The sequence below is a fragment of the Oryctolagus cuniculus genome, chromosome 1, assembly GCF_964237555.1.
Source record: "Oryctolagus cuniculus chromosome 1, mOryCun1.1, whole genome shotgun sequence".
Classification (NCBI taxonomy): domain Eukaryota; kingdom Metazoa; phylum Chordata; class Mammalia; order Lagomorpha; family Leporidae; genus Oryctolagus; species Oryctolagus cuniculus.
In genome coordinates, this window is record NC_091432.1 from 85892136 (window position 1) to 86180493 (window position 288358).

Below are 288358 nucleotides of genomic sequence, written 5' to 3' on the forward strand. Positions count from 1 at the left end.
TTGGAGAGTCTGCTACAAGGCAACAGCAAGCATGGAAGCTAAGATCTAAAAGCCAAAGTTGTTAACCAGGATGTTGGCAGGAGGAGTGCATTCCAGATGCAGGCAGCAGCTTGGCGCCTCTGTGGCAGAGAAAAATGTGTTCATGTGGCTGCAGGGCAAAAAAGGAAGAGTGGGCCGAGATGAGGCTAGAGAGGCAGGCAGGGGCCAGACTGCAAAGTTCCTGAAGTTCTGCTTAAGAGAGTTTTGTTGCGATTCAAAGAGCGACGGGAAACCTTGAGCTAGGTTCCAGTCCCACCTCTTTTACCTATTAGCTGTATGAATTTGAATATCTGACTCATCTTTTCATTATCACAAATGGCAATAGACGCTGATTTTAAAAACTCTGCATGTCACAGGTTATTACGAAACGTGAAACAATGCACTCAAAATCAGCTTAGTACCTGATAGAGGGTAAACATTGATGGCTGTTACTGACAACGCTTTCAGTATCCTCATAAACAAAGCAAAGAATGTCTTTAGGTATTTTGTTTGGTGCTAAATTGAAAATCATTCACTCTCATTAGTAATAATGGAGATTATTTCCATTTGAAACTGGAAACTCATAAAAATGTTTTAAAAAAATCAAGAAACAGTGATTGAATCTGTCCTAGTGCTAATCATTTTGCAAGATGATGTGAGCCATCTAAAGGGGCGTAAGACACAAACGTACAGACCAGGGGGTGAGACACGAGGGGAACAGCTCTGAAGGAAGTGCATGCCATGTGGCTTGGCTCAGCTGCAAGCGAGCCTGGGACTCTCACGGGTGAGAACTGCTGACGGGTGGCAGGACAGGCGCATGGCCGCAGGGACTGGCTCCCAAGCCCTAGGTCCAAATGCGATCCCTAAAAGCTGGTTCAGAAAAACAAGGAAGAACAACTTTTTTTCCCAAAGCAACTAAATTGTTTTGAAATGGGCCCACAGAAAAGATGGCAGCTTCCATATGTGTAAGGTTACTGTTCTGACATTTACCTACAAAGCAGGAGACGTTCGTCTTATACCGACAATGAATAACTCGCTGTGTTTCAACAACAAAAATCAGCTTTAGAAACAGCTGCCAGAGAAACTCAGCCTGAATAGGCGCACTCTGAGGTATCTGAGGGCTCCAACCAATTTTCCATTCAATTCAAGGTCGCCAGTTTTTTCTGAACATGTACTCCATACGAAACTGCAATTGAAGATCCCACAGGCTAGTGGAGGGGACAGGTAGGTGAACAATTAGTGAGACAGCAGTGGAGAGGTGTTGCAGGTTCAGAGGTCACACAGAGGAGGGCTGACTGGTTAACAGTGGGGCACAGGCGTGTCTGGGCTGGATTTGAAGGGAGAAGGGTAGGATTCACCAGAGGGCTGGGGGATCAGGGGAATGTGCCGCTGTGTCCAGGGAGGTCTAAGCAGCTGGAAACACTCAGTGGCCTTGCCTCATCCAGCTCACAGGTGTAGAACTTCCCATGATTTCTGATTTACAGAGCACAAGTCATTGTCCCAAATACCTTCTCACCATTATTCAGTGGATCTGTTTTTAGCTTGTTTTGATCCTTTTTCAAAAACAGATACATGTTTTATCTTGTTGCTCTTCATCTATCTTGAATGAGGATGGATTTGATGTGCTTTATCAAGAGATGTTTTTACATATTTAGAGAGCAACACCGAGTCTCCAGTCAGAAAGCCTGGTTATGTTCTGGTTCCTCCTTCTGAGTCCTCATGCTCATTAGCTTCAAAACTATTGCACAGTCAGCTCCATCTGCTAATCACTTGCAACCTGGAAAAGTTCTAAATCTGCTGGTTCTTAATGATGCTAACTGCTATATTTGTTGTCAATTACATTTTGTTTTTCCAGGATACATTAGTAAGAACCTCTGGCACATATCAAGATGAATCAGCTAATCTTAATACTAGCCAGAAGTTGGCCTTCAACTGTCATTTCTTTCTTCTTCACACATACAGCTTTCTGAGACAAAGAAAAAGACTGCATTTAATTTCTTCCTTTAAAAAAACCTTTAATTAAACTTACTTGGCAATGTACAAAGGGTACCCTGGTACCTCCTGTGGCTCAGCCCCAGGTCCTCAGAGCAGATTGTGGCCTGACTCTATTAATTGCTTCTGCTATATGTGTGTTCCTAAGCCATTTCTGCAGCCATGCAAATACATATCTTGTGCCTTGCCAGGAACTGCATGCTATTTTTCTTGGAAACATGCTTTGTACTTTTCTTTCCTGCCCAGGGGTAAAAAGAACAGAAAGACCTCTGGAACTCAATCTGGTGATTCTACTCTATGCTATTGTGGAAGGTTCTGGGGGCTGAAAAAGAATGTACTCAGGTACACTTCCACAAGATGCTCAGTGGAAACCAACAATTAGAATTCTTGCAGGAAGAAGCCTCAGGAAGAAACCCCGAATCTCAGTGAGGCTGTCTGTGTCTGAGAAGGAGCCATTGGCAGTGTTGCCAGCTTCAGGGACAGCCTCAGAGAAGGGGCTAGAAACAGAATGTAGGAGTCTCTAGGGAAGACCATGCACTTGACTAATTATAAAGGAATCAGAATAAACATGAAATTTGGTATGAGGAACATACGGTGAGAATAAACTGATCGACCTTCTGTTGAAGTTCCAGATAAAGTTATTTTTGAGGCTACTTCCAAAACTTCATGAAAGGTAGAATTAAAAGATAATTTATTTTAAAATATTGAAAAGATGTTAATATTTTAAACTAAATTAAAATTTATTTTGATGAAAAAAATGGAAACTCGTGAAGTTTTTTTCATGATACATATTTTTGGAGACCTCTTATATGCTTGGTTTTAAAAATATTTTGCACCAAAATAATGTATTTTTTAATTGCATTTTTCATAGATTTTGGGAAGCACATTTGTGTTACCCCAAGGCCAGTGCATCTTTGCTTTGCCATGCTGAGGAAGATTCAGGAAGAATAGCCTGGCAAGAGCAGCTTTGCTCCTTTTCAGAACCAAAAGAGGGTGCCAGACGTGGGGCCTGCCCTGAGTAGGCATCTACTCGGTTCCAAACTGCTGCCCTTTGCATCCCAGGGAACAACATTCTGGGTTGAAATATCTCAAGATGAGTAGGCTTTTCAAACCTCAAGGAGCCACCTTTTGGGGACATAACTTCCCCTGTGATGCAGAGAAAGGCCTAAATTGGGAGATTGCTACTTTATAATCCAGCACTCAGATCTTTTGGTTTGTGTGCACCCAAAAGTTCACTCTGAGTAGAAGTCCCTAATGACAGGCAGGTCACACCTAAAAGATGAAGGGTTGATGAGGAGAAGGTATAGCAGGTATAAAGGAGAAGAGAGAAATTTGGAGACATTTTCCATTATCTGCTAGACATACACAATTTCTCTCTTTTCCTTTATACCTGCTTGTTTCGAAATTTTTACTTTTTAGTAGATGAGAAGCTTGGCCTTCCAGGTGCTTAGGACAAAAATCTTGAAGCCACACTTGTCTCCTTCATTCCCCAATCCCTCACTTCCAATCTATCAAAAAAACTTCCAATAACTCTAACTTCAATATGGACCCAGAATATGGGCACTTGTCTCCATTGCTACCCTGGCCTAAGTTATCTTCACGTCTCCCACGTCTCCCATGAACTATACACGATCCTCCTAACTGCTTTTCTTTCTTCTTACCTTGTCATGGATACCCAACTCCCACTGTCTCTTCTCAAAACAGCAGCCAGAGTGTGCTGCTTTCAAAACATGAATCAGAGTTTATCACTTCTTGTCCAAAAATCCCTTCAGACCTGTACTGTTCAAAAGCCTCCATAGTTTCCAGAGTAGAAGCCAAAATCCTACCCAAAATCCTACCCACCCGTTGCCTACTAACATATTATATATTACTCATTTGTAGTAGGCTTATCATCGTCTCCTCCTCCACGGCCAGCAGGGCTTCTGTTGTTTCATGTACTATGTTTCTCCCCACTTAGAGGCACTAGGAGGTACTAGATGCTAAAAAAAAAGTATTGGTTGAATATTGTAGTAGATTTCCAGAAGTGTGGTCATTAGTATGCATGTGATTCTGAGCCTTTTTCTCTGATGAAATCTCTCATGGAAGAGGGTGAGTTTCAAGTTAATGTGTGAAGTGAATTAAAAGCAGCATAATTGCCACAGACTTTTGTTTGTGGCACTGGTTTCACAAATGGAAAGTGCATTTTTAATGAAATTCCATTGTCAAATGCAACACCCTTCTAAATTAGCCAGATCAAACAGAAGAGCCCACTGCCGATTTTGCTACCAACTGCCAATAGAAAAATCACCAATCTGCTACTTGAAAAGGACAAGGAATCAGTAATTGCCTGGGCATCCAACAGAGCAGGACTCAGTGGAAGTGAGGACAGATACTGCCATTAGTCACCAAGTCTGTTGACAGAGCTTGGACTAAATTCATCAAGCTCTTAGTGAAAATGTCCAGGCTCTTTTTTCCCTCAAAAGTACCAATTCTTCCTCACAGTGCTTTATGGCTGATCATGGGCAGAGGTAAGTTTGGTTTTGCACAGTAGATACGCTCCAGCAAGCTACAGATCAATATTCCATAAATTTACCAGTGTGAAATATATGAAGACAGCTTACTCTTAACAGGATCCTGAAAGGCAACTTTGATAGAGGAGGAAGCATGGGCATCTACAGGACTATAAGTGGACCTGGCTTTCCCATTTCTAGGGGAGCTTTCTCACCCATCAGTGAAATGGGTTCATAATCTTCTAGTTCATAGGGTGCTAAGATTATCTGAGGTCATCAATAAATATACATGAACATGGTTTGCAAAGTACAAAGTGATGTCTAAGTGTTTTGTATATGACTAAATAGCAAAACATTTTCATAAATCAAAGCACTCTCCTGTAATGGAAATAATGGGCCCATAATTCATTCACCTTGTAAATTTGGACTTTCACTCACTAAACCGGGTGAGATTTTTGTTATTGCATTCTTTTTTTAATGATTTGTTTGAAAAATCAAAGTTACAGAGAGAGAGAGGTCTTCTATCCACTAGTTTACTCTCCAAGTGGTCACAATGGCCAGGGCTGAGTCAGGCCAAAGCCAGGAGTCAGGAGCTTCACCTGGTCTCCCATGTGGATGCAGGGGCCAAAACACTTGGGCCGTCTTCTGCTGCTTCCCCAGGCACATTAGCAGGGACCTGGATCAGCCAGGACACAAACAAGTGCCCATATGAAACACTAGCATCACAGGCAGCGATTCTACCTGCTGTGCCACAACGCAGGGCCCAGTCTTCTTGTTTTTTAATCACTATTTCAACTGTAAAAACTGAAACTGTGACTATTTAGTTCAACATTTTACTTCACAAGTTTATCCCAAGATGTTCATGGTCAGTGATGGCTTAGACTGATGATTTTCTGAATTGCCCAAAGTCTTCACCAAACTGCTCAAGTTGGCTAGTGTTATGGGTCGAATTTATGGGCCCACAAAAGATGTTTTGACATCCTAATCCTCAGTACCTGTGAGTGTGACCTCATTTGGAAACACAGTCTTTGCAGATGTAATCAAGTTATAATAAGGTAGACCCTACTCCAACGTAGCTGGTGTCCTTATGAAAAGAGAAGATACACAGTGTAGAAATCCACAGATGAAGATAAGGACGGAGGCAGATAAGGACAGAAATTGGAGTGGTGTGGCTATAAACCCAGAGGTGCCAAGTGTTGCTGGCCACATCAGAAGCCAAGAGACCGCAGGGAACAGGTTCTCCCATAGAGTCTTCATAGAGAGCATGGCCCTTTCAGTGCATTGATTTTAGATTTCTGGCCCCCAGGAATGTAAGGGTGAATTTAAATCCACCCACTGTGTGGCACTTCGTTACGGCAGCCCTAGCAAATAAATACACCAGCTTGTTATCCCATGGATCCATGTGTGAGTCAGACCTTGGCTTGTTTCTCTAGGCTTGGTCATGAACAACAGACTCTACAGGATTGACAGAAGAGAATGACCTTGAAATGAATCGTCTGAACAGATTTTTATGTGCAAATTGTTGAACTCCTTACTTAGTATAGAGTAGGTCTTCTGTGTGTGAAGTTAATTGAAAATGGATCTTAATGGAGAATGGAACTGGGAATGGGACAGGGAGGAGGAGGAGGAGTGGGAATGTGGGTTGGAGGGAGGGTATGTTGGGAAGAATCACTGTGTTCCTAAAATTGTACTTATGAAATGCATGATGGCCGGCGCCACAGCTCATTAGGTTAATCCTCCGCCTGCGGTGCCGGCACACCAGGTTCTAGTCCCGGTCGGGGCGCCGGATTCTGTCCCGGTTGCCCCTCTTCCAGGCCAGCTCTCTGCTGTGGCCTGGGAGTGCAGTGGAGGATGGCCCAGGTGCTTGGGCCCTGCACCCACATGGGAGACCAGGAGAAGCACCTGGCTCCTGGCTTCGGATCAGCGCGGTGCGCCGGCAACAGCACACTGGCCGTGGCGGCCACTGGAGGGTGAACCAATGGTAAAGGAAGACTTTTCTCTCTGTCTGTCTCTCTCACTGTTCACTCTGCCTGTCCAAAAAAAAAAAAAAAAAAAGAGAGAGAGAGAGAGAGAGAGAAATGAGAAATGCATGAAGTTGGTATTCCTGAAATAAAAGGTTTCTTCGGGAAAAGAAAAAGACTAAAGTAAATAAATATTCTTAAAAAAAGAAATCTTAGCAAGAACAATTAGTCGAGAGAAATAAATAAAAGGCATCCAAACAGGGGAAAAAATGAATAGTCTGAGGTAACTGTACCACCCATATTTGTTCCTGAATGAGCAAGATTGCACCCTCTGTTTACATAATAACTGACTTTCACAGTTAACTACTAGGGCAGAAATGAGGGTTCCATCTTTATATATATAATATTCTTTATATATTATATATTATATTGTTATATATTATTTGTATAATATATAATATTATATATTTGTATATATTTTAGATATATATACCATTAATAAAAAGAGAACAGATTTCATAGATACAGTTCTAAGAAAATAATCATATTCCCCTCCTCCCCCCACCCCTTCCTTCTTTTCATCAATTTTTGCAAAGACATAATTTTAATCTACTCTATAATCACAGGCTTAACTCACCACTAACCATAATATTCAACAAGTAAAACGTAGGAAGACCACAGTTCCACAGGAGGGCTAAGAATGGCAATCATATCACAAGCTGTCCATTTCATTCCTATATTTTTTTTGTATCCTATATTAACCGGAGAGTTCTATGTTGCACTCTAACCCTTTTTTTTTCTTTTTCTTTTTTTTCTTTTATTTTTTTTACAGGCAGAGTGGACAGTGAGAGAGACAGACAGAGAGAAAGGTCTTCCTTCCATTGGTTCACTCTCCAATGGCCCCCACGGCCAGCGCGCTGCGGCGGTGCACCATGCTGATCCGAAGCCAGGAGCCAGGTGCTTCTCCTGGTCTCCCATGTGGGTGGAGGGCCCAGGCACTTGGGCCATCCTCCACTGCACTCCCTGGCCACAGCAGAGAGCTGGCCTGGAAGAGGGGCAACCGGGACAGAATCCGGCGCCCCGACCAGGACTAGAACCTGGTGTGCCCGCGCCGCAGGCGGAGGATTAGCCTAGTGAGCCGCGGCGCCAGCCACCTCTAACCCTTTTGCTGTTTTTTTCCCCCCACCACTCTCTTTTCATTTTGTGAACAGTTTGGCGCTTTTTTTTTTTTTTTTTAAGGAACTTATTGTTTATTGATTTTTCTTGTGATGCTGGTGGAAAAAGAGAGTTACCTGAACCTGAAAGACTCACGGTCAGAGCCAAAGTCAGAAAGCAAGTTAGGCCGGCGCCGCGGCTCACTAGGCTAATCCTCCGCCTAGCGGCGCCGGCACACCGGGTTCTAGTCCCGATCGGGGCGCCGGATTCTGTCCCGGTTGCCCCTCTTCCAGGCCAGCCCTCTGCTGTGGCCAGGGAGTGCAGTGGAGGATGGCCCAGGTGCTTGTGCCCTGCACCCCATGGGAGACCAGGAAAAGCACTTGGCTCCTGGCTCCTGCCATCGGATCAGCGCGGTGCGCCGGCCGCGGCGGCCATTGGAGGGTGAACCAACGGCAAAGGAAGACCTTTCTCTCTGTCTCTCTCTCTCACTGTCCACTCTGCCTGTCAAAAAAAAAAAAAAAAAAAAAAAAAAACAGAAAGCAAGTTAGCAGCCGTCTGGACCAGAGGTCGACAATCCCGGCTGTGCTCTGCAGTCACCTGGGTCCTGGAAGAGTACCCACACCTGAGTCCCGAGCCTACAGATTCTCAGTTATCAATGGTTCTCACTGATGCCAGGTGGGGCTGGGGCTCTGGGGTTTTTTAAGTGCCCCAGATGATGCTAACCAGTAGCTAGCACTGAGAGCTGGTGTCGCTCTGGCCTCTCATTTTCTAGAGGAGAGCGCTGCGTCCCGGGAGGTGAGTGATTTGCCACGCTGCCTCTCACAGGGCAGCCTGTCCCAAGGGGCCTGCCCCTCCTTTACCTGGATGGTCCTGGTCACTTACCAAGGCTCGGTTCAAATGTCTGCTCCTCTCGGAGGGCCAACTCCTAAACGCCCAAACCGAGTGCAGCTTCTCATCCCCTTTGCTTTCACAGTCACTACCCTTGTCACACATATTGACTTAATCACGCTTTCTCTCTGCTGGGTACCTGGCTGGCTAGCTCCTTTGGGGCAGGAAAATAGGTAGAGGCAAAATCTTGAGAACTTGCTCCCAAGTTCAACAAAGGAGGGCTCCAAATGACTTGCAGCTTCCTAATTTACATATAATTCTTGTCGTGAAATTCATCTATACCGGTATTAGTTTCTCTTGCCTTTTTGCATTTTATTGAAGAAAACTTATTAGACTTCTGATTATAAAAATAATTCACATTCATGGTTGGAAATTTGGAAAAAATTCACAATTACACCGATAAAATAACATTTCCATAGTGTCTCTACCTGAAGGCCTATTGTTGATGTGATTCTTCAATTGAGCATTTATTGAGTACCTATTATGTGGCACTCAGTACTGAAACACTTGAGCTTAAGCTAGCCCTCCACCTCTGCAGATTCACTATTTTTCAGAAAGCATGCTTCATATTTGAGGTTTAATTCTTCATAACCACCCCATAGAATAAATATTATGATCTCCATATGAGCAAAAAGAGTTTAAGTTTCTTAGCTTGTAGATGTTGGCACTGGATTTAGCACCTAGATTGGGCTGATTCAAAGTGTGTGCCTGCTCTTCTTTTAAAACTATCAAATTGCCAAGTTCCGATAGCCTGGTCTGTTCAAGAGAACAGTGAGATTCTGAGCTCTGCAGTCACCATTGAAACCTATTGTTAAGAAAGAATAATCAGGCTGGCACGGCGGCTCGCTAGGCTAATCCTCCGCCTGTGACACCGGTACCCCGGGTTCTAGTCTCGGTCGGGGCGCCGGATTCTGTCCCGGTTGCTCCTCTTCCAGTCCAGCTCTCTGCTGAGGCCCGGGAAGGCAGTGGAGGATGGCCCAAGTGCTTGGGCCCCGCACCCGCATGGGAGACCAGGAAGAAGCACCTGGCTCCTGGCTTCGGATTGGCGCAGTGCGTCGGCCGTGGCGGCCATTTGGAGGGTGAACCAATGGAAGGAAGACCTTTTTCTCTGTCTCTCTCTCTCACTGTCTAACTCTGCCTGTCAAAAATAAATAAATAAAAGAATGAGAAAAAAAGAAAGAATAATCAGGGCCCTTATAGACAGATGCACCAGCTGTGCCGTCAGCGGAGGTTGACTGCATGGCTGTTTGATCCTGGGCAAGTCACTTACCTCCCTGTAACGCAGTGCTCACTTCTGGAAAATGAGAAATTTGGCATCATTCACATTCCGGTCCGTGAGAACAACTGCCCGAGGAAGCACACGGTACCATGGATTTAGGAGTGGGGAGTGGGGGCTGCACTGAGCCCGGGATTGTGTCCCTGGGCTGAGCCTGGAGTAGGTCATGGAGAAACACAGGAGGTTAAACTGCTTCTGACAGGAAGCTGAGCCACACTGCGCACAGAGCCATGTAGCTTAGATGCCACACACACTCAGGCCTTCCAAATGTTCTCTAAAATGCCACGAGTGAAATGGAACAAGAGGGAGAGAGCCAGATGGCAAGCTCTGCAGAGCGGGTCAAGGCCACTCCCTCATCTCAGGGAAGAGCACGTTCCCTGAAAGCAGAGCAGGAGGAGTCCCTAGCAGGCAGGCTGCCAGGTGAGGAAGACTTGAGGCTGACGGCTTCAAGGCCAGGTTGAGGGCTACTTGGTAAACCTTTAAGCTGGCTTCTGGACATCTCGGGGAAGTGGAAAAAAAAGGGAGGGAGGGCTTTCTTCTCTACAGAACAGGAGTGACCATGGCCCCACAGAATCTCGGATCAAGGAACGAAGGCCCCGTGCACAACCCCAGGAAACTGCTAGGAAAAAGGGTTGTGAGTTGGCGTGATGAGAAAGCAAGGCAGAAACCCCTGGGAGAGACAGGATGCTGAGCTTCAGGGCATGGCGTTGTCACCCTGACAATCCTGGCACTTCCGGGGCGTTTCCACCTGCGCTTCTCCAGTTGGTCCTCACAAGCCCTCTGTGAGGTTGTCATCACTGGTTTCCTGGGGTGGAAACTCAGGACCACAGGGGCCTGTGATGCCCCCACACCTTCCATTGCCACAGGCAGGACCTGACCGGCACCTGCAGCCGGCTCTGCGCTCCGGACAGCAGCCTCACACCAGCGGTGCTCCCTACACTCCATCCTCCAGGAGGCAGTCAGAGGCACTTTCTAGGTCGAAATCAGAGCCTGTCACTTGGCTGCTTACAACCTTCCACTGCAGCCTCGCAGACTACAGTTGGTGGACTGTGTTTCTGGAACTGAAGTCTTACTGGAGCACAGCCATGCCCCCGTGTTTGCATCATGGCTGGGTTGCTTTTGCATTACAGCAGCAGATTGAGAGGTTGCTCCAGAGACGATTTGGTGCACAAAACAGAACTTTACTATCTGGTCCCTTTACATTAAAAGTTTGCTCTCCCCTGCACTATTGGCTTCCCATCTGTTTTGATGATCTGTCGTTGCATAACACACCATCACCAAAATCTCCCCCTTTTCACTCCCCCCTACCGCTGTCACTCAATCTCAGTGGGCTCTGAAGATGTCCTCAGATGTGGATGCCATAGACTGAGTGTTCACGTTCCTGCAAATTCGTGTGTTGACATCTGCACCCCTAATGTGGTTGTTAGCAGTAGGGAAGGCCTTTGCGAGGTGATGAGGTCATGGAGGTGAAGCTGTCATGAATGGGCTTTGAACTCATATAAAAGGGAGCCCAGGGAGCTCTTTCCCTGTTTCCCACCATGAGAAAACACAACAGGAAGTCAACAGTCTGTCACCTGGAGAAGCACCTTCACCAGGAACCAGCCATGCTGGCACCCTGGTCTCAGACTTCCAGCCTCCAAAACTATAACCATAAATCGATGGCATTTTGTTACAGAAGCCTGAATGGACTAAGACAGCAGCTCTCACCTAGATCCTGCCCAGAGTGATCCACAGAGTTGTGATCCTGCCCAGAGTGATCCACCTGGTTGTGGTCTCTATGGGCATCAGGCACTGTTGGTCCTGAGACTTTCCCAAGTGTTTAGATGTGCTCCAGGGTGGTGCTCCCAAGATGAGGTTAGCACATGGATCCCTAGCTAGGGCCAGGAATGGAAGTCTTAAGGCTTATAACATAGGAGCTCCAGTGTTTAACAGAAGTAACCTTGCCCAAGAAACACTTGTTGTGTTAATGAGGGAGACTGGGAGCAGCCCCAGCCTCACCCTGGTCAGAGATCCTCTCTCCTGACTCCTGATGCAGCGTCCCTAGGACTATGGCTTCTTCAGCTCATGCCTGCTCCCTCCTGTCCCTGGTCCTCCCCACCCCTAACCACGCACACCCAGGTGACTCCTGTCTGCACTGCCCCCTGGGCTGGGGCAGGGTGAATTCTGCCCCTGGACACTTTGGAAAAATGATACCCACATGCATGCTGTAGCAAGAGAAGAAAATGGGCCCGAAGATCACTCTGGGTGCTTGCTCCAAAAGAGCAGTTCCCTTCTCCTTCAGAAAAACCTACTTACTACATCATAACGCAGGAGCCTGGTGATTCCATTCGCAATAAAAATTCTTCTCCCAAATTACCATATTTCAAATTGGAATCCCACCCTCTCCCCCTTGGCCCCTGCCCCGTTGCGCTCTCTTCTGTGTGAAACCGAGTGGGGAAATGTGAATTCCGCTGATTAGAAGGAGCCTGTGGTGGGGCTGCCACCAGCCTGTTAAAGCATCCAATTAAACAGACAATACTTCAAAGACCCCAGTTGGGCATTTCATCTCCTCAGCACTTTCTCCAACACGTCAATGTCACCTGCGGCAATTCTTCCTTTTCCTTTTCTTTTTTTTTCTACCTAATATGAAATTTAGGTCAGCAACTGCATAATCCACAAAAACAACCCTGGCAGCCTCCTCTCCCTCCTCCCACCCCAGAGCTGCTGTTTGGAAATATGTAACTGGCCCAGACGCCTCCCCCAACAGACTTGAGTGTTCGGGGTGAGAACGGAGGCCTGGAAATGCTGGGTGCCTGGGGGGACCTGGCAGGAGACAGGGACAGGAAATGAATTTTGTGATTTGAAACCTAGGAGCCAGCGCTGTGGCACAGTGGGTAAAGCCACCACCTGCAGTGCCGTCATCCCATATGGGTGCTGGTTCGAGTCCCAGCTCCTCCTCTTCCAAGCCAGCTCTCTGCTATGGCCTGGGAAAGCAGTAGAAGATGACACAAGTCCTTGAGTCATGCACCCACATGGGGAGACGAGGAAGCTCCTGGCTCCTGGCTTCGGATCGGCACAGCTCTGGCCATTGCAGCCGTTTGGGGAGTGAACCAGCAGATGGAAGACCTCTCTCTCTCTCTCCCCCTCCCTCCCTCCTTCCCACTCCCTCTCTGTGTAACTCTGACTTTCAAATAAATATTTTTTTATTTGACAGGTAGAGTTATAGACAGTGAGAGAGAGAGAGAGAGAGACAGAAAGGTCTTCCTTCCATTGGTTCACTCACCAAATGGCCGCTACGGCCGGCGCTGTGCCGATTGGAAGCCAGGAGCCCAGTGCTTTCCCCCGGTCTCCCATGTGGGTGCAGGGGCCCAAGCACTTGGGCCATCTTCTGTTTCTCCAGGACATAACAGAGAGCTGGATTGGAAGAGGAGCAGCCGGGACTAGAACGGCCCCATCAATAAGTAAATCTTTTAAAAAAATAATGAAACCTAGCCAAGCTTATGGCCCAGGGGGCTAGCTTACCTGTCTCATTATGACCTTTAACTCTATGCCCTGTCCTGTGAATCAACTGTGTGGCCTCAGGAGAGCTGCTGGTCCTCTCTGAGCCCTGTTTTTCATCCACAAAAGCAGGTGAGCTGGCTGGATCTCTGTACCACCCCTGGCTGCCCTGGTGCCAACAGTGGTCTTCCCACAGAGCCTTTTGAAGGCAGGTTCTCTGCTTCCCACTAATCAGCTGAGTGCTCCCAGCAATGTTCCCACTTGCTTCTGCAGACACCACTATCAGAAAGTCAAACCCCCAGGGTGGTGCAGAGATGCCACTGAGCCAAACCAGGGGAGAGAATTAACGCCCATCCTCAGCATTATGCTTGCCAAAGAGTCAGTACTATTTTCTCAAACAGGAAAGTAAATTCTGTCGTGGGAAAAGTGAGACACAGAGCAGACTTGCTGGGGGCAATCCCAGGGGAAGAGGACCTAGCAAAGGTTTCCCCACAGGGACTGACTCAGGCTGGCCTGCCCTGCACAACGAGACTTCCGACATCATCTGGTGAGCTCGAGAAACTCAATCTTTTCATGCTATGTTTTTCCACACGTAGGAAGAGCCATGTTGTCTAACCTGGAATGCAGCCTGGAGGAGCACACAGGGACACGCTGGGTTGGGCTGTGGTCATTCATCTTCTGTGGGCTTACTCTCAGTTACAGGTACACGGAGCAGAAAGTGCCCTTAACTGTACCCAGCCCAACTCCCCCACCTGCAGGTGAGAAAACGGAGGGCTACAGGGGAGGGGATTTGATTTGCTGCATTCAAGCAGCAAGTTCCTGGCAGAGGAGGTGTGTCAGGGATCTTGAACGGCAACCAAGGTGCTCTCCACGATCCTATGGCCTTCATCCTATCTAGTTTTCTTCTTCCCTGTTCAGGACTTAATTCAGCTCATTTCATGTTTATGGAGCACCTGTCTTCTTCCAGGCACTATGTTAGGCACTGTGGTTGGAGAAATGATTGGGCCACTGGCTCTGAGCTCAAGAAGTTTGCTACATCCTAGGGCACACATTGATGTAGAGAAGAGAGTCCAGATCAGTGTGAAAAAGCCAGGCTAGACCCTCCCCTGAGCTCCTTCAGCACCCTATAGCTTCCTCAGTAATTGCCCTGACAACATTGACCTATGAGTGGCCTCCACTGGATACTCAGGTCTTGGAAGACAAGGGACAGCTTAGTAATTTGTGTGTCAACAATTCCCAACATCTAATGTGTGATGGTGCTTAGTAAACATTTGTTGAATAAACAAGTGCATGTTTCACTTAAACAAAGTAATTGGGGGTGGCCATTACTGTGCAGTGGGTTAAGCCCCCACTTGGGATGTCTGGATCCCACACTGGAGTGCTGGTTTGAGTCCGGGTTATTCTGCTGTTCTGATCCAGTTTCCTTCTAATGCACCTGAGAAGGAGTAGATTGTGGCCCAAGAACTTGGGTTAGTGCCATCCACATGGGAGACCAGATGGAATTCCTAACTCCTGGCTCCTGGCTTTGGCTTGGCCTAGCCCTGGCTGTTGCAGGCATTTGAGAAGTGAACCAGAGAATGGAAGATATCACTTTCTGTCTGTCATTCTGCTTTCAAATAAATAAATCTTTTTAAAATCTAAACAATAGTCAAGTTATTTAACATTCCTATACCTTAGTTTCTTTAGTATAAAAACAAGAATAAACATTTTATCTTTATTTTTCAATTCTTTGTTGACTAGTTTGTATTGGATTATCTCTGTCAATGAGAACTATAAAAATCGACTACAATATATATATATGTATATATATATGTACTTTGAAAGTTCATGAAAATGGAATTGAAAGATAAATTTATTTTGGTGCTGAAAAATTTGAAATTGAGACATACAAAGTATATTTTTAAAGTTTATGGAAATGTGCATTATGAGTAAAGTATATATGGATTTCAAAATCTTTTACACCAAAATAAATTCATCTTTTAATTCACTACCCATGAACTTTTTTAAAAGATGCATATTGTTTATTTGTAAAGCAGAGTTAGAGATCAGGAGAGACAGAGAGACAAAGAGAGGTCTTTCATCCACCGGTTCACTCCCCAAATGGCTGCAATGTGTGTTGGGAATGGGTCAGACCGAAGCCAGAAGCCTGGAATTTCATCCAGGTCTCCCACACAGGTGGCAGGAGCCCAAGCACTTGGGTCATCTTCCACTTCTTTTCCATGTGCATTAACAAGGAGCTGGATCACAAGTAGAGCAGCTGGGACTTGAACTGGCACCCAGTGGACTGGCTGCCAGTGTCACAAGCAGCAGTTTAACCCATTGCTCCACAATGCTGACCCCTGTCCATGAAGTTTTTGAAGTGCCCTCATGTATGTGTGTGTGTGTGTGTGTGTGTGTGAGTATGTGTGTATAATTAAATAAATACATATTTTCCCTTAAATATAATACAGGTACATATTATTACATATATACTTGTAAGGCAGTGAGGGCTTGAGTGGTCAAAATTCCAAAGAGAAAGAAAGTAGATCAGCTCAGTATTATGGAGCCAACTTTCCCCTCAAGATATTTTTTGACTTTTAAGCAGAAGCTAAGAGAAGGAGAAAGTAACCAGCAAAGAGTGGCTAAGTAAGGAGCTGAGAAAGTGAACACAGCTTTCCCCAACTCGTTTGTGGAGTTAAGAATGGGAACGAAGGCCCACCAGGGTGGAGGCACATTGGTACACACCTCGAAGGGCAGCATCTGCAAGCAAAGGGGGATCAGAAACAGGCCAGACCGGAGCCCAGCTTTGAATGAGCTGAGTTCCAGGTTCAGTTTCCTGATCTGCTTCTATCCCAACTGCCTTCAGATGCAGAAGTAAGTCAGCTTTGGGGAAAGGTTAACAGAAAGTTCCACAGCCTTGAGCTATCTTTACCATTTCTTACTGGCATTCAATCCCAAATCATCAGACACAGTGGGGATCAAGGACAAAAGATCAACACCAAGAGGAAAACAGACTAAAGAAACAAACCAGTAGGAGATCCAGCTATTGGAATTGTCAGACATAGACTTTAATATATAAAACATGTTTAATATTAGTACCTCCTAAATGAATTAATGCTTAGAATGATGTCTGGTGGATAGTGAGTTTAATATAAGCACTTGTGAAATATAAAACAAATATTTTAGAGCCATGGCAGTTCTGTTGGGGAAAACATCAATCACTCATTCAATAGACATGTATTAGATTAGGAAGACACTATATTAGGTTCTGTGAATACAAGTAACATAAGGACATTGACTTCAAGATGCTCACAGTTGAATGAAGATTTCCATTTCTGAGCAAGGAAGGATCTTATAAAATTGTTCTAAAGAAAGGAGGGAGAGGGGCCAGCACTGTGGTGTAGCAGGTAAAGCTGCCACCTGCAGTGCCAGCATTCCATATGGGTGCTGGTTCGAGTCCCAGCTAGTCTACTTCAGAGCCAGCTCTCTTCTATAGCCAGGGAAAGCAGTAAAAGATGGCTCAAGTGCTTGGGCACCTGCACCCACGTAGAAAACCAAGAAGAAGCTCCTGATTCCTGGCTTCAGTCTGGCCTAGCTCCTGCCATCATGGCCGTTTGTGGAATGAATCAGCAGATGGGACACCTCTCTCTCCCCACCCCTGCCTCTTTGTAACTCTGCCTTTCCAGTAAATAAATTAATCTTTTTTTTCTTATTATTTGACAGGTAGAGTTATAGACAGTGAGACAGAGAGAGAGACAGAAAGGTCTTCCTTCCATTGGTTCACTCCCCTAATGGCCTCCACGGCCAGCACTGTGCCGATCTGAAACCAGGAGCTAGGTGCTTCTCCTGGTCTCCCATGCAGGCGCAGGGGCCCAAGCACCTGGGCCATCCTCCACTGCCCTCCTGGGCCACAGCAGAGAGCTGGACTAGAAGAGGAGCAACCGAGACTAGATGCCCATATGGGCTGCAGGCAGAGGATTAACCAAGTGAGCCATGGCACGGGCCCCAATAAATAAATCTTTAAAAAATAAAAAAAGAGAGAGAGGAAGAATCATAGCATATGAGGTCAGTGGGTGCACAGAAAAGTGAACAATATGGAGGTCACTGTGACCAGGGACATGGCCAACTGGAGCCTTTGGGCATTGATTGGGAGCACCTCCCATTCCTGGGTCAGTTATGATAGCTCAATGCTAGCCCATTTTATGTGGCAGAAAACAGAGGTTTAGAGAGGTGAAGGGATTTGCCCTGGACCCAAGGAGAGCTGGTACTGGAGCTTGGACACCCCCTGACTTCCACCCAGGGCTGTTTTCCCTTCTGCATTATGGTTCTCTTTCAGGATCTGGAACTCCAGGCCAATATGGGAGAATGATACACATGGCGAGGATCTCTCCAGTGGTTTCTCATACCCCCGCCCCCCAGCATTGTGAGTCTATGAGACTCAGTTTCTAAAAGGCTGGACTCAGTGTGCATCCCAGCTGAGGGGCTGCAGATGTGCCAATCCAAGCAGAAACCCCTTCTGGCTGCACTCCAGGAGGCCAGGTGTTGGAGCCGTTGGCCATCTGCAGCTCTCTAGTTCATGGAATGTTCCCACAGTCAGATGGCTGTGAGAATCAGACCCAGGCCCCTTGAGGCTCCCACTAGCTTGTTGCTAGGAGGAATGGTCAGGTCATAACTAAATATTTATGGTTCCTGTAGCCTGGAAGCTCCCTTGTCTCCTGGCTCCTGTGACCTTCCCCGTATCTGTCTCCACTTGTTCTTGGCTTCTTCACCTGAAAGAAAAAGGGCTGTGCCCTGAGAGTTGTGCTCCAAGGGAGCAGACAGCTCAGCACAGCATCATAGCCCCACCTGGCCAGGATAAGAGGAGCACACCCCGGAATGGCATCTGTGGAAAATTAAGCCTATTTTGAGTAGATGTCAGCTGTATCTGTGAATGCATGAGGCAATAATCCAGAAGGGGCCAAAGCTAAGTCCTTTGAGGTGGTGAAATGTTAAGCAGAGCGCTGAGCTCTCCTGGGATGGCAGATGGGGGTGACTCCAAAGTGCGTGGGTGGAGAGGAGGAGTCACCGTGGCTCTATTTATGATAGAACAGTAATGTGGCATGATGGAACACGAGAAATGCCATGGGAGGTCACACATGTGACCCACTTAGACGAGGCTCTTCCCTGACATTTGTTGCTAGGGACGTGCTGACCACCAAGGTGCTTTCCTGCTCAGCCTAATCCTCCTTCATGGCCAGTAATGCGTGGGAGGAGTTAGGGGCTGAGCAAGGACTCCTGGCTTTGATCCCAGCCTCATGGCTTACCAGCTGTGTGATATGAACCTTAGCTATTCTGAACTACAATTTCCATCCTATAAAAGGAGGATTACGATACCTGCCCTTATAGAAGACTTCTAAGAGCAAAGGAGTGTGAACTTGAGTGAACGCTCTTGGAAAACTGTGACGTGCTGATGGGGTCCAGAGCCCAGCTGCCTGCCCACAAAGCATTTCTTACTGAGCTCCCAGAGAAGCTTGTGCAAGAATGGAAATCAAAGGTCATCATCACACTTTAGTTCAGGGGACAGTTGTTAAAAGTAAGTAGTGCTGGCCGGCGCCGTGGCTCAATAGGCTAATCCTCCGCCTGTAGCGCTGGCAGCCCATATGGGCACTGGGTTCTAGTCCCAGTTGCTCCTCTTCCAGTCCAGCTCTCTGCAGTGGAGGATGGCCCAGGTGCTTGGGCCCTGCACCCGCATGGGAGACGAGGAGGAGGCACCTGGCTCCTGGCTTCGGATCAGCGCAGCGTGCCAGCTATAGCAGCCATTTGCGGGGTGAACCAATGGAAGGAAGACCTTTCTCTCTGTCTCTCTGTCTCTCTGTCACTGTCTAACTCTGCCTGTCAAATAAAAAAGAAAGTAAGCAGTCCTGAGTCGAACTCCTTATCTCACTGTGGACCTGCACTTTGAGTGGTACTTGTGAACACTATGCACAAGACAACACTTGATGGTGGTTCTCCAGTCCCAGGTGCCCTTCTCCTCCCCAGCCCTCTGGCTCTCTAGCTGTGGAAGGCCTCTTCATTTCTCAAGATGGACCCACACATCTACCACCTACCACCCAGATCACTGAAGCAGAACCAATCCGTACCTTCTTGGACCTCCACTGTGTAGCAATTATGAATTAAATAGCTGTCCCTAGACCAGGCTGTCATACTCTTGAGATCATATTCCTGTCTGTGTCCAGAGACTAACACAGAGGAGGTGCTCAGTGTCTACTTGGCTGGAGTGAAAACTAGAATATCTGAGATGCTGTTTCTTTTCTGCCTGTTTCTTGGGTGGATGCCATTACATTTGTTAGAGTCTGAACAGCCTCCAGGTGTGGTGGTTGTGATGTGATCCTGCCTGGAGACTGGGAAATGATTTGTCAAGATTCCATGGAGCTTTATTCATTCAACACATAATCATTTACTATTACCATGTGCAGACTTGGTACGAAGCCCTAGGGGTACAACTATGAATTGAGTATAATAACTGATCTGCAGAACATGCAATACATAGGGTAGTTATAAGCTTATAGACAGTGGAGGGAGTCCTGCTTCTGATCCTTGGAAGTTCACCATCAGTGCGTCCACTCTTTGATGTTGGGCTTGGCAATCTGTTTGTATGCAGGGCAATAATCATATGGAGCAGATAAAAGTCTGCATTCCTGAAGAGTCCCTCAGGCCTCGCCTTCGGGAAACAAGACTTCTAATTAGAAGAAAGTAGAAGAAATGAGGGTCAAGGAAGGACAATATAAAAGAGGGGCAGGAGAGACTCAGCCTAATGCTCTCAGTGCAGGGTACCCCTTCCTGTCTGTAGATGCAGCTCCTACACTTGTTAGTCCCACCTTTGGGCCACCTGGCTCTGCATATAGTTTGCATCTTCATGGCACTGCCCAAGCTCTTTATAATTCTTTGTTTATGTGTCTACTGCTCCTCCCAGGCTGTGTGTTCCATGAGATACAGATCAGGCTTCATTTTTCTTATTTTTCTCTCTAATGTTTATTTATTAAATTAATAAATAATTACTTTCATTTATACAGATGCAGACCACGGTTCAGAAATTCTGTGCCCTGCATCATGTTAGAGGCCAGGCAAGAATATAAGCCAGATCTTCTGACTGCAGTCTGGGGCTCCTTTCCTGAAGTCCAGCCATACCCAGAAGAATGGCCCCAAGAACCTATTATGAAAAGTAGAAACTAAAGCTTAAAAGGGGACAGTGATTAAAGGGGGGAGGGGAGACAGTGAAGGTGGGCGTTTGGTGCAGTGGTTAAGAACCTGCTGGCATGCCCACACCTTGTGCTAGAGTGGCTGGATTCAAGTCTTGGTTCCACTTCCAATTCCAGCTTCCTACTAGTACACACCCTAGGAGGGAGCTGGTGATGGCTCAAGTACTTGGATCCCTGCCACTTACATGGGAGACCTGGATGGAGTTCCAGGTTCCTGACTTTGACCTTGCCCAACCCCAGTCGTTGTGGGCATTTGCAGAGTGAGCCAGTGGATAGAAAATATCTTCTTTGGCAGGTGCCACTGCTCACTTGGCTAATCCTCCACCTGTGGCGCCGGCACACCGGGTTCTAGTCCCGGTTGGGGCGCTGGATTTTGTCCCAATTGCTCCTCTTCCAGGCCAGCTCTCTGCTGTGGCCAGGGAAGGCAGTGGAGGATGGCCTGAGGCCTTGGGCCCTGCACCCGCATGGGAGACCAGGAGGAAGCACCTGGCTCCTGGTTTCGGATCTGCACAGCGTGCCGGCCATAGAGGCCATTTGGGGGGTGAACCAATGGAAGGAAGACCTTTTCTCTGTCTCTCTCTCTCTAACTCTGCCTGTTAAAAAAAAAAAAAAAAAAAAGGAAAATATCTTTTTTGTCTCCCTCTGCCTTTCAAATCAATCAGTCAATCCATACTTTTAAAAAATAAGAGGATGGGAGTGGGCACTGTGACACAGTGGGTTAAGCTGCTATCGCAGTGCTGCCATCCCATATGGGCGCTGGTTTGAGTCCCTGCTGCTCTGCTTCTGATCCAGCTCTCTGCTGATGGCCTGGGAAAGCAGCAGAAGATGGCCCCAGTCTTTGGACCACTGCATCCACATGGAAGACCCCAAAGAAACTCCTGGCTCCTTGCTTTGGTCTGGCCCGATCCTGGCTGGCTGTTGCAGCCATTTGGCCAATGAACCAGTAGATATAAGATGTCTCTTACTCTCTCTGTCTTTCTCTCTCTGTAACTCTGACTTTCAAATAAAAAATAAAATAAGAAAATAGTGGCCTCCTGTAGCCTGTAAGTTTGAAAATAGTGGCAAGGTAGGACATAAATCAAATTCTGTAGCCTAGGTCAGTAAGTATGGCATAGCTTTTGACATCTCCTTTTCCCTCACAAGTAATCTAATCACATTATTACTAAATTGAAGGGATCCCAGCTCCTTCACACCCCTCACTTCTCTCTATTCCCACCACCACTGAGTTAGTGCAGGTCCTCAGTAGTCCTCTGACTCTTCCTCATTCCCTGATGGCCCCTGCCGTTTGTCCTCTATCCTGCAGCCAAAGTGCTTTTCCTAAAATGCAAACCAACCAGGCCCTTTCCCTCTTTTGTCTGACTCTTCACTTCCCCAGCCTCCTTTTCACCACTCACTGTCCACACAAGGGGGCCTCCCCAGGCTGCCTCCCCCTCACTAGCTTCAGCCTTGAAAGCTCCTCTCTTCTGCCTCTGCCCTGGAGTCCCCAGTTTCAGTCTTGAAACCTTGGGACTTGAACATTCTCTGACCCGTCCCTTTGGGCCAATGAACTGGTTGCACTATCTGACTTTGATTATTGTCTCAGGCTCGCCCAATGCCTCTGTTAGCATCCTCAACCCCACATACTCTATCAGCTGCTCCAGCTCCTGAGCTGCCAGCCTGGATCTGATCATTTCAGCTTCCCCTTGTCAGGAAGAGTGGTGAGAATGAGTGGATGAATGCGTGGATGGATGGATTTCTGTACTTTCTCTACTTCCTGCTCAGGCACTAGAGCCCTCAGCCTAGGCTGTGGTTCTTAGGTATGCCCTCCTGCAGCTTCCCTCACTCCACATCTATCCTCTCTGAAGTGGCTCATTCCCCAAAACAACCTTACTCTTCTTCTCTTCATCCCCAAGCAAAAATTTCCCTTCTCATCCAGGTGGCTGATACAGACAAAGCATGCAAAGCTCCTGGGCCCAGGAGGCGTGGGGTTTGGTCCCAGCCCTGTTCCTTAGTTCTCACAGAGCTCTCATCAGTGAACTGATCGGTGAACTCAGCTCCCAGAACTGAGGTCCAGCAAATCATAAAAGTGACAGCCCTGTGTGTGAAAAAGGCTCGAGGCTTAGAGAAAAGCTGAAACTGAGAGAGACACATTTCCAAACAAGGCTTTCATCCGTCCCAGGGTCCCAGACCTGCCTGTCTTTCTGAATTGAAGACCTCCAGCCCACCATTTCACTTCTGCTTGTCCCAGTGCTCATGCCCAGGGCTGGGAATGCGTCCCTCCTGATAAGAACTACGGAGACGGCAAGTTCTAACTCCAAGACCGCCCTAGACTTACAAGGAGGCTCGTGCCCTTGTTTCATGCTGTGTGATCTTTGCACTATCCTTATGAGTCGGGCAGCAAAGTGTCAATATCCTCATTCTATAACCAAGGAGACCCAGCTCAACAGTGTGGAAATACTTGTCCATGATCACAAAGCCGGATTCAGTGCCAGGTTTCTTGAGACTAAAACTATTGCTGCCTCTGTTAGACCAAAATAAAGTAATTGACCAGGGGTCTCACTCCTTTCTGTTTTCTTTCCATTTACTGAAGTTATAAGAATATAAAGAGACAAGCTTAGGGGCATGAGACCTAATATATTTGGGGTTCAGGACAGAGAGGTGGGAGACAGGAACGTTTATCTTTCAAAAGGACCTAGAAGCTTTATACAAATAAATGTCCCAGGGAGAGTACACACACCACCACCAGCACAGCAGAATGTGCTTCAGTCTGCCTGCTTGCATTAGACTCTATTCAAAGTCGTTGTGAAAAGTTCCTTGGGGTGAGAAAGACAGGCAGGCACCCACTGGTTTTGAAGGGCAGCCTGTGAGTTTGATGTTGGAAGACACCTGACAGTTCTTTTGGGCTTCTTGGCAGAGGTCTGGGCCCATTCTACAGCTATGAGTACAGATTCTTGGCCTTCTATCCTGCAGAAGAGAATGGGGCAGGTGTGTGCAGACAGGTACAGGCAGGCCCCTAGGCTCCTCTTTCAATATGCTGTAGGCACCAAATGGCAGGAAAGGCTCAGAATTTGTTCCTTTCTTTTTTTTTTTTAAGATTTTATTTATTTCAAAGGCAGAGTTATACACACACATACACACATACATACACACATACACATACACAGAGAGAGAGACAGAGACAGAGACAGAGAGACAGAGAGACCTTTCTTTAGCTGTTTCATGTCCCAAATGGCTGCTATGATAGAGGCTGTGCCAGGCCAAAGACAATAGCCAGGAGCTTCCTCCAGGTCCTTTACCTGGGTTCAAGGGCCCAAGCACCTGGGCCATCCTCCACTGCTTTCGCAGGCCATAGCAGAGAACTGGATTAGACGTAGAGCAGCCAGGACATGAACCTGTGCCCATATGGGATGTCAGCACTGCACACAGCAGCTTAACCTACTGTGCCACAATGCGGGCCCCAAATGTATTCCCTTCTAAGCCATCCTCCAGTACCACCTCTTAGCCCCAGCTCTCTCTCAAACACTCAACTCTTCTGAAAATCTCACCTGCCTGGTCCCGTGGGCCTGGAGCCCCTCAGTCTTACATGAGTCAGTGTGCCCTGTCTTCAGTCACCTTTGCTCTGACAGGTCCCAGTGATGCCAGCAGTAACCCGGGCACAGCCGCTCACCAGCTTCATTTCACAGCTCTATCCTTAGTTTCCTCCACTGTAAAAGAGGGGAAATGATAAATCCTCCCTATCCCACTCACAGACCTACTGTGAAGATGAAATTAGATCATCCCACAGAAAGTGTTTTGAAAATTCTAAACTATGATTATACCGATGCTTATTATCATGTTAGTGTGATCATTCTGTGGTTTGGGCCAGGAGACGCAGGCAATGAAACCAGATGGAGTCTGGAGACAATTTGCAATAAACAATCCACAAGGTTCATGGAGCTGTGTGCTGACTACAGAGCCCTTAGCATCTTAAAGATCTGGTCCCTGCTTGCCTCTCAGAGAGGCAGAAGCCAATATAGCATTTCTACATCCTCTCTGCAGGAAAAGAGATACAGCAGAAATCCCACTTGATTACTTCTCAGCCCACTTCCAGCGGCAGCTGAACAAAAAAGTCAAATCAGAACTCCCAGACCCTGGATGGACCCGAGCACAGCTTATGGCTCTCGGAACGGAACGACACCTGCACTCCCAGCTGACACAAGTCTGATGCCCTGCAGCCCGGCTTGGAAGAGCTCACGTTTCTCAGCCTCCTAGAATAGGGCTCACAAAGCAGAAGAGGCAAGGAAATGGCCATGCCCTGGAGTTATTCCCCCACCTTAATGACTAGAATAGGTTTTGTCCCTGCGGCATATTAATTCCACAGCTTGTGGGGCTATCTTAATGAGCCATGCTAATTTGAGAGAATTTGACTTCTGTTCAAGTCCAACCATGATCTCCTAGAAAAGCTTAAGAGTAAGATTGCAGGACCTAGGAAAAGATCCATAGAACTCAAATTCTAACTCATTCACTTACAAGCTGTGGGATCTAGAAGAGTTTTCTTATCTCATAGATGGTGGAAAAATAATAGTACTCATGTCTTTGTGAAAAACGAATGAGGCAATCAAGGTGCTCGGCCTGTAGAAAGTACTCGTGAATGTCTACGATTCTGGATGGCTTCACTCAAGACACTTACACTCTGAAGGCAGACAGAGAAGGTACAACTCTACACTTACCTGTCATAGAAAATTAGACCCATGTCCATGCTGGAAATCCAGGAGTCAGCCTCACCTCTTCCCTCTCATTCACTGAGACCAACCAGGTAGGTCTAATACCCAAATATCTTCTATATCCACCCTCTCTCTCTTTTTTTTTTTTTTTTTTTTTTTGACAGGCAGAGTGGACAGTGAGAGAGAGAGAGACAGAGAGAAAGGTCTTCCTTCCTTTGCCGTTGGTTTGCCCTCCAATGGCCGCCGCGGCCCGCACGCTGCGGCCGGCGCACCACGCTGATCCGATGGCAGGAGCCAGGAGCCAGGTGCTTTTCCTGGTCTCCCATGGGGTGCAGGGCCCAAGCACCTGGGCCATCCTCCACTGCACTCCCTGGCCACAGCAGAGGGCTGGCCTGGAAGAGGGGCAACCGGGACAGAATCCGGCACCCCGACCGGTACTAGAACCCGGTGTGCCGGCGCCGCTAGGCGGAAGATTAGCCTAGTGAGCCGCGGCGCCGGCCCTCCACCCTCTCTTTTTAAAATATTTTATTTATTTGAGAGGTAGAGTTTCAGGCACAGAGAGGAAGAGACAGAGAGGTCTTCCATAAGCTGGTTCACACCCCCAAATGGCTGCAATGGCTGGAGCTGGGCCAATCCAAAGCCAGGAGCTTTTTCTGGGTCTCCCACGTGGGTGCAAGGGCCCAAGGACTTGGGCCATCTTCTACTGCTTTCCCAGGCTATAGCAGAGAGCTGGATGGGAAGAGGGGCAGCTGGGACATAAACTGGTACCCATATGGGATGCTGGCGTGGCAGGCGGAGACTTAGCCTACTATGCCACAGCACCAGCCCTATAATCGTTTCTTTTGAAGGCCCATTTACCAGTTCAAGCCATTATGCTATGCCACCTGTATTTTATAGTAGATATAGATATGTTTATTGAATTTAATATAATTTAATATTAGATACAGATGTTTATTCATCAAAGGCATGAGTACCCAACAATTAGAGTGACAATATGAGATAATCAATGTTCCAGGGGACAAAAGGGTGTGATTCTGTGCAGCACTGCCACAAGTAAATGTGCTATTGAATAAAGACAGCAGATAGCTATGTACAGCGTGAGGCTCCGCTTAGCTGCTGGTACAAGAGGCCCATAACAACCTGATTTCTCTCTCTCTCTCCAGATTTCCCCCTTGATCTTCCCATGTGGTATTTTACACATTTATCAAACAGAATTATCTACCACTTACTGCACAAGCCACAGTCTCTCTTTCTCTCTGTATTCTCTCTGCTTGGATAGCTTTCGCCGTCTTCATCCGGGAAAATCCTGCTAGCCCTTGGGCTCAATGGAGGTGTCCCTTCTTCTGAGAAGCCTACTCTGGTTTTATCTACCCCAACCTCAGGACTAGAGTAGGTGCCCCCCACCAAGACTTAGGATGTCCTTTTAATACTTTCATAGCACTTGTCAGGCTCAGCTACCACCAGCCACTTACCTGTCAATTTCTGCTTGCAGAAGTTGAGTCCTTTGAGAACAAGGACTAAATCTTCATACTTCTTTGTGTGCCTGCACTCAGAGCAATGTTTAGCTCAAGGTCAAGGGCTGCCAGGATGTCTCAGTAGATGACTGAACGTGGGAAGAGAACTCAGCTCTTGTTGAGATCCTAAAGAAGACTGCCGTCCTTTGCACTGCTGCTGGTGGCTGTGACCGGAAGTCAATGGCAACAGTCAAGAACTGTGGGCTTGGCCGGCGCCGCGGCTCACTAGGCTAATCCTCCACCTGCGGCGCCGGCACACCGGGTTCTAGTCCTGGTCAGGGCGCCAGATTCTGTCCTGGTTGTTCCTCTTCCAGTCCAGCTCTCTGCTGTGGCCCAGGAGTGCAGTGGAGGATGGCCCAAGTGCTTGGGCCCTGCACCCCATGGGAGACCAGGAAAAGCACCTGGCTCCTGCCTTCAAATCAGCGCGGTGCGCCGGCCACGGTGGCCATTGGAGGGTGAACCAACGGCAAAGGAAGACCTTTCTCTCTGTCTCTCTCTCTCACTGTCCACTCTGCCTGTCAAAAAAATAAAAAAAGAAAGAAAGAAAGAAAGAAAGAAAGAAAGAAAGAAAGAAAGAAAGAAAGAAAGAAAGAAAGAAAGAAAGAAAAGAACAGACCTGTGGGCTTACAGCCCAGACTGCTTCTCCAAGGCAGTCCAGTGAGGTCAGACTGATTCACAGCAGCAGTGCAGGCTTTGAAACTGCAAAGGGAATGAGAAATTTTTCAGAATCAAAATGCAGTCATTTGTATTCATCGAAATTTTAAAAATAAATAAAAGTGGGAGATTATGAAGGAAGGGCTCTTCAACATGATTGCCTGAGAGTAACTGTCAGACTCTGGCAGAGCCACCAGCTTGTACACAGGCCACCACAATGTTCCACATAACGTTCATGTGCCCAGCAACTGCTCAACCCTGGTCTGGTGGCTGGGTAACTAGCCATTGTGGCCGAAGGTGATTGTTTCAAAACATCTGATGCATCATATTTTTCCTTTAGAACTTCTTGCCCGAACTTCTTTGAATCTACCATAGTTTACTAGGGCTTGCGTATGCCCACTGCAGTGCTCTGCTATTCACATGTAAGCCTCATTATCTTCCAGCGAGTTTCCTCTGTAATCTTAGATCGATAACATGCTCGGTCCAGTTCTCAATTGCCCCGATGACCAGGGCATGACCCCTGAAAGGGCAAGTGGAAGCCCAGGTATTTCCCAGATTCCCTTCTGCGCAGCATGGTGAGATTGTTGGAGCTCTGCTTAAGTTTCCAGCCTTTACCATTGCTCTCTGCTTGGCGTATCAGCCTGCCTCTGTGCTGCTCCTGCACAGATAAATGCTCCGAGAGGAGCAGTCACCGAAAATCACCCTCGCTTCGTTGTGCATCCTTCCCTCTTGATCTCTCCATCTCCTGGCAGCTCTGAACTTCACTTATTCCCAAAGCTCTGCTTTGCCATGATGTTTGGCTTGGTGGCCCAGTCTCTCTCCCTGAACTCATTAGGAGCTGGCAAATTTCTTGAGGGAGAACGCAGCTCAGCACACCCCGCTCACCTCTGGGAGTTTCCTCCTCTTAGACACCTTGCCTGGTGCTTCAAGTCCTGGCTTCCATGGAAACACTTTAATGATTTCAGCCATTTTGAAAATCCAGGGGGTCTGGTGCTGTGGCGTCCTGGGGTAAGTTTCAACATGCAGCACTGGAATCCAGTATGTGCTCTGGTTTGTGTCCTGGCTGCTCCTCTTTCGATCCAGCTCTCTGCTATGGCCTGGGGAAGCAGTAGAAGATGGCCCAAGTGCTTGGGCCCTTGCACCTGTGTGGGAGAACTGGCAGAAGCTCCTGGCTCCTGGCTTTAGATCAGTCCAGCTCTGGCCATCACAGTCATTTGGAGAGTGAACCAGCATATAGAACATACTCACTCTCTCTGTCTCTCTCTCTGACTCTAACTCTGCCTTTCAAATAAATAAATAAACCTTTAAAAAAAATCCAGTGTCTCTGCTGTTTGGCCACGGAGGGTCCAGCCTATTGCAAGCTAGCCTGGTGCAGCTGACACAGCTGAAAGTAAGGTCAGCTGCTACTCCTTGTTGTATTCTTAAAAATTCCACTTCAAGGCCGGTGCTGCAGCTCACTAGGCTAATCCTCCACCTGCGGCGCTGGCACCCCGGGTTCTAGTCCCAGTTTGGGTGCCGGTTCTGTCCCAGTTGCCCCTCTTCCAGGCCAGCTCTCTGCTGTGACCCGGGAAGGCAGTGGAGGATGACCCAGGTCCTTGGGCCCTGCACCCGCATGGGAGACGAGGAGGAAGCACCTGGCTCCTGGCTTCGGCTCGGCACAGCGAGCCGGCCGCAACGCACTGGCCATAGCGGCCACTTGGGGGGTGAACCAACGGAAAAAGGAAGATCTTTCTCTCTGTCTCTCTCTCTCTCTCTCTCACTGTCTAACTCTGCTTGTCAAAAAAAAAAAAATTCCATTTCAAGGTTTTTTCATTTAAAGAGAGATGCTGGGTAGGTTTTAAAATGATAAAAATGTATTTGAATCGTATAATAAGGATTCACTATGAAGCAAATTCAACCATAGAGACTTAGAACAACCATTTAAAAATTTTATTTCACGAAGGCATGTTCCGACTGAGCGTGAGATTGAGGACATCGATCCTTGTTGCCTCATTCGGTGGTGGCATGAGTGCCTTACCATACCCAATGTGATTGTAGAATAGAAAGAGACAGAACAATGTTTGCACAACAGGACTCCTCACAGCCTGCTGTCTCATCTTGCCTTTTACTCTGTGCCATTGGAACTGTTGCTTGGGATTCACTGAAAATGGTATTGCAGACTCCAGAATGACTATCTATAAACGACTGTCCACGCTACTTTGAATTCTATGCAATTTTCACCTTGCATGCTGCCTCTCAAGGTCTGTCTCTGTGTCAATGTAAGTACCCAGGGGGCACCCATTTTTCTGCTCTAATTACCTCCCCAGCCCCGTGCTGAGGAAGAGAGCCTTTACAGAGAAGGGTCATCATGCCCTTCTAAGAAGTATGTGAGGTGGGAGCCCCCTCATGAATATAAGAACAGAATAAAAATCCAAAAGCAATTTTTGTTCACATTAGCAGCATGGAGCAAGGAGCTAAAAGAAAAAAAAAATGAGAAGCAATTGAAAGACACCTTAGCCGGTGCCGCGGCTCACTAGGCTAATCCTCCGCTTTGCGGTGCCGGTACACCGGGTTCTAGTCCCGGTCGGGGCGCCGGATTCTGTCCCGGTTGCCCCTCTTCCAGGCCAGCCCTCTGCTGTGGCCCGGGAGTGCAGTGGAGGATGGCCCAGGTGCTTGGGCCCTGCACCCCATGGGAGACCAGGATAGGCACCTGGCTCCTGCCATCGGATCAGCGCGGTGCGCCGGCCACGGCGGCCATTGGAGGGTGAACCAAAGGCAAAGGAAGACCTTTCTCTCTGTCTCTCTCACTGTCCACTCTGCCTGTCAAAAAAAAAAAAAAAGACACCTTAATCTTTTTTTAAGATTTATTTTATTTATTTGAAAGACAGAGTTACAGAGAGAGGAGAGGCAGAGAGAGGGAGAGGTCTTCCATCCGCTGGTTCACTCCCCAGATGGCTGCAATGGGCAGAGCTGCACTGATCCGAAGCCACAAGCCAGGAGCTTCTTCCAGGTCTCCCATGTGGTTGCAGGGGCCCAAGGACTTCGGCCATCTTCTACTGCTATCCCAGGCCATAACAGAGAGCTGGATCAGAAGAGGAGCAGCCGGGACCAAAACTGGCGCTCACATGGGATGCCAGCACTTCAGGCCAGGGCACTAACCAGCTGCGTCACAGCGCTGGCTCCAGACACCTTAATCTTTGTTAATTCCTCACTTTACCTTTTGGGTAGTTTGCACCTGTTTGCATGGATGACTAGCGCGGAAGGGGCTCTCTGGATGAAAGGAGGGCTGCAGGGCCTCTGGAGGGGCGACCTCTGGTGGGGGCCGTCTTGCTGCCTCATCCTGTGGCAGAGGGGAAGGGTGAGAGGGTTGTGGTGGGGACAGGGCATGCGTGAGCTCATCGTTCGCTAGGAATCCACTGCCCCCAGACCAACCCAGCCCTGAGGCGAGGGTGTTCATCCCTCAGGAGGGCTGAGCCCCCATGACCTCTGCACCTTGTAGAGGCCCCTCTTCTCCACACTGTTGCATTGAGGATTCACTTCCAGCGCAGGAGTTTCGGGGGACACATCTTACCCACGGCACCGCTGTTACAACCCTTCTACTACATGTGCTGCGTGTCTTAAACAACAGGGATGTACTGTCCCATGGCTGGGAGATGGTTCCCTCTGCAGGCCTCGAGGAAGGGTTCATTCCAGGCCCCTCTGGAGCTTCCCGTAGTTTGCAGACAATCCTTGGTGCTCCTTGCCTTGCACAAGCGTCATTCTGATCTCTGCCTTCATCCTCGCATGGCGTTTTTCCCATGTGCATGACTGTCTATGAATTTCTCCTTTTTTGGGGGGACACTAGTCACATTTGATTAGATCCCAGCCAAATGACCTGTTTTATACAAACACCTTATCTCCAGATAAGAACACATTTGGAGATCCCGGGGGCAGTGGAGGGGAGGACTAGGATTCCAACATATCTTTTTTTGGGAGACACAAATTAATATTTAACATCCCAGGTCTAGCACTGTGGTGTAGTTGGTGAAGCCAGTGCTACCGCACCAACATCCCATGTGGATACCTGTTTGAGTCCCAGCTGCTCCACTTCCAATCTAGCTCTCTGCTTATGGCCTGGGAAAGCAATAGAAGATGGCCCAAGTCCTTGGGCCCCTGCATCTGTGTGGGGGACCTGGAAAAACTCCCGGTTCCTGGCTTCAGCTGTTGCAGCCATTTGGGGAGTGAACCAGTAGATAGAAGACTTTTCTTTCTGTCTTTCCCTCTCTCTGTCTGTAACTCTACCTTTCAAATAAATAAATAAATATTAAAAAATTGAACAACCTTTCTCTTACTCCTCACCAACCTGCAGGGGTTTGTAGGAGCTGGGGTTTAGTGCAATTTCCATGGCAGGGGTCACAGGTCACAACTGCACTCAGAAATAGCTCATGCCCAGGCAGGAACATAAAGAACAAGCGGGCCAGGGACTCAGAAAACTTGAGGGAGGCTTCCCATGTCCTCTGTCACTGACTGCAGGCATGTCAAAGACAACATTTTAGAAAATGCGCTTGAAAGTGTATCTCAACATTTTATTCTGATTGTGTTGCAAGGGACAAGGTTTCTGGTGAGTCATTCAAAGATTCATGTTTGGTGGCCAGCTCCACGGCTCACTAGGCTAATTCTCCGCCTTGTGGCGCCGGCACACTGGGTTCTAGTCCCGGTCGGGGCGCTGGATTCTGTCCCGGTTGCCCCTCCTCCAGGCCAGCTCTCTGCTATGGCCCGGGAGTGCAGTGGAGGATGGCCCAAGTGCTTGGGCCCTGCACCCCATGGGAGACCAGGATAGGCACCTGGCTCCTGCCATCGGATCAGCGCGGTGCGCCAGCCGCGGTGGCCATTGGAGGGTGAACCAACGGCAAAGGAAGACCTTTCTCTCTGTCTCTCTCTCTCACTGTCCACTCTGCCTGTCAAAAAAAAGAAAAGAAAAAAAAAATTCATGTTTGGTTAGGAATAGGGAATGGTTAGCTTATTATTAGCCCAAGACACAAAACAAAAAGATTGTATCACATAACAACTGACTAAACACTAAGACAACTGACTGACAGCCACCAGTTAAGTGGGCGGGTGATCTGCTTCCCAAATCTTATAAACTTGATCAGAAAATTCATTAATTGTTTCCACTGAGAATAGTCCTTTCTCCCCAGAAATGCATTTTTAAAAAGGATCTATTCTACTTATTTGAAAAGCAGCGAGAGAGAGAAAGAGAGAGACAGAGACAGACTCACAGACAGAGACAGAGAGAGATGTTCCATTAACTGGTTCACTCCCCAAATGGCCACAACAGCTGGGGCTGGGCCAGGCTGAACACTGGGATTCCATCCAAATTTCCTAAGTGGATGACTAAGGCCTGGGTTTCCTGAGTGCATCAGCAAGGAACTTGATCTGCAGGGGAGGAGCTGGGACTTGAACAGGCGCTGATATGGAATGCCAAACTTTAGATTAATTTTTTTAGATTAAAAGTTTTTAGATTTTTTTAGATTAAAAGTTTCCAATCGATTTGCCCCTGGCTGACATCTGGGCTGCATTTTAAGGATCTCACGTACCAGTGGCACCCATTCCATGGGACCTGCTCCACCTTCACCACTGCAGGATCTGCTCTCGCCCAACCCATCCTCACACTCCAAGAGATAAGAACTATTAATTTCCCTTTAAAAAATTCAGACTGCTCCTCTAGACACCACGTGGCCCCACCTCTCCTGTCTCAGTGCATCTGCTCTTGGTTCGCTGCTTCTCTCCACGTTGACTTCCTTTCTGCTTTTCAGATCTGCCAAGCTCTTTTCTGTTCCCATGCCTTCGCACTTGCTGGTCCCCCTCCCTGGAGTGCGCCTCTGCAGCTCAGTTCAATGGCACCTAATCTCATAAGGATTCCCTGACAAATTTCTCTCCAGCAGTTCATCTTATTTCCAGCACTTAGCACCACCCACCTTTATCTTGTCACTAACATGTGTCTTTTTCTTTTGTCTGCCTTCCCTACCACGTTGTCCTATGTATGTGGGTGAGAAATCTTTCTATGTTGTTCATTATGGTAGCCAAATGTTTGGTACATATGGGTACAGTAGATCCTCAATCAATGGTTGAATTCTAGTGTGGAGAAAGTGGCTCAGAGTAGTTGAATAAGTTGCATGAGATCACACAGCTTTAAGAAGTGCAAAGGAGAAAAATTTGTTTGACTCACTCCAAAGACCTTATGTTTTTCATGATTCCTCTTCATCTTCTTTTTCCTTTTGGTTTTAAAGATGTATTTATTCATGTGGAGTTACAGAGAGAGCAGGAGAGACAGAGAGAGAGTGAGATCTTCCTTTAGCTGGGTAACTCCTCAAATGGACACAATGGCTGGAGCTGGGCTGATCTGAAGCCAAGAGCCAAGAGCTTCTTCTGAGTACCTCACATGGGTTCAGGGGCCCAAGTTCTTGGAGGCATCCTCCACTGCTTTCCCAGGAGCATTAGCAGGGAGCTTGTGTGGGAGTGGAGCAGCTGGGACTTGAAGCAGAGCCTATATGGGATACTGGTGTTGTAGATGGTGGCCATACCCACTACACCACAGTGCCAGCCCCAGTCTTATTTATTTCTTAATCCTGGGGATGCTCTACCCTTCACTGTTGTTAGGTGTCCTCATTGTGTGGGCCTGGCTACAGAAGAGCTAATTTCCCTCAAGTCTTCTCTTGATCTAAAGGACACCAATCCCTTCTGACGCGGGGGGTTTCTTGGACAGTTAGTTCTTGGGTGCTCAACTTGCTCTGACTGGTAGCCCCACCTTCCAAAGCACAAGATGCTCATTGGACAGCCCCAGAGCATCTCTTCCTCCCCACAGTAGACCAGTTAATGCCCCATTCTAGAAATAAGCAGTCGGTAAACACCTCCTCCAGGCCAGGTTGATTTCAGGACCTGCGGTGCTGCCCCTGTTTTCTGTCACTACACTGTTCCATTCTGTTTCCTTTTCAGTTTTTCTAAACACAATTAAATTTTTAACCCTTTCTATCTTTCCTCTCATTAGCCCCTCTCCTGCTGGGTCTCCAGCCTGGGCCCTATTCACATCTGTCTGTCCCTGTCCCTGGAGTAAGCAGACAAAAAAGCAATCCCAAAACAGCGTAAGCTTTAACACAAAGAAACCCCAGATAATGTGGTGACTTGCACTCTGCACAGCACCTGAGGCTCAAATCCAAATAAACTTTGAGGCAAACGCTTTCATGTATGAAATTGCCATATAAGTTGATTGGCATGATATAAACATAAACTGTATGGCAAAATCTCCCCAACCTTCCTCTGCAAAACCGAAATCAAGCATACCTAGGGGGCAGGTTGGATTCGCCTGGTCTTGCCTTGTCTCAGATGTTAGTCCAGGACAATTCTAAAATTAACCACACCCGCTCCTGGTGCTAAAATGCAGCCAGGGTAGCAACAGCAGAAGGGCCCAGCTACTTTTAGAAACCATCCCTTTGGGGCTTAGTGTCAAGCAACAGAAACAGGTGATGGAAACTGGGCCCAGAAAGAGGAGCCGGCTCAGGTTCAGAAGCTGGAATCAGAATGCCAGATCTAGGGACATGGACTGCAAATCCAGGCTGATTTGTGTGGTCATGGTCAGGCAAGGAGAAATGATTCAGGACCCAGCCAGACCTGCACATAGCTCTGCTCTTGCTGTCGTGCTGAGTGAGAGGCAGGCAGGGATCCTCACTGGGCCCTCGCTGTGTGAGAGCTGCTTTGCATCTGGTGTCTCAAGGAGACTCATTGGTAGGCACCAGTGTTCTGCTCTACTGTTAACCAAATGGAAACTCAGAGATATTCAGCAGTTCAGCCAGAAATGGCAACACAAGGCCTCAGACCTTGGTCTGTTTAACATAAAGCCTAGCACTTCCCTCTCTGCTGCTTCCAGGAATAGAAAGAAGCAAATTTGCCCGGAATGTGTGAGACTGGAACACCAAGTTATCTCATCAATACTTCTCAGCCTGGGTCATAGCCTGAGTACCCTGGGAGGCTTGAAAATAAATACCAGTGCTTAGGCATCAGCACCCTGAGGTTCTGAATTAATTGTTCTGGGGTGGCCAAAGAATAGATATTTTAATATCTTCCCAGAGATTCTACTATGTGGCTTGCATCAAGAATCATGCTCCATGCTGTGTTGTTGACCAACTCCCATGGATAAGAGTGGCCGTAGATGTTGATGTCCGCTTCATCTGGGTTCCACTCCAGGCACAGGCAAGACACCTGGCCAGTGCTGGCACAATACCACAGAAGCTTCTCTGGTTTGAAGGTGGTCTTCTGAAATTTTCAAGTCAGCTAAAGACTCCAAACAGCAATTGCACAAAAAGAGAGCAGAGGCCAGGAGCCAAAAGATGTTAAGAGTCTGTAAAACAGAAATTTACTTAGAAAGGAAAGAAAAAATCAGCACCATCTATCATTCTGATAGTATCACTGTGACCGTTTCTCCAACCTGCTACTGAAAATTGTAATAGAAGGAGAAGACCCCCTAAAAGGGACTGGTAGGGCTTCGCCAAGGCAAGTTTACCTCTTATGGCACTCAGGGATGCCCACCCTGAAAACTTAGTTCACAGCTTCCCTGCCCTTTAGCACTTAAGCCAGCGTATTTGATGACCTTTGGTCACTGTTCATTTTGTGTGTCATTGCATGAGATCCTGCCCTCTCTGAACCCTATCGGAGGGCAGGGGCTGTGCCATGTAGGAGGTAGAAACTGACACACGAAAAGCCTCTGATTATCCTGGTTGTTATCTTTTTAGATACTCTTGACTGAGTATTAGCATCACTTGGGGAACTCCCAAACCCTGAGCATGTGGTGTCATTAGTTTGGGTTGTAATACAAACATTGTGACTTTCCAAAGTGACTTAGATGATTCTAATGTATACCCAAGGTTGAGAATGAAAACTTGGAGAACAAGACTGTGTGAAAAAAGTAACAATAGTAGGTTGGGGAGGGGAATAAATGGGAAGCTTTGATTTAATTTAGCTAATTTATATTCTATATCAACACTGACTATTTTTTTTAAATATCAGTCCTTTAAATATATATCCAAGTGCAAGTGCAACCAGAAATGACTGTCTAGCATATCTAGTCACATCTTGAAACTTTACTAAGCACATGACATTTGACCTAATACCCTAAATGGCCCTCTGCTTACAGCCAGGAAAGCATTTTTAAAATAAAATCTGTTCCCACGGTCTCCAAAACTTCAGTGGGCCTGGGGCGTTAGTCCCAGCAGCTGTTCCTCTTCATTTCTTTTTTTTTTTTTTAAGATTTATTTATTTGAAAGTCAGAATTACACAGAGAGAGGAAAAGACAGAGAGAGAGAGAAAGAAAGAGAGAGATCTTCCACCCACTGGTTTACTTCCCAAATGGCTACGATGGCTGGGGCTAGGCCACCGGAAGCCAGGAGTCAGGAGCTTCTTGTGGGTCTCCCACATGGGAGCAGGGGCCCAGGCACATGGGCCAAACTCTGCTGCTTTCCCAGGGGCATTAACTGGGAGCTGGATTGGAAGTGGAGCAATCAGGACTTGAACCAGTGCCCAAACGGGAGGCTAGCATTGCAGATGGTGGCTTTACCCACTATGCCACAATGCTGGCCCCTCTTCATCATTTTGCAATGACATTTCAACCTAAGAGAAGCCTAGGACATTTTCCAGACAGAGCTATTTGAATGACAATTGCCAGCATTATTTAATGGACAATTTGGCCCTAAATTGGTTAACTGCTATAGTCTGTCCTCTGGTTATGCTGAGCTTTTCCTTTGTCCTGGTGCCATCAACACTTACTCTCTTTTCAATGCAGAAGTTCTCTATGGTGGCATACGTCATATCCTCACCTAACTTTAAAATTGCTCTCACTTGGGCATCCAGAAAATCATAGATTGCTTTCCAGGAGTGGTTTGACCTAGCTGTCTTCTGCAGAATGAGATCATTTGCAAGAGTTTCTGTCTCCTCATCTGACTGCTGTAGGAACGTAACGTTCTCCTCTGTACTTGGTAAGCTCTGCAGTCTGGGTCTTCAGCTGGATAAAATTCACATTCCTCAAACATGAGGCCCTAATGCACATTTCAAAGCTCAAATGAAATCCCCAATTGTCTCAATTGCCCATCCTTCCATTTCTGGGTACTTCACTGACCCCATGGACTTTTTACTTAGTTTCCTATATTGCCACCTGCTCATTGGACAGGAAAGTATTTTTAAATATGGCTTGATTCTCACTTTCTTCAAAATTTCAGTGGCCCTGGGATGTTAGTGCCCAAACCCAGATGTTCCCCATCATTCTTTAATGAGTTTTCAGTACCAGAGAAGACTGGAACCCCCACCACCCACACAGAGCCATCCGTATGACAATGATACTTCCTCAATATAATGACCAAACTGGCTACAGGAACATGCGAACAGCCGTGGTCTCTCTTCCCACCGAGGGGAGTCTTTTCATTGTTCACTTGACCATCAACACTTGCCCTTCCTTTTAGGAACAGAACTTGATGCTATCATATGTTGTACCTTCACCCAAGTTTAAAGCCTCTGTGTGGAGCCCAGAAAATTATGCATTAGTCTTCTTTTTTAATTTTTTGACAGGAAGAGTGGACAGTGAGAGAGAGAGATAGAGAGAAAGGTCTTCCTTTACTGTTGGTTCACCCTCCAATGGTCGCTGCGACCGGCTGAGACCAGGTGCTTCTCCTGGTCTCCCATGGGGTGCAGGGCCCAAGCACTTGGGCCATCCTCCACTGCACTCCCGGGCCACAGCAGAGAGCTGGACTGGAAGAGGGGCAACCGGGACAGAATCCGGTGCCCTGACCAGGACTAGAACCCGGTGTGCCGGCGCCACAAGGTGAGGATTAGCCTATTGAGCCATGGCACCAGTCTAGTCTCCTTTTGTGGTTTGACACAGGCATCTTCAAGAAAATGGCACATGTCCCAAGAGTTTACAACCACTCAGCAGGTAGCTTTAAAAACCAAACGTTGGCCTTAGTACTTGGTCACCTCTGCAGCCGGGGTCCTTGGCCAAATTCACTCTCCTCCAACACCAGTTCTGAAACTACATTTCAAACACAGCAAATCATGAATTGACTCCTCCTTTCACTCTGCTATTTCTGGAGAATTCTGAATTTTCATGACCTATTCAATTTCTAAAAGGAAAATTAAAAAAAAAATAGGCTGGATGAGATATTCCCAAAATTTCTGTTCTCTCTGCACTAGATTGTTGATGACAACTTGTCCCAGGTTGGGATGGGTCTTGATTACACATTACTTCATTCATTCACTATTTATTGAATGATTACTGGGCTGCACGTGACAGATAACAGACATGTAGAGTGACTCTTACAAGCACAGACCCAGCGCTTCACCTGGTGGATCATCTGAACCATTCGAACCAACAAACACACTCTCTGACTTTAAGCAGATGTTCTAGTAGGCACAAACTATTGAGTATTATACATTATTTGTTAAGTATGATGTAATTTGAACCATCTGGTCTATGCTTCCCATTCTGTGACCAAGGCAGACTGTGCTTATTGATTATGTCCCACTGTTCTGCTGAAGCCGGTATCTTTGTCAACAGTACCCTAAGCAAGCTGTCCAAAATGTAACTGAAACCTTCTGGTATGTCAACGTGGCTCTTGGACCAAACCTCTAGTAGATAACAACTGTAAACTCTTTTTTTTTTTTTTTTTTTTTGACAGGCAGAGTGGACAGTGAGAGAGAGAGACAGAGAGAAAGGTCTTCCTTTGCCGTTGGTTCACCCTTCAATGGCAGCCGCGGCCGGTGCATCGCGCCAATGTGAAGCCAGGAGGCAGGTACTTATCCTGGTCTCCCATGGGGTGCAGAGCCCAAGCACTTGGGCCATCCTCCACAGCACTCCCTGTGCCACAGCAGAGAGCTGGCCTGGAAGAGGGGCAACCGGGACAGAATCTGGCGCCCCGACCGAGACTAGAACCCGGTGTGCCGGCCCCGCAGGCGGCGGATTAGCCTATTGAGCTGTGGCGCCAGCCTGTAAACTCTTAATAAAACATTAAGAACAACTAGTTAAAGGCACTGGATGGAGAACAAGAGCAGGCAAAAACCAGAGGAGACACAAGAGGAAGCAGAGATTGTCAGGATAAGTTTCCGGATTCACAGCTTTTAGTCTTTAAAGGTACAGGGAGGGGCCAGTGCTGTGGTGTAGAGGGTAAAGCCGCTGCCTGCAGTGTCAGCATCCCAAATGGGCGCTGGTTTGAGTTCCGGCTGCTCAACTTCTGATCCAGCTCTCTGCTATGGCCTGGAAAAGCAGTAGAAGATGGCCCAAGTCCTTGGGCCCCTGCACCAGCGTGGGAGACCTGGAGGAAGCTCCTGGCTCCTGGCTTTGGATCAGCACAGCTCTGGCCTTGGTGGCCAATTGGGAAGTGAACCAGCAGATGGAAGACCTCTCTCTCTCTCTGTAACTCTGTCTTTCAAATAAATAAAGATAAAAGATAAATCTCTCAAAAAAAAAAAAAAAAAAAGGACAAGGACCTGTTTGCAATGTGCAAGGCAGAGAGTAAGCCTTCTATGAATCAACTCTGCTCTAATCTCTGGCTGGCACCAGAACCACTCAAAGAAGGGACAGATTTTAGGAACTAGCTAGGGCTTAACAAGCTGAACTAAAATTCAGCTGCCACAGGGGAGATAGAATTTGGCAGTTTGGGTTCAGCCACTTTATAGAGTTCTGATTAAGCAAAAGTCATGCTACTTAGAAGAGCATAATAGAATCCAGGGTTCCCACAACATATCATTTATAATGACCAGGATACATCAAACATCAAGAAATATCAATGGGGCCGGTACTGTGGCACAGTGGGTTAACACCCTGGCCTAAAGTGCTGGCATCCCATATGGGCGCTGGTTCTAGTCCCCACTGTTCCGCTTCTGATCCAGCTCTCTGCTATGGCCTGGGGAAACAGTGGAAGATGACTCAAGTCCTTGGGTCCCTGCACCCACATGGGAGACCCAGAAGAGGCTCCTGGCTTCGGATGGGCGCAGTTCCGGCCATTGCGGCCAACTGGGGAGTGAACCAGCGGATGGAGACCTCTCTCTCTCTCTGTCTCTCCTCTCTCTGTGTAACTCTGACTTTCAAATAAATAAATAAATTTTTTTAAAGAAATATCAAGAGTGATTTACATAAAAAAGAAAAAAGTAACTCTGACTTTCAAATAAATAAATAAATCTTTTTTTAAAAAAAAAGAAATATCAAGAGGGATTTACATAAAAAAGAAAAAAATAAGAACACTTAGGCACACATAGTCAAATGACTATAAATAAACTGCAAAGAGAAAATCATGAAAACAGAAAAATGACCATTACATAAATGGCAACAATCAGTTCAAAACCCATTGACATCTCATCAGAAACAAAAGAGGCCTGAAGATAGGGATCAGCATCCTTAAAGTACTGAAAGAAAAAACTGTATAAAACAGAATTTTGTAGCCAGAGAAATATTCTTAATGAATACAAGTGAAATGCAACACCTTTAGCAGAATTATTCACTAGCAGACCTATACTCCATGGAATGCAAGATAAAGTGAAATAAAACCAGATGGAGAGGTGATTGTTCAGGAAAGAGGGAAATATTATATGGTAAATTTGTGTAACTGGAGTTCAAAGGCACTTCAACAGTTTGTGGGGAAAATGAGATTAAAAGATTAGTTTATTTTCATGAAAAATGAGACTCTGCATAGTTTTTTTCCTAATATTTATTTTCCATGCATTTTTGGAAGACCCCTTTGTATACTATTATTTCTGCTTAATTAATTTTAATTTGTATTAGTATATAGAACAGATTTTATGAATTTTACACGTACAGCTAATAGAGTACCATAAAATGTAATATATAGGAGTGAAATTGACATTTTGAGATTCAACAATTGTTTATAGCCCTTGTCTCTGTGTTGAGGAATGGTGTTTTTTCTTCTTACCATTTGTTGAACTCTTTATTTAGTGTGGGGTTAATCTTATGGGTATAAAGTAAACCGAAAGCAGATCAGTGTAAAAATTAAGATAGGGAATAAGAGAGGAAGGAAGAGGAGGGGTGGGAGCAAGGGCAGGAGGGAGGGTAGGGTGGAAAGTATCACTATGTTCCTGAATCTATATGTATGGAATACATGGAATTTTTGTTTACTTTAAATAAAAATACTATGTAGACAATACGAGTATTTACATGGAAATTCCTAAGGTATCTATAAAACAATTACTAAAAGTATTATATGCATTTAGCAAGCTTAGAAGATACAAGATTAATATACAAAAGACAATTGCATTTTCATGTATTAGCAGCAAAAAATAGGACAATTGAATTTTAAAAACCAATTTCATTTATAATAGTGTCAAAAACAAAACACTGAGAAATAACTTTAGCAAAGACATGCAAGAACTATATACTAAAAAAAAAATCCACAAAATATTGTTGAGAGAAATTAATTATGTGAATAAATGAGAGATATATCACATTGATAGATTGAAAACCTCAATGTGGTCAAGACAGCAATTATAACAAACTTGATCTATTGATTCAATAAAATCCTAATCATAGTCTTACCAGGTGTTTTAGACAAAATTCACAAGATGATTGTAAAATTTCTATGCAAACTCTAAGAACGTAGAATATTCAAGGAAATATTGAAAAAAAAAGAAATCAGAGGACTTACACTTCTTTACTTAGAGACTAACCCTAAAACTACAGTAGTCAGGACGGTGTGTTACTGGCTTAACGATCAACAAACAGATCAATCAAACAGAATAAGAAACTCACAAATGAGTTAGGTCCATGCTTACACATTTCATTTTATTTTCAACATAAGTACTAAAGCAACCCAACTGCGTAAGAAATTTCTTTTCAACAAATGGTATTTGAATCATTACATATTCATGTGGAAACAAATTCATCTTTCTCTCACAACAATTAATATGTAAGGGACAGTAGACCTAAATATCAAAGAAAGAAGCTAAAAACTTTTAGAAGAAAACATAGGAGAATATCTTCATGACCTGGGGGAAAGCAGAAAGCAAAAATGTTGTGAATTAGACTTACCCAAAATTAAAACTTCTGCTCAGAAACATCATTAAGAAAATTTATTGGTAAACCACAGGATGTAAAACACTTGCAGAACATATCTGAGAAAGTCCTGTTACTGAAGATATACTAAGGACTCCTAAAAGTTAGTAAACTAAGAACAAAATGTATAAATGGTCAAAATATTTGGGCAATGAAGAAAAGATAATAAATGAACAGTCAATAAATCCATGAAAAAGGATTCAATATTCAAATTAGAATCACCTCACCCCAGTTAGAATGGCTCACATTCAGAAATCTACCAATAATAGATGCTGCAGAGGAAGTGGGGAAAAAGGGACACTAATCCACTGTTGGTGGGAATGCAAATTGGTTAAGCCACTATGGAAGTCAGTCTGGAGATTCCTCAGAAACCTGAAGATAACCCTACCATTCCACCCAGCCATCCCACTCCTTGGAATTTACCCAAAGGAAATGAAATTGGCAAACAAACAAGCTATCTGCACATTAATGTTTATTGCAGCTCAATTCACAATAGCTAAGACCTGGAACCAACCCAAATGCCCATCAACAGTAGACTGGATAAAGAAATTATGGGACATGTACTCTATAGAATACTATACAGCAGTCAAAAACAACGAAACCTGGTCATTAGCAACAAGATGGAGGAATCTGGAAAACATCATGCTGAGTGAATTAAGCCAGTCCCAAAGGGACAAATATCATATGTTCTCCCTGATCAGCGACAACTAACTGAGCACCAAAGGGGAAACTTGTTGAAATGAAATGGACACTATGAGAAACAGTGACTTGATCAGCTCTTGTCCTGATGGTTGATGTACAATGTAATACTTTATCCGTTTTAGTATTTTTTTGTTCTAGTACCATTGGTTGAACTCTGTAATTAACACACAATTATTCTTAGGTGTTTAAATTTTAACTGAAAAGTGATCCCTGTTAGGAATTTGGAAAACATTATGCTGAGTGAAATAAGCCTATCCCAAAGGGACAAATACCACTTGTTCTCCTTGATAGGTGACAACTAACTGAGCACCAAAAAGGAAACCTGTTAAAGTGAAATGAACACTATGAGAAACGGTGACTTGATCAGCCCTCACCCTGACTGTTGATGAGCAACTTGATATGTTATGCCTCTTAGTATTTTTTTTGTTTGTTCTACTTAATACTTTTGGTTGAATACTGTAATCAATACACAATTCTTCTTAAGTACTGAAATTTAACTGAAAAGTGATTGCTGTTAAATATAAGAGTGGGAATAAGAGAGGGAAGAGATGTGCAATTTGGGACATGCTCAAGCTGACTTACCTCAAACGGTAGAGTTAGAAACATACCAGGGAATTCCAATTCAATCCCATCAAGGTGGCATGTACCAATGCCATCTCACTAGTCCCAGTGATCAATTTCTGTTCACAATTGATCATAATGATAGGACTAAGAACCAAAGGGAGCACATAAACAAGAATAGTGTCTGCAAATACTAGCTGATAGAATCAAAAAGGGAGAGAACGATCCAACATGGGAAGTGAGATACACAGCAGACCCATAGAATGGCAGATGTCCTAAACAGCACTCTGGCCTCAGAATCAGCCCTTAAGGCATGCGGATCCAGCTGAAAAGCCCATGAGAGTATTTCAGGCATGGAAAGCCAAGACACTCTGGCCAAAAAAAAAAAAAAAAAAACCTAAATGAAAGATCTCCACGAGTGAGATCCCAGTGGAAAGAATGGGTCATCAAAGAAGGAGGTACCTTTCTCTGAAGGGAGGAGAGAACTTCCACTTTGACCATGGCCTTGTCTAAATATGATCAGAGTCAGTGAACTCAGGGGGCTTCCATAGCCTTGGCAGCTCATGACAAGAGCCTAGGGTGATTACTGATGCCATAAACAAGAGTGTCAATTTGTTAAGTCCACAACAGGAGTCACTGTGCACTTACTCCTCATGTAGGATCTTTGTCCTTAGTGTGCTGTACATTGAGATTTAATGCTATAACTAGTACTCAAACAGTATTTTTCACTTTATGTTTGTGTGTGGGAGCAAACTGTTGAAATCTTTACTTAATGTATGCTAAACTGATCTTCTGTATATGAAGAGAATCGAAAATGAATCTTGATGTGAATGGAAGGGGAGAGGGAGTGGGAAAGGGGAGGGTTGCGGGTGGGAGGGACATTATTGGGGGGAAGCCATTGTAATCCATATTCTGTACTTTGGAAATTTATATTCATTAAATAAAAGTTTTTTTTTAAAAAAATACTTACAATAAAGTTATAGCAATCAAAAAAAATTAGAATCACAATGAGATACCAATGCATATTTACCCATAAGGCAAAATTCAAGGCTGAGGGTAATAAATGGGGAGGATATGAAACAACCAAAACTCTTTGAAAAAGATCTTGTAATTTCTTATAAAATTAGGTATGCATCTACTCTAAGACTCAACAATTCCATTGCAAGTATTTTCCCAGGGGATCTGGAAGAAAAGTTCCATGAAAGTATATGTACTAAAATGTTCATGTGCTAAAAGAAGCCTGTGTCCAACAATAGGAGACTGGCATATTCGTACAGTAAAATATTATTCCATAATGAAAATGAATCTACTTTTGGTACAATAAATAACATGGATAGATGAATCCCAAAAACGTACTGAGTGAACAAAACCTCCCACAAAAGACTAAAAATGTATGGCTCCATTTTTATCAACTATTTAAATAAACGAACATAATCTATGGTGAAAAACTTCAGAAGATAATTTATCTTTAGGGATGTTGAGGCAGGGGGTTGCCTGGAAGATACTTAAGAAACTTTTCTAGAGTGATGGTTATGCTCTATATCTTGATGTGAGTTGGAAATGCATAGGTGTATGCATTTAGAAGTTATCCTGAGTAACAATAGTCTCTTAGAGGAGTCTTTTGGATCCCCTATGTGTAGAATCATATCATCTGCAAATAGGGATGGTTTGACTTCCTCCTTCAAATCTGTATCTCTTTGATTTCTTTTTCTTGCTAATGGCTCTGGCTAAAACTTCCAGGACTGTATTAAATGGCAATGGTGACAGTGGGCATCCTTGTCTGGTTCCAGATCTTAGGGGGAATGCTTCTAGCTTTTTCCCATTCAATAAGATGCTTGCCATGGGTTTGCCATAATTTGCCTTGATCGTGTTAAGGAATGTTCCTTCTATACCCAGTTTGCATGATACAGTTAAGATTTACACATTTTATTATATATGAGGAGTCTTCAAAAAGTTCATGTAAAACTCATATTATAAAAAACTGCATGGCTTTAAAATTTTTTGCACCAAAATAAACTTTTAATTTTATTTCCCAAAAATTTTTAGAAGTCCTATTGTACAAGTTTTACCTGAAAAGAAAATGTAAACATTGGATTCTGGTAATGATTTTAAAATATTTGAGGGGAATGTACAAGTGTCTGCAATTCACTTTGAAAAGCAATAACAAAAATAATTAAATGAGTTATTGAATAGAGAATCAATATGTGATAAAGTACATATGGTAAAGTGTTAATTGAAGAAACTAGGTGATAAAAATATAGTTATTCACCATAAAATTCTCCCAACTTTTCTCTTAGTTTGAAAATTTTAAGAGAATGTTGAGAACAAAAGAAAGTGGAAGATAAGTGATAGGTGGCTTGTTGTTTAGAACCGTTGTCCTTGGAATAGATGTGAGAATCTAACTGATAAACAGGGGAACAAGATAGGCAAAGGAGTTTCCTGGGTCCAAAAAATGGTCTTTTTTTTGCTCCACTCTGACTTTGGCAATGAAACTAGGGGCTCAAACAAAACAAAGGACCAACTACTTTGCCTTACACAAGACCCCCTGGTTCATGCTCTCTGTTAACTGCCTTGCTAACAAAGTGGTAATGTCAAGTATTCTCAGCAGATCTATTCCGGAAACCCAGAATGAAAAGGGGATTTCTGACATTATTTGCCATCTATTGAGTTCTTAGTATATGCTACTTTCTGTGCCAGGTTTTGGGGATATTCTGATGCACTGAACAAAAATGACTCCTGCCCTCACTGATCTTACTGTTGACAAAATGTTGCCTCTCTTCATCCCTATCATTATTTGTACTACAAAGAGCAGGCTTGCAAGTTCCTTCTGTAGTCAGTCCATTTTGACATTTCTTCAACTTCTGACCTCATCTCAAAAGTCCTTTTCTAACCTTGGATCTGAATATTTGTATGACAACAAAAGGATTTTTTCTTGTTTTATCCTCTCTGCAGTGAAACTTGACACAAGAAGATCTCAAAACCTTAAAATAGCTCAGCAAGAAACTGGATACATGCCTGTTGACCCAGAGTCACTTATGCTCTCTTGAAGTAGAGGTACCTGTTAAAGGGCAGTCAGCTGCTAGGCTCAACCTTCTGTCCCAACATTCATTACTATTCCTTGCCTCAGTGCCCCAACCAGAAATCTTGCCCAAAGTTTAGATCAAGAACTTGGTATCAAGAGGAGGTACCTGACCCGCTGGGTAAGTTGACAATGACCTTGAATCCTGGCTTCCCAATCATTTGCTTCAGTTTCACCATTAATATATAAAAAATAAAATTCCTTACTTAAATATATTTTCCCAAATCTTTCTGGTAGAATATAGGCATGTTTTGAGCCGATATATTAATATTTGAATGGCTCCAAATCAGGTGGGTGGTATTGTAGTTGACAAAAAGAAAATAAAAACTGGTTGCCCTCGTTGTTAAGGCTGTCACCCTTTCTTACGGTGACTCCTTTCCTTTGCTGAATACTTTTCAGCAGAGTCCAATCACTTGTCACCTGTGAATGCTTACAAACCCATCAGTTCTGAGAGCTTCTTAGCCGGGTGATAATTTTTTATCAGTTTTTAATTTTTATTGCTTTTTTTAAAAGCTTTTTATTGCTCCTTCTCCTGACAGAAATACCTTTGCTCCTTCTTAAAAATGTAAATATTTGTTTTCCTTCCCTAGAGTGTTGTTTTCTAGGGAGTTGAGTTCTTGGGAGATAATGATATGCTTCAAGGAAATAAATGCATGGTTTGCCTCTCCCTGGTGCCAGTTCAGAAGAGTGGTGCTTTAGGACTTTCGGAGGCTAGTCAGACTCTGTGATTTACCTTCTGAGGGCTGAACGTGTCTGGGCAATGGCTGTAGGATTTGGATGCAGTCATCTCCATGCAGCAGAGTTGGCTGAGCCAGAGAGCACTCATTGCTCTTTTTAAACTCCACGGCACCAGCTATGAAGTCATCTTTCTTCTTTTAAAACTGCACAGATCTCCCCTGGGAGTCTCTGTCACTTCTTTTAGAACTTAATGTTTTTTTCCACCACTGGTCATCAGGACCCTCTCTCAGGTAAGGAAATTTTTATTTAGTGGGTTTCCATCTAGGACAGCTAGGTTTGAGGGGGACTTTGGAGAACGTTTCTGGATATATTTGGAGTTAGACCAACAAATACTATGTTGGGAGGGGAGATGACTGGTTCCACGGTAGCTGGTCCCCACCTGGTAGGGTAGCAGACCCTGGTGGGGTGAGTTCAGCTCTAATATGCAGTGATGTGCTCTCACCGTGGGCTGGGAAAGCTAATCAAGGTTGAATTTTGGGTGCCTGTTCTACTAACTGTGTAATGAGTTTGCTGGTGAAATAGCTGTAAGTGGTCTTCTTTGAGCTGGGGCCATCCTTGCCCCTTTTGCCTCCTAAACAACTGGCTTTGTGTTTAGATAGACCCTTTTAGGGTTTCATAATAACAGTTACATGCAGAAAACCAGCTGCTCTTGGGAGAGTCTTGATTTGTTATTTAGCTGGCTTGAAAACTTCCTTTCTTTCTCAGGAGTGTAGCAGGAGACAAAGGGGCCAGGATCCCTGTCCTGACATGCAGGTACCTTGTGTAAACAATGACTGTGCTGTGGTGTAGGGGACAGAGTGTGCAAACACATTTTAATGCCTATTCACATAAGTTCTTCCAAGAAAATGAGCATGAAATCTGTGTGTCTGCATGTGTGCGTGTGTGTCTGCATGTGTGTGTGTGTAGACCTCAGAACTCTTGAGATCCCTGAACTCTCCTTGCAACATTTTCTCTGGATCATATGCATCACGGTCACTGATTGAATCATACAGCACTTATTAGCTTTGGGAGGCTCAATAGAGACATCTTGGTCGTGACACAGGCGCCTACAGGATGATAAATGGCTTTTGGAAACAGAGCTGAACCACTGTTCATGGAAACATTGAGGATTGCAGGGCCATTTATTTCCTGACAGAGAACCGTGCCACATGAGGGATTCTTCAAAAAGTTCTTGGAAAATGTGTATTATGAATAAAACATGCATGGATTTCAAAAATTTTTTGCACCAAAATCAACTTATTTTTTAATTTCATTTTCCCACAGACTTTTTGAAGCACCCCCACAATTGGCATAATTGTTTACAACCTATACAAGGTGCCAAGAAATTCATTCACAGGAGAGATGCTTGCTTTGTTGTAAATTCAAGTGCATACTGGTTGCTGGGGCCTGGTCACACAATCTCCTCCTGTCTTGAATGCAGCCTCACCTGAATTCTAACCCCCTTTTCTGTGTCTTCCAGCACAGTGAAAAATAACTAATTGTCCATGACAAATTTCAAGGTTTCACTCTTGACCTTTCCCTGTTCCTCACACTTTCACAAAGATTGGCAATATATCCAGCATATTCAGATGCCGCAGTATCTCTCAAATCCACCTAGTTCTTCCCACCTCCATGGATATTATACTGGCTTAAACCCTTATCTTCTTTGTCCAGGAATACTGACACTTCCCATATGGGTTTCCTCTCCCTAGTCTTACTTTCCCAGCAATAGACTAGTGATGGTGCTTAATCAGCAACTGTGCAATCCAATCAATCAGCAGTCTATTGATTCTGCTTTCTTAATATCCTCTAAAACTTCTACATTTCTCCATCCCACCATTGCTCACCTTGGTTCAACACACCAACACCCTTTGAGTTACTGTAATAGCCTGTTGGTTCATCTCCCAGCTACCAGTCTCACTACCCTCATAACATAGCACATTAAGCGTCTAGTTTTCCCAAGCCTTTAAAGGACATTTTCACCAGAGCAGATACTGAAACACTTATTGCCTTTTCTCACAGTCAGAGCATTGACATTTTTATGAATTTTGTAGACACAGGTGGTCCTGACACGTGGTGGTTTAAGAGTTTTTTTTTTTTTTTTGTATTGACCATGGTCAAAAGTGATACGCATTCAATAAATAAACCATACTTCAAATTTCGAACTCTGATCTTTTCCTGGACTAGCCATATTTGTTTTAGTACTCTATGTCAATGTTGGGCAGTGGCAGAGAGTTTGAAGCTCCGTCATACAGGTAAACAACTACTAAGAGGATTGCATGCTACAATGCACTGTGCTGCTGACGATGATGCACAGTAGGTTAAATGTATCAAATGCACTTTGGCTAATGATATCTTAACAGATGATGAGTTTATTGTGATGTAACCCCATCGTAAGTTGAGGAGCATTTGTACTTTAAGGAGAGAGGCCAAGAGAGGAGGATGGGGACTGCAGATTGCATTGGGAAAAAGCTGGAGGAATGCATAAAGCTAGGAAGTTAGAACCATGCAAGTCTTTCTTTGAATCTCAGCTCCTCTTTTTCCTAGTGTGACTTTGGCAAAATGGCTAAACCTTCTTGATAGTTCTTTCTTCCTCAACTGTGAAACTAAGATAATAATACCTACTCCACTAGATGAATAACAAAGTTAAATGAGAACAGTTATGGAAGGCTCTGAAACACAGCAATTAAGTTTTAGTTCCTTTCCTTTCCTTTAAGCCTTATAATCTCTAACCATCATGTATTGTCTAAGACTTCATGTGCATGTGTATATAATTATCTGGCACAGCAGAAAAGAGGAATAGCAAAGAGACACGTGAGAGCTCTCCTAAGGAACTTATAGTTTACCTGAAGTGATAAACCAACTAAGCAGCCTAAAAGCATCTAGAATGCACACGGTCTGCACTGTAATGTATACAATAGCAATTCAGTATTAAGCAGGAAGAGCCTGAGGAAGCATGTCTGTGAATCCCTACAGACAGAGTGCAAATAGATCTTTATCAAATCCTTTTAGATTGACACTCCTCAGAGACTTAAACCTCATTTAACTGTGTGATGTGAAGTACAACTTCCTAGAATGCTTTGCACTCTTAGAGTGACTTAATGACCTGCAGATGAGCATTTAAAGTGATGTCACTTAGTCATTTATCAAGCATTTATTGAGCACCTCCTCTGTGCTAGGTCAGATACCATACATATTCTTTGCTCCTCTTAACCATGGGAGACTGTTGCTTGTTTTCCTTTTCTTGAATCTGGACTAGGTGTAGACAAACCCAGAGTTTCAGGTAGTCAGTCACACAACAGGAGTCCAAGATAAGTGTTCAACAAATACTGTATAGAACTGAAGATCTACATTCTGAATATTTGTTCCACTGCCATATTTCTTCACTTGTTCCCAAAAACATTTCCAAAGGCTTGAACAGCAAGACTGTGCATTATATCCCTGTATCTTAAACCATGTGAACTGGGCCCACATTTTTCATTTCTTGTTAAGCCCTCTTCTTTACCACCTACCTTGTAGTGGGTAGTTGAGTAGTTCAGTGTCCAACACATTTTAACTGTTTTTATTTTTGAAATTCTATTTAAGAAAAAATAAGATCTGGGTATCTTGCAGGGATCCCAAGTCCAGAGTGCTCCCAAAATTTCAAGATTACTGATTTATAGATGTCAGTACCTTGGTAGGTGAGGCAAAGGGCAGGAAAAAAATCACTCTTCGGAGCAACATGTAACTGGTAAATTCTCCCACTTTATTAACATTTTGTGAATAAGAAATTATAATTTATGACATTTTAATCTTTGAATTGATTGAAAAATTGGTCTCGGGGCCAGCGCTGTGGTGTAGCTTGCAGCTGCCGGCATCCTATATGGTCACTGGTTCAAGACCCAGCTACCCCTCTTCTGATCCAGCTCTCTGCTATGGCCTGGGAAAGCAGTAGAAGATGGCCCAAGTCCTTGGGCACCTTCACCCACGTGGGAGACCAGGAAGAAGCTCCTGGCTCCTGGCTTCGGATCAGTGCAGCTCCTGCTGTTGCAGCCAACTGGGGAGTGAACGAGCAGATGGAAGACCTCTCTGTCTCTCTGCCTATCTTCTCTCTGTGTAACTCTGATTTTCAAATAAATAAATAAATCTTTTAAAAGAAAATTAGGAAACACAAAATGTTAACTTTAAAAAAAAGAAAAACTAGTCTCATTATATTTATAGATTGTGTTAAAAAATGCGTTTATTTATTTAAAAATCAGAGTACAGAGAGAGAGAGGGAGGGACAGAGAGAGAGAATTTCCATCTGTTGGTTTACTCCTCAGATGATCACAATGGCCAGGGCTGAGCCAGGCTGAAGCCAGGAGTTTCATCTTCATCTCCCAAATGGGTAGCAGGGGCCCAAGTACTTGGGTCATGCTCTTCTGCTTTTCCCAGGCCATTATCAGGGAGCTGGTTCAGAAGTGGAGAAGCTGGGACAGGAACTGGAGCCCATGTGGGATTCTACCATCACAAGTGGTGGCTTTACTTGCTGCCACAATGCCAGCCCCCTCACATAGATTTTTTAAACAAAGACCTACACAAACATTCTGACTGTTAAAGAATAGCTAATTTGTGTGCTTTTATTTTATTTTTAAAATAAAAATTTTTAAAAAGATGTATTTATTTATTTGAAAGAGAAAGAGAGAGAGAGAGAGAGAAAATCTTCCATGCACTGGTTCACTATACAAATGGCTACAATGGTCCACGCTGGGCCAAGCTGAAGTCAGGAGCTTGGAATTCCATATAGGTCTCTCATATGGGTAGCAGGGGCCCAAGCATTTGAGCCACCTTCCTCTGCTTCCCCAGGCACATTAACAGGAAGCTGGATTGGAAGCAGGGAAGCTGGGAATCAAACCAACAATCTAATATGGGATGGTGATATTGCAGGGGATGGCTTAATCTGCTGTGCCATATGGGTGACCCCACATGTATTTTTTTAAAAAAATTATGATGAAATATTTATAGCTTCATGAGTCTGTATTCACTTCATCCAGCCTCCTGCAATGCTAACATTTGATATAATTACAGTACAATATCAAAACAAGGTGTGGCCGGCGCCGCGCTCACTAGGCTAATCCTCCACCTTGCGGCGCCGGCACACCGGGTTCTAGTCCCCGTCAGGGCGCCAGATTCTGTCCCTGTTGCCCCTCTTCTAGGCCAGCTCTCTGCTGTGGCCAGGGAGTGCAGTGGAGGATGGCCCAAGTGCTTGGGCCCTGCACCCCATGGGAGACCAGGAGAAGCACCTGGCTCCTGCCATCGGATCAGCGCGGTGCACCGGCTGCAGTGCGCCGGCCGCGGCGGCCATTGGAGGGTGAACCAACGGCAAAGGAAGACCTTTCTCTCTGTCTCTCTCTCTCTCTCACTGTCCACTCTGCCTGTCAGAAAAAAAAAAAACACACACACAAGGTGTGTGGCATGGATATAAATCCACAGACTTTCTCAGATTTGTCAGTTATGCATGTGCTTATTTATGTGTATGTATAATTTTACACAAAATTTTTATCCTCTTACTTTCATGTAACTACCATAATAATCAAGGTATAAAGCTATACTATCACAAGTCTTTTTTATATTATTTCATTGTAGACACATTTCTTGTCCTTAATTCCTCTAAACCATTTCTCTGTTGTCCATACATATAATCTCATTTCAAGAGTAAAACATACGCAGTATGTAGCCTTATTATATTTTCTTGTTCCACTTAGCGTAATAATCTTGAGAGCCATCCAACTTGTTGAATGGGTCAATAGTTGGTTCCCTTTTGCTACTGTGCAGGGCTGTACAGTATGAGTGCACCATAGTTTACATAACCATTCACTCGTTTATCCACTGGGGGACGTTTGGGTAGTTTCCAGCTCGGGACTACTACACATAAAGCTGCTACAGGCATTTGTGTACATGCTTCTGCATGAACATGTTTTCATTTCTCTGGGACAAATTCCTGAGAGTACAACATCTGAGGCTTGTGGTAAAACCTGTTTTAAAAGAATTTAAGAGTAACTGCCAAAATATTTTCCAGAATGGCCAGAACATTTTATATTAGTATTCGCAATATGTGAGTAATGGCATTTCTCTACATCCTTGCCAGCATTTGGTGTTATTGCTATTTTTGACTTTATTTTAGTCATTTTGATAGGTGAGTAGTGATATCACATTGTGTTTTTAATTTATTTACCTAATGGCTAACGATAATGAACATCTTTTCAAGTGCGCATTTGTCATCAATGGTCTTTTCAGTGAAATTCCACACACATCTTTGACCTATTTTTAAATTTTATATTATTATTAGTTTATTTGAGTATTGTGAGTTGTTTATATATTATAAATTCAGGTCCTTTATCAGATGTGTGGTTTGCAAATATTTTTCTCCCACTTTGTGATTTTTCATTTCATTCTAACAAAGCCTTTCCTAAAGTAAAACTGTTTAATTTTGAAAAGTTTATCAATTTTTCCTTTTGTGGATTGTACTTTCAGTGCAAAGTTTAAGAAATTTTGTCTAGCTCTAGTTCTTACAAATATCCTGCTATTTAAAAAAAAAGACCTAGAGTTTTACACTTACACTTTAAGTGTAACTCCTTAGTTCATTAAAAATATTTATTTGGGAGGCAGAGAGACAAGTGGACAAAGAGAGACAAGGAGAGGCAGAGTGCGTTCCCATCTGCTGGTACATTCCTCAGAGGTTTGCCATGAGGGGGACTGGGCTGCAGCCTATGGTGGAAACAAGGAACTCAATCCAGGTGCCTTGTGTGCATGGCAGGAACCCAACCACTTGAGTCATCACCACTGCACACACACGCATACACACACACACACACACACACACACACCCCTGTCCCCATAGGGTCTGTGCAAGAAGGAAGCTAGAGTTGTGAGCTAGAGGCAGGTATCAGTCTCAAACAATCCTATATGAGACACGTGTCTAACTAGTATCTTAACTGCTAGGGCACTTGTCTTTCCCTTTAATCCATACTGATTTTGTATCATGCATTATATATAGGCTAAAGTTAACTTTTTGGCCTATGTATGTGTTAATTACATCATTTATCTGAAAGGCTATCCCTCCTTCACTGAATTAGTTTTGCACCTCTGCCAAAAATCAACGGAATATGTATGTATGACTCTATCTCTCGGTTCTCTATTCTCTTCCACTGATGGGTCTGTTCCTCTAACAATATCACACTTTCTTGATCACAATATCGCAATCCTTATAGTAGCTATATGGTAAGCCGTTCTCCAGATAGCTATTTATCCCACTAGAGTATTCTTTTTCCAAATTGTTTCGGTTATCATTTGATCTTTAACTTTCCAGGTTAAGTTTTAGAATAAGCTTGACCGCCTGCAAAAGCCTTGCAGAGATTGTCATAGGAATTCTGTCAACTGTGCGGTTTAATTGCAGAGGATTGACATCTTCACTTGGAGGTGACTCTTCCAAAACTCAAACATGGAAAATTTCTGCAATTACTTTGGTCCTCTTGGGTTTCTTTCTTCTTCATCATTTTGCTAATTTTAAAATATAGACATTTAGATTCTGTACAGATTTTTAATGTATACCAAAGTATCTGAAAATGATATGCATTGTTAAATTTCAGTTTCTACACATAATTTCATGTATAGGACTGTATGCATTTTCTGTTTGTTTCTTAGAGAGGCAGAAAGATGGACAAAGGTAGAAAGCTAGAGCTCACTCTCTTTCACTTGTTCACACCCTAAATGTGTTTAAAGGATTTTTTTAAAATGTTTCTGTTCTGATCTTGATTTCTAGTTTTATTTTGCATAGTCAGAAAACACACTCTATTAGGTTTCAATTGCTTCACATTTTTAATGTCTTTTATGACCCAGTATATGGTCTGTTATGATGAATAGTCCATGGATGCTTCTAAGTAATAAGTAGCCTCTTGTTGGATGCAGTATTTGCTGAACAATGATAAGGTCCTGTGGGTTGAGGACATTTTTCAGTTCTATGTCCTTAAAGAGTTTTCAGGTCCTCACATCTAATTGAATTTGTGAATTTCTCCTCTAAGCCCTATACATTTTCATATCCCATATTTGAAAGCTGTGTTGTTTTATTGTATACATAGTTATGATTACCTTATCTTCTCAATTGATTCATTCTTTAATTATGTAATTTCCTTTTTATCCCTAGTAATTTTCTTTTCTCAGAAGTCCACTTTATGTGATGTGAATATAGCTACCCCTTTTTAAAAATGAATGAATTCATTTTGTATGGCTTTTTAATGAGTTTATTTAACAATAAAATATTTTTTCTTAAATTTAAATATTACATTCAATGAGAAAAAAGAGAAGAAAGTTATGGACATCTACATTTAAAGAGTAAAAAGATTCCAGATAACAATCTAACAATGCAACTCAATGAACTAGAAAAGGAAGAACATACCAAGGGACCAAGGGAAAAATAAGTGAAATTGAAATTAATTAAAGCAATACAAAAATAAGTGAAACAAAAATTTATTTTTGAAAAGACAAACAAAATTGACAAGCCTTTATCTGGACTAGCCAAAAAGATAAAAAAAAAGACCCAAATAAATAAAATCAGATATGAAAAAGGAGACATTACAATGAATACTACAGAAATATGAAGGATCATTGGGGGCTATTATTAACAACTATAATTCAATAAAGTGGATAACATAGAAGAAATGGATAAATTCCTGGACATATATAAACTTCAAAGACTGAACTATGAAGAAACAGAAAACCTAAACAGATTGATAATGAACAATAAAATTGGATCAGTAACAGAAAGTTTCCCAAAAGAAAAGCCCAGGATTGGATGACTTCACAGCTAAATTATACCAAATTCTTAAACATGAACTAAAAAAAAAATTCTCAAACTACTCCAAAAAAATGGAAAAGGAGGAAATTCTTCTAAACTCATCCTAAAAGACCAGTATTATCCTGATACCAAAACAAGACAAGAATGAGTGAAAAAGAAAATTATAGACCAAGATCCTTGATTTGCATGGACTCAAAAATTCTCTACAAAATACTAGCAAGTCGAATTCAATAGCATGTCAAAATGATTATACACCATGCTCAAGTGGTATTTGTGTCAGAAATGCAAGAATGTGTCATCATATGCAAATAAAGAAACATGATATATCAATAGAATGAAGAACAAAAACCATACAATCACTTCAATAGATGAAGAAGGAGCATTCAATAAAATTTAACATCTCTTTATGATTAAAAAGAAGTTCTCAACATATTAGGTACACAAGGAATATGCCTCAAAACAATTAAGGTCATAAATGACAAGTGCATAGTTAAAAATTGAAAGTGTTTTCTTTAAGATTTAAGAAAAAGACTTTTTAAAAGATATTTTATTTATTTGTTTGAAAGGCAGAGTTACACAGAAAGAGGAAGAGACAGATGAATAGACAGACAGATAGCTATCGATTGATTGATCTTCCTCCTGCTGGTTCACTCTCTAAATGGCTGCAACTTCCAGGGCTGGGTCAGGTCAAAGCAAGGAACCAGGAGCCAGTAGCTTCATCAAGGTGCCTCGTGCGGGTGGCAAGGGACCAAGCACTTGGGCCATCAACTGCCACTTTCCCTGGAACATTAGCAGAGAGATGGGTTGGAAGTGGAGCAGCCAGGACTTGAACCAGGAGCGCTTTTGAGATGTTGGCATCACAAGCAGGGGTTTAACCCACTGTGTCACCATACCAGCCTCAAGGATGTCTATTTTCAACACTCTTATTCAATAGAGTATTGGAAATTTGAGGCAGGGTAAATTAGCAAGAGGAAGTAAAAAGGGGATCCAAATTGGAAAGGAGGAAGTAAAACTATTCCTGTTTGTGATGACATGATTTTACTTAGAGAGAAACTTGGAAGTCTATGATAAAACAGTTAAAATTGTTTAAAAAATTTAGTAAAGTCATGGAATATAAGATCAATACACAAATTCAGTACCATTTCCATGCTTCAATACTGAACTAGATGAAAAGAAACCAAGAAAGTAATCTTAATTCCAACAGCTACAGAGAAAAATAAAATTCCTGGGAAGTATAGAACTCTACAATGAAAACTACCAAACACTAATGGAAAAAGTTAAAAAGGACACGACAAAATTGAAAGACGTCCTATGCTCACGGATTGGAATAAATAATATTGTTAACATGTTCCTACTACCCAAAGTGAGCTACAAACTCAATGCAGTTCCTAACAAAATACCAATGGCATTTCACAATTCGCAGAGTTCACAATTCACACAGAATTCACAAAACACAGAGCTCACAGTTCACAGAAATAGATGAACCAATCCATAAAATTTACTTGGAATTATAAGAGATACCAAATAATCAAAACAATCCTAAGCAAAAACAATAAAACTGAAGTCATTGCAACACCTGGCTTCAAAAAATACTGCAAAGCTGTAGGAAAAACTGGATATCCATATAAAGAAGAAAGAAGTTAGACATCTATCTCCCAACATATACAAAAATCAATTCAAAATGGATCAAATACATAAATGTAAGACTTAACACTATGAAACTACTAAAAGAAAACATAGGATAAACACTTTGGGAAATTGGTCTGGGAAAAGTTTTTTGGATATGATTAAAAAGGACAGGCAAAAGACACTCTGGGGGGGGGAAAAAAAGAAGACCTAAATGAAAAGTCTCTGCGAGTGAGATCCCAGTGGAAAGAACAGGGCCATCAAAGAAGGAGGTACCTTTCTCTGAAGGAAGGAGAGAACTTCCACTTTGACTATGACCCTGTAGGAATAAGATCGAAGTCGGCGAACCCAAAAGGCTTCCATAGCCTTGGCAACTCATGACTAGAGCCTAGGGAGATTACTGACACCATAAACAAGAGTGTCAAGTTGTTAAGTAAACAACAGGAGTCACTGTGTACTTACTCCTCATGTGGGATCTGTCCTTAATGTGTTGTCCAATGTGAAGTAATGCTATAACTAGTACTGAAGCAGTATTTTTACAAAAAAATAAAAATAAATAAAAAGGACAGGCAAAAAAGGCAAAAACTGACAGTATTACTTCAAAATAAAAGGCTTCTATACAGCAAAGGAAACAAAGAATTAAGAGAAAATCTACAGAATGGGAAAAAACATTTGTTAGCTATCTATCTGACAAAAGATTAATATTCAGAATATATAAGGACCTCGAACAACTCAACAACAATAACAAAAGTCCAATTTAAAAAATGAGGTAATGATTTGAATAGACATTCATCAAAGGAGGAGAAACTGATGGCCTACAAGTGTATGAAAAATGTCCAAACCTCATCAACCATCAGGGAAATGCAAATCAAAGCCACAGTTAGGTATCATCTCACCCCAGTTAGAATGTCTATGACAAAAAATATAACAAATGTTAGAAAGGCTGCAGAGAGGAGACTGCGCTGTGGCATAGTGCGTAAACCGCTGCCTGCAGTGTCGGCATCCCACTTCCAACCCAGCTGTCTGCTGTGGTCTGGGAAAGCAGTGGAGGATGGCTGAAGTCCTTGGGCTCTTGCACCCACATGGGAGACCCGGAAGAAGCTCCTGGCTCCCAGTTTCAGATCAGCACAGCTCCAGCCGTTGTGGCCAGTTGGGGAGTGAACCAGGGGATGGAAGACCTCTCTCTCTGCCTCTCCTCTCTCTGTAAGTCTGACTTTCAAATAAATAAATAAATAAATCTTTAAAAAAAGAGAGAAAGGATGCAGAGAAAGGGTAACTCTTAGACACTGCTGGTGGACAGGTCAACTAGTACAGCCATTATTGAAAACAGTATGAAGTTTCTTCAAAAACTAGAAATAGAACTACGATATGATCCAGTAGTTCCACCACTGGGTATATGAGGGGTCTTTAAGAAAACCCATAGAAGGGCCAGTGTTGGGGCACAGTGAGTTAAGCTGCCACTTGTGATGCCACCATTCTATATCAGAGTGCCAGGTTGAAGACTCGGCTACACCACTTTTGATCCAAATACCTGCTAATGTACTTGGGAATTCAGTGAATGATGACCCAAATAATCAGGCCCCTGAAACCAGTGTAGGAGACCAGGATGGAGTTCCAGGCTCCTGGGTTCAGCCTGGCCCAGCCCTGGCTGTTTTGGTTATTTAGGGAGTGAACCAGCAGGTAGAAGACCTCTCTCGGTCCCTCCCTCTGTTGCTCTGCTTTTCAAATAAATATTTTTTTCAAATTCATGAAAAATACATATTATGAAAAAATATGAATGTATTGAAAATTTTTACAGCAAATTCTAATTTTCCACAAAATTTTTAAAGTCCTCTCATGTATGTTAAGGGAAAGAAGTCAGTAAGACAAAGAGATATACACATTCCCAAGTTTATTACAGCATTATTCACAATATTAGTAGAAGAAAAAGTCAAATGAGTTTGTGTATGATCTTTAGAGAATTCATGGGAATGCATATTATGAAAAAACTACAAATGGATTTCCACTTTTTTGTGACAAATAAACTAACCTATTAATTTACCTTTCCACCATTTTTTTAAAGCACTCATGTATGTACAATTGCACATACATAGACAGTTTTTGGAAAGACACACAAAAAATTCTAACAGCTACCACCAGGGAGTAGGATTGATGCAGAAACTTTTGATGTGTGAATCCTTTTACTATAGAGCATTCTTCACGAATTATGTGTTATTTTTTAAGGATTTATTTGTTTGGAAGGCAGAATAACAGAGAAGGAGAGAGAGAGAGAGAGAGAGAGAGAGAGAGAGAGAGAGAGAGAGATCTTCCATCCACTGATTGATTCTCCAAATGGCTACAACAGGCTGAAGCCAGGAACTCCATCTTCTTCCCCAACATGGGTGCCAGGGGCCAAAGCACTACAGCCATCACCCACTGCCTTCCCAGGCACATTTTGCAAGAAGCTGGATCAGAAGCAGAGTAGCCAGGACTCAGGCTGGCCCTCTGATATGGGATGCCCTGTTGCAAGCTGTACCCAACCTGCTGTACCACATTGCTGATTCTTTATGTATTCCTTAACAAGTGAATATGCATTAATTTTATAATGAAAAATAGCATGTGGTTTTCTCTAAAGCTTCAAGCCTGTGTAAAAGCATACCCTGTACATCAGTGTTTCTCAATTGTGGCTCCACATTGGAATTACGTGGGGAGATTTTAAGAGTATGGATGCCAGGGATCTGCCCCAGAGATTCTGATTTCATGGTCTGGGGGAGAGCCCAGGACATCAGCATGTCTTAGAGTTCCCCTGGTGGTTCTGATGTGCAGCCACAGCTGAAAGCCATGGCTGTGGATGATGTGAGGCTTGAAGGGGTCCCCAGAAGGCCCCAGCAGTGATATATTTTCAGAATATAATTGCTTAGGGATGTGATCCAAAACAATCCATCACTCCCCTGTCAGGCTAAGAGTCGGTGTGAGAGTGAGTACAAACAAGTCCAAAGGGAGACATGGAAAAGAACCTTGCTCACGTTTGTGTAAAACTATCCACTTCTGTGGTAGGCCTTTTAATTGAAAGGTGGACTTACTGAGGCTCCTGCAGCACACAAGGGATTCCTATGAGCTAGTCAGGATCATGAGAAATACAGGCATCTCACAGGAAACCAGGAACAGTCAGAGAGCTCCCCCTCAGGAGCCTGGCCTGTGATTGGTACTAGAAGATTCCAATAGAGCTCTGGCAACCAAAGCTATTTTGAGACCTTCCCATAGGAGGCTTTCAAATTCCTTTCATCTGGAAATGAAATGGCTTTTGGAAGCCTGATCTGGAAAACAGACTGAGGAGAAACTATTCTGACCCACTCACCTCCCCCACCTAAAACCCCTGCTGGAGAAATCTAAGGAGTGGATGGAAAGCCAGTATCTGTAGCTCTCCCTCTCTGCTTTCTTTTGTGTGTGTCTTCTCCCCTTGCTGCCTAGTTCTGCCTCAATATTCCTGACAAAGGACCTGACTGGCCCAGGCAGTTCACAATGGTCTGTCCCTGACTGAAGGAGATTACCCATACACAGGACTACACAGATGGATGGAACAGTTCATGGGGTCATGTGCCTACCGTGGTCACCCAGGCCATGAGGGATGGAAGGCGGAAATGGTGCATAAACCTGACTTGGGACTGAAAGGAGAGGGTGTGGGTAAGGCAGTTTATCTTAAAATGGAAGAGTGGATAGAACATGTGTCACCATTAACCTGTACAGACCAAGCACTAAAATGGCTCACAGTGAATTTTTAACTGGAGGGTGAGTTTCAACGGGGCCATGACACTCCCTAAATTCAGGTAGAGATAAGAAGAAAGTTTTCTGGAATATGTAGAAGTCTCTGTTCCCTGAACATATCCAAAGATATTTTCTGACTCTAAGAATACAGATTTTTAAAAAATCTTAACAACTTAGGAGTTCAGAAGAATGAACTTGGCATTGAATCTGTGCCACATGTAGCCACAGAGCGCTTGAAATGTGGCTTGTCTAAATTGCTGGATGCTACAAGTGAAAGTGCACATTGAATTTCAAAACATTGATATGAAAAAAAAAATGCAGCACCTGCATTAACCATTTTTACATAGATTACATGTTGATATAGTATTTTGAGTAAATTTAATGAAATATATGATTAAAATCAGCTTCACTTGTAATTTTTTAAAAAATAGTTATTTGAAAGTCGGAGTTACAGAGAAAGGGGTGAGAAAGAGAAAAAGAGAGAGAGAGAGAGATATTTCGTTAGTTGGTTCACTCCCCAAATGGTTGCAGTAGCCAGGGCTTGGCCAGGCTGAAGCCAGGAGACAGATTCTTCCAGGCCTTCCATGTGTGTAGTGGAACAGCTGGGACTCCAACTGGTAACCATATGGGATGCCAGTGCTGCAGATGGCAGCTTAACTCACTGTGCCACAGCGTCAGCCCCAATACTTTTTTTTAAACATATGTTGTTAAGGACTAAATGTTTGTGTCTCCCCAAATTCATACATTGAAGTCCTGCCTTTCAAGACCCTGGTATTTGATGGTGAGACCTCTAGGAAGTAATCAGATTCAGTGAGGTCATGATGTGGCTGATGTCCTGATAAGATGAAGAGAGAACATAGTTCTTACTCTACCACCGTGTAAAGACACGAGGAGAAGGTAACTGTCAGTACTCCATGAAAAGAGCCCCACTGGGGAATAGAATTGGCTGGCACCTTGATCTAGGATTTCCCAACCTCTAGAATTGTGAGAAATAAATATCTGTTTTTTAAGCTACCCAGTCTATGGTGTGGTTATAGTAATCTGAGCCTGCTAAGACACGTGATATTAGAAAATTTTAAATTATATATGTGGTTCACATTATCTTTCTGGGGATAATACTGCACTGGATGGTGACTATGATGTTTTTCCCTGCTCAGGTATTGCTGTAAAGATCTGTGTATGCACAGCAATCGTATTCTGTGGGAGTGCACATTACTTCCTATTCCTGGTTCATAATCAGAGCTCTGAAATTCATCTTATTCTGGATCTTTGTCTCTTTGCCTCATGGACTTCAGCCCAGTTCCTTTAGTCAGATAGCACCACTTAGCCCTCTTCTGTGGTTTCCCAGCATCCACATCTAGTCGGTATTGTTTATGGCTGTATCTCAGCAAGTCCTTAAAGGACCTTCCTCTGTTTCTTCACTTCTGCCAGTCTCTCCTGATTAGTTTTCTCTCTCCCTTTTAGAACTGGAACACAGCAATGGCTTCACTTTTGCCCTCTTACCTACTTTGTACACATGTCTTTTCCAGGAGAAACGTGCTCCAGGTGGAAACTCTTCCTTTGATATAAATGACTGCTTCTTAAAACCTCCCCATAGTTCATTCTGTTTCCACATAGATTGAAGTTTGCAGATGTGACTAAGTCACTTCCAGAAGTTCATCTGCTTTAAGTATTAATGATGATGATTATAAAAACCATGAATGTTGTCATTTATTGAGTTTTTATTACTGAAATGAACTCTACTAAGCATATTAAAGACATTTCTCATTTAATCCCTGCAACAACCCAACAAAGCATGTACTATGATTCCCTATTACAGATGAGAAAAACTAGGCTCAGTGATGTTATATACCTTGCTCATTAATCACTACTAGTGAGTGCTAGATCTGGGATTAAAGTCTTATTCTTGCCCATTATGGTTTTGCTGCCTTCAAGAGGCTATGTCATCCCATAAGTTGGGCAACCAGTTTGGAATCCAATGTTGTATAGCAAGTGAAGTCTGTCATTAACTTTGCTGTAATGGTGACAGTCTTATGTGTTGGGTACTGCTTTAACAGTTCTCTACTTGCCATCTGATTTTCACCAAACCACTTTAAAGATTTACAGTGCCCTATTTCACACACTAGAAAAACTGAGCTCTAGGGAGATGAAATCGTGTTCCAGGGTCACTACATTAAAAAAGATACCAAAGCAGATGAGAATCCGGTTCTCTTGAAATATTTATTTCCCTTTTCCTTTGTCCATCCATATATAGCTGGGCATACACTGCCTGAATGGTAGATTTGGCTGACAACTCTTGTCTGGGGTACTGATTTAACCCTGTATTGTGTGAGTTTGCAGATCTAGACTCACTTGTCTTCATCCGATAAGCATTACCTGAGCTCAAGCCTGGCCAGACCTTGTGCTATCAATGGGAATGAAAAGGTGGATAAGATGTGGCTTTGTCTTGAGATGCCTTCCAAGGGGGAGACAAACATTCTGTAAAGAGAGTATTATCCTCCAGTGGAAGTGAATTGTCTGGATGGAATAGAAAGCATTCTGAGGGGCATGAAGAGGAAGGAAGGAAGTCTGCTTGGGAAGATCGCATGTTTCTGATTTTGGTCTCAATGGACTGACTTTAGAGGTGAGAATCCTGTCACTGAGAATTCTGATATGGACCTCATAATTTTTAACTTCATTAGGTTTCTTAAAAATGTGCTTGTTCCACAGTTCCTTAGAGAGTAGCAGCTTAAATTATTTATTAGAATACTTAAAATATTAACATCAATAAATTCTACAGTAGCTTCATAAATACTCTGCCTAGTTGAATAAGCCAATTTGAAATAATGATTTTGAAGTCACTCAAAGTTTCCAGTTCTACAGAGCTGGTGAGGATTCCTGGAAACAAAAAAGAAGCCCAGGATAACAATCTCAACTCTCTCAACATCAGCCATTTCAATCAGAGAAGGACTCTATTCTAGCAAATTGTACTCTTCTATTCACACAAAGAAGTGTCTTTTTTCTCATAGTGGGTATGTAAAGTGTTCTTTCTTCCAAACAAGTTTTTGGATTCTTGGAAGTGCCACTGAGTTTTTTCATTTGAATATTAAGAGCCCAAGTGTATACTGTAATATGTTTGGACTATTTGGAACAAGAAGGAGAAGAGCCTCCCAAACTAAAAAATTGAAATGAATCAGAGCCAAACTCTTGAAAGAAGCCCAGGAGGAGACTTCCCTCCAGTTACTATGGTCCACAAGGTCACCTACGATTGTGTTTTTTTTTTGGGTAGCTGGAATCCGGCTACACTCGCACCTGGATAATGGTGATCTTAGCAAGGTATCTCTGGTTGAGAAGATCACAAGATAATGTCTTGTGGTTCACTGAGTTGTTTGGTTTGTCTTCCGGGTGTGACCAGATAAACTTCTACCCTCTACTTGTAGCCGAGGTGGAATGTTCCTTCTGGTTTCTGACTCACTGAAGAAGATAGAGGAGCAAGGCTTGGAGAGCATCAGAACTGAGGTCCAATCCACTTCTCCGTGGAAGAGTATCTGCCTCATGTAGCTTTGAAGGACACACCAAAGAGGAGAGAGTCCTGGAACAGCTCCATGGCACTGAAGATTGTTGGTGAATATTGATATTTTGTTGGGAATCTAAGTGAATTGCTTGACAAAGGTATTCACAGATGTAATGGGCTACCTGGGAAGGAAGTAAGCTCCTTCTCACTGGTGGCATTTAAGTACAGGTGGGAAAAGCAAACACTGGGGAGTCATGCATACCATAAGAGTTGAACTGATAAGAACTCCCGAATGGGAGACCCAGAAGAAGCACCTGGCTTCTGGCTTTGGATTGGGGCAGCTCCGGCCATTGTGGCCAATTGGGGAGTGAACCATCGGATAGAAGACTCTCTCTCTCTCTCTCTCTCTCTCTCTGCCTCTCCTCTCTCTGTGTAACTCTGACTTGCAAATGAATAAATAAATAAGAAATTCTTGTTCTAAACACCACTAGGCATTCATTCCTACGTTCATTCATTTACTGGTCTCTATGTTGAATACTTAACCTTTGTAGCAACCACCATGCAAATGCTAGGAATACAAATATACATAGGGTAGAATCTCTGCTCTCAAGTACTTAAACTAGAACAGAACTCCACAGGCATTACCAGAAAATGCATTGTTACATTGTGTAACAAGGGAGGCATGGGCAGCCTAAGGTGCCTCTGGGGACATATAATCAAGTCTAAGAAGAGATGTGAAGAGTAAGTTGTAGTTATCAAGGTGAAGAGGGGCAGAAAAAACAGCCTCCCTAAAGCTCTAGGGATGGCTGAATATACAAAACAAAAACAAAAACAGGGAAGCCCACTTAGAGATTGCAAATATCATATAAGAGTTGGGCCTTGTATGTCATGTTAAGTAGTCCAGACTTTATCTTAGGACTAGTGAATCAATGGAGTGTTTTAACCAGGGAATGGCATGATCAGATTTGTGATTTAAAAAATACCATTACAACTAAAGTGCAGGAAATGAATTGGGGCAAAGACCAGGTACCTACTGAAGTTGGTGCAGTATCTCGATGAGAAACAACGGTGGCTCAACCAAGCCTGAGGCAATGGAAACAGAAGCAAATGGACTCTTGAGGCATTTGAAAGTTGGAATGAAACAAAACCTGGTGATTGAGTGAATGTGAAATGTAATCAATTAATCAAGGATTCTAGATTTCTGGATGGCTTGCTCTAGAGGCAGACCCGCAAGAGAGGAAGATGTGTTCATTTCAGGAGAGTGTTGGTTGTGGAGGAGTCAGAGTTAAGTCCTCTTATGTCCAAAGATCCATTATGCTGGCTCACACCACTCTATCAGGGTACACAGGTACCGTTTGGGAGCTTAATGTGATCTAGTACCTGCTTAGTGTCCTCACTCACACTGGTCATTATCAATTATTCATCCATTCAATCAATTGTGTATTCACAATATCCTAATATTCCATAGACTTCAGTGTCCATCTATGCAGATAGCCTACTTCTAAAAAAGTGATTCTCAAAAATCAGAATTATAATTCTAAATTTTTGATAGTTTTTCACTCTAAGCCAGTCCCAAAGGGACAAATATCATATGTTCTCCCTGATTGGTGACAATTAACTGAGTACCTAAAAGGAAACCTGCAGAAGTGAAATGGACACTATGAGAAACAATGACTTGATCACCCTGACTGTCGAGGAACAACTTATATTTTATTCCTTTTAGTATTTTTTTTTTGTTCTACTTAATACCATTGGTTGAACTCTTTAACACACAATTATTCTTAGGTGTTTAAATTTAACTGAAAAGTGATCCCTGTTAAATTTAAGAGTGGGAATAAGAGAGGGAGGAGATGTACAGTTTGGCACATGCTCAATTGGACCTACCCCTAATCGTAGAGCTAGAAATTTGCCAGGGGTTTCCAAATAAATCCCATCAAGGTGGCATGTACCAATGCCATTTTACTAGTCAAAGTGATCAGTTTCAGTTCATAATTGATCATAATGATAGAACTAAAAGTCAAAGGGATCACATAAACAAGACTAGTGTCTGCTAATAATAACTGATAGAATTAAAAAGGAGAGAACAATCCAACATGGGAAGCGGGATACACAGCAGACTCATAGAATGGCAGATGCCCTAAACAGCGCTCTGGCCTCAGAATCAGCCCTTAAGGCATTCAGATCCGGCTAAAAAGTCCATGAGAATTTTTTCAGGCATGGAAAGCCAAGACACTGTGGCAAAAAAAAAAAAAAATAATAATAATAATAATAATTTACTTAAATGAAAGACCTCTGTGAGATCCCAGCAGAAAGAATGGGCCATCAAAGAAGAAGGTACCTTTCTCTGAAGGGAGGAGAGAACTTCCACTTTTTTTTTTTTTTAATTTAATGAATGCATTTTTACACACAACATATAGAGAACTTTCACTTTGATTATGGCCTTGTCTAAATAGGTTCAGAGTTTGTGAACTCAAGAGGCTTCCATAGCCTTGGCAGCTCATGACAAGAGCCTCGGGTGATTACTGACATCATAAATAAGAGTGTCAATTATTAAATCAACAACGGGAGTCACTGTATACTTGCTACCCATGTAGGATCTTTGTCCTTAATGTGTGGTACTATGCAAATTAACAGTAAAACTACTACTCAAACAGTACTTTATACTTTATGTGTCTGTGTGGGTGCAATCTGTTGAAATCTTTACTTAGTATATACCAAGTTGATGTTCTTTAGATAAAGATAATTGAATATGAATCTTGATGAAGAATAGGATGGGAAAGAGAGTGGGAGATGGGATACTTGCAGGTGAGAGGGAGGTTATGGGAGGAAAAACTGCTATAATCCAAAAGTTGTATTTTTGAAATTTATATTTTTCAAATAAAAGTTTAAAAAAAGTTTTTCACTCTGCTTCAACTTATCATGCCTATTATTGTTCGAATTGTCACATACTGCATTGGAGGAAAGTATTTGCTCAGTTCCTATTTCTGTAGTTGTATTATCCTTTTCATTAAATTCCCATGACATTTTAGTTTCTTCTTCATGGACTTAGTCTTTGATAGAGTTTTGAAAACCCTGAATAAGTTGTTGTGTATGGCCAGAGGCCTGGAAACTATCTCCTAAGCTCCTGAGTTTCATGAACAGCATTGGGCCTTCTTGTGACTCAAGGGATGGTGTAGGAGTTTCAATAACAGATGTGCTTGTGTTTGATGTAATTTCATTTCACATTTGGTACTTGGTTTTTTTAAGCTGAGGTGTAAAATTCAAGCATCAGAGAAAACAGCAGGGTTCTCAGTTGAAGCTAATAAAACACTCAACATGAACCTATGTAGTTCAGATTAATAAAATAAGATGGATGTTGTGAGTCTAACTCCACATATCCAGAAGATATCATCTTGCAAAATCTCTTTCCTAGGTTCCAAGGGCTGACTCAGCCATTGGGTCAAGAGGGGGGAACCTACTTTCAAAGCCACTTGCTGGTTAATCAGTAAAACCTATTTTTGTCACACAAGGCTAACAATTTCTCAAGGATACTGCAAGAATTAATGAAGTGATTTTAAATCACCAGTCCGTTGTAAATAAATTTTTGCTTTTTAGGGATGTAGCAATATTGTGATTATGTTATTTCATATAATCACTGAAGATAAAAAATGTTGGATATTCAGTTCAGTTGATTAAATGATGACACCGGTGTGATCATGACTCAGGATTGAATTTATAACCCAGATCTTAGTTTTACAGAGGACTTGCTTTTTCCTTCCCCAGTGGTAGAATATACATCTATCCCAAAATCAGTCACACCCCAAATGCCAAGTCTGAGGTGTCCATTAGCTAGTGGAGATAGAATGCAGTTTCTTCATTCTACTGACGGGTGGATGGGGAACCTTTGTATCTAAAAGCAATAGATGATAGGCTGCACATATGGGAAATGTGAACAGGTCTTTGACATCATCCAGTAATTCTTTCATATTAAGCCTGAAGAAAGTAAGCGGTTTTGGGGTCAGTGATGTGGTGCAGTGAGTTAAGCTGCTGCTTGCAATGCTGGTATCCTATATCACATTGAGTAGTTCCAACAACTCCACTTCTCTTGATCCAGCTTCCTGCCAATGCACCTGGGAAGGCAGGACAAAATGGTCCAAGTATTGGGGCCGCTGTCACCCATGTGGGAGAGCAGGATGGATTTCTTGGCTCCTGGGTTTTGCCAGGCCCAGCCCCAGCCATTGATGCCATCCTGCAGTTCATTCCCCAAATGCTTGCAACAGCCAGGTTGGGCCAGGGCAAAGCCAGGAGCCCAGAACTCAGTCTGAGTTTCCTACATGGTTGGCAGGGATCCAAACATGTAGGGCATCACCTGATGCCATCCAGAAGCTGGAATTGGAAACAGAGCCAGGACTGGAACCAAAGCACTTTAATTTAACTTTGGCGTACCAAGTGGCATTTATGTGAAAGGCAGAGTGACAGAGAGAGACAGAGAGAGAGAGAGAGAGATGTTTTATCTAATGGTTTACTCTTCAAGTGGCCACAACAGTCAGGGCTGGTTTAGGCTAAACCTAGCTGCCTAGAACTCGTTCACAGTCTCCCAGGGGGGCCATCTTTTTCTGCTTTCCCAGGCAACTTAGCAGAAAGCTGGATAGGAAAAAGAGTAGCCAGGACTCAAAATGGTACTCCCATAAGGGATGACACAGCATCGCAAACAGCATCTTAACTAGCTGTGCCACAATGCTGTCTCCCCACCCTCCACTCCATAAACCTGTACCTGGATTTAAGTCCAGTGTTCTCCTTATTGTATTGTGCTGTATTTACTCTGGTTTAGAATTTCTACACTTTTTGGGTGCTTGGATTGAATACAAATCCCTAGTGAGCCAGTACTCTATAAAGTGCACTGCAATCTTTGATATGTCTTAGTATTTTATTAGAGATGGTTGTTTGGTCCAACTCCCATGAGCACCACACTTTTCTAGGCAGATAGCCATAGAACAGCAAGTCAATCTGTCATGTGTGTAGTCCAACAGGCCAGACAGGAACCTGCAGAGGCCCCTTTGAACAGCATCCTAGAGACCAAATCAATCCAGCTGGTCTGATTACAGCAAACAATAACTGATGCCCATGCCAATTAGGCTGATGGTTCTTCTGCCATGGTGGCTGTGCCACTTGCTGCATTCCTAGATGTAGTGTATCAGCCACGCTCAGTTGTTTGGCCTCTTTAGTTTGAGGACCTGCTAAATGCAGAGCATTATGAAGATCTCTTTGTTATATGGGCAAACATTTAGCTGTGAGTTGTAGTTTTCCCAGATACAGTTTATATATAACACAGGGATTCCTTACATTGGCCTTCTCAGAGGCAGTCGTTGGGGAGAGATGACCTTTTTGTGAAAATTAGGAGCCCTCATGACATATGCTTTTTTTTTTTTTTTTTTGACAGGCAGGGTTAGACAGTGAGAGAGAGAGAGAGAGACAGAGAGAAAGGTCTTTCCTTCCGTTGGTTCACCCCCAAAATGGCTGCTGCGGCCAGCGCGCTGCACCAATCCAAAGCCAGGAGCCAGGTGCTTCCTCCCGGTCTCCCACACAGGTGCAGGGCCCAAGGACCTGGGCCATCCTTCACTACCTTCCTGGGCCACAGCAGAGAGCTGGACTGGAAGAGGAGCAACCAGGACAGAATCTGGCGCCCCAACTGGGACTAGAACCTGGGGTGCCAGCGCCGCAGGCAGAGGATTAGCCTAGTGAGTCACGGCACCAGCGATATATGCTTTTCTAAGCACAGATTGCAAGAATTCTTTTAAAATTGATCCCTGTGGTCCCTCTTGGCTCTGAGATTTCCTATTAAAATAGTATTTATTGGATATTTTTTAGATTATAAAAGCAATACACATTCATTGTAGAAATTACAGAAAATTGCAAAGAAACTAAAAAGTAGTGATAATTCCAACACAATATTATCTAATTTCAATTTTGTAGTTCAAAATTTTGCAGTCATTTAAAAAAAGATTTATTTATATTTGAAAGGCAGAGTTACAGAGCAGGGAGGGAGGAGAGGGAGAGGGGAGAAGGGGGGGGTATCGTCCATCCATTGGTTCACACTTCAAATGGCTGCAACTGTTGGGGCTGTACTAGACTGAAGCCAGGAGCCTAGAACTCCATCCAGGTCTCCCACATGTATGCAGAGGCCTAAGGACTTATGCCATCTTCCACTGCTTTCCTAGGTAGATTAGCAGGGAGCTGAATCAGAAGTGGAGCAGCTGGAACTTGAACTGGCACCCATATGGGATGCCATCATCACAGGCAGATGCCCAACTTATTGGGCCATAATGCAACCCCAAAATTTTACCATCCATTGGCACATGTAAGAGTATATATACCTCTTTTCTTTTTAAACAGAATTGAGTGCCCCTGTATCCTGTCCTGAAATTTCAGGGCTCTGTACAAGATACAGAACTGAGCAATATCTTCCTTGCCTAGAGCCTGGCACATGACAGTTCTTCCAGAAGCATTTGTTAACTGAATGGAGGGAGAAGCCTGTTTGTGAGCATCACACTCAGGCTATGCTGAAATCTTGACAACAAAATTTGCATGCCAAAGGAGGATAATGAACCAGAAAGCTTTTTCTCTGCCAGAAAGCTTGCTTTCCCCAAGAGAGCATCAACAGTAACCCCTCTCCCTTGTTTGTGCTCGTTATATATTTCAGGAGATTCTATTTGATCTGAGAGCTGCACATATAAAGGGCTTGCTGGAAGCATGGACCTCAGTGAGAAATGGCCTTTGGAGGAAGGAAGCTGGTTGTCCCATGCTGGAATTCATCATTTTCCCAACACCAGAGGGGGTACGGCTTCTTTGATGTCCCTGATACATGTGGCACTCTTCAGCTCCTGCACCTCATTAAGTCAGCCCAGCTGTTTTCAGTACCTGCCCAGTGTGGTTATCTTTTCAAAAGCAACCAGCTGGATGGGAGAGGACATAGACTTTGAAGTCGATAGACCTGGGTTCAGATCCTAAATTTACGACTTATAAGTTATGCAGTCTTGAGAAAATCTATCACTTCCTGGCCTCTGACATGAGAATCAGAAAGCCTACTTCACAGGGTCCTCTTAATAAGGACCATCAGTATCACAAGCTGCCGTTTACGGAGCCTGTGCCCTAGCCATGTGGAAAGTTGGTAAAATATCTTTGAGCACCCAACACTGTGTTCCTGTCTTGCTCATGTCCTCTCCTCTCCAGGTGAGGATAAAGCCATTAGTATGAACAAGGTAGGTCAGCTCCCTTTTCCCCTTTTTTTCTTTGTCTAGTCATCTAATGAATGTGATTCAGCATTACATGATAAGGATGCTACTACTTTCCTGTATGCTCCTACACTGGAACATACAAATAGGAACCCATAACCTGACAGAGCTGTGCTCCTTTATCCGATCTAAGTCTCTACCCCCTTCCCCAAAATCTGATAGAGTTACTTTGGTGGTCAGAGCCTTCTGAGGATGGGGATATCAACCACTGCTGAGGTTAATGCACTCTAACATTCTGTATTTTGAAATTATTTATTTATTTAACCATTTGATTTGAAAGACAGAGAGTCAAAGAGTGAGACACACAGAGAGGACCCATTCACTAGCCTGCTTCCCAAATGCTCACAAGAGTCAGGGCTGGAGCAGTCCAAAGCAGCAGCCTGAAACTCAATCCACGTCTGCCACATGGGCTTGTAGGACCACAGGGACCCAACTACTTGAGCCATCACCCACTGGCTCTCAGGGTGCAACCAGCTGGAAGCTGGAGTGGTGAGCAGAGCTAGGGCTCATACCCAAGCACTATGGTGTGGGATGCAGATGTCACAAATGTTGGCTTTACCACTGAATTAAGGATATGCCTCTCATTTATTGGCTGTTTTTTCATTCAACAAATACTATTGAACATCTATATTTTGCCAAGTGCTGGGAATACAAGAGATGGAACAAGATGGGCATAGAGATTCCCAGACTACATTCTCCAGCATGGATCCTCTCTAAAATAAGATAACATAGAGAAAACAAATACTTAGAGAGTTTCTACATTGCAACAGAGTATATTTTCCAAATAAGAATATCAAACTCAGTGGGAGAATCTCCAAAGAGAAGATTGGGCTCTCTGAAGGAAATCTGAATGCAATTCCACCCATAGCTGTTTGTTCCTGTGGGTCACACTGTCACTCTAGCTGCCTTTTAGAAGATCTTAAATCAATTCCTCCACACAGCCCTAGGAATAAAGGTGAACCCTAGCTCAACACACAACCCTTCCTGGCCCAACCTCTGCCTGCCTATCTGGACTCATTTGCCATTACCAGTCACTAAGAACAACAGCCTTCTTCCTCATTGTATCAACCTCCCTCAAACAAATCATGCTTTCACTGGGCCGGCGTCATGGTTAACTTGGTTAATCCTCCGCCTGAGGCGCTGGCATCCCATAAGGGTGCCAGTTTTAGTCCTGGTTGCTCCTCTTCCAGTCCAGCTCTCTGCTGTGGCCCGGAAGGGCAGTGGAGGATGGCCCAAGTGCCTGAGCCCCTGCACCCACATGGGAGACCAGGAGGAAGCACCTGGCTCCTGGCTTCGGATCAGTGCAGCGCCGGCTGTAGCGGCCATTTAGGGGATGAACCAACGAAGGAAGACCTTTCTCTCTCTCTCTCTCTCTCTCTCTCTCACTGTCTATAACTCTACCTGTCCAAAAAAAAAAAAAAAAAAATCATGCTTTCACACACTCAAGGGACCTGCTGTTACCAGCGGCCTGCTATTCAGCCAGTTCCTATTCATCTTTTTTAATTGTTAGATCATGTGTTTTATAATTTTTCAATATTTTAAAAGATTTACTCATTTATTTGAGAGGTAGAATTACAGACAGAGAGAGGGAGAGACAGAGGCCTTCCAACTGCTGGTTCACCCCCCAAATGGCTGCAATGGCTGTACCTGAGCCAATTCAAAGCCAGGAGCCAGGAGCTTCTTCTGGGTCTCCCACACAGTTTCTGGGGCCCAAGCACTTGGGCCATCCCCTACTGCTTTCCCCGGCCATAGCAGCGATCTGGATCAGAAGAGGAGCAGCTGGGACACTAACTGGCACCCATAATGAATGACAGCACCACAGGTGGAGGCTTAGCCTATTACGCCACAGCACTGGCCCTCCCTGCTCATCTTTGAAGTACAACTTAAGTCACCTGTTTTGGGACATCTATTCTTGTCATCACCACTTACCCACTGCCATCCTGGTCTGAAGGAGAGCCCCACCTCAGTGCTGTCACAATAAGAGACTCCTGAACTAAACATGTATCACTCTGTATCAGGATGGCCTAAATGCTAAACAGCCAGGGAGCTTCTAGAGGCAGATACCTTGTTTTATTCAACTTTGCATTACTTTCACAGTACCATGGCAAACACCTGATGCATGTTTGGTTGGTTGGCTGGATAGGTGAATGATGGGTAGGGCTAAGTTTTCTGTGTTTTCTTTGCGTTCATTGAGAGCCATTTTGCATGTGTCAACATACCTAGTTGCACAACTGCTTCTGACACCACCACAACACTTCACCATGTTTTTGGCACACCCATAACATTTCATTTAGTGTACCAGGCTTCTTTGCTAAAGCCTGAAGACTGGGAAGAGAAAGAAAGTCAGTTCATTTTGCCCTCTGGGGTTCGTATTACCTAGGCAATGGAATCATCCATCATAAAATTTTAGAACTGAGACCACTGTGACAAAGGAGTGGCTAGCTGTCTATGGTAGCCAACTCCAAGAATCACCACACCCCTCTGTGAGTTCACTAGGTCATACAGCTACAATCCTCAGGGCAAGCAAGGCTGACCAGCAGGAGAGGGAGCCAGATCTGTGTCCAGTTATGCCCATGGGGGAGGTGCTGATCTTGTGTAGGTGAAGGATGTCTGGGGCTGAGGGAGAAGCTCAGTTCTGGTGAGCAACAGTTACCATGATTGCTGGCCCCAGTTCCGACTATCAGTCTGCAGGGATGCAGGTGTCCAGGACAAGGTAGGGCAGTATTGTGATAGTTGCATAGTGTAGCATAGTGACAAGGAGGCAATGTTTCTGAATAGGAAAATCCTTGTGGGCAACTGGTATTAGCAATTCAGAAAAGATACAAGTCCTAAGAAGACTGAGTGTGGGATCCAAAATGGGAAGACTTGACGTGGGATGAGGAAACTCACACTCAGAAACAAAGTGTGCTAACCCCATTGTCCTAGAGCCAGGTCAGAATCAGATGAATTACAAAAAAAAAAAAAATTAATTTAGTAGGTACAGGCATTACACCAAGCCTTTTTTTATGTAGATATAAACTATCTCAAGCAAAATTCTCACAACAAAGGTGCTTTCATATTATGAAGAAGCTGACCCCAAAGAGGCTGGAAAAGCTTGTTCAAGGTCATTCAGCTCAAACAACAGAGTTGGAGTTTGAACCTAGATCTACCCTGCTCCAGTCCTCGGTCCTCAATTCACTCTCCAACACTCCCTGCTCTGCATTCAGTCTGAGGCTCTGGTAGTTCAGCCACAAACCTACATTCATGATTGATTTCACAGTGAACTAGCTCTGAGCAGGACCAGAAAACAAACAGCGCAATTCCCACATGTGGGTTGTCATTCAAGACCCACCAACGGGACCCTCTACAGCTGCCTTAGCCAAAACAAGGCCTGGCCCACCTGCTTCTAAGCATCTTTCCTCCTCAACCCATTTCTCCATCCCACTCCCCACCCCTGGCTAGGACAAACTGCTCTGTATCTGAGGCCCAGCGTGGGCTAATGGGGCTTTCATTTCAAGTGATGTATCAGGGAAAGTCCTGAAAGTGTCCAGGCCTTGGGGCTTTGACCTTGGCTTCATGCTGTCCTCGGAGAATTGCATTATCTGCCAGGGAGGTTCAGTCATGCTGCTGAGTCATAGGCCTTGAGGCAGATGCACACAACATCTGCCCTGTTATCCCCAGTGCATCTCTGGGCTGAGGGTGGGGCAGCCTGCAGGAAGCCAGCTAGGGAGAACCCAGAGTGTGTGTGTGTTGGGGGGGGTGATAAGGAGTTTCTGAAGGAAAGTCCCTTTGCTACTCCTGCTTCCTACACCCCTGAAAATACCCCGAGGACAGGAGCCAGTGGATTTTTCAAACTCATTTGAAAGATCTGGAGTGCATTTTCCAAATGCAATGAAATGCACCCCTTGACACTTCCAACAGAAGGGAGACAGTGTGGGGCCAGCGCTGTTTATGATTGCTGCATTGCAAGTTTATCCGGCTGTCTCTCTGATTTGCCAGCCATCACATCATATGTGTGAGGAGTGGCTGCAGGACGAGAGGCTCTTCTCGGCAAATCCATTAAAACATTCTTCTTCCTAGGATAGACGTGCTTACTCAGCAGTTTGGGAATCCTGCTGTCACCTACGCTCCCCGGGGTGTGGCGGGAGCGGGGAGCTCAACTTGTTTAAGCTCCTCATTGCAGGAGAAGCAGAAATTCTGGGAGGCTCAACCTGGCATGTGGGCCAGGTGCATGGTGATAAGCAGCGGCGCCATACCCATAAAAGCAGGAAGGAGCAGACTTCCCTCTGGTGCCTGTCAGGGTCAGGGAGAGTTTGGTGGGAAAGGAAGAAGCTGCTTTTTCTAGTAGAGGTCTGTGTGCCAACCCCTGCTATGCACATTATTTCATTTGATTCAAATCCTCATTGAGAGCTTAGGAAGTAGTTATTCTCAGCTCCATTTCGCAGATGGGGAAACTGAGTCTTGGAAAGGCCAGCTGACTAAGTCAAACTCACATTCAAAGTCAGTTCTTTATATCCCAGAGCTCTGTTCTGTCCATTTTACTACTCTGTCAGTTTGACAGGACAACATTAGTGTGCATCTCCAGCTTTCTATCAAGTTTGATTCTTTTTGTTGAGTTCTCTTGTATACAATGTGATAAAAAGATGATTACAATGGACCCATTTTCCACAATCTCTTATTGGCATTTGTTCCAGTAAGTTTCCCAAAGGCATCATCTATTCCTTTCATTTTACAGAGAACAGCACAGCCTAGGAAGGTTTGGAGAATCAACAAGAATTAATGGCAAAGCCAGAGTGAGAGCTCAGGGACTTGTGCCTCGCCTCCAACCTCCCATGCTGTGCTGACGGCTAAGCCACTAGCTTCTCGGAAAAAACACTGTAATGTGAAAGACGAGTGGTCCCCAAGCAGTCCAAGAAGACTCTATTTGCGGCGCTGAAAGAAGCAATGCTCTTTCAGGCCTCTGTCCAGGATGCTAGGGTGGAAAATGTAATATTATGGTGGTCTGCATTTCAGCAGAAACTCACATTCATCTTTTTTTTTAATAGTTTAGTCATATATTTCAATTGCAGCAAATGTGTTTTTTTTTTTAACTGAATCTTAACACTGGGCATTTTGTCTGATTTCACTCAATAGATCCAGCAGAGTGAAAGTTGGAAGTGTATGATTTTTTCTCAGCAGGGACCTTTCCCTGTGTGTATTTTTGGAATCGTTCTTTATTCTGATTCATGTCCATGTACACCTTCTAGTAGCTTCTTGGCTCAGTCTAAGTTTATTTCCTTTGGTAGGATGTTGAGTGATGATTCTTTTTTTTTTTTTAAAGATTTTATTTATTTATTTGAGAGAGTTACAGACAGTGAGAGGGAGAGACAGAGAGAAGGGTCTTCTGTCCGTTGGTTCACTCCCCAATTGGCCGCATTGGCCGGAGCTGTGCTGATCCAAAGCCAGGAGCCAGGAGCTTCTTCTGGGTCTCTCACATGAGTGCAGGGGCCCAAGGACTTGGGCCATCTTCTACTGCTTTTCCAGGCCACAGCAGAGAGATGGAATGGAAGAGGAGCAGCTGGGACTAGAACTGGTGCAAATATGGAATGCCAGGGCCGCTGGCAGAGGATTAACCTACTTTGCCACGGCGCCGGCCCCTTGAGTGATGATTCTTTAAAACCTTCATCTCTGTACCATACTTAGTAACAGAAATCTTGCAGGAGTGGGGATGCTGGTGACTAGACAGAGCCAATTTGGTTATGTATTTCATACAGCATCTTGTTTTTTTTTGTTTCATTTTATTTATTTATTTATTTTTTATTTTTATTTTTTATCAGTAAAACTTTATTCGCTTCCATTCTTTCGCCATTAACAGAAAATTGGAGAAAGCAAAAAATGTTTTGTGTTTACAAAGATTAACGGCCTCTTTACCCAGAGATCAAAACCTCAAACGACAATGGGGAAGATCAAAGCGCCCTCCCCCGCATCCCCTGAGCTGACCCTTGTCATCCTCGACAAAGCCTTCAGTCCACTGGCCAGGGACCCTGTATTTGGCCAATTTGAGACGAGGGCCAAGAAATCAGACCAATCCATTCCCGTGATAGAAAGTGGAACAGAAGCTACACCAAGGGTCAAGTGCCTTTATTCTACAAGACACAGGAACCAGGCGGCTATTTTTTATTTATTTTTTTAACTTTTATTTAATGAATATAAATTTCCAAAATACAGCTTATGGATTACAATGGCTTCCCACCCACAACCCTCCCCTTTCCCACTCCCTCTCCCCTTCCATTCACATCAAGATTCATTTTCGATTCTCTTTATATACAGAAGATAAGTTTAGCATACATTAAGTAAAGATTTTAACAGTTTGCTCCCACACAGAAACATAAAGTGAAAAATACAGTTTTAGTACTAGTTATAGCATTAAATCTCAATGTACAGCACACTAAGGACAGAGATCCTACATGAGGAGTAAGTGCACAGTGACTCCTGTTGTTGACTTAACATCTTGGGTTTTTTTTAAGATTTTATTTATTTATTTGAGAGGTAGAGTTACAGTGAGAGGGAGAGACAGAGAGAAAGGTCTTCTGTCCGCTGACTCACTCCCCAAATGGCCACAACGGCTGGAGCTATGCCGATCTGAAACCAGGAGCAAGGAGCTTCTTCTGGGTCTCCCACGTGGGTGCAGGGGCCCAAGGACTTGGGCCATCTTCTACCGCTTTCCCAGGCCATAGCAGAGAGCTGGATGGGAAGAACAGCCGGGGACTAGAACTGGCACCCATATGGGATACTGGCCCGCAGGCGGAGAATTAACCCACTGTGCCATGACGCCAGCCCCAGCATCTTGTTTTTGTTAGCAGCATCTCTTGCATTGGTATTTTGCTGTCTTTTTTTAAAAAAATATTTATTTATTTATTTATTTTGAAAGTCAGAGTTATAGAGAGAAAGTGAGAGACAGAAAAAGAGAGAGATCTTCCATCTGCTGGTTCATTCCCCAGATGGCCACAATAGCCAGTGCTGGACCAGGCCGAAGCCAGTAGCTAGGAGCTTCATCTGGGTCTCTCACATGGGTGGCCATGGCCCAAACACTTGGGCCATCTTCTGCTGCTCTCCCAGGGCCCTAGCGGGGAGCTGGATTGGAAGTGGAGCTGAGAGATGAACCAGCAACCATAAGGGATGCTGGCATTGCAGGTGGAGGCTTTACATGCTATATCAGAATGCCTTCCCCTGGTATTTCACTTTTTTAGAGAGGAGATTTGGCATTTTTACCAACATGAATCATTGACGTTCTGTCAGAATTGATACCACACCACCTCTTGGGCTGTATTGTTTCTGCTAAAAGTAATGGTGTTTTCAGTTGAGTTGTAGTTCACTAATCTTCCTGTAGGTCCCACTTTTATCTTCTTGAAGTTATAAAACACTTAAAGCTGTTACCTAGGCTTGGTTTTAATTTAAGGAAAATCAACTGTGTTTTCTTTCTCCCTTTCGTTGAGGATTATGAGGAAATCGGGTTGTGTAAAGAGGAAAGAAAATTCAACCCCAAGAGAGAGAAATGTCCTTTGGGCCACTTTAGCTCAGGAGCTAATGCTGTGGCCAGTTAATTACAAATTTCTTTTTGATGAAACCTTACTGGTGGGCATACATTTGTCCTTGGTACCGTTTGCTGCCTTGTCCTAACAGGTGGAGATCAAGGACAGGGTAACAGAAGAGAGTGAGGCTGTGCTCAGGCAGCCAGGGCCCCACGTTTCCCTCTAAATCGGCCTTACCCATGCTCTCCAGGGAGAGGCGGGGAAGAGGGGGAAGCGCTGGCACTGCCTGTCCACTCTGCTCTGCAGTGAACTAGCAGAGGGCCTCCAGGTGACACAAGGCTCTCTGCAGAGAAGACATGCAAAGAGCAATTCCCGGGAGGAGAGGAAAGCAGAGGGAGGGCACAACCCACTTCTTTGAGTCATCCTTGAAATTAGTGACCTCCCCAGGAGCTGGGTTGGGAAGGCCGTGCACAGATCCTGGTGAGCTCTGGTTACCATCTTAATTTGTTATTACAGCATTGGTGGAACTCTCTCTTGCAAAGAGAATTGATAGCTTATCTTGGTTGGAAACAAGTTCTACCCAGGTGGCATTTGGCCCCTCACCCATCTCTGGCAGGAAGAACTATTTCATTGTGACACCCCCATCCCTTCTCCCCGACCTCAGATGTGACTATGGATCCCCTGATGTGGGCAGAGTCAGAGCAGCACATAAAGGCACTCTCCCTGGCCTACCCTCCAAGCAGAGCCTATAGTCACGGCTGTCCCTACAACCTCTGCAGCAGGATTGGTTCCAACCCACATCTGGAGTCCCTACACACTAGGCAGGATACAAGTCATTGGCATTGTGCTTAAGAATACATCTTCTAGCTACTGCAAAAGGCATGTAGAGTGGGTCCTTAGCTCCATTCCTTTGGTCCCAGAATTACAACAGATGTTGCTGTATGACCGCATTTCATTTACCGAGGATAGGAGCGAGGGTTCCCCTTAAATGAGTTTTCCACATAATTGAAGTATAATCCTTTAAACACCTGCATCTTAAAACTGTACTGTTTTCTAAGAGTTCATAAGGATTTCTTCCTCTATTACTTTTAAATATTTTTCTTGCCCTACTGAACAGAAAAGTCATGCCTCAGTTTAAATTGAGGCATGCGCTGTCTTTTATTTGGAAACCATAATAACATTTCCAACTTGTTTGAGCAATTTATATACATGTTTGAATGTGACCTAAGGGTATCTACCAGGACACACAGGAAGCTATGGTTGGTGTCACTTTGGGAATGGCGATTATGATAGTTTGGGAAAGGGAACTTTCGGTTTTCAGGTCATACTCATCTGTACTATTTTTTCCTTCATTTTGAACATATATTTACAAAATAATAAAAATCAGCTTAACATGTTTAGAATACAATACACAAATAAATAACATTAAAGCCAGGCTAGCTTCCAAACACCCACTCAACTCACGATGTGTCAGGGAATACGAATAGTGGTCATTAGACCCTAGCCTTGTTTCTCTGGAAATCCTCACTGTGAGCCACATAAAGGTTTGCTCCCTGCTGCTTGCTCCCCATATGTCCCACTCTCTAATCAACGCTGCCCTAGAAACAGGAGCAGGGACTCCCTCTTGCTGTCTGCAAGGGCCATGGCAGCAGGAGGCCCACTCTCCACCTGGGTCAGATGAAAAAAAAAAAAGGATAATCCAGCATTCTCCAGCTCTCCATGGTGGAGAGAAGTTAACACTTACTTATTTGGCTACTCCTAATAATTCCATAACATAAGGATTACTGTCAGGAAACTGAGACTCTTCTCAAATGACGGAGCTGAGATGCAAAGCAACAAATGTACCTTGTCCATTATAACTCAGTGGCCCTCTGCAAAATCTCTCTTTATAAGAGGCCCGTAAAAGTCAGGTGCAGATAGGCACCTTGGACACTGTCCTGAGACTCAGTAAGAGCCTCTTTACTGACCACCGCTCTCTGCAGTGCCCCGCACAGCCCTGGAAACACACTAAATTGCCAATAAGCACTTGTTTGACTAACAGGAAACGTTATTGTTGGGTCTGCCTTACTTCACAAGATAGAAAATTAGAATCATATATTTTAGAAAAATTTTCAACAGCAAATATTGAAATGAGAAAACTATGTTCTCATTAACCTCCAGTTGATTAGGAAATGCAAATAACTAAAGCACCAGAAGGAACATTCCTGGCTTGTGAGTCATCGATTTTTACGAACAAACTAAGGAGTAGAAGAAGGGTCCGTTGCAAGGCTGAGCAGTCTGGCAGACTCCGACCCTAATCTCCCTGTGGAACCATCATGCCACACTCTTTGTCATAGGCGGCTATAACAGAATACCTGAGATTGGACACTTTACAGAACAGCAGCTTATTGGGCTCACGATTCTGGAGGCTGGGAAACCTTAGGAGCACAGTGCTGGCAGCCACCTGCCCTGAGGTGAGGGCCTTCCTCCTGCATCATAACGGTGGAAGGCATGATGGAATAAAATCATCGCTATCCCTTCGTCTTCTTATAAATCCACTAATGCCAGCCTAGGGATGCTACCCTCAGAGCCTCATCTAATCCCTGTCACCTCCAAATACTGTCAATATGTAACTGTGGAGCTGAAGTTTCCAACATATGAATTTTAGGGGACATCTCCAAACACAGAGAGAAAACCTGTTGCCAACTCTTAGAATATAAACTAAGATTCTTACTACTTAAACATATTTTGTGGTTGGTCTTTTCTTTCAGTAACTCAAAAGTCTTAAAGGAAAGAGCCTGTTTCTATCCATTGTAAAGGGTGCGTGACATCCAATAATAAGCAACATTTGATTTTTACATCATAATATCTCTCCCAAGACTCTATGTGCATTGATTTATTGTTCTCTGACAACAACTAAAGGTTAGGTATGAATATCATTTCCATTTCTACAGAAAACTAAGGCTGAAAGACATTAAGTTTTTGGTGAATGACAGAGCTGGTATTAGAACCAAGGTCTGGCTGGCCTCAAAGCCCACTCTAGATTGCCTGTTTTGGAACACAGAGGTTATTTGCTTCTTAATGTGGTGGGTCAACAAAGAAGATGGATTTTGTAAACAGCCTATCCCATGAGTCCATCCACTCTTAGGACCAAGCTGCTCTTGGTTGGGGGTGTGGGAGGGGAGCAGACATTGTGGTGCAGGGGTTAAGCTGTTGATTGGATGCTCACATCCTGTATCAAAGTGCTGACTTGAATCCCAGCTAACTTCCTTCCAGTCTGGCTTCTTCTTAATGAACAACCTGGGAGGCAGATAATGATGGATCAAGTACTCAAGTACATGAGTGTGAAACATGGGTGGAGTTTCCAGCTCCTGGCTGTGGCCAGGCCCAGCTCTGGCCCTGGTTGTTGTGGGCATTTGGGGAGTGAACCAGTGGATGGAAGATCTCTCTTTCTCTCTCCCTCTCTGTCTCTTTCTTTTTTTTTCTTTTTTTTTTTTGACAGGCAGAGTGGACAGTGAGAGAGAGAGACAGAGAGAAAGGTCTTCCTTTGCCGTTGGTTCACCCTCCAATGGCCGCCGCGGCCGGCGCGCTGCGGCCGGCGCACCGCGCTGATCCGATGGCAGGAGCCAGGAGCCAGGTGCTTTTCCTGGTCTCCCATGGGGTGCAGGGCCCAAGCACCTGGGCCATCCTCCACTGCACTCCCTGGCCACAGCAGAGGGCTGGCCTGGAAGAGGGGCAACCGGGACAGAATCTGGCGCCCCGACCGGGACTAGAACCCGGTGTGCCGGCGCCGCTAGGCGGAGGATTAGCCTAGTGAGCCGCGGCGCCGGCCTCCCTCTCTGTCTCTTTCACTCTCTCTTTCCCTGTCACTCTGTCTTTCAAATCAATAAAAATAAATAAACATTTTTAAAGCTGACTTTATGGCCAAGAACTGACCACTGGGATTGGCAAGGACAAGGCCATTCTTGACCTTGACAGGAGCCACGTTGGCAGAGTGGTGAGGCACAGACCTGTTTGGACTACCTATAAGAGCAAAAAGCACTACCAGTGTAGACAATTCTGGTGATATCTTTGGTAAAGGGCAGCTTAGAAGTAGAGCAGTGATTGAGAAAGATATGCTGTCAAGGAAGGATTTTTTGAAAAACAGACAAGAACATAGTAGCATGTCACATACCGATGGGAGCCATCTAGGGCAGAAGGAAAGGTTAATACAGTTGGGAAAGGGGAAAAGCCGCAGGAGTGGAATCTGATCCACAGTGCAGGAGTCGGCCCTGGATGGTTCATCTGTAGTAACAGGAAAGCAGGAAGGTAGGCAAACCAGGCACGTGTGCAGGGACTGCCTGGCTGCACTGCAGTCCACTTGAATTTATGGTCATGAGTTGAAAATAAAAGCAGACAGCTTGATTTTGTGCTTCTCCAATCATGTTTAGCAGGGTGCAAGCAGAGAAAAGGTGGGGGGTCGTGGTTTTTCCAGGTAAACAGTATGGAAAGAGAGAGAGGCATGGACTTGAAGGTGTGTATAAGAGAGAAATGACAGCAATGCACCTGAAAAGTGAGGTTCACAAGGATGGAAGGGAGGGGCCATGAGAGTGAGGGGTGGAAAAGAGGTCAAAGGATGAGTAAAATATAAATGCTGATAGGGTCAAGGAGACATTGGGTTACAATAACAGAGGAAATCAACTAGACCTGTAAGAGGTGGTGGCTGGAAAGTGGAACGCTTGATGCTAACATTACGTTAGTGTTCCCATGAGAGCAAGGGGCTGAGGTGGTTGGAGCAGGTCAAGGAAGGGAGAGGACATTGAAGAGTTGAGAGACAGGAATCTACAATGCAGAAATGGAAAAACAAGAATTATCACAAGAATGGTACTGGGGAAAGTGACTGGTAGCCAGATGCCAAAACACGCGATGCAATCACCCAGGGGTCTGTAGATGGCTGAAATAAGTGGGGATGGCAAGTCATATGGTCGTTATTTTCAAAGATAGTCAGGTTTGGACAGAGGATGAAACAGGGAAATCTGAGAAGAGGCTGAAGAGACAGAGTTTGCTAGTGAGGAGCCCTGAGTCCCAGATGCAAATGGAAGGGGTGGGGGAGACAGAGTGATGATGTATGCGAACATTTATCCAAACATACTGAATTCTTGGATCTGGGAGCTCAGATGATCAGGGGCAGGAACAAAGAAGAGGCTGGAGAGAGAGGCTAAGAGCTGGAGAATGAAGAACAGCATCACCCCAGCTCCCCCAGCTCCATGAGCAACTCTAGCGAAACGGCTTCTTTCTGTCCTTCATGGTGATTTATCAGCCAAAAGCAGCGAGTGGAAAACCTAGAAATGGCTGCGTGTGTACAGGATGAGTGTGCACTGGCACAGGTCAGGGGTCTGTAGACTGCAGCGGCTGGTGCTTTCATCATGCTGAGATAGCTAGAAGGCTCCCCAGGAGGCTGCCCGGACTGTCTGACCCTCCCACTGCGGTCTTGCAAGGATGGAGGAGGGACAGCCATTTCCATGCTTGCTCCTTCCTTCCCCATCCCTCCCTAGAGCGCCTTGCAAAAGCCAGGGGCCTTCCCAGGCAGAGCCATCTGAAGTCACTCCTGGAAGTGGGCTGAGGGAAGCGGGGGTGGTTACAGCATCTGCTCAACTTATTCAGGCCACTGGCTCAGAGAGGGCTATTAATTACTTTTGGACTCTTGCACTGGAAACCAGTCATCCTGCTCTGGCTACTACAGTGCTGTGCAGCCATCCATAACTGCACGTGATCCAACTTCCGAGTCTCAGTACCCTACCTGGGAAACAGAGCGCATGTACCTTGCCTGCTTGAACCAGGTAGCCTCTTAAAGACGAGGACATAATGTACGGTCTGGAGTTGGACTTGGGGTTCAAAATGGAGGAAGGGTCTGGGGGCCTTTGCAGCTCCTCCTTCCTCGCTTTAAGACACATTCAAGCTCTGAAAATCCTCCCCTCCGCACTGCAAGCCACGGAGCAAACGGTTCCCCAAGCACGGGACGAGGGGCTGACGCCACGCGAAAGAGCTAGACCCTGCTTCGGAGCTGGTTAGCCGCCAACGATTAATAAATGGGCAGAGCAGGCGGGGGTGGGGGGAACGGACGACAACTCCAGCTGCGAGTCGCAAGGCAGCGCGCGCGCCGCGGCCAAGCGTGACGGCCGCGGTCGCCTAGCAACGGGCGGGGATGCGCGCGGGGCGCCAGGTGCCCGGGGTGCACTGGAGCTCCCGGCTGGAGCCGCGAGCGCTCGGGCCTCCCGGACCGCGGGAAAACTTTGGCGCTTCTCGGCGCTGGGCCGTCGATACGAGGCTTGGCGGCCGAAGCAATGCGCCCCGCAGGCTGAGGGCGCACGATGGGGTCACGGCCCGGCGCGCCCGGCCTGGGGACGCGCTGGGTGGTACCTGAGGAAAGTTGGGTCGCACCTGCCTGCGCCTGGGAGACGCTAGTTCCCTGGGTCCAACTGGCCTCCACGTCAAGTTTTTTGGCAGTGTCTTACTCCCCGCGGATCGGGTAGTGGGAATCCCGCGTGGCCCTGGATTCGCGAATTCGGGTCTCTGGGAGAGACAAGCCCGCGCTTTTCTAAGGAAGCTGCGCTGTAACGGATGCTCCACCGACTCGCCCTCAATGGGTGCGATGCAATTTTTGTTTTCTGCTTTTTTCTTCCCCCAGACAGTGAGTTTGTGGAAGCCTCTCCTGCACCTTACAGCCCGGAGGACTTAGGTAAGTCTACTCCTTTCGCCTTTTTTGGTCTGAATTCTGCCTGAGAACGGCGAGTTTAGAGGGCCAACAAAATATATATCACCTGGAGGGGCAGAGGGAAAGGGCCAGGGGACGCTTCCCAGGGCGTCATGCATACGATGTACTCGGTGTGTGTGTGTGTGTGTGTGTGTGTTTACGAGTCAGTGCGGTGTGTGTGTGCATACCCCTGTGTGTCCAAGACAAAGGTGTGTGTGTGTGTGTGTGTACGTGTGTCCATCCTCAGGTCATTGTGTGTGTGTGTGTGTTTCAGGCCAGTATGGTGTGTGTGTGCAGAGCTGTGTGTGTGTATGTTTCAGGCCAGTATGGTGTGTGTGTGCAGAGCTGTGTGTGTCCTAGACAAAGGTGTATGTATGTGTGTATGTGTCCATCCCCAGGTCAATGATGTGTGTGTGTGTGTGTGTGTCCCTGTCCCCAGGTCAATGATGTGTGTGTGTTTAGAGGCCAGTGCTGTGTAACTGTGTGTGTGCATGTGTGTCCAGGACAAAGGATGTGTGTGTGTGTGTGTGTGTGTGTTTATATGTGTGTCCAGGGCAATGGCACTGTTCTGAGTAGCAAACTTTCAGCCTTAGGGCTTTAGTGATCTATGTAAACTCGTCCTGCCTGTAAGGAGAAAGCAGTGGGCAGGTCTTTCTAGCCCAGCGCCTTGCAGAAGAAGGGCCTCCTGTGGGTAGTGCCTAGCCTGAGTTTAATGAGACCAGAGACATAGTCACCAAACTGCAGCTCTGAGAGCAGCTTCCCTCCCTGGTTTGTTCCTCAGCCGGCAGGTGTCTGGAACAGAACATTCCATCCCCGGTCCCTGTCCCTGTAAGTGCAGATTTGTGATGGGTGAAGGGTGACAGTCTTGTCAGAGACAGATTTCCCTGCATGGAGAGAAGGAAGTCTGCATCATCAGCTGATCAGCATTCCTCCAAGCATTCCTGCCCCCAGGTCTCACTCCATGGCTTAGCTGGTTTTTCTTTCCTTTTCTTTCTGCCTCACTCCCCCCCACCTTGGCTCTCAGGATTAGTTCAGCTGCTGACAGTTGAGGCTGTCAAGTCTGTTCTTGCTGTTCTCTTCTAGCCAACCTGGAAATCTTGCCTTCCTGCCATGGAGTGAAAGGGTTTCTAATGGTGTACGTTGACAGTAAAGGTGGAGAGCTATTGTACACAGGTGGTAGATTAACAGTGCTTATCCGTCCAACAATCTCAGAGTTGGCACCTTGTTTCTGGTGGGCCTCTTGTCCCTGGATGTGTGTTATCAAGTCTCACAGTCTGTGAAGTAAAATTCCACCTTGGCAACCACAGTGATTTCTGGGAGTCAAGCACTCGGGATGGGTCTGGATCAAGGGTGGCATTCTGAGGCAGGAGAAGGTTCCTTGTTTTATTCAGATGTGTTTTGGATAAACTGTGAGGCAAACATTTCTTTGGAACTGGAGTCAGAAATTAAATGGACTAACAAAGCTAGCTTCTAAAGGCACATTGGTTGGGGTGGGCACTGTGATGTGGTGATTAAGATGTAGCTTACTGCGTGCATCCCGTGTCCCAGTGCCTGGTTTGGGTTCCGAGTACTTCAGTTCTGATCCAGCTTCCTGTTGGATGATGGTTCAACCACTTGGGTCATTGATGCCCACATGGGAGACCTGGACAGAGTTCCAGGCACCTGGCTTGAGGCTGAACTAGCCCCAGCCCTTGTGACCATTTAGAGGGTGCACCAGTGGATGGAGAATCTCTCTCTCTCCCTCTCTCCCTCCCTATTTCTCTCTTGCTCTGCCTTTCAAAACAATGAAAATAAATAAAATGAACAAAGAATGACCATTTCTTAAGAACTAATAAAGTCCCACTAGGGAATACTTTGTAAAATAAAAATAACATGTTAAATCATAGCATTGCATGAAGTGATTTATTAAGAGGGTAAGTATTGGTGATCTGCCCCACACACATATAACCGTCCACTAATGACACAGCATTGGAATTCCACAATGTGACAGAAACTGTTTGGTTGTCTTACATTATGGATAAGCATGGCAATGGTAGGATGGACATTGCTTGCTCTGAGAATCCCGACTATGTAACAACTAAGTCATTTGTATTCACAAGATGATTCATGTACCTGGAAGGCCCAGGTGTTTGACCCTCTTTCATCTCCCGTTTCTTCCGGGACTGCTCAGCTGAAGCATTCATAAACAGGGGGAGCTCTTTAAATTAGCATTTGAGAATAAGAAAATGAGCATTCTTCTCTTCTGCTCCCCTGAGGGAAAAATTCACTTTCTCACGAGGAGATGAGAGTGCGTGTTTTGTTTCAGGCTGCTATAACAAAAAATACTACCGATGGGTAATTGGTAAGCAACTCACATTCTATAAGGTCTTCTGGTTCTCGCCTCCTAGGATGCTGTAAAGGACCATAAGCCCAAGGAGCCAATAGCCATTGGATCATTGTTTCACTCACATGTGTGGCTTCATTAAAGGATTATTCTCTCCATGACACAGCCGTTTTCTGGGTGACACTGTATTGTTTCCATGCTATTCAGGTCAAAGAGAGAGCTTGCATTTCTTCGTTGGAAAGAGTCATGATGGCTTTTGGTACTTTTCTTAGACACACAGCAGGAAAAATGCCTCCTCTAGCAATTGATGAGTTTCTCAAGCAGCCATTCTTTCTAGAGCACAAATGTGCATAGGTTCAGCCCTGGCCAGAACATAAGAAGAGGTGGAGGAAGTTCAAGGAAAACTTTCTCCTCTCACAACACTCTGACACCATTGTGTAGATTTTCCACACTAAAGAATTCAGTTCTTACAGACACACTTGAGTATTCTACAACTTAAATTCTGATGCTCCCCAGAGTTAATGTAGAACCCTCGTACTAAAGGCACAGTCCCACAAGATTTCTGCCTGACATCACACATCAATCATAGCCACCAGCTCCTCACATTACCTACACGTCTTCTGTCCAAGTTGGCTGCAGATTGGTGGTTCTTACCACCACTTTTTCAGATTTGATCATTTTCTGTAATGGGTCACAGAACTTAGGGAAACATTTCATTTACATTTATCAGGGTATTATAAAGGATATTATATGGGGTCCGGATGAATTGTTAGATGAGAATACACAGGGTGAAGACATGAGCATAGGAACTTTTGATTTTGTGAAGTGGGGATGTACCACCTTCCTGGCATATGGATGAGTTCAGCAACTCAGAAATGATCCAGACCTCTTCACTTAGGATTTTTATGGAGGTTCTATTATATAGGCACAATTGAAAGGATCATTGGGTATTAGGGATTGAAGCCCCAATCCTTCTCAGAGGTCAGGTTGGGGGCACCGGAAAAAGTATGGGAGGGGGAAGCTGGAAGTTCTAGTTCTCTAATAGCATGGTTGATTCCTCTGGCAGTTAGTCCCCAGCCTGACCTAGGGATTTTCCACCAGTCATTTCAGGTATGTTTGAAAGGGGCTTGTTATGAATTTTTTAAAAAGACAACCTTGTTGCTGGTAACCTCAGGAAATTTCAAGAGTTTTATGGTTTCTGTGCTAGGAACTGGAGACAAAAACCAAATATAACAAAAAGTGCTCCTGTCACTTCTGTCACTCAGGAAGTAGTGTCCCGAGAACTGGGCATGAAGATCAGACATGTACTTCTTGGTACATCACAACATCACCGAAGTCCTAAAAGTAGAGTTTGAATTCTATAGTCGCCCTTACTTGTGACCTTGAGCAGGTGATTGAACTTCTCTGTGCTTCAATGATTTTGTCAACCTAACTGGGACCTTGCATGGATATGGTAAATAGTATAAGTTAATGTATTGTAATGTATTGAATACACTTGGAGTTGAGGAAGAGCTTTTATTTTATTATTAATATTCACTTGAAATAATCTTCCCGTGCTTGAAGGATGGAATACTTTGTGATCATTTGTCCCACCTGGTAACCAAAATCATTTTTATTTCTGGAAACCTCTTTACAATTTACCTAGTCTCCAAAAACAGATAGGGATGGTGATGGGGTCAGTTGAATTCCCGTAATGATTTCTCCCTGGAGCAGTATGTAGAATGATTTTCCACTTGAGGTCTTTAATGACTGCCACTACTTTCCTGCCACATGATTGGTAGTCTTTCACCTCTGAATTTTCCTATCAGTCTCCAAATGTGTTGCAAAAGTCTCCTAGTGGTATTTACCCATAGGCAGAAGTGATGACTATCTGATGGGTTAGAAAGAGTGAGTGGAGAGTTGGGATGAACCCATATGTGTCTGCCCTAATAATCTTTACTCTCCTCTACCTGGAGGATAAACATTTGGTTTGGCGTAGGAGGACCTCCACTATACCCATCTAGTTATAACTAGAATTATAGTGTAGTCCTCTGAATTCAGCTGTGTCCCCCTGCCCATGACTTATTCCTAACTGTCCTTCAACACTAATCCCATATCTCATGTCTTCCTAATGGTTATCAACTTTGGCTGAACATTAAAATCAGGAGGAACTTTTAAAACTTCTGAAACCAGGTCCCTGAGCTGTTAGATAAGAATTTTTAAGGCATAGACCCAAGCACCAGATTATTTTTTTTTATTTTTAATCACACCTCAAATGGTTCTAATGAGAAGCCAAGGCTGAAAAATACTGGACAAGACTGTGGTCACCACATTCTTCTTTGTAAATGTAGCAGCCCAGCACACTTACTTATTTACACACTCAGACCTCCAGTAAATGCTTGTTGCATGCATGAGTCACCCCTGAGATGCTTTATCTTTTTCACAGTGATATTTCTCTGCTGCTTATAACAGTACTTTGGGGACTGGATCCTTTAACATGTGGCCCCTATCTTGTTTTTTCCTTCCTTTGGTTTGTCCAACTTGCATTCTATCTTTTTTTTTTAATTGAGGCTTTTAATATGGAAGTAATGCATATTTGTTTTAGAAAAATTGGACGTATAAAGAATGAAGAAAAACCCACTTCTACCAATCAAAAGCAAACTTGTTCCTTGTTTTCTTAACTTTTCCTAATTTATTGCCCTTTGGGGTTGCTTGACCCCTGGCATGCCCCATTGAGCTCAACCACTGCTCTCTTTGCTCAGACCCTGTGAATTGCCTGCTGAGGGCCGGAAGAGGAGTATCCCATGAGAATAGCATTCTTGGAGTAACTAGGGCTAACTTCTCTGAGGGCCAGTATATCATGAGAAAGGGTTTTTTCTTGAGCTATTCTTGCCTTCCTCATTCAGACAGGATGCATGGCCCTTATTTTTAAAAATGATGACATTTTGTAATTTCCTTATAATAATAGCTTAAATGTTTTCCAGTTCCTCCCCCTAATCCATACCCCATCCTCCTAAGATATGAGAGATTGCAACCTTGGATAACAGTGTTTATGCTGTAGTCAAGATTGGCTAAACCTAGTTATGAGTAGTTTAACACAATAACAGCTGTGTTTCTTGCTTGTGTTATAGTCTAGTTGGGTTGTCAGAGGGCTCTACTTCATGTGTTCATTGAGAACCCAGGTTGCTTCCATTCTACTATTTCACCATCTTCTGGGGGCTCAGATTCTTTCACTGGCTTCTTTGCATCCATTTGACAGAAAAGTGAGTGAGTGAGCAAGGATAAAATGTGTTCATCCTTGACTATCTCAGTCCAGAAGTAAAATACTCACCTCTTCTCATGTTTCAAAGGTGAGAACTAATCCCATACCCTCACCCAGATGGAAGGGGGCTGGAAAATAAAGCCTAATTAAGTGCCGGGAGGAAGAAGAAATATGTACAGTGGTGATCACTAGCAGTCTCTTAACAGCCATTTTTCTCTTCCTGCTTAAATCATTGTGACTGAGCCTCATTTTGGACATGTATTATTTAGGTGCTTGACTTTTGTATTATTCAGGCTATAGGTTAGGTTGCTACAACAAAGGCCAAAGTGACAGTTACCTAAACAGGACAAATTAATTTCACTTTGTAGTTAGAACATAAGCAGTTCGGTGCTGGCATGATAATTTCATGATGCCCCGTATCTTCAAATGGAGTTTCCACGTAGGAGTCTACAGTGGCTGTTTCAGATCCCATCACGTCTACATCCCAGTCTGTAGGGAAAGAAGACAGTGGAGGGCACAACCTGAAAGCTGCATGTGTCATTCCACTTATATTCCACTGGCTTTAAGTTTAGGCAGATGGCCATACCCAGCTCCAAGAAGGCTGGGAAATTTGAATGGGGCTAGGATGGAGTCTGTTACCAGAAGAATGGTTGGGTGGAGTGGAGAGAAAGGAGATGCTGGAAGGACTAGTAATCTTTTTAACAAGTGATAGGAAGCATGTCTCAGTGGGTAAGATCATGGACTTAGACTCATAGTACAATGGTTTCAATGTTAGCTCTACCTGTTAGCGTGTTTTTTAAGCATGAGCAAACTACTTAGTTTGTATCTCCATTTCCTAATCTATAAAATCATGGACCAGACATTTTGTCATACTTTTCCAGATCCAATCACAAACTTCTGCCATTCTATTCCCTTGAAAACTTACCTTATAGAATGTATAAGCAGCCTTTCTGTTTGATTTGGCTAATGAGAGGCACTAGCAGAATATTGGAGGGTGGAAAGAAAGAGATGTCAGGGTTCTTATTGCCTTCCCACTGGGCTGTGGGATGATGTGGCTGTGTAATGCAATGAAGGCAGCAGCTCCTATAGATTTTGATAAGCTTAGCTTGTGGCTTAGGTTTCTTTGTTCATCAATCAAGGTTCTCCAGGGCCACAGAACCATTAGCATATACATAGATGAGAGGAGATTTGTTAGAGGAATGGATTCACACAGTCACACAATTTTTCAGGCTGGTAAGCCTCACAAGAGGCCATGAGCAAGCTAGGGGACCAAACGAGTTAGTGGCATGGCTCAGTCCAAACCCCAAAGCCTCAGAACCAGAGGCCAATTGTGTGACCTCAATGCTGGGCCAAAGGCCTGAAAATGGGAAGGTAATAGAGGGCAATAATGCAAGCCCAAGAGTACAAAGCCTGGAGAACTTGGAGTTCTGACATCCAAGGGCATCCTGGCTCTGTAAGAGAGCACAGAATTTTGCCTGTCCTTCTCCTGTTTTGTTCCATTTAGGCCTCCAGTCAATTGGACGGTGCCCATTCATATTAGGGGTAGATCTTCCTCACTCAGTCTACCAGCTCACACACCAGGCTCCCCTGGAACCACGCTCATGATACACACCAAGGATCATGCTTTCCCAGTCCTCTATGTGGCCTTAATTCCATTGAGCTGACTCCTGCAGCTCACCGACACAGGGTTGGTAGCAGCTCCCCTTTGTACTAGCCCTGAGACTTCCTCTTCACTCATTCCCCCTCACCCTGGCCTGTCACAGTTTTGTAAGTAGTCCCTTCATCAGTGTTCCATCCATTTCCTCCGAGGGCCTTGGCTGGTACAGTGAGAATAATAGGAGTACTGACCTCAGACCAGAATGAGGGCTAAATGCATTGCATGATGAGTGCACGAACATAGTAACCACCTTCAAGTGTCTTCCTGTCACCAGACAGATGCCTGACAAATACTCTCAGGCACCGTGAAAACCTTCTGAAAGGCTTAACTTTGGTATATTAGTTAAATAAAGTTGCCACTCACCACCTCTTCCCTCACTTCCTGCATCAGGAGGAAGTGACAAAACTCAAGAGTTGTGATCAAATCTGTTCCAAGTCACAAGCACCCTGCCTCCAAAGTTTCCTCCTTCTCATTTATATGTAGATGAATAGGAGAAAAGAACTAGGCTTATTATCATTTATGCCATCTGTGTCAGGCACTTTACATGTGTAAGTAGTGTACTGAGTTTGTCTGCTTGGGGGTTTAAATCAGGTAACCCACCTTGTTACCCAAAATATAATTATTTTCAAGGATTCAACTACCCACATTACTAAGAAATTAAGGCTGTCCTTGAATTTTATGTCCAGAAATCCTCAATATGTGCTTATTTGCATGCCCAGTGAGTGCTGGCTTGCCAGGGGACGCAGAATTCAGCTACACCACACTGAGGCAGTGAACACGGTGCTAACTGGTCCATGTCCTCTTTTCTCCAGAAACAGGTGGCCACACGATTGTGGCCATTGCTGCTGCTGCCCTTGTTCACACCGGAACCTAGAGGCCAGGCTTTGGCTTGTGAAAGCCTGACTACTTTCCCACGTCCTACCATATGCTAGCCGTGGGGATGCGGACACCTCTCCTCTCTGTGCCTTTGTAGCCTCAGAGTGGGTCCAGGTCCTAATTACCATAGCAGCCAGGCCCAGTGGGATCCAGCTGGGGACCTGCTTAGCTTTGAGCCAGCCTCCAGAGGCCAAGCGTGTTCACAGTAATCAGTCTACCTCTTGGAAGCCTATCTGTCCAGCCGTCCTCCTCCCTGGCTGGGAACACAGCTTCTGAGAGGGAGGAGTTTTCACTCCGTTTCACTTTTTCTCAGGGTGATTGACAGTGGAAAATTCAATTCCCTTCACAGGAAACCTCTCCCTAACACAGGGTGTGGTCCAGCCTCCTGGCTTCAACAAAACAATTGCAGAATAATTCAACATTGTGATGACTTCCCAAATCTGGGTAACTCAGTCTCCTCCATGATTGATCTTGTTGGGCATATCAGTTCATTTTATCCACACAAAAAACTCAGAGAAACAGAATTCTTTTCATTTTACGGAAGAGGAAATGGACTCAGATAAGTGAAATTATCTGTTCACTGTCACACAGCTAGTTGGAGGCAAAGTTTGATTCAACATATAATCTTTGGTTCTAGAGCCAATCTCCGTTTCCTGGGGAGGAGAATGTATAAGCTGCCCTCCTGCAAAGGAGATTCTGCTATGGGTTGAATAAAATAGCATGTAAACGTGTCTAGCGTAGGGCCTGGTTAGTCCGTGGCTACTGAGTATGTATTTGTTGAATGCATGAATGATATTATCTTTAGACCGTGAGATAATGATTTGTATACTACTACACAGGAATTTACCTTAATGGCATCTAAAGCAACAGCCATAAAATCTCCTGTTGGCTTCTTTCATTTCATTCCTGCTTTTTCTGCCCTGTACTGCAGCATAGGGTCCCTGGGAAATGAAACCTCTCATGGTTTCCTCATGGTATCAATGCAGTTTCTAAAGGAAGCTAAACCTTTGCAGCAGCTTAATTTAGAGCAGCACAGCAGAAGCCTGGAGAAGAGGCTGAAAGTACAATCACGGGCAGGTGAACTCAGAGTTGGCCATAAAATGAAGTGCCGGTGAAGTGACACCAGACATTGCCCGGGAGGTGAAGTTTTGCTTCAGGGTACCCTAGTTGGGAGAAGAAATGAAGTAGGAAAGTAGAAAATAAAATAAATTCTGGGGAATATCTACCTGGACTGGAGAAAAAAAAGAGCAGATTAGGACAATGGGGACACGTGCACAGGCACACGCACATACACACATAGAAAGTGGAAAGGGAATTTTTGTTGCCAAAGAAGCATTTCTACTAGAAATAAGTAGGATTCTGGCCAGCCATTCCTGAATATCAAATGTAAGCATGACTCCCCAGACAGGAGGGCATTTCATCAACTGTTGAGCACTATGGGCGCTAAGGAGTTCATGAATAAGCAGTTGATCTTTTCCAGGGTGCTATGAGTGTGGTTTCTGAGCCGCACTCTACTGGCTGATCATTCTGGAATGTAGCCCATTTGTTTTCCTCCTACCCCTCAAGTCAGTCTTACAGGACACGGGCATCTTCCTTGGATTTGATGTCACTTGATTGCTGTTCCTGTCTCCCTGCCTCACACTCTCCTTCCCTGCTTCTCTCCTCTCCGCTCTCCCTCCCCCATTCCTGCCTCCCCTGTTTCCCTAGGTCAGTCTCCTCCCCCCTCTTTCCATCTTGAGCTGGAATATGGACAGAAAAGGCCACGCTTGCTTTCCTGGGGCCCTTTGCCAGAAAATGGAACAGGTCAAATTGTAAAAGGGGATAAAAAAAGAATGTTTCTTGGCAAAATGGGGGAAACAGATGTTCTGGGATGGTTTTGCTGTCTCTCGCTTCTGCTGCCTGCTGAAATACACCCTTTGCAAGATTGCTGGATGGAAAAGCCATCACCAGGGCACATATATGTGCTTATTTGAATGTACATGTATTCATTTCTGCTTAGTTCTTCTCTCCCTGTGGCCTTTGTACCCCCAAATCCAAAGTTGGCAAGATTACTGACCACTGGTAGCAAGATTTATTTTTAACTCTTCTCAGAGCATTTGTTAAAAAAAAGAAAAAGATTCCTGGGAAGAGTGGACACTGTGGCTGCTTTCAGGTCCCTGTATAACAGTAAATGTTCTATGGAAACTTTATGTTCTTAAGAGAATTGAGATGGGCCTTGTGGGTGCAGAACTTGGTCTGGCATGAACTCCATGGAAAGTACAAGGCTCGGGGTGGGCTCTAAACGACCTCTGGAGCTGGTGTTTGGAAGCCTGCCAGGGCTCCTTTGTTTCTGCCTCCCAGAGGTCTGCTGTTTCCTGACTGTCGCCCAGAAAGAACTGTCCATTCCTGAGGTTGTCCGGCAGGCCAGCCAGCTTAGACTTTCTCCTCCTTTCAAGCAAGTGTTTCTTTTTAGGCTCCAAAAGCCAATTTTTTTTTTTTTTTTTTTTTTTTTTTTTTTTTTTTTTGCTTCCAAACTCAAAGGGGGACTTCAGACTCTGAACATTTGCTGTGGATAAAGGAGTGTGGCAGACCCTTTGAGATGGGTTAACTCTAGGGGACTCCCTGGTACCCCCCCCCCAGAGAGTCCCCTCCCATCTTGTGGGGGTGTTACCAAGATCAAGTGAGCTAACACGTCTGTGCAACTTCGCACAGTGCCCAGAAATCTTGCTCTGCTTTCCCCTTGTCCTGCCTTCCTCCGCCGCTCTCATTGTTTCAAATACGGCTTCCTTCCCGCAAGTGGATCCTGCTTTGCTTCTTCTGTTCTGCTCATCTGGTGAAAACGAAAGAGGAAAGGAAGTAAACCACAAAAGTGCAAGGCCAGAGCTGCCACAAGTCCAAATTAGTGCCATTGAGCAAATTAAAAGGAGACATTTCTTCCACATGGACAAAGAGCCTAATAAAGAAAGTTCTCAGCTTAGTGATACAGTGCAAGCTAGACTTCAGCCTCCTGCCCCTGCCCTGTTCACTCCCTCAGCCTGGTACTGTTACACAGTGAACAACCTATACAACTGAACACGTTAGTACTGATTCTCCTCTCCAATCAGTATTTCCTCCCTTTTCTGGGAGCTCTTTTAGTGTTATGTAAGTACTATAAAGAGTAAATTTTCTGTTTAATAGTTCGTTTAAAATAAAGTTCCTTCCAATTATTAATACCATGGGGTTTATTTTACCCATACAAGAAAGATATTTTCCTCAGATTCTTACCTCCCTAAAAACCATGTCTAAGGACCAGCGTTGTGGTGTAGTGGGTAAAGCTACTGTCTGTGACAACGGCATCCCATATGGGCACCAGTTCATGTCCTGGCTACTCCATTTCTGATCCAGCTCCCTGCTAATGCCTGGGAAGGCAGTGGAAGATGGCCCAAGTGCTTGGTCCTCTGCCACCAACAGAGAGACCCAGATGAAACTCCTGGCTTCTGACTTTAGCCTGGCCCAGCCCTGGCCATTGTGGCCATCTGGGGAGAAAACAAGCAGATGGAAGATCTCTCTCTTTCTCTCTCGCTGTCTCTCTCTCCCTTTCTCTATGTAACTCTGACTTTCAAATAAATAATATTTTATAAAAAAGAAATGTTTAGGGGCCAGGACAGTGGCACAGCAGGCTAAAGCCTCAGCCTGCAGTGATGGCATCCCATATGGGCACTGGTTAGAGTACCAGATGCTCCACTTCCGATCCAGCTCTCTGCTATGGCCTGGGAAAGAAGTGGAAGATGGCCCAAGTCCTTGGGCCCCTGCACCCATGTGGGAGAGCTGGAAGAAGCTCCTGGCTCCTGGCTTTGGATTGGTGCAGCTCCGGCTGTTGCGGCCATTTGGGGAGTGAACCAGCATATAGAAGACCTCTCTCTCTGTTTCTCTACTTCTCATTGTAACTATGTCCTTCCAATAAATAAAATAAATCTTTTAAAAAGGAGAAATGTTTAAAAAACATGTTTAAAACTTAAAATATTTATGGTAATAACCAAAATTTATTCATATTTATCCAGTTTAAATTGTATTACTAAATTTATTGTAATAAAATATTTTAGTGCTTTCCATGTTAATAGTTTTTTTTTGAAGATTTATTTATTTATTAGAAAGTTAGAGTTACAAAGAGGAAGAGAAAAAGAGAGAGAGAGAGAATCTTCCATCCGCTGGTTCACTCCCCAAATGGTCACAATGGCCAGAGCTGCGCCAATTCGAAGCCAGGAGCCAGGAGCTTCCTCAGGGTCTCACATAGGGTGCAGGGGCCCAAGGACTTGTGCCATCTTCTACTGCTTTCCCAGGCCATAGCAGAGAGCTGGATTGGAAGGGGAGCAGCCGGCAGCCGGGACTGGAACCAGCTCCCTATGGGATGCCAGCACTGCAGGCGGCAGCTTCACCGGCTATGCCACAGCGCTGGCCCCCAGTTAATAGGTATCTTGCTAAGAACTTTGTAAAACAGGTACTATTATTTCTATCTTCTTACCAAAGGAGAACTCAAGCTTAAGATAAATTCTAAACATTCCCACATCATACCTGTGAAGTGGTAGAGTCAAGCTTGAAACCAGACCTATTCTCCTTTGCCCCTAGGATTCTTGACCACCATCCTTAATTCTAGGACACTGTCACTAGAACCCAAATTCCTGGTTTTCAGTAGCAGTAATATATGACCAGGTCTATCTAATTGATTTCAAAACCATGGATTGACTCATGTACAATACTGCCTAGTGTTTGCCACATGCTGTGAGATAAGCTCAGGGACACAAGGATGGGTGAGACAGAGTCTGTTTCTCAAAGAACTGGTCACCTAACTGGGAAAGAAAGATCTAGTAACAGAGAAATTTGCAACACAAAGCTCTGGCTGATTCAGGCCTATGGGTACTTACTGGCTATGTAACCTTGGGCAGGTTATCTAACCTCTCTGGGTTTTGGTTTCCTTGTTTGTGATATGAAAATGCAAATACCTACATCCTAGAGTTATTGGAAGTAACTGAATGAGCTAATATACGTAAAGTACTTAGCAGGTAGTTAGCACTCCATAGGTGACTGCAATTTTTATTATTATGGTGAGTGCAAAGAAGGTATGGGGCTCAGAGAAGAAAAATCTGACTCAGCAATGGAACTTAAGAGAGCAGGCAGGCTTCCTGGAGCAGATCCATGCTTCTCAGTGGGACCCACAAGAGCACAGGCATAGGGCATTCATGGCCTCAGGCCTGCCTGCGTGCTGCATGATGGAGTGCACACCAATGAAGTGGAATATTCTCCACACAAGCCTGTGTTTGGCGTGGAGATTCAGCAGATTGGACTGTAATCTCATTAGTTACCCCCTCAATGCTGTGTGTGACCTGATGCCTCACCAGTCTGGTTGTTACACTCTTAAGAAGCCTTTAAATTTGTCTGTGGGTTTCAGTGGGACGAAGCTGTTATACCATGCTCACTCGTATTCCATTCTTCTTCCATTATTACCATAGTGACTGTCTGTTTTCTACAGTCAGTTTCTTAATAACTCCCATTGCACACTGTTTACCAAGTAAGAGACTAAGGAATCCTCTAAAGCAGTTTTGGGACATACACCAGTGTAGGTAGGTAGATATCTGCCAAGTTTAGCATACAAAAACACAAGATACTCAAATTTGGATTTCAGATAAACAGCAAATGATCTTTTTAGAATAAACATATCCCCTGCAATATTTGGGTCATACTCATACTATACTTAGAAAAAATTGTTGCTTACCTGAGATTCAAAGCCAACTGGTATCACGTGATTTGTCTGTTAGCCCTAGGTGTAGGAGTGACATCTGGGGGCTACTCTGCCCTTTGCACTGGATTTTAGCTTGCTCTGTTAGTAGCTGTGATAGAAGGCTCAGTGCTGTATCACTGGTATTTAACCTCTACCTGACTCAATTTCAGTGTTTGTATTAAGGAAACTTGATTGCTGATGGGTGTACTATTTTAACACCTCAATTAGAAAGTTGATGCTGGAAATTAACACTTCCAATAGTAAAATACTAAACAACTTCAAAAATTTGATGTACATTCCATTTAGTATAAGATATAAACACAGAGCCAGCACCGCGGCTCACTGGGCTAATCCTCCGCCTTGCGGCGCCAGCACACCAGGTTCTAGTCCCAGTCGGGGCGCCGGATTCTGTCCTGGTTGCCCCTCTTCCAGGCCAGCTCTCTGCTGTGGCCAGGGAGTGCAGTGGAGGATGGCCCAAGTGCTTGGGCCCTGCACCCCATGGGAGACCAGGAGAAGCACCTGGCTCCTGCCTTTGGATCAGCGCGGTGCGTGGCCGCGGCAGCCATTGGAGGGTGAACCAACGGCAAAGGAAGACCTTTCTCTCTGTCTCTCTCTCTCTCATTGTCCACTCTGCCTGTCAAAAAAATATATATATAAACACAGAACCATCCATTTTCCTGAATTTTTTCTGTGGCTTCTAGGGTCTGCATATTAGGGCTTTGATTTTTTTTTTCCATCATCTCTTTTAGCAGAAGCTAGGTCTGATCCACAACTTTTTTTTAAAATTTATTTATTGAAAGAGTTACACCCAGAGAAAAGGAGAAGCAGAGAGAGAGAGGTCTTCCATCCGCTGGTTCACTCCCTAATTGGCCGCAACCGACAGAGCTTCACCCATCTGAAGCCAGGATCCAGGAGCTTCCTTCGGGTCTTCCCACGTGGGTGCAGGGGCCCAAGAACTATGGCCACCGTTTTCCCAGGCCATAGCAGAGAGCTGGATCAGAAGTGGAGCAACCGGGACTTGAACCAATGCCCATATGGGATGTCGGCACCACAGGCAGCGGCTTTACCCACTATGACACAGCGCCGGCCGGCTCTGGTCCACTTTTGAAGACTCAGTGTGTCTTAAAGCCCTCCTTGGAGTGAATCTCTGTGCCATCCTTCCTGAATGCACTCACTCAGCCTCAGAACATCTCCTGAGGGGTGTTATATGTGTATAGGGTAGGGGTCCTGCTTCTTGAGAAAGCCTGGTCTGTTATTATACAGTGAGCATTATTATGTTTCCGTGTGGGGAGCTGAAATCTGACTTTCTTCTGTTTCTTTCACCCACTTTTCTATGTTCTGTCTTCTAGAGCTTTCAATCTTTTTTCCCATTGTGACTCAACATAAGGATACACTTTATATTGAGACTCACACATAGAAATATATATGTAGATATAACAGAACTAGATGAAGTTTCATGGAACAGCAATTTACCCTTATTGGGTGGCTGGGTCTGTTATTTTCTGTTACATTCTATTCTGTTTATTTAAAATACTGGACATGTTAAATTGATTTCGTAACTTACAAATAGGTTGCCAACTGCCATTAGAGAAACATTGCTCTGGGGTGTTTTAGAGAAAATATAGAATGTCAATTCCTCTTCTTTGAATGAAAGATCTTGACATATTTGAAGATGCTGTATATGATATCTTAATCTGCTCCACATGAAGTGTGCTCCAGGTTCTCCATTCATTCCTGTCCTGCTTGACATCTTTTGAGTGCTTTCTTGTTGAGGAACGTTCAGTTAAAACCTGGCCCTGGGAACTGAGCACTTGGCCACATATAGCTTGACCAATACCTGGTACAATGGGATCATCAGATCTCTTGATTCAAACTCCTTACCTGAGTGCACATCATCCCATGAATTAATACCATTGAGTATGATCATTTAGTTATTTATTTACTTTAAAATATCTAATCTAGCATTTTTTTTTTCTGTTTTGTCTATCAGGGTCTTGAGATAATTACCTATTTGGTGGGTTGAGGAGGGGTGAGGAATATAAGATGCCCATCATTCATAATCCTTGTATCCAAGAAACAGAAACTGTGTGTCTAGTACAGTCTACTTTGGCAATAACTAAACCTCCACTAAAGGATAATATTTGGCAAGAAAATGTCTAACAAGTCAATAATTATAGCTAATATGTATGAAGCATGTGCTGTATGTGAAACACCTTAGTAAAAGCTTCACATGGGGTTGACTCATGAAATTCTCACAACCCTTTGAAGTGGATACTGTCGTAACCAGTATTTATACGAGGAAAATGGAGTTTTAGAAAAATGAAGTCATTGTGAGAATGTTATGTAACTAAGAAGTAGAAGTGGGGGGAGTTGATCTCAGACCCATATAACTGGTAAACCTATGGCTTTTACAATGTTTAATTTATTTTTTTTTTTCTATTTGTTTGAAAGAGGGAGGGAGGGAAGGAGGGTGGGCAGGATAGAGAGAAACAGAAAGAGAAAGAGAGAGAGAGAGAGAGATTTCATTCCATTTGACTTCCGAATGCCTGCAGATCTGCCATGTGGGTAGCAGGGACCTAAGTACTTGAGCTGTTGTCTGCTGCCTCCCAGGGTCTGCCACAGCATGAAGCTGAAATCAGAAGTGGAGCCAAGACTTTAACCAGTCACTCTGATAGGGAATGTTGGCATCCCAAATGGTATTGTAATCACTGCATCAAAGGCCCACCCTGTAAGCCTCTGCTTTATATTATGTAACTGACTCCTCCCACACAGAGAACCACACATTTGGTGTTTTAAAAGGAGAGAATGTATGTAACATGCCTAACATAGTGCTTAATGGATTTTACTGCATCCACAATAGGAAAGGAAAGAACTTAGTAGCTAAGTTCACGTCCCAACAGCCCTTAGGAATCTGTGAAAACGGACTGTACTGGGATCCAACTTAATGGTGCTTCTTAGGAGGAAAGTAAAATTTGTAGTCAGGGAGCATCTCTCTTGGACAGGCAAGCTGGGAGTCTGCATAAAACAGTAGTTAAGAGCAAGAGCTCTGTACTGAAAAACAGGTTTGAATACCGGCTCTGTCACTTATTAGCCATCTGATTGCAGGTAATTCCCAGAGCCTCACCTGGTGTCTTTTCCTGGTGTATAAAACATGGACAGTAATTTCTACCTTGCTAGGTGTTGTGTACTGATGAAATGAGATAATATATGAAATCACCTGGCACAGAGGAGACATTCCACACACATGCTAGTTCAAGACAGAAAACTGGATTATGTTCACTCTGCTGCAGCCTTTCTCTCATTTAGGTTAGGAATCGGAGCGTATAGAAATATGGGTTCCCAAACACCCTAAACCAGTGATTCTCAAAGTGTGGTCCACAGACATGTAGCATCAGCATTATCTGAGAAGTTGTTGGAAGTGCAAATTCTTGAGCCCCACAAGGAGATAAATCAAAACCTCTGGGTGGGGCCCAGCAATCTGTGTTTTAACCCTGTAGGTGGTTCTCATGCTGCCAGATTGAAGAACCACCACCCCACTGACACTGAGGATCCCAAGTCTCCCCTCTTTTCAGTAGGACTCAGTCAAAGCCTCTGGAGCGACTGAACCTTTTGGGAAGACACTGACCAAATTCATAGACTGTGGGCTTTATCTTCAGGTTGTTTCCGCCTGATCCTGCTGTTGTTGTTAATCCGAAAATTCATCCTTTTCTGATGGCCTTTTTCTTCTTAAGTTGAAACTGAAGTTTCAGTTTAATTAAGTTGAATCAGAAGGGACCATTCCCAGAAGCCTGGGTAAAGGAGACTGGTAACTTCCTAAAGAACTCATGCAGTTAATGCACTTCCTTTGCTTCCTTGAAGCTCCTCAGCTCCTTGAGACTTTCTGTCTCAAGGACCTTCACACCTGCTCTGATCTGTTTGGAATACTCTTTCCCCTCCTCTGTGCATGGCTAAGCCTCCTTCCTCCTATATAACTGTGTCTGTATCACTTCTTTGGAGAAGCCTTCCCTTTTCATTCCCTTCACATGGCAACCGTTGCCCCTTACTGTGGATCCCTCTGTTGCAGTCTGCTCCTCTCCATCACACATAGCTCAGGTTGTAATTTTACATTGATATATATGTATGTAAGAACGAACCAATTACAGATTATTCAAGCACATAGTAGAGTACCTGGCTTATCATGTAATCACTATTTTTTTGGATGAATGAATGACCCATTGTAGACCTCGCGTAACTCTTCTTTCTTTCAAAATCTACTGTATTTTAAAACAATCTCTCTGTTTGGAACTTAATTTTCTCTGGTTATTTCTAATTTTTCCCCTCTCTACCTCAATATGATTCCAGTTTTAGGAATGAAAATAAGAGTGTCTATATCATCACTGAAACTAACAGGAATAAAACAGGATTAATTTTTTTTTCTCACAACACAAGGAAAAGGAAGCACTTACCATACCATGAGATACTGTAGGGTGAACAAAATTGAGGCTCCTTCCTATTAATACACAACTGAGTTTACTTCAACAACTCAGTGAAATGATCAATATGAGTGAAGCTAGGGAGCGTCTTTTTACTGGGTAACATCAATTCATCAGGCAACCCAGTGCTTCTCAACAAGAGGCAATTTTGTTCCATGGGGGACATTTGGCATTGTGTGAAGTCGATTTATTGTTGTCGTTTTCATAATTGCAGTGGAGAAAGTGGTTACTACAGACGTTTAGTGAGTACAGGCTATCCTCAATGCATAGGGAAGTCCCTCACAACAGAGTTATCACCCTTCCCCTGCAATGTCAATAATGCCAACGTTGATAAACCCTGAGATAAGCAATCAATCAAAAAAGTATTATGAGCTCTCAGTGCCCTCAAGGTTTCTGTAGTAATAGCAGCAAATAATAATCAGAATAATTGTCATCCCAGTATATCCTGTATGCCAGGATCTTAATAGTCACAGCTGCTCTCCATCAGAATCTGACTGTAGGTGTGTTTGGGCCAGTATCTCTACTCATTACCCTTACCTTTTTGGGGTAGCTGCATTTTCTCTGGACATGGTCACATTTACCTTCGGTTTCTTGTGTTTCGTACAGAGCAAATTATGGGATATGCTCATGGGAGAAAGCAGTGAGGCAAGAAGAGACTGGTGTGTCACCATGGGTGTGAAATGAAAAGCAACCAGACAAACAGGCCTCGGATACATAACTTAACAATGTAGTCGAACTATCTACGCAGGGTGGTAACACACAGCCTGGCCCTTGGTAGGTGCTTAATAAATGTTTACTGGGAGATTTTCATAATCAACACAGAGTCCTTGGGTAAGCTTCACATGCAGTGGGGTTTCCAAACAATGAGGTCTGTTAATGCAGCATTTCACGCTTCCTAGGAGCAGTCTCCTCATCCATAGGCACCTGATATTTACAGAACAACAGATGTGTCACCCCTTGTGTATCTTCCCACTTGGGCTCCGCATTGCCACTTCATTTTTCACTTGTCCACTCTTAGTCATTCTGGTCCTGGCGAGGGCTTATCCCTTGCCCATCCATCTCCTTGCAGCAACGTACACCCTGCAGCTTCTGCTTCAAGCCCTCCCAGCGATCCCTGAATTGTGCTCCTGTGGACAGTTTGGAGATTGGGGCAGGGCATGTGTCAGCCTCTCCAGAGGAGGCGTGTGCTATGTGAACAAGCTCATTTAAGAATATGATTTTATATTTGGAAACAAGCCAAGAACAAACAACTATTGTCTTTGTAAAACAGGGACTTGAAAAAAATGCTTGGAAAAAAAAATCTTGCACGAAGATAATTCAGTAGTCCCCTGTTGTCCATGGGGACACACTCCAAGACCAGTACTTAATTACTAACCCATGGATAGTACTAAATCTATACTTGCTATAATCTTTCCTATGCATGTATACCCATGGTAAAGTTTAATTTATAAATTAGGCACAGTAAGAGGTGAGCAGTCATAATAAAATAATTTTCACAGTATACTGCAGTAGGAATTATGTGAATGGGGTCTCTCCCAACATCTCTTATTGTGCTACACATACTAACAGGTGGAGAGTGTATGCAGCGTGAAGAAGCAGGACAAAGGCATGATTCACATCCCAGGTGGGACAGAGCTGAACACCACAATATTGTGCATCTCAGTGTACAACGAAAAACACGTTTAATTCTGGAATTTTCCATTTAATGTTTTCAGACCATGAATGAGCACAGATAACCATATAGGGGTTTGTCAAGTCTGGCATTGGTGTGACCATTTTACGTTTTTGAAAAGAGATCAAAAGAAAACATGTTGGGAAGCAGCACAGTTTGTGTTTCCTTTCTTGTGTCTGTCCATACCTTTGCTAGAATTGGCCTCCTCTTAGCATTTCTTGATACTTGCCCCCTCCCTTTTCTATGCAAAATCAGTCATTCATCCATGCTCCCACAGTGCTTTGTTTTTAACCTCCAGTAGGTCAAACATCAGCCTTTACCATGCACGTATTAACCCTTGATGTAGTAAATGCTTCTGGAAGAGAACTGCAAGAGCACTGGAGCCCAGTGAGCCAGCAGGAAATCAGTGTGATGGGAATCACACAGGTGGATTCTAAGACTCTGTCTTACTGATTCTGAAATTTGGAGGTGGGATATGACAGATTTAACTGTTTGAATGCTTTGGGCCAGAAATCATACTTTGGAAAGCACTATAGGACTTGGACTTTAAAAATATCATTACTTGTCCTAGAAGCAAATGAAATACTTTGATCAAGGCGGCTTGGGTGCATTCCATCATTGATTTGTTCATTCAAGAGTCATTAATGGAGAACTAGGAATTGTAGGGACCTGTCCTGGGTGAGGCTGTGCAGCAGCTATTCCTTATGTGGTCACATCTGTATACTCTTTTGCCATTTGACTTCTCCTTCCGGGCAAATTTAGGCTATTAGAGCCTGTCCAAGTCTAGGCATTAACTGGTAAGTGTGTCCACAGGTAGGTGCAGAGAAGAATGGGGGGGAAGAGATAACGTGTTAATAGAGAGCTTAACTGCCTTGGTATTTCAAATTCCTGGAGAAGGAAAGGGTTTCTAACTTTCGCTGAATTCATAAAATGTGCCTGGCACTTGACATATATTATCTCATCTAATTCTCACAATAAACCTTTGGGCTGAGTGTTGTTACTCTGTTTTTACAGAGGAGGAAGTTGCGGCTCAGGTTAAGTTACTGTCCAATTCTGGAAATAGCATCTGAACTAGAACTTGGGTTTTACTGTCAAGGCAGTGCTCATTCTCCTGTATCTGAATGCTTACCTCACTCTTCTTTCATCACGGCCTCTGTGCTTGTCTGAGTATCTTGGAACCACTGGAACATGCTGGTACCTGCCTGTTTGGAGTTAGATTGCTCTCTGGGCCGTCCCAAAGAGTGCTCAAGTTGGCCTGCCACCTTGATAACTTTCATAGGGGTGAGTAAAAGACAACTTGAAAAACTGGCCTCCAGCAGTACTTTCTGAGTTACTAGGAAGCTGATCACTCTGTTTCAGTGTGTGGAGTCTGGGCTAGGTCCACCTTGAGAAGATTCTTGAGCCGGCAAGCTGTGCCCAGCATCTCACCTCTAGCATCTGATAGAGGGACCAACTTCCTAAAACTTCCTCTGGCCCCGACTCCTGTAAACTTTCCCGGCTTTGCTACTTCTCGTGCCTCTTCCTTTTCTTCCTCCTGCTTTCCCTGTTTTGAAGTTGTAGACCTTCTCCAAACTGACCTTCACAACTTCATCCCCCTGTCCCTGACTTCTCACCCCCACCCTTGATCCTCTTACCCAGGGACAGTCAGTCACTCAACCTCATTCTCAAGCCAGTTCCTCCTCACAACTCTGCTTCTTCCACCATGAATCTGATGACCCATTCTTCCAAGAATGGTCCATTCTTTCTATGAGCCAGGCCCCAAATCCGGGTTAAATTGATTAGATTGTTCTTTCCTCCAGGATAACTGTCTTGTCAGTGAAAAGAGTAAACTCTCACTTAAGAGATTTGATATCTTTATTCATGATATTTGGAATCTTCAAAGACATGGTATCTCTCTGGGTAAAATGCAGATAAGAATAGTCCTTACCCAATGGAGTTGCAGGGGAGGAAAATGAAATAATGCCTAAGTGCATAGGTTATCTGCAAAATACTACCCTATTTTATGCAAGGGACTTGAGTGTTAGGGATTTTGATATCCACAGAGGATCCTGGAACTGATCCCCTGCTGATAATGAGGCAAAATTCTAACTGTTAAATGATTGCCTTTGGGTCTTATCTAGAGAGAAGAGGTGACTGAGCCAGGGGCTTTATCAGAAAATCAGAAGAATAGTCTGCAATCAGGACACACAGACCCACTCGAGGGGTAAAACTGCTGGCGGAAGAGCCACAATTCAGGCGCAGATCCCCGAAGGCCTGGCACAAGGAGAGCAGAGGGGAGCACTGGAGAGAAGGCTGGGCGCGTGTTCATTCTCTTGCTAATGTGGGAAGCAGCTGCTAGGTTACCTTGTGGGCTCTCCTCTGAGCAGCATAGCTGCCCCAGAAAGCCAAGGCAGAAGTGTCGTGGGGCAGGTTGGGCACCCCGCTCAGGGTTCTGGAGGGCAACCAGCATAGTCGGGCCCGATGGGGTGGGTTGGGAGTGTTGACCACTGCAGCCTGCGTTAAGAGGTGGGGCAAAAGCGGCAACATTTTTCCGACACACTTCCCTTGCCCCTGCTCGCGTTGATAATGGCGGGGGAGTTAGTGGCCCTTAGGAGGTATGGTTCGGGGAAGACATTTACTGTCTCAGCCTGTAAGGCTATTTTTGCTCAATGGGGCATGATGGCTGCCTGTCGCCCCTTTCCAGTTCGGAGGCACTGGAGCTTGGAGCATGCTGTTGAAAATGTAGCTATTTTCCACTAGTAAATCCCACTTAAGGAGTCGGGGCAGGGGCGGGGGCGAGAAACAACACTCAGCCTAAGCAGAACCTAACCTACACTTTGGGGGGGAAGAGATGGAAACACATTTCGTGCGGAATTGGCCCGTTGGGAAGGAAAACAAAGTTGCAGGAGGGCGAACTGGCGAGAGTCTGACTTTAATTAAGGAAGGGGAGGCTGTCGCCCTCCTAAGTCTCCGGGAGACACGTCAGCTGGAGCTCGGGCAGTCCCAGGCGGGCAGTCCCGCGGGCCTGGGGCCGGGCTCTAGGGCCCAGCGGCCGGGCGCCGGGGCGGGGGTGGAGTGTAGGGTTGCAGTGACGAGCCCGGGCGACCCTCCCCGGCCGGCGCGCGCGGGAGCGGGGAGCGCAGGCGGCGGCGGGCGCGCGCGGGACGCTCTAGGACCCAGCAGCGGTTGTCCGGTTTGGGGCTGGAGGTGAAGCCCTGGCATTTCCCTCCTTCCTGTGTGAATGGGGCTGATTGTCGGGAGCCAGCCACTTCCCCGCGCTACCCCACGCCATGCGCAGCGCGCTGCCCGGCAGCCGCCTTCCCCAGCCGCGGGACTGAACTAGCCATGGTCGCCTCATGTGGAGGGCAAAGTTGCGCCGGGGAACTTGTGAGCCTGCGGTGAAAGGTAACCAGCCCCCGCGCGGGGTGCAGGGAGGGCATCTCCGAGCCTCGGCGCGAAGGACCCAGCCGTCAGGTGCCGCCCCTGCCACTGCTGCGGCTCGGCGCAGGGGCGCTCCGCGCAGGGGGGCTCCGCGTGGGGGGTCAGGGGGGAGATCGCCTCTGCTTGGGTCAGCCGACTCGGCGGTGGGGATCGGGAGTGTCCCTTACAGAGTCTCATTCTCGAGTACCTAAATTTAAAAGAAAGAAAAAGCAGAAGCCGTTCCCATAGCCACCCTCCAGGTACCCCGGTGCCGCGCCGCCCCGCGCCCCGCCGCGGTCTGGGAAGTTGCGTCCACGGGCCGGGTGCAGGCGCGCTCCCGCGCGGGGCCGGCGTTCCCGAGGGGGCGCTGCCATATGGCTGGACTCTCCGAGCCGCGCCCGCGCGCGGGACTCCCGGCTGCCGGACGGAAGGGGGTGTCCGGGGGCCGCTTTCCTCGGCTCCAGACAAAGGCGCACTCCCCGGCCAGCGCGACGGGCCCTGGCGCTCAGGGCTGGACCCTGCCCGGTCCCAGGCACTACGCGGCTGGCGGTTGTGGGCGGCGAGGGGGTCGCGCTCGGGAACCCCCAGCCTCCGACCGCCTTAGCTGCTGCCCCTTCTTTGTTCTGCCCAGACAAGTTTCACTAATCGGGGAGTGCGGTCTGGTTGTTGTTTGCCTTTAAGGGAAGCTGGTTTCAGGAGGTGTGGGGAGGAATTAAACTTTCCAAGTGGAACTGGTTTTTCTTGGAATGTGACATTTGTGGCAGGAGGAGGTTGGCACGTCGGCTGATGACAGCCGAGTGGGGCCGGGGCCCTGCGCCGGGGCAGGGGCAGAACGTGCCCGCAGGCAGCTGGGCTGGAGGAGGCGGCGGAGCCCTGGCGCGCACCTCCCGGGCCTCGGCCGCCTGGACCGAGCTCGCGGCGACGTTTCCAAGTTTACCCCCGCGAGGACCTCAGGCCGAGCGAGAACCCTGGGTCCCTGCGTGCAGCAGCCCGCGCGGCGCCGCGCCCTCCTCGTCGCATCTTGACTGGAGACTGGGGAGACTTTGCCTTTCCATTTTTGCTGAAAGGATTTGGCTTTGGTGTTGGCTTCTGTGTGTGGTGTGTGTGTGTGTATGTGTGTGTGTGTGTCTCACCTGGGCTGGAACCCTGGGCCCTGGTCCGCGGCTTCCCGAGGCTTTGCGGTTTGGACCCAACGTTTGGTTCCCCTGGTCCCTCCGCTCCCACGTCCTGGGCGTTCACGATTGCCTTTCTTCAACTGAGGCAGAGCACGAGAATCGAGTTTTTGTACAGCTATAAAAGCCCTTGGTGGAGGGAGGGGAGAGGAGTGTCGGGAGAGCCATTTGTGACAGTTTCAAGACGTTTTTGACTACCCCAAACAATATTGTGTTAACCTGCTCACCATAAGCGAATCAAACCGGAACAGAGGGATATTAATAGCCACAATTCCAGAAGATTTCCTTCCTTTTCGGGTGCGAACTCATGGCTTGAAACGAACAATCATGGCTCCCTGCTTCCAAAACTGGCCTATGGGTGCCTGCCAAACTGGCTGAGATTTCCCCTGGCCGCCTCCCACCCTGGACCTGGGAGCTGTGGACTCATTAGGGCTCTCTGCAGAAGGCCAGTTCTTGAGGGATCCAGAGGAAGGCGACCTTGGTTTCCTAGCATGGGGCTGTGTGCATTGTAGTGTGTATCTGCTGCCAGTGCCCTAGAGGAGCAGGATGTGAGAACAACACTTCACCAGCACTCTGAGCTGTTCTGAAGGGGAGGAAAGCGCTGATTCCGACAGGATGGAATCTCGTAGGACGGAGAGCGCCTCTACTCTCCCCTAGGCTGCGATGGGGTGGGGGAGGGGGAGGGAGAGGGAAGGAGCAAGATGTTTGGTTCCCGGGTAGGAACGGGGCCCTAGGGGAAGGGAAAGCCTTGTAAATCTGCACCTATAACTCCTCTCTCCTCCCCCTTCTTTAAAAGCTGCATAGAATTCGTGGTCTCTTAGCTTCCGTGCAGATTGTGGAGGGTGAAGAATGCTAATGTACCAAAGGGTACATGGAGATCAAAGTATTGGAAAATGCCTGTTTTCGCGGATGAGTTTGAGTGTAAATGAGATTTTGAAGTGCTGTCCTTAAAAGCACCTGATTGCGGCACCCTGAGTGGGTTTACAGGAAGGCCTGCTGCCGACCACACGGGGCCAGTCGGTCTGGAGCATCCCGGTAGAGCACTGCCTTTTTGATGTGCACCCCTGTGGAGAGGTGTGAGCCAGGGCCTGGGGGAAGGATGGCGGAGCTGTTGAAATTAGATGGCGGTCTGGCTGGCTAGAGAGAGTGCTCTTAGGAAGTAGGGCCTCCAGGGACCCTGCTGAATTCCTTACTAGTATTTTGTGGGGAAATGATAAAACATTAATGAAGACTTAATTAATGCCACGACACAAGGGAAATGTTAGTCAAAATTGTAAAAAAAAAAATCTTATATTTTCAGGTAAGTTCATTAAAAGAAGTAACTTTGTAGGATCAGTAAATATTTCTAAAATGCAAAATTCCCTCAAAAACAATTTAGTCAGAGGTGGCTGTTTGCATTTTAAATGCATTTGGAAGCTCAGGTCAGAAAATCCTGCTGTGGGTTCTTATGACTTAGAATTCAGTAGGTGGTAGAATCCTTGAAAAGCAAGAGGTAGAATGGAGGTCACGTAGGAGGACATATTTGATTACAAGGTTTGTTGGAAATTGTTGAGGTTTTTGTTTGTTTGCCTAGTGATTTTTTTTTTTTTGGTTTGGCTTTGTTTTGTCTTGGAGGAGAGGCACAACGACATGAATCTTGGCCACTGTAGCTAGGACATCATACTACTTTTGCTGGAAGGGAGCCAGGAGCCACTCCTGCTGGGCTTGTGTGCTGGCACCTGCAGACTTCTCCTCTCACTTGTGAGGCCCTTGGCTCCACCCTTGTAACCAGGCTTTGAGACACCTTAGTCGGGTATTCTCATCCTGGGCACTGAGGACGGGACTCCTGGACTACCAGAGGGGCCCAATGGAGACTTTTTTTTGTCTTTTAGGAGGGAATAGGAGACTAGGTGTAAGGTATTAGGAAATGTAAGACTCTGGAGGATTGGATTGAAGTTTTCAAAAACCAAAGCCATCATCCTACAATGTGCATATAAGTCTGTGTTTTGGAACTTATTGTCCAATATTTTAGCTATGTACCTGTTTTGTGTTTGTAATTTTAAGTAAAATGTTTGTAGTTTACTTGCCTTTTTTTAAACTTTTTAATTTTAAATGATTTTAGCTTCGTGGGAAGTTGCAAAAATGGTAGAGAGGTCCTGTGTATCCTTCACCCAGTTTCCCCCATTGGTCATGTCTTACATAACTGTAGTGTAGTAGCTGTACCGGGAAATTGACACTGGACAATTTGCAGAGTGTAGTCAGAGTTCAGCAGTTTTAATGTACACATTTGTATTTGTGTTTGTGTGTGTGTGCAATATTTTTCCATTTGTATATGTTCATGTAACCTTCACCACCATCAAGATACAGAATTTTCTGTCATCACTTTTATGATCACTTCCACCCTGTTCTTGCTTCCCTCTGTCCCTAAATGCTAGTAACCCCTAATCTGATCACCATATGTATAATTTTGTCATTTCATAATGTTACATAAATGCAGTGTGTGACCTTTTGAAAATGACTTTTCACTTGGCATAATGTCTTTGGCATCTATCCAAATTTTTGTTTTTATCACTGGTTTGTTCTTTTTCCTTACCAAGTAATATTCCATGGTAAGGGTACATCCTGGTTTGTTTAATCATCCACCTATGGAAGGACATGTGACTTGTTGCTAGCTTTTGACAGTGACATTTTTAAGTTGCTATGGACATACAAGTTTTTGTGTGGTCATACATTATTTCTTTGGGATTAAGTCTAGGAGTTTGATTGCTGGATCTTATGTTAAATATATGTTTAGTTTTTAAGAATTTTAAGAATTTAAGAATTCAAGTCTACTTTTCAGAATGACTGTACCATTTTACATTCCTACCAGCAATGTATAAAAGGGACAATTTCTGTGTATCCTCAGCAACATTGTGTTTTGTCATGATTTTTTATTTTAGTTGTCCTAATATGTGTTCTAAGCATATGATTTAAAAAAATATATGTATGTGTGTGTGTGTGTATATATATATATATAAATAATATGTTTAAAAGGGAGAGAGAGAGAGAGATCCCATCCTTTGGTTCACTCCCCAAATTTCCACACAGATGAGACTGGGCTAGGCTCCTGTATGTGGCAGGGATCCAGCTACTGAGCCATTACCTGCTACTTCCCAGGGTGTGCCTTGGCAGGAAGTGGAGGCTGGGATCTGGAGTAGAGCTGGGACTCATGCCAAAGATGTAGGCATCCACCGTGCATTGTGGTCTTAATTTGTATTTCATGTATTCTTTGTCATTTCTAGTGAATGTATATTCATGCTTTTGCCTATTTTCCAACTTGGTTATTTGTTTTGCTACTGAGCTTTCAGAATTCTTTATATATTCTAGACACAAGTCCTTCATCAGACAATCTCCTTACATAAATATTTTCCCCAGTATTTGGTGGGTCTTTCCATCCTCTTATCAAGATCTTTTGCAGAACTAAAGATTTTAATTTGGTAAAGTCCAATTAATGAGTTTTTTTCATTGAGGTTTATGTTCTTGACCTCATATTTTAAAATATTTTGCCTAGGCTTATGCCCAAAAGATTTTTTTAAAAAAAGGATTTACTTATTTGAGAGGCAGAGTTACAGAGAGGAGAGAGGTCTTCCATCCTCTGTTTCACTCCCCAAATGGCTGCAACAGCCGGAGCTGGGCTGATCTGAAGCCAAGAGCCAGAAACTTTTTCCGGGTCTCCAACGTGGAGGGCCCAAGCACTTGGGGCATCTTCCACTGCTTTCCCAGGCCGTTAGCTGAGAGCTGGATTGGAAGTGGAGCAGCCAGAACTCAAACTGGCACCTATATGGAGGGTTGCTGGTGCCACAGACAGAGGCTTAACCTACTATGCCACAGCGCCGGCCCCTGAAAAATTTTTCTCCTGTTTTGTTCTAAAAGTTTTATAGCTTCACATTCAATTTGTAGTTCACTTTTATCCCTCTTAAGACATTTCGTGTCTTGTTGATCTTAAAAAACTACTAGGTGTTGACTCTGCAGTTAGTGCTAGGAAGTATACAGATGGGCTAGTGGGCACAGTTCCCACTCTGAAGAGCTCAGCAGATCCTGGGGGTTGCATGTGGGTATTACCATGTGCTAAGTACTATAACAGAGACAAATGTGATATGCTGTGGCAGCTCTGAGCAGAGAGGGCTCCATTTGGTCCAGGTGGCCAGGGAGGGCTTTCCTGGGCACTTTGCCTGAGCATGGTGGGATAAAACTTGTTTTTGCATTTGATCCAGTTTTTGATATCTTTATTGCTGTGAATTCATCACAGTGTAGGTTACTCTGGTTCTTGAACCCATGAAGAAGGATTTGGGGTAAAACGAGTGATTGAGGTCTTTTCTGAATAGCGCATGACCTGATAGTTTTAAAAAGTTGAGAATGCAATGCTTAAAACTCAGTAAAGAGTCTGAATCAAGTTGAATAGATTAGATTAGAATCAATGTCAATATGAAAAAGGAGATAGTGTTTTGGATTGTTTAGGAAGGATACATCTGGTTTGCTTCGTGGCCCTGCCATCTTGCTATGTGACCCCAGGGAATTTCACCTGCTGAAGCCTCACGGGTAAAATGGGGAGAGCAGCAGTTCTTACTTCATGGACTTGCATGTCGGTAAAATTAAGTAGTGCATACGTAGTACTTAGTGCAGTGCTGGGCACTTTGAAAGCACTCGGTAAATGCCTGCTATCACTATTATTGTTAAAATGGCACAGAGACAATTCACTGTATAACATTATGTGTATGTATTCTCATATGTTTCTTTTCTCTGAGAAACTGGAATCCCAGTTGTTATTCACAGACTCTTTATCTTTCCACAGGTGGGGGCACATATTTGTTGAATGAGGTTAGCAGCTAGGATGCTTTGTTCACGATCTAGCACTGTCCATAAAACGTATGCCTTTTCTCCACTTACAAACCAAGGTCTAAGTAAAGAATGATTTTCTCACTGCTTCTGACGACAGGAGGCAGCAGGAGGTGAGACTAGTCCTGAGAGTAGGCCGGTATTTATGGTGCTTGTCATCCTAGGTGTAGCAAGTCAGGGCTCATGTCTCCAGGATGGGTCCCAAACTCGATGACGGGCAGCTCTGCTTCCTTCTCCTCGATGACCAAGTCGTTTGTGTCCCAGAGGAAAGTGATGGGCCTTTGATGTCCAGGTGCAGGGCAGAGGTTCGGAAATGTGATGAGCATCAGAATCACGTGGAGGGCTTGTGAAGCTGCAGATGGCTGGGCCCCACTCCCAGAGTTTCCATTTCAGTGGGTCTTGGGTGTGACCTGAGACTTTGCATTTCCTACAAGTTTGCAAGTGATGTTGCTGCCGCTGCGCTGGGCCCACAGGCTGAGGGCCACTGTTTCAGAGCACAGTCCGCTTTCCTCTCGAGCTGGACTGAGGTGCTTGCCCTTGGAACTCAGTCTGTTCATCGGTACATGCTGCAGTTGGAAGTACATTGAGTTCTAATGTTAATCGTTGGTGTACACAACTTTACTCTCTCCTCTAATCACCTCTCTTCTCTGCCTCTTTCCTTTCCAACCACGGCTTTTCCTTGTCTCAGTTGTCTCTCACTACTTGAAAGACATGCCATGTTTGAATATATGGCTATCATACAAGCCATATTGCCTTGTCACGTGGGCTTTGTGAAATAAATGTATTTACTGAATACTCATATTCTAAAGTTATTGTGGGACTTAATGCGCTAATGGAAATGAAAGGTTCACGTAACAGGAAAAGCATGGCACAGAATAGCTTATGGTTATTTTGTGCACCCTTGATGTCTCTTTGGCACGGACTTTCTCTCCTAATGCAGATCCGTTGCTGCTGAGGGGCTTGGGGACGATTGCATAGGAATCTTCAGGGTTATCATGGAGAAGGCTTCTGCACTGGATGACTGGTAGGACTGGGGTGTCTGAGCACTTTCCATTCTGAAATGTTTTGGAAAGACGTTGATATGTAGTTATAGTAATGACCGAAGAAGAGCTGTGTGCTGGAAAATTGTTTGAGCAGATACTAGAGTGCTAAGGGGTTTAGCTTCTCACAGTAGAAAAATAATTCCATGAATTTTTTTCCTGATGGCTTTAGAAGATGTGATTTGGCCCCCATCATTTTTTTTTAATTTCTAGACCTATATGGTTCTTAATAACTGCTAGCCACCTGCAGGTATTTAAATTAATGAAAATTAAATAAAGCTAAAAATTAACAACTCCAGACATGCAAGCCACAATTCAAGTACTTAATAGCCATTTCCATTGCTGCAGCAATTTCTCTTGGCCAGTGATGTTCTGCACTAAAACAGATTAGCTCTGTTTGATGACAGCACCACTGGCCTTCAGATGATGGGACAAGGACACATTTGCCACTATTCCTTTGGGGGTCTGGTGTGACTTGATTGGGAGCAGACACCTTGGGATGCTTGCTCTATTACCTTGAACCTCATTTTTGCCACTTCCATTTTTGGAGACTCATTTCATTTGGAAGGTGGGTCAGCATAGCAGCTGAGTTGTGATGGGGGCAGAGCTTACCTGGCTGTTACCATTTATTTATTTATTTACCTGGCTGTTACTGTTATGTTGTTTCTAGGGATCTTCAGCTTATGGGATTCTCCTAGTTATCTGGCCCTTGAGAGAAGCAAGTAGAAGTGATAGAATGGAATTAGCATTAGGAGTCCCTTCTCTTGGAGAAGGTTGTGAGAGGCCAGCCTGGAGTCCTCCACCTGTGCCAATTTCCCTGTTGAACCAGGTTTGGTCAACAAGAGGCAGGGGGCTTGCTCATCTCTCCAGTGTTTGGGCTTGCTCACACATCATTCCACACCGCATCATTCTTTTTTTTTTTTTTTTTTTTTTTTTACAGGCAGAGTGGACAGTGAGAGAGAGAGACAGAGAGAAAGGTCTTCCTTTGCCGTTGGTTCACTCTCCAATGGCCGCCGCGGCCGGCGCGCTGCAGCCAGCGCACCGCGCTGATCCGATGGCAGGAGCCAGGAGCCAGGTGCTTTTCCTGGTCTCCCATGGGGTGCAGGGCCCAAGCACCTGGGCCATCCTCCACTGCACTCCCTGGCCACAGCAGAGAGCTGGCCTGGAAGAGGGGCAACCGGGACAGAATCCGGCGCCCCGACCGGGACTAGAACCTGGTGTGCCGGCGCCGCTAGGCGGAGGATTAGCCTAGTGAGCCGCGGCGCCGGCCTCCACACCGCATCATTCTAACTGTTGTCTCCTTGGAAAACATTCTGTAGCTGTAAAGTTCCTTTCCTTGCTTGCCCTTCATTTAGCCGCCAGGTCCTTGCAGTTGACCACCTCTGAAGTGCTTAGCATGCCTTCCCTTCCTATGCCTGTCTCTATAACCCAGCCACTTTCAACACTCACTACCTGTCTCCTGGACTATTGTGCTGGTCCCCACTTCTGCACTTTGGTCTCTCAGGTGTCTTCAGTTCTGTTCTTCCTTCCCTCATTCCTCCTGCCATCCCACACCCTTCTCAGAACAGGCCCAGCAAGGTGCGGATGCTGGGTATCTTGTCTTCCAGGCTTGCTCTGCTTCCTTCCTGTGAGACGGAGGTTTGCACACACCCTTGGCCACCTGCCACGGAGGAAGGAGCGTCTCAGGTTCAGTTGCAGCTTCTCAGCTGTAATGGCAACTCTGGGTGCTGTGACCCAGGAATGTGGCCCGAGAAAGCAGATTTAAAACAGGCATTTTCTTTCCTGATGTGGTTGTATTCTGAAGGGCTCCAGAGTGGTGCAGCTGAGGAGGTGCTGGAGAGAAGAGAGGACATGAAATTTTCTGGTGAGGCCCTGTTTTTTGAGGGATTGGCCCCAAAGCATTACTGCTGCTTGGTCGATTTTTCATCTTGGTTGAAAGACATAAAGGCAGAGAGAGATTAGGGAATTTGCTTTTTCAGAATCATGGAAAGAAGTGAATGCAGTGCCTAATGTATAGCGTTGAATACAGTGCAGCAACACTAGCCTTGAATTTGTTGCAGAACACATGTAAAACAGTAAAGTTTCTGAAATAAAAGTTGGTCTAAGCATCCTTTATCTAAAGGAGTCAAAGAAAATGCCTTTAAAAAAGGTTTATTTACTTACATGAAAGACAGTTACATTGAGAGAGAGAGGGAGAGAGAAAGAAAGAGATAGGAGAGGTATCTTCCATCTTCTGGTTCACTCTTTTACTCACCAAATGTCCACAACAGCCAGCGTTGGGCTAGGCTGAAACCAGGAGCCAGGAACTCCATTCACATTTCCCCGGTGAGTGTCATGACTCCAAGTACTTGGGCCATCACCCTCTGGCCTTCCCAGGAGCATTTGAGCTGAATTGAGCAGAGCAGCCAGGACTCAAACCAGTGCTCCTTTATGGGATGCCTGCATTACTGACAGCACCTTAATCCACTGTGCCACGGCGCCAGCTCCAGAAAATGCCTTCTGAAATCATAATAACATGGGAATGTAATGTAAAAAGCACCACAAAAACATTAATGCAAATCTTGCAGGCAATATGGGTGTGAGTTTTTTTTATAAGGAGCTATTTATTAACTTGAAAGTTAGAATTACAGAGAGAGAGAGACAGAAAGATCATCCGTCTGCTGGTTCACTCCCTAAATGGCTACAACAGCTGGGTCTGGGGTCAGGCCAGAGCCAGGAGCTAGGAGCTTCTTCCGGATCTCCCACGTGGTTGCAGGGACCCAAGCACTTGGGCCATCTTCCACTGCTTTCCCAGACTCATTAGCAGAGAGCTGAATTGGAAGTGTCACAGCCAGGACTTGAACTGATGTACATATGGGATGCTGGCACTGCAAACAGTGGCTTAATCTGCTAAGGCATGGCACCGGTCCCCTGGTGTAAAATTTGTTCATACTAAAATTTGTTAAAGGATAATCCTACCAAGTCTTATTTTTGTATGATATTGACTGGCCTTCCAGATCAAATATGATTGCTGGGTGGCATGAACAATGGTGAATAAATTTTTCTTAGCTAACTTTTAGATTTAATTTTATAAAGTATTCAACAAAAAATTAACAATATGGGATCTAAAAGATCTACTCCAAGATATGAATTTTCTTAGCTCTGAGTTGAAATGTAAATTTTTTTCAGATTTTGTAGTTTCTTATGTTCAACTCTCTCCAAAATAGATTAAATTAGTGATTTATTTAGACAGCAATCACAGATATGCTGATACTTTGAGTTTTCTCAATTTCTCTTATAGAGGAAGGTACATGCTGAACATTAAGGGGCATGACATATCTTGTTTTTGGACAGACTATAAATCTGGATTTATAGTCAAAATTTGGTCAAAATTTGGATTCATGAGCAGTCAGTGTTCAATACGAAGCTATTGTATGGATAACTCTTGACTGAGTCAATGCTGAGGTGGAAAATTCAGTGAAAGGAAAATAAATGGATATAGTTTATTCATCTGATATTTGAAGGTCTTTCATCTGTTAGGAACTACTAGGTACAGGGTCCATGTCCTTTATTTCCATGGAGTTAATATTTTAAAATGAATGTAATGTAGTAAGATGTTAAAAAACAGAAGGCAAGTCTTGTCAATCATCTTATCATCATTAGTAAAATTTTTAAACATTTAGCACACAGTAAATCCTCAGCTATTTGGACCACCTGGAAACTGCATTGTTCTAGAGATGCGAATTTTTCATTTCTTTTCTTTTTTCTAAGGATAAATTTATGTATTTATTTATTTGAAAGGCAGAGCTATGGGGGGGGGTGGGGGAGAGTAGCAGAGAGAGAGTGAAATCTTCCATCTTCCATCTGCTGGTTCATTCTTCAGTGGCCTCAATGACCAAGCTGAAGTCAGGAGCCAAGAGCTTCATCTAGGTCTCCCACCTGGACTTGAGCTATCCTCTGCTGCTTTCTTAGGCCATTAGCAAAGAACTGGATTGCAAGTAGAGCAGCCAGGTCTCGAACCGGCACCCATAGGGATGCTGGCACTGCAGGTGGCAGCTTTATCCACTATAGCATAGTGCTGGCTCCGAGATGTGAATTTTCTACATGGCTGAAGGTAAATATTTTTGGTGGTAGTTTTTTTAGAGGATTGATCCCCACTGCACTTCCTCACCTCCTGTATTATGTGAATTTTGTTGATGGTTCAGATCATCTTTATAACACCGATTGCTGTGATATGTTGTTTGAACTAGCAGGGTAGGGTGGAGATTGGGAGGGAGCCATGACACAAATAGTTTCTGACAATGTGTAAGAACCATAGTTTTCTTCCAGTAGGATGTTTTGCCATCTATAGTTAATATTCCAAAACTGAAGGTACAAAATGATGCTACAATTAGTGTAAACATGCATTTGTGTGCTCTCTGAGTGGTGGTGGTGATGGGTCATTTTCTATTCCTTAAAGATCCTGGGCTCCGAGAGCCCTGGGCACTTGCAAGGTAAAACTTGATCAGCAACCACAGAAAGAAATAGAATTTCCAGAGATGTTACATTATGTTCTGGTCACAAAAAAATTAATTTAAAATTTTTTCAGAGAATCATAAATCAATTTTGAAATGCTGGATTTAGAAAAATTTTTCATTTATCTGTTGCAAGATAAGGGAGGTCAGGTTTTCCTTTTTCTATTATTTAATTAATCATCTTCTGCCTAGCCCGATGCAAGACTCACTTTTTGAAGATAAAAATTGGCCTTAAATAAAACATGCTCCTCAGGAAATATGCCCCCCCCCCACTGTTGGTCATAAAGAGTCAGTTTCTCCTATGTTGTCAATGAAAGGGACAGATTCATGTTAAGTAGATTTTGAGAAGGTTTGGAGTTCACATGTTAACCTTTATCCTTTTATGCCACAGATGAAATGGCAGAAAAATTAGGGAACAAAGATGCCAGAAACGGAGCTTTTTCCTCCTCACTTGTCATGTTGTGGTCAGAGGGCAAATCTGCCTCCTCCCGCTGTAACTGGTCTGTGGTCGTTCTGTGAATACAGAGCCTCCTAGACATTTGAAGGCTGTTTAGGAGGTGAGAGCCTGTTTTCTTATGCCTTCTCCAGGTCCACTTGGCTCTTGGTTTGCATGCCAGGGCCGTCAGATAGTTGGGGCTTTGAAGAACCATTGGATAAAACTGTGTATTCTTTTGTTTTTGGTCTTTTATGGTAGAATCATAGTGCCAAGCTTATTTTCGTAGAAATTGTGTATTTTAGATCTTTCCTCATCCTGAAATCTTTTGAAAATTGAAAATGTAATTTTAGGTCCATTTGTCAGTTAGCTGAATACTCTGGTTTAAATGAAACTCTAAAAGCCTTCATCTCCTATCTTGCTGCTGGTTTTTTAAAAATACTTAATAGAGAGAGCTAGAGAGCAAGAGAGAGAGCACCCTTATCTGCTGTTCACTTCCTAGTGCCCTGCGCACTAAAACCACAAGTACAATCTAGGTCTCCACATGGGCTGGCAAGGACCCAATCACTTGCGCCATCATCATTGTTACCTCTGTATTGTCAGGAAGCTGGGATTAGGATCCAGGACTGGGATCCTAGACATTCTGAAATGGAATGTGGTGTCCTAACCAGTAGGCTAAACTCCCACTCCTTGCTGCTATCTTTTAAAAGCTCACTGCTTTGATTATCTTTTGAAAGAGAATCTTACAAAGGTCCTGTTCCCATTTACTGATAAGGTAATGAACACCATGAAACTCAATCATTGGTTCAAGTTCTTGCTAGTGAATCGTAGAGCCAGAATTCTTACGTGGTTTAAAAAGCAGATTTGCCAAAACAAACAAAACAAAACAAAAAATGACACATCCTTTCTTCTGATTTAGTAAATATTTTCTTCTGTATCTTTTTTGTTCTTTAAATCTTTTTGATTCCCTGATCTTTCGACTTCACAGCATCTTTCTCTTTCCTGCTCAGTCCTTGTGTCTTAACATCCTTTCTTTTGTCCAAGGACAGACTTGACTTCCTGCTTGGCAAGTTATTACAGCTTATTTCTTCCCCACCTTCTAAAAGAATCTCACGGAGCCTTTTATTCCCCCTAGTGAAATAATCATTGTTGATTTATATTCTATTTTATAAAAATTCCTCAAGGGCAAGAAGGTGCATTCAAGTGCAGGTGTTTTCTGAGTGGGTGGCTGTCTCTGTTCAAATGCATTTTCTTTCAACAACAGGGGCCCGTTCCTCTGACTGACTTCAAGCAGCACCTCCATCAAAGAGCTTCTGTGTGTCTTCAGGCTTCACTGATTTCCAGGGGCTGTAGGCATCTTCCTTCACCTGGGCAGGGGGATAACTCATTCTGTGATAACTGGCTTTCAACATTTTCATCTTAAAATTCTCATGACGTTTCACCATCTTTTATACTTTTCCCCCCATGGAAGAGGCTGCGTGAGGTAGAATTGTTTCTCAAAATGTGGACTGTGAAACCCTCGGGTGGGGGTGGGCGATGATCCTTGAGACCCAAAAATTCTTCTTCTTTTTTTTTAAAAGATTTATTTTATTTATTTGAAAGAGTTACAGAGAGAGGTAGAGACAGAGAGAGAGGTCTTCCATCTGCTGGCTCACTCCCCAGATGGCCACAAGGGCCAGAGCTGCACCAATCCAAAGCCAGGGGCCAGGAGCTTCTTCTGGGTCTCCCATGTAAGTGCAGGGACCCAAGGACTTGGGCCATCTTCTACTGCCTTCCCAGGCCATAACAGTGAGCTAGATCAGAAGAGGAGCAACCAGGACTTGAACTGGCACCCATATGGGATGCCAGCACTTCAAGCCAGGGCTTTAACCCACTGTGCCACAGCGCCACCCCCCAAAAAAACTATTCTTATAACATTAAGATCTACAAGCGGTGTTTGAGATGTTAATGGAAAATGCATTTATAAAAACGCTATGTATGGATTTCAAAATTCTTTTGCACTGAAATAAACTTACCTTTTCATCCCACGTTTCCATGAACTTTTTTTTTTTTTCAAAGATTTATTCACTCATTTGAGAGGCAGAGTTACAGACAGAGAGCAGGAGGGACTGAGAGAGAGGTCTTCCATCTGCTGGTTCACTACCCAAATGGCTGCAACGGCTGGAGCTGGACCAATACAAAGCTGAGAGCCAGGAGCTACTTCTGGATCTCCCATGTGGGTGAGGGGCCCAAGCAGTTGGGCCACCTTCTACTGCTTTCCCAGGCCGCAGCAGGGAGCTGGATTGGAAGAGGAAAAGCTGAACGTGAACTGGCACCCATATGGGATGCTGGCGCCGCAGGTGAAGGCTTAGCCCGCTCCGCCACAGTGCCAGCCTCCATGAACTTTTTAAAGTTTGCTCATCCAGGCACCTTTCTCACTGCATTGACATTTGCACTGATGGTACAAAAGCAATGATGGGTCAATCTGCTGGTGCCTTAGCATGGATCAAGAAAATGCTGTGCTAATATCGAGTCTGCTGCTAACCCACAAGAAAACAAAGAGCATTTCACGTAAGAGCATTCTAGTTGAAGCAGCACAAATAATTAACTTTATTAAGTCTCAAGCCTTGAGTACATCTTTTTAACATACCGTGTGATGAAATGGGTAGTATGCATAAAGTGTTTCTGCTACAAACCAAGGAAAAGCTATTGTGTGATTGAGTCATAAGAAATATTAAACTAGCTGCTTTTTTTCATGGAGCCATATTAACTTGAAGAACAAATGACAAACTATGACTACTCTGACTTGGGTATTTGGTAGCTGTTTTCTCAAAAATTTATAAAGGGGACCTGGCATTTTAAGAAAAACAAGTGACTATTTATTTCCAATGATAAAGCCCAAGCTTTCAATTGAAAACTGGATTATGGAATTTTGGAAAACTTGTGTCTGCCACTGTGAATTTAACAGCTTCCCAACAGGTAAAAGACTTTTCTGATGATTAAGATCCATGTTATATTAAGAAGTGTGATTTTGTCTATATTACTTATTTGAAATGTTTTAATATATGGAAGTGATGAATAATTAAGTAAAGTGTTATTTTACAAATGACCAATGTAGTAGGGTACTTTAAAACACTTGTGAAAAAAGAGAATTAAAGGATAAATTTAGGGGAGTGGAAGTTTAGCTCAGCAGTTAAGATGCCAATGCAACACCCACATCCCATGTTGGAGTGCCAGGGTTTGAGTCCAGCTGTGGCTCCTGACTCCAGTTTTCTGCTAATGCAGACTATAGGAGGCAGCAGTAGTTGGGCATAGACCCTGCCACCTATGCAGATGACTTGATTTGAGTTGGCCTGGCCCAGTCCTGGCCATTGTAAGTATTTGAAGAGTAAAGCGACAGATGAGAGCTCTGTTCTCTATCTTTCTTCTATTTGAACTAAAAAAAAAATGCATATATATCAGATATATATTAAGGACAAGTTTTTTTGGTACCAAAATTGTGAAATCCATATCATTTTTTTTCCATCAAATGCATTTTCTGCAAACTTTTTGAAGACACACTTGTATACGTAGATTTTAGCATTTTTGGCATCAAAATAAATTTTATATTTCATTCCACTTTCTACAGACTTTTTGAAGTACTCTTGCATGATGTTATAAAATCTTAGATGTTTTAAAAATAAAGGTCTCGGGGCCCGCGCTGTGGCTTAGTGGGTAAAGCTGGCACCTCCAGTGCCGGCATCCCATATGGGCACCAGTTCAAGTCCTGGCTGCTCCACTTCTTTCTCTGTGCTCTCTGCTATGGCCTGGGAAAGCAATAGAAGATGGTCCAAGTCCTTAGGCCGATGCACCCACATGGAAGACCTGGAAGAAGCTCCTGACTCCTGGCTTCAGATCCGTGCAGCTCCAGCTGTTATGGCCAATTGGGGAGTGAACCAGCAGATGGAAGACCTTTCTCTCTCTCTCTCTCTCTCTCAGTCTCTCTGCCTCTCTTTCTCTCTGTGTGTGTGTAACTCTGACTTTCAAGTGAATAAATATATCTTTAAAAAAAAACTGTCTCCAGCATGTGAAAAATAAGCCAATAGATGTTATGGTAATAGGGCGTAGATGAGTATCAGTGAAAAGGCCACTTCTATGGTTTCACTTGTTAAGTTTTGCTGTAGTTTCAAGAAAATAATCACAATGATCTGGAAAGGTTATTAAAATACTCCTTCTTTTGCCAACCATATATTTGTATGAGGCCAGATTTTCTTCACTGCTTCAACCAGAAATTATACAGCAACAGATTGAAAGCCAAAGCAGATAGGAGAATCCAGCTGTCTTCTGTTAAGCTAGACACTACAGATATTTGCAAAATTATAAATCAATACCATTCTTTTCACTGCTTTTTTTTAAAAAAAAAAGAAATGAGTGATTTTTCATAAAATATATAATTTATAATTAGTTTGCTGTTATTTTTAAATGAATTGACAGATACTTTAATGCTCTTCAGTTTTAATTTCTAACATGTTGGATATTGATAGGCATGGCACACATAAACAAAAAGCTTGTTGTGTTCTCAGTAATGTTTAGGAGTATAAAGGGTCCTGAACCAAAGTGCTGTTGGTACAGTCATAAAAGTCATTAACTTTGGAGGCAAACTAGCTGGGCTTGAATCATACTTTTGCCTCTTAATATTTGTGTGACTTTGGGCAAGTTATTCTTAGTGCTATAGTTTTCTCATCTTGGAAGTGCAGATAATGTTCGTAGAGTTGTGAGGATTGAGTTCATGCGAGTCGCTCAGAACAGAACAATGCTTGGTTACTTCCCCTTACCCCTTCCCAAGGCCTGTAGCTGATTTTGCCTCCAGGAAGTTTTCTTTTGCAGCATGTTTGCTTCCCTCTCAACATCATTTTAATGGTAAATTTGGGGTTCTTGAACTGGGATTTTTAGTGAATTCTGTGTAGCTGGACATGGAATTTGAGTGTATGTGTACATTCTTCTAGACCCAGGGAGAAGTTCTGTAACTTTTGACAGATGTTTTTAATGGATTATCCATGATCCCAAACAGAACAACCAAAGAGGAGAAAGAGGTAGGTGTACCCCAAAGGTCAGTTCTAGATCATGTATGTGTGCTCTGAGATGGACGTGAACGCTGACATCCCAGCTCACTGCTCCACGCTATCGTGAGCTTGCCCATTTCATGATATTCCTGAGCTGTTGGCCATTGTCTGCTTTTATACATCAGTTTCTCACTATACTGTCAGATTTGGGTCCCATACCTGGCACTGTGTCACCCATGGCAGGTGCCCAGTGTCATATACCTTTGTGGAATGAATGAACAGACAAATGAATTTGTGAATAATCCTGCCTTTTGTTGCTAATTAAAATCACAGACCTATGATCTTTTGTAACTTATAGGAGTTATAAGAAAACCAAATACTCTCCCAAGTAACTTGGTATTTTAAAATGTCATTTAAATTCTGTGGAATGCTTTCATGCCCTCGTCATTGACTTTGCATCTCAGCCCTATGGTTATGAGCTGTGATCCAGGATGTGGTTCCTGTTCTTGTTTAGGTGCAAAGGAGATAATGAAACCAATTTCTCAGGGATGCAAGGATTGCCTGAGATCCTGTTTGTGTCATGTCTTGTTGAATATTATTATTTTCTGTCTTCCTTTCACCATAATTATATAGTTGCTTGTCTTACATAGACTTTTTGGCTATAGTAGGCCACTACAACCAATTAATATGTGTAGCTGGTTCGCATTAACTCACTTAAATCCTCCTAACAATTCCATGAGGATTATCCTCCATTCCCAGCCTAGGATTTCTGTTTCAGGTTTATTAAGCATTTATATATAATATGCTAGGCATTTTCACAGGCTTTACTTCATCAAATTGTTGAATTAGGTGTATTTTTGTCATAATTGTTGCTATGTAATAGTATTTTGGATGTAACTGAAATTCGCCATATAGCCATACCCAGTTATTCAGATTTGCAATTATAAAATTTAGTATTGGCTTTGATAAAATGTGCATTTGTTAAGAAGTAACATAATACGTGAAGAATTCTTCACTTTAAAAAGAATTAGTGGAGGTAGGTTGGTTTTAGGAATAATTAACTCTTCTTTACTTATCATCATTATTTGGACTTATTCTGTCCAACACATTTTGTACTTAAAGCGTGATAGATTTACAAAATCTCCATTGACCACAGCTTTCCGACTGTGCATGTGTGGTATGTACAAGAGCCTGTCTGGCAGAGAGGTACAAGTTTCTGAGCCTGGACTGCATTCAAATGGTCTGTGAAGGATAGTCAAAAGCATTTATTTCGGGTCTGCCCTTGTGGAGAGGCCCATGTTGCAGATCTGATGTGGGAACTTGGAAGTGGTGTTTGCAACAGATCCCACGAGTGGTTCTGACATACTGCGGGCTTGGCACTCATTGTTAAAAGTAGAAACTCCGTCACGAAACTGTGGCCAGAATGAAGGGATGAGGAAGTATGTTTTCATCAGTCATCCTGGTGTTCTGGTAGTAGGCAGGAAATGTGTGCATTGTTCCCTAAGCTTTTTTTTTTTAATCATGTAAATAAAATGGTACTGGATCCTTCCATGTCTCAGACCTGTACGGAAGGAAACTCTCCCAGTACCTTTCCATCATCAGGAACATTTCACTAAAACTCCCCTGATTTTAATATAAGAACTTAGGTAGGAAGAGAGGATAGAGTTAGTTTGCCTATTGCCAGCTCTTTGGAGGGCAGAGGGCGTGCAGTAAGAAGAGCTTTGCTCCTGGAGGAACTATGCTGCTGGCTATTTTTTTTTTTAAGGTTTTTATTTGTTTGTTTATTTATTTGAGAGGTAGAGTTACAGACAGAGAGGGGCACACACACACATACACACACACACACAGAGCAAATCTTCCTCCCTCTGGTTCACTCCCTAATGGCTGCAATGGCTGGAGCTGAGCTGATCTGAAGCCAGGAACCAGGAGGTTCTTCAGGGTCTCTCACCTGGGTGCAGGGGCCCAAGCATTTGGGCCATTTTCCATTGCTTTCCCAGGCCATAAGCAAAGAGCTGGATTGGAAGAGGAGCAGCTGGGACACGAACCAGTGCCCATAAGGGATGTCAGCATCACAGGTGGAGGCTTAGCCTACTTTGCCACAGTGCTGGCCTACTGGCTAGTTTTCACTGTGGGTATTATTTACCCTCAGTACTATTATCAACAAAATGGGGATAAGGTGGTGACCATTAAATGTACTTTTTTTAAAAAAGATTTATTTGTTTATTTGAAAGTCAGAATTACACAAAGAGAGAAAGAGACGCAGAGAGAGAGAGAGAGGTCTTCTATCTACTGGTTCACTCCCCAGTTGGCCTTAATGGCCAGAGCTGCGCCGATTTGAAGCCAGGAGCCAGGATCCTCTTCCGGGTCTTCCACATGGGTACAGGAGCCCAAGGACTTGGGACATCTTCTGCTGCTTTCTCAGGCCAGAGCAGAGAGCTGGATCGGAAGTGGAGCAGCCGGGACTTGAACCGGCACCCATATGAGATGCTGGCATTGCAGGTGATAGCTTTACCCGCTATGCCACAGCGTTGGCCCCTAAATATACTTTTATAGTATCCCTGTACCAACACTGTCAGTGGATGGTAGCTCCTGTTATTATTGACCACACTCTTACTACTAAAGGGGTATTTAGTTTCTTGGGGAATACTGATTGTTTTAGATCATGTGGTTTGTGAATGAGCATTTATTGATTGATGAGCTGGGTGGGTGTTTTTAAAAGGAATGCACTTGCATCTGGAGGGAGGTCCCGTCCCTGTGGGCTGCTGCCTGACAGAGGACATCCTAGTATCAGCCAGCTGCAGCAACATGGGGAATGGGATCGGGAGGAGTGAGGAGCGCTGTGGAAGGCTCAGGTATCGGGACTGCTCCTCTCTCTCCCTAGTGTGGGTGACACAGGCAGCTTTGAGGGGCACAGTTATGCAGAAATTGTCATTTTATGTTGGGGGAGGGAGGTCGGTCGGTTATTTTAGTTTTCCATACTGTTTGTTTTCTTTTGCTCAAAGCGAACTTCCTGTATGCATTCAGGGATGTAAACTCACTTAAGCAATGGCATTTACTTTCCCTCTCTCAGGAGACCCTGGGTGTACCAGGGCCACCCAAAAGAACACCTCGTGGTCCTCAGATACTTCTCGATGGTTATAAACAAACAGGGTATGGTGGAAGAATGTTTCAGTCATTTAATTAGATACAGGGTTTTAAATCGAAACTTACCAGGGAAAAGAAATTCTTCAGTCCTGCTACCTTCAGTCTTTTAGCTAAGTTAAGCACCAAGTATGCTAATATATAATTATAATTGATGTACAGTTTGAGCCAAGATAACTAACTTGTCTTTGGATTTTACATTAAATTCTAACATTTTAAAACTGCTTTCTCTGTAGATTTCTTTTGTTGTGGATACTCTCACAGTGATCCTGTGTGATAGGTCAGAATGAGAATATTCCTTTTTGTGATTTATTGTGAGGGGAGAGGCCTCCTGCCCCTGCTTCTGCTCCCAGAGGGAAGACTGTGTTTAGGCCACAGTCTTGTGGCCAGGGCCTGGCTGCCAGGGCTGAGGCGGAAAAAGGATTCCTTGCTCTAAGTGCGAGATTATGCCCAGCTTCAGGATCCCTGTGATGTCACATCTGACACGTGCACAGGCCTTCCGGAACTGGATCTTCATACCCTTGTAATTAACCCGTTTCAGCACTAGGGGGCTTTCTCATTTTCCTGTTTTTCCTGGTAGCTCAGGTCTTCTTGGTCTCCTGGGTTGTTTCTAAGAGACCTCCCCGCCCCCCCCCCCCCCAAAAAAAAGACAAATGTAACCTTTGAACTGAGTTCTGTCGTGTTAAGAATATGTGCATAATTGGTTATTTTTAAATGTACTCGTAGTTTTAGTGAAGATTTTATTTATTTATTTGAAAAGTAGAGAGAGGGAGGGGAAAGACTGAGAACTCAATCTTCCGTTTACTGGTTCACTGTCCGCTCCCCTTGCCCTGCCCCGGCCAAATGCCTGGGACAGCCAGGACTGGGCCAGGCTAAAGTTAGGAGCCAGGAATTCCATCTGGGTCTCCCACGTGGGTGACAGGCCCAAGTATGAGCCATCATCTACTGCCTTTTCAGCCTGCATTAGGAGGCTGGATCGGAAGTGGAGCAGCTGGGACTTGAACTCACTCTCTAGTATGGAATGCTGGCATTGCAAGCAGTGGTTTAACTCACTGAACCATGCCCGCCTCTGTACTTGTATGTTAATATAAGTATTTAGCTAATATATGTAGTTAGTACCTGTTATGTACTAGAAACTCACAGGTACTGTGAACATGTGCAGATGGCCCCCTGATTCAATAAACATGCCGGGAATGCTTGCTATGACCTTGTTTCTGCTAGTAATAACTACAGAAACAAAGGTGAAGAAGAAATAGTCCCTGGTGCTATAAACTTGTGATTTAAATAGAAGGTGGAAAAGAAACAGGGTCCCTAGGCAGCTTAACCTGTAATGGTATCTGTGCATAGAATTGTGCAGAGTGGCATGGAAACATTTGGGGAGGAGTGATAGATGACTCCTGGGGGTGTGGCACTACAATAGGGCTTAAAAAGCCTTTTCAAAAATCAGAATATATTTAATGAGTGTCAGAGTAAGAGTTTCCTGGAGTCCTAAGGGGGAGAAAGTCCTTCCAGTTGGAGACAACTTGGGGAACTGCAAGTATTAGTCTAGGGTTTGTGCCAAGGATTGGAGCAACAGACTTATTATCTTAATCATCTCATTCCAAGTAAGTTACTGTAATTGAAGACACATAGTGCTAAGTCATACACTACTTATGGCACACACAGAATCATATGGTAGAATGAGAGGCAGGGCAATTACTTTTTAAAGTATAAAAGCCTATCAGATTCTTGATTTTTAACCAACACACAGTAACACTGGCTAATTTAAGCAAAAGAGAAAGGCATGGCAAATATATGGGACAGCTCGCAAATTAATGGGAAGGCTCAGAAAATGGTCAGGAACCTAGGTAAGAGTGCACCAGGAACCCAGCTGCTGATATGCTACTTGGGTTGTTCGGGCAAGGTCACCTTGGAGACCTCTACTGCTCCTGGGCTTCTGGTGATGGTGCTGCTGTAAAAGATATATATAATATAATTTGTCACCATCCTTTCATCTTTGTGTCATTTCCTCAAAAAAGGCCTAGGTTGCCTTACTTGCTAGAACAAAGAAGGACCCTTGGACTTCTTCCCCCACGACTTGCACAGGGCTCCCTAACATTACAAGGATTCAGTTAAGTGAGTAACTGTCAGGAGGAGCGAATGTGCTAAGTAGTAGCTAGGGGTTGAATCACCTAATTCTTTTCTAGTTCTATGGTATTAGCAAAATAACACATTAATGTTTTTTTAAAAAAACTCCTATAAGTACTAAGTTCTGGGTCCACAGGTGTAGCCAGGCTACATTGGATCCTCACTTCCATAAAGAGAAGAAGCACTTTCATAACTCAGTCCTGTGCTGCCTTGCCAGGACTGGTCTTCCCTCTCTCCCACCCTCTCCCACCAAACAACAGACTAGCATCCTCCTTATTTTAATGTGGTTTGACTCACAAGGCTCTTTCTCCTTGGTATTGCAGGACCCTATCACTTCTCTCAGTCAACAAGTAGTTATGAGTTACTACTGGGTCTCCAAATCGTATGTCCCATTAATAGAGCACTTATAGACAGTGAAATTTGAGTAGTTGTGTGCATGTTGCTCTCTGAAACCAAATCATAATATCTTAAGGCCAAAGACCCTCTTACTCATCTCTTTGGACTTATGACTCCTAAATTGCTATTTTAAAGGTTAAGCATATGTTCTGCATTTTAGTTTGCACTGATAAGGTCTCAGAGATATTTCCAAGTAATCATCACAAAGTTAAACTTCAGACAAGTTTAAAGGTATTCATCACACATTCTGCATTGAGAGAGTCTAAATTAAACAGATGTCGTTGTATTGATTTCACTTGCTTTCTAGACGACATGGTTTGGTCCAGGCATTAGAATTCAAGTTTCTTGCCCATTCAGGATACCATGCTGTGTCGGAGCTGGGAGTCTTGAACTCTACCTCTGCTTCTGTCCCAAATCCTGGGTTACAAATAATGGTTCCTTGGAGAAAAGAGAGTGAGCAAGCATTTCCAGTGGGTGCTTTTGGTTTAGGGGTGGAGAGTCCCATTTCCTTTGTGAAAACACAAACATCCCATGCAGATGTTCCGGAGGAGACCGCGTGGCTCTTTTTGGTGCTCCACTCAGGGCTCAAGTGCCTGGACAGCATCTGGCTAACCCTGGTGAACTGGCTTGGTTTCACACGAGGGCTCATGGACAGAGTAGCTCTCGTTTTCCAGATACTGGTCATGGCTTCTACAGGCCCAGTCTAAACGTCGTTTCCAAAGCATGTGTCTCCTTGAGCAAAGTATTCCACTTCCCAGAAAAACCACAAGTTCTGCCAGAATCAGGAGGCCTGGCTGCTTACATTTAGCTCTTGAGGCTGCTGGCACACTCAGCAAATTCCTTCGCCCTTTGAAAGGGAAAGGTGGAAGCCGCAGAATTGCTTGGTGCTGTGGTTAAACTGTGTTACAGTGTTGTGGGAGGCTGTTTTAGACAGTGAAATTGTTTTTAAACGTATTGGGAGGTTTTGAATTGCAAGTCGCTGGCAGAAAGTTTCGTGCATTGACGATACAATACCTGGGAGTTGCTTTGCAGTTGTCTGCATCTTTGAGGAATAGGCCTCTGGCCTGTAGCCTTCAAAGCACCAGGCTTGCAAAGGCGAGAGTAAAGCGCTCCCTCATCTTAGGGAACTGAGAGGTGCAGGGAGTTATCTAGAATTCTTAGAGGCTGCCTTTGAACAGATCTTTAAACTCTCGGTAGTGAGGCACTCCAGAGAATAATGCCATATTCTCTCTACCAGTGGGCAGATAGTAAGAGAGCATATACTTTATATATGACTTCTAGAAATTAGCAGGCACACAGTTGGTGCCAGGTATTCAAAGGGCTTGTAACTTCACTAGGGCAGTAACACCAGCCTATATTAAATAACTACTAGGAAATAGCAGGCAGTTGACATTGTAAGTGCTGAGTTTAGTGTGCCTCAGCTCATAATTGCCGTGGCAGTTGGCGGGGGGTGGAGGGGCATGGCATGTGTGAGGATGGGAGGTGGGGAGGGGTTCTAGAGGAGTTAAGCTGTAGAGGGAGATTTTTCTGGGATGAACTTTAGGTAGCCGGGAGTGGGAGGGTGTGAAGCCAGAGGATGGCACTTGGGAGAATGAGATGACGTTCATGGCTGCTGAGGGGACCAGGCCTATTGACAGCTAAAGGAGGGGCCTGATTATGGACAGCCTTCAGACGCAAACAAAGTTTGACTTTCACGTGATAGCCCAAACGATGATGTTCAAGGGAGCAGCAGGTTGGAAGTGTGGTTTCAGGACCAAGAATTCCTAGTTTGTGTGTGTGTGTGTGTGTATGTGTGTTGGGTGATAGTGTGGTGACAGTTTAATGACCTCCAGGGTTTCTTTTTAAATGTTTTAAAAAATTAAAAATAATTGTACCTGTTCATGGGCTACAGTGTGACGTTTCAATATATGTGTACTGACCAAAACATGGTGGTCAGCATTTTCCCTTCTTTGACCTTACTTTATGGTTGGAGGCCTGAAGCTTCTTTCTTTTGCTTGGCCATACAATATATGCTGTATACTAGGTTATTGTGAACTGTAGTCTCCCTCCTGTGCTGTGTAACAATGGGAGATTTTTCCTGCAATCAGACTGACATTTCACTGCTCTATCCATCCTCTCTCCAACCCTCTCCCCTATGCAGACTCTAGTACCCACCATTCTGTGAGTTTTTTTAAGCTCCCACATTTGAGGGTGAACATGGGGTATTTGTCATTCTGTATCTGCCTTATTTCACTTAACATGATGTTGTCCAGTTCCATCTATTTTGCTGTAAACGACAAAATCTAATTCTTTTTATGGCTGAATAGTATTCTATTATGTGTATATGCCACATTTTCTTTATCCTGTCTTCTGATGATGGACAACTTGATTGATTCCATAACTTTGCTATTGTGAACAGTGATGCAGTAAACAAGGTGGGGCAAGTATCTCTTTAGTGTAATGATTTCATGCCTTTTGGATATATACCCAGTAGTGAGATTGCTGGATCATTTGGCAGTTGTATTTTTAGTTATTAAAGGAATCTCCATACAGTTTATCATTGTGGCTGTACTAAGTCAAATTCCCAACAACTGTGTATAAGAGTTCTCCTTTCTCTACGTCCTCCACAGCATTTGCTATTTTCTTTTGGATAATAGCTATTTTAACAGGGGTGATGTGATATTTCATTGCATTTTGCTTTGCATTTCCTTGATGCCTAGTGATATTGAGCATTTTTTCATATATTTGTTGGCCATTTGTGTTTCTCCTTTTGAGAGCTGTCTATTCAGGTCATTTGCTCATTTCCTAACTGAGATTGGCTGTTGTTGTTGAGGTTTTTGAGTCCCTAATATATTCTGGACATTAATCCTTGGGTAAGTACCTTGCACATATTTTCTACTGTTCTGGATGTTTCTTCAGTCTGTTGATTGCTTCCTTTGCTGTACAGAAACTTCTGAGTATAATATAATCCCATTGGCTTAGTTTTGCTTTTGTCACCTGTGCTGTTGGAGTCTTATCTAAAAAATCATTGCCTACCCCAATGTCTCGAAGTTTTCAACTCTGTTTTGTTTTCTAGCAATTTCATAGTTTTAAGACTTACATTTAGATCTTTGATGCATCTTAAGTTGATTTTTGTATACAGTGAGAAGTAGGGGTCTAATTTCATTCTTCTGCATGTGTATGCCCAATTTTGCCAGCACTAGTTCTTGAAAAAGAAAAACTGTCCTTTCTCCAAAGTATGTTCTTGGCACCTTTGTCAAAAAGCAGTGGACTGTATGCACATGAATTAATTTCTGGGTTCTCTATACTATTCCCTTGGTGTAAATATCAATTTACACCAATTTTTTTATTCCAGCAACATGGTCTCTTAATTACTATAGGTTAGTACTATGTTTTGAAATCATGTATTGTGATGTCTCCAGCTTTCTGGATTGTTTGTGGTTCCATATGAATTTTAGAATTGCCTTTTCTAACTCTGTAAAGAATATCATTGGTATTTTGATAGGGATTGCATGGAATCTGTAGATTGTTTAGGCAGTATGAGCATTTTAATGATATTAATTCTTTCAATCTATGATCAAGGAATATCATTTTTTTTTTGACAGGCAGTTAGACAGTAAGAGAGAGAGAGAGACAGAGAGAAAGGCCTTCCTTCCGTTGGTTCACTCCCCAAATGGCGGCTACGGCCTGCGTGCTGCGCTGATCCGAAGCCAGGAGTCAGGTGCCTCCTCCTGGTCTCCCATGCGGTGGAGGGCCCAAGCACTTGGGCCATCCTCCACTGCCTTCCCGGGCCACAGCAGAGAGCTGAACTGGAAGAGGAGCAACCGGAACAGAATCCAGCACCCCGACCGGGACTAGAACCCCGGGGTGCCAGCACTGCAGGTGGATGATTAGCTAGCTGCAGGCGGATGATTAGCCTAGTGAGCCGTGGCACCGGCCAGATCAAGGAACATCTTAACATTTTTGTGTCCATGGTTATTTCTTTCATCAGTTTTTTATAATTTTCACTATAGAGATCTTTCACTATGAAGATCTTTAAATTTATTCCCAAATACTAATTTTTTGGTAGTTGTTGTGAATGAGATTTCTTTCTTGATTTTATTTTCAGCAAGATCATTCTTGCTGCATAAAAATGCTATTCTTTTTTATGTGTTCATTTTGTGAACTTTACTAAGTTGGTTTATCAGCCACCACAGCTTTTTGCAGAAGTGTTTAGGTTTTTCTGTGGACAAAATCATGTCATCTGTAAACATGTATATTTTGACTTCCTCCTTTCTAATTTTGATGCCCCTTGTTTCTTTTTCTTCTCTAACTAGTTTCGTTAATGCTTCCAATACTATTTTGAATAAGAGTGATGAAAGTGGACATCCTTGTCTTATTCCGGATCTGAGGGGAAGTACTTTCACCTTTGTTCCGTTCAGCGTGATTTGGGCTCTGGGTTTGTCATACATATTCTTGATAGTTTTGAGGTATATTCCTTGCATACCTAATTTGTTCAGAATTTTTATCATTAAGAGATGCTGAACCTTGTCAAATACTCTTTCTGAATCGATTAAGATGATTATATGGTTTTTATTTTTCATTCTGTTGATGTGATTTATTGTGTTTAACTGATTTCCAAATATGCACTATTCTTCATCCCTGGGATAAATACCACTTGGTCATGATGTATTATTGAATTTAGGTTGCTAATATTTTGTTGAGAATTTTTACATTTATGTTCATCAACGATATTGGTCTATAATTTTCTTTTTGTGTTGTGTCTTTGACGTTGTATCAGAATAACGCTGGCCTCATATAAAGAGCTTGGCAGAGTTCCATTCTTTTCAATATTTTTAAAAGTAATTAGCATATTTATTTGTTAAAGATTTTATTTATTTATTTGAGAGATAGAGTTACAGACAGAGAGAGGGCGAGACAGAGAGAAAGTTCTTCCATCCGCTGATTCACTCCCCAGATAGCTGCAATGTCTGGAGTTGGGCTGATCCAAAGCCAGGAGCCAGGCGCTTCTTCTGGGTCTCCCACATGAGTACAGCAGCCCAAGCACTTGGACCATCTTCTACTGCTTCCCCAGGCCATGGCAGAGGGCTGGATCAGAAGAGGCGCAGCTGAGACTCAAAATTGGCGCCTGTATGGGATTCAGGTGACTTAGCCTCTGCAGGCAGAGGCTTAGCCCACTCCGCCACAGTGCTAGCCCCTAGAATATTTATTTTTAAAAATATTTGTTTCTTTATTTGAAAGTCTGAGTTACAGAGAGAGAGCGGGAGACACAGAGGGGGAGATCTTCCATCTGCTGGTTCACTCCCCAGATGGCTGCAACTACCAGGGCTGAGCCAGGCTGAAGCCAGGAACTTCTTCTGGGTCTCTCAGTGTGTGCAAGGGCCCAAGTACTTGGACCATCCTCCGCTGTTTTCCTAGGCACTCTAGTAGGGAGCTGGATTAGAAGTGGAACATCTGGGACTCAAACCGGTGCCCATAGGGGATGATGGCATCACAAGCAGCAGCTTTACGCACTGTGCCACAATGCTGGCCCCTGCATATTTCTTTTTAAATGTCTATTTATATTTATTGGAAAGGCAGAGTGACAGGGAGACGAAGAGAGAGAGACAGAGACAGAGACAGAGAGAGAAAGATCTTCTGCCCGCTGATTTACTCTCAAATGCCCACAACAGCCAAGGCTAGTCTAGGCTGAAGCTAGCAGCCTGGACTCCATCCACATCTCCTACATGGGTGTCAGTAACTCAAGTACTTGAACCTTCATTTGCTACTTCCTGAGTGTGCATTAGCAGGAACTGAGAGTGGAACCTAAGGAGCTGGGTCTTGACCCAGCATTCCAGTATGACGCGTGAGCATCCCAAGTGGCTGCTTAACCTGCTACACCAGAATGTTTTCTCCTGCTTTTCAGTATTTGGGATGTGTTTTGAGATGTGCTGTTGTAGTTTGAGTTTTGAGTATTGATGTACTTTTAGAAGTCTGTAGTTAGTAAGATGTGTTGAATTACTTTGAGAACTTTTGGAGTTAGTTCCTCTCAAAATATTTTGTAGAATTCAGTTGTAAAGCCATCAGTTCATGAACTTTTTTTATGGGAAACTTTTAATTACTTAGATTTCATTACTTGTTATTAATCTGTTTAGATTTTTCTGTATCTTCTTGATTTAATCATGGTAGGTTTTATATATCTAGGAGTTTATCCCTTTTTTGGAGGATCTCCAGTTTGTTAGCACTTAGTTGTTTATAGTATATTTCTGTAGTATCAGTTATATAGTCTCATTTTTCACCTTTAATTTTGTTTGAGTTTTTGCTTTTCTTTTCCTTTGTCAGTATGGTTAAAGATTTATCTATTACATTTATTTTTTCCAAAAGCCAACTTTTCATCTTGTTGCTCTTTTGTATATTTTTAGTTTCAATTTTACTTTTTTTCTGCTGATTTTTATTGTTTCTTGTCTCCTACTAATTTCAGTTTTGGTTTATTTTTGCTTTTCTTGGTCCTTTAGAAGTGTCCTTATATGTTTGTTTGAAATCTTTCTGTATTTTTAATGACATAACTTTATTTTTATTGACATAAACTTTATATTATTACTGCTTTCACTTTATTCTACAGATTTTGGTGTTGTGTTTTCATTTTCATTTGTTTCAGGAAATTTTTAATTTCTTTTTTACTTTCTTCAGTGATCCATTGGTCATTCAGGAGCATGTTGTTCATTTTTCTTGTATTTATTAAGTGTTCTATTGTTCTTGTTGTTGATTTTTAGCTTTATCCTTTTGTAGTCTGAGAAGATACTTGTTATGATTTCAGTTTTTAAAAATTTACCAAGATTTTATCTGTAGCCTGATACATGGTTTAACCTAGAAAATGTTCCATGTGCTGGTGACCAAAATGTGTACTTTGTAGTTATTGGATGAAATGTTCTGTAAATGTTGGGTCCATCTGCCATCAATATAGTTCAACTGTGATCTATCTTTGTTGGTTTTCTATCTGGATCATCTGTGTGTGGTTTGAAGGCCCCTGCTGTTACTGTATTAGAGTCTATCTCTCACTTTAGGTCTAATAATATTTGCTCTATATATCTGGGTCATCTTGTGTTGGGTCCATATACATTTAAAATTGCTATATTCTCTTGCTGAGTTGATCTTCTTATCAATATATAATTTTCTTCTTTGTTTTTATAGGTTTGTTATAAGGTTAGTTTCATCTAATATGAATATGATTACTCCAGCTCATTTTTGGTTTCCATTTGCATGGTACATCTTTTTTCAACATTTCACTTGCAATCTGTGTATATCCCACCTGTGAAGTGAGTTTCTCTTAGGATATAGATTTGTCCACTTGGTCAACCTGTGTCTTCTTACTATGGAATTGAATCCATTTACAATGAAGGCTACTATTGATAGATAAGAACCAATGCCTGTGATTTTATTAATTGCTTACTGATTGGTTTATATGCTCTGTTTCTTTCTTCCCCCCAATTATCTTTGTGTTTTGGTAGTCCTAGATCATAGCAAGTTTTGATTTGTGTCCCTTTCTGTTTGGTGTATTAGCTTTCTTTGTAAATTTTTTATTGTGTATGTTTTCATGGTGATTGTTTTGATCCTTTAATTTCTCATATAGGATTTCCTTCAGGATTTCTTGTAGGGCTAGTTTGGTGATGATGCATTATCTTAACTTTTGTTTCTCTGTAATACTTTAATTTTCTTTCACTTCTAAAGGATAGGAAGTTTTGTGTTGTTTTTTTTTTTTTTTTTTTTTTTTTTCCTTTTCAAACCTTGAGTCCATCATGCCATTCTCTTCTGGCCTATAGGACTTCTGCTGATTAGCCTGATGCTAGTATAATGGACTTTCTTTTATATGTAACAATGTTTTTTCCTCACTGTCTTTAGGATTCTCTCCTTGTCCTTTACTTTTGACAGTTTGACTATATTATGTCTTAGAGAATGTCTTTTTCTTGAATCTGATTGGGATCCTTTGAGCTTCCTATATCTGGATGTCCATATATCTTTCAAACTTGGGATGTTTCAGCTATTGTTTTCTTAAATAGGTTCTCAAAGACTTTTTCCTTCTCTTCTCCTTCAGGTATCCCTGTAATATGAATATGTATTCACTTAACAGTATCCTAGATGTCTTCTGGATTTTTTTGATTCTTGTCCATTTTTTGTCAGGCAGGTTTACTTCAAAAATCTTGTCCTTATCATCAGAAATTCTTTTCTTTCAATTGGAGTATTTCTGTTGTTGAAGCTCTAAATTGTATTTTTTTTTTTTTTACTTTATTGACTGGATTTTCAGCTACAAAAAAACAGATTGAGTCTTTTTTAATGATTTCTATCTCTTCATGGAATTTTTCATTCACATCATGTATTGTTTCCCTCCTTTCTTTGAATTTCTGTGTTTTCTTGTATCTCGTTGAGTTTCCTTAGGATCATTATGCTTAATTCAGGTATTTCATAGATTTTCTTGTAACAAGGATCTGTTTCTGGAGAACTAGTGTATTCTTTTGAAGTTGTCATATTTCTTTTCTTTTTTTGTGTTTCCTGTGTCTCTACATCGATGTCTGTTCTTCTGTTGTAACAATTCCTTCTTTATGGAGTAACTTTCGTTGAAAAAGACTCTTGTGTTTAGCTGGAATGTAGGGTGTCAGTTGGGTAGTTGCTTTGGCTTTGTTTCTAAGTGAACCCAGAAGGGTAATCTCTGAGTGATTTCTTCAGCTGTAATCATTGTCCATAGTGTCATTGAGTGCCACAGTTATCTGGTCTGCAACAGTCCATGGAGGTATGATTTTGAAGTAGTCATGGGATTCCAAGTGAATGTCTTCAGGCTCCAGAAAGTTGAGTGTCCTATGACTAAGGTTTGTGATGGTGGTCCCCATGCTCCTGGTGCTGTGAGACACAGAGGTTTGTTCCTCTTGTTCCACCAAGTAAGCTTAAGGGATTCTGACACCTGTGGCAACAACAACTGTGGCCCTAGAACTGTGATGTCCGTGGGATCCTCCCAGGTCCTGCTGGCTGTGCATGGGTGATGCCTGGGGTCCTGTAGAGTTTAAATCTAAGGAAAAATTCTGAGCTTCCTATGTTGACCTGTTGACAGATTCAGAGTTTTGTCTTTGAAGATTAACTGGTTAGAGTGTGAGGTGAAACAGAGAGGCAACTCATCGGGATCCCTTGTACCTTTTGCCTCTTTCAGACAACTCACTTCATTTTTCCTTAATCCATCTTTCCTTGAGCAGTGAGAACCTTTGTTATTGCTACTATTGAGTAAGAGAAAAAAGTCTTGTTCAGGGTCTTGTTACCTAAAGACCTCTGGACAATTACAAAGAAAGGAACACCATAAATTCATAATCATAGGGAAGGAAGTTTTCAGTGCGTGCTTCAGAAGCAAGCTAAAAGCAATCACACTCAGAGGGAAAGAAGCAACATATTCTTCATCTTGACAAATGACATGCAGAATTTGGGAAGGAAAAGGAACCCTTCTGGTGAAATTGGTCATGGTCAATATGAGGGAGAAATGTTGAACCATCAAACTAGTTTCAAAATGTCACTCTATGGAGTGCAGCAAAGACACATCTCTTCCTTTCCTTCAAGACAGCAGCCCTTGAAGCTACATCTGCTGCTCTGCATAGAGCCAGTTCTTTTACACTCACCTCTGCCTGTTTTGTAGCGCTGTCACCACTTCCCCATGACACTAAGGCTGTGTGAATGGCAATCTTTAAACAGGGCTAGGAAAAAATAGCAAGTAACTGTTAAGTTACCTTTTTAGCCAGGAGGGCCTTACAAAGAAATAGTCTTTACAAAGCCCCTACAGGCAACTGCAGTACACATATTACACACTGTTGAGCCTGCCAAATCCTTGAGAGACCCTTGACTCCTCTACACTGGCACTGCTGTCAACCTCTGGGCCTGAACCAGGCCTTGCAGGGGCTGTCTGGCTGGTAGTGCTACCTGGGAGCCTTCTGTGGTTTCTCACAACTCACCCTGGGTATAAACTGCTCACAGAGAAAACAGCGTTCCCACTCATGCCATATGTCTACTTCCAATCTCTCATTTTAGACATCCTTGACCCTGTTGGTTAGATCATGTGTTGTGTATTTTGCTAAGAAAATAGCCGCAGGGGACGATGCTGAGGCATAGTGGGTAGAGCCGCCACCTGCAGTGCTGGCATCCCACATGGATGATGGTTTGTGTCCTGGCTGCTCTACTTCCGATCCAGCTCTGTGCTATGGCCTAGGAAAGCAGTAAAGGATAGCCCAAGCTTTTGGGCCCCTGAACCCATGTGGGAGATCTGGTAGAAGCTCCTGGCTCCTGGCTTCAGATTGGCCCAGCTCTGGCTGTTGTGGCCACTTGGGGAGTGAACCAGCAGAAGGAACACTTCTCTCTCTCTCTATGTCTCTCTCTCTCTACTTCTATAACCCTGCCTTCCAAATGAATACATGCATCTTTAAAAAACAAAGAAAATAGTCTCAATTTATGCTACCTATGGGAGTTCCCAGGGATGGCAGTGAATTAAAATAGGCAGGGAAGTATTTGATATTTGTGGGATAAGGATGGGACTTCCCATAGAATTTTTTACTGTATGGCCCAGAAATTGGTACAGACCCTGTGACAGACATTACTGTCACTTTTCCTTGTCTTATTATTTTTTTAAAAAAAAAAAGATTTATTTATTTGAAAGGCAGAGTGACAGATTGAGAGAGAGAGGGAGAGAGAGAGAGATTTTCCATTCTCTGATTCACTCCCCAAATGGCTGCAACAGTCAGTGCTGGGACAGGCTGAAGCCAAGAACCAAGAACTCCATCCTGGTCTCCCACATGGGTGGTAAGGGCCATCGTCCACCACCTTCCCAGATACATTAGCAGGAAGCTGGATCATATGTTTGACAGCCAGAACTCAAACTGTCACTCTTATATGGGATGCTGGTGTTACAAGTGGCTGCTTAACCCACTGCACAATGCTGGCCCCTTTTCTTTGTCTTACAAGTGAGAAAGCCAGAAGTTGAAGTGATTCTTTTAGGCTGTGTCACTGGTGAGATAACTCACCTGACTATCCCTTGGTTTTGGCCGAGTGGATTATACCTAGCCCTCTGTCTGTGGGTTCATTGTCATCATGTGCTCAGCTTGCCTACCTTTCTTTAGCACCCAGAAATGTAGGCAGCAGTGAGAATACAACTCAGTGATTGTGTGGGCTGCGACATGTGTGCAAGAAAAGAAGTCTTAAGTGATCATTGTCACGTAGTTGGGCCTCCTCCTGTCCTTCCTTCTGGGTGGGGGTGTGATTTTCTGTGAAGTACATCAGTTCTTTGATAACATTAAGGACACATTGGTGAAGGATGGCATGTACTTGGTATTCTCTGCACAGGCCCCTTCAAGCTCAGCTCTCTATGAAACATTCTGTAGCCTACAGCTCTTGAACATATTTTCACCTGGTAGACCATAAAGTCAGATGTGGAAGAGGAATTCATATGGTGAATGATTTGGTGCCAAGGTCCATATATTCTGTATTGAAGGTGCATGCTTGTGCATGCACAGACACATACACACACAGATAGTCCTATACTCTCTTTTATATGCATGTGTACATACACACATGCCTATACTCGTTTATATGCATATATTTACATACAAAAAAATATATAATGTGGGGAGCAAACCGGACTAGACTGAGTTACTGGAATTAAGACTTATTCTATGCATCTGCTCTCCCACAATATGGCGCTGGGAGAGAAGTAAACAGCTTCCGCACAGCTGCCTCCAGTTCAACTAATAAACTGTAGGACTTGCTCCTGATTGGAGAGCAGCGTACTCGGCGTGTGGGCAGCCGAGTTGGGATTGGCGGAGGAGGACTATAAAGGAGGAGAGAGACGGCATGCACCAGGGAACATCTATGGGGAACATCTAAGGGAACCCGTGCAGCCCCCGAGAGAACCGGCCAGCGGTGTGCCGCTCCCCTGCGGAAGTGGGGAATGTGGCCAGGGGGAACTGCCCTTCCACGGAGGTGGAAGGGATAGTAGCCAACCCGGGAAGAACCAGCAGCAAACCCGGGGAGGGCCGAGCAGACGAAAGAACAGCGCAGGGTCCTGTGTCGTTCCTCCACGAAGAGGGGGAGCGACATAATGGTGCCGTGACTCGGATATGAAGCCTAGGCAGGGTTTAGTGTCGCTCCTCCACGAAGAGGGGGAGCGACATAATGGTGCCGTGACTCGGATAGGAAACCTAGGACGGATAGGAAACCTAGGAGGGAAAGACCGGGAAGAAGTGGGAAAATACCGGAGAGAGAGACTAGCAAACAGCCTAGGGAAAAGCCGGACGAAAAGGGTGCCGGAAGAAGCTATTGAAAGCCTAGGCATAGATTCGGATACGGACTATGGGGGGAAGCTGGAAGAAATCTCTAAGGGCGAAAGCGAAAGTGAAAGCTAGAACAAACAGACTCGGACGCGGACTGTGGGGAGAGGCCAGGAGAAATGAGGGAGGAATATCGTTGGAGGAAAGCTTGGGGAAACATACCGGGTAGAGAAAAATGTTAGGGAAATTGAAGCCACGGGGGGCAGGCCGAGGCGGAAACGGAAGCCACTTTGGGGTTCTCAAGTTAGCCCGGGAATAGGGGGCGAAAAGTTGAAACCAGAAGCTGAAACGTGAGCCAGATTGGGATCCGTCTGATTAGCCCGGGGAGCAAAGGACGGGAAGCCAAATCATGGGGCGGAGACGTACGCTGGGTTGAATTCGCCAGGCTAGCCCGGGGAACTTAGATTGAATGCTAGTGGCGGACACGTAAGCTTCGCTGTGTTACTCGCGGAAGCCGCCGCGTGCAGAGAGAGCACGGGGCGTGAATAGATAGGGAACGGGGCTGGCGTAGGCCGTGGTTCAGACGCGAAAGGGTTAAGCGTGGAGACTGCGGAGCGCGCGAAGCCGAGCCGCGCAAAGCCGGGAAGCTGCGCAGATGAGAGAGGCGCTGAAGCGGCGCAGAGCCGGGAACCCGCCGACGGGGCGAGGTGCCGGAAAGCCGCAGGGATAAGAGAAACAGAAGTTTAGAAGTAAAGTGAGAAAAATAGGAATGCTGGAAGATAGAAGTAAAATGGGAGAAATAGGAATGCCCGGAGATAGAGAAATAGAGAAATAGAAAGGCCTCCCTACAACACTGCAATGTGAGAGCTTGGATTCGGTCTGCCTGATTAAGTGAGGCGATGAGCACGATGAGCACCTGGGCGGCTAGCAGCTTATGCGCCGCAGGTCACCGAAGACAGGCACGAATTAACATCAGTAAGGCCTCCCCACAAAAAGGCAATGAGAAGGCTTGGATTCGGTTTGCCTGATAGAGCTTGTAAGCCCCTGCAGGCTCGACCAGAGCATGCGCTGCGGGGCACCGAACACAGGCACGCATCAGCGCCTAAAAACCTCCTCACAACATGGCGAAGAGAGGACCCGGATTCGGTTTGCCTGATTGTAAGAACCTGTGGCAACTCTAGCAAGTAGAGCAGAGTGTGTGCTGCGGGACACCGAAGACAGGCGCGTATCAACGCCAAAAATAAAAAGAAAGGGGGATCTGTGGGGAGCAAACCGGACTAGACTGAGTTACTGGAATTAAGACTTATTCTATGCATCTGCTCTCCCACAATATGGCGCTGGGAGAGAAGTAAACAGCTTCCGCACAGCTGCCTCCAGTTCAACTAATAAACTGTAGGACTTGCTCCTGATTGGAGAGCAGCGTACTCGGCGTGTGGGCAGCCGAGTTGGGATTGGCGGAGGAGGACTATAAAGGAGGAGAGAGACGGCATGCACCAGGGAACATCTATGGGGAACATCTAAGGGAACCCGTGCAGCCCCCGAGAGAACCGGCCGGCGGTGTGCCGCTCCCCTGCGGAAGTGGGGAATGTGGCCAGGGGGAACTGCCCTTCCACGGAGGTGGAAGGGATAGTAGCCAACCCGGGAAGAACCAGCAGCAAACCCGGGGAGGGCCGAGCAGACGAAAGAACAGCGCAGGGTCCTGTGTCGTTCCTCCACGAAGAGGGGGAGCGACAATATAACTTGTCTTAATTGGGTCTGCAAATTTTATTAGCAGTTTGCTCTGTTGCCATATAAAATTCTTAGTCATGTGACTAGGTGGTGTCTCCCAAAGATGACATTACACTAATGTCTAATATGCTGGCACATGCTATTCCTGACCCAGATCTGTTTTAAGAAATAGTTTTCTTTCACTGAAGCACATGGGTTCTCAGCCCATTTCTTATTCTGACGTGGTGGAGAGGTGGATATAAAGGTACAGAAATGTATTTTATGGGTTTTTTGTTTGTTTTGTTGTCTACTTGCACTGGTTTCCCTCTAACATAGAGCTTCCCAACTTTAGCTGCACATTGGAATAATTTGAAGAGCCTTATAAAATACTGATGCCTGGTCCCTATCCCCAAAAATTCTGATGGAGGCTTTAGTTCTGGGGTTTTAAAGGTTCCCCAGGTCATTCTGATGTGCAGCCAGGATTGCAGCTTGTGTCTCTCTAGTTTTCCACCCGCCTGAAAGTAGAAGTGAGGACAGGATTTGTCTTTGCATATAGCCCACCCAATTATAACTGAGCCTTTCAGGTTTGTAGAAGTGGAGGACGAAGCCCAGAAAGGGACTGTGTTTCTTTCTGGGGTGGTCCTTGTGGGCTGGCCAGCAAGATGGATGCTGTGTTAGGCCTTGCAACTGTACTTTCAGATCCATCTTAATATGATATTTTCCCTGCTTGGGTTATATTTCTCTCTAAGGTGAGTCACAGCCGCATTGTTTATAAGATAAGTATTCCTATCATCCAGATCTTTTTTTCTTTCCAGTCCAGATGTGCCTAAGGTACTTGTGAGCACACATGCAAATACTATTCCATGTTGACTTGGAGCCAGAGACATTCAGAAAGACAATGAATACATTTCCATCTTATGGCCTTCTGGTATACTTCATCACTTACTACTAGCTTTGGCCCTGTGAGAAATGCATAGCTTCCAAACCAGGCAAGAAATTTCAAATCACTGTTTGAAGCAGTTGTTGGAAAACATATTTTTCTTCTAATGGAATTCTCTTTGGGGCAAGGAATTTAATTTAAAAAAATAGTATGCCTCATTCCCCAGACTAAACTAATTTCCCAGAAAACGCCTAAAACTTGATGCCCATGCTGAAAAAAAAACAGTGAAGAGAGGGAAGAAGGTCTGGACTTTCCTGCTGAATGTTCCCACGGATGTTGTATGTGCGGTATCGGTGTTATTGTAGCAGTATCTCATGTTTGCTGACTGTAGGGCTGAATTCAGTGTCACATTTAATTGGAATAGGAAGCACACTCCAGTTTGTGCAGTTTGTGTATGAAGCAGATAAACTGGAGCTGAAAGGCCAGTGGTTGGCTGAGGACCAGAACCCATAACCCCAGCTGCATGCTGCAACGTGAGACTCCAGAAACCTTTGAGCAAAGCTGAGTGCCGTAGCCTGGGCTGGGACATTCTCTCGCTAACACATGGTCTGGCGAAAGGAACTCCCCTCTTTGTATCTTTTATGTATTTCCAAAGGCTGCTGCTCTTCCCATTTTGGCTTTCTTTTTTTTGGCCTCCTGCCTCCCTCCTTTCTGTCCCTCACCTTGACTGTTCCGAACTTTGTGGCTCATTCAGTTCTACAGAGGACTTGATTTTGGAGGGTGATGCTGCTGATACCCATGAACCTGGGCTGCATGAAAGCATTAGTGCTTTGGCCGAACATTGTTTTGAAGGTTGTTATATTGACCTCCTGGGTCATTTTGGTGGGTGGCTGGACTTGTCATAATTCTGAATAGTAACTTTGGAATTTTGTGAATCAAGAAGACAGAGCTCCCACTACGAGCTGAAATGTGGGAGAAAGCCTTGTGGGCTTTCATGAGTCATACAGGAAGGAGGGGAACTTCAATGGCACTAACATAACGCTTTCCTTTCTCTCCCGCAGCTCCCTCTCCCGTTGGTTACAGTCCCAGTAGTCCTGGCCAGATTCTAGAAGACTCCAGCTACTTTTTTCCAGACTTTAAGCTCTATTCTGGGAGGCATGAAGCATCTGCTTTGACGGTAGAGGTGAACGGTAGCATCAGGGAAAAAGTTGGTAAGTTCTTCTACTGGTGCTTGTGTCGGAAAAAGCAAAACAGTCTGTGCCTCTCATTTTTAACTGTCTTACTTAAGTTAGATTTTTCTTTATTCTCCATCCTTATTTTAAAAATCAGCATATTGCATTATTGGTTCTCTTTGTTGTGAGGCGCCTTGTTTTTAGCCAGGCTGTGTTATTTTATTCTAATACGTGACATGGTGAGTTATACCTAAGTGTGCAGGAACTTCAGAATTATACCAGTTAGGCCCTCATTTTTCTCATATAATTCCTGAGTGCTTTTCCTACTCTTCTCAGAACCTTTTATCTCACTTTTTCTTCTCTGCTTTCATTTTTATCTTTAATTTTTTGCAACTAATTCAGAAATTCAGAAGAAATAATTCAAAACCATAGTAGGGAAGGAACCCTCTCCTCTGAAAAAGAAACGCTATCTAATTTTGAGAGCTTTTCATACTGGGAAGACTACCAGGAAATCTTTAAAACCTCTGTGGGGAAGCTGTCATGTTCTTGTAGTTATCATGCTTGTTGAGATCTGTTCCTTTTACTATTTATTTAAGTAAATAATTTTCCTTTGGAAACATGTTTTTGTTTGATTTTTTATTTCCGTTTTCTTAAAAACCTTTTGTTCTTATTTGAATGTGCTATTCTGTTGAGCCTTTTTTGTCCGTTACCCTGATGTAAGGACTGTGTCTTTGCTCTTCCATCCTAGCATGTTTGAGTCAGAGTGCCTGAAATATAAGTTTGCAGCAAATTTTCATTTTGTGAGTGGACTGGTCCAACTCACACTGATTTGTAGAACTTTCCATTGATTATTTGTTATATATTATAATTACTTGGCAATTCATCTTGTGCTATCTGTTGTTTAAGATCCCTGTGACTGAACTTTAGGAACTAGTCTGGATGTAGTTCACAAATGTATCTATGAGACACATATGAAGTCTCCCCATTTTTCAGAGGGGGCAGGTTCAGAGAAGTCAAGTGACTGCCCTGAGGTCACAGGTTGAGATATTCCTGTGAGGAGCAGTGGCAAGGAGCGCCAGATGATCAAACTTGAGCTTCAGCATCCAGTCAGGACAATTCTTTGTTGTTCCCCCAGCAGTCTGTGTACCAGGGCAGTGTTCAGCACTGGGGACACAACACTGTCTGCCCTCTGGAGCTCGGCTTCTAGGGGAGGAAGACAGATAATAAATACAGTGTGGACTGAAGGGAGAAGAGGCAGGAGAGGTTAGAAGGCCATTCAGGACATCTAAGCAGTTGGGAAGGAGAGCCAGAACTGGGAGTGGCTGAGAGTGTACAAAAACAGACTGTATGGGTAAGCAAGTGGAGCTAGAAACTAAGGCTTGGTTCCAAGTATTATAGATGTGAAATTTCTTAATGAAAATGAGAACACTGAGTTGCAGTGTTTTGCTATTGGAAAGGCATTAAAAATGTCATCTCTCATTTTTCTCATTTTTTTAATAACAGAAAAGTAAGATGAAATTTTAAATTTTTCAAAAATTTCTGTAAAGGGAACACATTTCATGTTTCCATATATACAGTTTTAAGAACATAATGATACTTCCCACACTACCTTCTCTCCTCTTTTTATTTTTCTTTTAATTTTTAAGAAGATTTATTTATTTATTTGAAAGAGTTCCAGAGCAGGACAGAGAGAGAGAGAGAGAGAGAGAGAGAGAGATCTTCCATCCACTGACTTACTTCCTAAATGGCTGCAACAGTAAACACTGGGCCAGGCTGAAGCCAGGAGCCAGGACTTTCAACCAGGCCTCCCACATGGGTGGCAAGGGCCAACCACTTAGGCAATCTTCCACGGCTTTTCCCAGACCATTAGCAGGGAGCTAGATTGGAAGTGGGACAGCCGGGTCTCAAACCTGCATCCATATGGGATGCCTGCATTGCAGGTGATGGCTTTACCTACTACACCAAAATGTCAGCCCCTTTTCTTTTAATTTTTACAATGACATACTTTCAATTTATTTTATAATCACAGGCTTAACTTTTCACTAAATAAAGAATTCAACAAGTAGTAAGTAGAAAAACCACTCTTCCTCAGGAGTATAGACAAGGGCTATAAATTGTAATCAAGTCTCAAAATGTCAATTTTGCTCATATACATTAAGTTTTTGTACTGTACATATTAACTACCACAAGTCAGGGAAAACATGATATTTTCTTTTTGGAACTGGTTTATTTCACTAAACACAACGATCTCCAATTGCATGCATTTATTGTGAAAGATAGGATTTCATTCTTTTTTATGACTGTGTAGTATCCATCATGTACGTATACCACAATTTATCCACTCATCAGTTGAGGGGCATCTATGTCTATTCCATATCTTAGCTATTGTGTGTTGAGCTGCTATACACATGGAGTTAAAGATTGACTCTTTCATATGCTATTTCATTTCCTTTGTGTAAATTCCAAGGAATACAATGGATGGGTCATATGGTAGATCTTTTCAGATCTCTGAGGAATCTCCATACTGTCTTCCATAGTGGTTGTACAGTTCACATTCACACCAACAGTGTATTAGGGTACATTTTTCCCCACATCCTTGCCAGCATTTTTTATTTTTTTATTTTTGGATGATAGCCTTTCTTACTGGGGTGAGGTTGCATTTCCTTGAGGACTAGTGATCCTGAGCATTTTTTCATTTGTTTGTTGGCCATTGTATTTCATCCTTTGAAAAGTACCTGTTATTTTTTTTTTTTTTTTTTGACAGGCAGAGTGGACAGTGAGATAGAGAGAGAGACAGAGAGAAAGGTCTTCCTTTTGCCATTGGTTCATCCTCCAATGGCTGCCACGGCCGGTGCGCTGCAGCCGGCGCACCGTGCTGATCTGATGGCAGGAGCCAGGTACTTATCCTGGTCTCCCATGGGGTGCAGGGCCCAAGCACTTGGGCCATCCTCCACTGCACTCCCTGGCCACAACAGAGAGCTGGCCTGGAAGAGGGGTAACTGGGACAGAATCCAGCGCCCCGACTGGGACTAGAACCCGGTGTGCCGGTGCTGCAAGGCAGAGGATTAGCCTAGTGAGCCGCGGCGCTGGCCTATTCTTAGTGCACTTCTTAACTGGATTGTTTGTTTTGTTGTTGTTGAGGTTGTTGTTGAGTTTCTTGAGCTCTTTATATATCTTGGGCATTAATCCTTTATCAAAAGTATAATTTGCAAATATTTTCTCCCATTCTGTTGGCTGTCCCTTCATTTTGTTGAATGTTTCCTTTTGCTGTGCAGAAGCTTCTTAGCTTGATGCAATCCCATTTGTCTGTTTGCCTTTATTGCCTGTGCCTCTGGGGTCTTATCCAAAAAGTCTTTGCCTGTGCCAATGTCTTGCAATGTTTCCCTCTAGTAATTTGATGGTTTCAAGTTTTGGGTTTATCCCTGATCTGTTGTGAGTTGATTTTTATATAGGTGTAGGGTAGGGGTATTCTTTCATACTTCTCCATGCAGAGGTCAATTTTCCCAACAAAATTTGTTGAAAAGACTGTCATTTCTCCAGGAAGTGATTTTAGCTAGTTTGTCAAAGATTAGTTTGTTGTAGATGCATGGACTAATTTCTAGGGTCTCTAATCTGTTTCATTAGTTCACAAGGACATGCAATTTTTGATAGTTCTTGCCAAAAAACAAGTATAACCCTTCTCATGATGTGTCTTTGTGTATACACATGATAACCTGTGTCAGGATACATGTATGTATATGTTTTATAAGCTTATCACACTGCCTTTATTTTTTCTCATTTCACTGTGGCCCGAGAAAACTAGTTTGTCAGTTAATTAAATATAGAGAGCAAAGGAGAAGTAGTGTCAAAAGTGAATATGAGGGCCGGCGCCGCGGCTCACTAGGCTAATCCTCTGCCTAGCGGCGCCGGCACACCAGGTTCTAGTCCCGGTCGGGGCGCCAGATTCTGTCCCGGTTGCCCCTCTTCCAGGCCAGCCCTCTGCTGTGGCCAGGGAGTGCAGTGGAGGATGGCCCAAGTGCTTGGGCCCTGCACCCCATGGGAGACCAGGAAAAAGCACCTGGCTCCTGGCTCCTGCCATCGGATCAGCGCAGTGCGCTGGCTGCAGCGCGCCGGCCGCGGCGGCCATTGGAGGGTGAACCAATGGCAAAGGAAGACCTTTCTCTCTGTCTCTCTCTCTCTCACTGTCCAGTCTGCCTGTCAAAAAAAAAATAAAAAAAAAATAAAAAAAAATAATAAAAGTGAATATGAAATCTCTCCTCTGGATGACTGATAATGAGGAGGCCATTTTATAGGGAAAAAGATAAACTTTGGGAAGAAAGTTGGTTTGGGAGAAAACGATGTGTTCAAAGTATTTCCAAAAATACAGTCATCATGTATGGAGTTGTAGAGTTGAAGGCTACCTAGAGATGCCCCAGTCTAGCTTTATTCAGCACAAGTAAAGCTACTAAGGCTCAGAGATAGTAAGTGATTTGCTAAAGGTCACTAACCATAGTAAGTGGTAGAATTTTTACTATCATGCTGTGTAGTATCCTTAATGCCCTACTTAATGGGACTGTCTTGAAATGAGCTAAGTATTATATTTTGTCCAGTTCATGTAGGTGTTCTTTTACTGTTCAAATGTCTGAGCCCTTGTTACATGCAGATATTGGAAAAGTTTGAAATATTGTATAAGTAAATAATTGTCACCTACTGTGGTAATCGCCTCAGTAGTGGTCTATACTAACAGAATGGAAGTATTGGAGAAGGACGGCTCAGGTCTGCTGGGCTGCTTCAGGAAAGATTTTACTCAGAAGGTAGCTCTGGAGATACTACTTGAAACATCCCTAGGAATTTCACAGGAAACATGAGATAAATCTTTTTGGGTGGCAGGGGAGGGAGGGAGGGGAGAATGAGCAAAGGCCTAGAGGCCAGAGAGAGCTAGTGTGTCTTAGAAACTATTTGTACTAGGAAAGTTTCCAGTAGAGTATGGAAGGACATGAAATCTTGCTGCATAGGTGGGCAGTACCCGCTGCACTCTGTGATAGAATGTGAGCTTTATCTTATTGATTATTGAGGCATTTTATGCAGAGGAGTCATGTGCTTAGATTTTCCTATTGGAACAGTGTTTCTAGGTAGTGTGGAAGAGAAGTTTGAGGGGTGGGTTTGGAAATGAGAGTGACACCAGAGTCAGGGACTCGGATAAGGAAACTGTTGGCACACTCTGTGTATGAAATGCCAAGAACTTGTAATGTTCTGAAGTAAACATAGATTTGGAGTCATATCATGGATCTGTCTCTTCTTAGCTTTGTGGACTTTGTGACTTAGCTTCTCTGAGCCTCTCTTCTCATCTGCAAGTTTGTGGATTCAATATCTGCCTCTTAGGACTGTACGTGGAATAAATGAAATAACATATGGACAGAGTTTAGTACAATACCTGGCACATCATATGTACTTTAAAAATAGTTCTTATGATTTTTTTTTTGGTTATTAGTTATCAACGTGGAGATTGGCCTCGGAATAAAGAGGAAGATTGGTAGAGAAGTTTAGGAGGTAGAATTGCCAGGCAGTAACTGAGTGGATATTGAATGCATTAGTCAGTTTTGCATTGCTACTATGAAATGTGCAAGGCAGCTAACTTTTAAAGAGAGTAAGTTTGTTTAGTTCACAGTTGTGAAGTTTCAAAGTCCAAGATCAAGCAACTCTATTCTCTATTGTTTTGGCGACTGGTAATGATGACATTGGCATCATGGTGGAAGCATGTGTATGCAGGAACTTGTATCACAAACAGGACGTCTGAGAGAAGGTGGGGGGGTGTGATCCCATCTCGTAGTCCTTCCTAGGGCCCACCTCCAAGTGATCTAAGGACCTCCCGTTGGGCTCCAGCTTTCGAAGATTCTGTCACCTCCCAGTGGTGCTACCTTGGGGAGCAAGAGTTCAATTATGGACCTTTGTGGGACAAACAAACCAGTATCTCAAGCACGGCACTGAGGGTAGGGGAATTGGAGGAATTTCAGAAAATCCCCAGGTTTCTGGCTTGACCCAGAGTACACAAGGGAGGGGAAACGGGATAGGGTGAGTAGGTAAGCACTGGAAGTCAAGGAAATCATGTGGAGCTGGAATGCTGTAAGGGCCGTTGGCTGATGTGTAGATGCAGAGGTCAGAGTCGGTAGCTGAAGGCGAGGGGATGATGTGGTGACACAGGGAGACTCTCCTGAGGGAGGGTGAAAAGAACATTCCAGACAGAGTTGGGGGAAACACCAGAATTTAAGAGGCAGGATGACTAAAGGGAGCCCAAGAAGCAGTGCACGGAGAGGCATGAGCCAGAGCCAGGAGGGGAGAGTGGCTTGTTGCTGAACTTGGAGGACATTTCAAGAAGACAATGGTCCACCATGTCCGATGGTTCAAAAGGTGGGTACCCAAGTCGAGAGCGGGAAGATGCCCCTTGGCTTTGGTTGTTGTCAGAGCAGTGGGTGGAGTGTTCGGAAAGTGTAGGGTGTTCTGAAGGCAACCAGAAGAGAAAGAAGGAAAGGAGAGATACAGGGAGGCAATTAGAGCTCTACATTGGGACCAGAGAGGGTGGCGTCTCTTTATTTGATTTTGGATCTTGCCTGTATTTTGTTTTTAAGATGAGAAAGACTTGGATGTGTTTGTGGGATCGGGTTGAAGGATGGAGTCACCTAGGAGGAAGCAGGAGAGGGCGTGGAGAGTGACAAAATGGGTCTGAATTGGAGCAGTGCTTCCATCAGAGCTCCAGGGTGGATGGAGGTGGTGGTGTGTGTGGATTCCTGTCTTTAAATGCGGCTGGAGTGAGACTGAATTATGCAGACATGTAGCACCTGTGGAACAGTCATACTTTTTCCCTTCTGTTTGTCTTTCAGTTGAGGATCCACTCTGTAACTTCCACTCCCCAAACTTCCTAAGGGTCTCAGAGGTGGAAATGAGAGGTTCCGAGGATGCGGCAGCTGGAACAGTGTTACAGCGGCTGATCCAGGAGCAACTGCGGTATGGCACCCCGACCGAGAACATGAACTTGCTGGCCATTCAGCACCAGGCCACAGGGAGTGCAGGACCAGCCCACCCTCCAAATAGCTTTTCTTCCACGGAAAACCTCGCTCAAGAAGACCCACAAATGGTCTACCAGTCAGCACGCCAGGAGCCGCAGGGTCAAGAACACCAGGTGGACAACACGGTGATGGAGAAACAGGTCCGCTCCACTCAGCCTCAGCAGAACAACGAGGAGCTGCCCACGTACGAGGAGGCCAAAGCGCAGTCGCAGTTCTTCAGGGGGCAGCAGCAGCAGCAGCCGCCACAGCCGCAGCAGGGGGCTGTGGGCCACGCCTACTACATGGCCGGGGGCACCAGTCAGAAGGCCCGCACGGAGGGAAGGCCCACGGTGAACCGTGCCAACAGCGGCCAGGCCCATAAGGACGAGGCGCTGAAAGAACTGAAGCAGGGCCACGTCCGCTCGCTCAGTGAGAGGATCATGCAGCTGTCCCTGGAGAGGAACGGGGCCAAGCAGCACCTCCCTGGCTCAGGGAGTGCAAAGGGGTTCAAGGCAGGAGGGGGACCCTCCCCAGCCCCGCCTGCTGGCAAAGTGCTGGACCCGCGCGGTCCACCGCCCGAGTACCCCTTCAAGACCAAGCCCATGATGTCCCCGGTCAGCAAGAACCAGGACCACGGACTCTTCTACAGTGACCAGCACCCCGGGATGCTGCACGAGATGGTCAAGCCATACCCTGCGCCCCAGCCCGCGAGGACAGAAGTGGCCGTGCTGAGGTACCAGCCGCCCCCGGAGTACGGGGTGACCAGGTGATTATCCGGCCTAGAGCCTTCTCCCAGCTTTCCCATGTTCTGCTGTCCCGTGCACAGTGCTTGCTGTTTTCGGTGTTGGTCATCAGACTGTTTGTTTTTGTGCACTGCGTCTAATAAGGTGAGACAGAGTAGACGGCAACTGAGGGCAGTTGGGGGTTTAGGGAAGTAGGGGTGGGGCCTCCGTTGCTAGCCTGTGTTGGGAACTCTGCCCTGTGTGGCCTGGCGAAGTCACAATTTCCCTGGCTGGCTTTGTGGAGAGTGTCCAGTCTCAGGGAACGTGACGTGACCAAACGGCTTTATGAAGTCTTTCTTCCCTGTGGGTTATAAAGGAAAATGTCGTCTGAATGCTAGAACAGAGGAGTGAAAGGAACGGGAGAAGTCACACTGTCCCACCCCTTCATCAACGGATGGGGACTGAAGCCTGGCGAGATTGATCAGTCCCCACTGCCCACGACTGGGGCAGCTGGGCACTGACCATCACCAGCCTTCCACTCCCGGGCCCTGCCCTGCTGCCTCCCATGGCCTTCCAATGTTGCTTGGCAGATTGAGCAGCCCTCACTGAGGGTATACTCTGTGCAGCTCTGCGCAGAGCCCTGCACCAGTGATAGAGGTATGGTCCCTGCTGTCATCGACCTTACAGAGCTGGCAGTGCCACTCAGCATGCTGTTTTAGGGTGGAAGCTGCAGAGTGCCGCGGGTCCAGACAGCATCGTGTGACTTACGGCTGGAGGCAGTGGGGAGCGCTTCCCACGGGAGGTCTTGAAGGCTCAGTAAGAGTGGTAGGGTAAGGACAGGCAATGTGGCACAACAGATTAAGCTGCTGCCCATATCAGAGTCCTAGTTTCAAGTCTTGGCTACTCTGCTTCCAATCTAGCTTCCTTTTAATGCATCCTGGGAGGCAGCAGATGATGTCTCAAAGTGCTTAGGCCTCTGCCACCCATCTGGGAGACGTGGATGGAGTTCTGGGCTTCTGGCTTTGGCCTTGCCTAGCCCTGGCTGTTAAGGATGTGGGGGAGTTAGCCTGGAGATGGAGGACCCTCCTCCCTTTTCAGGTAGATGTTGGTAAATAAATAAACATGTTAACAAAGAGTTGTAGGGTAGAGATGCAGTGACAGGAGATACTAAGTAGACAGAAAGCCATTTCTTCAGACAGAAAGGCCGTGAGGATTTGTCTGAAATGTGTGGCAGTTATACAGAGTTCAGGTAGGCTGGGACTTGGTAAGAAGTGGCAGAAGATGTGTTTGGACAAGGAAGCCAAGACCAGTTGATGTCATACTAAGGCATTTAGAATTTATCCATAAGCAACATTTTTAAATAGGCACTGAGTGTTGATGTTGAATAGTTGACTTTAATGGCAGTACAGGATGAATTAGAAGAAAGGGAGACAGGAGCCCACCAAGGCCATACAGGGTCATTTCAGCAGCACAGATCAGAACTGGTGAAGGCAGCTGAAGCTTGAGGAAGTGGGACTAGAGAAATATTATGGGTTATGATCAGGAGGGAAGGAGACCGTGCTGTGGCATAGTAGGCTAAGCCTCTGCCTGCTGCTCCTGCATGCCATATGGGCGCCGGTTCCTGTCCCAGCTGCTCCTCTTCCTTTTTTTTTTTTTTTTTTTTTTGACAGGCAGAGTTAGACAGACAGAGAGAGAGAGAGAGACAGAGAGAAAGGTCTTCCTTTTCCGTTGGATCACCCCCCAAATGGCCGCTATGGCCGGCGCACTGCAGCCAGCGCGCTGCGCATATCTGAAGCCAGGAGCCAGGTGCTTCCTCCTGGTCTCCCATGTGAGTGCAGGGCCCAAGCACTTGGGCCATCCTCCAATGCCTTCCCGGGCCTCAGCAGAGAGCTGGACTGCAAGGGAGCAACTGGGACAGAATCCGGTGCCCCAGCCAGGACTAGAACCTGGGGTGCTGGCACCGCAGGCAGAGGATTAGTCTAGTAAGCCGTGGCGCCGGCCCAGCTGCTCCTCTTCTGATCCAGTTCTCTGGTATGGCCTGGAAAAGCAGTAGAGGATGGCCAAAGTGCTTGGGCCCCTGCACCTGCATGGGGGACCCAAAAGAAGCTCCTGGTTCCTGGCTTCAAATTGGCTAAGCTCTGGTCATTGTGACCATTTGGGAAGTGAACCAGCAGATGGAAGACCTTTCTCTCTGTCTCTCCCTCTCTCTGTCTGTAACTCTACCTCTCAAATCAATAAATAAAATCTTAAAAAAATGATCAGTAGGGAAATAGGACTGGCAGGATTTAGTAATTGGTTAGATATAGAGATTGAAGAACAGGACAGCTGGAAATAAGGCAAGTGGAAATCAAGCTCTCAGGGGGAAATTGGGTCTGGAGATACAAAAGTCAGGGTTACCAACACCAGTGTTTAGAAGTTGCTGAGCTTGGGCAGGCGCCACGGCTCACTAAGCTAATCCTTCGCCTTGCGGCGCCAGCACACCGGGTTCTAGTCCCGGTCGGGGCGCCGGATTCTGTCCCGGTTGCCCCTCTTCCAGGCCAGCTTTCTGCTGTGGCCAGGGAGTGCAGTGGAGGATGGCCCAAGTGCTTGGGCCCTGCACCCCATGGGAGACCAGGAGAAGCACCTGGCTCCTGCCATCGGATCAGCGCAGTGCGCCAGCCGTGGCGGCCATTGGAGGGTGAACCAACGGCAAAGGAAGACCTTTCTCTCTGTCTCTCTCTCTCACTGTCCACTCTGCCTGTCAAAAAAATTTAAAAAAAAAAAAGAAATTGCTGAGCTTGTGCAGGGAGAACATGGAGCATTAGAAGAGAAGAGAAGTGGTTGCTGCCTATTTTGCTGCCTATTTTCAAAAAGGACTTATTTATCTGCTTCAGTGTTGGACGAGCTAAGCTTTCCCCATCTTAGTTGGATGAGCTAGGCTTTCTCCAGGCAGCCCAGTGGCTGTGTGCAGGACATACCCTGGCTATGTGTCTTCTGCAGAGGGAGTGACTGGACTTTGGCTGTGAGAGCTGGCTGAGCTGCCACTCACTTCCTAGCCACCAGCACATTTGCTCACAGTAGGCTGGGAATGCCAGCTTTGAAGGAGCATAACCAACTTTCAGGCCTGGACAGACAGCATCACTCTTTCTTCCTAAAATGGGCATGATCTGACTCCATGGAGGAACCCAAGATGGTACTCGAGAGGTTCCCTTTCTTCCCTCCTCATAGTTTCTCATGCCAGAAGCGAAATTTAATCGCAAAAACTTTCAGGTCCATGGTATTTGTGTTTACTGCATTCAAAAAAATCCATGTAGTTATTCCAGAATTATACCAGAGTTTGTTTATGATATTTTACACTCTTCCTGAACATTTAGCTCAGCATCTAAAGGGGTGAAAATATCCTAGATGAAATCGTTCTCTTCATTGGCTTTACTGTTTGTTGAAGGGTGGTGTGGAAAGTGGGTCATTTCGCTTTTTGTCGTTTGCCAACAGGTATGATGTGAGGTGGCAGAAATGGTTAGAGGAGGAGGGAAGTACTTCTTGGAGGGCTACACAGTTATTTGTAGAAAGTGTCATTTGTGTCAAATTATGACGTTAGAAGAAGAAATATATGAGGGTTTTGAGCTGACTGCCAGGTCTGGCCACTGAATTGACATGACACATCAAAATGTCTCAATACATAACAGACAGGCCGTTGAGGCTGGCCTCAGAACTACAAGGCTACTTTGTGAGCCTGGCCACAACTGGCCAGCATGGCTTCAGCTGTGCAGCCCTTGGCCAACTGGGTAAACAGAGTTGCGTCCAATCCATCCCTGCTTCAGACACATTTCACGTAGCCTGCACTCTGAGGGCTGGAGCTGAAACCTAGCAGTGTGTGATGTTCAGTTATCTGTGACTCCAGAGATAAGCAAGGCTCCTTTGAATTTCACTCACTTGCTTTGTCCTTAAAGGGCTCTCTGTCAGTCCTAGTGGTGGTGATTTAGGAAGCTGCAGGCTGCTGGGTAGCTACATACCATAGTGTAGTCCCCTACACTAGGAGGGAACTCTGGGATCACAGAGCCATCTCCCCACCTGGTGCTGCAAACGTGGGCTCAGGATGTCAAGAAGTTTCACTGGTTTTGTCCAACCCATTATGTTGTCGAGACCTCACCCTTTTAAACCTCGAGACAGGGAGATCTGAAGAGACAGGTAATAGAACTTAGGAGAAGAGTAAGAACTCAGATGTCTGGCTTTCATTCCTGACTCGCCATAGCTTAGAAATCCTCTTAGCTGCTCTGACGAGCTACGAGGGGAGGTGGATGCTTATAAAGCACTTTAGCTTCTGTCTGGAATTCCCCTGTGTGAAGCCACAAGTCAAAGCCTAGATAACTTTTGTCTCCTTGGCCCTTGTCACACGTGAGCTGGTATGGCTGGTAGAAATGAAGTGTCAGGGCAACAGGACCCCACAGGGAACATGAGCTGACCATGGATAAGATTCTGGTTTTCCTTCTTGCTCCATTTTGCTTTTCTCTAAACCTGAAGGTGGAATGGATAGGAATGAGGATAAGATGGGAATTAGCTTGTTGCTGTGGAGAATGTTGATCCTTGCCCTCGAGGCAAGAGATACTAATTCCTGATTCCCTTTGTGGAAATGGAGCATTTCTGGAAGCAGTGACTTGACATGTGTAATCTGCAGGGTTAGTAGAAATGAATGCAGAAATGAATCCCAGTGAGTGATCTGATTTCTATCAAGGCAGATTGGAGTATGTGAGTCCACATATATGTATATATACCAGAGAAATCTGTCCATATTTCAAAAAATTTGGAAACTAGAGATACTAAAATTTACTAACAGTATTCTATTGTCCATGTGTAACCACTAACATTTTCCTATACAAATTTATTACTTCACATTATAATCCAACACTATATTCAGTTTTGTATCTTAGCTACTTTAGACATCATTTTATCATAAGCCTTTTCCTATGATCTTTCATTATTTTCATAACCCTCCTTTTTATTGCTGCGTAATGTTTCATAATGTATCTAAGTCATACCATTTTTTCTCTGTACATATATGACAAACATTTTCAAGTATATAAAAATTTCCATACTTTGACTTACTCCTTTAAGGAATCATTATTAGAAATGAAATTATTGGACCAATTATAGTGAACAATTAATGGCTTTTGAGGCTGGATAACTTTGGGAAAATGTTACAGTGACTTTTTCTGTACTTTGGCCAACATTAGTCATTATAATCACAAATGAGATTTAATAGGCAAATAGTGTCATCTCAAATTTTTAATTAGCAATTACTAGCTATGTTAATGTGGGGAGAGTATGTTTATTAGTTTGATTTATTTGATCTTAAAAATTGGTCCTTCCTGTGATTCATGTATTTTAATGATTTTGGTGTGAATTAGAACCTGTTTTCTCTCACAGTTGGTCTGATTTTTCATTTGCTGGCACTCTATACATGGCAGGAAACAATGGAGCAGTGGTGTTAGTAGTGATGGTAGCAGTGGGACTCAGCCTTCACCAAGTGCTTCCTGTGCACCAAGCGCTTTGTGTGAGTTTTCTTTGTTAATCTTTACAAGGATTCTATAACTGTTTATGCCTCCACGTTTACATATGGTAAAGCCTTGGGCCTACACAGAGAGGCTGCAGTAACTTAGTCACAGCCACCAGCTTGGCAGTGTGGGAGCCAGGGTGAAACCCTGGGTGTCTTTGCTGTGCACTGCACCTCTCAGGACTGTATGTTGCAGTGGAGGCACAGGTGTGAGTTTTTCTTTTGTGGACTAGTCTGGTGAGTTTCTTATCAGAGTTATAGAATGCTGTGTTTCACATATGATGGCCAGGTGGCTCTGCCTACTTGTGTTTTGTTTTTTTTTTTTTGAGGACCAAAATACAGATTAAATATTCCACACTCTATCACGAAAGCCCTCCAGATAGACCTCTTTGTCTCCAGATGCTGGGAAGACTGTAAGAGCAAACTTCACCTTGCTGACAGCTACAGGGTGTGAGCTGTCTTTTGGTTTGCTTTCACTTCGGGGCAGGGCCTGGAAGGAGTGGTCTGTTTTCTATAGACATTTTTAGCAGACTGTTTCAGTTTTAGAAGATGATAAATAATGACTCAAGTCTAATTTTTATGTAGGCAGTTTCAGTTTGTAAAATGAAAATGACTCTCGCTGATGCAACGAACCCTTAAGACTACACATTCCCCTCTGAACCTGTACTGGGCCTCTTTGCCCCTTTCTTGGCTCTACTTTATCCCTTCAGCACAGGGGGTTTGACTTGCTAGATTTCTAGAAGCAGAGACAAGAATGGTAACTGTTGGCTATTTCATTCACTTCTGAATTATTAATTTGGTTTTTACAGTGTAGATAGATCCTTTATAAAAGCCTGAGATCACTGTGGTTGGTCCAGTCCTTCAGGCCTAGGCTGACATAAATCATCGTATATGAAGATGTCAGAGCTGGAGGTGTTGTGGCTTTCCTTCCTCACCTCTCAGCACAGTCCAGTCATCACCATGCGGGTGCCTTGCAGAGTTCTGTGTTCATGGAGAGAAGCAGAGCTGTGGCATGACAAAATCACAGATCACTATTTTCTTTAAAAAAAAAAAAAAAGGCACTGAGCATTTCCCGCAAGGAAACGTCCTGATTTTATTTTATTTAGGATTGGGTCAAAGGTACTTACATCCTCTGGGAACATGTGCGTGACAGGGCAAGGGGAGAGGGGGAGGGAAGAGGGGCCAAGTTCAGAAGCACAAGGGAGTGTGGCAAATAAAGGCGGTGGGAGTTCTCCAGGAACCCATGTCAGCCCAACAGTGCAGCCAGAGTGCAGTTTAGAATGTGAACAAGCCTGGAAGTGTACACTGAGCGTCAGGGCCTACTCCTGGTGGGCTCCATGTTTGAAACAAGTTGTGCGGGTGTTACGAGAAAGAGGTCCGGTAATGACTCTTATTTTGTGTTAGAAATGGCTGGAAGAGGGAGGAGAATTTGGGGAGTGTGTGTCTCCAAAAAAGTGAATTATTTTATTTATTTATTTATTTTTTTTTTTGACAGGCAGAGTGGACAGTGAGAGAGAGAGAGACAGAGAGAGAAAGGTCTTCCTTTACCGTTGGTTCACCCTCCAATGGCCGCTGCGGCCGGCGTGCCCCTCTGATCCGAAGCCAGGAGCCAGGTGCTTCTCCTGGTCTCCTATGGGGTGCAGGGCCCAAGCACCTGGCCCATCCTCCACTGCACTCCCTGGCCATAGCACAGAGCTGGCCTGGAAGAGGGGCAACCGGGACAGAATCCGGCGCCCTGACCGGGACTAGAACCCGGTGTGCCGGTGCCGCAGGCGGAGGATTAGCCTAGTGAGCTGCGGCGCCAGCCCCAAAAAAGTGAATTATGATTTACAATTTTTACAGTTATGAAAATAAATTGCTATGTGGGTCCAAAAGGTAAGCCAGAGCCAGGGCCGTTGCATTAAAAACTACACTTTGTCCTTAATGAAAATGAGGCCGTGCAGCCTTATAGAAATCCCGCCAGCTACCCTAGTGTTTTGAGTTCCTGCACAAGAATCAGGAGTTTGTACGGTATTTGGGCTGACCTATGGCTGGCTGAGCCAAGAGAAGTGCTCTGTGTGTCCTGACAAGTAGCTCGGCAGTGTGGGAATTTTAGCAAGGTAGGGTCAGATTCAGGTTACTTTCTCAGGAAATCTGATGCTATTCCAGCTGTAATGCATTCAATGAGGGACTCTGCTAAATAGCAGGATTAGCTCTGTCTGCCCTGCATAGCAGTGATTTTGATGTGAGTTTACCCAAGGTTTGAGTCTTAACTTGAACATTTATGAGACTAGAGTGTCTGTGTGACCAGTGAGTGCAGCTAGGGAGTACCATGGATTTGGAAAAGGAGACTTGAGGGGGTTTGAATTCTGACTCTCTCTCATCTTGTAGCTAGTTGTACAGCTTTCTTATCTGCAAATTTTGTTACAGCAAATTGTCCCGAAAACTGATTTTCCTCCTTATATAAATAAAACATCTGTTGTAGAACATTTAGAAATATAGATAATTCCCATCCTCTCCTGACCCCCAAGAGAAGGACACATTCAGTTCCATTATCCAGAGATAACCACTGGTAAATATTCCATTCACTGTGTTGCTTTGAGGATCAAAAACTTAGAAGAAAATACTGAAAGTTACATAGTTCCCTGTAGATATGAGGTATTTTTACTGAGTGAGAGTATTCAAACTTTAAGATTTCGAGACCCAAGAAATCCTGTATTATTTCATCTCATTTTAAAATTTCATTTTGTCTACTTTATTCTGATTATTTAAAATATGCTGATTTTTGCTTATCTATATTTTCTAATTTTTCTGTAATGTACAGGCATAACTTAGATAATAAATTTTTATAAAGGTAGTCATGCTTGTTTATTATAGAAAATGTGTAAAGAACAGAAAAGTATGAATAGAAAAATTCTATAGTCCCTTCACCTGAAACCCTTACCTTTTGTAGTAGTTCCTCCCAGTCTCTTTCCTATGCGTTGTTTTTCACACAGACACAATCCTAATGTGTATCCTATCTTGAGAAATTTTTAAAAAATTTTGCTTGTTGAAATGACTTGTTAATACTGACAAATGGGAAAATAGTTTTAATTTTTATTTCTCTGTTAATAAGTTTGTGTTGGAAATGTGGGTTTAGCCACTTTTGTTTTCTCTCTCTCTCCCTCTTTAATAAAGATTTTTTTATTCATTTGAAAGTCAGAGTTTTTATATATATATATATATATAGAGAGAGAGAGAGAGAGAGAGAGAGGGAGAGAGATCCTTGATTCTCTGGTTCACTCTCCAGGTGGCTACAATGGCCAGCAATGGGCCAAGCACAAGCCAGGAACCAGGAATTTCTTGCAGGTCATCCACATGGGTGGCAGGAGTCCAAACACTCAGGTCATCTTCTGCTGCTTTTCCCAGGCCATTAGCAGGGAGCTAGATTGAAAGTGGAGCAGCCGCAACACAAACCAGTGCCCATATGGGATGCCAGAGCTGCAGGCGGCAGCTTTACCCACTACAACGCTGGCACCTCATTTTTTCTTTTATGAATGATTTGACCACATCCTTCGTTTGCGAAGCCATTGATTTTTCTCTTCCTGCCATGTTTTACAAAATTTTTGTCAATTAAATAAGCCATTTTTATTCGGATTAGCCTGATGGGCTATCTGTAGATAAACACAGAGTTAATATATTGAACATAGCTGGATGATCACCGTTCACACTTGGGGACCTGGGATCACAGGCTGGAAGCAGCTGGTCTGTGTGCGTGAGTTGCTTTGATGCTTGCTCATTGAATTCTGGAACTGGCTATCCAAAATGAGGCCCATGCAGTATGATCTAGAGCTTTACTGCCCAACAGAAATGTGTGAACCATGATCTATTTTAAAATTGCCTAGAAGCTTCCTTTTTAAAAGTTTAAAAGAAATAGATGAAATTGAAATGGGCGTTTAGCACAGTGGTTAAGACACTGCTAGGGGGGCTGGTGCTGTGGCTCACTTGGTTTAATCCTCCGCCTGTGGCGCTGGCATCCCATATGGGCACCGCGTTCTAGTCCCGGTTCCTCCTCTTCCAGTCCAGCTCTCTGCTGTGGCCCAGGAAGGCATTGGAGGATGGACCAAGTGCTTGGGCGCCTGCACCCGTGTGGGAGACCAGGAGGGGGCACCTGGCTCCTGGCTTCGGATAGGTGCAGTTCTGACTGTAGTGGCTATTTGGGGGGTGAACCAACGGAAGGAAGATCTTTCTCTCTGACTATCTCTCTTTCACTGTCTACTCTATCTGTCAAATAATAAAAAAAAAGATCTCTCTCTCTCTCCTTCTGTATCCTTTTGCTTTTCAAATAAATAAAATAAATAAATAAATAAAAAGACACTGCTAGTGACAACTGCGTCCCATATCAGGCTGCCTGGATTCAAGTCTCAGCCCTGTTTCTGATTCCAACTTCCTGGTACTCTGTACACTGGTGGACAGAGGTGATGGTTTAAGTACCCAGGCCCCTGCAACCCATGTAAGAGACCTGGATTGAGTTCTGGGCTGCTGGCATCAGCCTGGCCCCACCTTTCCCGATGAAGGCATTTGGAGAGTTAATAGCAAATAGAAGGTTTCTCTCTCTCTCTCTTTCTCTCTCTTTGCCTTTCAAATACATAAAAATATTTTTAAAATATATATAATTAATTTAAAGACATAATAACCATTTAAAACATGTTTACCCTGATTGAACATCTCATGATGTATGTATGTTTAGAAACATCATATGGTATCCCATCAATATGTACAAAACTGTATGTGTCAGTTAAAAATAAAACATACTCAAAAACAAAAGCTTTTAAATTATTTAACCCATTGTATCCAAAATGTTTCACAGGTAATCAATATAAAGATCTATTAATGAGATATTTTATATTTTTTGTACTAAGAATATAGTGCACATTTCAAGTGTGCTCAGTGGTTGCCTGTGGCAATGGCCATAGTTTGGGACAACACAGGACTGAAAGCTGTGACGTCTCTGTAGGAAAGAGTACATTTCCTCTACTGCATCACTCTACATCCCATTCTATGTTCGCTAAAGCACGCTGTGATTCTTTGCTGAGGCTCTCAGCCTAGGGACTGTGATTCTTACCACACAGTGCTTGAAGGGGAAGGGAGAGAGACCCAGGACTGGTGCTTCCTGGCTCTTCCCTAACACCCTGTAGCAGTGAGTGGTAAGAAGAGAGGCTAGCAGGCATTAGCCCTTCCCTGAAGACAGACACAGTGCAATGCTTCATTGGTATCATCTCATTTAATCTCACAGACTCTGCAAGGTAGACACTGTAAATAGCAATTGTCACTGGTTCAAGGTGAAGAAAAGGCCAAAAGCTTGTCCATGGTTACAGAAGCAGAACCGGAATTTGACCCAAGGGCAAAACAAAGACCCCCCCCACCACACACACACACAGACACACTAAGGAGCAGTGCTGTCTTCTGCCAACATAAGGAGGCACCCTGTGTGGTGGAAGCATGTGGGCTCAAGTCCCCTGTTTGGCTGTAGGTAGACTGCGAGACCACTGGTGTGTCATGTGACTCCCCTGAGCCCTCCTGTAAAACAGGATGACGCGTACACATAGGGAATGGCAGCATGCAATGCCCAGCCCTCTAGAATTAAAGGGCCCCATTTTTACAGTGCTGTTTTTTCATGGCACACTTACTTTCAGGCATGATGTGAAAACATGTGGTTATTTAGGTTTGTTGTGTGCAGAGAGGAGCAGACGGCCTGCTGTGTAGCAGTCACTGATGATCTTGTCTCCCCAAGCCAAATGACATCCCCACTCCAATTTGGGGGTGTGTTTTGTGACTGCAAATGCATGAGCTGTGTTACTGTGTTGACTACTTCATGATTCCAGAGTCTGCCTGTAGAAACCAGAAGGAAAATAAGTGCCAGGCATCTCTTCTTTAATAATGCTGTTGGAGTGTTGTTTATCCTTGAAAACTCTTAAAGCAGACATGGCCTAACCTGCTGTTGGGCTTAAGCACTACAGTAGTTGACAAGCCTTTATTGACTGCCAACTCAGCATCAGTCACGATTTTCTATCCTTAGAATTCTTGCCTGCTAATAATTAGGGACAAAGACACATATGTATGAAATATTAAGTAATTTTCTATTTAAATGGGAATTGAAGAGAGCAAATTACAAATCATAAGGCCGGTGGTGATGTGTTGTCAGGAGGGCGACTTGGGCAAAATCGTGTGGGTGCAGATTCTGGGAGTCAGGCTGCTCACAGCAGGGTCCGCTCACTGGTCATGGATGGCTAGCCTTGAGGCAGTTTTGTCTGTTAGATGTAGCTCTTTCAATCCAGAGATCTCTTTTTTCACACATAGTGTAGATGCAGTTTCAGCCCTGCTCAGGTATATTTAAATCACTGGTCAGTTTGGTTTCCCAAGGTTCAACCAATCCCTTGAGAGAGAAGTAGGGCCTGTTGTTTGACCTCCTGAACCCAGGTTTTCTCTTGAAAATGGAGGTGGTGGTGCCTCTCCTGTTGCTGTGAGGATTAAGCAAAGAAGTGAAATGTAGTGCCTGGCAGATGGCACAGCCCCTCAGTCAATGTTAGTTAAATGCTCTCTGTAGACAAGACACTCACCTGTGAGAAGATCAAGTTGAATGTAGGTTATGATCCAAGAACAACCTAGAGGCAGGTTGCTAACCCTCATGCTTCCCTAGGGGCTGTTTCAGCCTTCTAACAGTCATAGTGCTTCTGTGTTAGGGTGTGCATCATGGGCCACAGATAAGTGTTAGGGACCAAGGGACAGAGAACTGAAGGTGGTTTCCTTCCCTCCCTGCTGTCACCAGTCCAGGGAAGTGTAGTGACTCTGGAATCAGAACACCTGAGCTTGAAACTCCTCTGCATTCTTGTTATCTCTGTTGTTATCTGTTCCTATATTTTACAACATGCCATCCTGGGTCTTGTTTTTCTTGTCTAAATAGACTTGACATTGATGGCCATTTTATTTTATTTAAAGATTATTATTTATTTAAAAGGCAGAATTACAGAGAGGCAAAGGCAGAGAGAGAGAGAAAGAAGTCTTCCATCCACTGGTTCACTCCCCAAATGGCCGCAACAGCTGGAGCTGCACCAATTTGAAGCCAGAGCCTGGAACTTCCTCCGGTTCTCTCACCCGGGTGCAGAGGCCTAAGCATGTGGGCCATCTTCCATTGCTTTCCCAGACCATAGCAGAGAGCTGGATCAGAACTGGAGCAACCGGGACTTGAACCAGCACTGCAGGCAGCTTTCCCCGCTATGCCCCACTGCCAAGAAATCCAGCTGCACTTATCCTTCACCTTGGGTGAATTGTGAAGAGAATGGCCAGGAGAAGGGAATGGGGGTCTGCTTTTGAGGAATCTGTGGCATGTTGGCTCTTAACTAAGTCACCTCTTTCCATGAAAAAGGCAGGTAAGCTTTGGACAGTCTGCAGGAAGCTGTACTCAGTGGCAGATCTCTGGTCCTTAGGTCCAAGCCTGAAAGGAGTGCCTATGACCTGGGGTGAAAGCTGGGCATTATGAATGGGAGACTGGGGCATTTCATTCTTTGATGGAATTGAACCTCAGGATAACACTCAGGATACGCTCAGGATAACATGTATTCACATTCACTTGAGTGTGGAAGCGGCATGAATTCATCAAAGTGCAGGGATGTTTTATGTCTGAAGAGCTGGCCAGGTCATTTTGTGATTGTGTGCAAAGAGAGAGAGGACGACGGATGGTTTATGTCTTCCCACTGGCAACCTTCCTTGAAGTCCACTTACCAAATAAACAGCTGCATTGAGCTCCACGGTGCCTCATTACGTTGCCAGGAAAACTCAAATCCCACTTATTTTAGCCGGAAACTGAAGGGGCTCCTAGGTTGAGGACATCAGGGAATCCACTCGGAAAATAGTGAGTGCTGGGTGTCAGTTACCCAAGCAATGCCCAGTGTTCGTGACTGTTAGGTTCTGCTGAGTTTATTCTGAGATCATCTTTATCAAGGTCTGCATACCCGTGTGTGTATTAGCGGGGGAGTCAAGGTGACCCTTGTCAAAGTTTTTTGTAGACATTTAGCCACTAGGAGTTGGCATCCATAGGTATTCAGGCTATGAGACCTTCTTATGAGATGAGAGATGTGAAGATTGACAGGGTCCCAAAACATTCCCAGAAAACAGACTTAGAGGAAAACAGAGGTCCAGGAAAAATGAGGTTGTTGTGGGAGCTTTGTAGATGGATGAACACAAGTTAGAGAAGGTGACACATGCGAGTGTTACTGAGTAGAAGCAGCTGGATCTCCAGGGCTCAGTCCTAGGACCCAGAGCATTGATGATTTGGGTGTTGCTGGTGATTCTTAGCACTTTATCTCCAGTTCCTGGGGTGAGACCTAAATGTTGAGAAGGTCTGCAGAAAAACTAGTTTTCCCAGTTTTCTGCAGCATGGGACATCTGCGATTGGAGAACTAGACATCAGGACTCTGGTGTTTATACCTGAAGGGGTTGTCAGGAGCTCTTGGCTGAGATTAAAAGACAAGACAGTGATTCTTAGGAAACTGGTCAACGGAATAGTGAGGAAGGAATTGTTAAGAAGTGGGGATAAGAGTTGGAAACTCACAGTTTCAAATGTAGGAGCTAATAGCAAGAATTTGGGCCACCAAGGGATACCTGCATGTGTTCTTTATAACATGGCCAACATTAGACTCCATCTCCAAACCTCTCCCACTCCAGCAAAACAAAACATAAATTAGTTCTCCCCCTAGACATACCCTTTTTATTCAATGATATCCCTTTTCATTTTCATGGAGCTCACACCTGAGGAATAATTTTAATTTTCCTGCCAGCCTTTCATACCATCCACAATATATACAAAACAAAAGCAAACCACCCAGCAGTTTCACTTCCGCTGCAACTCTGTGAGTCCCTAGTTCTCACCTGGCCACATCTTGGCCTCCTCACTGGCTCTGTGCATCAGATCTTGTCCCCATGCACCCTGTCCATTGCAGTACTCAGAGGAAAGGCAGATCCTTCCCTGGCGTGTACACCTGACGGGGAAGTCTGTTCTTGGCTCACAAGGGCTCCTACCCATCTCTAGTTTTTTCTTGCCCTGCTGATTGCTGGCTGTGCTTTGTGCCAGCTTGCTCTCTTCCACTTTCCATGCCAGTGCTAATTCCTGCCGTAGGCCCCATGCACTACACTGATTCCCCTAACTGAAATACACCTTCCCCCTACTTCTCCGTCTCCTCTGTGCATACCACTGGCTCCTGCTTGTCTGTAATTTGGACTTGAGCTCAAAGACTTTTCCCCTGATCTCTCTCTCTCAGAGTTAGCCACTCAGTCATCTCCTCTCACATAGCTCCATTTATTCTTTGGAGAGTGCCCACTACTGTTTGAATCTCGGCTTTGTTTGCTGACTGTTGCTGATGGCCAGCTTGTCTCCATCCTCTGTTAGAGTGGAAGCCTCATGAGAGTCATGTGGGCTGTATCCCCAGGAGTCAAAACAATGCTGATGCAGAGGGGAGCAGAGTGAGTACCCGTGGAATGAGGGACTTGGCCTGCTGTGTCCACCCGGCATTGGGAAGTGCACTGAGGACCTCACGTGGTGGAAGCCATCCACGGTGCACACAGCGTTGGGCTTGCCTTCCTACTCCACCACTCACTTCCCCTGGGATCTGATTGCTGGCCTTGTGTTCCCTGCAGCCGTCCGTGCCAACTTCCTTTCCCGTCGACAGTGCAGCAGCACAGCCCCATGTCCTCCCAGACCTCCCCAGTCAGTGGGCCGCTGCACTCCGTCTCCTTGCCGCTTCCACTTCCGATGACCCTGGCCGCTCCACAGCCCCCACCTGCCGCCTCCCCGAGCCAGCAGCTTGGTCCAGATGCATTTGCGATCGTGGAGCGAGCCCAGCAGATGGTGGAGATCCTCACCGAGGAGAACCGGGTGCTTCACCAGGAACTTCAGGGTTACTACGACAACGCTGACAAACTCCACAAGGTATGTGACTTTCCGGGGCGCAGGAGGGAGAATGGAAAGAACAGAATTCTTCATCTGCTCATGATGGGGTTGATACGTTGACTCACTTGCCAACGTTGATGCCAGGTGCTGGTCAAGGCTTTAGGGCAACAGACCAGAAGGAAAGAGAGTTGCATATACAGACAGCTGCAAGGGAGTGTGAAGGGGCCCATAGTCACAACAGAGGTAGCCGGTTGGCCGGACACCAAAGCTAAGTAGATATTCACCAGGAGGCCAGGGTGGAAGAGGGAACGCAGCAATACAGAGGAGAGGAATTGACAGGTTAATTTTTCTATTAAATCTGGAAATCTCAGAAACCATGAGATTGCTGTTTCCTTAGTTGGTCTCTGCAAAAAGTGGCATTGCCTCAACACCGGAGGGTCAAGAGTAGGTGCTCTTGTGTGCTTTCCGTGTGCTTCTGGCTTCTCAGATGGGAAGATGTGAGTCCCACCTATGTTGTTGTCATGGGAATGTAGGATGTGTGGCAGCCTTCATCCTAAGGACTCCAGGCTGAGAGCCAAAGTAAACAGGAGAACATCCTGCAGGATGAACCGTCACCAGGCAGTGATTTCATGAAGACCCACACGTCAGCATCCGACACGCTGCAGGCAGGTTGGCAGAGGCACAAGGGGGACGGAGGCAGTGGGATGTTGCAGGGCAGAAGGTCACAGGGCACCTGAGTTCCCCTTCTAGGGGCAAGGAAGCCTGTGTGGTGGTAGTGAGCTCATAAGAGTCTCAAGTGTCTGACTGTCCCTGGCAGTAAGGGGCTTTGTCAAGAGAAAAGGTAGGAATGTAAACTGCTGACTACAAAAGCATTGCCACATTAGGCCCTAGATGACTCCTGGCTGGCTCATTTACTGATCACTGTGCAGAGCTGATTTCACAAGTGTAGCTGGTCAGAGTGTCAAAGAAGTAGGCTTCCTTCACTTCCTGAGAGTGACCAGGGAACAAGCCGGGAGCAGTGGAGTTGATGATGCAAAGGTGCCCAGTCTGCCCCAGCACATTCACATGGAACTTCCTCCGAAAGGGTCTGAAATTTCCTGCGGTCAAGTCCAGGCTTGGCTCAGGGAGCTCTCGATGCCTTTATTGAAAGGGAAAATGGGGGCCAGAAACAAACAAGGGCTGGCTGAAGACTGTGGCCTTACTCCCACCTCCACCTGAACCCTTACAAGTTGGGAAACTGGTATGTGTCTCCTGGCCCTTGGCCTGTAAGTTGCCTCACAGGCCCTGGCTTGCCTCGAAAACCTCCCAGGGCAGCCTCTTTCTTGGTGCAGTCTGGAGATTAGGAAGGGCAGACTCAGCACTTTCTGGGAAACAAGTGTTTCTTTCTTCTGCCCTAATGGAGCTCAAGGCAGACATGTTCAGGGCTATGCAGACCTACCTGAGGGCAGAGCTTGGTGCTGGCTCTTTTCACATAGATGTTTCTGAAGAGTTACGTGGACAGAGCAGGAATCAGGAGGTCTTCCTGTTATTCTACAATGATGTTTTTAGTAATATACACTGTTTATTGACCTGTAGCATACATCTCTTTCTTATTTTGCTGCACATTTTTATTTTGAAAAACTAAATCACTCAATCACCCAGTGACTCAGTTTCTCCATGCAGAAGATGATTCTTAAAATTTGCATTGAGAAGATTTTTGATGAATTCTGGAAAAGGAGACAAATCAAAAGCAATTTCCTTTTTGGAACTGAAAGCTTCCTCTGTCTCCTGAGTACTATCAATGTTTCCATTAAAGACTGCGTTTCACAAATCTGTCATATGTCAAACCAGAAATGTTGATGGAACCTGGAGATTTGGGTAGATACTTGCCGTATGCCTCACCAGTTGCGTGGCTGTTCTCAGCACTGGGACCAGGAGAGTTGCTTGAATTTTGTGTTGTAACCTTTTGTGCACTGTGTTTCCAAGGACATCCTGGTCTCGGTCTTACCTCACCACCGGCCTCATTGCTCAGTGTTCTTAAGAAGCAGCTGCTGATGTCTTGGGTCTGGGGAGAGAGTGATTGCAATGACAGCTGCTTCTCAGTGATGCTGCTGTTAGTGTCCTGGTGTGAATTTGACCGCCTGTTTTGAGTGGGCTCACTGTACTATGCTACAGGATCTGACCGCTCTGTGCCTGCAATATCGTCTCATCTGAGAGCCTCACAGCATTGGGAACGCTTTCACCCTCACAGAGATGAGTTGAAAGGGCAGAACCGAAATTGATGGATTTTTAATTGTAGAGCTTAGTGTACACATACTCTGCCAGGAACACGGCAGAAAAGCACGACTCAGTTCAAGTGCTGCCAAAGCCCAGCATGGATATGAAGGCCCTGTTTGCACAGAAGCACAGGGTGGTGATGACCACTGTTAAGGAAGGATGCTTGAGGATCCCCAGAAAGAGCTATTATTGTTGTCTTCCCTTTGGGTTACTTATTTTGCTTCTTCTTCCTCCAAGTTTCTATGAAACTTAATGAATGGACAGAGTTTTCACCAAGACCAGATTGTGGGCCTCGGAAGCCATCAGAACAGATGGGTTTTGGTATGGAAAGGTCCAAGCATTGATGGCTCCCCTAGGCTTGCTTTATTCCAGATCTTCTTTTGTGAGCTAAACAAAGGTGGCTTTAATCGGTCCACCTGTGGCTTGCACCATGGGCCCTTCTCTGCCCTGTATGTCCTTGAGCTTTGTGTGTGAAAGGCGCACAGAAAAAAAGCCAGTGTGTGGACATTGGAATGGTGTTGATTTTCTCAGGGCGCATTTGCTTCATGGCAGCAGCACCGTTGGAAGGCGTGAAGGGCTTTCTTTTATGCTCCTCGTTGTGTTCCTGGGACTCTGAGTGCTTCCTTGTGATTACAGGGGTTCTTTATCCTTGCCTAAGAGCTCCCTGACCCCTGGACAGGAAGGCAGGTGGGGAACTGTGAAGGCAAACTTGATATTTCCCCCACGCACCATACTCAGTCTCAACTGTCCCTGATGGTTCCCATATTAAAATTAGCCCATCCAACTTTCCCTTTGTCTTTAACAAAGCCCAGATGGACTTGAGATGGTCTGGTCATGCAAGGGTGTGGCTCCCACTCTGAAGGCGTTTACAATCATGACTGGAAGAGCTTTAGACTTAAAATTCTTAAAATGAGCCTCATTGAACTTCCTACCCCTTTGGAATCCTTGCTGCATGTCCCTGAAATGTGATCATTCATTTTTTACTTGAATGCTTCCAGAGGGGCTGACATTGTGGTGCAGTGGGTTAAGCTGCTGCCTGCAACATTAGCATCCCATATCTGAGTGCACATTGAGTCCCAGCCGCTCCACTTCCAATACAGTTCCCTGCTAATGTGCAAGAGAAGGCAGCATAAGGTGGCCTAACTGCTGGGGCCCCTGCACCCATGAGGAGACCAAATGGAATTCTACTTCTGGCTTCCATCTGGCCCACATCTGGCTGTTGCAGCCATTTGGGGAAGGAACCAGCAGGCGGAAGATTTCTCTTGTGCACACATGCTGTCTCACTCTTGCTGTGTCATTCTGATTTCCAAATAAAATAAATCTTAAAAAAAAAATGCTTCCAGAGAAGAGAAGCTCACTACTGGATATACTACATTTCTGGAAAACGTAGCTGAGAAAATTCTTTATGTTGAATCAAAGTCTGCATTGCCTTAACTTCCTACATTTGATTATAGCTCTGTCCTCTGTAACCACATTGACAAATCTTTCACTACCACTACAGCCATTGCTTCTCATACAGAACACCTTGCCCTGCACTGGGATCCTTATTCTTTGTCTCTGGGTGCCTTCTAAGTACACAGCCATGTGCTGATTCTCACTTATTTAGCATTGAGATAGGAAACTACACCATGATAGGGGCCCTGAAGTTTCCTTTTGCAGTGTGCAGAGAGAAGTGCTTTTAGTGAAAGAATCCATGGCTGGGCATGGTGTATCAGTATCCACTCTGCCTTTAGAAGTTAGATATTTAGGCCAGCGCCACGGCTCGATAGGCTAATCTTCCGCCTGTGGCGCCGGCACACTGGGTTCTAGTCCTGGTCGGGGTGCCAGATTCTGTCCCGGTTGCTCCTCTTCCAGTCCAGCTCTCTGCTGTGGCCCAGGAGTGCAGTGGAGGATGGCCCAAGTCCTTGGGCCCTGCACCTTCATGGGAGACCAGGAGAAGCACCTGGCTCCTGGCTTTGGATCAGCGCGGTGCGCCGGCCACAGCGGCCATTGGAGGGTGAACCAACAGCAAAAAGGAAGACCTTTCTCTCTGTCTCTCTCTCTCTCTCACTGTCTACTCTGCCTGTCAAAAAACAAAACAAAACAAAACAAAAAAACCACCACCACCAACAACAACAAAAAAGAAGTTAGATATTTAAAGACTGACTCAGCAGTCAGCATTTTTGTTGTCAACAGGGAACAGTTCTGGGGTGTTAAGAATTATGTCCCTGAGGAGTTAACAGTGAAGTAAGAGACTCAACAATTGCACGCCCATATCACAGTTCCCATGAGGCAAATGAACCAGATAAAAATAACACTACAAAGTCAGGTCCAGAGGAAGTTTCTGTGAGACGTACAGTTCAGGGAGGCCTCCTCAGTGCTCTGGACTTGCAGGATGAGTGCTAGTCTCCTGGTGGAAGCCTCGAGGGTGTAGGGCACCGACAGCCTCCTTTGTGACTAGGTCATGCCCTGTGATGTTCAAGGAGACTGTCCCTGTGGCATGCTCACCTGACTGGAAACAAAAGATGCCTTTTATAGGTGAAATTAGCAAAGAAATGGTCTTGTGTTTTTAAAAATGCTTTTTTTTTTTCATGTACTTGAAAGAGAGAGAGGGAGAGAGATCAATCTTCTGTTAGTTCACCCAGCAAATGGCCACAACAGCCAGGGCTGGGCCAGGCTGAATATAGGAGTGTGGAATTCCATCTGAGTCTCCTTCACAGGTGGCAGGGGCCAAGCACATAAACCATCATCTGCTGCCTCCCATCATGCATTAGCAGAGAGCTAGATCAGAAGCAAAGCAGCCCAACTAGAACTGGCACTCCAGTAGAGGATGCGGGTGTCGTAAACAGCAATTTCTCCCTCTGTGACACAGTGCTCACCCCTGGTGTTGTGTGTGTTGTGAAAACAGAATTAAAAGGAAGAAATGCCATTTGCAGAACTATGAACAGGATTCAAGGCATCCTGCTCACTGTGCTGCCGTATTAACAATAATTCATATCTTTGAAAGAAGCAGAAGGGCCTTGTGGAAATGAGATCATGGAAGACCCAGCTCCGGTTTAAGGAGGCCTTTGTGTCGCTCCCTCTCTTCGTGGAGGAACGACACAGGACCCTGCACTGTTCTTTTGTCTGCTTGGCCCTTCCCGGGTTTGCTGCTGGTTCTTCCCGGGTTGGCTGCCGTCCCTCCACCTCCGTGGAGGGGCGGGCCCCCCTGCCACTTTCCCCACTTCCGCGGGGGAGCGGCACACCGCCGGCCGGCTATCTCGGGGGCTGCTCAGGTGTTCCTCATAGATGTTCCTGGTGCATGTTGTCTCTCTCCTCCTTTATAGTCCTCTTCCACCAATCCCAACTCTGCTACCCACACGCCGAGTACGCTGCTCTCCTCCAATCAGGAGCAGCTCCTGCAGCTCAATCAAATTGGCGAGAGGCAGCTGTGTAGAAGTTGTTTACTCCTCTCCCAGCGCCATATTGTGGGAGAGCAGATGCATAGAATAAGTCTTAATTCCAGTAACTTAGTCTAGTCCGAGTTGCTCCCCACACCTTTGGGAAAATAACATGGCACCAAAAGGAGCCTACTTGGCTGCCCCTGAGCAGAAGCCCCAGGGCCCTCCGGCCTCTGCACTGCCCTCTTTCAGACACCTCTGGGGACCCGGACCAAGGTCTCTCCTTTCCGTTTTTGGCTTCCTGGTCCTATGGTACCCCTGGCTTCTTCTCTCTCCCTGTTCTTCTGCTCATCCCTCCCTCAGCATGAGTGCTCTCCGTGCATGGCCCTCTGGTCTACAGCTGGTCACCCAAGTGCTCTCCACTTTATGACTGCATCTGCCATCTGTTCACTGGGGACACCACAGCTGTCTCCTGGCTTTCAGACCTGTGTGTGTCCACCTGGTAATGGGAAATCTTTCCCAAGATATTCTGCAGGCTCCTCAAACGTCTTGTCTCCCAAACTAGGCTGACTCCTTTTTCTTTGGTATACCTGTTTCTCTTGGAATAATGCCTATGTTCTCTTTTATTTCTCTCCTTTATGGTCCAGACCTAGCACCAAGACCTACTGATTCTACTCTTTAGTGTCTTGATGCCCATCCTTGTCACCTCTCCGTGAACTTGCTACAGTAGCCTCTTACCTGGACTTTTCTCCTGCTTCCTCTCCCCATTCCCATTCTTTCATGCCATGCTTTAGTTTTATCTCTACAAAAACTCTGAAAGTTTCATGCCACCTTTCTGCTTATAGCCCTCCCCTCTCCAAAACCATCCACCCCTATAATTCTCCCTTACTGTAGCTTGTAGTCCATCCTTGGGCCCCATAGCCTGCCACTGGGTCCTTGTTTGTGTCCCTGGACTTCCTGTCCCATCAGAAACATGCACCTACTTTCTAAGCTGGTGCCCTGTATTTTGCACGGAATGTCAAAACCCTTTCAACCTTCTTTTCTATCTGGCAAATTCCTGTTCATCCTTCAATATTCATTTAAGATGGCATTTTCTCTAACATATTTTTAAAGATTTTTTTAAAATTTATTTATTTGACAGGTAGAGTTACAGACAGTGAGGGGGAGAGAGAGAAAGGTCTTCCTTCCATCGTTTCACTCCCCAAATGGCTGCAATGGCCGGAGCTACACTGACAGTGAGAGGGAGAGACAGAGAGAAGGGTCTTCTGTCCATTGGTTCACTCCCCAATTGGCCGCATTGGCCAGAGCTGTGCCAATCCAAAGCCAGGAGCCAGGTGCCTCCTCCCTGTCTCCCATGCGGGTGCAGGGGCCCAAGCACCTAGACCATCCTCCACTGCCTTCCCGGGCCACAGCAGAGAGCTGGACTGGAAGAGGAGCAACCGGGACTAGAACCCAGTGCCCACATTGGATGCCGGCGCCACAGACAGAGGATCAACCTAGAGAGCCACAGCACCAGCCCCCTAACATATTTTTTTAAAAACCCTCTTGCACCCAGCAAAGTGGGATTAGTTTACCACCACATCCCTTATTATATTGTGTGTGTCTGGGTAAGGCCAACTTAGACTGTGAACTCTTCCTAAAGGCCAGAAATTGTCTCAGCACTCTGTCCCTGGCACCCAGAAGAGTTTTTGCACATTGCAAATGAACACTGAATATTTGTTAGGATATGTATTATTTATTGGAGTCTTGGCAAGGACTTTCTGATCTGGACAGCTGGGGTTCTGGAAGGTGACTGCCAGGCTCCCGGTGACATCACTGTCCTGTAGAGTGAAAACATGGTTCTGGTGACCATTGTGGCGAGGGTGGGGACATTAATTCTCCAGCCCCACCAGCTTTGCCTCTTATTCTGACTTTCAGCAGCAACTGAATGAACTTCCATGTTTTCAGGCTCTCACCAGCCATCACCCTTTCTCCTGCGTTTATGTTACTTGACAGTAAAATGAGGTCCACTGATCTCCACTTCAAAAACAACTGTTAGGCCCTTATTGTAATAATTATACTACTTTGTCCTAGATTTATATGCACTGTAGAGGGGGAGGGGAGGGGAAGGCAGGGGAGGAGAGGGGAGGGAAGAAGGAAGGAAGGAAGGGAGGAAAGAAGGGAAGGAGGGAGGGAGGGAAGGAAGGAAAGGGCTCCCCCAGTTAGTTTTTGATTTAGTGAAATGCTCTATCTCTGGTTTTAATCCCATCTCCATCAATTCCTTTACATATTTTCCATGGTGGCTTTGTTTATATTTAGCTGTAAGTCCATTAGTCTTTTACAGATACAGCTCCATAGACAAGTGTGTGAAAACACTGAGTAATTAAGCCTCTTCTGGAGTAGATTCTGTATTCTTTGGGGATGGTAGGAGGATCTCTGGAAAGAGCACTGCACTTGGAATCTGGGAATCTGGGTCTACTTGCAGTTCTTTAGGCTTTCTGTATTTTAATATTTTCCTTATGTTGACTGGGAGCGATAATAAGAGCACAGATTTCCATATGAAATGTAAGACTTTTAAGTTGTGTTTAGATTTACCCCTTCCTAGTGTTGGTACAGAGAAATTTTTGTAAGGTGATGCCAGATGGTCTGGCCAGACTTGTGAGTGTGTTTCATACAGGATCCTAACAGCCTTGGAAAGGTGGACGGGGAGTGAAACCGATTACATGATTTGGTGGACATGAAACTTGAGATGCAGAAGGGCTGCCATGAAGACCCAGCCTTTGCACTTGGAGTATCAGAGAATCAGTTTTACTAAGATTCCGGCATGAATGTCCCCTTAATGCTAGTTCTTTCTTTTAGTTTGAAAAAGAACTTCAGAGGATTTCAGAAGCCTATGAGAGTCTGGTCAAGTCCACCACCAAGCGAGAGTCACTGGACAAGGCAATGAGAAACAAACTGGAAGGCGAAATTAGAAGACTTCATGATTTCAACAGAGACCTGCGAGGCATGTCAAGTCCTATTCATGTTCCCCTACCCTGAATTATTGTGTGGCTAGTGGCGTGACTTCAGGGCCAATCGCTCTGCCACGGGTGCTGTTCTGCCCGTGTTAGACAGTCTTGTAAATCCCAACCATCTGGTAAGAAGGGGCAGTGCTCAAAGAGCAGAATTGTTCTCTTCTGCCTTGTAGGTTGTGGCACTGAGCCTTAGAAGCAGGCACAAGTCTGTGAAAGGAAGGGAGTCTGTGTGTAGCTGCTTCTTGCTCTAAAGGTACTGAGCAGTACTCGTGACTTATATGAGAAGACCAGTGTAGGACGCACGGCCCTTTGCACTTCAAGTTGAGTGCTTGGCAGCATCCTTTGAAAACCAGCACTTAACACTTGCTAGCTATAGTATAGAAGACAGAGCTAGAATGTGTTCCTCCTGGGGCAAAAAGCCCCAACAGTGAAAAGAGTAGACATTCTTACTCCCTGAAATATAGGAGCCACCTGCTCTCAGATCTTGGCAACCCCTGATGATTGTGATGTTTTAACCCATAAAATTAGACTTCATTTCAGTCAACCCAGCCATTTTTCAGTTGCTTCATATTCCAAAACACTCAGGACACTGGCATTCCCAGTAGCTAGGTCCTACCTCTTCTGTTACTACAAACCCTTTTGTGTTGGACGTCATATTACCTCAATAAACACTATTTTATTTAAATTATTTAATTGAATTAATGAAGATACATCACGTAGTTCAAGCAAACAAAAAGCTCACTGTGTACAATTTTCATTCATCAGGTCAAGTTGCCTTTTTCTTTTTTTTTTTTTTAAAGGAATATAATGAGCTGCTCTTTTTTTATTTTAATTTTGATTCTGAGATGCAGATGGAGTTAGCAGATAAAACATATAGGGCTGGTGGTCCAGGTTAGACTAGGGCTGGGTTTGAAGCCAAGGAGAATGCACCTCTTTGCAAGGACTTCCAGCCACAGGTTTGCTGGCCTTGGAAGCAGGGAAGCAGTTTTCCTCGGAACCTGTCCCAGCCGACTGCTGGTGCACTCCCCTTGGTGTTACTTGTACAAAGAAACAGTGCGGCATCTGAAAGCTTTTCTTTTGATGTTTTGAAACAGTTATTGTTCCTCCCCAAGAGATCTGAGTTTTGGGCTCCTGCCTGAGCATCTCTTCCTACCCAGCTCTTGGTATCCATTTCGTTTCTCAGCTGGATGATGACTGAAATCCATATGCAGTTCTCTGTAATCATTTCCTCTTTGTTCATAGACCGACTGGAGACTGCCAACAGGCAACTTTCCAGCAGGGACTACGACGGGCACGAAGACAAAGCTGCAGAAGGGCATTCTGCTTCCCAGAGTGAGTCTCCGCATTCGCTTCTCCTACAGCGGGTCTTTTTGAAAACTGGAGGCCTGAGAAAAGAATCGTGTCGGCTTTACATAGACTTTGTGCCGTTTATTTTTTTGCTTGTTAATTTAACATACAACTTACTGGCCACAGAGGAGGCCTTCCAGAGAGGCTGGATGTAGATTACTTCAGCAATGTTTTTTCTGTTCTTCTGACCTCCAATTTCTCTCTAATTCCCTGTATGGAATAGCAATAGAACAGGATTTCCTGGCACTCACTGCTTCAAATAAGTCACAAACCCTTTTTCCTCCAGGAGGGGGAAAGAGGCTACTGGTGAGATTTGATTTTCTTGGCTGGTTTTGTGCTTGCTTAGGCTGAGGAGTTCTAGACTGGCTGGCCTTTATATCTGCTCATATGATGCTTATTTCCAGAAGCCACCAAGCCCATTTCAGCCAGCAACAGTGAACAGTGGCTTTGTAAGCCTCTAGATGTATTGGGAAGATATTTTATTAATTTGACCAGTGGCAAATAATAGGATAAGACGAATGTTTTAGAAATCGCTGATCAAAGTTGGAATTTCTGCAAATTCATTGCACAAGCCAGAAATGTGGAAATCCAACTATCTTCTTTTTTAAGCTGCTTAAAAAATGAAATTCATGCATCGATGTGATAATTCTAAATGACATTAGGAGTAAGTGTTCACAAAGTAAAGACAATTTGAAAAAACAGAAAGTGCTGTATTTGAGTTCTCTCTGTCCCTTTTATGATGGTGGTATTCTGATAGATGGGTCCCCAAATGCAGCCCTAAATTTTAAAAGCTGGGGAATAATTGCTTGCATTTTCTGAATTCCACTACTGTTTTGTTGGGTTTAACCTTCCTTGTTTTCCCCAAGTTTACTCATGATTTCATTCCATTATTAGTCTCTGCCTCATTGTTTTAAATTCTATTTTTGGCAAATAGACACTAATATTGTCAGATTACTTTGTAATCTTACAGTGGATAATTGGCCTGTCTTCCAGATTCATGTAAAAAGTTATGTCAGTGCTCCGAATTGCTTGATATTTTCTAACACAATATATACCTCATCTTCTGGGTGCAACAGATTTTTTTTTCCTTTGACTTTTTTTTTTTTAACTTTTATTTAATGAATATAAATTTCCAAAGTACGACTTGTGGATTACAATGGCTTCCCCCCAATACCGTCCCTCCCACCCACAACCCTCCCCTTTCCCCCTCCCTCTCCCCTTCCATTCACATCAAGATTCATTTTCGATTCTCTTTATATACAGAAGATCAGCTTAGTATACATTAAGTAAGGATTTCAACAGTTTGCTCCCACACAGAAACATAAAGTGAAAAATAATAGATGATTTTTTTTAAATGATGATGAAATCAGATCAGACCTATTGTCATGTTTAATCCCAGTAAGAGTCAAGTTGGGAATTGATAATTTCTTTTTTTTTACAGAAGATCAGTTTAGTATACATTAAGTAAAGATTTCAACAGTTTGCACCCCCATAGAAACACAAAGTGAAATATACTGTTTGAGTACTCGTTATAGCATTAAGCCTCAATGTACAGCACATTAAGGACAGAGATCCTACATGAGGAGTAAGTGCACCGTGACTCCTGTTGTTGACTTTACAAATTGACACTCCTGTTTATGGCATCAGTAATCTCCCTATGCACCAGTCATGAGTTTCCAAGGCTATGGAAGCCCCTTGAGTTCTCCGACTCTTATCTTGTTTAGACAAGGTCATAGTCAAAGTGGAGGTTCTCTCCTCCCTTCAGAGAAAGGTACCTCCTTCTTTGAAGACCTGTTCTTTCCACTGGGATCTCACTCACAGAGATCTTTTTGCCAGAGTGTCTTGGCTTTCCATGCCTGAAATACTCTCATGGGCTTTTCAGCCAGATCCGAATGCCTTTAGGGCTGATTCTGAGGCCAGAGTGCTATTTAGGACATCTGCCATTCTATGAGTCTGCTGAGTATCTCACTTCCCATGTTGGATCACTCTCCCCTTTATTTATTCTATCGGTTAGTGTTAGCAGGTACTAGACTTGTTTATGTGCTCCCTTTGACTCTTAGTCCTTTCATTATGATCAATTGTGAACTGAAATTGATCACTTGGACTAGTGAGATGGCATTGGTACATGCCACCTTGATGGGATTGAATTGAAATCCCCTGGTATGTTTCTAACTCTACCATTTGGGGCAAGTCAGCTTGAGCATGTCCCAAATTATACATCTCTTCCCTCTCTTATTCCCACTCTTATGTTTAACAGGGATCACATTTCAGTTAATTTTCAACACTTAAGAATAACTGTGTGATAATTACAGAATAAAACCAGTCATATTAAGTAGAACAGACAAAAAAAACTACTAAGAGGGATAATGTATTAAGTTGTTCATTAACAGTCAGGGCTATGCTGATCAAGTCACCATTTCTCATAGTGTGCATTTCACTTCAGGAGGTTTCCTTTTTGGTGTTCAGTCAGTTGTCACTGATCAGGGAGAACATAAGGTATTTGTCCCTTTGGGACTGGCTTACTTCACTCAGCATGATGTGTTCCAGATTCCTCCATTTTGTTGCAAATGACTGGATTTCGTTGTTTCTTACTGCGGTATAGTATTCTAAAGAGTACATATCCCATAATTTCTTTACCCAGTCTACCGTTGATGGGCATTTAGGTTGGTTCCAGGTCTTGGCTATTGTGAATTGTGCTGCAATAAACATTAGGGTGCAGACCGCTTTTGTGTTTGCCAATTTAAACTCCTTTGGGTAAATTCCAAGGAGTGGGATGGCTGGGTTGAACGGTAGGGTTATATTCAGGTTTCTGAGGAATCTCCAGACTGACTTCCATAGTGGCTTGACCAGTTTGCATTCCCACCAACAGTGGGTTAGTGTCCCTTTTTCCCCACATCCTCTCCAGCATCTGTTGTTGGTAGATTTCTGTATGTGAGCCATTCTAACCGGGGTGAGGTGAAACCTCATTGTGGTTTTGATTTGCATTTCCCTGATTGCTAGCGACCTTGAACATTTTTTCATGTGCCTGTTGGCCATTTGGATTTCCTCTTTTGAAAAATGTCTATTGAGGTCCTTGGCCCATCTCTTAAGTGGGTTGTTGGTTTTGTTTTTGTGGAGTTTCTTGATCTCTTTGTAGATTCTGGTTATTAACCCTTTATCTGTGGGGGCAACAGATTTAACTTCTCATTTGAGCTTTCATTTCAAAGCTAAGGCTTCTTACTGTTTGCATGTAGGACTTTGATAATCACTTAGGTTTGGAAGACCATGCATATAGGTAGAGTAGATGTCTTTTTTAAAAGATTTATTTTTTTACTTAAAAGAGTTACACAAAGAGAGGATGAGACAGAGACAGACAGAGAGAGAGAGAGAGAGGGGAAGGTGTGTTGGGGGGAGATCTTCCACCTGCTGGTTTACTCCCCCAAATGGCTGCAATGGCCAGGGCTGGTCCAGGCTGAGGCCAGGAGTCAGGAGTGTCTTCTGGATTTCCCACGTGGGTGCAGGAGCCCAAGCACTTGGGCCGTCTTTCACTGCTTTCCCAGGTACACTAGCAGGGAGCCGTATCAGTGTGGGGCAGCTGGGTCTCGAACCGATGCTTTACCCACTGTGCCACAACACTGGCTCCAAGAAGATGTCTTTATGGCAGCTGTGGCAACAGGTTCTCTGTGTACCCTCTGCTGATGCTCTGCCTGCTTACCAGAGGTTATAATTTGACCACTCAGTTCAGATCAGAATGGAAAAAGTGATTTAACCCAGTGGCATTTTCTCTGGCCTCCCAGCCAGGCTGGTGGTGGTGGCATAATAGGGTTTGCTGTTGTGTGAGCTCAGAAACATTCCTGTAGACTTTAACCTTCTGGCTCAAAGCTGAAACATCAATAATCAGGCAAAGAGGCCTCATAAGCTTTACAGGGAATGGTTTGTTCTATGTAAATGTGCTCTACTGTGTTCCAAAGGCATAAACAAGAGAGATCAGAAGCATTTTTCAACTGTGGAAGGTATCGCAGTGTGGAAGTGTGATATAATTTAATCTAGGCAAGGCATTTGAAGCAGCTTTAGTAATCATGCTATCTAAGCAAGTTCCCCAGATCCAGTGTTCACAGGAATTGTTGTGCCCTCCTCATAGCTTTGTATTTATTTGCATTCAGTTTTTTCTCATCTGGTTTGGACTCAAGATGTTTTTTCAAATTTATAGATAGGTTTCTTTCCTGGTGAGTTGTAAGAACTCTTCGTATATTAAGGAATTTAGCTTGTCCCTCGCCGTATATGTTGCAGATAATTTCCCCAGTTATTTTAAATATTTAATTATTGTGTTCTTTATCTTACAGATGATTTTTTAAAAAGATTTATTTATTTATTTGAAAGGGAGAATTACAGAGAGAGAGAGAGAGAACTGGCACCCAAACCAGCTTAACCCACTGTGCTACAGCAGTGGCCCCATTACAGAATAGTTTTAAAAGTAACCATATTTACATTTTTTAGGTTTTATGTCATGCTTAGAGATACTTTTCACATGCCAAAATTATAATATTCACCAATTTTTTAAAATATGAATATGATTTCACTGGTAACAAAGCTTGTATTGTCAAGCTAGCTTGGGAGGCCAAGAGAAATTCATGAAGGACTAGCCTAGAGGGAGGCTAACTAGCAGGTATTTCAGTATCTGGGAAGGAGATGGAGAGGTGGTGACCTAAGACAGCAGAAGCAGTGATGGAGAGTGGAAAAACAAGTGACAAGTTTCTAGGACTTGGTGATCAATTGTTTAATGGCAGAGAGAGAGAGAGAGAGAGAGAAGACGGGGAGAGGGAGAGATGTGGCTAGAGCAGCTAGATGAAATATCACCCTTTACTAATAACATGCAAGCAGAGCAGGTTGGGATTAGATAATGAGGCAAGGTTTAAGCTTGTTGAGTCATCTCATGTTGTAGGCTGTTCACAGTTCAGTGAGCAGGTATACCATAAGGTGGGGACGTACTTAGAAGGCCAGACGGGTGGTGCTGTGCAGGGCTTCCATTTTAGCAGAGGAGGACAGCATGGCAGCTGTTCATAGTTATTATTGTGTTCCATTATCTGTTTATTCTTTTAAAATTTTATTTGTTATATAAGTTCCATGTATTTCATATATACAGATTTAGTACCATAGTGACATTTCCCTCTCTACCCACGCTTCAACCCATCCTCCTCCTCCCTCTCATGTTCCCACTCTTAATTTTTTTATATATATTTTTAACAGCTTTTTTTTGGCAGGCAGAGTGGACAGTGAGAGAGAAAGAGAGAGAAAGGTCTTCCTTTTCCGTTGGTTCACCCCCTAATGGCCGCTGCGGCCGGCACACCATGCTGATCTGAAGCCAGGAGCCAGGTGCTTCCTCCTGGTCTCCTATGCAGGTGCAGGGCCCAAGGACTTGGGCCATCCTCCACTGCACTCCCGGGCCACAGCAGAGAGCTGGCCTGGAAGAGGAGCAACCGGGAGAGAATCTGGCGCTCCGACTGGGACTAGAACCCGGGGTGCCGGCGCTGCAAGGTGGAGGATTAGCCTATTGAGCCGCGGCACCAGCTACCCACTCTTAATTTTTAGAAAGATCTATTTTCAGTTTACTTAGTGATCATATAGTTAACCATACACTAAGTAAAGGATTTCAACAAATAGTATGAAAAAACAAATAGAACACTGTTTCTCAGTGAAAGAGACAAGGGCTGTAAACAATCATTAAATCTGTCAGTTTTACCCCAGTGCATTACATTTCAGGTACTCTATTAGTTAACTTGGATCAGAGAAAACATATCATATCTGTCTTTTGGGGACTGGCTTATTTCCCTTAGTATAATGGTTTCCAGTTGTATCCATTTTGTTGCAAAAGACAGGATTTCTTTTTTCTTTTTTCTTTCTTTCTTTTTTTTTTTTTTACAGCTGAGCAGTATTCCATAGTGTATATATGCCATATTTCTTTATCCAGTCAACAGCTGATGGACATCTGGGTTGATTCCATATCTTTGCTATTATAAAATGAACATGGGGTACAGATAACTCTTTCATATGCTGATGTCTTTTGGTTTGCATTAATTCCCAGGAGTGGGATGGCTGGATCATACGGTAGGTCTATATTCAGATTTCTGAGATATCTCCATACTATCTTTCACGACGGCTGTACCCAGTTTACATTTCTACCAACACTGAACGAGCGTACCTCTTTCCGCATATCCTCATCAGCATTTGTTGTTTGTTGATTTCTGTATGAGAGCCATTCTAACTGGAGTGAAGTGAAACCTCCTTGTGGTTTTGATTTGCATTTCCCTGATCACTAGTGATCCTGAGCATTTTTTCAAGTGTCTGTTAGCCATTTGGATTTCCTGTCTTGAAAAATGTCTGTTCAAGTCATTTGCCCATTTCTTAACTGGATTGTTTTGTTATTGTTGAATTTCTTGAGCTCTTTATAGAGTGTAGAGGTTAACCCTTTATTGGTTGCATGGTGTGCAAAAAGTTTCTCCCATTCTGTTGGTTGTCTCTTCATTTTGCTGAGTGTTTCTTTTGCAGTGCAGAAGCTTCTCAGCTTGATGTAATCCCATTTGTCAATTTTGGCTTTATTCATTGTACTTCTGGGGTCTTTTCCAAGAAGTCTTTGCCTATGGCAATGTCTTGCAGAGTTTCCCCTGATGTTCTCTAGTAATTTGAAGGTATTGGGTCATAGCTTTAGGTCTTTGATCCATTTTAAATAGATTTTTGTGTAAGGTATTAGATGTGCATTCTTTCAAAATCCCAGTCATTAGAATAAGGTTCAATCCCCTCATCCTTTTCAGATGAATTTTGGGGTATTTTATCACTTGGTTCAGAGGAAGATAAGAGAGTAGTGAATCTCTGGAACATACATGCTAGAGAGCTAAGGATGGTTGTAAAGTTCCTGACAACCACCTTGAACAATAGAAACATCAAAGGGAAGGGGGAGGCAGAGAATTGTGGACTCAGCTTTTGCTGAGTGTTCACATTGAAGCTAAGAACACACAACAACTCTTGCAGTAAAAGCAAAAGCTCTCTGTTAGTGGGAGTAAGAGGTTTTTACTGTCCAGTTTTTAATTTCTCTGCCTCCTAGGGTAAAATTCTTTTAAAAACTGAAATGTTTTCTTAAGTTGGAGCCCAGTGAAGGCCTTGATGGACGGCCTGAGTAATGACCACTTAGTTTTAAAGGTGAAAACAGACATTGAACAGGACTGTTGTGTTTCAGTCACAACATTTGTCTTACTGAAAATCTTGGGAAATTAAATGCATCGGATTTGATAACTTGGAGGAAATCACACGCATATCATCTAATGATATTTTAACAGTCTTTTTGGAGAGATTCAGAGTTTTGTTTGATTATTTTCTGTTTTTTCTTGTTTGTTTTTCCACATGTTTTTATAGCTTATAGAATGGTGATGTCAAAACCAAATTGCTCCTGAAAAAACAGGGCCCTTATCCAATTCCTGTTGGGCTGCCTATGTCAAACAAGGACTTCTTTGTCCTTTAACTTGACCAGGGTTCCTGTTTTTCATTTAGTTGCGATCTGTGTGTGCACGTATACACATGCGCACACACACACATGCACACATCTATCAGAGGTAGGTTACTGGCTGCTAAAAGTGGAGCCCCTGTCAATGTCTTGTTATTCTTAACTATGTCTTCTCAGTCACTGAAACTTTGCTAACTGCTTCTTTCTGAAAACTGATAACACTATAGACATCTCATGAGCTTTAGGCCAGAAAGCCAAAAATAACACATTAGGTGTGAGGAAACGAGACTGGTAGGGATGAAGTTTCATTTTATTGGGGTTTTTAAATAGATGTGTCAGGGCCGTGTTATGTTCCTGGATTGAGTGGGTCCTGATGAATGCTGGCATGCTTGTGTCACTCTAGGATAGAACCATGTCGTGATTAAAGGATGTGCAAGAACTTATCTCCACCCCTTTGGGATTTTCTAGGCACTCCAGGCTCAGCAATTTTGATTAAACTTCAGTTTATGGGAGACTGATCCTGGCTATTAAATGATGTGCTTTTCTAACCACTTACAAACTAAAAATGATTTATTGGCACTCAGTGATTTGTTTAATAAAATATATCAATGAGTAATGAGCATAAATGAGTCAGAACCACACAGATGGTGTTATGAGCAGTGGATTAAGCCCCTGCCTGTGATGCCAGCATCCCATAGGAGTGCCAGTTTGAGTCCCAGCTGCTTTACTTCCAATCCAGCCTTCTGCTAATGTGCCTGGGAAAGCAGCAGAAGATGGCCAAAGTGCACCCACATGAGAGACACGGATGGAGTTTCAGGCTTCTGGCTTCCATCTGGCTCAACCCTGGCTGTTGCAGCCATTTGGAGAGTGAAGCAGCGAATAGAAGGTTGATCTCTCTGTCTCTCTCTCTCTCTCTAACTCAACCTTTCAAATAAATTTTTAAAAAATGCGTGGGCCCAAACTGTTTTAAAAATAACAATAATTTGCCATTTTCAGTGTATTAATCTTACACTATAAATTATCATCTTACCCTTGAACCTTATTTTGAGTCTCTCATAGAACACAAGAGACTGCAATAATTCTCTAAAGAAAAATTCCTCTGGTTTTTATATTTCTATAAGCCAGGTGTTACAATGACATAAACTGTCACTCCTTTGACCCACATAAAGCATAAGGAGAGCCTTCTGAATCCCCGTTGCATCTCATTGCTTCAGATGTTGGGAGTTTCTGTCCAGGCTTCATTAGGCAGGAAGGTTAGCGCTGTCACACATGGACGCACTGGTTTATTCCTCTCAGTGGGCCTGTGAGCACTGGCAGCTCCTGACTCAGGGCTCATTGGTGTGAAGCTCTTATTATAGCACTTCTCCATTCTGTGTAACTTATTTGCTTGGGTCACCTCCACTGGATGGGAGCACTATAGGCATTCTACCAGTGTACATCTCCAGTTTCCATGAAGATATCTCGCATCTTTATGTACGTGATACTCAGTAAATATTTATTGAGGGAGTGAACAAACAGAGAATTGTAGAAACAGTAGGTTTGAAATTCTCTTTTTTTTTTTTAAAGATTTATTTTATTTATTTGAAAGACAGAGTTTAATAATGAGGTAGAGCCAGAGAGGGAAAGAGAGAGAGAGGTCTTCCATCCACTGGTTCACTCCCCAAATGACCGCAATAGCCAGAGCTGGCCTGATCCAAAGCCAGTAGCCAGGAGTGTCTTCCAGGTCTCCCACACAGGTGCAGGGGCCCAAGGACTTGGGCCATCTTCTACTGCTTTCCCAGACCATAGCAGAGAGTTGGATTGGAAGTAGAGCAGCCAGGACTTGAACCAGCGGCCATATGGGATGCCGGCACTGCAGGCCACAGTTTTAACCCACCACGCCACAGCGCCAACCCCGAAATTCGCTTTTTGTAATATCAGTATGAAAAAGTTCTAACTTGATATCTACATTCATGTTGGGAGATACTGTAGGTTATCATCTAATATTTCAAGGCCTTATTTGAAATTATTATTTAAAAAAAAACAGTCATCAGAGTAGAAGAAATTTTAAAATGACCACATTTCTTTTTTTTCTTTTTTTTGCTGCCTTCTTCTTTTTCAAGTGAAGACTATTGGGGTGAGGAAGTCCTTCATCAGTTAGAACAGTAGTATTTCTCAAGAAGGCTAACAGTAATATGACCCATTTTTGGGTTCCCCTTGACTCTTTTTTTTTTTATTTTATTTGAGAGGGAGAGAGTCAGAGACAGACAGACAGACAGAGCTCCCGTTGACTGCTTCACTCCCCAAATGCCTAAAAACAGCTGGAGCTAAACCAGGCCGACATCAGGAGTCAGGCATGCAATCCAGGTCTCTCACATGGGTGACAGGGATCCAGCGACTTGAGCCATCACCTCTGCCTTCCAGGGTGTGCAGGTACTCCAAGATGGGATGCGGTGTCCCAACCAGTGGCTTAACTGCTAGACCAAATGTCCCCACCTGCCTTGACTCCTATTTTGCTCTGCTATGACTGTGTTTAGAGGTCAAAAGTGGTTGTAGTCTGTCAAGGTTTGCATAGCAGATGACCATATATTCACTCCAACCAACCCATTGACCCTGCAGGACACCATAGATTAGTGCCATGGGCAAAGGAAAAAGATTTGTCCTTTGGTACCTGCCTGAATGACATTTTGATCAAGAAAAATGGTCTTGACCTAAATTAACTGATTGTCCTTAAAGATGTCCCTATATTTAGTAGAAATGTATAATTCTAAAAATCAGATAGCCTTGCATCAGCTGTTCCAGCTTCCATTTCCTGGTGACGCTAACATGCTCAGGGACCGAAGTTAGATGCTCAGTCTCCCTCTACCCCCATGTCCTCTGAGGTAACAGAGGATACATCTCACAGTTGGGCCAACAGAGCTCTGAGGGATAGCCCGTGATAGGAGAAGCGGAGGTGACTTGAGAAAGCAGGTCTCTACTGCAGCAGTGCTTCCTGCTCCCCCAGTCTGCTTCAGCACTCACTCACTCCGGAAGGATCTGCCAGACTTTGGGTGGGGGAGTGGGCTGTGTTCCTGGCTGGCCTACTAAGCCTTGCTGAAATTGGAAAGCGGACCATTTGAGTGCTTAAACTCACTTGATCAACCTTGACAGACAGCACTGAGAAGCTTCAAACCTACACGACAGCCAGAAGCACACACGGTCTGCAGGGCATCTGTTTATGTTCCATCAAATCATCTCTCCTGAGTCTCAAAATTCCTGCTGCTCAGTTCAGGTTCAAAATAGGCTCCGATTCTCCTTGCTTAAAGGATGCCTGATGGAAGAAGTGTCTCTTGGTCATAAGTCTGGGTTCTACCAAGAGAGCATTGATTGTGATTTTAATGTTGTTGGTTTTAGAATTATTTATTGCTTGGTGTTTCTGATATAAGGTTGAAAAATCAGGTATCTATTTTACGGTCCATGTTGGATGCAGGGCATAGCCAGGTGGATGGATAAAGTAAGCACAGACTGAAAAGCAGGCTGTAGTCCATTTGTTTTTTGTGTGGCATGGGGAACCCTCAGTTGCTCTAATAATTCAGAGCCAGGAAATCCACATTGAAGCTTCAGCTTCAATTCAGTGGCAGCTGCCTAGGGAAGACTGCCTGAGATACAAGCTTCACTCTTCCTCTTACAGAATCTTCAACCCCCTGCTCTTTTTCACAACTATATGTAAGTAACTGAGTGATCATCTTCTGTCTTCACCTATTGCACTAAGGTCAGGGCTCTGGTGATCATGCTTACCATTGTAGTTCTGATTCTTTGTACTCATATATACAATTTCAAAAATTTTTGCACCAAAATACTTAATGTCTTCGCTCCATTTTCCATGAACATTTTGAAGTGTCTTCTTATTTCCAGAACTTGCCCAGCAGTCAGAGGCATTTAATGAGTGTTTTTTTGGATGTCCAGTGAAATGCTGATGATTATCATTTCTTCAAACAAGCAGTGAGAGTCTGCCTACTGTGAACTAACTGTGTTCCAGGTCATGGGTCAACAGACTGTTTAGTGAAGGACCAGAGGGTAAATATTTCAGTCTTTGAGGATTGCACTCAATTCGATCCCTGCAGCCCAAAAGCCACTGTAGATGATTCATAAACAAATGGGTGTGACTCTGTTCCAAAGCAGCCTTGTTTACAAAAACAAGCCTGGGCTGAAGATGTCCTGGAGGTTATAGTTGGCTGAACTCAGCCCTAGGAGGGGAAAAGAAAAAAGGAGCCTTGGCAAAAGAAGAACATATTGAACAAAGATGGAACATAAAGCACTTCAAACATATTCTCTGGATCTTACATAACAGATTTTCTTGGTTTGTAAAGCAGGATAGAATTGTTATTTTCTTTCTCGATCTCCTATCAGTGGAGCATGGTTATCATTTTAGGAAAAATGAAATGTACAGGACTGCAGACACAAATCTTAATTACCCAGTGAAGATCCCAAATCAGCAAATGATGGAGATAGGTCTGAGAAGGACTAGGCTTGTGGTTAGCTGTAACTGTTAGCTGCCTGAGTCTTAGGAGTGCCTTTCTCAATGGTGCCCTAATTTTCTAAGCATCCTGTGGTAAGCCCAGCTCTGCACATCTATATTTTAGGTTTAGAGAGAACTTTAAAGGCTACTGTCTGGTCACTAGCAGTGCACATGTCCTCTGAACCAGAGCTTGAAAGGGACCATTTGATGGCCGTAATGAGTGACAGTATCTCAGGAGGCTGATCTCTTAGTTCAAAGACTGGCTTCAGGTGAAGTCGCAGGTTTCCCTCCATGCTGTCTGTCCCTCAGATCCTGGTTCAGTGTAGTTGTTTAATAGCTGTAATAACTGCCAACACTAATTGAGCACTTACTGTGAGCCAAGCCCTGTGCTGGTTTTTGTAGGCAAGGTGTCTCTTAATCTGCAGGCAACCCTTGGAGGTAAGTATTACAGGTGTTTTATAGATGAGGAAACTGAGGCACAGGGTGGTATGGTCATACATGATCATACAAGCTGATGAGTATAGTGTATAAATTTTGAACCCAGGTATTTCTAACTGATTAATCCTCAGTGTCATGGGAAAGCCACCTCCTGTGGAGCAAGAGTGATGGAAAGAAGCTGGAAGATGACAGGTAGCAGAAATGGACCCCAGTGATTTTAGAGCTCACTTATGTAACATGCATGTGGTTAAAAAAAAAAAAAAAAAGACAAAGTGAGATCCAGGGGTTTACCCAAGGCCCTGTGGATTTTTTTTTTTAAGATTTATTTATTTATTTGAAAGTCAGAGTTACACACAGAGAGAAGGAGAGGCAGAGAGTGAGAGAAAAAGAGAGAGAGAGAGAGAGAGAGAGAGAGGTCTTCCATCCGCTTGTTCACGTCCCAGTTGACTGCAATGGCTGGAGCTGGACTGATTCGAAGCCAGGAGCCAGGAGCTTCTCCTGGGTCTCCCACACAGGTGCAAGGGCCCAAGGACTTGGATCATCCTCTACTGCCTTCCCAGGCCATATCAGAGAGCTGAATTGGAAGTAGAGCAGCCAGGTCTCAAATCGGTGCCCATATGGGATGCTGGCGCTTCAGGCAGCAGCTTTTACCTGCTATGCCACAGCACTAGCCCCTTCCCCTCCCACCCTTCCCCCCTGCCCCGTGGATGTTTCATGGTGATCCACAATGAGAAATGGCACCTCCTTTTTCTTGTTTTTTTTTCTTCCCCTTTTCCAAAAAGATTTCTTTTTATTTCATTGCAAATTAGCCCAATTCTGTGACTTACTGGCAATGTTTTTAGATCTTCTCAAGCGGATTCTAACTACTGGCATTAACATTCTGTGTTTCTGACTTTTACATCTATCTTTGAGCCAGAGCCAATAGTAGTAAAAAGGCTTTGTTAGGTAATCCAGGATATTCTCTTCAGATTCACCCCAAAAAACATTTTTTTTTAATTTTATTGAGATCAGCAAAGTGCTTCAAATCTGAAAAAAAAAATTTTGTTTTCAAAATCTCTTTGAGATCAAGCTTTTTTCTCTCCGGATAGTAAACAGAAAAATAAGCAGAATACAATGAGTGACTCTGTGGTGTGGTTTCTTACAGTTAGTTTTTGAAACTATTTTTGGTCCACAAATTGTAGTGAGAGCCTACAGCTGTATCTTAATAGAATCAGAGAACTTTGAGGGGGCAAAGTATTTGTTTTAAGTTCAGAAAATTTGGTCCTAGACCATTAAAAATAAGCCTGCATCTGCTACTAATTTTCTTTTTGCTTACAAAGACTGTGGTTTGTTGAAAGAAGAGGGCAAAAAATAATCTGTTCAAAGCAAGTCACTAAAATGACAGTGGGAGGGGTTGCAGAAGTTAAAGGAGGGGAGAAAATATAATTGCAAGCAGTGCATTTCCCTCTCCCTGATCAGACCTAGAATGAATCACTTCTTTCCCCAGACACAACCATTTCCCCTGCTTAAACTTCTATCTTTGGCTTTGGTGTGAAGCCATGTCTGCCGTTTGAAAGGGCCATTTAAAAGTATGGTTTTTATAGTAATGCCTTAAAACAAACTTGCATATATGCGCCTATGTTGGTTTTAATTATGATACTATTTGCGTAAGATCAGATTTACACATTTGAAGTGCACAGTTTGATGCATGACAACCACCACAGTCAGGAGAGAGGATTTCTAGAGCTTACACGGCCCTCCTTTGCCCTTGAAGGAGCTGGGCCTCTCCAGCCCAGACCCTGCCTGCTTCCGTTCACGTGTAAGTACCTTCAGATAACTACACTTTCTGGTGTGTCTGGGTTGTGTGGTTGCTTTCTACATGAGGAGCCAAGTCTTCGGGCAGGGCCTTTCTTTGCCATGCCTGGGAACAGAAGTGTCTGTTGTTTCTCTTTTTATATTGAGAAAATGAAAGACAAAGAAGGACTTCTGTGGTGACAGAAAGTTTAAATCTTCAGGTGTGGTTTGTAATCGATCATTGAATACATAATACATGTGCAGTAATCCCCCCATTGCTGCAGGAGGTAAGTTCCAAGAGCCTCATGGAATACCTGAGACCGTAGATAGTACTGCACTCTGCAAGCTGTCTTTTCCTTGACACAGTTATCTAACATAAACTTCCACCCTTTCGCATCAAAGGAGTACTTGACTGCTTCTCTTTGGTATATCTTAATTGCCAGCATTACTGCTCTGGCGTTTGGGGCCTTTATTAACCCTTATGTTAAAAGATAGTTGAACACAAACATTGTGACACCACCACAGAGCCAGCTACTGAGTGCCTAGCAGGCAGTAGCATGTACAATGTGGATACCCTGGACACAGGGATGATTCACATCCCACACAGGACAAAGTGAGATGATGTCAAATTTTATCACCCCATTCAGATCAGTGTAAAATTGGAAATAGATGCATTGTTTATTTCTGGAATTTTCCACTTTTAATATTTTTGAACCTCAGTTGACCATGAGTGGCTTGAAACTAAGGAAAGCAAAACTGTAGATAAAGGGAGACTATTGTATAGTCAAAACCAAATGCCCTTTTCATTTTTTATTTATGTGGTATTGTTCATCTATTGTCTAATTCATTGTGCTATCAGCAGAGATATAAAATGAGTACAGTTTCATTTCAAGTAAAAAAAAAACAGTGAAAGATTGAACAGTACATTTGAAAGATGAGCTGAGTGAATGAGTGCAGATTCAGACAAGCAAATTTGCAAGCCACACGTGTAATAAACATGAAAAAAACCTGAATTATACCTAATTCTGTGAGTACAGTCACCTGAATTAAAATACAACATTAAAAATGACAGGATTTTATAAAATTGTACTTAAGAGAACTTTTATAGATATTCTCATAAATATTTCACTAAATTATACCTGAGATATTTTGCTTTGGGTGCTTCAAACTCACAATGAGGCCATATATCAATGAACAATAAATACGGGACTGTTGCTGTTGCATAGAAGGTTAAGCCTCTGCCTGCAGTGTCAGCATCCCATGTGGGTGTCAATTTGGGTCCTGGCTGCTCTACTTCTGATCCAGCACCCTGCTGATGCACCTGGGAAAGAAGCAGAGGATAATCCAAGTGCTTGGGCCCCTGCACCCACATGGGAGACCTGGAAGATGCTCCTGGCTCCTGACTTCAGCCTGTCCCAGCCCTGGCTGTTGTGGCCATTTGGGGCGTGAACCAGAAAATGGAGGATCTCTCTATCTTTATCTCTATCATCTCTGTCTCTACCTCTATCTTTACATCTCTGTCTCTCCCTTTCTCTTTCTGCCTTTCAAATAAACAAAATATTTTTAAAAATAAAGTATTAAAAAAGAGCAATAGATATATAACATAAAATGTGATGTTAGGACGATAATGTGTTGTTTTCCTACATTAGACCAATAGAGGATCTTGTGGTTAGGCTTTATTACTGTGTTATGACAGGTATTTGAAGAGTATTTAAATTTTAAAGACAGAATTAAAATTTGTTCATGTGCATCTTATTGTTCATGTGCATGTTCAAGTGGCATCTTATTCAATAAGCTGTTTCTAAACGTGTCATCTCTCTTTTTTTTTTAAGATTTATTTATCTATTTGAAAGGCAGAGTTACAGAGAGACAGAGGCAGAGGGAGAGAAAAGTCTTCCCTCCACTGGTTCACTCCCCAAGTGAACTGGCGTCCATATGGGATGCTGGCACTGCAGGTAGTGGCTTTACCCACTATGCCACAGCGCTGGCCCCTTGTCATATCTCTTACCATCGAAAACATTTGTGTTCTCTTAGATTATTTTTAAAGATTTACTTATGTATTTGAAAGGCAGGGAGACAGAGAGAGGGAAAAATAGAGAGAGATCTAACATCCCCAAATGACTATAATAGACGTTTTTTGGCCTGGCTGAAGCCAAGAACAAGGAACATCCTGGTCTCCCACATGGGTGGCAGGGGCCCAAGTACTTGGACCATTGTCAACTGCCTTCCCAGGTACATTAGCAGGAAGTTGGGTAAGAAGGTAAGCTCCTGGGACTGAAACCATAACTCCAATATGGGATGCTTGTGATGACTTAACTCTGCACTATAACACCAGCATCTTAGATTCTTAAAATTCTACAAAAAAAGGATTTAGATGCACTATGAAGAAGGTTTAGCCCGTTGTGAACTAAGACCAGTGGGAGCCCCTGGACCTGGAATACAAGGCAGAATTGATAAGGACTCATCAGAGAATTACCTCCCTCCATTCCTTCCCCATAAAAGCTAGGGAAGAAGCCTATAGCCCCTTAGGGGTAAGACTTGCAAACTAATCAGTGTTTTAGAGGAGTTTTGCTGGTATGTGTGAAAGGGAAAATTTCTATTTTGAGGCACAAAGCTTGAATAAATCCTTCACTCTCCAGACTTCACTTCACTTCCCCATATCAATTCATCTATCCAAAAGATATCCTTCTTACAGTTTGACAACAACCATTTCCACACAAGAGGCTTTGAGATTCAGAACTCTTGTTCAAAAGGAGGCTTACATGGAAGCCCCAAATGTGAAATGCTCGCAAGTTAAGAAACTCCTGGTTGAAACTGAAGTGAAGTTTTCAGAACTACCCCCTTTGAGCTTGGCCTCTGTGTGAGTCTGTTTTCTCTTGCTGTAACAAGATACCACTTCAAAACTGCCATCCTGGGGACCAAGCGTCCAGCTCATGAACCTCTGGACAAACTCAGACTGCATCCAGACCCAAGCAGCCCTGACATCCTTTCTCCCTCCTCCAGTCCCTCCCTACCCCCTCTCAAGAAATCTATAGAGCAGAGCTGTGCTTGAACGCATCCTGATTTTCCTATTACAGAACTCTTAACTCATTCACTCTCTCAGGCATTTGAAACACATCCCCCCACATGGTCCTGTGCTTGTTAGTAAATCTACTGAACCTCCCACTTACAACCCTGGGTCTCCAGTTAGTGGGTTGAACCATGGCAACCTGCACAGGAGTATAGGAGGGCATGAACCTGAACACACTCCCCTGAAATAACCAGATTCCTTACCTGACAAAGTTCATCAACAAATTTAAGAAAGACAACAATAAAACCATAGGGGAAACACTTTATTATTTACTGTTCCATTTTTAATTAACAAATGTGGCTTTAAAAAAGTAGATCATTGTTCATGTTGTTTTGTATGAAATAAGGCTCAAATGCGTAGCTCAGTCTTACATGATGTAAATAATTCTGTCTTTGGATTGTATTTTGGAGGTCTCTTTTTGGGCTTCTCAGTTTGCCTTTCCAACTGGGTTGAGGAGAGGTAGGCAGGTGTTAGGAGGCCGCTGAGTGTAAAGAATCTTTGAGGCAGAAGAAGCTTAAATAGTTTCATGGATAGTGAGGTCAATGACATACCTTCCTATTGTCTGTCCACTCTCGAAAAACCTCAGTGATGTCAACAGGACTTCAAGTGGATCTGATTCTTTGGTTACCCCATAAATTGTAGCAGACCCTTGAAGAGAATCCTCCCAGCATCTGTTCAGTTATATAAGACATGGTATCGGGGAATGTGGAGCTTAGGGATCCTTGAGAAAGGAGAAATCAGAGAGGAAATGCTCTTCATAAGAGGGAGCCCGCTTACCAGCATTGTGGGGAGGTTCCAGTTGCCAGAATTGATGCCAGTGGAGTTGATCAACATCCTAAGGCATTTCCAAGCTGCCAAGTCCTTTCTAAAGAAAGAAGAGAGAGTGTTGCAGCGATCTTTTCATTACCAAAAGAAAAATCTGCTTGTGCTGGCTTCGGTACCATGTATACACGTGTAATGGAGCCTGCAGGCAGGAAGTGCAGGCAGCCCTCCCAGGGGCTAGCTGCTAGTGCTGGAACATCTGAGAATCAAGTCATTGTCTGTATTTGAAAGTCTGTGTTTTGTCTATGTGAACATTACCCCCTCTTTGTTTCTCCCAACTGCATGTGGAAATGTGACCACCTAGTCTGAGCTGGGCTACCTGTCCCCATCAGTATTACCACCTCCCCTAGGCTCCCACTTAGGAATTCCAGATGAGAGACTCTGATTGGACTACCTTGGGGCACATGGCACTTCTAGTTTGATCGGCTATCTAATGGGAGGGTGAGTAGGGGTGGGATGGGCGAGCTTTGTAATGCAGCCATGCCTGCCCTCAGAACTTAACCCCATGGATGGAAGATTGAAGCAGACTGTTCTTTGAACTGGAGCATTGGCTAGACAGATGCCCTGGATGTTGCCTGCTTTATGGAGAGCTCCAGCTTAGGAAGCATTGGCATCACCCAAGCCAGTGAACCTCAGCTGCTTACTGTGGGGCCTCTGCCGTGGTGCACAGAGGTGCAGGCACTTTCAGCCAGCCTCTGCTTTGTCCGCAGCCTCTCCTCTGGTAACGTCCTTTCCGCTCGTTACTCAGGACGTCTCATGAGTCAAAATGTGAGTTCTAGTCGTTGGCACCTTAGAGGTTTGTTGGATTGTGCCTGCCTTTTTGTCCTTTAAATCTATCATGCTTCCCATATCCAAGGCAGCAAGAACCTCCCTTGAAAAGTGTCAGAGAGATACATGATGCTCCAGAACCTATAGGCTTCTTCCCTAGCTTTTATGGGGAAGGAATGGAGGGAGGTAATTCTCTGATGAGTCTTTATCAATTCTGCCTTGTATTCCAGGTCCAGGGGCTCCCACTGGTCTTAGTTCACAATGGGCTAAACCTTCTTCATAGTGCATCTAAATCCTTTTTTTGTAGAATTTTAAGAATCTAAGATGCTGTTGTTGTAGTGCAGAGTTAAGTCATCACATGCATCCCATATTGGAGTTATGGTTTCAGTCCCAGGAGCTTACCTTCTTACCCAACTTCCTGCTAATGTACCTGAGAAGGCAGTTGACAATGGTCCAAGTACTTGGGCCCCTGCCACCCATGTGGGAGACCAGGATGTTCCTTGTTCTTGGCTTCAGCCAGGCCAAATGGGCTAGTTGTGCATCACTTTGGGAACATGGGGAGTTGGGGGTTGGTAGAGTTAGATTTGTCTATTTTTATGCCTATACACACACACACACACACACACACCAGGATAGACATAACCCCCCAAAATACAGTCTGTTGCAAGTCAATTTCTGGTTCTAGCTTAAATAAGAGAAGGAGAAGCATACCTATCTTTTGTCTGACAAGCATTGCTGCAACATCTGGACTTCTCCATCCCTCCAGCTGTTACGTGGGGCTTAGGGAGAAACACATCAAATCTGGAAAGGCCTAAAAATTAATTCCTGCTTAAGAAGGGTCAGCTTACAGCTTTGCTGTTCTCGTGAGTTCCAGCCATAAGGTGGAACACTGCATTTAAAAATAGCAGTGCAACACAGAACACCATGACATTCCCACTGCTAAATCCCACCCTTGACATTTTTTTCACAGAAGTTATTAGGGCATACCATCCTGTGAGTCAGCCAGCAAGTAAGCTTAGTGCTCAGATAATAATCACAGTTTCAACCTGCTGTCTACTTTAAACCTTACCCCGAGCTCCCAAAGGAGAAGGTAGGATGGAAAGGAAGCATTTTTGAAGGATGATGCCCACTTGTAGCTTCCATTTACTTCTGCTGTTTCCTGAAGCAGGGAGACCCAAGCGGGACTACCATTTGACTGCACACCAAGATCATAGCTTATGGAGCTGATATGAAGATTAAATGATGTTCTGTTGAAAAGCCGTTGGCACAGCGCCTAGGACATGCTAAGTCCCTGTGCACATACAAGTATATTATTTGTCAAGCATCTTATGTGCCAAATTCCATAGTGGACATTTTACTGATTGTCCTTTTAATCCTCGACAACAAACCTGCAAAATAGATATTGTTAATTTCATCTGAGGAGATGGCTCTTAGAGGGGGTAAAGTCAGTGTGTCCCAGGTGAACTGGCATGTAAAGGTGCCAGAATCAAACCAGGTTGGCCTGGCTGCAAAGCCTTTGCCATCACTGTGGTTTCAAGAGTCAACAGTGTATGAACAGACATCCTTCTGTGTAAACAGGATCAGAGCCATCAGTCTAAATAACTCCCTGCTCCACACAGTTCAGGGTAATTCATATCCACTGAGTAAACAGACCATTCTGGGCAAGAATCCCCTTGTGTCAACTTGCCTGTTCTAGGAATTCTCAGGGTATACATTGGAACCCAACCAAAAATTTGATGTGAGGCTGGTCTTTCTCGAGATCCATCTCAAGGAATTAGCTAGTAAGAAACTGAAGGGGCCTTCCTGAGCAGGGAGGGTGATTTCACTCATGGGGCTCTTCCTGGGTATTTCCCAAAAGGTGAGTTTACAGTGGGTCTGATACCACAGAATCTCCAAGGAGCTGGGTGCAGAGCTGCCCAGTATGTGGGCGTGTTACCTTGACAGTGCCCCTCCCCCTTGCCTCCAGCCTGAATGGGGAGTCCTCCCTGTGTTCTCAGCGCCCTGTGCATGTATCTCTTAGAGCCACCTGCCATGGTGCCTCCTGTGCTCCTAGCCTGGCCTCTCCTACTGCCAGATTGAGAGCACAACACCATGTCCTCCTCACTGTGTAGCCCCAGAATTGATCAGACTTCCTGGAACAACCATAATCAAAATGTGATCATAGTTGACATTTACTGGGGACTTCCTATATGCCTGAAGTAGGTACTGTTCTGATCCCTGTTTTAAAGGCAAAGAAACTGAAGCTCTAAGAGATTTATTTACTTACCAAGTCACAGAACCATAAACAGTAGAACCGGACCTGAACCCAGGCAGTTTGATTCCAGAACCGTGCTTTTTACCATTACTCTTGTCTACCTCCGTGTAGTAGATGCTGAACTAATTAATATTTGTAAGTGGATACACATGTGAATGTAATTGCTGTGTTTTTGAGAAATATGATATGACCTGCGGCATACTTAGGTCTTGCAGTAATAAGCTCTGTTGCAATGGGGCTCTTCTGTTATTTTACCATTAATCTCTGTGCGTGCTGGTGCAAGAGAGGCAGTCCAGGGCTGTGTTGGTGAGCATGCATTTGGGAGATACAAAGGCAGCCCTGCCTCTGCCATTGACAGGCATTGCTTGTATTTTTTCAGTGCCATTTTCCTCACTTGGAAAACAGGAATAATACTGGTGTCTATTTCATACAGATAACTTAGAATAAAGGAAATAATATAATGGGAATAACATAAGGAACCATTCCTGGAAGAGAGCAGTCGCTCAACAAACATGAACCAATATTGTTATTATCATTTTTGCTACAAGCATCATTTTAAAAACTTTATAATTGAGATCATTAGCCTTACTTCCTTACAAGGAGTTTCAGTTCAGTGTGGGTGATATTAAATGACATTGCTAAAGCCTGAAGTCTAAAGTCACCAAACTCAGGACAAAGATGAATTTCAGAGGCCTGCAAAGCATTCTAGAGCTAGTGGAGCCTTTGACCAGCATCCACATTCTTGTTCTGTAATGTGCACTGTGGGGTTCAGGGAGCCCAGGCAGAGGAGGAGCTGGGGTTGTCCCTGGTCAGTACCAGCCACAGGATAAGTCTTGGCTTCACAAAGAATGGTGGGCTCAAAGGTAGAATTGAACACCCCTACATGTATAACAAAGAATGTTAGGAGGTCACAGAGGTACTGAATACCTAACACATAACAAGAGCTATGATTGTTCTGTTGTTGGCATTGAACTTAACACGTAGTAGAGACTTACTTGTTTAGTCAACAGTATTATTCAGCCAGGCACTCTTTTTGGTCCAGGGGATCAATAATGACCCAAACAGATAAAGTCTTGAATATCTGAGGCCTTGTATGCACCATCTCCATTAATAAGAGTCATCACAGCGACACTGAGGTGCAGGTGTTACCGTTTCCATGTGGTAGATGAGGGAGCTGAGGCTCAGAGAGGTTAAATACCTTGTCTGAGGCTTCACAGCTAGAAAGCTGAACTGGGATTTGAATGCAGTCCTTCTGATTCTAAAATCTGTTCCTTGGTGACAATATGATACTGCCTGTCAAGGAATTAGCAAACACAAGCATTGTGTGCGTGTGTGTTTATGTGTGTGTATGTATTTGGAGAAGAGAGGCAAGGTGTTAACTCAAAACTAACTGAAGAGCTGTTTTAGTTGTTCTCATTGATGTACAAAATACAAGAAGCTTGTGGCTTCCATTCTTGAGTTCAGTCTGTCATTTTGCTGATTCTGATCAAAATCAGTGAGTGCTTGACAGCCCTCAGCAAAGAGAAGAACTTTCATGCTTAGATTGATTCTCATAACCAGGTAGAAACCCTTAAGTCCTGGTGCATCTCCACGTGTGCCTGCTTGGTAACTTGTGTCGTGTTCCCCAGAGCTGGACAAGGCCAATGGGTACCCGGAAGTGTCTTTGCATAGAAAGAGTGGAATTCTATAGTCCATTCAGAGCCAATGGATGTTGGGGCACAGAGCTAATGAGCTGCCACCAACCCAATTATTAGACCTCTTTATTGCCTATTTTCCATGATTTGGGAAAGAAGTTAGGCAGTATTTTTCTTTTTTTTTTTTAAGGATTTATTTTATTTATTTGAAAGACAGAGTTATATAGAGAGGTAGAGACAGAGAGCGAGGTCTTCCATCCACTGGTTCACTCCCCAGATGGCCGCAACGGCCGGAGCTGCACTGATTTGAAACCAGGAGCCAGGAGCCTCTTCCAGGTCTCCCACATGGGTGCAGGGGTCCAAAGACTTGGGCCATCTTCTACTGCTTTCCCAGGCCACAGCAGAGAGCTTGATCAGAAGTAGAGCAGCCGGGACTAGAACTGGCGCCCATATGGGATGCCAGCGCTTCAGGGCAGGGCTTTAACCCGCTGAGCCACAGCACTGGCCCCGTTAGGCAGTATTTCTAATGCTTCTGAAAGGGAGGAGGAGGAAAGGCAGTGGCTTGCTGAAGTAGGGCATAAAGAACCTAAAATTAATGCTCTATCCTGGGTCAGGACATTGGTGGTCTCATTTTATTTCCAAGGGATGCCCTTGTTTCTGGGAAACACAGCCACTACTCAGCATGACAAGTCTGTCTGTTCATTCAGAAGTTGTTCCTTTGCCCTCTGATTTCATCAATGTGATTTCACAGTGCAAGGGTAGAGCAGTCGAGTTGAAAGGACATCATAGTGGGACATCAGGAGAGCCGGGCTTTGGCATGGCCCTGCCCCAGCTGGCACTGGGATCTTGGACAAGAGCCTTCTCTCCTCTGGGCCTTCCTTCCTCATGCATAAAGTGAAGGGCCTTGAACTGAATGTTGGTGTTTCCTGTAATCCCTTCTGCCTCTAAAGTTGTGAGTTTGTTATCTGAGATTTGCAATCTGAAAGTGTCTTTTTAATTCCTATGCCCTGTATTCATAACCACACTTTCTGTTCTGTTACTGTTACTGCAGCATTCTTTCCACTGCTTGCAGAGCCCAAGTCTTCCATATCTGATGACCATTTGTTACATTAATGAGTGACTGCAGGAAGAAATGAATGAGTGCAACCACTGTTGACATGCTGGTGTGACTTCCTGACTTGGACTATCTGTTTCAGTGTAAATTACTGGGATTGACATAACCGATACTACGTGCGAAAATGATGTGTGCACATAGAACTCAATTTCTACCTACTGTTGTTGCTGCTCCTGTTGTAACGAGTCGTAGATGCCTTGTTTCCATAAATATAGAAGAATGTCATATGATTTTGTAATCATCTTTTTTAATAATGAAAACAATTTCCATTCTCTTCTTTAATTTCAAAGGCTACATCCTATTCTTATGGAAAGTGTACAGTAATTTATTGACCCGTCCCTTATTCTTGTATCTTAAGTTCTTTCAGGCTTTTCCGAATCATTCACAACATATCTAAATTATCTCATCTATTTTTAAAGAAAATGTGATGCTTTTGTAACAGGAAAGCACTTTTCATAAGAAATGCTGGTCCCATGACCCTACGGGTCCTTTCTGCTTAATCTAAGAGAATAGAGAAGTCAGCACAGGAAATGGAGAGAAAGGTCTGAGGGTGCCCTGCAGTGGCTTCCCACATGAAAAAAAGAGACAGTGACCACCATTGCTAAATGAGAGGAAAGAAAATTTCTTAAATCTATGGCACTGCCCCTTTCGTCTTTCAAAAAGAACTAGGAGCAAATAAGGGCCAGGTTATATGGGAAGAGGATCCAATAAGAGTTTGGAACCTGACCTGTAATCTCACCTTTGCAGTCTGGCCTAAGACCAAACTCTCTGGATCTTGGTTTATTTTTATGAATGAGAATATTAATATTACTGTTACTATTGCCTCTCCCCTCAGCACAGGCTTGGAAAATGGTAGCAGGGGAGGTGTGAGCATAAAATGAAATAATTGGTACAAGATTCATCTGAAGCATTAAAGTCAGTGTTGTAGAGAATTGAGTTATGGAGACCATAAGGTCACTAGCTCTCTGTGTGCCGTTCATTTCTGGAACTGTGACCTGGAATGTGTCTAGACCTAGCAGTGATTTTTGAGAAAATTCTTACCTTACACAACCACCACTGTTGAGGAATAAAAACAGTAACTCGATCCTCTACTATTTGTATGCTTTTTATTTTTAATCCTTGCCAGATGTAGACTGGCAGTGAGCCCAGAGGGCACTTTCTGATAGAGGTAGTTTTGTTCTTCTCTCCCTTCTAGACAAAGAATTCTTGAAGGAAAAAGAGAAGTTAGAAATGGAGTTAGCGGCAGTGCGGACTGCGAGTGAGGACCACCGGAGGCACATTGAGATCCTGGACCAGGCTTTGAGCAACGCCCAGGCCAGGGTCATCAAGCTGGAAGAGGAGGTGAGATGGGGTTAGGGAGGCGGGCAGAGCCCCAAGGGCCTTCACTTCCTTTTCCTACCCAACTGCTTTAACCAGAGCCAATCCCAAGGAGCTGAGGCAGGGGAGGGGTGTGGAAAACATCCCAAATAAAAATAAATTAAAAAAGGATTGATCCATCCCAAAGCCAGCAAGGCATGAGAGGCACCCATGACTACCCTCCAGAGAGAACTCGCACGCAGTCTAAAGCCCAACCTCCAGCCATTGGTTGGCAAGTGTCCAAGGCTGGAAATAAATGGAAGGGATGGAAACCACTGGTGCCTCCACAGAAAAGAAACTAGCAATTTTTTTTTTAAATAGTTCAGTTGTCCTTGGGTCAGCAGCCCTGTTTCCCATTTCCAGAAGTTGACTGGTCAACCAGGCAGTGACCCTCCAATCCAGGAAATTTTGATCCTGCTCAGACATTGTGGGTGTAGTAGTTTCTAGTGGAATCTGCTTTAACTGAGGTTCTAGGAGGCAGACTCTCCCTGTAATCCTGATGGAGGAATTAGGACAGCCAGTTCTGAGTTCCAGGCTGGGGGGTCCGGGCTGTAGACGCAGAGGCAGAGAGGAGAGGCATGGCCTAGCACACAGAAGCCTGTGCCCTGCACCTGCAGCTGCCTGCGTGGTGAGGGTTGACCTGAGCAGGCTCCGCCGTGGGAAACAAGCTCAGCCTCTGGCAGAGGCCGACCTGGAACAGCTTACGTGAGTGCTTCACTGGGCACTTGGCACAAAGAAAGCACAAAGAAAGTCCAGCTTTGGTGTTGATGTTGAAAAAAGAAGCTGTCCTTTCAGGAAATATCTGCTGCTGCTTGGATCCTCAGCTGTCTCTGTCAACTTTCCCTGCAAGGGTAATGCAGCTAAAGAGGAAGATTGGGGAGTAAATGAGAGTATTGCTCATAATAAGCCTTGAATCCCCGCCTCCCTCCAAGTCCTAAATAGCAATGAAAATCTTAATACTTGCAAGAGGATCCTGGGCAGGAGCCCGCAGTGTCTTCCTGGTTGCCACTCAGGAATTCACTCCAGAAACTGACCTTACCCTCTTCAGACAGGAAGTCTGCTCTGAGGAAGACAGGCCACTTATTATTATCATCACTGAGTCACTCCTGCAGGTTCTATCTCTGTGTGTGGAGCTAAGGAAAAAACACAATTTTTAAAACATTTAGTTTTAATATTTATATTAAAATAAAAGTTATTTGCAACCTCCCTAAAGACAGTATCTTCACAAGCACTAATGTGGGTCTCTTGTCATTATATTCATATAAAATCATTGGTTGCAGGTAGCCTCTCTAAAATTAGTCTCATGTCTCTGGCTTCCAGAATCACCTCTTGTTCTTACTAAAGAATCTTGTGGAGGGTGCCACTTCAGATCAGAAGGCATGCATCGAATACATGCCGTAACTTTCCATGGTGATTGAGAGTTCCGTGCAGGGCCACACTACTGTGCTAGTATCAGCTGTGTGACCCTGAGCAAGTTACTTAACCTGTTCAGTCCTCAGTTTTTTCATCTTTTAAATGGAAGTAATAAAGGGCTTTACCTCTTACTGTTGTTGGGAGAATTAAATGAGACACTACACATAAAGCACAGTGCTGAAATGCTGGGCAGTACCAGCACGGTTACTGACCATCCTCGTGATGAGGTACTCCTTGCTGATTCAGAGGGGAAGGGGGCAAGTTCATGCCCTCAAGGAACTTGCAGTTGCTTATGGATAATATTCACGCATTCATCTAATAAAGACTTGCTGAGCACCTACTGGGCACTGTTGCAGTCATTGGGGACAAATCTCACATGCCTATAGTGGCTACGCATGCAGAAACTGTGCAGTGGAGGACATACTAGGTTGTGTGTGGGTGCTGCAGACAAAATAATTGAAAAGATGAAGCTTCTAAGAAACACAGGAACCTGAACTTAGTAGGTCTTCAAAAATATGTTACATTGAATTGAGCAATCAAAAGCACAGAGGGGGCCAGCGCTGTGGTTCACTTGGCTAATCCTCCGCCTGTAGCGCCGGCATCCCATATGGGCGCCGGGTTCTAGTCCCGGTTGCTCCTTTTTTTTTTTTTTTTTTTGACAGGCAGAGTGAACAGTGAGAGAGAGAGACAGAGAGAAAGGTCTTCCTTTTGCTATTGGTTCACCCTCCAATGGCCGCCACGGCCGGTGTGCTGCGGCCAGTGCACCGCGCTGATCCGAAGCCAGGAGCCAGGTGCTTCTCCTGGTCTCCCATGGGGTGCAGGGCCCAAGCACTTGGGCCATCCTCCACTGCACTCCCTGGCCACAGCAGAGAGCTGGCCTGGAAGAGGGGCAACCGGGAAAGAATCCGGCGCCACGACCTGGACTAGAACCCAGTGTGCCAGCGCTGCAAGGCGGAGGATTAGCCTAGTGAGCCGCGGCGCTGGCCCCGGTTGCTCCTCTTGCAGTCCAGCCCTCTGCTGTGGCCCGGGAGTGCAGTGGAGGATAGCCCAAGTGCTTGGGCCCTGCACCCTCATGGGAGACCAGGAGGAAGCACCTGGCTCCTGGCTTTGGATCGGTGCAGCGCGCCGGCCGTAGTGGCCATCTGGGGAGTGAACTAACAGAAGGAAGACCTTTCTCTCTGTCTCTCTCTCTCTCTCACTAACTCTACCTGTCAAAAAGTTAAAAAAATAAAAATAAAAAAGCACAGAGAATGCCAAGATCAGATGAAAACTGATCCCAAAAAGGAACAAGTGTAGAAAAATCTGTAAAGCTGCTGTCCCTTCCTTAAAATGTCAGAAGTTCCTCCATTTTATTCCATTAGCTTTGGATAGGAGAGGGGACAACGAGAGCTCATGGCAGTGCGGCCAGCTAAGTCAGGAACTTCACTTGGCAGCAGGCTCTTAGATCACTAGCCTGTGCTGGCTTGCTGGGGTAATCATGGGTTGAGCTCAGGACTGACTCATCTGCAAGGCATCTGCACACCCAGGTGCAGAATGACAGGAAACACCACCTGGTGTCTTCTCACCCGGGCCAGTTCAAGTAGATGTCTGGGCCTAGTTTTTGACACCAGCCAAGTTCCAGAAAGTTAGAAATGTTCCCAGCTTTTATGACCATGGGCTAAACTCCTGACTGGAAGAAAACAAAGTCAGGGTAAGAGTTGGAGGTTGTTGGCCATGATCCTAATCCATGCCTGATGCGATATTTACATAAGTTACTCTAACCGTCGGTCCAAGTACTCAGTTATTGTGCTGCAGGAGTGTTCACTAGGCCCTTCCTGACTCCTCAGGGCTGTCAACTACTCATTTCTAAAGGACTCTGAAAGCTTTAGGAGAAAGCTACCCTACAAGTATCAATACAAAGAAATCACTGTATTTATTCACACATACACAACTGGGTACACTTGCATATATATATATATATATATATATGCACACATAATTCCTCCTTTATGAAAGTAATTTATATTTATTATAGAAAAGTTGAAAATAAGAAAAGATGAGAGAAGAAATTTCTGTATAAATATTCACAGTTAATGCTTTAAATATTTCCTTCCAGTCTTTTTTGATGGATGAATGAATGGATAGATTCATGGTTTTGTTCAGTGTGTAGTGTTTTGAAGATTTGTTTATTTGAAATGCAAAGTGACAGAGAGAGAAGGAGAAACAGTGAGAAAGAGAACTCTTCCATCTGCTGGTTCACTCTCCAAATGGCTGCAACAGGCAGAGCTGGGCCAGGTCACAGCCAGGAGTTGGCAACTGCAACCTAGTCTCGCATAGATGACAGGGGCCCCAAGTGCTTGGGCCACCTTCCACTGCCTTCCCAGGTGCATTAGCAGAAAGCTGAATTGGGGGATGTGGAGGAGCTGGGACTCAAACTGGCACTCTGATATAGGATGCTGGTGTCACAAGCAGCAGCTTAACTTTCTGCTCTGCAATGCCTGTTGCAATTTAGTGTATAAGTTTTTAATCCTGGAGTTTTCATTTGATCTTGTGGAATAAGAATTTCTTCATGATATTGAAAATTTTGTTAACCTCATAATGCCTGCCAACACTATTATTATTAAGCAATAACCAAGCATTGAGTTCAAAGCTGTAGAAATGACCAAAAGCAGATACTGTGGCGGAGTCTTCATTTCCAGATATCCTAGTCATTTTAAGTGTAACCGACGGCCTTTCTGCACCTCTTTTCTGTCCCAGCAAACCTGAGGGATAGTAGTACGCAAGTGCGTGCACCTGTAGTTTAAAGGGGACCTCCAGGTACTGCGACCCCTGCTTCCACCCCAACACTGAAAATCGTTGGTCTGAACTCTGCTCTTCTTCACCCTTCTCGACTCAGTTACGAGAGAAGCAAGCCTATGTGGAGAAAGTTGAGAAGCTGCAGCAGGCCCTGACCCAGCTGCAGTCCGCATGCGAGAAGCGGGAGCAGATGGAGCGGAGGCTGCGGACCTGGCTGGAGCGAGAGCTGGATGCGCTGAGAACCCAGCAGGTACGGAAGCCGGGCCAGCAGATGAATCGGATGTGTTCATTCAGCACGCCAGACTCAGAGGGAAGCAAGAGCTCCCTGTCCTCAGGGACCTGCGCTGCCATCAGGGGGGGAGTCTAGCAGTCCACTCACTGTGGAGCAACAAATGTCCTCACAGAGAGAAAGTAGCTACTGGCTTGGGCTGGAGTGGGGGGGTGGGGCATGTGGCTTCAGATGGCCTCCCAGAGGAGCACATCTGAGCTGGACTTTGAGAGATGAGTTTGTGGGCAGTCGAAGGTGGAAACCTCAGAGAGAGGGAAAGGAAAGCATGTGCAAGGGAAAGGGCCATGGGCCAGCGTGGCAAGGTCAGGGCAGTTGGGTGCCGCTGGCTAGGGGAGAATGCCTGCTGGGGTGGCTGGGGAGGCCACTTTGGGAAGGGCATCTGGTCAGGTGGAGCGACTGGGCTTTGTCTTGTAGTCAGAGGAAGCCAGCACTACGGAGGTTTTCAAGCTGGAGAGGAATCTGGTGCGAAGGCTCAGAGAAGGGGGCCCTCCGGTCCTATCAGGGGACAGTCTGGAGAGCGGATGGTGAGATCAGGGCTCAAGTCCCCAGGCTTCGTATCATGCAGGGTGTAGTGACAGCAGGAATTCCTGGAGCGATGGAAAGAAAGAGCTGGGAGAGGGTGCTGTTCCTAGTGCCTGGAGGTGATGCTCAGTGAGTTTCCAGAGGTAAAGTGAAAGAGCCAGCACCCGCTCTGGGAAATAACATTGGCCATAGCTCCTTCCCTGTTGCCTCCCCTTCTCTGCTGGTAACAGCTGATAATGTAACTCATCTGTGAGCGAGCGCAGCACGAAACACCCCAATCTCGGGGAACTCCATTCCAAGCTGGTCAGGGCCTTCTGGCTGCAAAGGAGCTGGGGTTTGTCCATCATCACCAGGCTGGTGGGCAAAGCCCTTTATGCCACCGATGAAGGGTGTGCTCTAAACTGGGATACCAGGGCCACAGAGTGCAGAGCTCCATGGAATTATCTACTGGATATGGGCCACAGTGGTTGTGTTTGAGATACTTGAAAACACTTGAAAGCATGCACTCAGGCCAGCTCAGCCCTGTCGCAGGGCAGATCCATGCAGTTCCCTCTGGATGTGGGCACTTGGCTGGAGAAGGGTTGCCCAGAAAATTAAGGAACCCAGCCCCGCCTCCTCCCATCCTGCATACAGTGGCTGAACTTCTGGCACCCGTAACCTGTGCCACATACCCTGGCACAAATTGTACCCTCCAACTGTTCTCTGTTGCTCAGTCATTAGATGTTTTACCTCCCCAACCTGAGGGCAGAACTTCTCTGGAACCAGGTAAGTGCCAGCCAGCCTGCAGTAGACCCGTAGGAGTCTTAAGTTGGCAAAATGGGCACATCCCAGCTTTTAAAGCAACAAAGAATGTTCTTTTCCAGTTAATGTGCCATCCACACTCTGCAGTTAGATTACAGATTTTTGGCTCTTTTGAGTGTGGTGAGACTCAACTCCATTGTGCTTACTGTGTATGAACAAGAGCTCTGAGGTTAGGATTCTCTGAAAAATATCTTAATTGCCACAGAGAACGGATCACCATGTGCACCCTCAGACTCATGCATACTCACTCACACAGTTTCCTGAGAACAGGCAAAGCAGCACTCCTGCCATGCATAAAGGCTACTGACAGCTCTGGGCGCACCAATGGAGGATGGAGATGGCCAGATTGAAGCTCCCCAGAGAAATTACTCTACGTGCATTCTGGATGTGTCTTTGTGAGCTGATCGCAGACCTGTAGCCATCTGTAGCCCACAGACGAGAGGCAGTCTTCGGGGTTGACTAGGACGTTGATGCTTGACATCTGTTGAGAACTGGCATCACAGTTTTCAAACAAGTGAGAGGATCAGTCTGTCTCCCGTGATGCACGGTGCACTCAGAGATGGTCTTGTTCTGTCTACTCCTTAAAAAGGATAAGCACTAGTTTCAGTGTTCCCCTTTAATACATTTTCTGATTTTACCACTGAGCATACATTACTCTAACAAAAAGAGGTAAAAATGTTATTTCAAATAAATCTACCCAAAAAATTGTGAGTTTTTCACTAGGTAAAGTCTGGTTATACTCAGTTCTGGAACCCCTGGACCGGTGGGGAGAGCACAGTTCTGCGAGCCCTCAGCAGGGATGACGCAGAGTCTGCCATAGAACACAAAGTCAGCTGAGAAACTTGGCTTTCTGGGCAAGGCTGTCCAGGAATCTCTCTGATGGCCCCATTCACCCTCGTGCCACTTCTCAGCACAGGCATGGGGACAGTCCATGCCACCCCCACGGCCTCACCCCTGTGTCAGTGAGGTGTTTGTCTGAGCCAGTTAGAAAGCATGCTGAGCTCACACTGTTAACAAAGCCCCTCGTCATCTCCACTCTCAGCAGAACAGTAAGACCACCCCCACTGCTGTGCTGCTTTCCAAGGCCGTTCCTCTGAAGAGGCTTTTTGAGAGCAGAGCGTAAGGCGCTTTACTCCCCATGCAAGGGCCCTGCCTTTGGAGTCACACCAGAACACAGCAGCGCCTCTTCCCCTGGCCCCACAAACAACAGACCTCCCGTTGCTGCAAGATGCCCTGGATGCTTCCAGAAGGCAATGCCCCAGAGATGAGCAGGGTGGCACAGGATCCCAGAGAGAGTCAGACCATGGTCTCCAGGGTTGAGCCAGCCAGCGTTGGCTCCTGCCTTCTCCTTCCAGAGGCGGAGCCCTGGGTGAGTAATCTTTCTGAGCCTCAGCATCCTGGTCCATAACATGAGGAAATTCAGTTCTGGCTGCTCCACTTCCCACTCAGCTCCCTGTTAATGCACCTGGAAAGGCAGAAAAAGATGGCCCGAGTGAACACTTGAGCCCCAGCAACTCATATGGAAGACCCAGATAGAGTTCAGGCTCCCGGCTTTGGCCTGGCACAGCTCTAGCCATTTTGGCCATCTCGGGAGTGAACCAGCGGATGGAAGATCTCTGTCTCTGTCTCTCCCTCTCTGTAACTCTGCCTTTCAAATAAATAAACTTTTTTTATAAACTGCACAAAGTGCTTACCACAATGCTTGGCATGTAGCAATCCAATAGGAAAGAGTAACTCCTATTGCTGTTCTTACTACTGTTGTACTTCCACACTAATCCTGTGAGGTGAGAGAAGATGGGAATGTTCTAGAAGGGGAAAATGAGGCGCAGAGCAATGAAGGCAGCCGTGGATTGTTAGGACATTCCTCCCATGTGGACACATCAAGAGCAAAGATGTTGTCTGTATTGTTCGCTGTGACGTCCCCTGCACACGTTCTGTGTGGATCAGCTGGATGGGCGACAGAAGCTGTCCTGCCTGACCCTCAGTCTCTTTGATGGCTAGCACACTTGCCCATTAGACTGTGCTGCCTCTGTACGCTTGAATGCTGAAATTCATGCATTTATTTAAATAACTCTTAATGGCCTGAATTAGGGGGCCTGTGAAGAGTTGTCATGATCTCATGTGAGGTCAAGAGGGTTTTGGAAAAACAAACCGCTGAAATGGTAACAGAAGGGATTAGATGGAAACTGACAGGCATGGATGGCAGCTTAGTGAGGCTGTGGGAGCTTTTTCTTGGAAAGTTTCTAAAAATAGAGGAGCAGTTCATCTTGATAGACTGGTTCATTTGTCCTCCTGCCTGGGTCCAGGTGACTGGCCAGATGGGGTCAGTGGCTTCCTGCAGGCCAGGTGAGGACAGGTATGTGCCTTCCGCTCTGTTCTTCCTTAAATGTTGGTTGTTGGCAAGCTGCCACTTCTGAGAATCATTTCTATTTGTAGCTTTAAAAAATGAATAGAAACATATGGTTTCCCAAATGCTCAGGGGTCCATGTGTTCTCTTCCGTCTGACAGGATTGGATTGCACTGGTGCAGCCCAAAATGCCCAGCTGTTGCTCTTAGGTGATCGCCCAATCTAGGACATTAGGGATTCTGTGTAAAACATTCAGATACCTCTCACCATGCAGCCAGCTTTGCATTTAAGACCGCCATCAGTGGTGGGCATGAGGGGATGTGTGTCTCAGGTTGTAGAATAACTGGGACAAAACCATTCTCCACTGGAGCAGGAAGGAGCCCAGCTCATGCTGGGACTGGCGCCTGACACTGAGTTAGTTCCCAAGGTGGCCTGTCGGCACTGCCAGTCTGAAGACAGAACCTCGTCAAAACCCCCCTCGCCCTCTACCTCATGCCCTTTAGAGGAAATAGGAAATAGTTCAAAGGCAAGTCTGAAGTGTAAATATCATCAGCTTGTGTGCAGCACAGATAGCAGCCACCTTTATCCCCTTTTACTGACACTGCTAGAAGGAAAAGGCTGAAAATGAGCTTGCCTTGCATTGGTGGTCTTCAGCTTCCGTGGCTGTCTGATTTGATTCTCATTCTCAGCCCTTTACGTGAGGGAGGTGTGGATGCTGGGAGAGCACACGTGTCAGGGCATCTCGCTGCAACCTCCCGTGCTTTTCCATTTTGTCTCCCAGCATCGGGGAAATTGACAACTGGGATCACTTCCTTGAATTCTGGAGAAAAGTGTTCTAGAAAGAGACCCAACTGCAGTTCCTGTTTTGGCATAAATTAACTGCAAGGCATTGGACTAGTCACTTGTCATGCAAAGACCCTGAGCTGTTGAGCCAGAAAGAACTGGGATTGAATTCTGATCCAGCTATTGATTAGCTGAGAGACATCAAACCATTCATTTAACCTCCCAGAAGCTTGGTTTTTCATCTGTCAAGCGGAGGTAATACGGTGTATTTTATAGAGCTCCATGAAATTTGAATGAGACAGAGGAAGGCAGAGGTGGGATAGCGTGGTGGTAGGATCCACTGAATCAGGATTGCACGCTCTGGAGATGGAGAGCAAGGCCATGATGCTGATGGATGTGAATTGCTGCAGGATCTAGGGCAGATGTGTGCTCCTTGTGGGCACTTGCACAGACTGGGTTGATGTGGTCTTACTTCATTCCGTATTTTGAACAGCAAGATGTTATTTCTGCTTCTCCAGAAACATGGAAATGGCCAGCCAGCTAGCATGCCAGAATACAATGCCCCGGCCCTCATGGAGCTTGTGCGGGAAAAGGAGGAGCGGATCCTGGCCCTGGAGGCTGACATGACCAAGTGGGAGCAGAAGTACCTGGAGGAGAGCACCATTCGGCACTTTGCCATGAACGCCGCAGCCACCGCTGCAGCAGAAAGGTGAGCCGGCGAAACCCTGCAGGAGGGAAAAATGGTAACCAAAACCAAGCTAGCAAGGCACCCAAAGAGGTGCAGGAGCCCTTCCTGGGGCGTGAGGTCAGCTAAAAATCATTTAAATGTCTGTGGTGCTAGCTGGACAGCAAAATGGTCTAACGGCTCTGGAGGATAATTTGGTTCCAAACTCCTAGTTCTCGACATTTATCTTGAGGACACCATTATGTGAGTGCCTGAAGGTGTCTGTCCAAGGATGTCCACCCCAGCGTTGCTGAAAGCATCAGCGCATTGGAAACACTCCAGAGTCCAACATGAGGAGACGCACTTAGCCACTTACATCCACACAGGGGCATCCTGTGGGATCATAAAGAAGGACGTTGTGATAGCATATTAATGCTGGGTGTATATCACGGGCCAGATGAGAAGAAGTTATGATCCTCATAGCAACCCTGAGAGCAAGGGCTGTTCTTGTCTTATTTGACAAGTGAAGAAAATGAGACGGCAGTAGTTGATACAAACCAGTCCAGCAGTCTGTGCTGGGGCCACAGGTCAAATGGAGGCTTGTCCGACTTAAAACCCTACTTCACCTGGTTTGAAATGGTTCTCTGCTGCTGTCGGTGTTTACCTCTTTCTCTCTGCTTTCTTCCTATAGATGCACAGCCTTATTCTTCCTTTAAGAATTAGATCAAGTGGTGCAGTAACTCAAACAATAACGCTCAGGAATTTGACTGAAACCCTGTGCTGCCTGGGCAAGCAAGGCAGTATCCCACTGCCCTTTGTTTGCAGGATGTCTCCTACATACATCATTGCTGCACACGCCGGAGGCGCGTGCACTGGGCCAGTCTAGCCCCTCACTGCCTCCCACCACTCACTTTGTTTCCTGCCCATAAATTATTTTGGTCATTTAATTTAAAGTTGCTTGGAATTTGCCAAAAATTATGGTCAGTATAGTTGGCGGAGATCCTCAGATTTCAAAGGAGCATCCAGAACCAGACTTCTTAGGAAATAAGGGTTGTTATTGAGCCATTAGGGCTTGTAGGACATGAACCGAGCACAATGAGTTAAAGCCCAGGATGCGACTGCTGATGGATTCAATTCCACATTGCCTTGGCGTGTTTTATTTCTTCCTTAAAGAGTATGAGAAGGTAGCTGAGATGGAGGGAGACACTTTATAAGCTACTCACGGGCACTCAGGCTCATTGCTCAAGTAGAGCAGAGTCCGCAGGAGTCTAGCCTGATGGATCCAAGGACTGGAGCAAGCAGAGTCTTTATATTTGCAAGATACCTCCATGACGTGCCCCCCAGGACACTTATATCTGCAGACAGGAAGACCTGCACACCCATGTGCAAAATAGCTGTTTGGGGATCGTTTTCCAGTGCTCACATGTTGTTCATGGATGTTTAGGCTGGTAATGGAAATAGCCTCTAACATCTGATTGCAGCCTCAGGAATGAAACAGACACTTGAATCAGGCATGGACAGCTCTGGAGTTGTGGGGTGAGAACGGGAGGGAAGTTACAGCCACCAGTTCAGTCCTTGCACCGTACGGACAGACGAGAACAGTGCAACCCTCTGAAATAGACCTTTTGAAGATGAGCTCTTTGGTTGCTAAGCTAACAACTAACTTACCTCTCTGTCCTGGGGAAGACAGCGAACCATCCTAAGGTTACAGAGGGCCTGGCCCGCTATGTTGGGTTAGGGGCTAATGCACTGCTGTCAACAGTTGCCCGACAAGTTCCCTTTCTCAGTGTGATGTTAATGAGGACCCTACACAGGGAGGCAGGACCCCTCCAGTCAAGGCTTCTCTGTCTGTCACTGGCTATGAGTGTGTGATGTGGGACAAGCCCGTCTAAGTGTGGCAAACCTCATGTGTGAAATGGAAATCAGAGCTGTGGACTGGTTCGGAACAGGGAGCCTGACTGCATTCCTGTAGCAGTGTAAATGTGTTACCGTGGGGGATGGTGTGGGGGCCCTTGTGTATCATTGTTTTTAGCAGATGAGATGTCTGTCTGCAATCCCGGGCTCTGAGGGCGTGGATGGGACTAGAAAGCAAAATCAGAAATGGAGGAAGCAGCAGGTCTGAAGCATAGACTACATGGTGGGTTTAGGACTTGAGGGTGGCAGAGAATACAGACAGACCCCAAACATTATCTCCCACTCGCAGATTCTAGGCCCATCCTTGTTTATCTTTCATGCAAGGGGGTTTGTTTTAGGTACCCAGAAAACACTGTGGAATTTATCCAACTGTGTTAGTCTGCCTTTCATTATTTTAACTAAAGATACCTGAAAGGATCTTCTTAGCAAAGAGGAAGGCTTATTTTGGTTTGCAGTTTTGGAGGTCTCCACAGTCCAAGACAGGATGACCCCATTAACCTGGCACCTAATGAGAGCAGAACACATATGGAGGGAGGGTGAAACAGGAAACAGAGAGGCAGCACACTCTTCCTCTGCCCTTTCTCTGTCTCTCTGTATAAAGCCATTGTGATTTAATCCCAGGAGCCACCCTAGCCATCTAAACCAATCCAGCCAATTTCCAAAGGCCCTATCTTCAGACAACACAATTGGATCAGGCCTCCACCAGAATCCTTAAAATGATTAAATCACTAGCCATTAACATAATACAGTGGGGCTTAAGTGCTTGTATGAATCTGGGGAGCCAAGTCCTGTTTGAGCCCTAACACTAGCCCTCTGCCTCTCCCTGAGTGTTTTGTTTGAAGTTCTGGAAGATGGACGGATGCAAGGAGGGATGGATGGGTAAATAAATGGGTGGGTGGATAGATGGATGGATGAAAATCTTAATGTTCTTTTCCAAGAAAACCTCTGTAATTTCACCTTTGCTTTTGTATTGCTAGTAAGGGGGGAAAAGGAAAATGAAATATTTCTGAGAAATGTTGAAGTTCTGAGTTCTCGTCTAGATTAGATGCTAAATGGCTAGAGATAAATTGGCAAAAATGGCTTTTTCTAGTCATCAGTTCTGTGACTTTTCAGCCACTGATGCATACCTCACATTTCTAAACAATGAGTTTTAAACAAAAAAGGTAATTTTTGCACACCAACTGGCTTCGCTGTCTTTATGCATCTCGATACTACCAATCAGACTTTTTACAAGGTGGGCTTATTTTGTATATGTGGGGAAGGTTTTGAAACTTTTTACAGGTTTCAAAGCAATATAATTTTTTTCAGAGTTTTGTTTCTAAGTTGTTCTCATCTAATTGTGCCTGCTGTCCTTACTTGGCAGTACAAAAATGAGTTTTTAAATTTGTCTCCAGCTCTATGAATTTTCCAAAAGTAAATTGGTTGAAATATTGAAAATGTTTCAACTGCTTATTCCTATATCGATGATTTTTGTGCGTGTAATTAAAGAATTTGGTTTGCTTTCTGCATATGTTGGCATTATGATATATTTCCAGACAGTTTATTTTCTGGACCACATTCTCACAGGTTCACTCTTGCTTCATTATTTTATTTTATATTTATGCGTCTTTGCTGAGGCCTTCTTTTAAAACACAAAGGAAGCCTCCAGGAATGTAGAGTAATGGTTACGGACCTGGGTTTTGGGGGCGTAAGTACCTGGGGTTGAGTCCATTTCCATCCTTCACTAACTGGGTGTTCTTGGGGAGGTCGCCCATCCTGGGTGTCTCCATGTGCGTGCTGAGGCCAGCCACACCTACTGCATCTGTGTGCTGAGGCCAGCCACACCTACTGCATCTGTGTGCTGAGGCCAGCCACACCTACTGCATCTGCGTGCTGAGGCCAGCCACACTACTGCACATGTGAGAATGAAAGGGGCAGCCATGAGCACCATGCTCTGCTCAATCATAGCATGGAACTCAGCTCATTCACAATTAGTGGCATGAAGTGGGTAAAAGAAGGGCCTCTTGGTGCTGTTTTGGGTGTTCTAGAAAAGAGCTTTTAAGATTTTCAGTATGATTGTAGCATTGGAATACGACATTAAAGAGATGTGAAATGTTTAACTAGATCATTTATTAATTTGCTATTCATATAATTAGAGGCATTATTGTGCCTTTCATCTTAAGATTCATTACTTGGTTGGCACAATTATCTTTTTACTAATTGTTGTTCATTAGGAGTAATTAAATTGACAAAACCAGTGGCCAGAATAGTTATCTTCGACCAGTTGTTTTCAGGCTGACATCTGCTTCCAGCAGAACAGAATTTTCATCTCCCAGTGCCTGTTCCTAGCCTCACTCCACCACCTCAGTTGAACTTCTCAAGGTCACAGTGTCTGTCTTCATCTTTCCTGGTGCCCAGCGTGTCTGTTACACCTAACCAACCTGAGTCCCAGCCAGGGTGCATAGAACAAGAAATGAGGCAGAATTCACTTGGAGGAAGAATCAGCTTGGAGCCTCACTGTCCAAGAGGGCTGGTCTCTGTTTAGGGTATTCACTGAGTCCCATTTCACTGAGTCCTGGTTCACTATCCCAAAATACTGAAATGGCAGGGCGGGTGTTTGGTTAAGAGTCAAGCCCCCACTGGGGATGCCCACACTCCATATGTGAGTCCCTGGGTGTGAGCTCCACCTCTTCTCCCTATGTCAGATTCTTGTTAATGTACATTTGGGGAGGCAGTAGGTGATGGCTCAAGTAGTTGAGTCCCTGACATCTACATGGAAGACCTGAATTGCGTTCCTGGATCTTGGCTTCGGCCCAGCTCCAGCTGCTGTGGGCATCTGGGGAGTGAACCAGCAAATTGAAGCACTCTCTCTGTCTCTCTGTCTCTCTGCCTTTCAAATAAATAAAATGAATAAATAAAAAATTTTGAAACATGAAAACAGAAATTTAACACTAGAAAAATATGAAAAGACCAGTATGAAAAAGTGCAAGCTTAGAAACACCAACAAATATAACAGTATCCATGTGTCAGTAGATTAAAGCTATAGGTGCCTGATCTATGTATGCACACTTATCATATAGCTTAATGCACACTGTTAGTGGAAGGGGCAGGCAGTTTTGATTTTTTATTTTATTTGCTTGTTGTACATACTGCCTTAATTTTATCGGGTTTAGGAAGGGAATTGTCTGGGATTTAGGAGAGGAAGGGTGGGTACAGGAATCTGTGGAGAGATTATTTTTTCCCACATGGTACCCTTGGGCTGCCTGTCCACCAGTGTTTGCTCCATTCTGTGTGGGATCATCTGACTGGATTGGAAACTGAGCTGGAGAAGTAGAGGGAGGGCCTGTAGACACCAGTGGGGTGTGAGGAACAGATCTGTGTTCTGACATGAACCCCATCTCTTTCCATTCTGAGTGTGTTTGCCTTGAAACAAAGCAAGAGGGCTTACTGTGACCCAGTGCTCACCCTGTTGTTCCCAGAGACACCACGATCATCAACCACTCTCGGAATGGCAGCTACGGCGAGAGCTCCCTGGAGGCTCACATCTGGCAGGAAGAGGAGGAGGTGGTGCAGGCCAACAGGAGGTGTCAGGACATGGAGTACACGTAAGAGAAAACCACATGCGCCCGCGTTGCCAGCTCACCTGCAGACCCTGAGTGAGGCCTGCCAGCCCGTGGTGGCTCTCACACTGCGGCGCTTCCAGAGAGGACTGCAGCTGAGAGCTCGAGGTCTCCTCCCCCATGCTCTGCCCTGGACAGAAGGACTCCCACCTCAGTGAGCGCTCTGCTCTGCAGCAGGACCGAAGTTGGCGCTCTCAAGGGGGCAGTTCTGGCAGTGCAGGTTTGAAGGCTGAGATGCCCTCAGTACCTCTGTGTCGCTATGACTTTGCAGAGATTCTGAGCTAGAAAGGAGGAACAGGTCATATTCCAATGACCCAGCGTTTTTGAGCCAGAATTTATATATTCCAGCTAGAATGAAAGAATGTATTTAGCTTATGCCCTGTTCTGATAGGCCACGCAGGATTGCCAGCATAAACTAGGCTTGTCTCTACTTGCCTTGGACATACACTAGCCTTGTCTCTACTTGCTCATTTGAGCTCCAAGCCTCACATTGTGCAGCTGTGAAAATGGGGCTGCATCATTGAGGCGTGGATAGGCTCAGCAAGATAGGATCAGAGTGGTGAGAGGGACTCCTGTGGCTTGGGTTCTCATTGTTGGCCATCAGAAGGAAAAATCATCTTCAGATAATCTGTCCACCTTTTTACTTCTTTTTCTTGGAAAACAGAGAAGTTGACTTTAGTTGAAAGCTCGCCTCTGTGCCTCCCTGTTGCTCTCTACTACCTGTCCTCAGTACCAAACCCTCAGAGTGGTCCCTGAGCCCACCTTGGTCCAGTGGGTACCCGTCAGCCCTCCCACTGTGCCTCTCAGAAGCCTTAGAGCCTCCAGAAAGGCGCAGCCTTTTGTTCTCTTACACAAGATCTGTGTGACACATCTGGAGGCTGCAATGCTTGAAGACTTGTGCAGCATCCAACTCTGCATCCCTGAACCACAGTGACATCTTGGGGACGGCTCTAGAGGAAAGCTTCCAGTTCTTCGAACTAGACGCACCTTCTACCCACCTCGCTCTTTACTAAGGCGGTTTTCTTTGTTTCACAGTATTAAAAATCTCCATGCCAAAATCATAGAGAAGGACGCCATGATTAAGGTCCTTCAGCAGCGGGCCCGGAAAGACGCGGGCAAGACAGACTCCTCAAGCCTGCGGCCTGCCCGCTCCGTGCCGTCCATCGCGGCTGCCACTGGGACGCACTCCCGGCAGACCTCCCTGACCAGCAGCCAGCTGGCCGAGGAGAAGAAGGAAGAGAAGACCTGGAAGGGGAGCATAGGTGAGCCCCAGCTCTTCCATTCAGGCATCCGAGAAGCAGGGCCACTCCGCACGGAGGCAGCCTCCCTGCCTCTCCTGGGACGTGGAAATGCACTGAGCGTCTCCTAGTCTCTGTTCAGAAACGTGTAAAATGGGGACGAAAGTCGATCATACCTTGATTGGGGACGTTAAGTGAGTTGTGTGGAAACACTGTGTGAATTCCCAAGGCTACACCACCAGAGCTTTCAGCCTGTGTCATAGCTATCAGCTGTTATTGTTGAATGTTGAGACATCCCTTAAAATGCAAGATGTCCTAATGAAAAAAAAAAAAAAAAAAAAACAAAACCAGATCCCCGACCTTGGTTCTTCCTGGTCCTGTTACTTGCTGCACCTCTGCTTCAGCTTCTAGGAAAGGAAGTCCCTGCCTGCCCTTTTGCACCCGCGGGGCCGTGGGAGGAAAGAGGGAGGCGGTGCAGAGGAAGCTTGTTGGAAGAAGTGCCTTCCATGTGCAGGGTTGGTGGTGCGGCTGTGCTGTATCGCTGCACAGAATTCTGAGGAGCGCTCTGCAGGTGTGGTCTCAACCAGGTGCAGGCTTCTGGGGTGCAGGTGTGGCCCACTGGCTGGCTGGGCTGGGGGACCTGGGGAAGAACACATACACACACTGTACACAGACACACAGACACGCGTGTCCCTGCGGCCTTCCCTGGCCTACTGGCAACGCCAGGGGTCCGGCCCTTCTTTGATGCGTGTCCCCAGGTCAGTGTGTGTTTTTGTTTCTCAGTGGAGTCCAGAGCCAGTTTTCCCCAGCATAGGACCCTGAGGAGCCTGGCTGCTTTGTGCCAAAGGGGATAAGAGCTTCCATATGACCCCAGCAGACTTGCGGGGATCAAAGACTTCCAACCAGGGTCTCTGTTTGAAGTCCCTCCTCTGGTGGCTTCAGCAGCCCCTGCCCACAAAGGAAATGCACTTCAAAGAGGACGAGTGTAGACCAGCTGGGATCATCAAAGACCGATCCAAGGACACTTAGCCCCCAACTCAGTTAGGGGAGGGGGTGCAGGAAAGAGGCAGAAATTGCTTGCTGAGGGAAGCCTCTCTGGGGGTGGCCTGTTTGTGACATGCAGCCAGCAGGCATCTCTCTGGTGTCTGAGGCTGTCCCGCTGGGTTTGGTCTACACCAGATTTCAGAGCCTGAGTACCTTGGTCGGTTTGGAAGATCGCTGTGTTCTCTAACCTCACATTCCTCCTTATTACTATGGCTGGTGTCCGTGTGTCACAAAAACAGGGAGAGACTGCGGACCAGGCAGAGGTGCAACTGCAGGGCCTCTGCAGTTTCCTACATGTTCCCGCCATCTCTTGCCCGCTGGCCTTTGGAAGGAGGTAGAGGGGACAGTGTGTCCCTTCCTGCTTGTACAGGGACTCCCAGGAGCCACCCCACAAGAACATCCTATCACATTCTGGAGTTTCAGCAGGCAGCTGATGAGGTGTGAACACTGCTCCAAGGCAGGCACAGCTGATCTGGGTCCTGCTTCTGCTTCTTAGCTGTAAGATGCTAATTGCTCTGAGCTTCCATCTCCTGCTCTGTAAGGCAGAGGATATGCCTACCTCATGGGAACGTTGTGAAATACAAAGTGAGGCCATGTGTGAAGCCCTGGGAGCTTGTAAGACAGACCCTCTGACCCCATCCGCTTGCTGGAATCTTCATTTTAATCCTGTGCCCACATTGCATTTTGAGAAGCAGAGCTCTAGGCAAAATGAATCACCCTTTCGAATGCGTACTGGAAGCAGTCCTGGTGAGGATGCTTTATGCATTGCTGGCTTGTCAACAAGCTAGGTGAACACATACTTCATTGGGCTTACCGGTTCTCCTATAGGCTAGCGTTCTGGAGGGCTGACACCTTGCTGGATGTGTGCTGCATTTAAGAATAAAGAAGTTACCCTCTTGTCTAGCGTTGCAGGAAGGCTTTGGGAGAATGGACAGCTCTGCACGCCCTGTGGCTCCTTTTCCTGGGCAGCACGCCGTCTTCTCCACCCCAGCCTCACCACTCCTGGGCCTTGGGAGGGAGAGAGCAAAGCAGCTCTTGCTGGGCACGCCACTGGCTTCCCACTTTTTGGGCGTGCCATGCTTTCCAACACAGAGATACCTCTTGGGTGATAATATGTACTACTCAGTGCTCACTCCGCACTGCTTCAGACCAGCCCTCCTGGGCCATGCTGGGAGGAGTGGAGCCCACGGGAAGCCTAGCAGGAACCTCCCTACCCGCATGCCCTGGTGCTGGGACACCTCTCTGTCCTCCCGTACCGCCCTGTGAACCCATTTATCCTACAGCTGATCATGCTCTATTATAACTGGCTTACCTGACAACTCCTCCGCTGCCTAGGAAGGGAGGGAGCAGGTCATGTTTGAAATTCCCTTTGTCATTTGGTCAGGCACATAATATGTGCTTAATAAAGGCTTGGTAAGTGAATCAATGAATGAGTGAAGCAATTATCAGTCAAGAAGAACATAATCTCCAAGACACGTGCTTTTGCTTTTTGAGAAAAAAGAATACCATTGAGAAAGCTCTTCTTCTGCCCTCAGGGTTGCTGCTGGGGAAGGAGCACCATGAACACGCCTCTGCCCCGCTGCTGCCAACCCCCCCAGGCTCAGCACTGCCCCCTGCAGCCTCCACCACGTCAGCCAGCAGTGCCCATGCTAAGACGGGCAGCAAAGACAGCAGCACCCAGACGGACAAGAGCACTGAACTCCTCTGGCCCAGCATGGCCTCCCTCCCCAGCCGTGGCAGGCTGAGCACCACTCCTTCCAACAGCCCCGTCCTGAGACACCCCGCGGCCAAAGCAGTGGCGGAGAAACTGGGTACGTGCTGCCTGCCTCCTCTATGCCCCCAAGAACCACAGCACTGCGTGGCCTGAGAGAGGGTCTCTTGCTGAGCTGGAGAAGCAGCAGGTGCACCAAGCAGCTTTCACTCTAGGATGGTGATCATCCTACTGCACGAGGCTGGTGCGCATGCTTTATATTAAAGAGATAAAACATGAGGAGCATATACAGGCTGTTGGGATTTACTTCCACCTCAAATGAGCACACAGCTTGAGCCTGCTGTTGTAGTATGTGCCTTATCACTACCTCTTCCTCAGGAAGAGTCGAAGCAGACTCCTGTGGGTGCCCTCCTGGATGTTTGGGAGACGGTATCAGGCATCAGGTGCATCAATGGTAGCAGGCTCATAGATGTTCCCTTCAAGGCAGTGACGTCTGAGGGCTTCTGGCCTCCGTGGGGGACATGGCTGATGGAGGGAGTAGACCTCACTGCAGAGTAGGTAACTTGTGGCACGGCACTCAGGCCAGTACATTGTTTAATATACTGAAGACCATGTGGGAAGGATGAGTTTTGCAGCAAGTCCAGAAGTGCCCAGGGGAAGAGTGAGTTGGCTATGGACTAATCAGAGTCATGGAGAGAGCCCTTGGCAGGAATTCTTTTGAGGAAATGGGGCTACTTGGAGCACAGAGTCACTGTTTCCTTCAGGACGATCTTTATTGCATCCTCCAAGAGAGACAAGTCAATAGAGAGTTGTCCTTTTTTGGAGATGAAATTCTTAGGATGCACTTTCCCAAGTAAAGCAAGGAACATGTAAATAGTTCCTGGCTTGTAGTGAGTGTGTGACAGTTCTGAGAGACAGCGGCTGTTAGCAGCTTCTGCACACAGTCCCAGCGTCATGCCCACCCACTGAACTCTCTTCCATCACTGGTTGTCTTTCTTTGTATCTGACCCCACCTGGGCCAGTCATTGAGTCGTAGGCTGCACTGTGTGGGCCTCCCCATGTGCGCTGTGGTAAGACTCCTCAGTGGACAGGGGTGCTTGAAGTGGGTCCTGGCACAGAGCCTGATGTCTCCCCCTCTTTGGCAGACACCTCTCCTGGCCACGGGAAGTCACCTGACCACAGGAGCCGTGTCAGCAGCCTGCTGCACAAGCCCGAGCTCCCCGATGGCGAGATGATGGAAGTGCTCATCTAACTCTGCGTCCCTGTGAACTTCCTGACGGAACCCTGACGAGCAAGGAAGGTGGCGGAGAGGAGGAGAAAGCTCAAGAAGGTGTGGAGGAAAATCAGGAACGCTGTGAACTGCTAAGAGGTTTCAGAGGAGTGGGAACACTTTCGATAAATGTTAGAAACGAGAGCGGGAGCCTACATGACTGAAGATGGAGGAGAATGCCATGGCCATGGATTTTTATTCTCTGTAGTGGAAGACAGAAAATGCATGTAGGTTTGGAAACAAAGTTAAGTAGAAATAGGACGTGGACTTTTTCTTTGTACAGAAAATGTATCTCTGGCTATAAACAGACAAACCTGAACATGGATTTCCTGGGAATAGCCCTGTTCTCCTTGCCTTCAGCATGTTTGGTTTAAGAACCTCCTAGAAATCCCTAGAGCCATCTTAGTGTATGACAGTGTTGCCCACGCTGCACACGGGGTGTCCTGTAGGAGTGTGTGTGTCTGAGAAGAAATGTCCAGGGATGACGGGGGATTGGGAAGGTGCTCTCCACCTGATTACCTGTCCAGTTTGGATTTTCAGGAGGTGGTAAGGATCCTCAGCTTCTTTGGATTCAGCAGTATTTTCTCAACAGGATGGAAGTGCTGGCAGCTCGGGCTCATCCTCCCTAACCTCCGAGTTCATCTCTGTCTCAGCTCTGTAATTTTACTTTTGTGTTTGTTCCTTCCTTTGTAATCAGACTTGGCAGAACTCCCGAGGCATGGGATTCATAAGCGCAGTGTCTGAAGTGGCATCGTCCCTGCTGTGTTTAGCAGTGGCCAGTTACCAGGAGGACAAGGCCAGATGCTGGCTCCCTGGCTGCTTTATCCACTTGGCGTAGTTGGGCTGCAGCTGCTAATCTCATCCTGACTATGCACTAGGTAAGGTCTGATGAGGCAGGAGAGCCCCGGCTCACCATGTACATCTTACATTAAGATCACGGCACTGGCTTTGTCACTCTCCCGTCAGCTTTCTTGTGAGGAGTTGAAATTTCCATCATTTTGTTCTGTGTAAGACGTTCAGGGCAGCCCTCCAGGAACTGGATGAGAGTTTGCAAACCATTTTGTTTTGGGGTCATCCAGAATCTCACCAGGCGCCCTGTGCCACTTTCTCATTGTCTCATACACCTGTTCACCACGCTGCCTTCCCCCTTGCACTCCTCTGACTGCTGGGGATGAACGTGCAGGCTTCTGTGTGTGGGTCTTTCTCTGCCGGGAACTTGCTTTGTTACCTGATAGGCCAATCTATATAGAGGATGTGGTTAGGGTTTTTGGAGGTTTCAGTTTGGGGGACAGCTTATCCAAAGTGAGGCCGAAATGCCATGGAGAGAGCACGGGAGTGAGTCGGGTGCTGGGGCTCTGTACCCTTGCTGCGATGTTTCACGGGACTCCTCTGCTGGCTTCCTCCACCGTCCAGGAGGTGCTGGACCAGATAAAGAGAGGAGAAGCTAATCAGGCTGCCAGGTGCTCCTGCACGATCTGATGTTGTTCTCCCTCCAGCTCAACTGGATCTGTGTTTTCTCAGCTCCCAAAAATCTGTCCGTCCAGTATTTATTCAGGTGCCCCCTGAATGAAACCTCGAAGGCAATGCTTCTTGGGAAACCTGCTTGGCAGGCTTCTTCTAGGACTGGTCTTTGGAGAGTGACCTGGGTGAAGTTACACGGCTTCGGCAAGATAGGCCTCTGAGCCCCCCCCCCCAGAAGACGAAGCGGGAGCTGACTCTCGCAAGCTCTGCCCTGTGGTGGGCCCTCAGCTTTGTGCTGCCTCCTCTAGTCTCACATTGAGCAGCAGATAAGTATGGTGCAGGCTGGGAAACTGAGGCGGCCCCCAGACTGAGCGCCAAGCTCACCCCGTGTTCTGTGGTGTGGGAAGAGCATGGGAGGCCCCGGAAGTGGGGGAAGGGGTTGAGTGTGAATGTGAGAGGGATGGAGCCCAGTGATGGCATCCCAGTCACTGTTCCCTATCACTTCTCTCCAGGAATGAGGTTCAGTCAATGGCAGCTAACTCTCTTAAGGACATGGCGACTCCAATTCATGTTGGGGACGGACCAGAAAAGAAAGAAAAGCAACCCTGCCAGCCTCCACCACATGTCTGGGCCACCCCATGCTTCGGGCGTCTCCCTAGCAGTGGGTTAGAGCCAGGGCCCCAGCCGTGTTGCTCCCGAAGCCTGGTCCTCGCGCCCTAGATACTGCATTTTGGTGCATCTGGGCATGACACTCACTCAACTCTTCTGGGTCTCCCAGAATTGTTTTTTGTTTTGTTTTTGTTTTTGAGTTTTTTTTTTTTTTTAATACCAGATGTTTTCATTGTCAAAACACAAGTGGAGAGAGCACCGTTTCTCAGGCTGTCAGCTACAGCTGTGCCGCAGTCATCATCAGTCTTTTCATTTCCTCCCGAGCTCACTGGGCCTCTTCCTTGGGAAGGAGGGCCACCAGCTTTAAAATGTCTTCGGCTGCACTTGCATTGCAGTGAGCTTTCCTGAGGCTGAGCTCGCCTACAGGAAAAAGGGGTCACAGGTACCTCCCACTCCGGGGCACTTTACAGTATCTTATCTCATTGGATTTTCAGAAAAACGCTTCCAGCGATGTGTTTAGTGCTGTGTGCAAGCACTGTGCTACCTTCTGTTAGTCCCCACGCCACCTGGGGTTTGCATACCTTTTATTATCCTGAAGACATGGGTGCCTAAATGGGCTCAGAGAAGTTGAGTCCCTCCTCAAAGCCTCGCAGCCAGAAGCTGGGATTTAAAACAAGGGTGTAGAGGAAGAGCTGTGCCTACACCATGGCTTCCCATGCCCAGCCTCCCTGTGGTGGTGTGTGTGCACACATGTACATAGGCACGTGCACATGGCTGTCACACATCTTAGGGTGTGAGAAAGAGGACTGCCCCCAGAACTCCTGTTAAAACTATTACTGCCTACAGGTCCAAACAGCTAAGCTGCCAGGAAAAACACTGTTTTCCAAAAATGTCAGAGTCTGTGCAGAAATTAGCATTTTCTTCTCCCAGCATTTCTTCTGCTTCCCAGAGGTTGGTAGGCAGGGGCGGTGTGGACTTCACACTGTAGCCATGCGTGCAGAGCAGGGCTGTCTCAGAGAGTAGGGAGTGATGGAGCCCTTGTGGTCTCACTCCTGCTGAGGCTGCTCTTTGGATCTCATGGGTGAGTTTGACTGCACAGGGCTGGGAGTGGATATAGAGACAGTTGATGCAAATGAGTACTGAACTTGAACCAGAACTCGGTGGTTCTGTTGCTCTGAGAGTGCTCCCTGCAGAGAAGCTGGTCCTCACCATCCTTGCTCTCACCTGGCTCTGCCCTCAGCCACCTGTATCCTCGCGATGGAGTGCCTGAAACATCTTTGTCCTACTGGAGTGAGCAAGCTTGCCCCAGTAGACTTTCTGAGTCCCCAAAACTTGGGGAAACACAGGCAAGGCTGGCATTTAGGAGGCAGTGAAGAGCGCGTTGGAGCGGAAAAGTTTTGAGGCAGGGAGCTCACACGCGGACCTCTGGGAGCTGTGCTGAGCAAAGAGAGGGCTTCTTCCAAAGCCAAAGTCTTGTTCCACATCTGCCCTGGAGCGAGTGGAGTGTGCTAAGTGATCTCGCGTACCCCTCTCAAACAGAGAGGTGTTGTACCCATGGTGTGGAGATCCTGTGGATGCTCTTAAGTGGAAAAGGCTTTTAAGTAGCCAGAAGTCATCCAGCTCACCATAGCTGCTCCACATCCTAAAAGCTAAGGCAGCCACGGCACATGCTCTATCAATTTCTCTCCCCCATCCCCAATTAATCAGTGTGTTTAAACTGTCTGCCTTTGGTGTGAGGATTTGAGTGTGTGTGGGGGCAGGGGGGCTTACCTCTGATGTGTTGCCCCATGGGGAGATGTAGATAGTAATGAAGAAGCTATGGTCAGCGTTTCAATGAATGAATTTCTTCAAGAGCCAATGAGCAAAGGATTCTTTCTTTTGCAGTGGCATGCCATCTCATTTAGTAGTTGAATGGTACCTAAAGACGTGTGTGTGTTTGTGAGAGAGAGAGAGAGAGAACAAGCGAGCACATGTGTGCAGCATGCCTGTACAGTTGTGTGTGAATTTTCTGTTCTGAAAGTCTAGAAGATCCAAGTGTTTCCACTCACCCCACTTTCCTCAAAGGCGTTCCCTTGGGAACATTTATGGAATTCCTCTATCCGAATAGCCTTCGGGGCCTGGCACGTTCCTTTGCTTCCCCTAGAAATGAGAAGCCTTTGGGGATAGAGTTCAGTGCCGGAAATAATCCCAAGTTATTCCTAGCACAGCTGGATGAATAAGTATGGCAGTTAAGGTAATTCACGCCCTGTTAGTTTCTGAAAAGGTAAGAAGTGCCCTGCAATGAGTCTTCGGTCTCATAGCCTCTCAGAGTGACCTCTCCAGGGGAGAACAGTACGAATAGTCACGTTTAACAGCCTGTTCTCCTGCCATGCCTCGTATGCATCCCCACCTCTGTGCACACTACAGACGAAAGTGCATATTCCTTAGTAGGTATTCCGTAAGCTGGTGTTAGGTTTAGGTGCATGTTATTGTCATGTTATGCTGTGACTGAGGTGTTTGTCATGAAACTTTTAAAATACTATTCTCTATATAAGGAAGCATATATACAGCATTTTCTTAGATCAGCTCCCTGAAGTTTTGATGCCCAGTGTTGTGTTTACATGTGACTTTGCCTAGGATTCTGTTCACATCTAGACACCTGTAAGTATTTATTACAAAACAGAATGTAAGCAAGTTTATCCACAGTGGTTGGACTTCAACCAAGATGTTTTTCCCTTTGGAGGAGAGGCAGGGAGCCTCCTTCTCCATGAAGCATTTACACAGTGTGGAAAAGCCTGCGAAACAAGGGCAAGGCGGGCACCAGGTTTCAGCCCGAACGCTGACATCCCTGGTGCCTCCGCTCTCTCCGCCTGCTCCGTGTGCGTGCGTTGCTGCGCTTGGTGGCAGTGTGCTGTGTTGCTTCCCGGGGTCCCCGATGCCTGGGGTAACCTTGGAGCATCTTCGTGCTGCTGGTCTGTAGTGAGGGGCGATGTTCAGCCCAGATGGGTGCGTGTGCAGAGTGCCAGGGGGGAGTCCACAAACACGCGTGTCCCCCACGGCAACTGTGGATACTGTCGGTCAGCCAAAGATTTTCCTGTTCTTTGCTGCTTCAACTTGTGCCTTAATATTGTATATAATAATAAATGGATAAAATGGCAAAAATGGCTCGTGGTTCCCTCTCGCTTGCTCTTTTCTTCCCCGAAGGACCTGTGTGCTGAGTGCTCAGTAAATGTTTCATTTCCTCCCACCGCGTGGAGGTGGCTCCACATCCTGGTTGGCCTCCGTGGGCATTTGGCTCCCCTGCAGTGGGCCTCCTGCCTCGGCCAACCCTCAGCTCTTGATTCTAAGGAGGAAATGACTCATCTGGAGCCTGCAGCCCACCCACCCCCTGCTCCTGCAGACAAATAAGGAAAGCGGACATGCAGGAGCCTGGGAGTCTAGGGAGGCGGTCACCGTGCCTACTCTGGTCACCCTCCTTTGGGAGTGTGGAGGGGGTCCCTGGGTTCAAAGCCCACCAGTGATCACTGTGAGCTGAAGCCTGTCTCAGGAAGTCACCCCAGCAGCCGGAACCCCGGGCTGGAGTCAGGCACAGACGATGATAGCTGCTCTGTGAGCATCTCAAGGTCATAGGCAAAAGGGATTGGTAGAAAAGTCACGTGGTTAAGTTGAGGCATCCAGGCCAGGAGCCTGAGTGACTGAAGCAGAACATGATAAAGCCCATGGAACTTCTTGAGTGAAGTCCCCTCCTGAGGGCCCTGAGCCTCACCGTGGGGCGAGGGGCGTGGCCCCTGTCTATCCTCTGGTGGTGCCTTTTGCAGCAGGAACCTGTCTCCACCTCCCCCGCGCCCAGAGCATGGGAAGAGCTTCGAAAGGGTGCACTCAGGAGAGGGCGGGGCATGCTCAGGAGAGGGCGGGCACGCATCGCCAGTCCTTGGTGTGAGGTGCATTACCTCCTGCAGTCCTCACACAACCTAGTCATCATCCCCCATTTCGAAGGCCATGGAACTGGGCCGCAAACACCTCTCAGCAAAAGATGGCAGGGCAGGGCTCTGAACTCCAGTCTACCTGAAGCAGAGCCTGCGCACCTGCATGTGCAAGGTGGGTGGGCGCTGGGAGGCGGGAGAGCTCCAGCTCCTCTCTGCTTGGCCTCTGTCCATCCTGACTTGCACCCAAAGGGTCTTCTGCAGGGAACCCCATCTCCACGTGTGTGAGTAGGACTCCCTCAGCCTAAAGGAGGAAGCGAGCAGCTCCCCAGCCTCCCTGGTCTGCTGTGGGAAGACAGCAGGGGAGCCCTGGAAGTGTGCAGGGCTTGAAAAAGTGTGTAGGGGCACCCTCCTGAGCCGCCGCGGCCACCTCTGCCCATCTCCCGGCCCTGACCTGCTCCCCACAGCTCATGTGTGGTGCCCCAAGTTCTGGCTTTTCTCCTCCCTTTGTACACCACAGGAGAGAAACCCTGACTTCCAGCGGCTTGGTGTCATCCCTTCAAGGGGGGGCGGGGGTGACCACCAGAATGCGGGTTTCTATCTGGAGAGGCTGCCTCAGGTCTCAGAGAACTCGAGGGATTGTAGTGCCTTATAAGGTGTCTGGGCTTGTTCCAGTCAGGAGTTAGGTTACAAATGAGAACTGCGTCGAGAGCTTGGAGATTCCCTTATCTAAAAAAGTGCTGTGTTGTCAAACTCAAAGGAGCCGTCCATCCGGGCTGAAGGAATGTTATGTTTATTGTTTCCACTCCCTTCCCCTTTTATCAAGAACTGCAATGGGTGTCTGATGTGCTTCCGTTATCTGCCCGGGTCCAGCAGGCAGGCAGGCAGCCCACACGCGGGAGCAGAGCTCCTTCCTCTCTCTGACCAGCCTTTCACCCTCAGAACTCTCCCCTTTCTGTAGTACTGGGAGATGTGTATGTGAGGACACTTCAGGAAGTTTGTAGCAAAAGGAATTAAAAGATGTTTATTTGGGATTCAGGAAAATTTCTGAGGGGCCAGCATGATGGTGCAGGGAGCTAAGCTGCAGCCTGAAATGCAGGCATCCCGTATCAGAGCGCAGGTTCAAGTCCTGCCTGGCTGTTTTCCATCCAGCTCCCTGCGGGTCTGCCTGGGAAAGCAGTGGAGGATCACCCAAGTTCTAGGACCTCTGCTACCCATATGGGAGACCCAGATGGACTCCTGACTCCTGGCTTCAGCCTGGCCCAGACCCTGGTGTTGTGGCCATTTGAGGAGGAAGCAGCAGATGGAAGATCTTTCTGCCTTTCAAATAAATAAATCTTAAAAAATGGAAACTCCATGCATAGGTTTTCATTATACACACTTTCCATGAGCTTTATGAAGTCCCCTTTTGTATGAAGATCTTCTAAAAGTTCATGTAAACTGGAATTGAAAAGTATTAGTTTACTTTGGTTCAAAACAATTTTGAAATCCATGCATTGCTTTTTTATAATACATAAAAGTTACAAAAAGTTTTTGAATAAAAATACATTTTTGGAAACGCTGCTGTGGCATAGTGGGTAAAGCCACCGCTTTTTTGCAGTGCCAGCAACCCATATGGGCACCGGTTCGAGTCCCAGCTGCTCCACTTCTGATCTAGCTCTCTGCTGTGGCCTGGGAAAGCAGTAGAAGATGGCTCAAGTCCTTGGACCCCTGCACCCTTGTGGGGGACCCAGAAGAGGCTCCTGGCTCCTGGCTTCAGATCGGCGCAGCTCAGGCCATTGCAGCCATTGGGGAGTGAACCAGCAGATGGAAGACCTCTCTCTGCCTCTCTTTCTCTCTCTGTGTAACTCTCAAATAAATAAATCTTTTTTAAAAAATACACTTTTAACTCCAATTTCCATGACCATTTTATATACACAGGACTTCATAAGCTTTCTGGAGTATTCTCATGTAGATGATTTTTTTTTAGATTTTTATTTATTTATTTGACAGGTAGAATTACAGCAGTGAGAGAGAAAGAGAGACAGAGAGAGAGAGAGAGAGAGAGGTCTTCCTTCCGTTGGTTCACTCTCCAAATGGCCGCAACGGCCAGAGCTGCACCAATCCGAAGCCAGGAGCCAGGTGCTTCCTCCTGGTCTCCCAAGAGGGTGCAGTGCCCAAGCACTTGGGCCATCCTCCACTGCTCACCCGGGCCACAGTGAGAGAGCTGGACTGGAAGAGGAGCAGCCGGGACAAGAACCCGGCGCCCAGATGGGATGCTGGCACCACAGGTGGAGGATTAACCAAGTGTGCCACGGCGCCGGCCCGTAGATGATTTTTTTTTTTTTTTTTGACAGGCAGAGTGGACAGTGAGAGAGAGAGACAGAGAGAGAAAGGTCTTCCTTTTGCCGTTGGTTCACCCTCCAATGGCCGCCTGCTGCAGCCGGCGCACCGCGCTGATCCGATGGCAGGAGCCAGGATCCAGGTGCTTTTCCTGGTCTCCCATGGGGTGCAGGGCCCAAGCACCTGGGCCATCCTCCACTGCACTCCCTGGCCATAGCAGAGAGCTGGCCTGGAAGAGGGGCAACCGGGACAGAATCCGGCGCCCCAACCGGGACTAGAACCCGGTGTGCTGGCGCCGCAAGGTGGAGGATTAGCCTATTGAGCCACGGCGCCGGCCGTAGATGATTTTTTAAAACCAGAGTTGGCGTTTATGGAAGCCCAGAAGGAAAGCTGCTCCCCAAGTTCCTGGAGACTGATAACGTATTCCCAGAATCTAAGGCCCAGAGACCCACTGCCGAGTCATTTGGAAGTAATGGGAATTAAAATCCTGTCGTCAGAAGCTAATGTCCTGGTTGGTTTTGCCCCTCTGAATGTTTGAAGGAGACGAACCTCACTTCCACCGAGCTGACTTTGGAGTGTCAGTTCACCTGGACAGCCCCGCATGTGGGCCTCCCAGCGCTGGGACCCCTGTGTTTCAGGAGAGGAAACAGGTTCAAGAGAAGGGGAGTGCACGGGTGGGCTCTGCAGTGGAACCCAGGCCTTCTCACTTCTACGGTCTCTTTCTGTCTGTGTGCGGGAGGTGGTTTTCAGTTAGGCACGTGTGTGTGTGTGTGTGTGTGTGTGTGTAGCTTGTTAGCTTGCTTTTGTTTTGCATGGTTCTAAAGAAAATTGATGGCAAATGGCCAATTGAGAAACTTACTGAGACACTTTTGGGAAATGTGTTTCCAGCAGAAGGCAGGTGACGCATGAGGAGGTGGGCCCAGTGGCTCTGGTCTGCTCGTCAGACACTTGCTGGGCTTTGTGTGTCGACACAGGACACACCTGTTTGCACCGTCTTGTCTCGGGCCTGCTCTTGAGCTGCGGTCCTGCTCCTGTTTCACCTTGGGCATATCATAAGACCACATGTGTCCAGAAATGCTGAGTGGATAACAGAAGGTTTTTTTTTTTTTTCCAATCAAATGAAATCTTCGACTGTATCTGAAACATGGTGCTGTTCTATGCAGTCAATAGTCTCTCTCTTCCCTCTGCCCTTGGCTGGTCTCTCACCTGCTCCTGTCCACTCCATCTTCCACGTTGCTTCCATATTGTTATTGGCTCCATCCTCACAGCCAGAGTTCAAGACCTCTTGGACTTAGACAGAAGCCTACTGCCTGCAATCTCATCCCACTCTGCCCCCAACACAGACACCAGAGAAACAGGACTAGTGACTGCATTTCCTCATTGCCTTTGTGCACCCAAGGCACCTGCGACCCTTTGCTATGCTATACTGAATTCCTGCTATCACACATGAGGCCAGCACTGTTATTTTTTTTAAATATTTATTTATTTGAAAGAGTTACCCAAAGAGAGGAGAGAGAGAGTTCTTCATCCACTGCTTCACTTCCCAATTGGCCACAGTAGCCAGACCTGCGCCAATCCGAAGCTAGGAGCCAGGAGCTTCCTCCAGGTCTCCCAGGCAGGTGCAGGGGCCCAAGGATGTGGGCCATCTTCTACTACTTTCCCAGGCCACAGCAGAGGGCTGGATTGGAAGTGGAGCAGCAGGGACTTGAGCCACTCGCTATCCCACAGTGCCAGCCCCCAAACTGTTATTACAGCCCCATTTCACTGATGGAGAAACTCAGAGGCAGAGAAGTTAAGTCGCTTTAGCCAAAGCTCTGGAGCTTGTGAGTGGCAGGGATGGGGTCCAAACCCAGACAGTTGGGCTCCACAGACTCTGGTCTACACTGTTCCCCTCAAGTTTCAGAAAGTATTTCTGACCACACTATTCCCTGGAGGGAGTCTACAGGAAAAACCATCAGCACTCACACACACACACACACACACACACACTGCCATGGTCTTCACGACAAAGCCAGGGCACTCACACCCTATACAGTTGATCCTGGCCACTTCCCCAGGCTTGTTTCTTTCCATTTCTCCTTCCACCCCTGCCCTCCAGGTGCCCTGGAACCATCGCTGTGCCAGAAACTGCTTTGTGTGTTTTGCTTTCCGCCCCTGCCCACAAAGTCCCTTGCCTTAGAATGACCTCTTGTTTGACGACCCAAACCTAAGTCATTCTTCAAGGTGAGGCTGAAGTGTCACTTCCCTCAGGGAGAGATGTTCCAAGTCACCAGGGCCAAAATTAATTGCTCCAGTTCCGTTACTAGCTGAGTCAATTTGAAAAGTTGTTGAACGTCCCATAACGTGGAACTGGTACTGTGTCTGCATCTTCACTAATGTGAATCTGATGCACTCTGGGACATCACAGGCCCTTGAGCATTTGTTTCCTGAATGAGTAAACCCTAGGAATTTCACGAGACAGTCGGAATGGGAGTAGCGTACAGCTGGCCCTCCACAAGGGCAGCATCGTTCCCTATAGCGCTTATTCTAGCCCTGATGCAGACTGCCTCTTGTTACAGGGAACCATGCACACGAGTGTGCGTCAGCTCAGCGAACCCAGAATAGATGCTCCATACAAGCTGAACCAAGGGAGCAGGCATTTGGTGGTCACGTCTCATATTAGAATGCGTGGGTTTGATTCCCAGCTCTGCCTCTGATTCCAGCTTCCTACTAATGTGCTCCCTGAGAGACAGCAGGTGGTGGCGCCAAGTAGTTTGGTCCCTGCTACTCACATGGCCGACCCAGATTGGGTTCTGGGCTGCTGGCTTCAGCCTGGACCAGCCTTAGCTGTTGTGGGTATTTGGGGAACGAACCAGTGAATGAGACATATGTCTCTCCATCTCTCTCTCTCTCTCTGTGTCTCTTTCTCTCTCTGCCTTTCAGATAAATAAAACTTCTTTGAACTTGAACTGGCTGAATTATCCCATGCTTACTGTCTTCTGTCAAGAAAATTGGAAGAGGAGATCCTAAAATAAAATTGTATTTTAAAAGTGTTTTGCAAGTAACTTGTTAGAAAAAATCAAATAATACACAAGTGTACAAAGTAGAAGCCACTATCTGTTCTAAATCCCTATGAGTGCTCATTGTTAACAGTTTGGAGACTTCCTTCTAGACTTATCTTTGGATATGTGCAACCAAGTAGCTAGCTTATGGATATGAATGAATATAAATTTTTTTTAAAAAGATCATGCCAGTTATACAACTTGCTTTTTTCACTCAACAAGAGCTTCTAGGCAGATGCTCCTGCTAGCAAATGTGAGTCCATCCTTATCACTGGGCTGTACATACGCTCCCTTGTACTGTGGAAGAGGCGCTTATGGACAGCCCAGGGCTCCTTTGATGCTAGCTAGCTCCCCACACCATTGCCCCTGCAGTCAAGAGAGAGCCAAGAATCTAAGGAAGCTGGGGCAATGCTTTGTTTCTCTCCTAAGAAAGAGACCCAAACTTGGAATACTAAGTCAGGCCTGGCCAAATGCTGTCACTGAGTTCCTCCAGTTCATCATAATGTTTCCATCTGCCTGTCCAAACACTAATTGGTGATTCTCATGATGACTTTGGGATCCCAAGGACCTGACAGCACCATGGCCCAAGCTGATAGCCCAGCCCAGCTTGGCATGGGCTGCCCTATTTTCATCCAGAAAATCTCTCGGTTCTCAACTGAGGGGCTGATTTTCCATCCAGTGTGCTCCCTTTGGCCTAGAGAAGAACACATATTCCTGGTTCAACTCAGCGCAGCCCTACTGCAGACTAACTGTTCAGTGGTGTTGATGACATCAACCCTTCCCCTGGCCCTGGGTGCCTATCAGATTTTTGTAAATATTTAGTTTAAGGGTAGCCTGCAAAAAAGCCCAATTCATGGATCACTCACTAGGTCACTACTGAGAATTAATAATGCGCCCAGCACATTTCAGATTTTGGGGGGAAGCCAGAAGGCACAGATTGCTGTGGTGATCCTGCCCTGAAGGAAAGGGTGGGGCAGTGAAGTGAACTGACCACCTAAGTGTGCGGAGCATGTCGCGTTAGCCATGGCATTGGGTCCTTCCAGTGGCAAGGGCAGCAAGATTGGAAGATCAAGTGCTTGCCCAGGCCCACACTTACCCACGTACGTGGCACAGTGGCGTATGAAACCAGGCGTGGCGACTCTAGAAGTTAGGACTTTTGCATTATATCACACAACCTCCACGTTCTAGTCTGACTGAGGTCACAAGTACAGAAAACAATCCGCTACTTGTTTGTCCTTGTTGGAGGATACATTCTACGGTCCCACTTCACAACAGGGACTTCAGCAGGTTTGTGGGAAAATAGGATAAAAAAGACAGTGCAGGGTGTCCAGGAATACTCCTGCTCCTATCCTGGCCACCCCTGCAGCATTTGGAGAGAACTTCACTCACGGTGCCAGTGCCTGGCCCTGTGCTGCTGCATCCAGCCCCAGGGTGTGTGTGAACAGCCTGCCTAGAGGCCCCACTGCAGTTTGCATGGGGCATTCTCACCGTGGGACACATTTAGGAGTCCAGACGGAAACTTTGCCCTCCTTGTGGTCCGTCTGACAGCTCCCCTGCCAGCAGCGTGGAGTGCCCTGACCTTGCAGGAGAGCCACCGAGTGGAGGCCGCAAAGGAGCGAGGCTTCCCTGACCCCCTTCAGCAGCTTATTCACTTTCCCAATCTAGTTTTCCCTGGAAGGGGTTCGGCTGGAGGCAGTAAGCAGACCTAGGATCTTAGCTTAAAGAAAACTGGGTAGCAGCCATGCTTTACATCTGGAGAAGTGTTTCTTTCCTCTGCCCTGGTACTGCCCCATCTCTACTGGAGTCACAGACTCGGGCACGTGCACACAGTGCGCATATCAGCAACTAGCAGAAAGCACAAAGCCGTCCACTGCTCAGGTCTCACGCGCCTCTCAGCCAAGCCTGTTCTCCTATAGAGCCCAAGTGTGTTGTGTGTGTCACCGCCTGAAGACACAGTTAGAAATGAAAGTTATGATTCCTTTGTATATGGCTAGGAGGAAGAATAAGGAACTTGGGCACTTTCCCAAGGCCATGGTGAAGTGCCAGCACAGCCAGGATTAGAGCTGGGCCCTGCTACCGCCCCTTTGGTGCTTTATGGGCAATGTGGGCCATGTACACTGATGCTTGGTGGGTATCAGGTCTTTCAGAGCCACGCACCCTACCCTGCCTATGGATCAGCAACCTGAGAAGGGATGGCCTTGATCTACATTAGCCAGGAAGTCCCTAAAGAAGAACCGCATTCTTTCTTGTGTGAATGAAGAGCCCATTGCTTCTACAAAGCCACTCTTCAGGACGGGGAAGTTGGGATTAGCTCCAGTGGTACAGCCAGGAGGCGTGGGCCCTGTAGTGTGCGACTGCAGCAGATAATGCTTGACGACTCTTTCTTTACCAGCCTCACAATCCTCTGGCCTTGCAGCAGGGCTGAGATGAGAACGGCCATAGCAGCAAGATGGCAGATGAAAACAGACAAGGGGACATTTCCCCAGGGATAAGAGCTGATGGCAAATCACATCCCTGTGCATGTGAAGTACAGTGCTAGAGGGATACCACCTGTCACAGTTGAACCAACCCAGTCACTGGAGACCACACGTAGCAGTTGGTCCTTCAGAATTCTCACACAGCATCATAAATAATTCAACGTGTAAAACTCATGTCAAGAAACACACTTAAATGTAGCACACACATATTCATTAGTAAATGCATCTCTTACAAAGTATTTATTTATTTATTTATTTGAAATTCAGAGATACACAGAGAGAGGGAGACAAACAGAGTAAACCATCCGCTGGATCACTCCCCAGATAGCCGCAACAGCAGGAGCTGACGGAAGCCAGGAGCCAAGAGCTTCATTCATGCCTCCCACAGAAGTGCAGAGGCCCAAGCACTTGGGCTGTCTTCTGCTGCTTTCTCAGGTGCATTAGCAGGAAGCTGGATCAGAAGTGGAGCAGCTGGACTTGAACCAGTGCCCTTATGGGATGCTGGCATCACAGGCGGTCTAACTAACTATGCCATGTCACTGGCCCCATAAGGAGACTTTTACTGTATTTATTGTATTACGTGAAGGGTACATGGAGAATAAGATGCTGTGCCTGACCTTCCACATGATCATGGTCTGGGTAAAAAGATCAGAAGAGACTACAATATAGTGTTTGCCAGGTGTCAAACTCATGGATCTAAAGGAATGGGAAAATAGAAAAGCAAGTAACATTCGAGTTGAACTTGGATAGCTAAGAAGGGGAAAGTAGGCTCTGCTCATGTTGTTCCATTTGCCTTCCAAGTTGACCAGGACTTGGTGGGGGCCGTCCCTCTGCTCTGCCCCTCTAGGGTGGCTCCAAGACCAGGGGGCTAGGGCAGTGGGGAGTCTCAGAGCTTCTCTCTCTTGTGTGTTCCCTCCAGCAGAGCAGCCTCAGAGTGGCAGGACTTCCTGTGTGGCAGTGCAGGGTGTCAAAGGCACGTGTTGAGAGAGACGGCACCAGGCGGGAACCGCCTTCCCTCTCACGGGCTGGCCTCGGAAGCCAGGCAGCCTCTCTTCTGCCCCTTCTGTTTGCCACGGCAATTACAACGGCCTGCCTGGGTTTACGCTGGGGAGGGAAGCGATGGCTTAGATTTTGTCTCTGGATGTGACTGTCAAGGTTCTAGAAGGGCACAAGATCCTGGAAATATTGCTATAACCACTTTGGAAAAGCAAGTCTGCTACTCTGGGTATCATCCGCCAGGGGCAGCCTCAGAAGTTTTATACACATTCTCTCATTTTAGTCTCCTCTCCACCTGCGAGGTATGCATTATCCTCCCATCTGAAATATCAGAAGATTGAGGCTTGCAGATGTCCATGGGACAGCCTGGAAGCGGTGGAGCTCAACTCTGCCTGCCCAGTGACCCCAAGCCTCTCTTCCCTCTCTCTGCCTCCCCTTCTGCCTTAGGAAATAAAGCAGGAGACAGAAGGCCCTGGATTGTTGTCAACACTAAAAATGGATATTGAATCAACAGATCTTGCTGCCCAACTGAACTCCTCACTGTATCTGCATCACGTATGGTATAGGACCGAGCTTCTCCATGATAACCACACGCACACTTCCACATTCACACCAAGGAGTTGGAGCTAACAGTTTCTGATCGCTTCCCGAGAGCCAGGCTGTGTGCTGTGAGCACCTCACTCACATCAGCTAATTTAATATTCACAATAACCCTGCAATATGGAGATGGTGATGATGATTGCTGTTAAAGACATCAATTAATGTCACATGAAACAGCATCACCCCAAGGGAGCCACCCCACCCCCTAGAAATCCTTTCCCCATCCAGCACCATGATAATAAGAACAGGTGAGCTGAAGGTCTCCCCTCTGGGTGACACCACCAGTGATGGAGTGGATAAGCACATTCCCTCTGGAATCACGTGGAGCTGTGTGACCCTGGGCCAGCCATTTAATCTTTCAGCACGTCACTGTCCCCATCTGTAAAATGGGATGCCAGTCCCTTTCTTGTGGAGGTTCCTAGCAGGAGGATAAGACAAGCCTGTAGAGTACCCAGTGCAGACCCTGGCACTCCAACTTGGTGAGCTGTTGCCATGTAGGTGGAGCTGGAGCTAACAGCTCCTTGGGACCAGCTCCCAGACGGTGAGTTCTCATAGTTCAAGGGCCTGCATAGTTTTCTGCAAAGATCCAGACAGCAACTTGTTTGCACTTGCTCTGTGGGGGGTGGAAATGGGGGTAAATCTGTTCAGTCACGCACTAAGGCTCCAATGAACCAGTGATATGAGGAGTGGGGCTGGCGTGGTGTGGAGGGAGGAATGTGAAGGCATGGTCCTTTTTCCTGGATGCTGGAACGTGCAGATTGTGCCCTGAAACCCAGCTGCTGCACCGAGTCAGGGCCTGTGCTGCTGTGTTCTGGGGAGGGGAGGAGGCCCCGGCTTTAGGCTCATGTGCTTTGGGCCAGCAACGGCGCTATGTCCAAGGAAGCAGGAGCCACCTGTACTTCTCAGCATGTCCCCATTCACAGCTTTCATTCTTGACCAAACTTGTTTCTGCTTTGAGGAGGAAAAGGCAGGGGGGCTCTTTTGGTTTTTCATACTGGGAGGCACCTGTCTTTAGATATGAAATTAGGCCTTTCTACTTCTGGCTGGGCCTCTGTGCAGTCTTGGGTCACGTGGGAGAAGTGTCCTGGGTAGGGCAGCGTCCTGCTGCAGATGTCTTACGCTTTCTTCCCTAAGGCTGAAGGGGCAGCAGCAAGAGGGAAAGAGGCTTGGGATGATCGGGCTTGCAGTGTTGAGTTCCACCACTTCCAGGCTGTCCACTGGACAAGTGCACTACACACAGACATTTCTCCCGAGACCAGCAGCCAAGGGACTCCAAGGAATCAGTCCCATGGCCGAAAGGAAGGAGCAGCTTTGGCTCCCCCAAAGGGCTTTGCAGCCTTCGTAACAGCTTTTACGGGTACTTCTTGGGGCATGATCCTTGAACTCTCAATGCCCTTGCTCGTGGCTTAACCACTGTGGGGTCATCCACTGTTCCATTGCCGGAAGTTCCCTGCCCCTCCTCCTGCTCCTCCTGCTGAGTCTACCCTCACGGTTAGTCTGGGAGCCATTCCTCCTGCCTGCTGCTGACACACCCAGGCCGGTTCCGTCACTGCTCCCCTCATCCTTACTGCAGGCGTAGAGGCATCTATGCTGGACCCTTCAGGCCCAAAGTCCTCCCCTGGCACTGCATCGCCGCCACGCAGACTTCCTGTTTGAACCAGGCTGCAGTCTTCCTCGGGTGGCAGAATTGGGATCAGCTGGTGAAGAGACACCAAGCCTTGTGAGAGCGGTCTGAGAGAATGCAGCAGAGAGAAGCAGACAGGAGAGAGCTCGAAGCACCCAGGCTGTGTTCCTGCCCACGCTTCCTGTTGCCCCTGGCCCAGGCACACGCCTGTCCTGGCGATTTGGTTACATGGACCGATGCTCCTCTCCCTTTGTCTGGGCCAGCGAGTTGGGCTCCTCTTCTTTGGTGACTCCTTTGGAGTCTTAGGTAATGCAAACACAGGGAGGGCTCTTAACTCAGCCAGGGCAGCCACCAAGTCCCAGAGCAAAGATAAATTAGAGAATTCGTACCACATCCTCCTTCCCCAGGCTCCCATGAAAGCGTCCTCCCCAACACTTGCACATAAGACTGCTGTGGGGGCCCTGCAGACCTCAATGGCAGACCTGCTGGGGTGCTGCCCCCTGCATCTGATGTGTGGCTGGCTCCCCCTTCTCTATAGTGCCAGCTGCACGGGCTTCCTTCTCTGCTCCATCTGCTTTTCGTTCCTCCACTTTCTTTTCCTTTCTCCTCTCTTTTCCTTCTCTTTTGGGAAAACAAAACAACCACCACCAACATTGAGGACAACAGACTTGCGCCTGGCTTTAGATCCCAGCCCTCCTGACAAGCAGCCGTGTGTTTCTTCAGATTCCTGCGACAAGACACAGTCCCTTGTGTCCCACGGGGTATTTCAAGTCGGAGTTCTACAAAACTTTGGTTTACACACAATGTTCAAAGCACGCATCGATGTTGTGTCCTGAAAATCTCTTGTCACTCCTTTTTCTTACCTCCCTTGAACTTGGCTATCATCTCCCTCAGTGGATCTGAATGTGGGCTTTTTGCTTTTCTGACATTTGTTTCCTGGCTTGTTTTGATCTTTCATCTTTTCCACAAGGACTCCAGGTAGTTCACAGCCAAGTACACACATACAGAATAGTTAATAAAATAGAAACAAGAGACCCTTGATATTTGTGATTTTAAATCCCCAGTTTCAGATATTCTTTAATAATGTTGCAAACCAATGACATAAAACAATTTTGAAATTCCTTGAAATTTGAGCCACTCAACCTCAGCTTCTGTTCCTGGGAGGCAGGACGGACTGCGTGCTCTGTGGTTAATTAAGCCTTGCAGCCCTCCCCAAGGCTGGTGCGGCGTTAATGGAGCTGGTGGCGTGACCAGGGCCCCATTCCCCTGCCTGCACTTACAAAGCCCAATGCAAGGCTCTGCTGATGCCATAGGGGACATCTGGGAAGGTGCAGGTATTCTCATGGATTTCAATAAGCTCCTGTTATCGTCTCTATCTCTAGTGTTTTCATCAGCCTGATGCAGCTTCAAAAATAAAATAATTTTAAATAACAAGCATGCATAGTCTCTGTTCTCAACCAGAAAGCTCCCAGAGCACTCCCATCAGGGTCTGCAATCTTAACCCACTTCCATGGTAGTTAGCAATGGGTTATTGTTTCATGAGTGCTGGCAGAATGATGCTCCTAGGCCAGAGATGGAGGACTCGGATACACAGCACAGCAAGCGGATGAGCAGGAGATCGGCATTGGTTTTCCATGCCTCCCACTTCGAGCAATGCAGGGGGCCCATGTAGATATTGTACATGTGGTGGGCTCACCTCGCAGCTGAGGGACATGAAGCTGGAGGAACCCACCTTTTTTATAGCGAGGGGTAAGCAAACCTGCCCTTTGTCTGGAGGGAGACAGTATCTCATCTCTCAAGGCTGCTTGTTGTAAGCACAACCCTGAGAAATGATCTGGTGAAGAGCAGCTGGAGCCGGCGCCGCGGCTCACTAGGCTAATCCTCCGCCTTGCGGCGCCGGCACACCGGGTTCTAGTCCCAGTCGGGGCGCCGGATTCTGTCCCGGTTGCCCCTCTTCCAGGCCAGCTCTCTGCTGTGGCCCGGGAAGGCAGTGGAGGATGGCCCGAGTACTTGGGCCCTGCACCCCATGGGAGATCAGGATAAGTACCTGGCTCCTGCCATCGGATCAGCGTGGTGTGCCGGCTGCGGCGGCCATTGGAGGGTGAACCAACGGCAAAGGAAGACCTTTCTCTCTGTCTCTCTCTCTCACTGTCCACTCTGCCTGTCAAAAAAAAAAAAAAAAAAGCAGCTGGGGATTTGCATTCTTGGTGCACCTGCAAGGAACCTGTGTACCCACGGCAGAGCATCCCTGCCAACACCCTTCCTTCCTATTAAGAGCTCAGGTCGGCATGCTTGGAGGGTCCTTGGTGAGAAGGAAGCCTACTTTTCCCTGGCTGCCTAGTGTGCTTGGACTCCACCAAGACTGCAGCAGGTTTTTCACCTCTGGGCCTATTACATCCGCATCACATCTCTGATTGCTAACGTCCAATAGCAACAAGGTGCGTGACGGCTGAACATCGTGGGGCCCCGACATGTCTGGCACCATGCCAAGCCTTCTACAGGCGTTCCTTCATTGCATTGTCACAGCAACCTTGGAAAAACTATGTCTCACCCAGCCACCCACTCTTTACAAGTGAGGAAACCGAGGCTCTGTCTGGCAGCAGGGAAGCGATGGGTCCCAGATTTGCCCACAGTCCGGCTGGCTCCAGCCCGTGCTCTTCTTCAGCCCACGGCTGCTTCTGCTCTTTCCTTATCTGCAAGGAGTGGGTTGTTCGGTATGGTTTGGTTTGGTTTTCACAAAGCCTCCTACACCAAAGGCATTTTCCTCTGCTCTCTTGATTCTACCCCTGCCCAAAAGCCTGGCTGGAAGTCAGCACATTCTCAGAATTGAGGAGTAGCCTGCATGAGGAAGATGACTGAGGAGGGGCAATCCTCAGACTGATCTTCCGGAACAGTCCATCATGGCCCCACTTCCTTGTTGGATAGAGGAATGACTGCAGCATGCCAGGGCCATCGAGAGTGTAAATGGCATCTCTGGACAATTAGAGAAAGGGACAAAGACACCTGTTTGCCACTTGTTAAAGTGCAATTATACACACCGGGGAAGATGCCTGCATGGATGTCACCTCCTGCAGTTGGGTAGTGAGAAAGCTGCACAACCACGCCCTGTCAGGCTGCGGGATGGCTGGGGATGGCTGGGGAGTAGAAAGTGAGAGGAAAACCCTTGTGGAAGCATGGAGGAACCTGACAGGTTGCATGCACTGGACTGGGGAAGGCAGAGCTCAAACAAGGGATGGGCACGCGGTGAGCAGAGATGAGACTGCAAAGGTAGGAAGGGGAAGAACTTTGCAGAGCCTTGTGGTCTACAATGATCAGTTTGGGCTTGATCCTAGCAGCCACAAAGATGCATTCAGGGATGGTTTTAGGAAGTTGCTTTGGCCTCCACACGAAAGGAAATGTTGGGATGTCGGGACAGAGTGGGCCCAGAGGGGTGGAAGCAGGAAGCCCTGTTGGAGAAGTGAGGGTTTTCAAAGAAAAGCCCCCAAGGAAGGATGTCCCTCCACACTGGTGTGGCCTGGCCCCTGACTTGGGTCATCCTGGGTCACCAGGAAGAGGTACAATCCTCCTAAGCCTGAGGAAGGCCTGGAAGCTTCCGCTTTTGCACTCCTGGAAGAAGTCCAACTAGTCCCCAATCAACAAGTCCTGGCCAATCTTACTTCATCTCTAACCTCTTCCATTTCCCCCTTCTCATATTTCACTGAAGCAAATCCCAGACATTATGTCATTTAACCCATAAATATTTCAAGATGTAGCCCTAAAAGATAAGAATATACTTTTAAAAAATATAACCACAATTCTACTGCCACCTCAAGAAACTTAACTGTTTCTTGATATAAATAAATGGTCAGGGCTCAAGCTTCTAGTTGTCTCAGAAGTGTAATACATGTTTATTTTTTACAGCTGCTTTGAGTCTGGATCTAAGCAAAGTCCATTTGATGAGAGTGGTTGGAAGATCTTTCAGATCTCTCTCAACCTATCTCCTCCTTCTGTCCTTCTTCCCACCATCTGCCTCCCAACTCCGGCCCCTGCAATTTACTCTTTTTTTTTTTTCATAGGTAGAGTTAGACAGTGAGAGAGAGAGAGAGACAGAGAGAAAGGTCTTCCTTCCGTTGGTTCACCCCCCAATGGCTGCCAACGGCCGGCACACCGTGCCTATCCAAAGCCAGGAGCCAGGTGCTTCCTCCTGGTCTCCCATGCGGGTGACCTCCTCCACTGCCTTCCCGGGCCACAGCAGAGAGCTGGACTGGAAAGGAGCAACCAGGACAGAATCCGACGCCCCAACCGGGATTAGAACCCGCGGTGCCGGTGCCACAGGAGGAGGATTAGCCTAGTGAGCCACGGCGCCAGCCGCAATTTACTCTTTAAAGAGATCTGGTCATTCGTTTCCTGTCATTTCCTCAGAATTTGGAGTGTGCTGACTGTATTCCCAAAGTATGAGTTCAACACGTTCCTCTGTATTTTCTCTGTACCAATAGTTGGATGAGGAGAGTTTTAAATCAGAGGAGATGGAGTTTTCAACAGGATTAGGGTAGAATAGACTTTAAATACCTGAAACTCACAGGCACCATGGAATCCGCCCAACATGCTGCTAGCAGATGGGGAAGACAGATTCCACCATGCATGGTGACAGCAGAGACTGGGGAGAGGTAAAGCCAAAATGTGTTTATGTTCTGCACAAGTGTTCGAACAACCACGAATGCCATCAAGCCTCTGGTATTGATAGCCAGCTGCATTCCAACTGAAGTCGTGTAAAGGGGCTATGGATCTTTTCTTCTAAGTTCTGCACTTTTTGTCCTGTTGGCACATGCGGGGCTGCTGTTTCTCTGTGTTACAGCCCTTGTTACTAAATGTTGAAAAGTTTTGCATCTGCAATCTATCAAAATTCACTTTCTGCACAAAGTATTATTATCTGTGCTGCTAAGGAGACTAACTTCTCCCTGATGTCCTTTGCATAAAGCTCCTGGATCCTTCTTATGGCAAGATAATGGCTCCCTGTCAACCCATACTCTAGTTTTGTGATGGCTTTTTTCTTCTTCCTTTTGGTAAGGAAGGGCAATCAAAATAAGCCAAATGTGAGTTTAAAATCAACATGTAGCCGGCGCTGTTACATGTTAGCTCAATAGGCTAATCCTCCACCTGCAGCGCCGGCACACCTGGTTCTAGTCCCGGTCGGGGCGCCGGATTCTATCCCGGTTGCCCCTCTTCCAGGCCAGCTCTCTGCTGTGGCCCGGGAGTGCAGTGGAGGATGGCCCAAGTGCTTGGGCCCTGCACCCCATGGGAGACCAGGAGAAGCACCTGGCTCCTGGCTTCAGATCAACGAGGTGCGCTGGCTGCAGTGCGCTGGCCGCGGCGGCCATTGGAGGGTGAACCAACGGCAAAGGAAGACCTTTCTCTCTGTCTCTCTCTCTCTCTCACTGTCCACTCTGCCTGTCAAAAAAAAAATAAATAAATAAATAAAAAATAAAAGCCCCCTGACTGATATGTATCAGAATGGGATCTGGACAGCTGAGGGTGACCCAGAAACTGACTATTTAAAGGAGAGAGTGCACACCTGGACTGCACAACCACTTGCAACACCAGCTGTAAGGAACCCTTATTCCTAAGGCCTGTGCACTGTGTGTGGGTGGGTTCATGTTCCAACCATGGCGGATAATGTAGTCTGCTAAGCACCATCACATTTAACACTCAGCACCACCCTGTGCAGCTGCTGCCAGTAGGTGCATTTTAGAGAAGAGAAAGCTGTGGCATAGGCGGGTAAGTAACTTACCAAGGAGCTGTGATGGCAGGGCCGACACTCAACCCAGGCCTCTCCGTCTCTCGGGCCTGTGCGCTGAAACACCATGTGACCTTCACACCCCAACGGAATAAAGCTGTCCAAACCTGCCCAGATGGACTCTAGAGGAAGTGTTTGGTTCTGCTCAATGAATCCTTTGGCGGGTCTTAGGATGTTCTGAGTTAAAAGAACCCTTTTAGGCATTATCTGGGCAATGTTTCTGAAGGACAAACCAACAGTTGTAGACACCAACTGACAGCTGGAGGCTCCATTCCAGGCGGAGATGGAGGTGGACAGAGCGACCTTGCAGAACAGCTCTCAACAAACGTTTCCACTGCTTCATGGATGTTTAGTCCTCCCCCAACTTTATGAGGTTGATGTTGCCATTGCTAATGTGACAACAAGTAGGCTGGGGCTCAGAAAATAAATTCTACAGCTGATAAGTGGTGGAGCTGGGTGCAAGCTCATGTCATTCACTTTGCCTGCAATGAATAACACATGCCTACCACTTACATGTGCTGCACTGGGGAGAAAGTCTACGAATGTGCACACGTGCAGCCAGGCAGCAGGCTTCCTTCTGTTTCTTTCCCTGAAGACCTCAGAGACGCATCACTGGGAGTTGTTTCTGAATCTGAGCAGAATGAAGCTTTGGGAGTTAAACCAGGACATGGCTGCTCTATGTTCACTGAGGCATGGATTTTTGTGCTTGGGCTGGTTATTGAATCTTGGTAAATGACTAGCTCAAATGTGGGTGTGGGAGCCTGCAAATCATTTCCCACAATTTCAAAAATATACATCTTGAAAATAAATAAAAATAAAAACACACATCTTGAAAATGACCTGGGTGCTTTTCCTGCAGTGTGTATTCCCCAGATGTGCAGATCGTGGGTCCTCTCTTGACAGATTCAGTCATCTAGTCAACTGATTTGTCACTACATCTTGACTGAACATCTGCTTGAGGTATCACAAGGGGACACTGAAGCCCATGTGCTTGGGCAGGAACTTGGCCCTCAATACTCACTACATGAATTGGGTTCAGTTCCTTAAATGCTCTGGGTCTTAGTTTCCAAATCTGTAAAATGGACATTTTAATAGATTCTACCTTGTGAGTTGGTTTGAAGATTAAACGAGTTACCAGGTAAGTGCTCAGAGCATGGCCTGATTGTGGGCACTGTTTGAGTACCTTCTCTCTCTATTTCTGTGTAGCAGGCTCTGGGTGACACAGTGTGCCTTCCCCTAGGAAGCACTCAGCCCAGTGCAGAGCTGATACCGTATACACACTGGAGAACACAGTCAGAGCAACACACGCCCTGAGTCAGGGACAATGAAGTATTATGGGAGGAATACTCGATATGCTGGGCTGTATCTTTCTCTGTGATTTTTTCTTTTTCTTTTTTTTTTTTTAAGTGTTCTGTTATGCCCTGTACTTTCTGTGATGCCATTTTCGGAAGCCTAACATTCTATAGGTGTTCAGAAAAAAACAGTGATCTCCCAATCCAAGTCCTTTCATTTACACTAAAGGAACCTGAGGCCAGATGGGTTGAGGTGACTGCCCAGGGTCACAGAGCTTATGACAGTAGGATTGACTCCCAGAGAACTATCCTTGTCCACTAACTCAAGCAACTTTTTAATGTATTCAATCTCTAACATGTACAGTCTCAGAGTTCACCTTGCTGGCCATCTGGCAGCTGGGATATGATGCCAGGAGATAATAATAGATGCTACCTTGTGAACTTTTTCAACCTAGAGCTCATAACTTTTTGAAGTTAGAGATATATAAAATCTATGAATATCCACAAGCCTCACTTTGACTCAAAGGTTTGCCCAGCACCCTAAGCAAAGCCATTTTCATGACTCCTGAGGACAGAGTGGATCCTGGAGGGGCAGGGACTGCATGCACACACAAGTCAACCTGGAAGACATACAGAGCAATCTAGTGACCACAGTGGTCCAGCATGTAGATAGAAACAAACTGTTTTCTTCTGCTGTATACTATCACTAACAACACTAAGTTTTGTCCTAAGGTTTTCCCCACCCATCACTTCTCCAGAAGACACCAACAGAGTATCCTACAATTTAATTCAATTCTGGCACCGTCTACCCGGAGACAGCATCAGATCCCACAGGTTAAGGACTCAGACTCTAGGCTGGCGCCGCGGCTCAATAGGCTAATCCTCCGCCTGCGGCACCGGAACCCTGGGGTTCTAGTCCCGGTCGGGGTGCCGAATTCTGTCCCAGTTGCTCCTCTTCCAGTCCAGCTCTCTGCTGTGGCCCGGGAGGGCAGTGGAGGATGGCCCAAGTGCTTGGGCCCTGCACCCGCAAGGGAGACCAGGAGGGAGCACCTGGTTCCTGGCTTCAGATCGGCGCAGCGCGCCGGCTGTAGTGGCCATTTAGGGGGTGAACCAACGGAAGGAAGACCTTTCTCTCTGTCTCTCTCACTAACTCTGCCTGTCAAAAAAAAAAAAAAAAAAAAAGGACTCAGACTCCCAAGACTCCCCGCGCCATAATACCAATTGCATATTGGGGCCTATACTGCGGTTTTCCACAACCCTCTCCTTAGTTTTACCTATTTGTTAGTATGGCTTATAGGGCTTACTAATATTTCTGGATTATGGTAAAGAATATTGCAAAAGATACCGATGGACAGCTAGATGGAAGAGATGCACAGGACAAGGTAAGGAGAAAGGGCCAGGGAGCTTCCGTGTCCCCTTGGGGCGCATCACCCTCTGCCTATTTGCTGATGAGTCTTCCCTGAACCAACAAATATCACTGCCCATGAGGCTCTTCTAGTCCAAGGAAGGGAAGGATTTGGGCTTTTGTCCTAAGGGCAATGAGAGGCCATGTTTTATCTAGGAGACAATAGAGGAGCTCCAGCATTTTGGAGGGACATTGGAGGATAGGTTTGAGGGCAGCAAATAGAGGTAGGAAGACCAGTTGTAGGTTGTTGCTGTAATCCAGATAACAGATGATGGCAACTGAGCTAGGAGAGACCCGTGGATGTGGAGGAAGTACTGTATGAGAACAAGTTTTGCAGTTAATTCTTACAGTATAACTCATTAAGGACAGAGGTCCTGTATGGGGAGTTAGCACACAGTGACTCCTGTCGTTAATTTAGCAATTAACACTTTTATGTATGATGTTAGTGATCACCCGAGGCTCTTGACATGAGCTGCCAAGGCTATGGAAGCCTTATGAGTCCACAATCTCCATCAGTATTTAGACAAGGCCATATGCAAAGTGGAAGTTCTCTCCTCCCTTCATAGAAAAGTACATCCTTGCTTGATGGCCCCCTTTTTCCACTGGGGTCTCACTCACGGAGATCCTTCATGTGGACATTTTTTTTTCTACAGTGTCTACATGCCTGAATTGCTCTCATGTGTTTTCAGCCAGACCAGAATGCCTTAAGGGCTGATTCTGAGGTCAGAGTACTATTCAGAGTGATTGCATTGTGTGAGTCTGCTGTGTGGGCTGCTTCCCATGTTGAAACATTCTCTCCTTTTTAATTCTATCTGTTGTTATTGTCAGACACTGATTGTATTTATATGATTTATATGATTATAAATGATGATTTATATGATTATATGATCCCTTTAACACTTAATCCTATCTATATGATCAATTTAACACAATATGATCACTTTAACACTTAAGATGGCATTATTGCCACCCAGCTTAATGGGATTTGAAGTTCCATGGCAAGATTTTAGCTGTACCCTTAGAAGTCAGTCCATAAGAATGTATGCAGAACTACACAGTTCCTCCCTCTCTTAGTCCCACTATTATTTTTTATTGGGATCTATTTTCAATTGACTTTATACACATCTGACTAATTCTATGTTAAGTAAAGGGTTCAACCAATAGTATTAAGAAGGAAAAATAAAAACCTGTTCCTCAACAGTCAAGACAAGGGCTGTTCAAGTCATTGCTTCTCAAAGTGTCAATTTCACTTCTATAGGTTTCTTTTTAGGTGCTCTGTTAATTATCACAGATCAGGGAGAACATATGGTATTTGTCCCTTTAGGACTGGCTTATTTCACCAAGTGTGATGTTTTCCAGATTCATCCATTTTGTTGCAAATGACTGGATTTCTGTGTGTGTGTGTGTGTGTGTGTTTTACCACTGTGTAGTATTCCATAGAGTACATATCCCATAGTTTCTTTACCCAGTTTTCAGTTGAAGGGCATTTAAGTTGATTCTGTGTCTTAGCTATTGTGAATTGAGCTGCAATGAACATGGGGGTGTATTTTATTTGCTGATTTCATTTCCCTTGAGTACATTCCCAGGAGTGGAATGGCTGGGTCATAAGGTAGGACTATATTCAGATTTCTGAGGTATCTCCAAACTGTCTTCCATAGTGGTTTTACCAGTTTACATTACCACCAACAGTGGATTAGGGTACCTTTTCCCAAACATCTTCACCAGCATTTGTTGTTTGTTGATTTCTGAATGAAAGCCATTCTAACCAGAGTGAGGTGCAACCTCATTATGGTTTTCATTTGCATTTCTCTGACAGCTAGTGACCCTGAGCATTTTTTCATGTGTCTGTTGGCCATTTGTATTTCCTCCTTTGAAAAATGCCTGTTTAAGTTCTTTGTCTATCTCTTAACTGGGTTGTTTATTTTGTTGTTGTGGAGTTTCTTGATCTCTTTGTAGATTCTTATTATTAATCTTTTATCAGTTGTATGCTTTGCAAATAATCTCTCCCATTCTGTCGGTTGCCTCTTCACTTTTCTGTTTCTTTTGCTGTACAGAAACTTCTCAATTTGATTTAATCCCAGTTGTTAATTCTGGCTTTGGCTGCCTGTGCCCCTGGGGTCTTTTGCAAGAACTCTTTGTGCCAATGTTCTGCAGGGTTTCCCAAATGCTAATAATTTGATGGTATCAGGTCATAGATTTAGGTCTTTAATCCATTTTGAATGGATTTTTGTATAAGGTATAAGGTAGGGTTCCTGTTTCATACTTCCACATGTGGAAATCCAGTTTTCCCGGCATCATTTGCTGAAGAAACTGATTTTAGCTCCTTAGTCGAATATAAGTTGGTTGTAGATGCTTGAATTGATTTCTGGTTTTTCTATTCTGTTCCATTGGTCTATCCATCTGTTTTTATACCAATACCAGGCCATTTTGATTATAACTGCCCTTTAGTATGTCTTGAAATCTGGTATTGTGATGCCTCTGGCTTTGTTTTGGTTGCATAAGACTGCTTTAGCTATTTGAGGTCGCCTGTGTGTCCAAATGAATTTCAGCATCACTTTTTCTAGATTTGGTATTTTGATTGGTATTGCATTGAATCTGTAAACTGCTTTTGGAAGAATGGACATTTTGATGATGTTGATTCTTCCAGTCCATAAACATAGAAGATTTTTCCATTTTTTGTATCTTCTATTTCTTTCTTCAACATTTTGTAATTCTCATTGTAGAGATCTTTGACATCCTTAGTTAAATTTATTCCAAGGTATTTGTTTTTTTGGTAGTTATTGTGAATGGGATTGATCTTAGAAGTTCTTTCTCAGCTGTGGTATTGCCTGTGTATATAAAGGCTGTTGTTTTTTGTGTGTTGATTTTATATCCTGCTACTTTACCAAACTATTCCATGAGTTCCAAAAGTCTCTTTGTGGAGTCTTCTGGATCCCCTATGTATAGAATTGTGTCATCTGCAGATAGGGATAGTTTGACTTCCTCTTTACCAATTTTAATTCCTTTGATTTCTTTTTCTTGCCTAAGGGCTCTGGCTAAAACTTCCAGGACTAAGTTGGATAGTATGGGCTCTCAAGTGTGGCTCTTTCAGTTCCCATGAACATACTCAGCTGTTTTTAAAAGCATGCTTTGAGACAGGGTGACTATACCAGGGTTGTCCCATATCCACATTTGTCCCTCAGACTCCAGACTCCATGCCTGAGTGTTGACTGGGTACAGACTCCCCCTTCCACCCATCTATTCTAGAATTACAGAAGACACTAGAATCTGGCCTGCCCTAATGTGCAAACAAACTAAAAAAAAGTCCTTCTAGCGTAAAATGATCAGGCATCCTTTTAGAATGCCATTGTTGCCATGGCAACCAGAGTTTAGCAAAAGAAATTCTCTCATCCATTTCCTATTTTCCACCCCCCTGTACATTTCCTTAGCAAATCCCCACTGCATTAATTTATGAGTATTTCAGGGGTACTCTCCTACTTAAAGAAAATCCTCTTTCTGATTTCCATGAGTGGAAGTCTCTGGCCAGCAAAACCAGACATTAGGACTGATAGGACAGAGGTCGGCTCATCCTGACTGGCGTCCTCCAGGCAAAAGGAGAAGGAATCAGCTGATGTGCTCTCAATGAATAATAATAAGCATGCTGCTGCCCTGTCTCTGCGTGCTCTGGGTACCAATGCCTACAGCACAGAGATGGAGGGAGGGAAGGAGAGGACAGAGCTGATCCACGGCCCAGAGAAAACAGGAGCACTGAATCCTCTTGTCAGACCCTCCCTCCTGCACTGCTTTCCAAAAAGACAAACCTAGTGCCCGTGATCCTGTGCCCCCACCCTTCACCACACATGGTCTGGGGCCCAATGCGGGCCCAGGAGGCTGGTCTGGAGGCACTGAAGTGAAATACTAGATCTAGGATTGAAACACCTGGGTCTGTGTACCAGCTGCATAAGCTCAAGCACAGCAATCTTCCAATCACAGCTTTTGCCATCTGTAACCTGAGATCAGGACCTCTGCCCCACCTGCTTTGTGAGACCATGGGAGGATCACATCAGATCTCAGTGTGGAGGTGCTTTTTGAACTATGCAGGTTGCTGATGTGGCTGGTGACAATGACACTGAGAAGGGGAGTCATTTGCATATGCTGAGTTCTTACCTGGTGCTAGGCTCTGGTGCTTTATAAGCCTTATCTGATTTAACTTAGCTGTAATAGGTACTGTTAGAGCCTCCTTTATCTAGATGAAATGACTAGAGTCAAGGACTTGGAGTCAACAAATACAGATCCAGAAGCTGTGTTCCTAACCATGCTTCTTCAGAAACCACTGGGGTGTCAAGGGCTAACAAACCCTAAGGCTTTGCCCAAAGAGTCTTCCCAGGTAGATCAAGATGCAAGCCAAACTCTGGCCTCAGAATCAGCCCTAAAGGCATTTGGATCCAGCTGAAAAGCCCATGAGAGTATTTCAGGCATGGAAAGCCAAGACACTCTGGCAAAAAAGAAAAAAAAAAATGACCTAAATGAAAGATCTCTGTGAGTGAGATCTCAGTGGAAAGAACAGGTCTTCAAAGAAGGAGGTGCCTTTCTCTGAAGGGAGGAGAGAACTTCCACTTTGACTATGACCTTGTCTAAATAAGATAAGAGTTGGTGAACTCAAAAGGCTTCCATAGCCTATAGCCTTGGAAACTCATGACTGGAGCATAGGGAGATTACTGATGCCATAAACAAGAGTGTCAATTTGTAAAGTCAACAACAGCAGGATCTCTGTCTTTTTTTTTTTTTTTTAACAGGCAGAGTGGACAGTGAGAGAGAGACAGAGGAAAAGGTCTTCCTTTGCCATTGGTTCACCCTCCAATGGCCACCGCGGCCGGCGCCCTGCGGCCGGCGCACCGCGCTGATCCGATGGCAGGAGCCAGGTGCTTCTCCTGGTCTCCCATGGGGTTCAGGGCCCAAGCACTTGGGCCATCCTCCACTGCCTTCCTGGGCCACAGCAGAGAGCTGACCTGGAAGAGAAGCAACCGGGACAGAATCCGGCTCCCGGACCGGGACTAGAACCCGGTGTGCCGGCGCCGCTAGGCGGAGGATTAGCCTAGTGAGCTGCGGCGCCGGCCGGATCTCTGTCCTTAATGTGCTGTACATTGAGGTTTAATGCTATAACAAGTACTCAAACAGTATTTTTCACTTTGTGTTTCTATGTGGGTGCAAACTGTTGAAATCTTTACTTAATGTATACTAAACTGGTCTTCTGTATATAAAGAGAATTGAAAATGAATCTTGATATGAATGGAAGGGGAGAGAGAGCGGGAAAAGGGAGGGTTGCGGGTGGGAGGGAAGTCATCGGGGTGGGGGGAAGCCATTGTAATCCATAAGCTGTACTTTGGAAATTTATATTCATTAAATAAAAAGAAAGAAAGAAAAAAAAAAGATGCAAGCCAAATATCCTGACTGTAGTAAGGCTCAACTGGGGAGGAAGGAGGCCTTCAATTCCAGGATGACATAGGTGGTTATGCAACCTCAGGGGCTGTGCAGTGTTGGAATCCAGGACTCTGGACTCCACCTATGAACTAGAGCTGGAGGGAAAGCTGATCACGTGCCCACAGCTGAGACAGAGAAGGATCACCACACTTGAGAGGGCGTAACTGGCCTGAGGGCTGCACCATGCAGGAGGGCATAGAGTCAAACCTTGGGCAAGGATGTCCCATCTGGGTCCTGCCTTAGCCCTGGGAATAGTCATTTTTTAAATGAACATCTGCCTCTGATTGGCTGAAAGGGAGAGAGAGAGAGAGAGAGAGAGAGAGAGAGAGAGAGAGAGAGAAGGGGACAGGAACAGGGAATGCTGCACCCTGTGCACACATCTCTGTGTATTCGCCTGGACTTCTGCGACAGGCTGAGGATGAACACCCTCAAAGACGATCCTGAAACACTGTTAGGGAGGAACGACAAGTGTGTTAGGCCAGGTTACCTGAAAGCAGAGCCTGACACAGGGATTCGGACCCATGAGGGAGTCTTCTCAGGTGAGACCTGAAAGGGAGCAGGGCAGGGGAAGGCAAGGGGCTGGGCAAAGCTGCTGTATCAGGTAGCATCTGTCCTTGGCGAGATGCAAAGGTGGAGAGCATAAACTGCCCTCTGGAACTGCACCTCAACTGTCCCTCCCCTATCCCGAGCAAGAATCCTGGCCTTTGGTTTCTGGCTTGAGTCAGCAGCTGGCTGTCAGTCCCAGCAGGGGTGTAGAGTGTGTGTGTGTGTGTGTGTGTGTGTGTGTGTGGAGGGGGAGACTTTCTGAGGCTGGGCTCCTGCTCTCCAGGGAAATGTTTTGGAGAATGAAGCAGCTGTGTGCTGTTAGCAGCCTGCACTGGGAAGAGCAGGAGGATGGACACCCAGCCTGGTGAAGGGGATCTGGGACAGACACAACAGCATCTGTCATAGGGAGGGTGAGCACAGTTGACGTAATGAAGGCTAACACCACACCAACGTAAAGATCCTTAACATCTTCCAATCCTGCACAGCCTGCCACCTCTTAACCACACCCCCTGAAAGCCACACCTGCTCATCTGCATGAGGACCTAGAGCACCTCTGGGGTTTCACTAAGGGACAGGGGGAGGCGCTGGAGCTGCACGCTTCACCCTTTGTGGAGTGCTTGTTCTTTTTCTTCACGCTCCCTCTCCCCTTCCTTCCTCCAAGAAATCCCACATTTCTTGCACTTTTCATTACTCAAATTGCTTTTGTTACCTTGCTCTATCTCACCATAGTATCAGACGGTACAAAGGGATACAGGCTACCAGTCAGTGATCTGCCAGTCTTTGGATGGTGGTTCATTCATTCATTCAGTCATTCCACACGTTACCTGCTGGACTCACACAGGCTGCGGGGCCCTGTGTTGGGAGTCTGGATGCGAAGATGAAAAGATCCAGGAGAAAGGTGCGAATAACTGGGCGTGCAGGAAGCAATTGTTTTCACGGTGGAAAAGGTGGAGGGAACAAAAGAGGAGTGCCCACCTGGTGGAGGGCCCACGTGTGTGGGGGTGGGTGGTGACAGTGCCAGGACAGGGAAGACCTCCTAGTGCTGGAGATGGAATGTGAAAGCTGAGTCAGAATTCCTTAGCACACAAGAGGAGAATGTTCGAGGTGGAGGAAGCAGCAAGGACCAACATGGAGGGATGAGAGAGGCACTCAGCATCTCTGGACTACAGAGCACCTGGGCTGGGCATCAAGGCAAAGGCCAGAGCAGGAAGGGCTCCTAGGCCTCATGCGGTGACTGTGCGTGGCACTGTCACAGATCCAGCCTGGCAACACTTGGAAACTCAAGAGTCACGCCCAGTCTATGTTTTGTAGCATCTGCCTTTTGTTCTCAAACATCCACAGAATATTTCTGCAACACATGCTTGAGTTTGAGGATGGCTGCCTTAGCCAGCTTCAGTCATTGTTGATATCACATGCTGGAATCAGCAGTCACTCTGCTGACTAACTGAACAGGCAGCTTCGCATTATTTATTCATTCTTCTCCGTGTTTTATACTTTCCTTGGCCATAACTAAGAGGGAAAATCAGTTAAGCAACTCCCTTCTGGATGCAGAGCTATGGCTTGCCCTGCAGGGTATACCCAGGAGGCCCTACTGCCCCAGGAGCACAGCGACTGCACTACAGAAGGGCTTCCTGGCTATGTGACACTAAGATCTTTCTGGTCAAATAGGTTTTTATATCATTATCTCCTGATAACTTTGAAAAAGATGCCTAAGTCTCGGTCTCAGTTCTGAGGGTTTAATTAAATAGATCTGGGGAGGGGACCAAGAATCTGAATTTTCAGCAGAGACCCCAAGGAAGTTCTCAGGCAGCAGAGTCAGACTGTAGGGACCAATGTTTGTGGCAGCTGCTCTGGGTTTCTCTTTGCCTGGTTTGAGCTTTAATGGTGAATGCCAAAGGCAACTGAATGCTGATAACCATGATCTCTCAGGAAAGTTGTGATATATAATTCTTTTTATAGAGTGACATTTTTGAATTTCACTTGCTAAGATTTTGTTAAGGACTTTTGCGTCTACATTCATTTTGCAAAAGCTTCACAGATGAGCCCAAAATGCAGTTTGCTTGAGAACCACTGATGTAGAGAAATACTCAGCCATGTGTACCGAGAGACATGTCCTTAAGTATTCATTGAAGTGTTGCTCATAATAGGAAAATACTGGAAACCACATATATGTCCAGTAGTAGAAAACCTTCTAAGTCAACTCAGTACGTGCATATGGTGGGATATTAACTGAAAGGATTGGGTACACTTATGTGTACTGATTTTTAAGGTACCGGAAAAACATTTTTAAGTGAAAAGAAGCATATTGTAAAACAATTGATACTATGATCCTATTTTTCTTTACGTTTATAGGTTATATAATGGCATAGAGAAAGGCCTGAAGGAACAAAACCGAGTTGATTACTCTGGGAAAGTAGTGAGATTGAATCGGGTCAAGGAAGACTTCCTCATCGACATTGCTTAGAATTTAAACTGAAGCTGTTTTAATAGAGTATTTGTACTTTAAGATATATATATATATGTATGTATTTTGACAGGCAGAGTGGACAGTGAGAGAGAGAAAGAGACAGAGAGAAAGGTCTTCCTTTGCCGTTGGTTCACGCTCCAATGGCCGCCATGGCCGGCACGCTGCGGCCGGCGCACCGCGCTGATCCGATGGCAGGAGCCAGGTGCTTTTCCTGGTCTCCCATGGGGTGCAGGGCCCAAGCACTTGGGCCATCCTCCACTGCACTCCCTGGCCACAGCAGAGAGCTGGCCTGGAAGAGGGGCAACCGGGACAGAATTCGGCGCCCCAACCGGGACTAGAACCCGGTGTGCCGGCGCCACAAGGCGGAGGATTAGCCTAGTGAGCCGTGGCGCCGGCCTTAAGATATATATATATATTTTTTAATTTTGACAGGCAGAGTGGACAGTGAGAGAGAGAGAGAGAGAGAAAGGTCTTCCTTTTTGCCGTTGGTTCACCCTCCAATGGCCGCCGCGGCCGGCGCGCTGCGGCCGGCGCGCTGCGGCCGGCGCACCATGCTGATCCGATGGCAGGAGCCAGGTACTTATCCTGGTCTCCCATGGGGTGCAGGGCCCAAGCACTTGGGACATCCTCCACTGCACTCCCGGGCCATAGCAGAGAGCTGGCCTGGAAGAGGGGCAACCGGGACAGAATCCAGCGCCCCAACCGGGACTAGAACCCGGTGTGCCGGCGCCGCAAGGCGGAGGATTAGCCTAGTGAGCCGTGGCGCCGGCCGAAGATATATTTTTATAATAAGAAAGTACCTCCTCTGCTCCAGGTACTGTGAAAATCGTGACAATATCAAAGTGAATAATAAAGTCTGTGTCCTAGGAGCTTACAATCAAATGGGGGAGACAGACCTGTAAAAAATAAAACAAAACACTACACATACTACTATGATGGAAATTTGTGCAGGTTAAATTACAGAGGTAGCATAAAGGAGAAAAGAACAATTTTATGCTTGGATCAGGGGTGAGTATAGGAAAAATAATTATCAAGGTGGCAACCCTGAAGCTGAGTCTAAAAAGATAAACACCTGTTACCCAGCCACTGGGGCATGGGGGTGGGGTGATGAACATTGGGAAGGAGGCTGCGTTGGAGTTCTAGAAAGACAGAACTTTGGCTGTCGCCACGGCTCACTAGGCTAATCCTCCTCCTGTGGCGCCGGCACACAGGGTTCTAGTCCCGGTCGGGGTGCTGGATTCTGTCCCGGTTGCCCCTCTTCCAGGCCAGCTCTCTGCTGTGGCCTGGGAGTGCAGTGGAGGATGGCCCAGGTCCTTGGGCCCTGCATCCGCATAGGAGACCAGGAGAAGCACCTGGCTCCTGGCTTCAGATCGGTGCAGCACGCTGGCCGTAGGGGCCATTTGGGAGGTGAACCAATAGAAAAAGGAAGACCTTTCTCTCTGTCTCTAACTCTGTCAAAATAAATAAATAAAAAGACAGATGGAACTTTAAGAGTGCATGCTGCTATAAAACAAACAAAAACCAAAAAACAAACCCACAAAAGGAAACAAAAGAACAAAGACAAAGAGAGGTGTTTGGTGTGTTTGAGAATTGCTTAACTAAAGCAAGTGTTCCAAAATGTGAAGATAAGACAGAAGGGCAAAATCCACAACTTTGATTATGGGCGGTATCATGAGGAGTCGTTTCACAGAGCTGGGAGACAGTTAATGAAACTTCTGGTTTCTTTTCCCTTATCTTCCCTGAGTGCCTCTCCACTGACAGTGATCTTACAGCTCATTCAAACCCTTTGTGTCCCAGGGTCTCTTCCTCATAGGTCTTAGGGATAGGTTTGCTCTTTTTTTTTTTTTTTTTTTTTTTGACAGGCAGAGTTAGTGAGAGAGAGAGACAGAGAGAAAGGTCTTCCTTTGCCGTTGGTTCACCCTCCAATGGCTGCCGCGGCCGGCGCGCTGCGGCCGGCGCACCGCACCGATCCGATGGCAGGAGCCAGGAGCCAGGTGCTTTTCCTGGTCTCCCATGGGGTGCAGGGCCCAAGTACCTGGGCCATCCTCCACTGCACTCCCGGGCCACAGCAGAGGGCTGGCCTGGAAGAGGGGCAACCGGGACAGAATCCGGCGCCCCGACCGGGACTAGAACCTGGTGTGCCGGCGCCGCTAGGCGGAGGATTAGCCTAGTGAGCCGCGGCGCCGGCAGGGATAGGTTTGCTCTTAAAAGCTTCAAGTTGGGGGCCAGCACTGTGGTGCAGTAGGTTAATCCTATGCCTGCAGCACTGGCATCCCATATGGGCACTGGTTCTAGTCCTGGCTGCTCCTCTTCCGATCCGCCTCTCTCCTATGGCCTGGGAAAGCAGTAGAAGACGATTCAAGTACTTGGGCCCCTGCACCCATGTGGGGGACCTGGAAGAAAATCCTGACTCCTGGCTTCGGATCAGCTCAGCTCCAGTTGTTGCGGCCATTTGGGGAGTGAACCAATAGATAGAAGACCTTTCTCTCTGTCTCTCCCTCTCACTATCTGTAACTCTACCTCTCAAATAAATAAATCTTTTTTTTAAAAAAAAAAAAAAAAAAAGCTCCAAGTTTCTCCTAATAAAACTTGGGTTGAACTATCTCATAGAAGACTCATGGGGCAGAAAATCCATATGGCCTGCCACTCCTGCTTAATAAGTAATGGAGTTCCTGGTAAGGTAGCCAATTGTCTATCTGGCTCCAGGAGGCCAGCATGGTCCTAAATTCTATAGTCTATAAGGAGAAGTTAATGCAGTAGGGCTGAGAGAAGCATGGATGTGATCTGGCCCTGGCTTGCTTTGCCAACATCTTTTCATATCTACCACATGTTGCTCAGGGTAGCCCAGACATCGTGGTCCTATTCTTATCTTCAGAGCTTTGCATCGTCTGCTTTGGCTGTTGGGAGCCCCGTTGCCCAAATCTTCACATGGATGTTCACTTAGTTATTCGGAGAATGTCATCTCTTCAGAGTTTCCCTCTCAAAATCCCCTCCCAAGTTCCTCTCTCCCCTGCTAGGATGGTTACACTTATGTGTCAATTTGACTGGGCCAGGAAGTACCCAGATATTTGTTTAAACATTATTTCTGGTTGAGGATGAGACTGATACTTGAATTTGTGGAGTAAAGCAAATTGACCACTCCATTCAGTCCATTGAAAATCTGAATAGAACAGAAGTCTGAGCAAGACTTTGCTCTCTCTACATAACTGTCTTCAGGCTGAGACTCCAGTCTGCTTCTGCCTTTGGACCTGGTCTGAGACTGAACCTTTGGGTTCTCAGGCCTCGGGCCTCCGGCAGGAGCTGCATCATTGGCTGTCCTGAGCCTCCAGCTTCTAATCGCAGATCTTTGATTTCAGTCTTCATAATCCCATAAGCCAATTCCTAACCACAAATCATATCTGTCTGGGCTTATTATAGTTGATCTGTATCTCTGGAGAACCTAGTATCAACCTGGCAGTGAGCTGCTTTCTATCATATCACCCTCTTTTATTATATTTTATTATATTCATGATACCTAGTACCAGAACTGTCCTGTTTTGTTTATTTGGTTATTGTCTCTCTCCCCTGTCAAATGCCAAATGAGTAAAGAAACTCATGCATGCCTTTGTGTATTCCAATAGCAAGAGTACCCCAGATCTGAAGACCAAAGTATCTCAGAGGGTAGCTTTGCCTTAGACTTTTCTTTTTCTTCTTCTTCTTCTTCTTTTTTTTTTTTTTTTTTTTTGACAGGCAGAGTGGACAGTGAGAGAGAGACAGAGAGAAAGGTCTTCCTTTTGCCGTTGGTTCACCCTCCAATGGCCACTGCGGCTGGCGCCTTGCGGCCAGCGCACCGTGCTGATCCAATGGCAGGAGCCAGGCACTTCTCCTGGTCTCCCATGGGGTGCAGGGCCCAAGAACTTGGGCCATCCTCCACTGCACTCCCGGGCCACAGCAGAGAGCTGGCCTGGAAGAGGGGCAACCGGGACAGGATCCGGCGCCCCGACTGGGACTAGAACCCGGTGTGCTGGCGCCGCAAGGCGGAGGATTAGCTTATTGAGCCGCGGTGCCAGCCGCCTTAGACTTTTAGAGGGAGGATTCAGGGGGTTGTAGGTAGGTGATGTACAGATGGGATTGTTTTTCGATTGGGCAGTCTCAGTGAGCTGAACAGAAAAATGTTTATTTCTGTGAATAATTAGTTTCAAAGGGACAAGCTGCTAGTCTTGGTTTGTCATTCACTAGACAAACAAGTAGGGAGTTTGAGAGTCTGTGTCTGGCCTTTCAGCAGGTTTGCATCTCATCAAGAGTCTTCCAGGGTTCAGGAGAAAGAGTGGACAGTGAGTGTCAGCTAAGTGTGGGGAAGGGTGGTAAACTCTAAAGGATGGGTACATTTGCTAGCCATTGCTGTTTGCAGGGCTCAGGTAAAGTTCAACATCCTCACCCCTTAATTGAAGAGTATCTGCAATGCCCCAGCCCGTATCAGCAGACAGCCACATGGGACAGCAGGGCAACGCAGGTGTACAGCACATAGCATGGCGAGTGACTAATATAATTTGATAAGGAGACCCAATGAGATAATGAATTCTAGGTTTCTGGAGGAGGTGAACCCTCCCTCGGATAGAAGGGGTGCATGGTGTTCCATTCCTTAGGGGTAGCCACAGCCCTGCTGAGCTCCCTTGGTGGACAGCATGCCTACATGTTCAGCATGAAGGGCTATTCTGTACCACAAGCAGAGTGGGGTTTGCATATCCCCAGGTGCCAGGTGGTGCAGTCACCCAGAACTGTGGTCTAAACCCAGCCGCATCACTTCATAGCTCTGAGCTCGTTCTCAAACTGCACCTGGGCCAGCCCTAATCCTTAGTTTTCTTATTTCTGAACTGGAAACAAGGACATCTGCCTTGTAGAGCCCTTGTGTGTAGGAGGAATATGTGATATAAAAGAAACCAAGTACCCACCCCAGGATCTGAGATAGCAGGAGATCAACAAAGCAGAGATCCCTCTTTTCCCACCAACACATTCCTCTTCCTATTTCCCATAGGTTGGGCTACTCCCACGCACAGATTCTCCTCCATCTTCCCCCCAGAGGAGAGCCCTGCCCCTGCAGAAGGGAGTGGGTAGTCACGTGGGAAAGGATCTCAGGACATGGAAAGGACTTCTGAACCTGGGGATAAGAAACTGGTGACAGAGGAGGTCCGGGCCAGTTTCCCACCCCCAGCTCCATTCCCCAGTGGGAGCTCCAGTTTCTCCTCTCTGGCTATTTCTGGGAACTGTGCTTCCAAATATTTCTTTTTGCTTTCAAAGCCTCTAAATTAAAGTGAGCTAAACCACTGTGAACTAAGCACCCAGCTGGCTTCTTGTTTAAAGGTCACCTTAAAATCTTTAAAAGCAAAGGAATTTGGCTTTCCTCTGAATACTGTGTCCCTACTAATAACAACACTCCTGGGCAATCCCTTGATGTCCTGCATTTCAAAATGCCTTCACTGACCTATCCCATTTGACTCTGACAAAACGCTATAAAGCAGCTGGGGCATCCATCAGCAGCCCCAGTTACAGATGAAGGGCGTGCAGCTCAGGGAACTCGTATCTTACAGGGATGGTCAGTAATAGAAATGAGCTCCAAGATTCACTCTCTTTGTATAGGGCAGGATCCAGTCCTGGGCCCACATTGCCAGGTGGCTGTGGGCTACAAACACCATTCTGGGCTGTCACAGTGCAAAGGGAGCCCAAACCTTGGAGGCAGATGGTGCAGGAGGTCCAAGTATTACACAGTCTGTGTGACCCTCACCAAGATGCTGTCTAGGGCTGTTTTCTCTTTATGAAATGGGAACAGTGTCCCTGCCTATCTTGGGAAACCAAACCAGATAATGTTACTGAGATTGCTTTCAGAATAAGACACGCCAGCTATTGCAAGGGATAAGGATCATTTGGGTTGGTGCTATAGCCCTTATTGAGAACAGCTGCTTTGTTGGCTAGCTGGAGGGCTGAACCTATGTAGAGAGCCTGGTATAAAGCCCAACATTAGAAGATCTACAGGAAGAGGTGGTTACTTCCATTATGTGACACTTGGTAACTTTCTGTTGCCTTCCAACTCTATATACTACCAGGGTAGTTTGGAGATCTCAATCTATCGAGGGTAGGGATCTCACAGCCCAGGTCAACAGAAATAGTGGCAATACAGGCTAGTAGAGCAGTAGTCCACAGCCCTCATCCTACAGGGAGACGGGCTGACCTGAGACCGACCATGTTTCTGGACTAGATGAGGTTCTCTTGGCCTCCAAATTCTTACGGTGAAGTAACAAGGCCATCCAGTGACTCTGTATCTGCACCAAGACTCTGTCCTGTTGCCTTGCCTCCTCCCAGCCTGCAGGTCCTCTGTGGCTCCTAGGCCTCCGTGAGTTGACAGAGACAGAAGAAATATCTGAAACACAAATCCATCTCTCTGGCATGAACGCCTTTACTATTTTGCTAGGCTTTGAAGCTGTAGGCTTAAATGAGGCTCTGGACATCTCTGGAATTTTTCCTATTCATGCCCCAATTAGCAGGAACAGTGAAGAGTTGTTTCTGTGTGCTGCTCCTCATAGTCAAGTTGGAGGTGTCCATAAACCAGCTCTGGTGAAGAGTGATGTGGGTGGTGGCAATGGGCCTATTCTCTTAGTATTGGTAGTAAAGAGCTGGAATTTATTTAGTGCAAAAAATTTTGAAATCCATGCATAGCTTTTTTCATAATACATACTTTCTATAAGTTTTCTGAATTCCTCAAACATCCATCATTCAAGAGATATTCACTGGACTCTAGTTTGAGCTGGGTTCTGGCTAAACATTGATAAAATTAGGGTCCTGGCCTAAAGGAATACATAGTTATTGTGGAATGCCAATAATTGACCAAGCAAGAATAATGCATACAAAAAATGCACTAGAAACTGGTAGAGGCATTTCACTCACTTTGGGTGTGTGTGTGAGGAAAAATTGGGGTGAAGAATTAGAACAGAGGAAGCTACCCCTCCACACCCTAGGAGGCAGTAGGTGATAGCTCAGGTACTTGGGCCTCCACCTTCCATGTCAGAAACCAAAACTGAGTCCTTAGCTCATGCCTTGGCCTAGCCCAACTCTGGCTGTTGAGGGCATTTGGGTAGTCAAACAGTGCATGGAGGTCTCTTTCTCTATTTCTCTCTGTCTCCCTCTCTTTCTCTGTTTTTCTAGGAAATAGGGATGAAAATATTTTTTAAAAAGAAGAAACTAAATATAGAATCCAATGGAATAGTTAAAGGTCAAGCAGAGCTCAAAGATCCTCAGAGGAAACTGAGAAGTTGTGGTAAAACCAGGAGAAAATGGGACATAGAAGCAAGGGGAGAAACTCAAAGAGTAAAGTAGTCAACAGGAATTACAAACTGAAATGTATCTTGCTTGATTTGGCCATCAGATCAATGGAGATAACTGAGGGAGCAATTTCACTGGAGTGCTGAGAGGAAACCCAGATCTCGGGGTTACAGAGAGAACAGAATATAAAGTAGGGTTCAGGGCAGGCATTTGGTACAGTGGTTACCAAGCCAATGTGGATACTCACTTCCCATATTGAGTGGCTGGGTTTAAGTCCTGGATCTGCTCCCCAGTGCAATTCCTGTTAATCCACACCCTGGAAGGCAGCAGGTGACAGCTCCCATATCAGAGACCAGATGGAGCTCCTGGCTCCTAACTTTGACCTGGCCCAATTCTGGCTGTTTCAGGCATTTTGGGAGTGATTCAGTGAACAGGAAAGTTCAACTTCTTTCTCTCTCCATCGTCATTGTCATCATCGTCATCATCATCAAAAACCTTTCCTGGAAATGTGAAAATCTTGAATCTGGATGAATTCAGCACTTGTTGTGCATTACATTATTTTATTTTTGTTTGAAATGTGCTACAATACTAATTTCACTGTTTTGGCTAAAGGAAAGGAGGTTATAAAGCAGTGGCTAAGTTGAATATAAATTTGGGCTGGGAATTGTTTTCATGAAAGCAGCTGGAAAAGACGTGGTTAGAAAGGGAAAGAAATAAGAAGGATGCCTAAGGGAAGAGGCAAAGTAGGCAACGAACTACAAACACACCACAGGGTGAAGGTAGATGTGTCCTAATGGGCAGGGGGACACATCTGTTGAGAATGGAGCAAAGAGGAAAGGGAAGACGTGGGCACAGAGAAGTTTGTTTTGGTCAGAGAGCTGGAGTGCATGGAGATCCCCCTGGCAATCTATTTACTCTGTCAAATACAGATGAGGCTGCTCAGCGGAAATGACTGCCAGAGGACGGTTCTAGCACAGGGATTGCAGGGACTGAGAAGGCAGAGCAAGTGCAGGTAAATGGTTTGGAACTGCATGGAAAGCTCTTCTAAAGCGCCTGCAGCACTGTGTCAAGACCAGAATTGTGCACAGCCCAGAAGAAAGGGTGTCTTTGTCACACACCCCAGCACTCTGTGTGACAGCTGGAACTCTGGCTCCAAGCTGCAGACCAGGCACCTGCCAAAGGCTTGCCAAATAGCATCGAGGCCCTTGTGAATCTGGAAACCTGGAGTTTGTGATGACCTCATTGTGCACATGTGTGAGTCTGTTGCCATATTTAGCAATCTGGGTATAAGAAAGGAGAAAGTAGAAGGATTTTTCCAGGTCACTGCAAAAGTGCTGTCACTAGCATAAAAGAACTGGACGTGTTCACAAAGTTAGTGACAGTCCACAGGACCATAATTACTTGCTGACAGACAGGAAGGGCAAAGAGTGAAGAAGGACGGGACACAGAGATTTCTAAAAGTCCAAAAAGAGGTGAGGTGCATGCAGGGAAGTGAAAGTTCTGGAAGGATGGAAAATTGGGATGAAAGGCTGTCGCGCGGAATCTAACAGCTGCGAGCCAGGAGCTGCCGGGTGGTAGCAAGATCCAGGTGTAGCCATAGAGCAAAGGGCTAAAGTGAGCTGGAGACAATGAGTGGCAATGAGACTATCAGAGCTGAGGTTGAAGCGCCTGCTGGTAGAGACGCTGACTTCTCTAGTGTGAAATAACAATAGCCAATTCAGAAGGTTTTCAGAGAATTAAAAGAGGCAGTCTTTGTAAAGAGCTCTGCACAGGGCCTGGCAAGTAGCAAGCACTCCACGAGCAACGCTAATAACAACCGAGGACCGCTATGACGTCCGTTCCCCGGTGGCCATCAGCCTCTTCCACATCACACCCTAAGAATGACCACCTGTCCATCTGTGGCTTCAGCGCCCAGGTCCCAGGATTTCCTATACCCTGGAGCTATTTCAGACAAGGCTTCCTGGCTGATACACAACCCGCAATTCAGTTCTGCACAATATCCAGTTTGACCAATTCTGACCCAGAGTGGAAAGCCATTGACCTACACTGGCCCAAGGAACTAGCTATGAAGAGGTTGATTCGTGTTCTCCCAGATCGTCCCCAGAGTCCTAAGTCAACGTTGAGTTAAGAAATGGTAGGCAGCCGTGAGCAGAGCAGCAGTGCCAGACTGTCTCTAGGCAATCAAGCCAGGAGCAGCTTTTATTTCCTGCCAACAGATTTATCATCGTCTGCTTTTAACACTTTTTCTTTGAGTGATTCAAAGTGCTGTTCTGTTTGTATCCCATATTCATAAAGAAACTCCGTGCATATTTCTTAAACTTGTTTGATTGCCATCCTGACCACGGTGTGAACACAGTGAGATGGCCCTGCTTTCTCTATTTCATAGATGAGCAAACTGAGTCTGGGCAGGTGGGGTGACTTGTTTGATTATGGCCTCACAGCTAACAGGCAGTAGAACCGGAACTATAGCTGCATCCCCTGTCTTTCGGCCTAATGCTCCTTCAAACACACCATACACAACTTTCCAAAACAGACACCAACACTCCTCCAAAGCAGGTGAGCCCAGCTCTAGAAAGACCTCATTTTTGTCTGAAATCCCCAGCTCTCTAAGGGACACCATCTCTCTTGCTGGGATTTGACCTAACTTCCTCTGGCTCAAGTCTCAGTGGGGAAGAGGAAGCCCTTTGAGAGAAGAAAACAAGAAACTTCACCCCAACTCCTCAGGTCCGGGTCACCATCTGCTCCTCAGCCCCATGGCTCTTGCCCCCTTGCAGAGCTCCCGCGGGGATCATGCCAGCCACAGCAGGTGAGGTGAAAACCAGGAACTCTGGCTGCAGCTCTGTTTGCTTTGCAGGGGCCCCCAGGATCAGGCAGCTCTGTGAAGTTATTTTGCAAGCAATCAACATCTCTTGAGTGAAATCCTTTGTGACGGGATTCACACAAATTCTCCTCTCTTCTGGTCATGATAACAACTTTCCTAGTCCTAGTCCTGCCCTTGATGTGGTTACCTGGCTGGGTGGAAAGGTTGAGGAGCAGGGCTTGACCTTGTGATGAGAGACACATGGGCATCCATCAACATCCCAAACCCCTGGTCATGGTTATAAGCCTCCCTGCAGCCCACGGGTCAGCTCCACTCTGGGGAGGGAATGGGCGAGAACGGAAAGTCTCTGATTGTGTGCAATCTTCAATATCCCACTTCTCCCAGAAACACACTGCTGTTTGCACAAAAGGCCAGAGACAGAGAGAGTGAGCCTGCCTCTGGGTTGATCTGGAGCGAGGGTCTGGAGTGGGGTGGGAGGGGAGCTGAGGGCCCTAGAGGCATTTCAGTTTGGTTCCAAGCATGAAGGCTGCACTGGACGCTGGCAGGACCAGCAATCCAGGCTGGCAGGTGATCCATCCCGTGGCAGGGGTCGGCAGTCTGTGTGCAAGCCCTGGCTTGAGCCGGCTGTGTGCTGCCATAGCAACCACTCCCTATGGCTGCTAGAAAACCCAGGACTGAGGCTTCAGAGCTGGGCCGCAGGGCCTGCCCTTGCCCTTTCACTCTCAGCTTTGTCCTTGACTGCCGTAGTCCTAGGCAGGGATGTGTGGATGGGGGGACATCTTCTCTCATCCACACTTGACAACTCCTGGGAACTCATTGAGAATATTTTAGGAAGTGTTGAAAATGCCATCTTTAAAAATAAACCCCAATGGTAGTCACTCATTCATTTCAAAATGCAGAGCAAACTTGTAATATCTATCTGGATGAAAAAGAAAAGCATTCCCTGTCTTAGGTCAGACCAGTGTCTTCCCAGGACAAGCAAACTGCCGCAGGATGGGAAGAGGGGGAGGGAAACAGCCCCCCGGGCTACATAATTGACTGCAGTTGGTTTCTGCCCCGAGCTCTTCCTTCTAAAGGTCCCAGCAGTATAACAAGCAGGTGGAATTTCCTGCAAGGCCAGCAGCAAACCTGCAGCTAATGAGGTTTGACATTCTAGGACCAGTGAATGGGGCCAGTGCCATCGTGATTCTCTCCAGCAGTGAGTTTTATCACCAACTGGATGCTGCACCTTCACATGCTGGGATCTGGGCCTCCCAGATGGTCCTGGTAGGAAGGAAAGAAAACCACAGGCCTGGTGTTCACATGAAGGGCACGCCTTGCTCAGGTCACAGTTCTAAAAGGGGATGTCCAACAGACCTGCCACTCTGAGCCCAGGTAACCGACTGACCTCCATTTGCCCCCTCCCTTCCCTTCCTGATTGACAAGGATTTCTGAAACCTCTGTTAGGCATCCATGAACACTTAATAAGAATTCATAATCTAGATATGGAGAGAAACGCATAACAATTTAATACAGTGCAGAAATACCTACAATGCAAGGCTGGAGTTGTGGCACAGGAGTTACGCCACCTCCAGTGATGCCAGCATCCCATATGGGTGCTGGTTCTAGTCCTGGCTGCTCTGCTTCCAATCCAGCTTCCTGCTAATGTGCCTGAGAAGACATCAGAGGATGGCCCAAGTGATTGGGCCCCTGTCTATCACGTGGGAGATCCAGATGGAGTTCCTGGCTCCTGGCTTCAGATTGGCCTAGCCCTGGCCATTTGCAGCCATTTGGGGGAGTGAACCAGCGATGGAAGGTCCCATTCTCTCATTGTTTCTCCCTCTCTTTCCGTCACGCTGCATTTCAAATAAAAATTTTTTAAAAAGGAAATAGATGCAATAGAACAAAGGGAAGAGGCAACTAACGTAGCCAACAAAGGGAAGAGGCAGGCTTCAAGGGGGAGGTTGCCTCTGACATGAACCTCTGGGAAGGAGGGAAAGGCATTTCAGAAAGAGCAGAGTCGGAGGGGTTTCACCATGGTCGGTCGCTCTGGTGCACGTACACGAACATGGCTCCTTGAGAGTGACTGAACTCTTGGAGGAATGTGAACTGTAACAATTTTCTAAAAACCATCAATTATAAAATGCTTCCAAAGTGTTCCTCATAACAGAAGGCTGTGAAGGGAATCATCTGGGTACTTTGCCTAGCAGCTTCTGCCTCCTGGAGGCCTGATTCACTGTGGACTCTGGCCCCCACTCACCCCTCTGGTCTTGGCTTCTCCTGTTAGGCTGGCTTGGTCCTTTCTCCTGGTCCTGCTCACATTGGACTTGACTTCTGGTACTGACAAGGTTGCTGTGGGCACACAGGCAGTGGCCCTGCTTCCCAGGCTGCCCCACTGTTTCCTCAGCCCTGTCTGATCCATTACGGACAGCTCTAGTGGCCTTGCCCTGGCACAGGGCTCAAAACACGACCTCACAGCTTTGTCCCTGCACTTTGCAGAATCACAACAGCCACAGGCCAAGTGACTTGGGGGCCACCACAGGGCGTGAGTGGGCGGAGTGTGGGTGCCCCAGCCCCTCTACCAGAGCTGCTGTGTTTTTCCATTGCTATCTATGGCCTCATGTAAACTCTCATTCAAAAATCCCCATTCCGTACAACTGTCAATAGGAAATGTAAAAAAGAATAGAAAAGGAAGCTCCCCAGTCTGCCATGGTGTTCGAAGGCTTGGAGAAATGACTCCAGCGAGGAGAGCAGCCACTTCTGAGCTGGGGGTTGCTCATCTTTCCCCCATCCTTATACCTCTTTCCTCTCCACTCTGCTGCCCACGCTGCCAGGTCCTTAGTATTCTAAGCTCTTTTATTTTAGGAATATCGAACAGCCTCAGGGCCTCACTACAGTGGTTAAAGTTGAAGATTTTCCACTCACCATCTCTATGTAACTGTTTAATACCTATTGACATGTGCTTGCCATTGACGGTACTCACATCTGACCAAGGAACAGGGTGTGAGTTAAAATGTAGATTGCTGGGGCCAGTGTTGTGGCGTAGCAGGTAAAGCCACCAACTGTGATGCCAGCATCCCATATAGGCACATTGGTTCATGTCTTGGCTGCTCGACTTCTAATCCAGCTTCCTGCTAATGGCCTGGGAAAAGCGGTAGAAGATGGTCCAAGTGTCTGGGTCCTTGCCACCCATGGGGAGACCCGGATGAAGCTCCTGGCTTCAGCCTGACTTAGTGCTGGCCAATCTGGGGAGTGAGCCAGTGGATGGAAGGTATCTCTCTCTCTCTCTCTCTCTCTCTCTCCTCTCCCTCCCTCTGTAACTCTGAAAATAAATAAATATATATATTTAATCACATGTGTTCAGTATGTCACTTGTTCCACAAAATCTTTATGTCTGCTGCTTTCAGAGCTGGATGGGCAGCACTGCTGATACAAAAGTGCAAAGTTGTACATTGTACAGTAGGACAAACACCACACAGCACAGCGAAGGAGGCCGTGGAGACAGAGGAGGTGGTGTTGACAGTGATGGCAGGAGATGGTGCTGATGAGGGTGTGGTGACGGAAATGTGCTGGGAGTGTTTGTGTTGGTGGTGGTACTGGTGACGGTGGCGGAGGTTCTGGTTCCGAGGGAGGTGATGGTGGAGGTGGAGCGGATGGTGATGGTAACAATCACTGTCTCTGCCTAACTATCTGTCAATTATGGGGATAAGTACTTTCTATACTTCCGCTTATCTACTCCCCTACAATAGCAGGAGACAGGTGTTCCCATGCCTGTTTTATGAGAACCTGACCTGTCCACAGCTTGTTATTAAGTGGCATGAGATCTGAACCCTGTTCTAACCTCAGCGTTCTAGCCCTTAGCCATCCTGACTCTGCCACACCAGTCTGCACTGCACCAGCTGATTGATATGGGAAGAAGATGTGAAATTTTATCTGAGGGAAGGCTGTGGTGAGGTCAGATCTCCTAGGGGACCTTCTGCTGAGCCAGGGCTCTAGTGGACAAGCTGGGGGGAAGGCACTCGAACAAGCAAGCAGCCTTTGAGAGTTTAAACCTTAGGTCTATGAGGGAGTTAGAAATGATTATTTTGAGTGAGTGAGAGGTTAAGGAATGTCAACACAGATTGGCCATCCTGGACAGACTTGTGTATGGAGATGACTGGGAGTCAGCTTTGGTGTATGATGAGTGAAGTCCCTGGGAAAGCTGACGGTGGCCCAAGGTCACCTGTGCTCACCTCAGGATGATGCTTGAGTACTGGAGAGGCGGCAACTCAGAGTCAAAGGAGAGTTGGTACGGACACTAGTGAAAGTAATTAGTAATTTGGGGCCGGCGCCGTGGCTCAACAGGTTAATCCTCCGCCTTGCGGCCCTGGCACACCGGGTTCTAGTCCCGGTCGGGGCGCTGGATTCTGTCCCGGTTGCCCCTCTTCCAGGCCAGCTCTCTGCTGTGGCCCGGGAGTGCAGTGGAGGAAGGCCCAAGTGCTTGGGCCCTGCACCCACATGGGAGACCAGGATAAGCACCTGGCTCCTGGCTTTGGATCAGCGTGATGTGCTGGCCACAGTGCGCCGGCCGTGGCGGCCATTGGAGGGTGAACCAATGGCAAAAAGGAAGACCTTTCTCTCTGTCTCTGTCTCTCTCACTGTCCACTCTGACTGTCAAAAATAAAAATAAAAAGAAATAGTAATTTGGAAAGACCTCAGAGAAAAAAGGTGCTTCTAAACAGTCTATTTCACAGATGTGCGATGGCTGTCACAGGTGTCAGATAATTAGTGAAACAAATACTCCCAACGTCATGGTTTAAAGCAACCATTTATTATAGTCTCAGAGTCTATGGGTCTGGAGTTGGGACAGGGCACCACAGGAACAGCTTGTTTCCTCTCCATGCTCTCTGGGAGGAAGACTCAAGAGCTGAGGGATTACAATAATTTGAAGGTTCGTTCTTGCACCTGTTTGGTGATTGAGGCTATGTGGCAGCCTCAGTTCCTTGCCACTTGAGTGTCTCCTTGTGATCCATGCATGGGCTGGTTTGGGCTTTCTCACAGCCTGGGGATAAGGTCCAGGAAGAAATCGTGGTGGGGTGGTGGGGGAAGGCTGGGGGTGGGCAGAGAACTAGCAGGAAACCACTTTGCTTTGTATCATCTGGCCTCAGAAGTCATGCAGCAACACTTCAACCACATCCTGTATGTCCAAGTAGTTACAGAGGCTTCCAAGCTTCCAAACTCACTTGATGTAAATGTCAAGATTCTGGAAAAATATGTGAGACTGGAAATACTGCCATGGCTATTTTTGGAAAACACAATCTGTCCCAATCATCAAGAGAGTTTTAGAGTGGACTCTACTCTATAAACACATTAGGCCTCACCTAACTAGGCCTAGCTGTGGGATTACAAATTGGTCTCCCACACACTACATCCAGGCTGCTGGGTATATTTTGTGTAGCCTTCAGGAAAGCCACAGCTTTGGACTGTCTTGAAAAATTGGAAGTTCTAGCAAAACTGACCTGAAATTTCTGCATGTCAACAACTGGCCAGGGCGGAGTAGGAGCTGCTCTTTGGAACTGATACATGCTTTGCCTTTACCACTTGGTGCTTTTCCATACATTCCAGACTCTTGAATTATGTGACCAGCACCCACAAATGTTGAATTTAGCCCACTGTCCTAGAAGATTTGGTTGTCCTTAGTTAGCCACTCATGGTAACCACAGACGAGATCAGGGGACTGGAGCTATGGCACAGCGGGTTAAGCCACCATCTGCAGTGCCAGCATCCCACATGGACACTAGTTCGAGTCCTGGCTGTTCTACTTCCAATCCAGCTCCCTGCTAATGCACCTGGGAAAGCAGCAGAGGATGGTCCAACTCCTTTGGGCCCCTACACTCACATGGGGACCCAGAAGAAACTCCTGGCTCCTGGCTTTGGCCTGGCCCTGCCCTGGCCATTGCAGCCATTTGGGGAGTGAACCAGTGGATGGATGATTTGTCTCCCCCCTCTCTCTGTAACTCTGACTTTCAAATAAATATTAAAAAAAAAAGAGAGAGAGAGAGAGAGAGATCAGATCTGAAGGTAGGTTTAGAAGGTGTGGCTATAGGTGAAATCATTACATTTCACACCTTTTTTTTTTTTGAACTTTTATTTAGCAAATATAAATTTCCAAAGTACAGCTTATGGATTACAATGGCCCCCCCACCCCCATAACTTCCCTCCCGCCTGCAACCCTCCCAACTCCTGCTCCCTCTCCCATTCCATTTGTATGTATGTATGTTGGACATACATTTCATACATTTAATACACATTTGAGTTGGTTGTATGTCCACTGATGTTGCTTATCTGATACTTTATATTAAGAACAATATTTGCTCTTGGCACTGATTGTCTTTGATTTGAACTATGGGCTGAGGAGGTTTTGGGGTCTGGCAAGACAAGTGGGGTTTCATGATGTCAGGTGAGGAGATTCATTTGTTTAACCTAGAATAGGGTTTTCCTAATATGGGACCAGGATTTAGGGAGTTAGTAAACTCATGAAATTATATACACATTTTTTACATTTTATGGAGCAAGAGCACATATTTATGCAGGTTTCTCAAAGAATCACTGACCCAATGCAATTAAGAATCGCTGTACTATCTGGAGGCAGAGATCTAGACAGCAGTAAAAGATTCCAAGGATATCTGTTGCATGGAGAGGCCCAGGGTGGGACCCAGGAGGTGAGACCCAGGAGGTGAGACCCAGGAGGAGAAAGCAGAAGTCAGGGCAGGCGAAGTACTGGAGCCCAGAAGGCCAGCATGGTGGGAATATGAGCCCAAAATTCAGAGCAAACCAGGCTAAAATGTTTCATGTCAAGGTCAGCCAAGACTTCTATGCCACTAGACCCAGCGGGAAGGCCTCAGCTCCTGCTTCCTTGACCTATCAGCCAGCTAGAAGAATGGACCATTCCTCCTGCTTGAAAGGTTTCTAGGATTCCAAGTCCTCCTAGAATGTTCTGCCTTGTTGGTGACTCCTTCTTAATCTCCTTTGCTGGGTCCTCCTCCTTTCCCTGACTAACTGTTTTTTTTTTTTTTTTTGAAAACTTTTATTTAATAAACATAAATTTTGAAAGTACAACTTTTGGATTATAGTAGTTTTTCCCATCTCTTACTCCCTCTCCCATCCCATTCATCATTAAGATTTATTTTCAATTATCTTTATATACAGAAGATCATATTAGTATATACTAAGTAAAGATTTCAACAGTTTGCACCCACAAAGACACATAAAGTATAAAGTACAGGGCTCTTCTCTATGAATATTCGCTTCCCTGGTGAAGCTATCCGGTCCCATGGATTTAAGTAATTCTACCTATGGCAGCTTCCCCGAATTCTCTCTCTTTCTTGCTCTCTAGATAGATCGGTAATAGATAGATATGGTAACTTTAACCTTTTTTCATAACTTTCTATCTAAATATTTAATGGCCTGCCCTACATCTCAGTCTGGATAGTTTGAAAGGAATCTCAAACTTTCCCAAACTGAACTCTTGTTTCCCTGCCCTCTCCATCTGGGGGATGGGGTTTCCCCGTCTCCGTGAAAGGACCTCGAGGCAACACTGCAAGGAAGCTGGTGCCCTCACAATTCCCCACCTGGCACTGCAGGCTTTCCTGCACTTTCCTTCTTTAAGGCCAGGACACTCAGTCAAGTCAAGGTCATCTGGCCAGCTCAGTGGCTCCCATGGTCACTAAAGGCGGACAGAAAAACCCAACTTCCCTGCCCTTCCACAAAATGGACTCCAAAAAGGCGCAACTGAAATGTGGTCAGTGACGGGTCTATGGCACTGGAAATGTTAACCATGGCAGCCACCAGGAGGAAGCTTAAAAGGAACATAGGGTGTGAGACCTCAGACTGCATCTAGTTTTGGAGAAGCCTAGAGGCAGAGATGGAGGTTGTGAAGGGAAAACGTGAGCAAATCAAGGGGAACACAATTCAAAGCCAATTCAGGAGAAGCAGAGGACAGAGACCTTTCCCTGAGGAATGGCGTCATGAGCTTCATGGGTGCTGGCACCTGCTGTAACTATTCTGCTAATGAGCAGCAAGGGAAGAAAGGAAAGGCCCCTGATATGCTTCTCAAGTGCCCTGGAAAGCAATCTTTCCAAGAGGAACGTTCTTTATAAAAGGCATGAAAGGAACAGACGAGCTCGAAGCGAGCATTGTGACTATTTCTGATTCTGGTTTTCTTCTTGTGTGCCTTTCTATCCCTGTTCTCCTCTAGAGTCTGCTCTTGTGGAAGAAATGACTATTTCTGATATATCTTTGATCCTCTAGCATTCACCACACTGTCTGCTTCCCACAGGTGCTCCAGAAGTGTTGTGTCAATGAAAGAATGAAAAGAAATAAATGAAGGCAGATAGCATTTTTTAACAATAGCTGCTGTTTCCAAGTGCTCACTATGTGTTAGGTGTTATGCTACCAACATTACGTTGGATTCTAAAGCCAGGTATAGTCACCAGCCCACATGAAGTTAAGTCTTCTGTCAGTGTGTCTGTAATGCATACTTAAGAATTTTCCAATAGGGCAAAGGGATTGAAAGGCAAAATTGCAAAGGCAAAAATGTTAATGGGAGACTTACCATATTATTAATATTGACTAGGAGCATACTATTGTCAAACTCTGGACTAAGTGCTTCCCATGTAACATTTAATTTTCACAACAACTCCATGATTGTCATAATTTTGTGAATGAGGGAGACTGAGCAAAAATTTAGCACTTGCACAAGTTCCTAGAACAGGCAGGCAGTGGATTCATGCTAGGAACCCCGGCACTCTGGCAGACTGAAAGACAGAGGTACAGAGAGAGAGAGAGAGGTCTTCCATCCACTGGTTCGCTCCCCCCGATGGACGCAAGGGCCGGAGTTGTATTGATCCGAAGCTAAGAGCCAGGAGCTTCTTCTGAGTCTCAAACGTGGGTGCAGGGGCCCAAGAACTTGGGCCATCTTCCACTGCTTTCCCAGGCCACAGCAGAGAGATGGATCGGAAGTGGAGCAGCCAGGACTTGAGCCCAAGTACCCAAGGTACTGCAGGCAGTGGCTGCGGGCCCCAAGTCCCTAATGATAACTGTTTAAGGAGATGGCTATTCTGTTGTTAGCTTCATAAGCATTTCCAGGTCTCCAGGGACTGAATCTTAGCCTTTGGAAGAAAAGCTCTTTATTCCTTCCCTGCAGAGGAGCTCCACCTCTGCACTTCTTAGTGATGGGGCCAAGAGGAGCTCCAGCATCCACGGACTCACCCCGTCCAGGGAGTAGAACCAACCCCGTTCCTCCAGGGGGACCACCTCTTATCCACTGCCAGGACCTGGTTCCCTGAGGAATGTTCCCATGGGTCCTAGGAAGACCACGCTGTGACTGGGGAATTATGGCCTAGGGCTGTTTTTCATGGTGCTTTGCAGTGAGGAACTGGGGCTCCACTCTGAGCAACTGTTCAAAGTGATTCCACAGGCTTCAAACCCACTGGGCAAACAGCACAGTTATTTATATATCTATAAACAACCTCACAACATGTAGACGAGTGAAGGAACCAGGTATTCTTCATCCCTCCATAAACACAATTTCTCACAGATCTGGCTCTTCTGTTGGCTGGAATGGTTGTAGCTTGGGCAGGTCTGAGGTTTAACATCATGTATTGCTTTAGGATAAACATGGGTACTTTGCAGTCTCCTGGAAAGGATAGGGTTAAATTTACCCCTTGAAAATTAAGGGACTGAATCAAGACTCACTCCTGGAAGTGGGGTAAGGGAAGATAAGCACCAAGGCTGTGTTTACAGGGTACGGGAAGCAAAGGAAGACAGATGGAAACAACCTTTAGCCAAGTAGTCACCACCAGATACTGGCTATGGACAATACTGCCTCATTACCCCAGTGTTTCATATGGTGCCACTGCCATAGTGCCTTGCCTGGGGTCAACTGCTCACTAAGGAGCACAGCCAGCATCCAGGCCAGTGCTCTTTCTACAACATTAATTTGAGCGACCAGCTCAGGCACCTTATTGAAGATAGAGTTTGTGTTACTGCATCGAATTTCTGGGCTAACTTAAGTCATCATTAAAACTTTGGCCTAACTTGAGAAAAGCAAATTGAGTTTAACGGGGAACTCAGGTGAGGAAAGCTTTGGGATTCTGGGGCGACTGAGTTATTTCTGCATCCCTCCAAGTGTATGACTCATAATCAGATCAATTTCACTGCCTCTCAGGCCCCATTTCTCTGAACTGAGAGAATTAAAATGGAGAGGTATTTTTCACAGAACATTATCTCCACATGAACTGTGGTTGTTATTAATCTCCCTTTGTGCTTTAGCAATGGGGAACTGACAGCTCCTTTTCTATAAGGCCTGGAGCAGCCTACGGATGGAGTTTAAATGATGCCCCGACTTTTTCAGGACACACACTTTTCTCTCTTCTAAGCAAGACGCTCCAGGGAAGGTAATGTGCTTTGAAGAAACAGCAGGTATCCAAAGGCAGAATGGGTCAACTTTCCTTTTTAAATTTTTTTAAACAAAATTATTTATGGGTCTGGTGCTGCAGCACAGCAGGTTCAGCCACTGCCTGCAGTGCTGGCATCCCACATCGATGCTGATTTGAGTCCCAGCTGCTCCTCTTCGGACCCAGCTCCCTGCTAACGTGCCTGGGGAGGCAGTGGAAGATGGCCCAACTCTCTGGGCCCCTGCCCCCTGCATGGGAGACCTGGAAGAAGTTCTTGGCTCCTGGCTTTGGCCTGGCCCAGCCCCAGCCCCAGTTGTTTTAGCTATTTGGGGAGTGAACCAGCAGACCGGAAGATCTCTCTCTCTGTCTCTCCTTTCCTCTCTGTAACTCTTTCAAGTAAATAAATAAATCTTTAAAAAATTTATTTGAGAGATAGAGAAAGCTCCTATCCTCTGACTCACTCCCCCAAAAGCAAAGAGCTGAAAACTCAATTTAGGTCTCACATAAGTGGCCGAGACTCAACCTAGGGTGTATACCAGTGGAAAGCTGGAACTGCGAGCAGCATGGGGACTGGGACCCAGGCAGCCCAAGTGGCACCTTCACCCCTACACTGAACGCTCACCTCTTAATGTTTCTGAGTTCACATTTAGGTCTGTTGGAGGGCTGCTGGCTAGGCAGGTATCTACCCTCCTCAAAACATATGGAATGGAATCAATAAGGAAGGTAGTCAGGAAGATATTATTGAGCAAACAGTAACAATATTGATCACTAACACACTTCTGAAGTACTTTGCATTCTATTGGATTTCCATATCATCCTGAGAGAGCAAGCTGTCATTTACCCCATGTTACAGCTGCTACCCGGGCCCAGTCTCTGTGCTCCATCATCTTGTTGAAAGTCATCCTGTTACAAATGTGCTGCAGCTAGCTTGAAGCTCATTACACAGAATTCTGCTTCTCATTACTGGAGACTTGTTGGAATTACAGTGAAAACAAAGGTAAACATGGTATCTGGGGATCAGAGTGTAAATTAAGCATGGGCCTACAGTGCTTCATTATGCAGGCATGCATTGCTCTTTTACTATGAATCCAGAATATGGAGCTGCCACAGTGGACAAAAACTGATGCAAGTTATTTCATTTGTGTCTTGGTCCACTTTGTGCTGTTATAAAAAAAATACCAAAGAGTGGTCACTTACAAAGAATATAAATTGATTTGCCACAGTTCTGAAGACTGGGAAGTCCAAGATCAAGGAATTGGATGCATTCTGCTTCCAACACAGCTCCTTGAAGGCCGTACCCTCTGAAAGGTAGGATCCTCACATATTAGAAGATGGAAGGGCAAGAAGAGGCGCAAACTCCCTCCATTAATCCATTTTTTAAAAAGATGTATTTATTTATCTGAGAAGCAGAGTTACTGACAGAGGGAGAGACAGAGAGGTCTTCCATCCACTGTTTCACTCCTGAAATGGCCACAACAGCTGGAGCTGGGCCGGTCCAAAGCCAGGAGTCAGGAGCTTCTTCCGGGTCTTCCACATGGATGCAGGGCCCAAGCAACTTGGGCCATCTTCCACTGCTTTTCCAGGTCATTAGCAGGGAGCTGGATCAGAAAACGAGCAGCCAGGAGTTGAACTGGTGCCCATATGGGATGCAGGCCCTGCAGGGGGAGGCTTAGCCTACTGAGCCACAGGGCCAGCCCCTCCATTAATCCACTGAATGAGGTCAGAGGTCTTGTGTCTTAATCTTCTTCCAAAGGCCACACCTTTGTCTCAACATGAATTCTGAGAGCAGAGGGATGAAAAACATTCAAACCACAGCAGCTTGTTCGTGTTCCGAATAGTTAAAAGTCAAATACTGGGCACCCTCTACTTTCCTTGGGATGGCTGGAGATGAAAATAGATAACACAAAGACTCTATGAAAGGCCATGGCCGCATAACCTGGCTTGGGAGAGTTAGTCCTGTGAGATTCTAATACATTGAGAAAGAAAGTATTGAGGAAGTATGGAAGAGGTGTGACTGATTTCACGTGAGGGAAGAGGGGACCTGGGGTCTTTCTTAAGAGGATGAAAGATTTAGGGGCCGGCGCTGTGGCATAGCGGGTGAAGCTGCTGCCTGCAGTGCCGGCATCCCATATGGGCACTGGTTCGAGTTCCAGCTGCTCTACTTCCAATTCAGCTCTTTGCTGTGGCCTAGGAAAGCAGAAGATGGCCCAAGTACTTGGGCCCCCGCACCGGTGTGGGAGACCTTCGGATCAGCACGACTCCAGCTGTTGCAGCCATCTGGGGAGTGAATCAGCAGATGGAAGACCTCTTTCTCTCTCTGCCTCTGCCTCTCTGTAACTCTGCCTTTCAAATAAATAAACTAATTAAAAAAAAAAAAAAAGAGGATGAAAGATTTAAGCTGGACCATGGAGGAAAGAGCACAACTTTTGGAAAGAGCTTGGGTTGGCTCTTTGGTTGGGATGGTATGCGGCAGGGCATGAAGCCTGGAATACTTGAGGAAGAACAAGCAGATCAACACAGGGTCCGAGTACAATGGTGGTTATTAGCATCCTGCATCAACAAAGTTTGCACCATTATTTAAGAAGGAGAGAATGGAGCAGTTTAGAATGAGCTACAAGTGGCAACCACCCAACTCCTCAAACAACATACATAACAGAGAATTCTCAGATCAGAGCCTTGAGGGTTAAAAGGGGTACAGGTTATCTCTCCACGTCCCCAGCACACAGCACCTGAGCCAGCTAAATCCATCTGGCCTCCATTCTCATCCCGTGCCACCACCAAAGCTTCCCGCCTTACCTTGATGGCTCTGCTCCTGGCGGGGGCTTCCTCCCACTGTGCTGAAGGCTGTGTCTGGGTCCAGACTCATCACCCGTCCACACAGCAGCCAACCTCTGAAAGGATAAATACAGGCCTCCTGGCCAACCACTGAATCTTTCCTTCTCTAGTCTAAACAGGGTTTCCTTCAATGTTCTCCACACCGTAAATCCATCTCCATTCTCAGACTTTCTTGTCTCCCTCTGAACATCTAATTTCTTCTAAAGTGAGGCTTTGCTCTTTGGCCTGCTGTCTCTCCTCCTGCTAGCTGTTCACACGCACTCCTTTGGGTGCCGGGGTAAACAGCAGTGAAGAAAAAGGCACCAGAGAAGGTGAAAGGAGAGGCAGCAGAGAGCTAAGGTGACTGATGGTTTACTATTTACCAGGCACTATGCAAACAGATGAACACATGTTATGCGCTGTTCTTACAAAAATGGGGACATTGTCTCTGTTTTGCAGACCAGCAAACTGAGGCTCAGGAACACGAAATGACAGGGCATAAGTCAAATAAGTGGTGGAGCTGTGACCTGAACCCCCCTCCGACCCCACAGGCAGACAGCTGTGTCCAAGACTAGCGCTGGCTCTCTCCCATCGTTGAATCCCCACATTTAGCACCGTTATCTTGTGCATGGCAGGTGCTTCGCTTTAAAGCACATTTGAGATCACACTTGGCCTCTGAAAGCACTATCAGTGTAAGCAAACAACAATCCTGCGTTTCCTCTTTCTCTCTGCTTCAAAACCACAAACTTTTCCACGCGGATGATCTTCCACTTTTCCCGGGATGCTGCTCGGCCCTGATGCTCTGAGCCTTCTGACAAGCTATGAAATAATTATGTTCTGACTGCACATGATTTACGAGCCTCTTCCAGCGACCCCGTTCAGGAGACGATGCGAGGATGGATGGAGTTGTGTTCATCGAGGGCTGATGGATGTGTCTGCCAGCCCTCGGTAATTTACAAGTGGAAGAAAAACCAAAACTCAAGAGAAGCATTTTTCCTCTAATTCAGATGACCTCAAACAACTCTACTTTTCCCTCGCTGGGATACAGTCCTAAGCTGCATCACCACTTCCAGGCTCCTCTGGACTGGAGCTGTGACAAGGGTCGGGATGAACTTAATCTGCCCCTTCCGCCCCCTCTCCTCTTCTCTCTTCACACTTGAGTCTCCATCAGTGACAAAGTGGCAAAACAGACCAGCTCTGAGGGCCACGTTCCTTTTGAAGCTCTCACATGTGGCTCATCTGTCCATAGAACACCTTGAACCTCAGGCGCCAGCATACTGTGTTGGGAAACTATGTGACTTTCCCCTTTTCCTTAATCTAAGAATTTTCCTGTTATAGAAGAGAGAAGGAAGGAAAAGGAGGAGGTGGGGTGAGGGGAGACTAACAATTGCTGATTCCTAGATTTTTTACAGGCATAGTATCATTTAAACCTTCACAGACACTAGTACTGTGTGGCACAGGCAACTGAAGAAATGGCAGTACTGCCCAAACATGGTGCTGGACAAGACAGAGACAGAGAGCAGAGGGGCTCTGTTTAGGAGACGCCGGCTGGGCCACGGGTGGGGGTGCTCCATGGACAGTCGGGAATAAAAAGTCAAAAAGGAGACAAATGCAGGCTGGAGATGCAGCCATGGAGACCAGTGGCTCAAATCTTGAGCCACTGCTTTCTGAAGGAGCTTAAACTAAGTGCAGGAAGCATCTTCTATTTCTAACCTCCACATCATTCACAATCCTCCAAACGGCAGAATTTTCAAACCCCAGGAGCCTGTGACTTTATTGCTGCATGGGCATCATGCTCAGAGTATCAGGGGTGGGGGTGGCAGCTCAGGGACCAGACAGGAAGATGACGAAAGGCTGACACTGTGCCCTTACAGGAAGGTCCTCAGCCTGTCACCACTCGCAGGGGAACAATAAGGTGACTGCCTTTTGGGGTGTGACGCCCAGCTATCCTCCTGCCTAGCCTGGACTCAGCATGACTTGGGGGCTACTGTCCAAACCTCTTCAGTGGAGTGCTGCTTGAATATTTGAGTCTATGATAGCATTGTTCACAGTAGTGGGAAAGAGAGAAGAGAAATAAAATAAACATGCATCAATAGGTGATTTTCTTATGCATTACTGTGAACTTGCACAGTGGTATAACAAAAGCCAAAGGCCAGAGCCCTGATTTGTAGTAGTGCTTGTCAATTCCCAAGATGTACGTTCTTCCACTACGGGTGATTTTAAGCTAGTCATAGTTTAATAACTAGCTCATAGGATTCTTGAATATTTAATAACCAGGTCTGAGAAGATGTTTATGAAACACTAGACAGTTCCAGGGTACCATGGAGTCTGTTAAGAACGAATTGGAATTATACTAGATATCTGTAAAGAACAACAAGGCAGAGGATTATGCCCTGTTATCCCATATACATAAAACCAGTGAGAGGGGAAGAGAGGAGAATTATACCAGCATGGAGAAAAGCATGGATATGCGTTAGGTTGTTAGTATGGGTTACCTGGTGTGAATGTTGGAAGAGAGGGAGGAAAGAGAAAAAGGACAGCCAAGAAACAAAGTGAAAAAAACTAGGTGGGTGTCTTAGCCTGCTTGGGGTATTCCAACAGAATACAGCAGTCCCCTCTTATCTGCAGGTGATATGTCCCAGGACTCCAGTGGACAGATGCCTGAAACCACAGATAATACCAAACCCTATTATGCCCAGTTTTTTCAGATATACATACATATATAAAATGTATTTTATAAATCAGGCACAGTAACAGATTAAAAATAATAACTACAAAAAATTACAAAAATATATACTCTCACAAAATTCCCAGTATCATTACTCTTGTAGTTTGGGGCCATTATTAAATAAATAAAGGTCAGTTGAACACAAGCACTGAAATACCATGAGTTTCTCTGATAACCCATATGGCTGCTAAGAGACTAACAGGCAGGTAGCACATACAGTGTGGACACACTGGCAAAGGAAGGATTCATATTCATCGCAGAACAAATGTGGATAAAGCAATATTTTACCATGATATTCAAAACGGCATGCAACTTAATATCTTTTAATTGCTTATTTCTGGGATTTTCCGTGTAATGTTTTCACGCCGCAGTTGACCTCAGCTAATTGAAACTGTGAACAGTGAAACTGCAGGTAAGGGGAGAGGATAGTATATAAACAGCAGAAATTTATTCCTCACAGTTCTAGAGGCTGGGAATCCAAGATCAAGTCACCACTGCTTTGATGACTGGTGAGGCCCCCTCACAGAAAGCTGTCCCACTCACAAGGACTCTGACTTCATGACCTAATCACCTCCCAGAAGGCCCCACCTCCAAACACCCTACATTTAGGATTAGGTTTAGTCCTGCAATTTTGGGGGATACAAACATTCAGATCATAGAACTGGGTCTGGCTGGCGCCGCGGCTCACTAGGCTAATCCTCCGCCTACGGCGCCGGCACACCGGGTTCTAGTCCCGGTCGGGGCGCCGGATTCTGTCCCAGTTGCCCCTCTTCCAGGCCAGCTCTCTGCTGTGGCCAGGGAGTGCAGTGAAGGATAGCCCAGGTGCTTGGGCCCTGCACCCCATGGGAGACCAGGAGGAAGCGCCTGGCTCCTGCCTTTGGATCAGCGTGGTGTGCCGGCCGCGGCGGCCACTGGAGGGTGAACCAACGGCAAAGGAAGACCTTTCTCTCTGTCTCTCTCACTGTCCACTCTGCCTGTCAAAAAAA

General features: G+C 45.5%; 1 protein-coding gene and 1 long non-coding RNA gene across 31 annotated transcripts; one reads left to right on the forward strand and one right to left on the reverse strand.

Moving 5' to 3' along the window:
* Positions 1–31846: 31846 nt before the first annotated feature.
* LOC138850430 (uncharacterized) lies at positions 31847–34685 on the reverse strand. Its single transcript, XR_011390174.1, has 2 exons — positions 34623–34685; positions 31847–32239 (listed from the first exon to the last, which is right to left on the reverse strand). It is a non-coding gene; the product is annotated as an uncharacterized lncRNA (long non-coding RNA).
* An 11985-nt stretch (positions 34686–46670) lies between these two features.
* On the forward strand, positions 46671–232537 carry AMOTL1 (angiomotin like 1). Of its 30 annotated transcripts, none has more exons than XM_051820643.2 (17): positions 46671–46844; positions 48167–48214; positions 65042–65225; positions 71795–71929; positions 86523–86573; positions 148533–148682; positions 155501–156431; positions 171569–171860; positions 180275–180419; positions 181672–181761; positions 206796–206941; positions 211245–211394; positions 216405–216595; positions 221923–222048; positions 223099–223325; positions 225881–226156; positions 227202–232537. In XM_051820643.2, the coding sequence occupies exons 4-17, from the start codon at positions 71845–71847 to the stop codon at positions 227306–227308; spliced, it is 2967 nt and encodes a 988-aa protein (XP_051676603.1). In that variant the 5' UTR covers positions 46671–46844; positions 48167–48214; positions 65042–65225; positions 71795–71844; the 3' UTR covers positions 227309–232537. The 30 variants fall into 30 exon arrangements, with proteins under 30 accessions (XP_051676603.1, XP_069933038.1, XP_051676592.1 ...); XM_070076937.1 differs by having other exon boundaries at positions 86527–86573; XM_051820626.2 differs by lacking the exon at positions 46671–46844 and adding an exon at positions 47541–47691.
* The last annotated feature ends 55821 nt before the right edge of the window (positions 232538–288358 follow it).

Bases quoted from the DNA above. Each gene is read 5' to 3' on its own strand.
- AMOTL1 (XM_051820643.2), top strand. From the start codon at position 71,845: ATGGACCTCAGTGAGAAATGGCCTTTGGAGGAAGGAAGCTGGTTGTCC. The intron at 171,861-180,274 runs GTATGTGACTTT...TCTTTCTTTTAG, and splicing joins ACGCTGACAAACTCCACAAG to TTTGAAAAAGAACTTCAGAG. The intron at 180,420-181,671 runs GCATGTCAAGTC...CTTTGTTCATAG, and splicing joins TTTCAACAGAGACCTGCGAG to ACCGACTGGAGACTGCCAAC.